Source organism: Haliotis asinina, chromosome 14 (genome assembly GCF_037392515.1).
Source record: "Haliotis asinina isolate JCU_RB_2024 chromosome 14, JCU_Hal_asi_v2, whole genome shotgun sequence".
Classification (NCBI taxonomy): Eukaryota; Metazoa; Mollusca; class Gastropoda; order Lepetellida; family Haliotidae; genus Haliotis; species Haliotis asinina.
Window position 1 is genome coordinate 55,066,264 of NC_090293.1, and position 246,679 is coordinate 55,312,942.

The window sequence follows — 246,679 nt, forward strand, 5'->3', positions numbered from 1 at the left end:
ACAAAAGCAACAATTAACATCAAACAAAACTGTACTTTCGTTTTCTCTTCAACCACTAACCATTTAACCTTTTTCTGTGACCGACTAAAGGCATTGTGTGCATAAATTTCTTTTAATTCGCTATCAAAATGAAACAAATGTATAGATTTCTCAGTCAGTATGTGAATTAGATAAGTATTTATTGTTTTGTAAGTGGAAATTCACCCAATTAACATATTGACTGAAAAATACGTAGATATTCTTACATGTGCTTAGTTAGGTACTTTTGAGGCAAAGTATTTTTCTCGAGCCAGTTATATCTTCTTCACACAATAATATAAAGCCCCCCAGTACATTGCTTGATGCCAATGTTCTTTGAAACCATTGGCCTCTGTGATCTGTTTTGTTCTGCTGCAAGGTCATCGACAGTCGATCCTAGCTACCTGTACACTCGTTTAATACGTCCCGGTCGATCAATGGTTACAGCGTCGTGTCTTACACGGGTGACAATGCGTGTTACTTCTACTTGCATTGTCCACCTTGTATTTAATCGTCTATAAAAACAACTTACCCATGTATTCTTTATTATGCGTCAATAAATATGGTCGTTTGGATACATTATAATAAAAAAAACCCAAAAAAACTTTAGCTCTAAAACAATATGTTGTATATGTATATCTGACTGCTTGAATGTAAGCTGAAAACAGTCCAGCGCTTACTGACATAGATCTAAGCACAAAAAAAGATTCTCGCTTGTCACGGAAAGATTCTGAATAAGCTGTCAGTCAGTCGTTGCGCAGTTGCGGTGTGAAACCAGTTGCTGGGGAACTAGTATACGCTCACACGAATGGCGGCTGGCATGCCTATGGACAGCGACACCTGGTCCGTGGAGTGATTGCCGAGATTTATCGCTGTAACCAGAAACACACCCATCATAATCATTTCTCATATTTGCGTTTTTTTATTACATTCGTTGACAAGGACTAGGGATGGCGTTTACCTCAGTGTACACCTGTGCTTACCTGTTGGTGATAGGAATGTCGGCTCTCATCAGTTCATCTGCTGGCGCGGTGGTGTGCCCCTGCAAGACGAAGAATGGATGTGTTCGTCCAAACCGTATGAAGTCTACAGATAAAGAGGTACTGGTATCTCGATTCCGCAATTTAGTCTTGGTGATAGGGTGTCTCAGAGTATTAAAGCCAGTTCAAAGACAAAACGCGGAAGTGGGGTCAAACCTAGACTTGCCTCGGCTCTTAACTTTATAGATGATGTAGACTTTAGTGATTGAATATTGCTAATCTGTAACGTTATTTGGTGCCCTGTTATGTTTTTGTCATTAGTGCCAATCAAATTCAGTTTTTAAAATGTTTGTTTGTCTGTGTGCGTTTTATTCATTGGTATTTATGATCAAATATTTGAGAAAACTTGGTATCTAAATTCTAATTGACATGATAGCTTTGTCATAAATGTGACCTTCATTTCGGTGTGACTGTGAATCTATGAAGATTACTGGTTACAATGTTAGATTTCTGTCCTAAATGTGAATGTACATGCTGATGTGGGTGGACTAGTTATTCGCACATTCAGCTGATGAGTCACCTGCCTCTGTTCTACTTTTACACTTTACACATGACCATGACAGGTTGCAGTGGGTACAAAATGAAATGGATAGAAACTCTTGAATAAATGAAAATAACAATAAATACTTTTCAGTCCACAAAAACAAACCAGTTTATAACCTATGTGACATTGTGCATTTTATGTAAAAAGAAAACAGCAAATTTTGTTCAATGCTTTAGGACAGCAGGAATGAAAACAGTTATTAAGTCATGATTGCTCCCAGTTATAATGCCTGGCAAGATTACCTTCAGGTTTGTTTTACCCATAAACATATTAATGATGCTGATGCAGAATTGGAGTCTATGACATTGTTGAACCGTATCCGTAAACCTTTTGCAGTAAGTTGCCTAGAACAATGAGGAACGTGTTCCTCATGATCATATCTAAGTTTGCTAAGTATGAGTTACGCCAGAGTTGACCATGTTAAGGATTTATAGATTGTCCATTTGGGTGTTTTGCTGTGCCTGATGAATAATTTCTACCTGGATTGAAAATATTCTCTAATGTGGAAACAAACTGCAAAGTGTGTCTGACAGAGACAGTTAAACCATGTACTTGTTCATTATGGTCAGTCATTGCTTGTGTTGAGTCAACTCTTAACAAGTTAACCGTTTGCTTAAAGGGAAGTTTGTTCATTGACGTTATAACTTGTCAAAGTGATATTATTTTAAGGAACAGAATGCTGTATGGCACTGGACTGACATAAGCCAGACAGGAATTATCATGTGAAATAAAGGAAACAAACCAAAGACTGATGTGGAAAACAGGTAGTTGATGGTTTGAAAACAACTGTTTGGAGTCAGCTATGACAACCCAGCCAGAGCTGTACAGTGTTTTCAGTGTAGAGATGTTTGTTGTGACAAATGTCAGGTCTGTTTAAGTCTATGATATGATTCAAACCATGGCAATGACATTGGTTATTGTTGACAGGTATTTGTTGTCACAAACGGAAGTGCAGACTACAAGACCTGGGAATGGGGCTCCCTGACATCGGTCATTGCCACGGAGGACAACGTCAACACTGACATCATGTGTTTTGCTCACCAGATGCATAAGAAATATGGCTTCATGGGTAATTATTACAGGAACATGCATGTAGTGAACATTGGGAAACATTCTTCCGTTGGTTCCTCATGGAGTATTTCCCATACGAAACAGTACAGTCAACTCTCGTCTGTCTGACACTCAATGATCTGACATTCACATTAATCCGACCAAAAATTAGGGAACCATTTAAAACAGTGATTATTGCTCTCCTTAATGCGACATTCTCGCATTCTGACTCTGACACACCAAGCTAGCAAGTGATTATTCTAAATACATTGTAAAAACATTTGTTAATCCAACAATCAACACAGCTGGTCAGATAATCTGACCGTAAACAAACAGTCACACATGGGTGGTAATTAACATGTTCCTTACTGGCTGCTGCTTGACACCACTGTGGGTGAACATCACACTTGTTAATTACAAACACAAGATAATTAATCGAGACGATTTAATCAAGAAATAACAATAGAGCAAGCTGTATAAAATGCTTACAACCGACCTGAGTTTTTCATCACGACAAGATGTCTGTCACGGGAACACCACTTGCTAAGCGAGGACAAGTAGAAATTACGCCATTGATCAAGAAAGAAATCTGACTTTTGAAGAGAGACAAACCCCAGACAACACAACAACAAGTCATCACTTTTGTCGAGCAGAAGGTTGATGTGAAGATTGGACGATCAACTGTATCTGACATCCTGAAGCAGTCTGCTGAGTGGTTGAGCATATCTACGACTGATTCCAATACTTCAAGAGCTGAAAAAACCCAGCAGGAGGATCTTGAAAAGGCGTTATTTTTGTGGTTTACTGATGTTAGGAGTAGGTCAGTTCATGTGAATGTTGAACTGTTAAGAGAACAGGCTAAGATTCTAGGGGAGAAATTAGGAGTTACTGAATTTTTTACTTACCTTATCATAGGTCTAAAACATATTACCTCAAGCTTCGCTTGACAGGAAATCTGACGGAGATGAATTGCATTCAAACTTGAATGGCTACCTCACAATTACGACGTCAGGATACGGAAGTATCTGGATCTCCTCACTGCGCATGCGCGTGGATTCCTCGAAAACTTCACTTTTACTTCAAGCGTTGTCTGAGACAGACGGTTGTGGATTGCATAGATTTTTTTTTCTTGATCGAATAAAGTCATAACTTTTTCGATATTTGCTTGTTTTTTTCCAAGAGTTTTGGAGTTGGTATGTATTCTTTCTATCATTGTGTCGATTTTACATGTAATTGTAAAGTTTTACACATGCGGGCTACCTTGCGTGACACATGTCATCATGTCTTAATTTTTTCCGTGCATTTACCTCTGTGTGTTTCTCGGATGGTTATTTGTTACGTTAGGGCATTTATTTTCTTTCTTTGATGCCCTCCTCAGTCAGGATTATTCAATCTATTGCTTTGTGCAGCTAAGGTGATAGTCATTTCACTTGTCCATTGCACACGTGTAGCACGATGTGTGGCGCGGTCCATTTTGTGTTAAGGGGGGTTTGTTTTCCACCCTGTTTTATTAGAATGTTATTTCGTTTGCTACAGCTGTTGTGTATGACACGACATTTTTGTCAGATTTGCAAGAGTCATAAATCCGGCAAGGATCCCCACGCTGTTTGTCCGGATTGTGCGGCGGTACCTGCTCCTTAAGTCAGAGGTGCTCGGTGTGTGCAGACCTCTCTCCAAAAGACTTCAAGACCTTTTTAGTAGTTGTTAAAAAGAGAAGGTCTCAACAACTTAGGAAGATGTCCAGATCCCCAGCATCATCGGCGGGCTCTAGACTGTCTCTTCCCAGCTCACCAGAGAATCTACCATCGGACTTCCCTTCGTCTCGTTTGGGAACGCCTGTTCTTCTGGGGGCATGTCAGACGCCTGAGCTGTCACAGGCGCCGAGGTCTGGCGCTGCGCCTGCTCCGTCATCTATTCAGCTTTCAGTGCTTACGCCTATGCCTACGCCTTTGCCTTCCACCCAGGCAGGTGGTTGGGTTGATGTGACGAGGTCAGACGCCCTTGCTCATCCCAAAGTATAGAGGATTCTTAGGGTGCTCCTGGTGCCTACCCCCGGATTAATGCCAGGCGCATCTAACGTGACACCGCTGATTGGCTCAACTCAGCTTGGATCAGACTTGGTAGCTTCTGCAGACCGTCATCTGGATCGGAGATGTTTGCTTTTGGTAGCGCTAACAATGTGCCTTGGGATAGGAGATGTTCAGAGTTTTCTGGTGGTAGGAGATCGTGATCTAGGAGCAGTAGTTCATCGAGTGCTTGCAGACGCCGACGCTCAACGTCTAGATCGCTGGAGCGCCGTGGTAGATCGGCCTATCGTAGGCACAGAGATAGACAGTCTAGGTCTACATCAGGATCGCCACATCCTAGGCAGTCATCCTTCAGGGGGCGCATGCCGGAGCGTAAGTCTACTGTGTCGTGGATGGCAGACGAAGAACAGTGTTTTTCCCCTGACTACAAGGAGGATCCTACACAGCTTGAGGATGCTGAGGGGTCCTGCTTGCCTTTATCTGCTGTTTTCGATTGGATTGCCGATAGGCTCCCGGACTGCCCTTCGCCTATGTCTGGTGTTAACAATGACAAGGCTATTAGGATTGAGCCGGAACTGTTGATCCCGCCTCACCCCATGGTAGCAGATGCTATTTCTTCGCTGTGCTCTTTGGGGACGCTATACTGGAGGTATATAAAGAACATGCCGACCTCAGGAATACGGAGGTCTCATTGTCGGCTTTTGAGGCGCTATCTTCTGCCTTTCGTGGCAGATTGGGATCACAAGAAGGGGGCAGAAGGCGCTACATCCCCTAGGAGGGAATCAGTCAGATCAGCCTTTTCCAGAGGTCGATGCCAGAAATGTGTGTCCTCGGAACGCCACACAACTGTCGACATCAACAGAGACGCTTCCGCCACTCGGGGCAGAGGGAGAGGCAAGCGCCCCTATTCAAGACGTTGAGGGCGTTACCTGTCACGACTGGTACCTCCTGCCACCAGCCGTGCCAGTATTCCCAACACCAGTAGGTGGGAGACTTGGAATCTTCTGGAGGAACTGGCCTATCCTCGGGGATTACTATGTGAACGGAATTCTAAAGAGAGGCTACAAACTTCCCTTAGTTCGACCCCCGCCGTTAACATCACGCCCAGAGGTACGGATGTACTCAGAGTCGCAAAGTCTGCTGTTGAGGGACAACATCACAGTGTTGCTGGGAAAGTGCGACATGGAGGAAGTACCGGCCCCACACCTCTCACCAGGGTTCTACTCGCAGATCTTCCTCGTTCCCAAGAAAGACAAGTTCCGAATGATTCACAACATGGCGGCTTTCAACGATTGTTATCTGATGGAGCCGCCACACTTCAAGATGATCTCCCTGGAACAGCTACGACTCAAGTTGGCTCCGGGTGCATGGTTGTGCAGCCTGGACATTCAAGATGCTTACCTACATGTCCCGATCCATCCCGCGCACAGAAAGTTTCTCAGGTTTGTGTTCGGGGGTCACCATTACCAGTGGCGAGTTCTGCCGTTTGGCATATCTACGACCCCATGGTTATTCACCAGGATCATGACTCCCATCACTCGCTATCTGCACCTACGGCAGACAGAGTTCGATCCGTACATCGACGACTGTCTCCTCAATCATGGCGAACCTCAGTTGCTATGCAGACATCTGGACTTTGCCATTCGTCTGCTGGAGCAGCTGGGGTGGCTGCTAAACAGGGAGAAGTCACCGTTGCAACCTACCCAGGAGCTTTTATTCATCAGGGGCCTCATCCAGATGCAGGTCGATCGAGTTCGGATTCCGCTCGATCGTTGGGAGAAGATTTCCCGTTTTGTCAGAGCCTTTACGCCTAAGAGAGTGGCAGGCGCTCCTGGGTCTCCTCATGTCAGCGCAGGATCTAACGCGCAGGGGACGGCTAATGCTGCGTCCACTCCAAGGTTGGGGAGCGCACTTAGGTGACCAGACGTGGTTCGACGTGGAGGCAGGTTGGCACATTAACAACCTGGAATTAGAGGCGGTAATTCAGGCCTTAGATCATTGGGTACCACTTCTGGGTCACTCCAATGTGCTGATCATATCAGACAACTCGACTGTGGTATGGCTGATCCGGAAGCAGGGTACGACAAGATCCAGGTCCCTGCTAGATCAGATGTTTCTACTGGCCAGCATGTTGGACGCAAACAACATCGAGATAAGAGCCTGACACATTCTGGGTTGCAGGAATGTGCAAACCGATGCACTTTCTCGTCCAGGAAAACCGTCTCCAACCGAGTGGATGCTCCACCCGGAGATGTTCCATCTCATATGCAGAGAGCACAGACGTCCACTAATAGATCTCTTCGCCACAAAGTTCAACACACAACTCCCGGTTTATGTGTCTCCAGTACCAGACCCAGCAGCGTGGGCGACTGACGCTCTATCCCTGTCATGGGAGGGGTTCGACGCTTACGCCCTCCCACCCCGTGTTGATGCCAGCGGTAGTGGCGAAGCTCAAATTGACAGAGAAGATACGTCTGCTTTTGGTTGCGCCCTGGTGGCCAACCTGGACGTGGTTTCCGGAGTTATGCCATCTCGCAGGAGGAAGCCCGTTCCAGGTTCCAGAGTGGGACCGACTGTTGCGTCATCCTCACAGTTGGCTGCTGCATCCGGACCCAGCGCGGTTTCATCTGTGCGCTTGGTCCATTTGCAAAGGACGTTAAAAGCCAAGGGTTATTCATCGCAAGTGGGAAAGATTATTGCCAAGGCGCATAGACCTTCCACCAGATCACTTTATGATGATAAGTGGTCTACCTATGAGAGTTTTTGCACCCAGAAGTCGCAGGATCCTCTTACAGCATCGCCCCAGTTTATAGTTTTTACGATATTTGCGCTGCTCGAAGAAACTCAGAGGAAGCACGATTAGTACCTATTTGTCAGCATTAAAAACAGTACTGGCTGTGAGGTGACAGAAGGGTCTCTAAGATCCTGGAATTGGTGGCGATGTTGAAAGCGTTTAAGCTGGAGGACCAGAAAGTCAAGTTTTGCCCTCCAGCTTGGGACTTGAATGTCGTACTCCAACATTTGAGAGGTCAGCCATATGAACCCTTGGAGTCAACATCCTTTGAACTGCTTACTAGGAAAACAGTTTTCTTACTGGCCTTAGCTACGGCAGCTAGGGTCAGTGAGATAAACGCCCTGGACGTGACTAGAGTGCGCTTCGAACAGACAGGGTGTAGCACACCTAGGACTTCATGGGATTTCCTGGTTGAAAACCAGCTGCCAGGCCAGCCGGACAGATTGTTTTCTATCCTGCCTATTTCATCTATAGTCGGGCCGGAGGATAGAGCAGAACTCTTACTGTGTCCAGTCCGGGCGTTGAAGCTGTACATTAGAAAGTCTGCACCGCGTCGAGGTACTAGGAAGAGATTGTTCCTACCCATCTCGACGGCGGCTAAAGGGGAAGTTAGTAGAAACACCATAGCGCTCTGGTTGAGGCAGACTATTCTAGCGGCGTATGATGCTCAGAGTCTCCCTCACCCGACAGCTAATAACCCTCATGAGATCTGGGCATTAGTGTCGACCATGGCCCTGCACAGAAATGTTCAGTTCCCGATATCATGGCCGGTTGTTTCTGGAAGTCGTCGTCGGTCTTCGCTAGTCATTACCTGCGTGACTTAGCAGTAGTGGACATGGAGGGACTGCAATCATTCAGACCGCTAGTAGTTGCTCAGCAACTTACTCGTCCGATTGCCCTTTAAAGTATGTTGTTCTTACCTTGGTCTATAGGGGTCTTGTACTCACATGAGATAAGATACCATACCCCTCCGGTGGTTAGTATGTGACTCGCTATTCTGATTCTGTTCCAGTTCCCGTTTGATGATGAGGTGATGGTAGATGCATCCCATGAGAGAATCAGTAGTGGTCCGTCTACCCCGAGGCATATGTGGGAATTATTGCACACTGGTGGTCCTCGGGAATCCGTCACCACCGTCCAGGCTGTTGTATCCATATGCTATAGACCTATGGTAAGGTAAGTAAAAAATTTATTAAAATCTAAATATTTTAGATATATAAAATTATTTACCTTACCATAGGGCGGTAACTCCCTCCCAACGCTGGATGCTCCTCCCCACTTCAGATTCTTCGGACCAGGAAGTAAAAGTGAAGTTTTCGAGGAATCGGCGCGCATGCGCAGTGAGGAGATCCAGATACTTCCGTATCCTGATGTCGTGATTGCAAGGTAGCCATTCAAGTTTGAATGCAATTCATCTCCGTCAGATCTTCTGTTAAGCGAAACTTGAGGTAAGATGCTATAGACCTATGGTAAGGTAAGTATTTAAATATCTAAAATATTTAGATTTTAATAATTTTGCCTACAGTAGTGGATGGGTGACCAGATTCAAGCAGAGACATGGAATTAAAATGCACAAAATTCATGGTGAATCAGCCTCAGCCCCTCAGATCGCTGTAGATGCAGGAAGAGAAGAATTCCAGCAAATCCTGGCAGAATGCAATCCGTGTGACATTTATAACTGTGATGAAACTGGTTTGTTTTACTAAAGTGAACCAAACTCCACACTCAGCACTTGCCCCTTGTCCAGTAAGAAACAATCAAAAGATCGCCTAATTGTTTTGCTTGTGGTGAACGCATCAGGCACTGACAAACCCAAACCACTGGTAATTTGGAAATGTAACAAGCCAAGTTGTTTTGGTAGAACTTTTGATCCTAATTCTGTGTGTCACTGGTATGCAAACAAGAAGGCTTTGATGACAGCGCTGATCTTCAAAGACTGAAATTTGACAAGCACATGCGCACACAGAGACGACAGGTGACATTACTGGTAGACGACGCCCCTTCCCATGCCTCTGTACATCTAACTAATGTCAAGCTTCATGTTCTGCCTCCCAGTACGACGTCCCACATTCAGCCCCGAGATGCCGGAATAACAAAGAACTTCAAACTTCTGTATAAGAAGCAATAGATGAAATTTCATCTTGACAACGCCAGCGCAGACACGCCTTTACCACTGGACATAAAACAAGCCCCACAGTTCATTCGATCAGCGTGAAGAGACGTGAAGCAGACAACAATCATAAACTGCTGGCGCCATACAAAAGTCCTCCCACCCACTGACAGCCAAATCGACTCCAAAGATGAACCGGCTGAACATGTCCAAGATCTACAAGAAACGCTTCACAAGCTATACCCGGATGCTCCTGTAATTGGAATATGATGCAAACTTGCCATGTGAGGAAGCCTTGACTGAATATGAAATTATGGAGATTGTCTGACCTACGTTTACTGCTGATGAGGAAATAAGCACTGAAGAAGACCAGACAACTGAGCCAGTGGTTCCCAAGCTATTTCAGGTCAAAACATCTTTGAACACACTGGAAACATTTCTGACACACCACTTAGATGTGTTTGGTGTTAGTGACCTTGACTTCCTTGACAGTTTGAAAACGAAATTGCCGAAGGCCTCCGAAAAAATTGAACAACAAAAAACAGTCAAAGACTTTTTTCAATAAATATAAATTATTGTTCAACAGACGTCCACATGCTAGTGTAGAAGCAGTTGTACGAAAACAGTAGCACATTCAACATCCGGTTAATAATGGCTGCTGATGTGTGGAAACAAACGTGGGTTCTGTGTCAATTTAGTTATGACATTCATGTGAATGTAGGTATGAATCTGATTGATTATATGATTTTATATGTATGTTATACCATCTATGAATGTTAATAAATGATAACAAGAATGTATTGTCATTATTTTTAATTACTGTTAATACTTTTACATACATAACTGGATGTAGTGTTTCGGATATGCATGCAACAGAATGGCAATCATGAATTTTAGTAAACAGTGATACATTGATATTATTACACAAATACATTAATCCGACATATTTCTCAACACCCACAAGTGTCAGATAAACGAGAGCTGACTGTAGTTCCATGTCAAGTGTTACGGATGTTGTATGGATTGGTGGTGCGTTTCACTGATACGTTTGTCTTGAAAATATCAATTCAGTAACCAGTGATTACAAAAGGCAGGCCATATAAGAAAGTGGTCCCATGGAACGTATCATATGTTTGGGATTCTTTAGTAAAGTACAGATTCTAGTACTTTTGTTGAGTGGAGTCCCATTGGGGACTCGAAACTACACCCTCAGAGTCGGGCACCTCATCACCAGTTCACAAGTCAGCTGTTTAACCCACTCAGCCCCCCCGACTTCCATCAGTGACTGAACAGGTTAGGTAGGTGACTCTGTGTGCTGTGATAAGGTGCCTGACACTGACTCTGAGAAGGTGTGGGTTCGAATCCCTGATGGGACTTAACTGAACAAAAGTGCTAGAATATGTACTTAACTACTTTACTAAGAAGATTTAATCCCAAATATAACATGTTTCAATAACCAGTGACAGCTAACATAAAACCGAACAGCGTAGTGGGTGAGTGGGGTTGTTTGTTGGGATGGGTGGGCAGGGTTGTTTGTTGGGATGGAGATGTGGGTTTGTTTGTTGGGATGGATGGGTGGGTTTGTTTGTTGGGATGTGGATGAGGGATTGTCTGTTGGTATGGGGTAAGTGGGGTTGTTTGTTGGGATGGTTAAGTGGGGTTGTTTCTTTGGATGGGGATGTGGGGTTGTTTGTTGGGATGGGGATGTGGGTTGTTTGTTGGTATGGGGAAGTAAGTTTTGTTGGGATGGGATGTGTGGTTGTTTGTTGTGATATGGATGTGGGGTTGTTTGTTGGGATGGGGATGTGGGGTTGTTTGTTGTGATGGGGATGTGGGGTTGTTTGTTGGGATGGGGATGTGGGTTGTTTGTTGGTATGGGGAAGTAAGTTTTGTTGGGATGGGATGTGTGGTTGTTTGTTGTGATATGGATGTGGGGTTGTTTGTTGGGATGGGGATGTGGGGTTGTTTGTTGTGATGGGGATGTGGGGTTGTTTGTTGGGATGGGGATGTGGGGTTGTTTGTTGTGATATGGATGTGGGGTTGTTTGTTGTGATGGGGATGTGGGGTTGTTTGTTGTGATATGGATGTGGGGTTGTTTGTTGGGATGGGGATGTGGGGTTGTTTGTTGGGATGGGGATGTGGGGTTGTTTGTTGTGATATGGATGTGGGGTTGTTTGTTGTGATGGGGATGTGGGGTTTGTTGGGATGGGGATGTAGGGTTGTTTGTTGTGATATGGATGTGGGGTTGTTTGTTGTGATGGGGATGTGGGGTTGTTTGTTGTAATGGGGATGTAGGGTTGTTTGTTGGGATGGGGATGTGGGGTTGTTTGTTGTGATATGGATGTGGGGTTGTTTGTTGTGATGGGGATGTGGGGTTGTTTGTTGTAATGGGGATGTAGGGTTGTTTGTTGGGATGGGGATGTGGGGTTGTTTGTTGTGATATGGATGTGGGGTTGTTTGTTGTGATGGGGATGTGGGGTTGTTTGTTGTAATGGGGATGTGGGGTTGTTTGTTGGGATGGGGATGTGGGGTTGTTTGTTGTGATATGGATGTGGGGTTGTTTGTTGTGATGGGGATGTGGGGTTGTTTGTTGTAATGGGGATGTAGGGTTGTTTGTTGGGATGGGGATGTGGGGTTGTTTGTTGGGATGAGGATGTGGGGTTGTTTGTTGGGATGGGGATGTAGGGTTGTTTGTTGTAATGGGGATGTGGGGTTGTTTGTTGTGATGGGGAAGTGGGATTGTTTGTTTGGATGTGGGTTTGCCAAATAGTTTGGTCTTCTGGTGGATCACCTTTGTGTGTTTGATAAGATTTTACAGATTGATGAAACTATAGCCTGTCTTGGTAGGTACAGCGAAACAAGACACTAGGACCCTGTTTCACAGACAGTTGTGTTTCAGTCCAGCTGGATTACAAGTCTGCTAACTCCAGTTCCCCTGAGTGGGTTGACCATGTCGTCAGCCGGAGGAACTCCTCCCATGCCGACTTTGTCACAGTGAAACTGATGGATGTCCTGAAGACCAAGGATGCGTCGATAGTGTCGAAGGTACAAGCAATCCTCATGGATCTCAAGAAAGCGCTCACTCCAAAGATACACTATGGACATCCCATAGAGGTAGGTACACTGTATCAGAAGCAACCTGCAATATAGTGGTCTTTCTTGTTGTTGCTGTCAGTCAGCCTTGGAAGCCTACTTCTGCCTTACCAAGTGCCTTAAAAACACAAATTCAGCAGGCATGTGGTGTATTTTATAGATGGTGTGTGTAGTGCCGTGGAAGCCGGCTTGCTACGGTGGTGACTGCAGCCTCACCCAGGGAACTCTGTATCACTCGTGTGATTGGCTCATGATTGATCCCAGCAGCTTTGAGTACCAGCATGAAGGAAGCGGGTGTAAAGCTCGAGCATCTGTGCCCTTCACAATGATCAGTCTAGGTAAGTGCTTGTTATTTAGTGTGCCTGCTATCCTGAGTGAGCCCCAGTAGTTCAAGGCATTGCGTCTCCAGTGGGAGGTGTTGGGATGGCCCAGTAGTGACATTTTCTAAACCTTTATGCTTTCTGTCTTGCCTGCCACCAAAAGTATCTGTGACCTTTCCTGCTTTACCAGGTGTGGATGAATATGCGTCAGTGGGCATCAATGAGGAGAGTATCATCATGGGCATCCCGTGGCATGGCTACAAGTACAACTGTAAACACTTCACATTTGTAAGTGGATCAGCAACTGCAGTAGTACTAACCTCTGTATGTCCAGCTGTCAGACTGACTGAATGAATACACAACCAGGTGACATGACTTTATGGTAATATGACTAAATAACCAGATGATGACATGACTGGATGATGACATGACTAAACAACATGACCAGATAATGATATGACTGAATGATGACATGATCAGATGATGACATGACTGAATGACATGACTAGATAATGACATGACTGAATGACATGACCAGATGATGACATGACTAAATGACATAACCAGATGATGACATAAATTAGATGACTCTGCTGAAACTTGACTGATTTTTGTGTTAACCCAAACTGACTAATTGATTTATTGGTAGGATATGGGCTTGAGTACCTGCACTCTCAAGGAAGTTACGAGCGAGGGACAAACTACGCCACACTGTGATGTTGCTGGGTCCAGGGAAATGATATCTGTCGGAGAATTACTTGACAACCATCCAGACGAGCTCACCAAGAGTTACTGGAACAAAGCCTACAAAGCTCCCATGTTTGACCATTGTGTAAGTTCTATAGTTATGTGGGCAGTTCCTGTGTTGATAGTTTGTTTGATGGGGTTGTATGGTTGTGATGAATATTGCTAGATGAGGGTTGTATGGTTGTGTTGGTAGTTGCTAGGTGGAGTTGTATGGTTGTGTTGATAGTTGCTAGATGGGGTTGTATTGATAGTTTCAAGATGGGGTGGTATAGTTGTGTTGATAGTTGCTTAATTGGGTTGTATGGTTGTGTTGGTAGTTGTTTGACTGGGTTGTATAGTTGTCTTGATAGTTGCTAGATGGGAGTTGTATTGTTGTGTTGATTGTTGCTAGGTGGAGTTGTATACTTGTGTTGACAGCTGTTTGATGGGGTTGTAATTCTGTATGGTTGTGTTGATTGTTGCCAGATGGAGTTTTATAGTTTTGTTGATTGTTGCTAAGTGGAGTTGTACAGTCGTGCCCCATTTATCCAAAGACTTGTGTTTTTATTGAAATTTTCGGATATCTGAATCACAGGCCATATGTATAAGAAATGTACACAGAAACGAACATAGTAGGCATCAGACACAATCTTTATTGATTACGGTGCATATAAACAAATATCAGTGTGTACAATGTCTCATACCTGTTCATGCTGTTATGCTCACTTGAAGAAATCAGTCATAGCCTTTTGCACTGGCTGTATAGAAAAGCGAGAGGACTTTCGTCAGTCAATTCGTCACTGTTGACATTCACAAGATCATCGGCAGTGACAGTCACAGTTACACAGGATCGTAGTACATCGCGAAGTTCCGACAAGGCCATGTCTACTTGTGGGTCCTCATTTGATTGGATAATATCCACCTGATGAATGCAGTTAGCAATTGTCTTTTTGCTCACAGCTGTCCAGACTTGCTTGATCATCCGGATTAATTAATTATGATGACCAACAAATTGACACGCCTCACAATTAACTCAATGTCACCTTGCTACTCAGACGTAATTAATCTTCTCACGCTTCAAAGACCGCCAACTTCTTTGTTACGGCACGCAAGGCCCTCAGTAATCGTGTGTGTAAACATGCAGGTGCTCAGCCATCCGCATATACGAGACAAAAATGCACATAATTTAGTGTTTTGTCTGTGAAAATGACCGTATGGTTACGGAAACCGGATTTCTGGATATGTGAGTAATTTTACAATGTTGTGAATTCGTTTTAAAGGGGCACTAATGCGGAGCAATTTCCGTGGACTGGTGTAAACTTTTGTTATTGTTTTTCTCCCATGACTACGCGGATGATATCCCAGAATTCGTGACTGGTTCGTGACCTCTGCTGCGTAGTCCTTATGCGCAATTGATAGTTTAATTATAGACAGATCAACTAAGGTGAAGTCATTTTTACTTCATTACAAATGTATTGTGAAAACAAATGAAACACTTTGAAGGTTAATCATCTGCCAGTGATAGAAATAGTAAAAAACTATTAGGACGGAAAAATAGCGAAGCCAATGTACGTCTCTATATTTTGTCTCATAACCCTAATTAGTTTATTGTATATTTGTATGATTTTGAAAATTACTAAAAGAACACACGGTCTGCTCATACTTATAGTACATTTCTAACATGACAGCAACATTTATACATTGTATCAGGAATACCCTACCTCTATGTAGACTCCCTGATTGTAAAGATTGCCAATGTGGATCCTATTTCACACACATACGCGATCTAGTGTGTGTTTTCTGTCATATAGATTCTGCTGAATGCAACAACAAATAAATTAAAACAAAATGCAAATAATGAATGTAAAACAGACTAATTTTATAGCAACAATGTCAGGATACTACCTTTTTCAGGAATGTATTCATCAATATCCACGTAAAAGAAATCGTATTCCATTCATCTGCAGCTGGTAAATAATCCTGCTTTGTGTTGTGTGTCTTACAACAGTCTAATTTGCGAAAAAGTAACACATCGTTTCACGTCTTTCACATTGGTGAAAAACTGAGAAACCTCTCATTGGTCACCCAAGATAGCACACCTGGCAACTAATTGTATGATGTCCGCCATTCTAAGTAATTTAGTTAACCAATAATGAGCAACCAATCAATCAACGCAAGGGTGGTTAATTCTTTGAAGGGAGGATGTTGTTTTAACACTCGCACTTTACGACAGGGGGTAGTCAGTATGAATTAGTACATCTACACACACTGCCTTTTGACGAATCCGCTAGAAGATAAAAGTAATTATTTAATCAGTGTGTTATCGGTTAATCCTTTGATCGATGTTTGTTTTTGTAACTCAGCTGATAAATCCTCTTGCATCACGTACATGCACATATTACATAACATGCAATGCATTTGTCATTGCAGACCTTAATTTATAATGTTGAGTATTTACACCAGACAGGAGAAATGCCAAATGGGAACCTTTGTTGAGTAACCGAAGTGATGGTACTACTAATTATACCAGTTATAAATTCATTAACTGACCATCCAGAGAATGATGACAAATAACACGTGTAGGTTTACACCATCAAACGCGAGTTACAGCAAGGAAGATGCAGCCTGAAAACACCTATGGGCCAAAACTGTTTTGAGGATACCAACGAAACTTTGTTACATAAGGAATACATGCTGGCATTAGGGTTTTTTTACGTAAGAAAATTTTCAGATTTCTCTACCAAAGGCAAAGTCATCATTTTTAGTTTACGAATTCAAATAAATCAACTGTGTGTTTTTATTATCATAAATAATAAACCAGGGTAGCTACCATAGCTACCAAAATTTAGGTATGATATTTGCTATCACAGCTGAACTAACACTCAAAACTACCTAAATATAAAGCTTTACAATCTTTCGGACTGAAACAAATGGCTTGCTACGTGCCTGTAGACATCATATTTTAACATAACATGATTAAATGTCGAGGATAGAAATTGGATCAAATTGGATCAGTCACTATACCATCCAAGCTTCCGAAAAAAAACTACACTGCTGGGATATTTTGTTACGATCAGACAAGGAATGCCGTAGATATTTTTAAATATTGGCATATGATGGGCATCTGGCCTCTTGACTGTTTAGGTAAAGAAATTCTGCTAATATGGACAGGAGCCCAGTCCCTTTGTCCATCACGGTCGAGGGAGCGGGCGCTGACCAATTTGCAGTTTGATTTCGTAATTAGACCGTTGGCGAGAAACATTATTCGCTCCGTATCAGTGCCCTTTTAAGGAATTTTCGTTCGGAAGGCGAGTTTTCCGGATATCTGAGGTTCGGATAAATGGGGCATGACTGTATAGTTGTGTTGATAATTGCTAGGTGGGGTTTTAGTTGTGTTGACAGTTGTTTGGTGGGATTGTATGGTTGTGTTGATAGTGCTTGGTGGGGTGGGGTTGTATAGTTGTGTTGATTGTTGCTAGATGGAGTTGTATAGTTGTGTTGATAATTGCTAGGTGAGGTTGTATAGTTGTGTTGATTGTTGCTAGATGGAGTTGTATAGTTGTGTTGATACTTGCTTGGTGGGGTTGTATAGTTGTGTTGATAGTTTCAAGATGGTCTGGTATAGTTGTGTTGATAGTTGCTTAATTGGGTTGTATGGTTGTGTTGGTAGTTGCTAGGTGGTTGTATGGTTGTTTCGATAGTTGCTAGATGGGAGTTGTGTAGTTGTGTAGAGAGTTGCTTAATTGGGTTGTATGGTTGTGTTGATTGTTGCTAGATGGGGTTGTATAATTGTGTTGATAGTTGTTTGGGATGTACAGTTGTGTTGATGGGGTTGTATGGTTGTGTTGATGGTTGTTTGATGAGGTTGTATGGTTGTGTTGATTGTTGCTAGATGAGGGTTGAATGGTTGTGTTGGTAATTGCTAGGTGGAGTTATATGGTTGTGTTGATAGTTGCTATATGGGGTTGCACAGTTGTATTGATAGTTTCAAGATGGGGTGGTATAGTTGTGTTGATACTTGCTTGGTGGGGTTGTATAGTTGTGTTGATAGTTTCAAGATGGTCTGGTATAGTTGTGTTGATAGTTGCTTAATTGGGTTGTATGGTTGTGTTGGTAGTTGCTAGGTGGTTGTATGGTTGTTTCGATAGTTGCTAGATGGGAGTTGTGTAGTTGTGTAGAGAGTTGCTTAATTGGGTTGTATGGTTGTGTTGATTGTTGCTAGATGGGGTTGTATAATTGTGTTGATAGTTGTTTGGGATGTACAGTTGTGTTGATGGGGTTGTATGGTTGTGTTGATGGTTGTTTGATGAGGTTGTATGGTTGTGTTGATTGTTGCTAGATGAGGGTTGAATGGTTGTGTTGGTAATTGCTAGGTGGAGTTATATGGTTGTGTTGATAGTTGCTATATGGGGTTGCACAGTTGTATTGATAGTTTCAAGATGGGGTGGTATAGTTGTGTTGATTGTTGCTTAATTGGGTTGTATGGGTTTTTTTTGTAGTTGCTAGGTGGTTGTATGGTTGTATCAATAGTTGCTAGAGGGGGGTTGTACAGTTATGTTGAGAGTCACTAAATTGGGTTGCATGGCTGCGTTGGTAGTTGCTAGATGGGGGTTGCATGGTTGTGTTGATAGTTGCTAGATGGGGGTTGCATGGTTGTGTTGATAGTTGTTTGATGGGATTGTATAGTTGTGATGATAGTTATTTGCTGGGGTTCTATAGTTGTGTTGACGGTTGTTTGATGGGATTGTATGGTTGTGTAGCTAGTTGTTAGATGGGGGTTGTATGGTTGTGTTGGTAGTTGCTAGGTGGATATGTGTAGTTGTGTTGCTAGTTGCTAGGTGGAGTTGTATAGTTGTGTTGATTTTTGCTAGATGGAGTTGTATAGTTGTGTTGACAGCTGTTTGATGGGGTTGTATGGTTGTGTTGATTGTTGCTAGGTGGGGTTGTATAGTTGTGTTGATAATTGGTTGGTGGGGTTTTATAGTTGTGTTGATAATTGGTATGTGGGGTTGTATGGTTGTGTTGATTGCTGCTAGATGGAGTTGTAGAGTTGTGTTGACAGTTGTTTGATGGGGTTGTATGGTTGTGTTGATTGTTGCTATGTGAGATTGTATGGTTGTGTTGATTGGTGCTAGGTGGAGTTGTATAATTGTGTTGACAGCTGTTTGATGGGGCTGTATGGTTGTGTTGATTGTTGCTAGGTGAGGTTGTATAGTTGTTTCTGAAGTGTCTGTCTGTTACTGCAGTTGTCTGTTCCAGATATCCAACATGTCCCAGTGTCACCAATACTGGTATGAGAATGTCCGAAGTCTCAGACTCAAGTATCAATATGTCCATGACTTTGGCCTCAAAGGTAATCAAGCTCTTCACTTGCAGATACACCTGTAGACTTACACCTGTATAGATACACCTGTAGACTTACACCTGTACAGATACACCTGTAGACTTACACCTGTATAGAACCAACTGTAGACTTACACCTGTGTAGATACACCTGTAGACTTACACATGTGTAGATACACTTGTAGACTTACACCTGTACAGATACACCTGTAGACTTACACCTGTGTAGATACACCTGTAGACTTACACCTGTGTAGATACACCTGTAGACTTACACCTGTGTAGATACACCTGTAGACTTACACCTGTACAGATACACCTGTAGACTTACACCTGTATAGATACACCTGTAGACTTACACCTGTATAGATACACCTGTAGACTTACACCTGTACAGATACACCTGTAGACTTACACCTGTATAGAACCAACTGTAGACTTACACCTGTGTAGATACACCTGTAGACTTACACATGTGTAGATACACTTGTAGACTTACACCTGTACAGATACACCTGTAGACTTACACCTGTGTAGATACACCTGTAGACTTACACCTGTGTAGATACACCTGTAGACTTACACCTGTGTAGATACACTTGTAGACTTACACCTGTGTAGATACACCTGTAGACTTACACCTGTATAGATACACCTGTAGACTTACACATGTGTAGATACACCTGTAGACTTACACCTGTGTAGATACACCTGTAGACTTACACCTGTATAGATACACCTGTAGACTTACACCTGTGTAGATACACCTGTAGACTTACACCTGTGTAGATACACTTGTAGACTTACACCTGTGTAGATACACCTGTAGACTTACACCTGTATAGATACACCTGTAGACTTACACATGTGTAGATACACCTGTAGACTTACACCTGTGTAGATACACCTGTAGACTTACACCTGTATAGATACACCTGTAGACTTACACATGTGTAGATACACTTGTAGACTTACACATGTGTAGATACACCTGTAGACTTACACATGTGTAGATACACTTGTAGACTTACACCTGTGTAGATACACCTGTAGACTTACACCTGTGTAGATACACTTGTAGACTTACACCTGTGTAGATACACCTGTAGACTTACACCTGTATAGATACACCTGTAGACTTACACATGTGTAGATACACCTGTAGACTTACACCTGTGTAGATACACCTGTAGACTTACACCTGTATAGATACACCTGTAGACTTACACCTGTGTAGATACACTTGTAGACTTACACCTGTGTAGATACACTTGTAGACTTACACCTGTGTAGATACACTTGTAGACTTACACCTGTGTAGATACACTTGTAGACTTACACCTGTGTAGATACACCTGTAGACTTACACCTGTGTAGATACACCTGTAGACTTACACCTGTATAGATACACCTGTAGACTTACACCTGTGTAGATACACCTGTAGACTTACACCTGTGTAGATACACTTGTAGACTTACACCTGTGTAGATACACCTGTAGACTTACACCTGTGTAGATACACTTGTAGACTTACACCTGTGTAGATACACTTGTAGACTTACACCTGTGTAGATACACTTGTAGACTTACACCTGTGTAGATACACCTGTAGACTTACACCTGTGTAGATACACTTGTAGACTTACACCTGTGTAGATACACCTGTAGACTTACACCTGTATAGATACACCTGTAGACTTACACATGTGTAGATACACCTGTAGACTTACACCTGTGTAGATACACCTGTAGACTTACACCTGTATAGATACACCTGTAGACTTACACATGTGTAGATACACTTGTAGACTTACACATGTGTAGATACACCTGTAGACTTACACATGTGTAGATACACTTGTAGACTTACACCTGTGTAGATACACCTGTAGACTTACACCTGTGTAGATACACTTGTAGACTTACACCTGTGTAGATACACCTGTAGACTTACACCTGTATAGATACACCTGTAGACTTACACATGTGTAGATACACCTGTAGACTTACACCTGTGTAGATACACCTGTAGACTTACACCTGTATAGATACACCTGTAGACTTACACCTGTGTAGATACACCTGTAGACTTACACCTGTGTAGATACACTTGTAGACTTACACCTGTGTAGATACACCTGTAGACTTACACCTGTATAGATACACCTGTAGACTTACACATGTGTAGATACACCTGTAGACTTACACCTGTGTAGATACACCTGTAGACTTACACCTGTATAGATACACCTGTAGACTTACACATGTGTAGATACACTTGTAGACTTACACATGTGTAGATACACCTGTAGACTTACACATGTGTAGATACACTTGTAGACTTACACATGTGTAGATACACCTGTAGACTTACACATGTGTAGATACACTTGTAGACTTACACCTGTGTAGATACACCTGTAGACTTACACCTGTATAGATACACCTGTAGACTTACACATGTGTAGATACACCTGTAGACTTACACATGTGTAGATACACCTGTAGACTTACACATGTGTAGATACACTTGTAGACTTACACATGTGTAGATACACCTGTAGACTTACACATGTGTAGATACACCTGTAGACTTACACCTGTATAGATACACCTGTAGACTTACACATGTGTAGATACACCTGTAGACTTACACATGTGTAGATACACCTGTAGACTTACACCTGTATAGATACACCTGTAGACTTACACCTGTATAGATACACCTGTAGACTTACACCTGTATAGAACCAACTGTAGACTTACACATGTGTAGATACACTTGTAGACTTACACCTGTATAGATACACCTGTAGACTTACACATGTGTAGATACACCTGTAGACTTACACCTGTATAGAACCAACTGTAGACTTACACATGTGTAGATACACTTGTAGACTTACACCTGTATAGATACACCTGTAGACTTACACATGTGTAGATACACCTGTAGACTTACACATGTGTAGATACACCTGTAGACTTACACATGTGTAGATACACCTGTAGACTTACACCTGTATAGATACACCTGTAGACTTACACATGTGTAGATACACCTGTAGACTTACACATGTGTAGATACACCTGTAGACTTACACCTGTATAGATACACCTGTAGACTTACACATGTGTAGATACACCTGTAGACTTACACATGTGTAGATACACCTGTAGACTTACACCTGTATAGATACACCTGTAGACTTACACCTGTATAGATACACCTGTAGACTTACACCTGTATAGAACCAACTGTAGACTTACACATGTGTAGATACACTTGTAGACTTACACCTGTATAGATACACCTGTAGACTTACACATGTGTAGATACACCTGTAGACTTACACCTGTATAGAACCAACTGTAGACTTACACATGTGTAGATACACTTGTAGACTTACACCTGTATAGATACACCTGTAGACTTACACATGTGTAGATACACCTGTAGACTTACACATGTGTAGATACACCTGTAGACTTACACATGTGTAGATACACCTGTAGACTTACACATGTGTAGATACACTTGTAGACTTACACCTGTATAGAACCAACTGTAGACTTACACCTGTAGACTTACACATGTGTAGATACACTTGTAGACTTACACCTGTATAGAACCAACTGTAGACTTACACCTGTAGACTTACACATGTGTAGATACACTTGTAGACTTACACCTGTATAGAACCAACTGTAGACTTACACCTGTAGACTTACACATGTGTAGATACACTTGTAGACTTACACCTGTATAGAACCAACTGTAGACTTACACCTGTAGACTTACACATGTGTAGATACACTTGTAGACTTACACCTGTATAGAACCAACTGTAGACTTACACCTGTAGACTTACACATGTGTAGATACACTTGTAGACTTACACCTGTATAGAACCAACTGTAGACTTACACCTGTATAGATACAATTGTAGACTTATACCTGTATAGAACCAACTGTAGACTTACACCTGTATAGATACAATTGTAGACTTACACCTGTAGACCTCTAGATTTACACCTATAGTAGTATTCCTGAATCGATACATATGCAGACTTAAACCTATGCATGTACACATGTAGACTTACACCTGTAGACTTACACCTGTATAGATGTACAAGTAGACTTGCATCTGTATAGATACAGCTTTAGACTTACATCTGTATAGATACACCTGTAGACTTACATCTGTAAAGAGATACCGGTGCTCTTGCATCTGTATAGATACACCTTTAGACTTACACCTGTATAGATACACCTGTAGACTTACATCTGTAAAGAGATACCGGTGCACTTGCATCTGTATAGATACAACTTTAGACTTACACCTGTACAGATACACCTGTAGACTTACATCTGTAAAGAGATACCGGTGCACTTCCATCTGTATACATACAACTTTAGACTTACACCTGTACAGATACACCTGTAGACTTACATCTGTAAAGAGACACCTGTGCACTTCCATCTGTATAGATACACCTTTGGACTTACATCTGTAGACATACACCTGTACAGATACACCTGTAGACTTACACCTGTATGGATGCACCTGTTGACTGCAAGCTGTCCTTCTGTTGTATACATACACTTGTCAGTCTCTTCAGATACACTTGTAGTCTTCAGTCTCTTTACATACACTTATAGTCTTCAGTCTCTTTACATACACTTATAGTCTTCAGTCTCTTCAGGTACACCCATAGTCTTCTGTCTGTTCAGATACAGCTGTATTTTTCAGATACACGTTTTGGTCTGTGTGCTCTGATACACCTGTAGTCTTCTGTGTGTTCTGAGACACCTGTATTCTTCCGTGTGTTCAGATAAACTTGTGTTCTTCAATCTTTTCAGATACACCTGTGTTCTTCAATCTGTTTAGATACACCTGTTTTCTTCAGTCTGTTCAGATATACCTATATTTTTCAGTCTGTTCAGATACACCAGTATTACTCATTCTGTTCAGATACACCTAATTTTTAACTTACCTTACCATAGGTCTTATGCATATTACCTCAAGCTTCGCTAGAAGAGATCAGACAGTCGTTGATTCGCCATGGATGTTTTGTCTGTAGCAGTTAACTCTGTATGACTTGCCAGTTTTGCACTATCTGCAAGGGGCAGAAATCTGCGAAAGATCCTCACCTTTGGTGCCTGGATTGTGCGTCTAAAGCCTGCTCTATTGATGGACTCTGCCAGTACTGTGAAGTGTTGTCAGTGGCAGACTTCAAGACGTTTCTGGCGGTTAGGAGGAAGCGGTTCACACAACGGAGAAGGATGTCGTCTCCAGCCTAATCTTTAGGATCTTTTCCGGAGGACCCTGAACTACCACCGCTTTCAGTGCCTGTGCCGACGCCTGGGATGGGGCCCTCGTCGGTGACACCTGTTCCTTCATCCCTGGAACCACCTCGCTTGGACTCCTTCGTGGACTTGTCCCACCCAGACACCTTGTCTCATCCGGAGGTCCAGAGGCTCCTGCGCTCCCTCCTGAAGCCCGGCGCTGCTGCGAGACCAGCGCCTACCCCGTCATCTACGCCAGAGGAGATCACGCTCCACATCTCCTAGGCATCGGCGATCCCATATCCCACAACGCAGTCTGCGGCGGCGCCCTTGGTCAAGCTCACGATCCCCACAACGCCCTTTGGAGAGGACTCTCTCATTTGCGTTCGTGGTCCAGATCACCCCGGCATTCCTCAAGGACTTGGCGCTTGCGGTCGCCTGAGCCACGTCGGGTCTCATCTAAGGAGTCTGCTGCTCGCGCATCAGCATCCTCTGCTACTCAGCGGCGTGAGTCAACTTCTGTGTCCTGGGAAGACCTAGAAGAGCAGTTCTTTTGCCTGGATTATGACAAGGAGGCAGGAGATGTCGGTGATGATGATGGTACTTACTTACCCTTATCGGCAGTCTTTGAGTGGATCGCTGATAGGCTACCAGACTGCCCTTTGCCTTTGCCGGATTCCAGCAACCCGCTGCTATTCATTTATCCCCAGAGCTGCTCATCCCACCTCATCCTATGGGGGCGGACGCTGTGGCCCTATTAGATAAGGATTTTGCGAAGCTATCATTAAATCCGACTATCAAGGCATCTAAGTCCAGGAGGTCTGATAGTAAGATTCACAGCTTGGATTTCGCGGACAGTGGTTCTGTCCAGGATGAATCGCTCAAGCGCCTCTCAGGCTCCTTGCAGTCCTCTTACAAGGTACAGGATTCCAAGTTGGCAGCCATCGATACGGAACTCAAGCGCATGCTTAAGCCGATTTTCGCGCTGGCTTCTGCTACCTCGGCGGCGGTGATGGATTTGTCTGAGGACAACGCCCCAAGGATTGACCACCTTACTACAATCTTTGCTTGGCAAGGTAAGGTGCTGCACGATCTTCTTGGACATCTGCGGGCGGCATTGGCTATGACAACGATGGTACGTCGATCTTGCTTGCTGGACACCTGTAATTGGCAGAAAGAGTTCAAGCGGCAGTTACTTTGTGCGCCCTTCACCTCTAAATTCCTCTTTGATGATAAAATCCCTGCAGTATATAAGCAGCATGCGGAATTAACCAACACAGAGGTGGCCTTATCAACCTTTGAGGCATTGGGATTGGCCTTTTGTGGCAGAGCCAGAGGCAGTGATACTTCGTCAACGCCCGGGCGAGGCAGGGGCAAGCGCCCCTACTCTGGACGTTGAAGTCAGGGATTTCTACAACTGGGACCTCCCACCCCCAGTCGCACTGATCCACCTGACTCCAGTAGGTGGAAGACTAGGGGTCTTCTGGGCCAACTGGTCATTCCTGGGGGACCTGTTTGTGAGCAAGATCCTGAAGTCCGGCTACAAACTGCCATTGGTCGGGACTCAGACAACCTCAGGGCTGTGGTCAGGCGCCGAAAAACAGTGGCACATCAACAACTTGGAGCTGCAAACCGTCATCTTGGCAGTGTGTCACTGCTTACCGACTCTAGCAAACTCCAAAATCCTGGTCGCGTCAGGGCACGACCAGATGCAAACAACTTCTGGACCAGATGTTCCACTTAGCAGATCTTCTTGACAGCAACGGAATTGTAGTCGCGGTTCGGCACATCCCCGGCTGCGTGAATATTCTAGCAGACGCTCTGTCATGTCCCGGTAGGCCATCCCCGACGGAGTGGATGCTCCATCCAGACGTGTTTCGCCAGCTCTGTCTTCATCGTGGGAGACCCCTTGTGGACCTCTTCGTTACCAACTTCAACCACCAGTTTGCCGAAGTATGTGTCTCCTGTACCGGACCTGCAGGCGTGGGCGATCCCTGTAGTGGGAAGACCTGATGGTTACGCGTTCCCACCACCAGTCCTTATCTCAGAAGTGGTCGCCAAGATCAAGCAGACTCAGAACCTGCGACTGCTCTTGGTCGCGCCTTGGTGGCCAGCCAGGCCATGGTTCCCCGACCTGCAACATCTCGCCAGCGGAGAGCCGCTCCAGCTCCCAGATAGGTCACATCTGCTTCGACATCCGCACAGTCGGTAGCTTCATCTGGACCTGCTGAGATTCCATCTGCACGATTGGGTCATTTGCAGATGGCCTTAAGAGCTAAAGGCTACTCATCGCACGTGGCGAGCGTCATAGCTCCCTGGACAGCCAGACAGGCTGTTCTCCATTCCTCCGTTATCTTCAGTCCTGGGACATCATGACTTGGAGGAGGAGCTGTTGTGTCCCATTCAAATGTCCCGTTTTGAGCTCTCAAATGCTGCATCAGGAAGACAGCTTCTAAGAGACATTCCCGTAAAAGACTGTTCATCATCTGTTTTCATCTACCTGCAGAGGGTAAGTGAACAGGAACGCAGTCGACTTATGGCTTTGGTCCACGATCATGGCGGCTTATAATGCCAAGCATCTACCTCACCCGGTGGCGAACAACCCACACGAGATTAGAGCATTGGCATCTACCATGGCTCTCCATAGGAACTGTACAGTGCCGCAGATTATGGAGAGCTGCTTTTGGAAAACGTCGACCGTCTTCGCTTCCCACTGCCTGAGGGACTTGGTGTTTGAGGACATGGAGGGGCTACAGTTTTTAGATCTGTTGGTGGTTGCCCAGCAACTTACCCGGCCGTCTGCCCTTTAAGTAATAATGCTTTTGCTTACCATTGGTCTTAAGATTAACCTCACCCTCAGGGTGCGTCAGTTTTTCTTTGGAGTTCCCTTGGGTTACTCTTTGTCCTGTTTCCAGGTTTGTCCTGCGACTGTTGGCATGGGTCTCCCGGGTCTCCTAATGCATGTGCACTGGTTGCTGAGGGATGGTCCTCCGGAGTCAATACCACCATCCATCTGTCGAAACCATATGCATAAGACCTATGGTAAGGTAAGGTAAAATTTATTAAAATCTAAATATTTTAGATACTTAAATACTTACCTTACCATAGGGCGATGACTCCCTCCCAACGCTGGATGCTCCTCCCCACTCTGACCTCTTCGTACCTTCCTGTTGCCAGTAAGAGTGATTTTTGGATGGTTCGCGTTTGCGCGAGTGGGGAGATCATGTCACTTCCGTGACTACATTCGTAGATTACATGAGGTAGCCATCGAGGTATGGCGAATCAATGACTGTCTGATCTCTTCTAGCGAAGCTTGAGGTAATATGCATAAGACCTATGGTAAGGTAAGTATTTACATATCTAAAATATTTAGATTTTAATAATATTTTTCAGTCTGTTCAGATACACATGTGACCCATGAAGGTCCTGGGGTAGAAAAGGCCTTCAGCAACCCAGGCTTGCCATAAAAAGCAACTATGCTTGTCGTAAGAGGCGACTAATGGGAATATTTGGGATTGGGTGGTCAGGCTCGCTGACTTGGTTGACACATTCATCGGTTCCCAATTGTGCAGATTGATGCTCACATTGTTGATCACTGGATTGTCTGGTCCAGACTAGATTATTTACAGACCACTGCCATATAGCTGGAATATTGCTGAGTGCGGTGTAAAACTTAACTCACTCACTCACTCAGATACACATGCTGTGTCCTTCTGTTTACACACACCTGCAGTTGTTTCAGGTATTGCTATTCACTGTTTCAGGTATTACTATTCACTGTTTCAGGTATTGCTATTCACTGTGTCAGGTATTGCTATTCACTGTGTCAGGTATTGCTATTCACTGTTTCAGGTATTGCTATTTACTGTTTCAGGTATTGCTATTTACTTTGCTGAGGATCTGTCAAAGTCCCATACTCCGGCCAATGAGGGATTTACAGGTGGCATGTGGAACTGGGTGCTGCACGGAATTTTACAGACAACAGTGAAACAACCTCCCCCAGTGAAGTATCATCCTGGTAAGTGTACCTTTATCACAGCACTGTCCTGGTAAGTGTACCTTTATCATAACACCATCCTGGTAAGTGTTCCTTTATCATAAAACTATCCTGGTAGAGCACCATGCTAGTAAGTGTACCTTTATGATAAACCAATCCTGGTAAGTGTACCTTTATCACAGCACCATGTAGGTAAGTGTAGCTTTATCACAGCACCATGTAGGTAAGTGTACCTTTATCACAGCACCATGTAGGTAAGTGTACTTTTATCATAAAGCAATCCTGGTAAGTGTGCCTTTATCTTAGTTCCATGCTTGTAAGTGTAACATCAGTTTAGTCCCACGTTGCTAAGCATAGCTTGAGTTTAACACCATGTTTGTAAGTGTAACATCATTTTAACACTGTGTTGTTAAGTGTAGCTTCAGTTTAACACCACGTTTGTAAATGTAACATTAGTTTAACACCATGCTGGTAAGTATAGCTCGAGTTTTAGTGCCATTTTGTTTAGTGTAACTTTAGTTTAACACCCATATTAGTAAGTGTAGCTTCAGTTTAATACCATGTTGGTAAGTGTAGCTTCAGTTTAATACCATGTTGGTAAGTGTAACTTCATTTTAACACCACCTAGGTACTCCCACCACATCCATGACTATCAGTGCATGTTGCAGATGTTGTCGCTGGTGTTGCTGTCGGCTGCCTGCTGCTGGGGTTAGTGATGGGGGTGCTGTTCACGTGTCTGGGTCTGCGGAATCGGGTAAAGAAGACTCCTGGGACACCGTTCAAACGAGACCACCAGGTGGAGTACCATGATGAAGATGACGACCTCAACTTATGATCATCTCCAGCTGTCACCATCTCCATTTACCAACAACAAAACAAATATTCCAATAATGAAAGCATAGATTGGAGCAGCGAGTCCCCACAAAGTGTACAACTGATTCAATGGTAAAAGTGATGTCAAGACATAACATATTGCAGGAGGATTGGGCTCTGTGTATCTTTACTGTCACATCAAAACAGTATTCTGGATTTATTGGCAAGGGAGGTACAACTGTTACATGGTGATTTTGTGATTGGAAGTATTTGGTCTGAGGGATGTATTTTTGTGACTTAGATTCCAGTACTTAACGTTTCACTGAAGTTTGGTTCAGCAATTGTGGTACACTGTTGCAGTTATGCAGATTACTTTAGCTACAGCCAGAGCTTTCTGTTAACCTGTGGACTTGGTTTGTTTTTATGTTTGTGCACAAGTATTAATTTATTTTGCTCACTTGAATATAATATGATAACTCTATGAAAGTAATATGGCAGATCAGACAAATCCGTATAGCAGAGAGACAGTTGAATGAAGTTATATAGTTCGGAAGACAAGTAGCATGCACCTGTTTGCTATCAGGCCAATGAACTGTGATCTTTATAACTCTTTTGTCTTGTCATAGTTATTGTTGCTGTGGTAGTACTTGCTTCAGAGTATATTGCTGGAGTTGTGAAGATGTGTTGTCATGGTTACTGTCACTATGGAAGTTCTTGCTTGATAGTGTGGATTGCAGGGGCTGTAGTGGCGTGTTCATGGTAACTGTTGCTATGACAGTGCAGTACTATACAGTTTGAGCAGGGGCTGTATTGGTGTGTTGTCATGGTTACTGCTGCTGTGACAGAGCCGCCTGCAGTTTATCCAGGGGCTATATTGGTGTGTTGTCATGGTTACTGCTGCTGTTACTCAAATGCTGGCCTCTTTGTCACGTTTGAACATACCTGGTTGTCGTGTCATTGTCCTACTGATACATGCCTTTTGCTGACGCTCTTCAGCTACAGATATTGCTGTGTACAAGGAAGATAGAGGCACGATGTCTAAAACAATAATGGGTTTGGTTATGCTGTAACATATTGTAACAGCCATTTTTCGTGGCTGAATGGTGTGTGTATTGTGTCTGAAGCCTTTGATATTTCACTTATTGCATGTCTATAACATGATCCATCACATGACCCAGCTTGACATTCTCTATGACCATGACAACCATGACAACAGTTGTAGCAAGGCAGACCTTCCCTTTCCTTGGCCTCCAGTCAGTGTGAATTCACCCTTTCAAAGAAAAGCTCCAGAAGGATTGGAGATGGCTCACGTAATCTGCACATTTTCAGTGGATTATTACAACAGAGGTTGTGATCTAAACATTCTAATCAGCACATTGTTAAGGGACTACTACAACTGAGGTTGTGATCTAAACATTCTAATCAGCACGTTCTTAGGGGACCATTACAACAAAGGTTGAGATTTGAACATATAATCAGCACAAATATAAGGGAATATTACAACAGAAGTTGTGATTTGAACATTCCAATAAGCACATTCTTCATGTAGTATGACAATATAGTGTAACCAGAGACCAAATACTATTTTTATAGTCCCTGCTTCATGTAGGTCCACAAACGGCGTTGTCACAGGTACAGTTTGACATTCATCATATGATGTAAACTTTCAGATTGGTTGTCACTATGTACTAGACATGGCTTCTTTTCCCGGGATAACCGCATTTGAGGTTTTCATTTGTTCCCAGGTTTTACAGTTCTAAGTGAGACCTATTTCCCAGGTTTTACAGTTCTAAGTGAGACCTATTTCCCAGGTTTTACAGTTCTAAGTGAGACCTATTTCCCAGGTTTTACAGTTCTAAGTGAGACCTATTTCCCAGGTTTATGACCTCTCCAGATGTTTTCTCTAGGAGGATTGGATCCGCAAGTTTCAGATTAATAAGCGGACACTCGACCTCGCGGCTAATGGGCCGACAATGATGCATGGGTTGAATTATCTATTTCTAGTTTAGCCTACTGTCATTAAATTGATTTTACTGGCACTTCAGTTACTGTTATGTGGTTTCATTACATGATCATCCAATTATCCACCATACACGGTTTATGTGTATAATAAAGCACTCGTCCTCAGTTATGGTTTGGAGAGTAAGCTCTTGACCATCTGGTTGAAAGGAGTAAGATCGAGAACATGTAGTGCTGTGAGTCTTACTTCTCACCACCCTACTGTCATGGGTCTTACTTCCCCAACCATAACCTCGGAGTCGTGCTTTATCCTACACGTAAAACACATGTTGTGATGACCTACTCGGAACCTACGTTGCTCATCAGAGTTGCCTTCCTTTAGGAGTGCCTAAATCTGATGATGAGTTCGAATCCCAGATACACCTTGACCTTGTTTCTAGGTTTGTCAGGAACATGTGTTTGCTCACAAACCGGTATATCTAATACCTGTAACAGTTGCCCTCACTTTACTTACTTCATAAACATTCTGGGTTGGATAGTTGAGCCCCCTGAGGAGCATCTTCCTGACAGATGATTACTTGGTTTAGATGTATGTCCCATTATACGTGTCATGTCAGCCCCCTTTGTGTTAGTAGTGTCGATCATACTCTGAAATTATTGTGTACAGTTATGTCAAATCTTCTATTTATGGTGCAGGTCCTGTATCTGGACCTGTGAAAATATAGCATCTTCAGGCTATATATAAAAAGTGTTTTGTAAACATTTTGCAAACAGAGCAATAAGATGTTACAAATGCCCAAGGCTGTGTGTACAGTGTATGTATTGCAACATAAATGCCTTATGTCCTGTGGTGGTCTGCTGATCTCAGGAATCTGGTAGTATCTCAAGGATACCGTGAGACATAGCTTGGTGAAGAAATGTACACTGTATGTTTGTGAAGCTCTGTTGGGATCATTGCAGTCTGCAGTATATTGATTTCCCTGATCTCTGGGATGTCAGCAGGTAAGGAATATTTTGTGTGGAACTAAGGTGTTGTGAACACTGGCTGACAGTGTTGATGACTCCTGATTCAAGAGTTATCCCCCATGTTACAATCTGTGGCCTTCAGTGTTGTGTTGTAAAGTGTGTTGTTGTGTAGTACGATTGTGAAGATGTCCTCATCTTGCAACATTCCAATACATAGATGCATCATCATCATCATCATCATCTTCATCTTCATCAACATAAACATTCCAGGACTAAACCACCGTTGAATATTTAACCTGCAGAGGTACGCTATGGCAATACATTTATTGTTGTTCTTATTTTCATATCTTGTTTTTTTTCATCCAAATAATGATTTCTATTGGTTTGTGAAACTGTGAATGTTTTAGCTGTTTAATTGTTCATCACTGCATATGTCCACTGTGTACCTGATGTAGACATCTCCCTGTCTACCTGGTGTAGAGATCTCCCTGTCTACCTGATGAAGAGATCTCCCAGTGTACCAGGTGTAGAGATCTCCCTGTCTACCTGGTGTAGAGATCTCCCTGTCTACCTGATGAAGAGATCTCCCAGTGTTCCAGGTGTAGAGATCTCCCTGTCTACCTGGTGTAGAGATCTTCCTGTCTACCTGATGAAGAGATCTGTGTACCTGATGAAGAGATCTCCCAGTGTACCAGGTGTAGATATCTCCCTGTCTACCTGGTGAAGAGATCTCCATGTGTACCTGATGTAGAGATCCCCCTATCTATCTGGTGTAGAGATCTCCTTGTCTAAAAGAGATCTATCTGGTGTGGAGAACTAATCTAGAGCTCTACCATGCTGCTTGTTCTAGAACTTCGTTTGCCTTCCTTGCTCTGTGGGGATAGATTTACTATTACCTGTATGGATTGTCTTGTGAATCTGTACATCATATATAAATCCCTGACAATGTGACGGTCAGCTTGTGTTTGATCAGCGGTATTCCCAGGACTACAAGAGGGACAGAGTACTAAACAGCTGTGTTGACTAATACTACTTAAATGGGCTCATCAAGCCCCATCCCTGGAGCAATGGCCATGGTGCAGGAAAACATTGTGACTTAGCAATGTTGCAGTGTCACATGTTGTATATAGACAACAGATATTTGAGAAGAACCTACACTAAAACACTGTTAGTCTGGATGTTTATGTACTTATGGAAATCACACCGACAAATCTATATAGTTGGTGAGTCACCTGAAGTGTGTATGGGTGTAACTAACATCCAGAACATGGGTTTGACTGTGTGGGGTTTTTATTAACGATATCCAGCAGGTGGATAGAACGTCTCACTTCAGACAGATCCAGACTGACACAGTTTACACTTGAACACATGCAGTAGACAGACAGACAGATCCAGACTGACACAGTTTACACTTGATCACATGCAGTAGACAGACAGACAGCTCCAGACTGACACAGTTTACACTTGAACTCATGCAGTAGACAGATCCAGACTGACACAGTTTACACTTGAACACATGCAGTAGACAGACAGACAGATCCAGACTGACACAGTTTACACTTGAACACATGCAGTAGACAGACAGACAGATCCAGACTGACACAGTTTACACTTGAACTCATGCAGTAGACAGATCCAGACTGACACAGTTTACACTTGAACACATGCAGTAGACAGACAGACAGATCCAGACTGACACAGTTTACACTTGAACACATGCAGTAGACAGACAGACAGATCCAGACAGACACAGTTTACACTTGAACACATGCAGTAGACAGATCCAGACTGACACAGTTTACACTTGAACACATGCAGTAGACAGACAGACAGATCCAGACTGACACAGTTTACACTTGAACACATGCAGTAGACAGACAGACAGATCCAGACTGACACAGTTTACACTTGAACTCATGCAGTAGACAGATCCAGACAGACACCGTTTACACTTGAACACATGCAGTAGACAGATCCAGACTGACACAGTTTACACTTGAACACATGCAGTAGACAGACAGACAGATCCAGACTGACACAGTTTACACTTGAACACATGCAGTAGACAGACAGACAGATCCAGACTGACACAGTTTACACTTGAACACATGCAGTAGACAGACAGACAGATCCAGACTGACACAGTTTACACTTGAACTCATGCAGTAGACAGATCCAGACAGACACAGTTTACACTTGAACACATGCAGTAGACAGACAGACAGACATGTACTCTGTTAATGACTTTGTCATTATTTCAGGCCAAGCTAAGCAGTCAATCTTTTTGACACATAGTAATATTTTTGCAGTTTATGTTTTCAGCTTGCAGCATTCTCATCTGCAAGTTACCCGACACTCGCTGGGTTGCTTAGCAACCAGACTATTCAAATTGACAGAGTGAAATTTTAGAGGGAATGGTTCAGATTCGTAGTCCTCCAGTAACTTGGTAGTGTTGCAAACTAGGATAAACCATAGGCGATGTACGCGTTTGTCCAGACAGATCTTCAGACAAAGTTTTATATTTAACACCGATTATCATCGTACTCTGAGAGCACTGATTTTAGGCAGTCTGAAAATAGTCCTCACTAACTGTTTAACCACTTATGCAGAGTTTTTCATATCTTCAAATAATACATTTCATTGCAGAATACATGACACATGAACATGTTTCTGTGCATTTGTCATGCAGGAATTTGTTTGCTTTGTAGTTTTAAGATTCTCACAAACTCATGTACATTCCATGCTTCATAGAAAACATTGAAGCCCTGTTGCTTTGTCACCCCAGGAAACAGATGGTACATTGCATGACAATCTGTGCAAGCTAGGCACCAATGATAATCTGTAGTGCCAGACCAGCAAGTGCAACTGTTTTGTTAAAGCAGGGTTTGACGTACCAAGGTTTCATGGTGTGCGAGTTTAAATCTTCATCACTGCATCCAACCAACTTTGCTTCAGGTTGTGAACCTTTAAAAGATTAATAATGTTGTTTATATTTTATGATCATACAGAAATATTTTTGGTTTGTGAATAGCTGATACATATTTGTTAAACATGTGTATTTTAAAGATGGTAACAAGATTGATAAGTGCTGTCTGAATTACCACTCTCTACACATGCATTTGTGCTGTTTGCCTTTGTGCGATTCTCTGGTAATAAACAATTGATTTTTACAGGTTTCATTGTTTTTATTTTAGTTCAATATATGAGACACACAAACTACTGACACTTTCCATAGTTAGAGTACACAATATGTACAGCATTTCCATTGGATGAGAGCCATCACAAGCATGTGACACGTCCTATCAGTTTCCTGTTTCACACAGGTGTTCTTACATGACATTATCAGTGGTGGACTACATCCACCATCCTGGGGACACCCACAGGAATTCCCTGGCAGCAGCAAAGACAAAAGCATTATTTCTGATAACTTGACACTTTAATCTTGACCTCAGCATGCTTGTATACACTGGGAGGCATGTCTGATCCTCACAAGCAAACAGAAGGCATGAACAGGTGAAACTATCAATCTGACCTGTACTTAGACAAACACTGACAGGACTGTTCCTAAAGCAGCCCATTCCTTAACATATCTGACAAATCTGTATCATCACCTCTCAACGAGATATCAATGATAAGGATCCTATCACCACAGCTTCATCGACAACTTTGCAAAGCCACCTCATCTTGGTGGTGTTATGAGCCATTTTAATGTACTGTATGTGAAGAATATATTTACTAGACTGCATTCCGGAGATTATTCTTAACAGACATCTGCTCATATAGGCTGACAACTTACTCCACAAGACTTTTCGGAAGAGACATTTGTGCACACATGACCTAATGTCTTCTCTCTCCCCTTTTTCTTGCAACACATGTCTCTGTTATTTGTTAGTGAAAACAGAGTGTTTGAAATATCTGTCTGCCTGATGATCACAGAAGATAACTTGTGGAAACATCATTTCAGGCACAAAACTGTGATACATAAAAATTACGGTAACATGAAACAAAATTGTCATATATAAACATTACTGTAAAAGAAAAGATTCCAACCATATGTAGAAATATTGGCAGACTGAGAAGGAACAGGAGCTATCACATAAATGAAGTCTGCATAGGAAACATCTACATACATGAAGTCTGTACTTGAAACATTATGCAACAGATCCTGTCAGCTGCACAAAAACACCCACTTATCGTCATGGTAACAATGCAGGTCCACTCTACCTCACAAAAACAACACATTGTCATATGTTTCACATCACCAGCACAAGGGATGTGTTCTAGCATCCTCAGCAACAGTCCAGCAACAGCAAGGCACATGCTGTAACATGGGTGGGCATCCACAAGAGCCAACATCACAGATAACACGGACAGTGGTGCAGGTTCACTGAGCCATCACAGCTGCTGAAGGCTGGTCAGTTGGTCCGGGCACCTCTAGACCTGCAGCTGGCCAGTTTCACCTGGCCCCACAGTCTGCCGGGGAGTCCCCCCCAGAGATGATGTGTAGCAGCTGTGTGGCATACTGCCTCTCCTCCTGCAACAAACACACACCAGTGAAACACAGAGTGAAACCTGTAATACATCAACTGATTTACATCAATTACCTTGCATGTGAAAAACAACTTTACCATTACATTCTAAAAATAAAGTCTAAAAATTATTGGAAACATTCTATGTTGTTTAATGTCCCAATAAACAATATCTAGCTGTACGTTTTCCAGTCAATAACCTCACTGTGGAGTACACAACATCACCAAGCTCGCCCGTCCAATCTTTGTAGTTGGTTAGGGTTAGGGTTAGGGTAAAACCCTAACCCTAGCCAATCTTTGTAGTTGCGTTTTAACCAAAACCTGTAAGCTTACACACTTCATGAATGGCCTGGACTTGAACCATTTGAAAAATGTACCACTTACATTTTTATCAAAGTGAACATTTCTGCATGTTTACAGCACATTCTGTGACTGTGAACAGTGGAGAAGAGGAAGCCATGCATGTGTGAATGAGTGAGTTTAGTTTTACTTTGCTTTTAGCTTCATTCCAGCACTATCACCTCATGGGTTGCCAGAAATGATCTTCACACATGGTAATCATGTGGGGAAATTGAGTGAGCGTGAGTAGTTTAACACAATGTCATGATGGGGGACGCCAGAAATGATCTTCACACATGGTAATCATGTGGGGAAATTGAGTGAGCGTGAGTAGTTTAACACAATGTCATGATGGGGGACGCCAGAAATGATCTTCACACATGGTAATCATGTGGGGAAATTGAGTGAGCGTGAGTAGTTTAACACAATGTCATGATGGGGGACGCCAGAAATGATCTTCACACATGGTAATCATGTGGGGAAATTGAGTGAGCGTGAGTAGTTTAACACAATGTCATGATGGGGGACACCAGAAATGATCTTCACACATGGTAATCATGTGGGGAAATTGAGTGAGCGTGAGTAGTTTAACACAATGTCATGATGGGGAACACCAGAAAGGGGCTTCACACATCGTACCCATGTGGGAACTGAACCCTGGTCTTTGGCGTGATGAGCAAACACTTTAACCAATAGGCTACCCCTCTTCCCCAAGTCGTATGTGTATACTTGATACTAACTTTGATTGGTGTGCAATCAGAAACTGCAATATTCTGAATACTTTATGGAATGTAGGGCAAGGTAAGTCCATGAATATATTAAGTAAAGGGGGATTTTATCTGAAACAATTCACCACACTCACCTGAAACAACCTTAATGTATCGTCTGAAACAACTGTCGTTGATTATGAATCATCTACAACATCCTCAATGACTCACCTGGACCAAGCTTAACAGAAAGACCTGGACTAATCTTGGGACTCACCTGAAACTCCTCCTGGTCTTTGACCAGCTGTATCCTATCTTTCAGCTTGGGACTCACCTGAAACTCCTCCTGGTCTTTGATCAGCTGTATCCTATCTTTCAGCAGCTGGTGCAGCTGCAGCTCTGGTCTCTGGCATTCTGTAACTGCGCGACTGTGGTCTGTGATGATTGTCAGCAAAGCACTCATCAGGTGTTCATGTAGCTCACTGTGGTCCTCCCCTAGGTGTCCAATCAACTGATCAATCATGCCAATATCACAGAGGATGTCTGAAGAACAAAAGGTAGTCAGTATTACAGAGGAAGTCTGAAGAAGAAGAGGTTGTCAGTATCACAGAGGATGGGTGAAGAACTAAAGATAGTCAGTATTACAGAGGAAGTCTGAAGAAGAAGAGGTTGTCAGTATCACAGAGGATGGGTGAAGAACAAAAGGTAGTCAGTATTACAGAGGAAGTCTGAAGAAGAAGAGGTTGTCAGTATCACAGAGGATGGGTGAAGAACAAAAGATAGTCAGTATTACAGAGGAAGTCTGAAGAAGAAGAGGTTGTCAGTATCACAGAGGATGTCTGAAGAACAAAAGAGAGTCAGTATTACAGAGGAAGTCTGAAGAAGAAGAGGTTGTCAGTATCACAGAGGATGGGTGAAGAACAAAAGATAGTCAGTATTACAGAGGAAGTCTGAAGAAGAAGAGGTTGTCAGTATCACAGAGGATGGGTGAAGAACAAAAGGTAGTCAGTATTACAGAGGAAGTCTGAAGAAGAAGAGGTTGTCAGTATCACAGAGGATGGGTGAAGAACAAAAGGTAGTCAGTATTACAGAGGAAGTCTGAAGAAGAAGAGGTTGTCAGTATCACAGAGGATGTCTGAAGAACAAAAGATAGTCAGTATTACAGAGGAAGTCTGAAGAAGAAGAGGTTGTCAGTATCACAGAGGATGGGTGAAGAACAAAAGATAGTCAGTATTACAGAGGAAGTCTGAAGAAGAAGAGGTTGTCAGTATCACAGAGGATGGGTGAAGAACAAAAGATAGTCAGTATTACAGAGGAAGTCTGAAGAAGAAGAGGTTGTCAGTATCACAGAGGATGGGTGAAGAACAAAAGGTAGTCAGTATTACAGAGGAAGTCTGAAGAAGAAGAGGTTGTCAGTATCACAGAGGTTGGGTGAAGAACAAAAGATAGTCAGTATTACAGAGGAAGTCTGAAGAAGAAGAGGTTGTCAATATCACAGAGGTTGGGTGAAGAACAAAAGATAGTCAGTATTACAGAGGAAGTCTGAAAAAGAAGAGGTCAGTATCACAGAGGATGGGTGAAGAACAAAATTTTGTCATCTATCAGCTAATATGCCAATAAATGTCCAGTACAATGATGTTGCCATGGTTACCTTTATAGGCTGGTTGGTTGGAACAGATGTGGGTGAGGAAGAAGGATGACTTTATCTTGAGCTTCTCCACATCAGACTGCATCGCCCGCATCAACACAGAGAAGCCATCCTTGTCCACGAAGACTCTCTGTGCTTCACTGTTATCTCGACTCAAGCCTACACATACAACATACTGCATCATAGTAACCTTGGAGACAGTGATTCAATATCATTTCTCAAAATGTGACATCATTTACATGGAGTTACAGTTAGTGCACTTTAAGGTCACATGCAACGTAAAACACAACTTTGCAGATTCTGGTACCTTTTGGTATGTACTTACCGAAACAAATCATCAAAAATGCCAGTTCAAAATATCCAGTTGAAAAAAAAGGGATGAAAAAAAAAAGCCAGCGAAATCAGTGAGTGAGTTTAGTTTTACGCCGCACTCAGCAATATTCCAGCTATATGGCGGCGGTCTGTAAATAATCGAGTCTGGACCAGACAATCCAGTGATCAACAACGTGAGCATCGATCTACGCAACTGGGAACCGATGACATGTGCCAACCAAGTCAGCAAGTCTGACCAGACGATCCCGTTAGTCTCCTCTTACCACAAGCATAGCCACCTTTTATGGCAAGCATGAGTTGCTGAAGGCCTATTCTACCCCGGGACCTTCACAGGTCCCGCGAAATCGGAGTTCAAACATTTCACTAAATTTCCGCCAGTGCTGGGGGAAAAACTGGTTTTCGACAGCTGTGCTGCGCTGTGTCCCTAACACATGCGGAGTGAATAGGTTCGTGGAGCTTGAAACAGTATGCATGTCCAGAGTATGAGGTCGTGAGCAGTAGTCTAATCTTGGTTGTGTACACAAACAAGTAAATAATCTACTCGTTATGTAAAAAAACTCGAACAAACCTATAGAGGTTGCAGATTCTTTGAATAGAGTCCTCCTTGGGGTACTTATAAGCATTTAAATGTTCTTTAAATTCTTGCGACAGTTGTAACCATATTTTTAAATAAAAATATGTACAAAACAAAAAACATCATTTTTATCTTGTGAGACTATAACCTCAAGCCAAACACTTCTGTTCTGTAACCAATACAGTCAGAATGTGGGGAGGTGGGTGGCCGTACCCCAAGGAGGAGGAATCTGCAACCTCTACAGGTTTGTTCGACTCTTTTTCATACAGATCCTCCTTGGGGTACTTATAAGCATAAGACAGACTCCTAAAGACTCCTATCTTCGGGAGAGGCATTCTGTCTGCTTGTAAACCTTACATAAGATGATAACCTATATTACGAAACGAAAGTAACAAGGAATCACACTTACCTGGTCATGTGACCGTCTGTGCCTGGCGGCGGGGGTGCGGACCAGGGCCAGGCTAATACATGGTCTAACCCTACTATTTCTGAAAGATAGCCGTAGGGTGCCTAAAAAAATTGCCCCCCCTCTCTTTTTTTAGTACCGAAAAACGGGAGAGAGGACAGGCAACCGATATCACTGAGATTGATTCGTAGGCACCGGCCAAGGTGCTAGGGAAGGACTCAGACAGTCTAGACCAGTAAGCAAAATACCACAACCACAATAGAGCCCATCATCGGGATAAAAGATGGAAAGTACAAGATAAGACATCACCACCATGTGTACTTGTTGCAGCTATAAAGTCAAATGATCGTTCATCAATTTGTGAGGTTAGTTCGATCGGCTAGGGCGCTCGTGCCCTGCCCACTGGTGAGAACTGACTGGCCAAACCGAGCACGCTCGAGGAACGTGCTCGGTCGGCTCCAAATAGCCGCGGAGCAGATCTCCTCAATGGGCAAGGATGATGCAAATGCCTTAGACGTCGCCACAGCCCTAACAAAATGAGCTTTCAAACCTTTGGGGAGTATACAACCTTTCGAGGTGTGTGACATATAAATGGCAGAGCCACCTACATATGGTCTACTTGTTCGCCTGAAGGCCAGCCGATTCACCACCATAGCAGCAGAACAATTGATCATTCTTCCGAATGTCCTTTGTTCGTTTGATATAAGCCTTAAGGGTCTTACGGACATCTAAGACGTGAGCACGTCGAAGATAGGTACCAGGCGGCGAAGGGTGGATGAAAGCAGGGAGCTCAATAGGCGCCGTTAGGTGAAAGGTGTTATCTCTCTTAGGACGGTAAGTATCTGGCAATCGAATGCTCACTCTGTCTTTGTGAAACACCGTTAATTCAGGGTTGGCGGACATAGCATGTATGTCTGGCAAGTCCCACGGGGGACTAATCTGCCCGACAGACAGACGGATTCTGTCCACTGAAGCACTGAACTAGAGGGTGCTGCCCCAATAATGCACCGTCAACAGGAATGTGGAAGGCAAAGATTGCCGTGGAGTAACCTCTAACTGTAGAAGCGGCCAGCTTCCAGCTTAGATTGTAGGAACTCCAACACAGATACTAGATCTGCAGAAAAGGGATCGAGAATCGCCCCTGTCGACACACCAGCGCGCATAACAGGCCCATCTATCCTCATACTGAACGTTTGTCGAATCCCTCCGTGAAGCCAGAATTGTGTCTGCAGCTGGTGCAGGAATTCCTCTCGCTTGGAGGTGATTCCGGACAGCGGCCAGGCCACCCACGGAATCCTAGGATTTGGGTGCAGTGCTCCGTTCTGGGATAGTAAGTCCAGTCGAAAGGGTAATAGTACAGGAGGCCGAGCCAGAAACCTGAGAATTACCAGAAACCAACTTTGAGCTGACCAAAGCGGTGCCAGAAGCACAAGTAGTCGAGCTGGTTGTGCGGTCAGCTGCGAGAGGACTCGTGAGATCAGAGGTACGCCCACAGAACTCTGTCTGTCCAATCGAGGAGAAAGGCGTCGTTGGCTATCGCTCTCAGATCTGGTATTCTTGAGCAAAACACAGGAATTTGATTCGGCGCCCCAGAGGCAAACAGATCCACCTGGAACGACCCGAAAAACTGGGAAATAATCCCAAATATCCAACGATGCAGCATCCACTCGTGTGAGGCTAGTATACGTCTTGAGAACGCATCCGAACGAAAGTTGTCTATGCCCGGGAGATAGATGGGAAGAACCTGAATGTCGAACTGGTCGCACCACAGCAGAAACTGACACGCATCGTGCAGGAGGGACGGAGACACTGTGCCGCCTTGCTTCAGGATATACGTCAGAGCGGTCTGGTTGTCCATCTCGAGGCGAACCACTTGACTCCGCACTGGCTCCACAAAGCTCTCGAACACCCGGCGGACTGCTCTCAATTCCAACACATTGATGTGTAGGGTGACTTCGTCCTTGGCCAAACGTCCAGAGACTGATAGTTCACCTAGGACGCGCCCCAAGCCCGTGAGGGAGGTGTCCGTCTGAATCGAGAGGGAAGGTGTCAGTGTCTCTAAGGGGATTCCCCTAGACAGATTTCCGACTTCCATCCATCACCGCAGGTGAGGAATCAACCAATCAGGAGTCTTGAGAACAGTCTCATAGCTCTCCGAATGGGACCACAACTGGGCTAACGCCTGTTGAATGGGTTGCATCCTCAACCTTGCACGCCAGACCACGTCCACTGTAGCCGCCGTAGTGCCCAGTAAATGAAGCCAAGTTCTTGCTGTGGCTGTGGGGGACTCGAGGAACTAAGTACAGTCCTCTGAGCTTTCACGATACGGTCTGGGGCCAGGGAAACAATCCCCTGCGTCGTATTGAACCGTGCCCCCAAGAACACCAGATCCTGCGTGGGGGTCAGGTCTGATTTCTTGAGACTGATGATCCAGCCGAGCTTCAACAGGATGTCGATCACCTGCTGTGTGGCATCGTGTGATAACAGGAGCCGAGGGCCCTCAAAAGCCAATCATCCAGGTAGGGGTGACAACACCTGCCCTGTGACCTGGCTAGCTGAGCTGGGATCAACATAAGTTTGGTGAACACCCTCGGCGCCGTGGAGATGCCGAAGGGCAGAACCCGAAACTGATAACACTTCCCGTCGAACGAAAACCGAAGATATTTCTTGAACTCGGAGTGTATCGGAACATGGAGGTGAGCGTCCTTAAAATCGATTGATGTGAGCCAATCCCCTGTCTCCGTGGAAGAGATCACTGAACGCAGTGTCTCCATCCTGAAGGACGGAACCTCTATGAACTTGTGCAGCCCCTTGATATTCAAGATAGGTCTGAACCCTCCGTCCTTCTTGGTCACAAGGAAGTACGTGGAATAAAACCTGTCTTCTTGTTGACCTTCCGGAACCACCTCGATGGCTGCCTTGTCCAGTAATGACTGGACCTCGGCACGGAGGACCTCTGCTTTTTCCCGGGAGAACGGCATGGGAGTGTGCCGAATCCCTGAGAAGCGTGGAGGGTCTTACTTCCACTGTGGCATATGGCCATCCCTGGCTGTGGACAGGACCCAGGGATTTGAAGTGGCTGCTTGCCATTCTGAAAGGAATAGTGACAGCCTGCCGCCTACAGGGACTTCTGGCGCTAGGCAATGTACCCCCACAGTCGGCAGTTCTCCGCCTGCTTGTGCGGGGGACACCAAAGGCTCTGGACAAACGTTTAACGGGAAGCCGGGGCAGGCTTCCCTTTGCCCCGAAAAGGCTGCTGTTGCTGCGGTTGCAGCAACGCAGGACCTTTGCCTTTGCCCTTCGCCCTCTTGCTTTGTTTGTGCAGAAGTGGAGCAGTCCACTTAGCACCCTCCTTCACTGGCACCGAAGGGAAAGCTGAAGCAAGAGCGGGAGGCCGTTGGCGAGACGAGGAGGGTTGCTCCTTGAAGGTGTTAACAGCCTCCGCTGCCTCCCGCACCACCTGCAGTGCCCCAGGGAAAAGGGAGGAAGAGGGAAGATCCCAACCTGTAGGGCAGTACTAGGAGTGCCTGCTGGGTAGTGGGTGAGTACCGGGCTACAGACAACCATAGCTGACCCAACCCCATGACGGCCCCCATCATCTGGCTGGCACAGCACATAATGCTATCCCGCGCCAGATGAGAGTGCATGTCCATAAGTTCCTCCCCCAACACTGCCGACGGAGAGTTCTCGACAGTGCTCCCTTGATCCAACAGCTGCCCCTGCAAAGCAGAAAGGTAGGCTGAGTGGACCACTACTCGCAGCAGCTGTGGAGCAGCCGTGGAGAAGGGCGGCAGCCGCCGGCCCTGCCTGCCAAGGAAGAGGAGGAGGACCACCCCAGGGTAATGGAGGCGTACACACACTCGTCCACCTTCGTTGGTTCGAACAGTGAATCCTAATCTAACTGATACCGGCAGCTGATCTCTGGGAGATCAGCTCCAAGGGGTCAGGCTCAGACACAGGAATCGCCATCTGAGGCAGGACCTCGGCAATCTTTTCCTGAACCTGCATCAGCGACGAACCAAACGAGTACGGGACCTCAGTCTCACACTCCTCCCCAATCCCCTCCTCCTCCATGTCCATCTCTTCACGCTCCTCGGACAGGGAACTCTTGCCATAAAGCAAACCCGCCGAGGGCGCTACCGAAATTGAACCCGAAGGAACAGAGGGACTGAGAAGGGCTGAGACACTTGGTTCGCCCCTGCCAGAGCCCGAACTAGGCCGTCTGGGTTCCTGAGAAAAGCCCCCCACTGGAGGGTTACTCGACAGTCCAGGGATAGGACGGGGTGCCAATGCCCATAGCGGCTGGGCAGTGCTAGGCTGCCTGCCCACTGTGGCACTAGGCGCGCTTACGACCGAAGTCGAGCCGCTGACACTGGGCGTCGTTGCCCCACTTGCAACGCTGGTAAAGCTGGGGCTGACTGCCCTAGGCAAGTCCATCAAAGTGCCAGAAGCACAGGGCGGCTGCTCCAGAGGGAGGAGCGTTCTCCGAGCCTCAGCCTTGGCCGCAGCCTCCCCCACCCACACCCAAAAAAGCAGGTTGGAGTAAAACAAAAAACCCTGCAAAGACACTCAGCAAGGCACCTCAAGCATGCGTCATGTAGGTCCTTGGCGGGGATAGACAATGTGCATGTTGAGCAGGGTTTAAACTGCAAAGCAACAAATAACCCCTAGTGTTGTGTAATGTAACAATAATGAAACAAAACACGCATGGGCGCGAAGCTAACTAACTAGAACTAGCAACGTAGATAAGTTAAGAGCTAAGTGCCACTACACCATAATTTACAACAAACCTAACAAAGTTAAAGTAAATATGGTAATAATATATATAAAACGTGTGAAACAGTATAGCTGAACAAACGTTTACTTAAAAAGACCGCCATAGAAACTTAAAAGTTTTGGCGGGAAAAAACTTACCGCCCTCCATCTTGCCAACCACGTGGTTAAGTGACAGGGACAGAAAAAACAACATTTAGACAAGTGTACTGTAAAAAATGATTCCTAGAGTGCCCATGCGTTTAATAAAGAAACCATACACAAAGTTTGAGTCTCTGAGTTACTCATCTTTGAACCTGTCTCTTATCTAGTAGTGCAAGAATCTCTAGAACTGCTGAGCACGTCTTCACAAGCGGGCGACAGAAAAGGAAGTTTTTGGCTTGAGGTTATAGTCTAAGAGTTACCTTCTCTTGGCTGTCACGGGGCCAGATGCCCTGTGGGGGTGGTCTCACAAGACAAAAACAATGTTTTTTGTTTTGTACATATTTTTATTTAAAAAATATGGTTACAACTGTCGCAAGAATTTAAAGAACATTTAAATGCTTATAAGTACCCCAAGGAGGATCTCTATAAAAAAGAATTGTTGATTGAGGTAAGCAGTCTCTGTCACAGAGAAAGCTCGTTGTCTGGTTTATTCACACGTATATGTCTGCCTGCCTGTCTGCTGAAGACAATATGCAATACACGGCTTCAATCATTGACCACATGCAATTTGAACTTAACATGTATCAGGCTATACGACATAAACAAAATCAATTGATTTATGACTCATGCACGAGAGTCCCATCTCTGCCACATTATGTAATTAGGCAGTTGTGATACATATGACATGTTTTCATGTCTGTGGGTTGCAAACAAACTACATCCATTTTTCTCGGATAACTGGATCTGATGGAAATTGGTGCAAACTCTTGTCAGTTTCAAGTCCTACTTTGTACTTAAACAAATAACAGAATCCAGCCACACAGTAGTTTACCATCTCTACTGATATGATTTTTGATTTGATTGAACACAAATTCAGAGAACATGTATTTTCAAAACTTAACATGTCTATATACATTCTTCATGGATAACAGCTTCTTTTAGTGTATATGATTCTGTTTGACAACAGTATATGAATCCATACTGAAACGACGCATCAAGTACACAAAAAGAAGTTGTTATCCATAAAGAATCTTACTTTCTTGTGACTCGCCATACTTCTAAAATGCCCATCAAACAGATCATCTTTCTGTACACACAATGAACCCTCAGCATATCAGCAAATGAAACAGCCAATCGGAAGCTGCCGTTACACTTGAGTGCACATCCACCCGCTACAACTGGGCTCGGTCTCCCGAGGGCTTCGTTTCGGGGGAAGTAAGCCCAAGTACAAAATACTGCACTTTTGAATCACGATTGTACACTTATAAGTTTGTTTATTTGTTTTTTAAAAGCAGCAATGTATACTATATGTCATGAATAAGTGATAAATGTGTTTTAATTATGTTTGATTTTTTGGTTGCATGTGACCTTTAATGTTTCCTGCTATCAGCATCTTTCATTTACTGAGATCTTTCATTTAACGACTGTGATGTCTACCGGGGGTATGTACCATGCACATGGCAGCCCCGTTCCAGGCAGATCAACATCTGTGTCTTTAGTATTTTTCTTTTCACTTATAAAAGTAAACCAGTGTCATACATAAATGATGAGAGTTGAATTCCATATGCATGTCAGGAACTACTGTCGTGAGTGGAAATCCTGGCTCGTTCTGATCCTTCTACACCTGTTTGAATCAAATAGGTGAACATCAAAGACCTGCATCCCTCCCAGCTTTCCTCACACCTAGATCCAAACTACCAAATGGTGGTGACACTGTGCAACTACCACTACCAGCTGAATGTGTCACTCACATGAGATGGCATACAGGGCCTTGGTCCTGACAGTTGTGTTAACGTCAGTATCCAGTAGCTGGAGAAGTATGGGGAGGAGATTCGCCTCCAGCACAGCTGCCTGACAGTACGGGTTGTTCTGTGTCAGTGTGCCGATCAGATCTAGGCATGTCCATCGTAAATCAGGAACATCGCTGTTCAGAAGAACAGGAAGGATTTGAAACCCTCCTATCTTGTGAAAGTCTGCAACAATGAATTGCAGATTTATAACACACATTATTGAATAAAGACATGTTTATACAAAGTTACAGAGATATCAACAAGGTAATCCAATTGAAGGGGCTCCATATGATAACAGCCATTTCTGTAACCAAGATAAACTGAAGTCAATGATCAATACGAAGATGTCTATACGAACCTATAGCAAAGTCAATCTGTTCTGCCCACTCAATAATCTCCTCTAGAGCAGTTATCTTCTTCTCCACCCCATCATCGTCATCTTTCTCCATCCTGACAACACCAATGCAGATCTGCATCCTCTCTACAGGACTCATGGTCATGTCGGTCAGTGCCTTCTCTAGCCATTGCCTTCTCTGAAACATCATCCTCACAATAATAACACATGCTACATACGCAGAAAACAGTGCAACAAAAATGTCCATGTCATTTTGTCAAAGGTTTTCCTAAAGAAAAGATATGGGCTCTCAGAATTAAAATGCTGTATCTGAAAAGTAGCCTTTGCACTTTTAAAACAGATAATTAATACAAGTATTAGAATACAGCTGATAAAAATTAATGGCTCATCCTGCACAAAACAATTTACGTGAAAGCTATTACATCAACACTGATTTCTACAGGGCAATGTATCTGTGCAGTTATGATATGAAGACACGAGTCAACCAGGTCAACAAGCCTGACCTGCGGTGTAAAAATGACTATGAACCTGTGAGCCCCACTATCACTGATAGTATCAGTATAAACTTAGTCACAAGGAAATACAGTTAAAATTACGCATCTCTGCTTTGTCAACCAAAGTTTTCATTTTCCTTAACCTTTTAAAAAAAAATACAAATTGGAATATAAACATGTGAAACAAATAGATGATATCTTTTAGAATCACAACAAGAAGATAGAGTCATCAATATCCCCCGCATTACCTCAAATTTCAGTTTAACTCATGGAAACGCGGAAAATATTTCATTACGAATACCCAAACTACCAAATGGCATTAATACACCACCAGATCTATCTATGTGCCAAGTTTGGTGAAGACATGTACATATTGAATGGTTTTGAAGTTCTGCTCCGGAAAGGTTAAATGTGCATGGACGTAACGGGTGCATTTTAATACCCCCAGTAAAATGCATTGCGGGGGATAACAAAGCACCCATAAGGGTGTCCGTACTTAATTCTGTGTTTCTCATCTGTAAAAATCACTTTCGCCCATACAATAAAAAATATATTTTTATTTTTAACCTTTGCGCTGCCCACTCTCAATTGTACACCACCCACTGAAAGAAATTGCCTCACCACAATAAAAAAAATAAAAAATGAGCTTAAAATGTATTGAATTTCATTGAAAAACGAAAACAAAAGCAAATCTTGCATCTTTACTCCCTGTCACAACTTAAGATTGCTACCCACTATTATTTATGATAATGATAATATTTACTTATAATAATTTACTATTATTTATGACAATGTTAGGAGTTCGCCATTTTCATGCAAATGCATGGTCAACTAAACAGTATCGTGTATCACTGGTAGGAGACTTTGTTACAGTGAGAATAGAGTCCTTGTGATTTTTGCGACAGAAACTTTATGATTTGTGTCAGAGTCTTTGTGATTACATATGGCATCTGCAAGGTGAGGGTAAGGTACAATAAACGTTGACATCCAAGGTCAGCTACAACGGGAATTAATTCCACGTTTCCCTCAATGCCATGTTACTTTGAAGATCACATATCGCTATATTACTCAGAAAACCGTTGATAACCATGTAAGTCACAAACTGAAAATTTCTAAATTTGTTTGTAATGTATATGATATACTGAGAAAAGCGAACAGCAGACACATATTTGAAACTAGGAGATGCTCTACAGTGACTGAAGATTTTTGATTATGAAATTGATGTAAAATGAAATTCATTCTTCGTCATAGATAATTCACAATCTAAAAATGGGTTTCGGGGACACAATTCCTGAAATCTTGTTCATGAACCAGATTTGGATGTTTCTATTAATATATCTGTGGTGTTTAAAGATATCATGAATGAAGCCATTAATTTGAGGTGACTTAAACTGAATGAAAAAAATTCATATTTCATCTCTCATCTGTCCCATGACAGGATAATTTTAGCTAGATCATCATAAGTGGTCAAGAGTAATGTGGTGATGTTTGTCCCCAGCTTTTAATGCCACAATGAATCATGTGAATATTGTGTATTACCATAATGGAACTGTACAGGATCGGTTCACACTGGTTGAAAATCTCCTGGCAAGAATATTGCTGTAAGGTAGACCTGTCATATCCTCCTTTTCTCCAAGCTTAGATTTACTTCAGTATTCAGGAAATACATCCAGTAAAAACCAATGTAATTAACCCATGTGTAGGATTAAAATGACAATGAGTTGCCACTTGAACAGGGATGTAACACTACAGTCTGCTCCTCAAGTCTGTAGTGTTTATCCACTTACTGTGTTACATGAGACAATGATTTATATTTGGAAGTCTAATTATGACAGATAGCGCGTTGATAATTATTATCTATGACAATGCATCCATCATATTCATCATCAAAATCATCCAGAATATTGACTTCAATGTCTTCTTCTGAAAATATTTGCTTTGTAGTTGTACAGACTATGTGGGTTAAGCATTATGCCATTGTGAATGGAGCTTTGTACTATCTGATTTTATGTGTTCCATTTCAGGAGGTAATGGTATTGTGACTTTCAATCCCTGGCTTGTACTCGTCAAAATGTTCTATAGACTTGAGCACTGTACATGATGCACAAAAAATTTCCCTTGAGTTAATAAATAAATCATCTTATTATATTACTAGTTCATGTGGGCAACTGAAATACTTTGTTATGATTATTTTTTTTCAAGGGTTGATAATCTTGATGTTTTACTCATCTTTATCATCAAAATGACTTTCATTGCAAATTATGATAAAATTAATTTCTATGCTGTTGTCATACATGTAGATAATGAACTTGCAAGATGATATCATGTGTAGATTCGAAAATTATAGTCTTTGATATCACAAACTAAAGTTATGATTACCATTTTATCTTAGTATAACACATATCATAATTGCAAAGACTGTGACAAATCACAGACTGTCAGAAATCATAAAGTTTCTGTCACAAAGATCACAAAGACTCCGTACTCTCACCGTAACCAAGCTCCCCACCAGTGAACACACATTGATAAAGCAAACTATATTGTCTTTGCCAGTGCATTTGGTGAGTATACATGTATATTTGAATATTGGATAGTATTTATTATCATTATTTTATTTTATATTGTTTTTGCCTTTTTCATTTTCCCCCGTCGGCTCACCCCATTATTGGAAAAGTTAGACGATGAGAAATACAGAATTAACTATGATAGTTATAGCTAAAACAGCACCACTGCAGAATGGCACCTAAATCGTTTGACGAAAACGACACCATATTGGCGAAGGATGGGTCCATGGATAGCTGCACATCTTGGTGAGACATTGTGATGAATGATGTGTAATGGGTACATTTCTGTGTTCTAAATACAGTTTCATTCTGACGCTGCATTTGAGTGTATCCAGTTGAGTAAATGTACTTAAAACATCGAAGAGTGCGATGTTTGTGAGCATATACTTTGTAAATAAACTTTAGAAGGGAGTCACTGTACGTTCCTCCATAAACATGATAAAATCCTCATCATTTAATGTCCCCACCATCCTCCCCCACCACTGGATGTAACATATGAACTTATCCCCATAAACGTAACTTTTGAACGGTCCCTAAACACTATCATCTTACTTCGAAAATTCAGTTTCCAACGCAAGAAAGTTTAACATTATTAATGCAATTATTGAGAGTTGTTATACAACTGAAGCCCGCGAAAATAATTTATCATGTTCCTACCTCTTCTGACATCTGGGTGAAATCACTCGAAGTGGTCGGATCCTCTGATTTTGTAGCCTGGACACAGAACTGGAGGAGACCCTTCATGTCTTTAGGTATTCTGGAGGGGCCTCTGCTACCATCATTGCCACCAGGTTCGGCCATCTCGTATACTCAGTTGTGTTCCACCTGTAGTAACTGATTCCGACTTCTACACGGGTGAAGGTTTATTCACTATATACCACGCTCCTCCTCGACTGCGCACTTTGTTCAACAAATCGCGTGCGTTTAACAAGATTTATGTAGAAACACCCAGGTGTCGCCTGAAGATTCTGGAAGCTCTATAGTCACGAGGATCGTCAGTTGATATGTACGCCTGTCATATACAAAAGGAGTTATGTCTGCTGATATCTTTCCTAGTTTACATTTATTTAGTCACGGGGTGGCCACTACTGAACAGAAAGGTTTGCTTTTATTGAAATGAAAAAAACAACAACTACACATGTGAATAAATCGCCGTTCTCCGGAAGTTGTGACATTTCGGCCCCCGTTAATGAAGAGTTCCACATTTGACAGCCATGTTCTGTTACGTTGCGTAGCGAGAGACGGATCCCAGTCTTATTATTTACTTATTTATTTATTATTTCCTCAGGGAGAACGATCCAACCTATTTTCAAAAGATCTGTTAATACTACCCTATTGTCAACTTTTCCCAAAGGTTCTTTCATGAGCTGCTGCTTTGTGGGTGTTGCACAGGATTAGACAAAATGCTCTTTCCAAATTGTTCTCATGTGGTGCTGTCCTACCAAATCTATACGTGATTGATCAGATGTGTTATTTGTTTCAGTGTCTGATTGTTGTAAAATACAGAAGACATACGGATTGTCACTAAGGACCGAAGAAACTACCATGTGATCAGTCCGGCCTGCCCTCATTAACCTAGTCACGGCGAAGTCAGCAACATCTGGTTCATTTCGACATCTCCCGTTCCTAATGGTAACTATAGTGAACTGGGCATGCACGTAACAGATAAATCAGAACTGTTTACAAGTTTGAAAAATGAAAATATTCCGCCTTGAAGGAAACAGTAATCACTGTCGCTGATTCCACTCCGTCCAAAGGCAGCCCGCAAGTGGGAATCGAACCGGGTGACGTGCGGTCGTTTGAACCATAATGCTACTGCACTGCCCAGTGTAAGGCAAACTAAATTATGTATTTTAAATATGAATTTATGAATACAAAAATAATTTCTGTACTTATAGTGTAGTTTACCTGATGTATGTGAACATACAATCGGGGTCACGTGGTGGGCGTGTATACACAGTGGGGATCACGTGATGGTATATGTTTTCACCTCAGTTCGATTATAGTGATTTTTTCACTGAGATATCAGGACTTCGGCAACTGTCACACTAACCCTTGTGTATGATTACTGACAGTAAAGTCTGACGGCATTCGAACAAGCACCAGCCGCCATGATAGGTAGATAAGGAGCCATGGTCTGTCATTGTCAGCACTGTAGTCCGGATATGCTTACCAATACAGAAGCAGGACTTTTTTATCGGTCAAACCACCTGCGTCACGTGTTCCTATGACCTACTACAACGGCATTGTGACCACGCCTTGTGTGAGAGTAGTTCCACGCCATTCAGTCGCTTCGCAGCTCAGGATGTGGAACGTTGTCTTTGTCGCTGCCGTTCTTAGCTGGGTCACGTGTACCCTAGCGGTCACCCCCCACATTCTTCCCCCTCTGGTCCAAACAGGACCAGAAGCAGCACTTATTATTACCCCGGGGGCGTATCTGAAGGGAGAAGTATATGGACCGTTAGGTAAGTTCGTGTGCGTCGACAAGCTGAACTTAAAGCCATGCGTACACCGCAACTATATAACACAACACGTTTGAATTATCAGTTGATACAACTGCAGAAATATAATCTTGATATACTAGATATGCTTTATATATGCGTTGATATACTTTTAAGTAAGACGTTGATATACTTTTAAGTAAGACGTTGATATACTTTTAAGTAAGACGTTGATATACTTTTAAGTAAGACGTTGATATACTTTTAAGTAAGACGTTGAATAAATGGTGTTTTACGCGGCCGTGACCAGTATTCCTGTCTGATGGCATAGCTCTGTGAACTCTGTACATAACCGAGTTTGTATCAGACAATCAAGTGATTGACATGATGAGAACTGATCCAAGCAGTTTGAGACATGCATGTGATGCTGGAGACGAGTTTGGACACGGATGTTCCTGTGATCATGAGGAAGGAGAGGCCGGGGTAGACGTCGGTGACAGTAACAAGAGGTGTTGTATTTGTTACAGGAACTAGGATCCAACAGTCGACAGACCTGAAACTCTGGGTCGTCCTTCTCGGGGAGTTCATCGATGACCTTCCAAATCCAGTAGAGCTGCCCAAGGGCATAGCAAACGCTACTGCGCAGCTCCGGAAGCGTGGAATGATGTCTGATAACATATTCCTGGCTGGACACAGTTTAGGAGGTAAAATCTCAGACGCCATAACATATCCCAGTGAAAGAGCACCGACCTCTCTATCGGTTAACCTCAAAATCAGTCCACTTGTACATGTTATCTACTTGCCTTACATCGTCTTACCTTGCTCTCAGTCTTTTTGTTTTTCTTACGGTGTCCAGCTTTTGCTAGCATTCTGCTTACCCCGTATGAAGAGCTATATTGCTATGGTTATGTTCTCGGTTCATAATGAATTTTTTTAGTATAACTCAATAGAAATAGAGTAGAGATACCATCTCTGTTCACGTTTTCATCTCGACCGCAACTGATTGTTGACCAAGAATACCAAGGACAGGACTCTCCTGATAAACTTCAGCAATTCATCCTTGTGTATGGTGATTTGTCAGGTGTCTTTGTGGGTGAGTATGGGAAATCTCATGCACAAGAGTTAAAGGGCATCTTGCTGTTGGCGTCTTACCTCACCAAGGGGAATCCCCTGTCCCAGTATCCTCTTCCTGTCCTCACTATCTCCGGCGACCTGGACGGCATGGCCCACATCACCAGGATCGCCGACAGCTTCCAGTGAGTGATTGCTGACCGTATTGATAGTAACACTATGTGCTCTACTACGACACAAGTAACGTCTCTTTGCTTTAACCTGTTCCCAAAGCGTCTACACTTCCCGGGCTCGACTCACTATGTTTCAAAATAACCTATTCTGGTGTTCCCCGCTGTAATAATGCTTGAATATTTCCACATCTGTAATCTACAATAATTTGCAATTCGTGATGTAACTGAAATATGTTATTTAAACCGCCGATTCAAACAGACACTTGATGTGTAATAGAAACCCTTCTTGGATTGATATCTCCGGCAAATGGAAAGCCGCTGAGCCGAGACGCATGAACGCTGTGTTAGAGGATATCCACTATCGCATAAAGACCACATGTGTCGTTGTCCGCAGGCAGCTGAAAGGCGATGTCGCCAAGAACACCAGCGCCATGTACCGCACCCCCGTCATCGTCATGTCTGGAATAAACCACGGCCAGTTCGCATCTGGTGAAATGACTCCAAGCGTCCTCGAGAAGGACCTTGAGCCGGAAGTGAACCTGACGACTGCGCATGAGATCATAGCTCGGCACTGTAACGATTTCATGGTGGCAACTTTGAAGCAGCCATCAAGTCAGGTGATGACTGCTCAGAAGGCCTTGACCACGGCATACAAGAACACCAGCGTTATCACAGAGGTAGGACTGTTGGATGAGATTAGTCAATACTAGTATATAACTGTATTCACTAACCTATGTTCTATGAAAAACACCACATTTCTTGGGTCCAGGCATTTTTCAGATGCATTGTACACAAATACATCAACTGTTCCCAGCCATCTTGGCATATTACAGATCCGTTTTCTGGTCGAAGTTATATTGTTGGTGTGAATCGAAAGTAGATATTTCTCCGATGCTAAGTACTGTTTCGCTTCCAGCCTCTGATCCAGATGAAGGCACTGGACGAGAATGACCACCTGGTGTCCGGATGGAGCATCCAGGCACAAAAGATCCTTGCTGACAACGTGCTGCCCAACCTCCAGGTGAATGTTACGTATGTCAGACCGTGTACACAAACAAGGGAGCATGACCGGGTTACATACATCAGCGGATCCTGTTACTGGCACACGTGCTATATAACACAACATACCTGACACACCAGTTGTTGTTGACGTGAGAGACAATCTGTCGGGGCATGACGACATTAAGTTATGCCATTTACATATACAGACCCGACACTTCACACCCCCAGAAGACCCAACACTTCACACCCGCAGAAGACCTACCACACCGCATCCACAGAAGACCCAACACTTCACACTCACAGAAGACCTAAGATTTCACAACCCACAGAACACCTGGCACTTCACACCCGCAGAAGAACTAACACATCCCATCCACAGAAGACCTGACACTTCACACCCCCAGAAGGCCTAAGATTTCACAACCCCTAGAAGACCCAACATTTCACACCCACAGAAGACCTAACACATCGCATCCACAGAAGACCTGACACTTCACACACCCAGAAGACCTAGTACCTCACATCCACAGAAGACCTGACACTTCACACACCCAGAAGACCTAGTACCTCACATCCACAGAAGACCTGGTACCTTATGTTGCATTAACGTTTTCACTGCATTGTGTTTGTAAAGGTGGTCAATAGTGTCTATGACTTCGCGGAGTTTGGCCTCTCGAGACCAAAGGTAAACAAGACAGGGTCGGACGAAGCATCTGTAGCAACGTATACCTACGTGGACGTCCCGTCTAACCCGATGGACGTCTCCACAACGCCCGACTCGGCCCTGCAGCTCGAGGTGAAGATGAAGTCCCGCGAAGCAATAGCTGGAGCAGCGACCTCTGGTGGCGAGGCAGTCACAGACTCAGTCGGAAGTTGCAGGGAGATAAACGAGGTAAAGCGGAATTCAAACACCAGGTGTCAGTTGATACCCCCCCTCATGTTTATAGCATCTCAGATTCAAGTTTAACACGACAAGCAGATGGTGCTGACTAAATAGGATGAGAAAGGCTCAGAACATCTCTGCAAAATGACGTTGTTTAAACACATCCAAGTAATGTGATAATGACACTGAAGTAATGTGACAATGAGGTAGAAACGTCTTCTCAGCACAGTAACCGCTGTAACGTCTTAGAAGCATGACATTAACGCCTCAGATTTGTGACATTAAGGTGTGTAGTATGCCAACAGCATGATAACCAAGTTGTAACGTCTCAGTAATATGATATTAAGGCGCGTAATATGTAAACAGCATAAGAGAATGTATTAACGTCTCTGTAACATGACGTTAATGTGTGTAGTATTTAAACAGTATGATAGTCAGGTATTAACGTCTCATTAATATGATATTAAGGTGTGTAGTATTTAAACAGTACGATAGTCAGGTATTAACGTCTCATTAATATGATATTAAGGTGTGTGATATGTAAACAGTATGATAGACAGATATTAACGTCCCTGTAACATGACAGTAATATCATGATGTATCTGAGTGCAGGCCGCGCTGAAGCTGGCTGTTAGTTCCTCCTCCCTCCAAGCACAGCATCGGTATCGGACACGAGCTGTGCGACCGGTGGTTTTGAAGAACGACACCAGTATGAAGACTGGAATGGAATGGCTACCAAGTAAACTCCAGCTGACACAAACAGATCATGCCCTGGAGGTGACTTCACCCTCCCTGATAACACCAGTGGATTTCATTATTTCCTCTCTGGCTGGGGTGTTCTACTGCAAACTGTTGTCGCCGTATCGCGCAATGGAGTGGATCTATGTGGACTCGCTCAGGAACCATACTCTCTGATGTCGATGCTGTTCTGGGACGTCGATGTCGCTGACCAGAGACACATCCTTCCAGTGTTCCGGTATGGTTGCAGCTACCCCCGTGTACCTCCAACACCACTACTTCATGTATAACAGCCGTGTGTCTCTCGATATGGTCTCAATAGAACTGCAAGTGTGTCCAGTTTTGTTACGTCTGTTTTGTTATGTTTTATAGTGAACTCTACATTGTTTTATTAGAATCCTTCATCATACAATTGAATTTTAATAAAGATGGATGCTGTTCAAGTTATATTTCTTCAAACCACCGGGTGTCAGCGCCTCATACTGAATGACAGAAGATCCCCGCCATGAGCTTGTTGCAATATTGCTAAAAGCGGCTGAAATCTATACTCATTCACTCACTCACTGTCGTAGTAACGTTAGCACAAAGTGAAATTTTGTACTGTTTTCAGCTTATGTTGTGACGTCATGACTGTTGTACTGAACAGACGAGTGGTGTATATTCTGTAATTTAACCAATATTAAAGGTGATCCTTCATTTGCTGTCAGTTGTTATAACTTTATAGCGACATCTGAACCATATAATTCTATTATCAGTTCGGACGCATCACAATCGACGTATGTTACGGCAACCGACCACGTTGTAGTTGATCATTATATACACATTTTATACACGTGAAATATAGCATATGCAGATGTTTTTAATTTTGATATTACATTATTAAAAAATCTGAAATATCCATGCAGATATTGATGCCAGTGAACTGTGTACCACCAACACAAACACGTGTGACATCCATCAATGTAGTCACGTGACCTTTGTTAACGATTTCAATGCACATTGTCCACTATTTTACAGCAAATTGGTGACATCCGTTATGACCAAGTGAACCGTGTGGACAGACACCCTAGGGACAGAGATATTATACCATCCAAAAAAAACCCACACAAACAAGAAACGCAAAGACGAGAAATCTGTTGCGAAAATGTTGTATTTTCAAACATGTATAACTCGTCCACAAATGGACTTTAGAGCATGAAATTTTACACCACTTTAGAAGAAGATAATGTCTATACAACCAAGTGAATAGTTTTAGATAACGGAGACGCTGAGCGTGATGATGACGACGAAGGCTTTCCTGGCACTCAGACCAATCTCTTTCAACCTGTTCCGTACAGTTTGACCTGATATCCTCTGAAGTCCAGGCACCCTGGCTGCTGTGCTCTCACCCGGGGCAGTACGATCACTGTACTGGTAAACACATATAAGAGGATCCACGACCTGACAAATGACCCCAATTTGCATACTTGGGAACGCCCCACAGAACGATCCACTTGACACAAAAGGGAGACAGGTTGTCTGATAAATATCGAGAAGTTCATTTTCCCCGTGCGTTTCACGCATGAATTGTTACAGCACACTCGATTTGGGAACAGGTACAATCCCAACAAATTGAATCAACACAATATACTGAGCACACATGTTTAGGACCACCGATCCATTTCACGAAGCAAATGACACTTTCCTGGGGCTTTTTTAAACAAAATTGTTGAATATCTAAAATGCTTGTCAATGCCCCAATCATCTATTTGTCTTCGTCTTAACTAAAGGTTAGCGTGGAATATCAGTATCTTATGCCTGAAATTGCAGTTTTACCATTCGAATGAATATGCGGTGTTGTTTTAATGGGTAAAGTTGACTTTTCGTCTGCTAAATATTAAATAGATAATAACTACATATAGTTATTTGTGTTTCATTTAACCTTTTAATATGTTAAAAGTTATCTGTCACTGAATGGTGGTGGCTAAATCAGAGTAGCAAAGGGGAAATATTTTATCCCATAATTTTGTTCTTATTTCTCTGTACGGGCTGATTTTCGTCCATAATTCCGCTGGTGATCGACCGGGAATACATGTCTTGGAAATTTATATAACCGGTTCCAGAGAAATGGTTAGTATTCAAACAATATTTCCAAATTTCTGTCATGTTTATATTATTGTCACCAAAATTGTGTACAGAAAACTGAAAATACCTTTTGACATCGATAAGTCCGTGAGAAATATCTTTGTACACAAATTCGTCGGTTTGGGGATTACTCCGTACCAGACTCAGTAGATTTATCAGTGACTAAACAAATATAAACTACAGACAACTCACCAAAGATTACTCTTTTTATGACAAAGTATGGGAACAGTAAAAACCTGATATAGTATGTGTCAATTATTATACAAGACACAACAATGCTGGAAAATTGGGCGGACTTACTGATTTATGCTTTAATTATCACTCTCTGAATCAGTCTCGGTGTCTGAATCACTTGCAAATCCTAAGTCAATCACTACTCTGTCAATTTCCCTTTCTACTCCGATTTCGCGTTGCCAGTAACCATCTTCAATTGTTTTAACATGTTTACAACATTCCGACCATTCTTTTGCACCGATTGCAGACATCCTTTCATTTATGGCAACTCTTAAGGAATTTTTTGTGAACTGCAAGTTTTGTGAACCGACATAATTTTTCACATTTGCCCAAATTAACTCAATCGGGTTTAGTTCTGCGTGGTATGGAGGGAGACGTAGCACATCATGACCATGTTGCTTCAACATCGTGTCTACTCTGTAGACAGGGCCCGATTTGTTGGATTTTGCAAGAAACAATAGTTCGGCTTTAAGCATTTTCTCATCAAATGAGATATTGTGCCTTTGTAGCTACGCTTTTATGTCATCTTTTCTGTTGGCGTTTCTCGGACATTTGTCCACTTGCTTGCTATGATATAGTGCATTGTCCATAACGATGACAGAGTGCAGTGGAAGGTTTGGGATCAACTTTTCCTGGAGCCCTTTGGAAAAATTATCAAAGTTCATCTCGTCATGATAGATTTCGTCTGCTGATTTGAGTTTGGAATCAAAGACAAGCAAAGCATTTGGAACAAAACCGTTTTCACACCCTGCAGGAACCACAATAAGCCGAGGTCCGGTGCCAGACGGAGGTTGAACCCCATTTATTACGACTTCACCCTCAAGTTGCCAACACTTTGGGACAATGTGGTGTACATGCAACCATGTTTCATCGATAAAGATGAGTGTTCGATTTTCTTCTCTGTATTTCTTTATTGCACGCAAGTATTGCAAACGCTTGGAAACAATGTCTTCACGTTCCATTTAAAGTTTACGGTCTGACTGCGTTTTTCGCCACCTAAACCCCCTGTCTTTGAGATTTTCGAAAACTTTCCTTAGAACCCTTGTACTTCAACTGGCACTTTGCCATATCATACATCGTATCCAGAGTGGGTAGTTGTTTTTCTATGCCATATAAACTTTGTACAAATTGACGGACTGCACACCGGTCGAAATCATCAAGTTTGTAACTGCAAGTCTTGGGTATGCGCAACGTGGTGGGACTGGTAAATGTAGGTCCACTCCTACCACCTTCTGCCTTAATGCGCTTTAAAGTTGCCGTTGAGAGTCCAGTAGCAAGGCTACTTTGTAAAAGAGAATCTGCTTTGGTTGCACAATTGTTGTCCATATACATGATAACATTGTTTGCTATCTCCCTTAGCTGAGAATGAACTATTTGCCCATGTTTTCCTAACTTGGACATTTTTTACTACAACTGAAATCTGTTTAACAGTATTGAGACAGATGTAAACCAGTAGCGAGACTGGTGTTACACAGTAGCGAGACAGGTGTTAATCAGTAGCGGTGTTGATTTCATGTCACGGTTAGCATGTATTGCACGTGCATAATCGTCAAGCTACCTGTAGCAGCCAAGTGTACTCGCCCAATTCGTTGTACCGCCTCTCTTGTCACAAATGCGTTTAGTGCGCAGGATCACCTAATATGTGTCTAGCAGTAGTAGCCAATCGATCTTTGGTAGATTAACACCTAGTCTCTGAAATGAACATATTTTACTGAAAAAAAAACGTTGATAGTGAAAAACAATAATATAATGAAGTGGGACCCTGAGGCTTTCTTCATTTTAGACTAACAAATAGTCTCTGAAATGAACATATTTTACTGAAAAAACGTTCACAGTGAAAAAAAAAATATAATGAAATGGAGCCCTGAGACTTTCTTCATTTTCATGAAGCTAAGGAAATCTAGACTTGCCACATTTTCTAGACTTACCTGGGCTTTCATGGATATATAGACTTCAGGGTCTGTACGACAGACTAGATCTTTGGCTGCAGTGGCAACTCGAGGTCTGCCAGGACGGGGACAGTCATTTGATATACCTATTTGGTTGCAACAAGCTGCAAGCCACGATATCTTGCTCAGACTATTGAAGTGACATTCAGGCGCCTGGCAATTCAAGATTGGTAATCTCCAGCATGCATTTTTTCAGTGGCGATGTTCCGTGTCGCAGAGTCAAGACGTGATGTAGTGATTTGACCATGAAACCCCTTCAAAACGAAACCCCTTCTGAAAGTAATCTGGATTTTTATTGCCAGACAGCTCTTTGCTGAACAATTTCAACTGGAAGGTGATTTCTGTTGTGTTGTGGCGATGCCTTTTTCATCCTTGTAGTAAATCTCATCAAAATCAGCATTTTCAGGTAAAATCGATTACTTACATGTGCAATGCAATAAAATCATGTTATCTACACTTTTTTTTTACTTATTTTAATGATTGTTTAAACACAATAGGTAATTAATAGATTATAAAAAATCACCTATTCGTTTCTTTTTTAAATAGTAATACTATATAATTCAGGTTGCGAGCTTGAAGAGAATGTTTAGAACAATTACAAGTAAATAGGGCTGAACCCCACGTCATGAGGATAGGCATATGTCTTTACAAATGATTTAACTGATATATAGATGACCTCCAGACAATGACTCAGAAATGCCAACAATGAAATCTACAAATTTTATCGTTTTTCTTCAAAAGGTTGTCAATATCAATAACAAATTCAAGCTTCAATATATTATCCATGCAAGCGCAATTTTTAAAGGAAATCACCCCAAAGTTTCACCGCAGTCGCATGGATCGTGTTTCGTTTTGGAGATACGATGATCTCTGTTGACCAAGTCCGCGAGCCTGACCATCCAGTCCCGGTAGTCGAACCTTAAGGCAAGCGTGGGTTATTGAAGACAAATTCTACCCCGGATCAGGCCCACTAACTAGGCCCACTAACTTGGTTCACTCATGTCGATGCTCATGATGTTGATCGCTGGATTGTGTGGTTCAGAATCGAATATTTACAGACCATCGTCGTATAGGTAGAATATTGCTGATCCAACCCAACCAGTCTACCACATCATAATTCGATCAATGAAGACACACATTCTTCAAGTCATCCGTGAGAGGAACGTTTTCAAGTCAAACACTGGCGGAACTCAACTACTAGTCACACACTAGTACATCTCGCGTACATCATAATCTGGATTGCATCCTAGTCACACGTGCATCATAATCTCCATTACATCCTGGTCTCACGTGCATCATAATCTCGAGCACATCCTGGTCTCACGTGCGTCATAATCTCCATTACATCCTGGTCTCACGTGTATCATAATCCAGAGGACATCCTGGTCTCACGTGCGTCATAATCTCCATTGCATCCTAGTCTCACGTGCATCATAATCTCCATTACATCCTAGTCTTACGTGCATCATAATCTAGAGTACATCCTGATCTCACGTGCATCATAACCTAGAGTACATCCTAGTCTCGCGTGCATCATAATCGTCATTACATCCTGGTGTCAAGTGCATCATAATCTATAATACATCCTGGTCTCACGTGCATCACAATCTAAACTACATCCTATTCTCACGTGCATCGTAATCTAAAGTACATCCTGGTCTTACGTGCATCATAATCTAGAGTACAACCTGGTCTCACGTGCATCATAATCTAGAGTACAACCTGGTCTCACGTGCATCATAATCTAGAGTACAACCTCGTCTCACGTGCATCACAATCTAAACTACATCCTATTCTCCCGTGCATCATAATCTGAAGTACATCACAGTCTCCCGTGCATCATAATCTAAAGTACATCCTGGTCTTACGTGCATCATAATCTAGAGTACAACCTGGTCTCACGTGCATCATAATCTAGAGTACAACCTCGTCTCACGTGCATCACAATCTAAACTACATCCTATTCTCACGTGCATCATAATCTGAAGTACATCACAGTCTCCCGTGCATCATAATCTAAAGTACATCCTGGTCTTACGTGCATCATAATCTAGAGTACATCCTGGTCTCACGTGCATCATAATCTAGAGTACATCCTGGTCTCACGTGCATCATAATCTAGAGTACAACCTCGTCTCACGTGCATCACAATCTAAACTACATCCTATTCTCACGTGCATCATAATCTGAAGTACATCACAGTCTCCCGTGCATCATAATCTAAAGTACATCCTGGTCTTACGTGCATCATAATCTAGAGTACAACCTGGTCTCACGTGCATCATAATCTAGAGTACAACCTCGTCTCACGTGCATCACAATCTAAACTACATCCTATTCTCACGTGCATCATAATCTGAAGTACATCACAGTCTCCCGTGCATCATAATCTAAAGTACATCCTGGTCTTACGTGCATCATAATCTAGAGTACAACCTGGTCTCACGTGCATCATAATCTAGAGTACAACCTCGTCTCACGTGCATCACAATCTAAACTACATCCTATTCTCACGTGCATCATAATCTAGAGTACATCCTGGTCTTACGTGCATCATAATCTAGAGTACAACCTGGTCTCACGTGCATCATAATCTAGAGTACAACCTCGTCTCACGTGCATCACAATCTAAACTACATCCTATTCTCACGTGCATCATAATCTGAAGTACATCACAGTCTCCCGTGCATCATAATCTAAAGTACATCCTGGTCTTACGTGCATCATAATCTAGAGTACATCCTGGTCTCACGTGCATCATAATCTAGAGTACATCCTGGTCTCACGTGCATCATAATCTAGAGTACAACCTCGTCTCACGTGCATCACAATCTAAACTACATCCTATTCTCACGTGCATCATAATCTGAAGTACATCACAGTCTCCCGTGCATCATAATCTAAAGTACATCCTGGTCTTACGTGCATCATAATCTAGAGTACAACCTGGTCTCACGTGCATCATAATCTAGAGTACAACCTCGTCTCACGTGCATCACAATCTAAACTACATCCTATTCTCACGTGCATCATAATCTGAAGTACATCACAGTCTCCCGTGCATCATAATCTAAAGTACATCCTGGTCTTACGTGCATCATAATCTAGAGTACAACCTGGTCTCACGTGCATCATAATCTAGAGTACAACCTCGTCTCACGTGCATCACAATCTAAACTACATCCTATTCTCACGTGCATCATAATCTAGAGTACATCCTGGTCTTACGTGCATCATAATCTAGAATACATCCTGGTCTCACGTGCATCATAATCTAGAGTACAACCTGGTCTCACGTGCATCATAATCTAGAGTACAACCTCGTCTCACGTGCATCACAATCTAAACTACATCCTATTCTCACGTGCATCATAATCTGAAGTACATCACAGTCTCCCGTGCATCATAATCTAAAGTACATCCTGGTCTTACGTGCATCATAATCTAGAGTACAACCTGGTCTTACGTGCATCATAATCTAGAATACATCCTGGTCTCACGTGCATCACAATCTAAACTATAGTATTCCCAGAAATTATTGAGAATCATGTTGCGTGATGTAACTCATTACGTTTATTAACTTCTGGCGTTTTACTTACATAAACATGTTAAAACATCATCCTTTTACAGTCTCAATCTTGTTTTAGTACTTTGTTCGACCTCCTCGCTCAGCAATGCATGCCTGAATACGCCTAGCCACACTACCCATCGAAGTTTGTAGGTAATCGTGTGACAGGGTATCCCAATATTGGACCACCTCGGCCTTCATATCTTCAATATTTCTCAGTCCCTTTTGGTTTATTCTGTCCTTCATGACTCCCCACACATTCTCAATTGGGTTTAGGTCTGGGCTGTAACTGGGCCAGTCTAAAACTTGAACATTTTCGCCCGACAACCACTGTTTTGTGTAGCGCGCAGTGTTTTGGGTCATTATCATGTTCAAAAATCCAATCATCTTCATACAATGTTTGTGCTGTCGGAAGAAGGTGACCATTTAGAATGTCAACGTATCTTTCTTTTGTCAAGTTTCCCGCGAAAACACACAATGGCGTCACTCCGCGAGCCGATATGCCACCCCACATGTGAAACTTCGGGCTATGTTTTGGTCGCTGGTAGATAGGTTTGACAGTATCTTTGGTCCATATTATTAGGGAAAAGCCAAACAGAACTTTCATCCGAAAAGAAAACATTATCCCAATCTTGATTTTCATGAGCCCGACACCAGTTTAAACGTTTTTCCTTTTGTGCATCTTTCATCAACGGCGAGGGAATTCCACGTTTTTTCACCCAATTAAGTCTCTGTAATTCCTCCCTGACTGTTTCATTGCATACCTGAGGACTTCCTCTGCTAATCATTTCATTTCTGATGTTCTCAACACTTTTCAATTTGCCCCTACTCACAATCTGCCCAAGTCTTCGGCGATCCACAACACTGAATTTCCTAGGCCGACCTGCCCCTGCTTTGTGCTCTATCCCGGTTCCTGTTTGAATATTCTTCAAAGTTCTGTATACTGTAGACAGAGGAATACCATGTCTATAAGCTAACACTTTAGCATCAGCCTCACCCCTTTCAAAATCATCTAGAATGAGCTTTCTTTTCTCTCTTGCTGTAAATTCTGCCATGTCAACACAGGAAGCCGTCTGCTCAGACAAGGGAGATAACTCTTGACGTAATGAGCTGCCTTCTAAGCCTTCAAGAGTTGTCTCCCTTATTTAGTATGCTTAGTGCATAGTGAAAGCCCTTTTTCCACTCTTAGCATCATTAGAAAAAAACAAAGATTTTCTCAATAATTTCTGGGAACACTGTACATCCTATTCTCACGTGCATCATAATCTGAAGTACATCACAGTCTCCCGTGCATCATAATCTAGAGTACATCCTGGTCTCATAATCTACAGGTCTCATAATTACATTTTAGTCTCACGTTCATCATAATCTAGAGTACAACATGTTCTAACGTCCATCATAGTCTCGAGTACAGCAGAGTCTTCACCTGTACTGTAGTCTTATAGTCTCGAGTGCAGCAGAGTCTTCACCTCTATTGTAGTCTTATAGTCTCGAATGCAGCAGAGTCTTCACCTGTATTGCACTCTTATAGAATCGAGTGCAGCAGAGTCTTCACCTGTATTGTACTCTTATAGTCTCGAGTGCAACAGAGACTTCACCTGTATTGTACTCTTATAGAATCGAGTGCATCATAATCTTACCTGCATCCTAGTGTCACATGTATCCTGATATAACATAGACCACAGTCTCACGTGTAACAAAATACCGATGTGCATCCTAGTCTCACGTGCATCATTGTCTCGCTAGTCTTCGTCTTAGGTGCATCATAATCTCACGTGTACCATTGATTCACGAGCACCATGGAGCAAGCCTAGTTGGCAGTACGTGTGACTCACATTGTCTTAATCCGATAATACACTCCCATTTATACTCTTGACTAGCATTACATATCTGGAATGGTAAACGCTTGACCCAAATATGTAAATGAAAGCGGTCATTTTCAGAGACTCTAGGAATGAAGTCATGCCAAAAGTATAGGAGGACAGGCTGAGAGTTATCAAATATTTTTGTGCCAGGATGATCAGCTGATCAGCTATATGTTCCCAGTACACTCAGACAACAGTGGAAATCTAGGACGAAAGTCATGTTGTAACCTCTGCCAGATTCCAGTTTCCCAGCCTTATCAATTTACATAAGTAAGACATTAAAACGCTCCGACAAGACCCTTTTGTCTCCCACAGTTCCCAACATGACGACGGCGACAAAGCTGTTGCTGCTAACTTCAGTCCTGGGCGCGGCCCTCGCAGTCACCCCACACATCTTGACCCCGCAGGCCAAACAGGCCCCAGAGGCTGCCCTAATCATCGTTCCCGGGGCCTATGTGAAGGGCCAGCAGTACATCCCTCTAGGTAGGTCAAGACGTGCCACAATACGTGCTGGGTGTTCTGTCGTTACATGAGCCCCTATATACCCTTTTGTTGCAGTGTGTTGCTACATGTGCCCCGATACATGCTGGGTGTTCATGTGATGTGCCACTACGTGTGCCTCGGTACATGCTGGGTGTTTATGTGATGTGCCACTACGTGTGCCCCGGTACATGCTGGGTGTTTATGTGATGTGCCACTACGTGTGCCCCGGTACATGTTGGGTGTTTATGTGATGTGCCACTACGTGTGCCCCGGTACATGCTGGGTGTTTATGTGATGTGCCACTACGTGTGCCCCGATACATGCTGGGTGTTTATGTGATGTGCCACTACGTGTGCCCCGATACATGCTGGGTGTTTATGTGATGTGCCACTACGTGTGCCCCGATACATGCTGGGTGTTTATGTGATGTGCCACTACGTGTGCCCCGACACATGCTGGGTTTTTATGTGATGTGCCACTACGTGTGCCCCGACACATGCTGGGTGTTTATGTGATGTGCCACTACGTGTGCCTCGGTACATGCTGGGTGTTTATGTGATGTGCCACTACGTGTGCCCCGATACATGTTGGGTGTTTATGTGATGTGCCACTACGTGTGCCCCGATACATGCTGGGTGTTTATGTGATGTGCCACTACGTGTGCCCCGGTACATGCTGGGTGTTTATGTGATGTGCCACTACGTGTGCCCCGATACATGCTGGGTGTTTATGTGATGTGCCACTACGTGTGCCCCGGTACATGCTGGGTGTTCACGTGATGTGCCGCTACATGCGCCCCAATGTATGTAGCTCATCCTAAGGGTAGGCCAATACACGTGCCCTTAAATATACTCTTGTTTCAGGTGGACATCATTTTGTACCTCGGTCGATCTAATGTAATGACAGATGGATGCATGGGCAATTATGTACCATGACATTTCTAAAGACAGTTAGTAACTGTTGTATGTGGGTCTTTGTAAAGGCGAAGTGTTAATGGGACGATGTCATTAAGACCACGTCTTTGTCCAACACAGGGCAGGAAATACAGAGGTCGTCTCCCCTGAAACTCTGGGTAGCTGTTCTAGAAGGGTTTATCGGAGATCTCCCGAATCCCATACAGCTGTCGGGAGCTGTGACGGACGCTATTGCGCAGCTCCGGAAGAGCGGAATGACGTCAGACAACGTCTTCTTGGCAGGACACAGTCTCGGAGGTATTACGTCAATTTGCTTTTGTCAGTGTTAGACTCAGGCGTATGAACACGATAATCACACTCGCCGGAAAATGTTTTACATATTCACAGCAATAACAGCAGCGCCCTAAAATAAGCAAGTCTGCCTTCTATGCAGTTTGAATGTTGTCAACACATCTCCCTTTGAGTAAGGGGTATCTGTTTAATGAAAAATTGAAACTCGAGTTTTGTGAGCAAAACGAACATGCAGAGGTCTTGGGATTGGATTACCCAAAACTGAAAATCTAAATCAAACACATACTCTCTCTTGAAAGGTGTCTTTGTTGGAAACTATGGAAAGTCTCATGCCAAACAGTTAAAAGGCATCCTGCTGCTGGCGTCCTACATCACCAAGGGGAATCCCCTGTCCCAGTATCCTGTTCCTGTCCTCACTATCTCCGGCGACCTGGACGGCAATACTCGTATTACCAGGATCGCCGACAGCTTCCAGTAAGTTCAGTCCCATATCGTATCCATTCACAAAAGGTTGTTGCAGCAACGATTATGGAGATAATATCACGGAATGATCTTCACGAAGACACGATCCATAATCTTCACTTGCACAGTTTTCCACATTTTACTTGTGGCTGCTTAACATGCCTCATGTCAACTTAGGCAGGTCTGACTAACCCAGCTTACGCCTGTTTAATATTACGTGCGAAACGTGTATTCCAGAGAGTTGCAGAGCGACGTTGCCAAGAACGCCAACGCCATGTACCGTACTCCCGTCGTCATCATGTCTGGCATCAACCACGCCCAATTCGCTTCCGGCACCATGCCCTCCGGGGTCGTCAAGGTCGACCTTCCCGCAGAAGTCAGTGAAACAACAGCGCACAACGTGATTGCGCAGCACTGCAACAACTTCCTGGTTGCAACGCTTCAGCAGCCGGCGACCGACGTCACGAAGGCCAAGGCCGCCCTCAAGCAGGCGTATGACGCTACTAGTCGCATCATGAAAGTAAGAGAGTTTAGACATACAACCTGTAAATGTGTGACAAGCTAAGCTATGTTGTTTTATTATACAAATCAGAAGTTCAATCTCTTGTAAATGAAGCCGTTTACTTCAGTCAACAGTTTCTGTTCTAAACTAGGTTTTGTAAACATATTCCACAATGTTTAAATGTACTGTTTACATGTGAACTAATGCATTGTATATGAAATTCGTAACGTTGAAAAGAGTATTGCCAGGAGTACAATAAATGACGAAACTCTGTGAAATTTGGCGAACTCTTAAGAAAACTTAACACCAAAACGTAGCCGTTTCAGATGCGTTATACAAACACATGCGTTTTTCAGCAATTCGCATAACGTATCCCTTATCCCCATAATCCCTTTTCTTATCGCAGCCGCTGCTCACCATCAAGATCCTGGACATAAATGATCAGAATATGTCCGGTTGGACCATCCAAGCCCAGAAGATGTTGCTAGGCGACATTGGCAAGACGCTTAAGGTAAGGCAATTACGTCAGTAGTGCATAAGCGTTCCAGACGTTCGTGAGTCGATGGCGATGAATACATATTCTTGGATGACAACTTCTTGTTCAATGCACAGAGCGGCGGTTCGATGTATAAGTCGATGTATGTATGTATAAGTCGATGTATGTTCGATGTAGACTCACACTTCTAACTATGTTGGTAGGTCGATGTATAAGTCGATGTATGTATGTATGTATAAGTCGATGTATGTTCGATGTAGACTCACACTTCTAACTATGTTGGTAGGTCGATGTATAAGTCGATGTATGTATGTATGTATAAGTCGATGTATGTTCGATGTAGACTCACACTTCTAACTATGTTGGTAGGTCGATGTATAAGTCGATGTATGTATGTATGTATAAGTCGATGTATGTTCGATGTAGACTCACACTTCTAACTATGTTGGTAGGTCGATGTATAAGTCGATGTATGTATGTATGTATAAGTCGATGTATGTTCGATGTAGACTCACACTTCTAACTATGTCGGTAGGTCATCAATAAAGTAACAACTTGCGGAGTCACATTTGCGAGATGAGAACGTAAGAATCACGAAAAGGTTATCTGATGTGAAACAGGTAACCAACAAGGAGGAGGGCGAGCCTTCCTTTTTGCTGGCAAGGGCAGACACAGGCACCAACATCGTCGACACCGTCACTCATGTATCGATGCCTCTCAACCTTATGGATGTATCCACAAACAAAGCTTCACCTGATCAACTCGAGGCCAAGATGAAGACACGCGAAGCAGTCGTAAAATCTATGTCGGGGGTCAAGGCCGGAGCTGGTCCTACCATCACCTGCAAGGACATCAATGAGGTGAGAGACTTTTCCTCATGTGTTCATCTCATGTCGCCCATATAGCTGAATCTAAATTCGTCTTCATCCTGCAGACAGCAATGTTAAGCCAAAGACAAACTGTAGCGCAATAAAGAAAATGGTCTGTCCTCCTATATGCGCGCAAGCGAGCAAAGGCTGGCAACGTTCGAAAAATCGGTTCGAAAAATGTGTTTAATATCTCCTCCCAGGGCTGTACGCTCAGGTTTCCAACCACATCTTTAATAATTGTTTACGTATAATGTATTTTATTCAGCGTTTGAAGCTCCTCTCATGGCATATCAATTCATTCCTCGCCTCCATTAACACCGCCACTTTTCCAGTGTTTCACTGGAGATTGTTGTATATGGTCTGTCACTGTTTGGAGATTGTTGTACATCGTGTGCCACTGTACGGAGATTGTTGTATATGGTCTGTAACTGTATGGAGATTGTTGTATTTGGTTGTTACTGTATGGAGATTGTTGTACATGGTGTGCTACTGTATGGAGATTGTTGTACATCGTGTGCCACTGTACGGAGATTGTTGTATATGGTCTGTAACTGTATGGAGATTGTTGTATTTGGTTGTTACTGTATGGAGATTGTTGTACATGGTGTGCTACTGTATGGAGATTGTTGTACATGGTATGTCATTTATCGGAGAATGCTGTAGTTGACGTGATGATCCTCTGTTCACAGGCTGCATTCCAGCTGGCGCTAAACTCCTCCTCTAGCGTGGCGAGGACTCGCTACCAGAAACGTGCAGTGAGGAAATTTGTTTTCAAAGACGATGTTAAATTTAGCACTGGTATCCAATGGGTGGGGTGGAACTTGGACCTTAAGGAAACTGCGAATGCCCTGGAGGTAACCTCTGCCTCCTTGGTGACAGCTGCCGACGCCTTCATCTCATCTTTCGCTGGCATGTACTACTGCAAGCTGCTGGCGCCGTACCGTGCCATGGAGTGGATCTATGTGGACTCACTCCGAAGAAATACCTCCCCAAGCCTGTTAGGATGATGAGAATTGTGTTTGAAATATCTTTTAAAGTTAATATGTTATAATGAATGAGTTTCCTCTTTTGATTGATTCTTCTAACACAGGTTTTAAGTGATTGACCAGGATTAGTTACATTTTTTATGTCGAACAAATGTTCACTGTTTCCTTCATCACAAATATGACCCCATTATTATCATTATTATATGGATATTTATATAACGCTATAGTTTATCCCTTCGTAATGGAAGGTCAAGGCCACTTGTTTTTCCCTCGATCTCTGGATGTCACTCTCAACGGCACATCACGATCACCTTGATCTAATAGGGTTAACACCATCAGTATTATGACATCAGGGTCAGGGTTAATGATCTGCGTCTACGGGCTCTATACAGGGTTAATGTCTCCCCCTGGAGGTACCATCTGAGGTTAATGGCCTTCTGGTGGCTGGCACCAACCAGGTTAATGGCCTTCTTCTGGTGGTACCATTTGGGTTAATGACCTTCTGGTAGCACCATCTAGGGTTAATGACCTTCTCTTGGTGGTACCAACTAGGGTTAATGGTCTTCTGGTAGTACCAGTTAGGGGTAATGACATGCTTCTGGTGGCTCCAACGAGGTTAATGGCCTTTTTCTGGTGGCTCCATCTAGGGTTAATGACCTCCTGGTGGTACCATCTAGGGTTAATGACCTTCCTTTGGTGGTACCAGCTAGGGTTAATGGTCTTCTGGTGGTACCAGCTAGGGGTAATGACCTGCTACTGGTGGTACCATCTAGAGTATATGACCTTCTTCTGGTGGTACCAACTAGAAATAACGACCTTCTGGTGGTAACAACTAGGGTTAATCACCTGCTTCTGATGTCTCTGTGTCATTTAATTGGTACTGCCAACCATAGTTTCTGGTAGACTATCCGTAAATGTCGTACTTCTGGAACCGCTTTTTCACAGCGTATTACTGTAAGCGGGATGTGTGTGGACCAACAGAAGACCAGACACTGGTTACAGGGTGTGAGATTTGTTCTTTATTGACAGACATCCCTGTGTGTGCAGAAGAAGCCACGTTTTCTCGAGGAACATTCTGTCGTTTTAAATCTGAAGTCTGTTGTACTCCGAGATGGGATCTGATTGTCGTCACGCGCTAATATGTTTTTTGCGTTTTAAAAGAGGCAATGAGTATTACGAACCGAGCAAGATCTACAAGTGACTATATACATGAATCATGTTTCGTTTTGGTGACACTGACATGTGTCAACGAAGTCAGTGAAACTGACCACCCCATCCCGTTAGTCGCCTCTTATGACAAACATGCGTTGTTGAAGACTTCAAGGTGGGGTGAATCATGTAACTGAACACAGCCCGGGAACATAATGTCGGCAGGTTTAAGAATTTAACGACAAGACACAAATTGTAAACAGATGAGTGGAACCTACCTGTGAGGTAGAATACACATTTCCAGTCGGATACAGAGAGCAAAACCGAGACAACATACAAATACCAATCCGATCCATAAACAGACACACTTTTACCCACAACCTCCATATCACAATCCGATTCATAAAGACACACACATTTTCACCGGGAATCTCCAGATCACAATTCAGTTCATAAAGACACACATATTCCCATACACAACCCTCAGATTCGATCCATAAAGACACACTTTCTTTCACCCACAACGTCCAGATCACAATGCGATCCATAGAGACACACATCTTTCACAACCTTCAGAACACCATTCTTTTCCCACCGAGGTTACTCCTGTCATGTCTTCCCTCTTAACCTCTGTTCTAATACGGCCATATTTAGTGGTTTTCGTAAAATCTGGCAACATGCATTATCTCCCTTCTTTCAATCCAATCCGACCACGTGTTGCATCGACTTAAAGCCAACTTCCCTTAAACCACAAGCCCAGGATCACAATACGATCCACAACGACACACGTCGTTTTTTTGGCAAACTTTCACATTCACATCCTTGAAGACTCATAAACTTTCAAGTCGACCACAGATTGTACTTCAAGTGGAACGACAGTGGTGGAACATAGGTTCAGGTCAAACAGTGTTGGAACATTGGTTCAAGTCAAACAGTGGTGGAACATAGGTTCAAGTCAAACAGTGGTGGAACATAGGCTCAAGTCAAACAGTGGTGGAATCCAGGTCCAGGTTAAACTGTGGCATAACATAAGTTCAGGTCAAACTGATGGAACATTGGTGCAAGTCAAACAGTGTTTAACGTAGCTACAAGTCAAACATGGCTTAAAGTCCCATCATGATGTGGGGGCATTCAAAACGCATATGCATCATAGCCATTACGTGCATCATGATCTCACGTGCATCACAGACTCACGTGTGCCTTAATCTTTCGTTCATCATAATTTTGAGAGTATTTTGGATTTCTCTTCTTTCAAACCTTGCCTTCTGTGTCTGGGCCTATACTCGTTGTTCACATATAGAACGACGTCCTACCACCACCCACGCTCCCGAGACCACGCCAAAACGTACACAACTGTAGTATGTGACTCATCTAAATCCGATAATACACTCCTAGTGATAGGCTTGACTAATATTAGCGATAAAAGTTTGATAACTGTTGGGGTTAAATCGCTTTGAAGTAAATCATTTTCAGAAACATAAGTAAAGACTTGTAAAAAATAGTGAAATAAAGAGTTTTGTATCCAGGTTAGGGCGACGATCAGGGGAATGTATCAATAGATCTAAGTGACGACGTGAGAATATTGATGATTACTTATTTTCCAGTGCAATAATACACTGAAAGGCAAAAAGACGTCACTAACTTTTTGAAACTGGTAATCAGTTTAATTCAAACACCTGTAAATAGCATAATAATTGTTTATGCTGACATTTAGATCATCAATGTTTAAAGACGAATTTCAGACAATTACGAGTCACCATGACAACAGGTGCGGGCGACAGTACAATCCGAAAGTCAATAATGTGTATGGCCTCCTTGAGCGTTGACGAAAACGTTGCATCGTCTGCACATGGAGTGGATCAGAGGTTGATGAAGGCCACAGACACTTGCGCCCAGACTCGGTGATATGCCTGGCAGAGTTCAACCTTGGTCGCATATCACAAGTCGTTCTATCGGGTGTAAGTCTGGACTGAGGGTAAGTCATTTGTAGAGTTTGTATGCGTCGTGTACGAGCACGACGATGTGTGGTCCTACGGAGACGAGCACGACGATGTGTGGCCCTACGGAGACGATCACGGCGGTGTGTGGCCCTACGGAGACGAGCACGACGGTGTGTGGCCCTATGGAGACGAGCACGACGATGTGTGGCCCTATGGAGACGATCACGGCGGTGTGTGGCCCTATGGAGACGAGCACGACGATGTGTGGCCCTACGGAGACGATCACGGCGGTGTGTGGCCCTACGGAGACGAGCACGACGATGTGTGGCCCTATGGAGACGAGCACGACGATGTGTGGCCCTATGGAGACGATCACGGCGGTGTGTGGCCCTATGGAGACGATCACGGCGGTGTGTGGCCCTATGGAGACGAGCACGACGATATCGAACAATGAGGATCGGACCCGGAAAGGAAGCCAAAATGCCATCAAAATCAATTACGAAACTTCAAAGAATCCAGAAGTCAGCTGCCCGATGTATCTGCCGTTGTTCACGCTATTACCATATCTCTCTGCTTCAGTCACTTCACTGGCTTCCCATCTGTGCAAGCGTCATTTTCAAACTCCTCGCCCTCACTCACGACTGTCTCTACAATGTAAACTGTCCATCCTATCTCAAAGAACTTTTCTCCCCTTACTCACCTCAGCGGAATCTCAGATCCTCCTGTGACTCTCTCTTGACCCAACCAAATGGACGTTTCGAACACGTTTTCTCTTTCGACAACTGACAATTCTGGAATTCGCTTCCCCTATACCCCAGAAATGCAACCACTAAAGACGTCTTTAAATCACTGTTTTCGACTTACCTATATCTGTCTGACCGTACAAGTAGACAATCATTCACTGTTGCTGCAGACAATCATTCACTGTTGCTGCAGACAATCATTCACTGTTGCTGCAGACGGTATATTGTTCGAACATGAACAGAAAATGATTTACAACATGTCTTGCAGTCTAGCCAGTCTTCCCAAAGCATGGTCCCTCTGTTCCCTTGAAAATCGTGGCTGCTGAATAATTCGGTGGCTGTTCTTATAGGGATGACACTTCAGACATCTGACCATTGTCATTTTCATGACATACGCACAAAAACGTGGTCTAGTAGCTGCGTTTTGACGACATGTTTTTGCATCAAATACAGAATTAGAAACGAAACTTTCTTGAACATTGGCTACGAACCAGGTGCAGCTAACATATAAAAAGTGAAAATGAAATAATAAAAATTAAGTTGAAACATATCTGGTAAAATGTTTGGTGGGGTGACGTTTCCTTTTGTTCGGTCATCGTGTTTGTTAACGAGCACGTACGCACAGAGCCGATAAACTAGGACTAGAGCATGTTGTATCCTCTGCCAGATTCCAGTTTCCCAGCCTTATCAATTTACGTAAGTCAGACATTAAAAACAAAGAGCACCTCCCTCTCCGACATTAATTGGTACAGTTCCCAACATGACGACGACAACGCTTTTGGTGCTGACTTCAGTTTTAGGCTCGGCCCTCGCAGTCACCCCCCACATCTTGACCCCACAGGGTAAACACGGCCCTGAGGCTGCCCTAATCATCGTGCCCGGGGCTTACGTTAAGGGCCAGCAGTACATCCCTCTAGGTAGGTCATAACATTTCTCTCTATGTGACCCTATATATGCATGATCATCACATACAAATGTTGGTCTTCTTGTCGATTGTGATGAAATGTGAGACGAGAAGCAAACACTACACAACAGTAAGATGCAAGAAAATTCTACATCATACTCTGAGACGGATGATTCTAGGATCAGCTCCTGGTAGCACTATCCAGATTTTTCCGATTAAATCTAGCACAAGTCTAAAGATAGCATTGCACCGGAAACTGGGACGAGACTGATGTCGAAACCTCTGCTAGATGACTGTTTCCCAGCCTTATCAGAGAGTAGTAAGACTCTGTTTCCATCCATAATGGTTTCCTGATTATAACCCACGTAATAACGTAATAAAATATAAGTTACTTCTTATCTGTGTATACTTCACACGCGTGATGAAATAGTTCAAAACCTTTTTGGGTGTGTTATCCTCAGGTACAGTATGTTCGGTTCGATTTGTGTTTGTTGTATAGGTCAGTGTCGAGGTCACAATCACATTGCAAAGATGACCTCGGGACAGATGCTCAAGCATTTTATAGAAAAGAATTAGTTTATCACAGTACTGTCTTAGGTTTTGGGTTTATTTATACAGTGTTTCATGACAGTACAACATATAGTTCTGAGAGAGTCCAAGAGTGTGTTTTCTAGAATACACTATTGTTCGGAACTTCAGTTATCCCAAATGTGCGAATATAGTGAAAGATATGTCAGATGTGTCCAAGAGCGATCGTCGTGGTCGCTCTCGGGTGGTAGTTTAGGATGGTGGACAAGAAACAGGGAGGACATGAGTCGGCGTTAGAGATGAAGACAGCAGCAGCCATGTTTTATTACTGTTTGGTCGAAGGATGGTCAAAATGGTAAAATACAGTGGTAAACATGTGACAGAACGCACATCAGGACTGAATGGCCAATGATCCCGATGTGGAGACCCGCTCTGTCACTTACACACATATTAGAAGTCCGACGGCGATTCTTCATCGTCGACGTAGTCGTAGGTGGGGCGACGGCCTTGGCCGACACCCCGACTACCCGCACAATCCGCCCACTTCTGTCGATGATCTAGACTCCATGGTTGGTCTCGCTGGATGGTCTCGCTGGATGGTCTCGCTGGATGGTCTCACTGGATGGTCTCGCTGGATGGTCTCCTGGATGGTCTCGCTGGATGGTCTCACTGGATGGTCTCGCTGGATGGTCTCCTGGATGGTCTCGCTGGATGGTCTGTCCACTGACCATATCAGCCAGGTTTTTATACACAGGGCCATTACGCCACATTGTGCAAGGTCACTGGCCCATGCACAAGTACATGCGTAAGATTAGGCGACTTTGGGAGGTGTTAATTGACATGTATTGATAGCGTTTGAGAATTAAGGGTCCTGCCCGGAGGGGGGTTTATGATAAGAGGGGATACACCGAATGTTTGCTGAATACATTACATAGACAAAGGGGATAGAATTTCGGTGCACCCTGGACTTATGTTGAAATAAATAGATCGTTTGAATAAATGAAGTTTTAAGGAAACTTGTAGAAATGATTTAGTCTATGACAACACCCCTGAACGTCGTGGAGCTTTTGTCCTCAAAAGCGCTTTTTAAGAATAGTGACAATATTGGATGTACATGTATACGGTGAATGGCATAAAACGTTGACGCGTTGACAATATTCTGGCACAGGCATCGATCATAAGTCACATAATCGTAATGGCATATACAAGAACGTCAAAGTAATAAATGAATCGAATTGTCAACATTGGTCAGGCGAAACATAACAATAACAATACCGGACGTTTATACACAAAATACAGGTCAGCGGAGATTCCAGCCGTTAACAAAAACACAGGTGAGCGGCTATCCAGCTCGTACAAAAACACAGGTGAGCGGCTATCCAGCTCGTACAAATAAAACATTGGACGTTTCCACCGAGCGGCAAAATCCTGCTCACGGTCGACCATACAGTCGGAATACCTGACTGATAAGTACACGTATGACTTACAGGAACAAAAACAGAATGTGCGTAATGCGTCGTCGTTTGCATTTGAATGTGATATTTTCATGACAACAGTAAGATCTTTGAAATTGGGAGTCTTATATTAGTGAGCCTAGACTCGACAAGGCTAGCAGATGTAGATGTGATCTGCACTAAAAGTAGAATTGGCATGAGAAAAAAAATAAACCTAACCAACTTCAAAAGTCTAAACCGAAAGTTGATGAAAAATTAATTCAAGTGCAATTGGCTCGTAGATATTTTAGCGAATTGTATATTGTGTGCCAGTTACCATAGAAAGTATTATGCACATGGATACTAAATTTTCGCCGGTATCATAACTAGGCACAAAAACACGTTGGCAAAACGAAGAAGTAGGATGTAGACTGGATAAACAGTCTCCATCAAATAAGCTTGGAGAGACAAAACTTATTATACTTCTACGACTGCTATTACCACATAAAAAGATTTAGACGTTTTCACGAAGAGTAATTACAGTATTGCATAACTCATTATAAGCTAATGTCTATAGTAAAAGTTATAGAGGAACAAATTGTTAGAAAAATCCTTGAAACCGGGAGTCTGATTTGAGTGGGACGACTCGGAACCCGCAGATAGCGTTGATCTGCATTAAATGTGTATATGCAAGAATATGTAGTAAAGTAAGAGCCTAACCGACTTCAAAAACTTAATCTAATAAAGAAGTACGCCTCATAACATCACGTACAGATAGCAATACATACTCAATCAATGAAAAGGGGACATATATAGACACATGAACATGAACGCTTGGAGAGGATTCCACATACCTTGCATGAACAAGAATGTCCGAGAGAAGCGTATAAACACATAAGTTTTGAGAACGTTCGAACAAGAGTTCACATACACTGTCACACGAGCACGACGTGAAGCACTTGATGAAGAATCTTGAGTATTGATATGATCTTGAAGGATGACGTTGATAGTTGTTGTATTCACAAATGGACTTTGCTAGGTCTTGTTGTTTTCAATGATTTTGTGAAGGCTGGTGGTTATGGACTGCTGTCTCGTTGATGATAGTCAGGTCGGCTGTCTGTCTGATGTCTTCGTTCTTCCGCCAACATGGCGCCCGACGTTGACGCTGCTCTTGTCAACCACCATTTCTAAACTACCAGTTGCTTTGCTGCGAGTTAGGGTAGGGGAATCGTGCGTGAGTCACAGCAAACTCACGCTACCCGGATTCTCCACCATCTGTCCAAGAGCGTCCGTCGTTTGCGCTCTCGGGTGGTAGTTTAGGATGGTGGACAAGAGACAGGGAAGACAGGAGTCACTTGTAGAGATGAAGACAGCAGCAGCCATGTTTTATTACTGTTTGGTCGAAGGATGGTCAAAATGGTAAAATACAGTGGTAAACATGTGACAGAACGCACATCAGGACTGAATGGCCAATGATCCCGATGTGGAGACCCGCTCTGTCACTTACACACATATTAGAAGTCCGACGGCGATTCTTCATCGTCGACGTAGTCGTAGGTGGGGCGACGGCCTTGGCCGACACCCCGACTACCCGCACAATCCGCCCACTTCTGTCGATGATCTAGACTCCATGGTTGGTCTCGCTGGATGGTCTCGCTGGATGGTCTCGCTGGATGGTCTCACTGGATGGTCTCGCTGGATGGTCTCCTGGATGGTCTCGCTGGATGGTCTGTCCACTGACCATATCAGCCAGGTTTTTATACACAGGGCCATTACGCCACATTGTGCAAGGTCACTGGCCCATGCACAAGTACATGCGTAAGATTAGGCGACTTAGGGAGGATTTGGACTTATATTGAAACAAATAGATTGTTTGAATAAATGATGTTTTAAGGAAACTTATTGAAATGATTTAGTCTATGACAGATGTAACATTTATACACAGTTTCCAGGATGTTTCTTGATAGACGGCATTTAAAACTCTTCAGACATCTGATCATTGGATCAGCTTAGCGACTAATATGATGAGTCGCTTTGTGAAAGCATTCCTAAATATACATGTATGTGGCTTATACCCTCCAAGTATGAGGAGGTTGTACTTCACAGAAGGATTGGTTTGAAATCAAAATTGTATGCATTCGGTTTTATTGGGGCGTAATGTTACCTGCAACTGATGAATCGGGTGGGAGATTTGACGCAAATCATCGTAAGACAAGGAGCATCTACAGTAGCTAGGGTCTTCTGTCATGATATACAGCCGTGTATCGGTAGCCAAGACACGAATATCACTGTCAGTACCAGACACAATGCCGTCGATCTCAGTAGAAAACAGCAGTGGCCCGAGAAAAGAATCCTGCGTCCTTCCAACCTTGAATGACGTGTAGTATCTGTTTGTGAATAACAATTCTCTAACTATGCTCCAGACCTTATCGACCTGTGAAGGTCCCGGGGTAGAATAGGCCTTCAGCAACCCATGCTTGCCATAGAAGGCGACTCAGCTTGTCGTAAGAGGCGACTAACGGGATCGGGTGGTCAGGATCGCTGACTTGGTTGACACATGCGGCGTAAAACTCAACTCACTCACTCACTCACTCCAGACTTTACTTATATCACAAAAGACTGCTTTAATTTCCTTTCCGTTTTCAACGGCTTTAAAGTCACGGTAACTGACATGCTGAGGAATCTCTTGGCATTTATCCTGCCTGTGAGTGTGTTAACAAATCATTACCTTTGAGGAAGCTGAATACGTATTCAGGTAAACATTTCTCAAATACTTACGTGTTTGAAACAGGACACAATGTGAACATTTGAACTTTTCCTATGAATAGATATTACTGATTCCTACTGCCATGCCGATGGAAATACGGGATGGAAAGATCAGTCAAATAAGTTGTGAATAAGGGTGCTAAAGTGTTTGCTGAGTAATTGAGGATTTTATTGTCTACCTCACCTGTATTGATTACTTTTGTCCCGTCTACTGGTAATAAAATGTGTCTAGTCTCATCTTGAGTAAGCTCTATCTTCGTTAAGAAGGAGTCAGAAAAAAGCTGGCAACCAGGATGATCTCGATATCAGTCTCCTACATCTGACTGATCTTCAACCAGGTTATTTTGTACATTAGCGATTTCCTTGAGTCATCACTTAAAACAACAGCAGGAAACTTTCATCTCGCAAGACATCGTTCGGTCGACAGGATATTTTGGTACCCTAATATCGCATTATCTTCAGGAGCACTTATATAATAAGCAATTCTCATATGGCAGTATTCACCTTGTTTCTTACTGGGGTGATATTAGCCCACTTAGTCGGGTAATTACCCCTCTTTGTTCGTTTGTAGTGAGGATCTTCATGTATTGGTCCCCAAACGGATCTGGTGATCTGATCGTAACAAGTTTATTGGGAATGTGTTTATAACAGACTTCTACGGACAGTATCTTTAGTGTTTGTCCAACACAGGGCAGGAAATACAGAGGTCGTCTCCCATGAAACTCTGGGTAGCTGTTCTAGAAGAGTTTATCGGAGATCTCCCGAATCCCATACAGCTGTCGGGAGCTGTGACGGACGCTATTGCGCAGCTCCGGAAGAGCGGAATGACGTCAAACAACGTCTTCTTGGCAGGACACAGTCTCGGAGGTATTACGTCAATCTGCTTTTGTCAGTGTTAGACTCAGGTGTATGAACACGATAATCAGACTCGCCGGAGAATGTTTTACATATTTGCCGAATTAACAGCAACACTCGAAACTAAGCAAGTACATTTTCTATGCAGTTTGACCGAATGAAGAATCTAATTATATCAAGAGTTGAACACCCATTAACTCCTTATAGGGGATGAACATTAAACCAACTTTAATCTCATATTGTGGTCGACAATGGCGAGTTTTGTGAGCAAATGTGAAATAAATAGGGCGGAAGATTGGTTTTCCCAGAACAGAGCTGTAAAAGCAGTATTTGACTGTACGTCTTTTTAAAAGCCGACAAATATTACTCTTTCTTGAAAGGGGTCCTTGTTGGAAACTATGGAAAGTCTCATGCCAATCAGTTAAAAGGCATTCTGCTGCTGGCGTCCTACATCACCACGGGGAATCCCCTGTCCCTGTATCCTGTTCCTGTCCTCACTATCTCCGGCGACTTGGACGGCAATACTCGCATCACCAGGATCGCCGACAGCTTCCAGTGAGTTTAAGGATCAGTTCATTGTCGTATCCCTCACCAGCAGCAAACGAGTATGTAGATAATATCACGGAAAGAAAATACGACCCCTAATCTCTTCACATGACAGGTTTCTTCATTTGACCTTCATGCCAACTTATATATGATTAACCCAGCTTACGCCTGTTTAAACCCCGCCAGCATGTGCACAACGTGTATTCCAGAGAGTTGCAGAGCGACGTTTCAAAGAACGCCAACGCCATGTACCGTACTCCCGTCGTCATCATGTCTGGCATCAACCACGCCCAATTCGCTTCCGGCACCATGCCCTCCGGGGTCGTCAAGGTCGACCTTCCCGCAGAAGTCAGTGAAGCAACAGCGCACAAAGTGATTGCGCAGCACTGCAACAACTTCCTGGTTGCAACGCTTCAGCAGCCGGCGACCGACGTCACGAAGGCCAAGGCCGCCCTCAAGCAGGCGTATGACGCTACTAGTCGCATCATGAAAGTAAGAGAGTTTCGTATCCATCAAGGTTATACAGTACTGGATGGTCAGGCTGATGATTTGGTTGATGAATGTCAACAATGATCATGATGTCAGCAGCTGGAAATCCTCGTCCAGACTGGAATATTTACAGGCCACCATCATATGTCTGGAATATTGCTCAATGCAGTCTTAAACACCAAACAACATGACCCAACGGTACCCCATTCATGACAACCCCCATTCTCATCGCAGCCGCTGCTTACCCTCAAGACTCTGGACATGAATGACCAGGATGTGTCCGGTTGGACCATCCAAGCCCAAAAGCTGTTGCTGGGCGACATCGCTAAGACACTAAAGGTAAGCCGGGCTGTCATCAACTGTATGCATGTCTTTCCTTACTTTAAAGTAAATGCTGCGTCAGCATTTTAAAAAACTCGTAAGTAAATAGCGAAACACACGCCTTCATGGATGACAACTTCTTGTTCACTGCACAGAGCGACGGTTCGATGTAGACTCTCACGCCGCTGGCAATATCGAAGGTCGAAGAAGTTTTAACATAATGAAGTGGTCAACTGTTGTGTAACACACAAAGGTCAACTGCTGTGCATATGTGTATAATACATAAAGGTTATCTGGTCTGTACCTGTGTATAACAGATATCCAACAAGGAGGAGAACGAATATGCATTTTTGAAGACCAGTCCAGACATCGTCACCAACGTCGTCGACACTGTCACCCACGTGTCGCTACCTCTAAATCCCTTGGATGTCTCCACAAACAAAGCTTCACCAGATCAACTGGAGGCCAAGATGAAGACACGCGAAGCAGTCGTAAAGTCTATGTCGGGGGCCAAGCCAGGAGTTGGTCCTACCATCACATGTAAGGACATCAACAAGGTGAGAGACTTATGTACCTGTGCTGGGATTCGAACCAAGAACCTTCTGTCCTCATGCGTGCATCACTTGTCGTTCCCCAACTGAATGTCAGTTTGTGGAGATTGGTGTGTCAGTTTGTGGAGATTGGTGTGTCAGTGTATGGAGATTGAGATAGTTGTACATGGTGGAGATAGTTGTACATGGTGTGTCAGTATATGAAGATTGTTGTACATGGTGTGTCACACTGCATGGAGTGTGTCACTGTATAGAGATTGTTGTCACTGTATGGCGTGTGTCATGTCATTGTATGCAGATTGTTGTACATGGTGTGTCACACTGTATGGAGTGTGTCATTGAACGGAGATTGTTGTACATGGTGTGTCAGTATATGTAGATTGTTGTAAGCGATGTGTCACACAGTGTGGAGATTATTGCACATGGTGTGTCAGTATATGGAGGTTGTTGTACATGGTGTGTCACTGTATGGAGATTGTTGTACACTGTCACAAAGGAGATTGTTGTACTTGGTGTGTCAGTGTAGGAGATTGTTGTACATGGTGTCAAATGTGTGCATCACTTGTTCCCCAACTGAACGTCAGGTTGTGGAGATTGGTGTGTCAGTGTATGGAGATTGGTGTCAGTTTGTGGAGATTGGTGTGTCAGTGTATGGAGATTTTTCTACATTGTGTGTCAGTTAAAGAGATAACTGTGTGTCACTGTCTGGAGGTAGCTGTATATTGTGTGTCACTATATGGAGATTGTTCATAGCGTGTCAGTACATGAAGATATTGTTGTACATGGTGTGTCACTGTATAGAGATTGTTGTACAGTGTAACTAAGGAGATTGTTGTACTTGGTGTGTCAGTGTAGGAGATTGTTGTACATGGTGTCACACTGTATGGAGTGTGTCACTGTATGGAGATTGTTGTACATGGTGTGTCACACTGTATGGAGTGTGTCACTGCATGGAGATTGTTGTACATGGTGCATCACACTGTATGCAGATTGTTGTACATGGTGTGTCACACTGTATGGAGTGTGTCATTGCATGGAGATAGTTGTACATGGTGTGTCAGTATATGAAGATTGTTGTAAGCGATAAGTCACACTGTATGCAGATTGTTGTACATGGTGTGTCACACTGTATGGAGTATGTCATTGTATGGAGAGAGTTGTACATGGTGTGTCACACTGTATAGAGATTGTTGTACATGGTGTGTCAGTATATGGAGGTTGTTGTACATGGTGTGTCACACTGTATGGAGTATGTCATTGCATGGAGATAGTTGTACATGGTGTGTCAGTATATGGAGGTTGCTGTAAGCGATGTGTCACACTGTATGGAGATTGTTGTTTTTGACTTAATTGTCGATCCTCTTCCCACAGGCTGCATTCCAGCTGGCTCTTAGTTCTTCCTCTAGTGTGGCGAAAACTCGCTACCAGAAACGTGCAGTGAGGAAACTGGTTTTCAAAGACGATGTCCAACTTAGCCATGGTATCCAGTGGGCGGGGCAGACATTGGACCTGAAAGAAACAGCGAATGCCCTGGAGGTAACATCTGCCTCTCTAATCACAGCGGCCGATTACACCACACCATCATTCGCTGGCATGTACTTCTGCAAACTGTTGGCGCCGTACCGTGCCATGGAGTGGATCTATGTGGACTCACTCCGGAGAAATACGTCTCCCAGTCTGGTGGGATGATGTGAAATATGTTTAATAAATGCTTTTTTGCATGATTCTTCGAAGACAAATCTCAAGTGATTGACCAGGAGTAGGTAGATTTTCCGTGTTCACTAAATGTTCACTGTTTCTTTTGTTACACGTTTGATTCAATGTACATAGCTTCCTGTCACCTCACGGGCACTCTGAACTAGCAGGGTTATCAACATTTTTATCGTGACACCAGGGTTTGGGTTATTGGGTGATACCAACTTGGTTGACTGATCTACTTTCTGATACCATCATCTGGAGTTAATGACCTACTTCTGGATTTGCCATCAAGAGTTAATGACCTGCTTGGTGGCACCAATTAGTGTTATAAGACACAGACGCACATCACAATTTAGTATATCCATTATTCCAGTATATATCCGTCATTCCAGTATGTATCCGTTATTCCAATATGTATCCGTTATTCCAGGATATATCTGAACGTAATAAAGTACTGTCAGAAGTGTTGTTTAGGCTGTTACTCTGTGTCCCTGCTGTTACTGTGTCCCTGTTGTTACTCTGTGTCCCTGTTGTTGCTGTGTGTCCCTGCTGTTGCTGCGTGTCCCTGCTGTTACTCTGTGTCCCTGTTGTTACTGCTGTTACTGTGTGTCCCTGTTGTTACTGTGCCCCTGTTGTTACTCTGTGCCCCTGTTGTTACTCTCTGTCCCTGTTGTTACTCTGTGTCCCTGCTGTTACTGTGTCCCTGTTGTTACTCTGTGTCCCTGTTGTTACTCTGTGTCCCTGCTGTTACTCTGTGTCCCTGCTGTTACTCTGTGTCTCTGTTGTTACTCTGTGTCCCTGCTGTTACTGTGTCCCTGTTATTACTCCGAAATTTACACAGCTGCAAATAGCATACTGTCGAACTAACCGACTTTGGCCTAGCTGGGCATTCGGTGGAATGGTAAGAGGATTTCCAGACAAGCATGTTTACAGGTAAACTCGGACAGAAATATATGAATGTCTGCGGAAAACAATAGATCACACTATATATGACAAGTAGGTCGCTCAGCCAGGTATGACGATGGACCGTCGAGTCACACTGCAAGAAATGCATGTGCACATGGGGGTCATCTCAAAGATATTTTGGTTTTTTTCTGTGTGACGAAGATGTATCACTCCTTGATTACCTTTTTAGGTGTCTTTTACTCAGAAAGTTTATGTTGAGATATGTGTAAAAAGTAAAATACCTGATGCCCATAGTAAAGCTTAAATCAGCCATTGCATTAAAGGTCTCAAAATAGATTTCGGTTAATAGGATATTTAGATAGCGCACATATCCATGCAACTAGTTCTTGATCAATGTGTTTATATTTTTCCCCAAGGTCATTGGATGTCAGTCTCAACGGCACATCGTATTATCAATCTCAACTCCCTTGGGAGTATGCAACTGTTACAGCCTGAGTTTACTATGGCTTTCTCATCCTTACGAGGTACCCACTCTCGGCTGGGTGGACTGGGACATATAGTCAAAGCATTTTGTCCAGGTTCTCAGCAGTTGTTGTACCCACAACTACGTGTTTGCACGTATTGATGTGACCACCGTCTGGTCTTATACCAGCAGGTTCGTGGGTTCTGTTAACTGTACAGGGTTGTGTACTGTACACTAGGAGCTGTGACAACACGGAAAGAGTGCACACAGAGTTGACTCCCAAGGTTTTTACACCCGGCCACAAGTTGGCTTGATCCTGTCGCCTCTGGCTAGCTGGATCCCCACAATATTAGCCTTGTGCTTAGCCAGCTGGCCAAACGTGAACCATATAGGTGGGCACTCGATCGACAGGACTGGACAGTATTTGTAAATTGTTATGACTTGTCGTGTCCTTCCCCCACTTTAATTCCCTAACGGACTAGGATATCTCAGCTGATATCTCCATCTCCCAGGCCAACCTCATCCATCTTCTGGTTTTGCTTTTGAGACGACCCCTCCAAACTTTCAATAGTGACAGTGAGACTCCATGGTAGCTTAATCCTCAATAGTTTCAGCATGGAGGTTATCAGTTTATAAGTCAACTATCGTTCACAGTGTAGGTAAGAATAATTTCAAAATGGGCATTTCAAAAGTGTCCTTTGTAATACACCATCATCGACATATTTCGCTCGGCCCCCAACATATTTGAAAGGACAAATCATCTGACAGTTACTTGATGCTTTTCTAGACTAGGTTTGAATCTTTTGGAAGTCATGGAAAATATACATGCCATGTATCTGCAAACAGCAAAATGCACCACTTCAAGATCTGTCTCATATGTCTGCCAAGAACTATTGAAAGATATCAAATGGTTTTCGAGTTGTGCTCTAGAAATGAAACCCAGCCCTCCATTTTGAGATTAAGTCAGAATCGTTTCCATGGAAACTGGGAAAATGATAAATCACAAAAATCTGTAAATTTTGGGGGTCTGCCACACATATCTGCCAAGTTTTGCTGAACAATATTAAGAACTTTTCGAGTTGTGCTCTGGACACGAAGTCCATCCCTCCCCACTGAGACAAGGGAAATTGGGAAAATCATAAATCACCAAAACCTGTAAATAGCAAAAGGCAACACTTTATGGTCTGCCTCCAATATATGCCAGGTTTTGCTGACAGATATTAATAAGTTTTTGAGTTCTGATCTGGAAACGGAACCCATCCCTTTTGATACTAACTCCGAAACGTTTCCATGGAAAACGAGAAAATAAGAAGTCACAAACACCTGTAAATAGCAAATGGCACCACTTTAGGTTCGGATTGATATATCTATCAAGTTTTGCAGAAAAGTATTGAATGGTTTTAGAGTTATGCTCCGGAAATGACACCCATCCCTCCATTTTCAGACTAAGTCCAAAACGTTTCTATGGAAACCAAGAAAGTAATAAATCACAAAAACCTGTAAATAGTAAAAGGCACCACTTTCGGTTCTGACTGATATATCTATCACGTTTTTCAGAAAAGTATTGGACGGTTATGAGTTATGCTCAGGAAACTAAGCCCACCCCACCATTAGACTAAGACCAAAACGTTCCATTCAATACTTATCTGCAAAACTTGACAGACATGTCAGTCAGAACCTATAGGGGTGCCAGTCTCAAAAGGTGGGGGATGGTCTTCGTTTCCGGAGCACAACTCAAAATCTTCTTAATATCTTTCATCTAACCTAGGCACATATGTGAGCTTAGACCCCAAAGTGGTGCCTTTTGCTATTTACGCAAAAAGTCATTTTGGCACTTTTATTTTTCTCAGTTTCCATGAAAACAATGCGGACTTAGTCATAAAAAGGAGGGATGGGCTTCGTTTACAGAGTACAACTCGAAAACCATTTGGTATTTCTCAACAGATCTTGGCAGATATATCAGACAGTTCTTGAAATAGTGCCTTTTGCTGTTTACAGATATATGGCATTTATACTTTTCATTAGTTCCACGGAAATGATTCAAACTTGATCAAGTAATCGTCATATGATTTGTCCTTATGTGGGATCCAGAGGAATATGTCATCTTCTGATGACTCTTGTTATACATACACATATATAGCATGACGACGGTGTGGCAGCTGTTGACGCATCATGACGGAGGCCTGTGTCCAAACACAATGTCAAGTATATGCATGGTGTACCATGTTATAACATTCCTGGAGTGCTTCTAAAGGCCACATGAAAGTAAAGCAATGCTGTCATATAGTAAAAGTTTAATGGCAACAAAATACAACATCCATAAAGAGATAAATGGATAAAAAACCAAAGTGGTTTGAACCAAACCTGAATACTATAATGACAACAGCTTCTGGTCAGGTAACAACCGTTTAACCAACACAGCCAGACACACACCTTCCATGGGTAAATGTAAAATAACAGCAGATCCAAATGATGGCCATGAATGTGTAAATACATGCATGAAGGAGACGGACATTCTGAAGAAAACATTGTGCTTCGTATACATGAACACTTATTCTATCTCCTTATGTCTTCAGTTCCAGGAGAACATATGTCTGAAGTAGATTGTGCTTATCAGATACTATCAAACATTTCTCAGTCCCATGTACATCACATATTGCACTATAAACTGTCAACAAAGGCAATCACTAAATATATCTCAACAAAATACATTTGTACATGACACATTTCACCATAAACTGTCAACAAAGGCAGTCTGTAAATATATCTCAATAAAAACAGCTGTACATCACAGATTGTACTATAAACTGTAAACAACAGAGCAGACACAACAAGTAACAAGTTTTTGCCACCAACATGGCAATGACCCCTGCCGCTAAAGATGAATGAAATATTTATAACATATTCACTACTCTTTAATTTTTGCTCACACACAAGATGCTTGAAATGACTGTTGTCTGAATAATCACCCAATGTACGCTGTCAATAGCATTGAGGACATTGGTTGCAATGTTCTATGGAATATTGTGTTAACACAACTTTGAAAAGTGGACAAAGTGTTGTAGTCATACTGAAAATAAAATCAAGTTCACCCAAATCAACTGATGTCTGCATAATCCCCCGATGTACGCTGTCACCAAATTTGAGGACATTGGGTACAACAGTTCATGAGATCGCATTAACAAGATTTTGAAGAGTGGTCAAAGGGTCATGTTGACCTTGAAAATAAGGTGTTTGCTAACTTTACTTTAAAACTGAGCTACTTACCAGAACAGCCACCCGGTCATGCAAATAGGCAGGTAACATGTCAAATCCTTACATTACGCTTGGCAGATAATGTCACATGACTTCAAGCACATGCATTTCACTAAGTGCACACACATCTACTCATACAGAAATGTCCACATCCAATTTGTTGACTGATGCAAAAGACATTATACGAAAAATATATAATCATTTCAAACGAGAAAGTGAAAGGGGCCGTCCATTTGTAGCTCCTGAAAAGTATCGCAAACGGACCCAACATGCCTTGGATCTCTCAAAGGGCATGTTGAGTGGAATTATTCATGCCTCATCTACAGACATTCTAGGGACCATCTCAAAAGTTGGTAGGAAATTAAAACTGGATAGTTTTAATCAAGGCTTGTCAGGGACATAAATAGAAAACTAACACATCAAAATGTGCATGTGTCAGTACAACGATTGAACCAAATCCTTGCTCAAGACCACCAGCTTGATGTCTCTCGTTATACTATTTGCAAATTGTTGCTGAAATTTGGTTAGAAATGTAAAAGTGTTCAGGGGATAAAACTTGCCATGTGTGAACAGCATGACATCGTAAAATCAAGAATAAATTACTTGAGAACAATAAGAAAAAAGAAGAGATGCTTTGTGATTGAAAAATCTTGAAAAATTTGAGGAAAACAGGTAAGTGATCAACCCCAAAAATACAAATGAAAGACCCACTTCAGTAATGTGTACTGGCATAGTTTACAGAAATATCATTAATGGACTGTGAATAATGCCTAGAAAACAAACCTTTCCCATAACTACTTCCAAGCTCAAAATATTTTCATGGAAACTTCACAATCAAAATGCTCTGTTATAAACATGTGCATGAAAAGACATTGCAATAGCAATTTCAAAAATCATATAAATTATGTGACATATTTCATTTTGAGACAACCCCTTCTGCCCTACACCAGTATTGACATTGTTAACTAATGCAAAATGCACGTGCTTGAAGTCATGTGACATGACCAGCCGAGATAATGTAAGAATGTGACATTTGACCTGCCTATTTGCATGACCGGGTCGCTGTTCTGGTAAGTAGCTCAACACCCTTGACATGTGAGGTGTTGTTGTGACTTGAAATAATGACAGCTCTTATAGACAACTTTCTTATTATCGAGTGATAAATTATGACAATTCAAATCCTCAATGGTAGAAGAATTATAAAGCCTCGAATAGCTGGAAACAAATAGCACTTATACTTTTAAAGTAAATTTACCTAACACCGTTCTGAAACATTTTCTGCCAGACTATAAAGTCATTCAGTACAACAGTTCATGAGGTATCACATTAACAAGAGTTTGAAGAGTGGTCAGAGAGTTGTGGTTACCTTGATAATAAGATCAAGGTCTACAAAATTGACTAGTGTCTGCGCATTCCCTCAATGTAGGTTGTCACCAAATTTGAAGAAATTGGGTAAAACAGTTCATGAGATATGGCATTAACAAGAGTTTGAAGAGTGGTCAAAGATTCATGATGACCTTGAAAATAAGGTCAAGGTCAACAAACTTGACTGGTGTCTGTGCAATTTCCCATTGTAGGCTGTCACCAAATTTGAAGAAATTGGGTAAAACAGTTCATGAGATATGGCATTAACAAGAGTTTGAAGAGTGGTCAAAGAGTCATGGTGACCTTGAAAATAAAGACAAGGTCAACAAACTTGATGGCTCCTGTATAATCTCCCAGTGTAGGCTGTCACCAAATTTGAAGACTTTGGGTATAGCAGTTCATGAGATATGGCGTTAACAAGTAATGGGACGTACATATGGACAGACGGATGCTGCTGAATACATAGTATCCCTGTTCCGTGTTTCAGTGGGGGACAATGTTATAAAGATGTTACAAGGCAAGACACAAACATTACACCTGTAATCAAACATAGATATTTTACCTGTCGTCAGCACAAACATAGCTGTCATCAGACACAGATATTATACCTGTCATCAGCTCAAACATAGCTGTCATCTGACACGGATATTATACCTGTCATAAGACACAGGCATTATTCCTGTAATCAGATGAAAGCATTACATCAGTCATCAGACACAGCCATAAATGTCATCAGACACATACATTAACCTGTTATCAGACACATATATTACACCTGTCATAAGACAGACGTTATACCTGTCATCAGACACAAACGTCATCAAAGACATCAGCACAGAATGGCTGCTCCTGGTTTAACTCTAGCATCACACATATTCAGCAGCATATGTATTATCTCTCATTCAGAAGTTGTATCAAGGATTATCACAATGTGCCTGTATAGTTGACCCATACAGTACAGGCAACACAAAGGGGAAACAGAAGGGGCGATGTTACTGAAGGAAAGCATGACATCCAACACAGTCCTGCAATAAGTGGAAGGCTGGGTTGTTGTCATGACGATGGTTCCGTCTGGTAACATCACACCAGGAGAGACAGCTTCCCAACTCTAGAATAATGTCTTCTGGAGTTTACTACATCATGTCAGAGAGTTTACTACATTATGTTAGGAAGCTTACTGTATCATGTCAGGGAGCTTACTGCATCATGTCCGGGAATTTACTGCATCATGTCAGGGAGTTTACTGCATCAAGTCAGGAGTTTACAGCATCATATCAGGGGGGTTTACTGCATCATGTCAGGGAGTTTACCACATCATGTTGGGAAGCTTACTGCATCATGTCAGGGAGTTTACTGCATCATGTTTGGAACCTTACTGCATCATGTTGAGAAGTTTACAGCATCATGTCAGGGGTTTACAGCATCATATCAGGGGGGTTTACTGCATCATGTCAGGGAGTTTACTACATCATGTCGGGAAGCTTACTGCATCATGTCAGGGAGTTACTGCATCATGTCAGGGAGTTTACTGTTTCATGTCAGGGAGTTTACAGCATCATGTTGGGGGGGATACTGCATCATGTCGGGGAGTTTACAGCATCATGTCGGGAAGCTTACTGCATCATGTCGGGAAGGTCTACTGCATCACATTGGGGGGACTTAACAGCATCATGTTGGGGGGGCTTACTGCATCATGTCGGGTGGTGGGGGTGCTACTGCATCATGTTGGAGAGTTTACAGCATCATGTCGGGGAGTTTACTGCATCATCTTGTGGAGTTTACTGCATCATGTCAGAGAGGTTTACCGCATCATGTCGGGGAAGTTCACAGCATCATGTTGGGAAGCTTACTACATCATGTCAGGAGTTTACTGCATCATGTCAGGGAGTTTACTGCATTATGTCAGGGAATTTACTGCATCATGTCGGGTGGGTTTACTGCATCACGTCAGGAAGTTTTGCTACATCATGTCAGGAAGTTTACTACATCATGTCGGGGAATTTACTGCATCATGTCGGTGAGTTCACTTCATCGACAGGGACATCATCCGATGCATCTGTTATTCGGTCTGCTGAGTACATGACATCAGTCCTCACAGAATACTTCATTCCCTCCAGCACCTCTGACCCCTCATGTAGAATGTCATGTTGGAATATCAGGGCTGAGCCTGTTGGGAATGTGACAGCTTCAAGGTCAAAGTTATAATAACAGCAATAAATGAAGGGCATCAGATAGAGAGATGGGGTGGAAGAATGGGAAGAAGAGATAGGGGTGGAAGGGGCTAAGTGGAGGGAAAACCTGGGTAGATGAGGGGGAGGGGTAAAGGTGTATTGATGGGGTGGTTGTACAGATTGAGGAGAATTCGGGGAGGGTTTCAAGGGGAGTAATCGGCTGAAAAGTATTTTTGATAATTAATAACTGAGGATACTATTTAGTCTGCAGTCAGGGACAGGTAGGATAGGATATAGGACATTTGTATATGTACTTGATATGATGGTATTTTGTTATTGATATATCCTCTAATTGTAGATAATAGCTTGTGGTCAGATGTGCTGAAAACTAATATGTATGAATCGTAAGCTTGAAAACATTACCTTTTACAGGTACAACTGGCACCTTCTGTGAAGCATCACTGGAGAAAAATGTTGTACTTCCTCCTTTAAAGCCCTGAAAGCAACACATGGCAAGGCTTGACAAGGCTCATTCAGATACACCTGTACAGTTAACCACCTCACCTCATTCAGATACCCCTGTACAGTTAACCACCTCATCTCATTCAGATACACCTGTACAGTTAACCACCTCACCTCATTCAGATACCCTTGTACAGTTAACCACCTCATCTCATTCAGATACACCTGTACAGTTAACCACCTCACCTCATTCAGATACACCTGTACAGTTAACCACCTCACCTCATTCAGATACACCTGTACAGTTAACCACCTCACCTCATTCAGATACACCTGTACAGTTAACCACCTCATCTCATTCAGATACCCCTGTACAGTTAACCACCTCACCTCATTCAGATACCCCTGTACAGTTAACCACCTCATCTCATTCAGATACACCTGTACAGTTAACCACCTCACCTCATTCAGATACACCTGTACAGTTAACCACCTCACCTCATTCAGATACCCCTGCACAGTCAACCACCTCATCTCATTCAGATACACCTGTACAGTTAACCACCTCACCTCATTCAGATACACCTGTACAGTTAACCACCTCACCTCATTCAGATACCCCTGTACAGTTAACCACCTCATCTCATTCAGATACCCTTGTACAGTTAACCACCTCACCTCATTCAGATACCCCTGCACAGTTAACCACCTCATCTCATTCAGATACACCTGTACAGTTAACCACCTCACCTCATTCAGATACACCTGTACAGTTAACCACCTCATCTCATTCAGATACACCTGTACAGTTAACCACCTCACCTCATTCAGATACCCCTGTACAGTTAACCACCTCATCTCATTCAGATACACCTGTACAGTTAACCACCTCACCTCATTCAGATACACCTGTACAGTTAACCACCTCATCTCATTCAGATACCCCTGTACAGTTAACCACCTCACCTCATTCAGATACCCCTGTACAGTTAACCACCTCATCTCATTCAGATACACCTGTACAGTTAACCACCTCACCTCATTCAGATACACCTGTACAGTTAACCACCTCACCTCATTCAGATACCCCTGCACAGTCAACCACCTCATCTCATTCAGATACACCTGTACAGTTAACCACCTCACCTCATTCAGATACACCTGTACAGTTAACCACCTCACCTCATTCAGATACCCCTGTACAGTTAACCACCTCATCTCATTCAGATACCCTTGTACAGTTAACCACCTCACCTCATTCAGATACCCCTGCACAGTTAACCACCTCATCTCATTCAGATACACCTGTACAGTTAACCACCTCACCTCATTCAGATACACCTGTACAGTTAACCACCTCATCTCATTCAGATACACCTGTACAGTTAACCACCTCACCTCATTCAGATACCCTTGTACAGTTAACCACCTCATCTCATTCAGATACACCTGTACAGTTAACCACCTCACCTCACTCAGATACACCTGTACAGTTAACCACCTCACCTCATTCAGATACACCTGTACAGTTAACCACCTCACCTCATTCAGATACACCTGTACAGTTAACCACCTCACCTCATTCAGATACCCCTGTACAGTTAACCACCTCACCTCATTCAGATACCCCTGTACAGTTAACCACCTCATCTCATTCAGATACACCTGCACAGTTAACCACCTCACCTCATTCAGATACACCTGTACAGTTAACCACCTCACCTCATTCAGATACCCCTGCACAGTCAACCACCTCATCTCATTCAGATACACCTGTACAGTTAACCACCTCACCTCATTCAGATACACCTGTACAGTTAACCACCTCACCTCATTCAGATACCCCTGTACAGTTAACCACCTCATCTCATTCAGATACCCTTGTACAGTTAACCACCTCACCTCATTCAGATACCCCTGCACAGTTAACCACCTCATCTCATTCAGATACACCTGTACAGTTAACCACCTCACCTCATTCAGATACACCTGTACAGTTAACCACCTCACCTCATTCAGATACACCTGTACAGTGATGTGGCCAACTCATCTCATTCAGATACACCTGTACAGCTAACCACCTCACCTCATTCAGATACACCTGTACAGTTAACCACCTCACCTCATTCAGATACCCCTGTACAGTTAACCACCTCACCTCATTCAGATACCCCTGCACAGTCAACCACCTCATTTCATTCAGATACACCTGTACAGTTAACCACCTCACCTCATTCAGATACCCCTGTACAGTTAACCACCTCACCTAATTCAGATACCCCTGTACAGTTAACCACCTCATTCAGATACACCTGTACAGTAAACCACCTCATCTCATTCAGATACACCTGTACAGTGATGTGGGCATCTCATCTCCTTCAGATACACCTGTACAGCCAACCACCTCACCTCATTCAGATACCCCTGTACAGTTAACCACCTCATCTCATTCAGATACACCTGTACAGTTAACCACCTCACCTCATTCAGATACACCTGTACAGTTAACCACCTCACCTCATTCAGATACACCTGTACAGTTAACCACCTCACCTCATTCAGATACACCTGTACAGTTAACCACCTCATCTCATTCAGATACACCTGTACAGTTAACCACCTCACCTCATTCAGATACACCTGTACAGTTAACCACCTCACCTCATTCAGATACCCCTGCACAGTCAACCACCTCATCTCATTCAGATACACCTGTACAGTTAACCACCTCACCTCATTCAGATACACCTGTACAGTTAACCACCTCACCTCATTCAGATACCCCTGTACAGTTAACCACCTCATCTCATTCAGATACCCTTGTACAGTTAACCACCTCACCTCATTCAGATACCCCTGCACAGTTAACCACCTCATCTCATTCAGATACACCTGTACAGTTAACCACCTCACCTCATTCAGATACACCTGTAGAGTTAACCACCTCACCTCATTCAGATACACCTGTACAGTGATGTGGCCAACTCATCTCATTCAGATACACCTGTACAGCTAACCACCTCATCTCATTCAGATACACCTGTACAGTTAACCACCTCACCTCATTCAGATACCCCTGTACAGTTAACCACCTCACCTCATTCAGATACCCCTGCACAGTCAACCACCTCATTTCATTCAGATACACCTGTACAGTTAACCACCTCACCTCATTCAGATACCCCTGTACAGTTAACCACCTCACCTCATTCAGATACCCCTGTACAGTTAACCACCTCATTCAGATACACCTGTACAGTAAACCACCTCATCTCATTCAGATACACCTGTACAGTGATGTGGGCATCTCATCTCCTTCAGATACACCTGTACAGCTAACCACCTCACCTCATTCACATACACCTGTACAGTTAACCACCTCATCTCATTCAGATACACCTGTACAGAGATGTAGTCACTCACCTCATTCAGATACACCTGTACAGTCAACCACCTCATTCAGATACACCTGTACAGTTAACCACCTCATTCAGATACCCCTGTACAGTTAACCACCTCATCTCATTCAGATACACCTGTACAGTGATGTAGTCACTCACCTCATTCAGATACACCTGTACAGTTAACCACCTCATTCAGATACACCTGTACAGTTAACCACCTCATCTCATTCAGATACACCTGTACAGTGATGTAGTCACTCACCTCATTCAGATACACCTGTACAGTTAACCACCTCATTCAGATACACCTGTACAGTTAACCACCTCATTCAGATACCCATGTACAGTTAACCACCTCATCTCATTCAGATACACCTGTACAGTTAACCACCTCATCTCATTCAGATACACCTGTACAGTGATGTGGCCACCTCATCTCATTCAGATACACCTGCACAGTTAACCACCTCACCTCATTCAGATACACCTGTACAGTGATGTGGCCACCTCATCTCATTCAGATACACCTGTACAGTTAGCCACCTCATCTCATTCAGATACACCTGTACATTTAACCACCTCACCTCATTCAGATACCCCTGTACAGTTAACCACCTCACCTCATTCAGATACACCTGTACAGTTAACCACCTCACCACATTCAGATACACCTGTACAGTTAACCACCTCACCTCATTCAGATACACCTGTAAAGTTAACCACCTCACCTCATTCAGATACACCTGTACAGTTAACCACCTCACCTCATTCAGAAACCCCTGTACAGTTAACCACCTCATCTCATTCAGATCCACCTGTACAGTTAACCACCTCATCTCATTCAGATACACCTGTACAGTGATGTGGCCACCTCATCTCATTCAGATACACCTGCACAGTTAACCACCTCACCTCATTCAGATACACCTGTACAGTGATGTGGCCATCTCACCTCATTCAGATACACCTGTACAGTGATGTGGCCATCTCACCTCATTCAGATACACCTGTACAGTTAACCACCTCACCTCATTCAGATACCCCTGTACAGTTAACCACCTCACCTCATTCAGATACACCTGTACAGTTAACCACCTCATCTCATTCAGATACACCTGTACAGTGATGTGGCCACCTCATCTCATTCAGATACACCTGCACAGTTAACCACCTCACCTCATTCAGATACACCTGTACAGTGATGTGGCCACCTCATCTCATTCAGATACACCTGTACAGTTAGCCACCTCATCTCATTCAGATACACCTGTACAGTTAACCACCTCACCTCATTCAGATACCCCTGTACAGTTAACCACCTCACCTCATTCAGATACACCTGTACAGTTAACCACCTCACCACATTCAGATACACCTGTACAGTTAACCACCTCACCTCATTCAGATACACCTGTAAAGTTAACCACCTCACCTCATTCAGATACACCTGTACAGTTAACCACCTCACCTCATTCAGAAACCCCTGTACAGTTAACCACCTCATCTCATTCAGATACACCTGTACAGTGATGTGGCCATCTCACCTCATTCAGATACACCTGTACAGTGATGTGGCCATCTCACCTCATTCAGATACACCTGTACAGTTAACCACCTCACCTCATTCAGATACCCCTGTACAGTTAACCACCTCATCTCATTCAGATACACCTGTACAGTTAACCACCTCATCTCATTCAGATACACCTGTACAGTGATGTGGGCATCTCATCTCCTTCAGATACAACTGTACAGCTAACCACCTCACCTCATTCAGATACACCTGTACAGTTAACCACCTCATCTCATTCAGATACACCTGTACAGTGATGTAGTCACTCACCTCATTCAGATACACCTGTACAGTCAACCACCTCATTCAGATACACCTGTACAGTTAACCACCTCATTCAGATACCCCTGTACAGTTAACCACCTCATCTCATTCAGATACACCTGTACAGTGATGTAGTCACTCACCTCATTCAGATACACCTGTACAGTTAACCACCTCACCTCATTCAGATACCCCTGTAGAGTTAACCACCTCACCTCATTCAGATACACCTGTACAGTTAACCACCTCATCTCATTCAGATACACCTGTACAGTGATGTGGCCATCTCACCTCATTCAGATACACCTGTACAGTTAACCACCTCACCTCATTCAGATACACCTGTACAGTTAACCACCTCACCTCATTCAGATACACCTGTACAGTGATGTGGCCATCTCACCTCATTCAGATACACCTGTACAGTCAACCACCTCATTCAGATACACCTGTACAGTTAACCACCTCATTCAGATACCCCTGTACAGTTAACCACCTCATCTCATTCAGATACACCTGTACAGTGATGTAGTCACTCACCTCATTCAGATACACCTGTACAGTTAACCACCTCACCTCATTCAGATACCCCTGTAGAGTTAACCACCTCACCTCATTCAGATACACCTGTACAGTTAACCACCTCATCTCATTCAGATACACCTGTACAGTGATGTGGCCATCTCACCTCATTCAGATACACCTGTACAGTTAACCACCTCACCTCATTCAGATACCCCTGTACAGTTAACCACCTCATCTCATTCAGATACACCTGTACAGTGATGTGGCCATCTCACCTCATTCAGATACACCTGTACAGTTAACCACCTCACCTCATTCAGATAAACCTGTACAGTTAACCACCTCATCTCATTCAGATACACCTGTACAGTGATGTGGCCACCTCATCTCATTCAGATACACCTGTACAGCTAACCACCTCACCTCATTCAGATACACCTGTACAGTTAACCACCTCACCTCATTCAGATACCCCTGTAGAGTTAACCACCTCACCTCATTCAGATACACCTGTACAGTTAACCACCTCACCTCATTCAGATACACCTGTACAGTGATGTAACCATCTAACCTCATTCAGATACACCTGTACAGTGATGTGGCCATCTCACCTCATTCAGATACACCTGTACAGTTAACCACCTCACCTCATTCAGATACCCCTGTACAGTTAACCACCTCATCTCATTCAGATACACCTGTACAGTTAACCACCTCATCTCATTCAGATACACCTGTACAGTGATGTGGCCATCTCACCTTATTCAGATACACCTGTACAGTTAACCACCTCACCTCATTCAGATACCCCTGTACAGTTAACCACCTCATCTCATTCAGATACACCTGTACATTGATGTGGTCATCTCACCTCATTCAGATACACCTGTACAGTTAACCACTTCACCTCATTCAGATACACCTGTACAGTTAACCACCTCATCTCATTCAGATACACCTGTACAGTTAACCACCTCACCTCATTCAGATACACCTGTACAGTTAACCACCTCATCTCATTCAGATACACCTGTACAGTTAACCACCTCACCTCATTCAGACACCCCTGTAGAGTTAACCACCTCACCTCATTCAGATACACCTGTACAGTGATGTGGCCATCTCACCTCATTCAGATACACCTGTACAGTTAACCACCTCACCTCATTCAGATACACCTGTACAGTTAACCACCTCACCTCATTCAGATACCCCTGTACAGTTAACCACCTCACCTCATTCAGATACATCTGTACAGTTAACCACCTCATCCCATTCAGATACACCTGTACAGTGATGTGGCCATCTCACCTCATTCAGATACACCTGTACAGTAAACCACCTCACCTCATTCAGATACCCCTGTACAGTTAACCACCTCATCTCATTCAGATACCCCTGTACAGTTAACCACCTCATCTCATTCAGATACACCTGTACAGTGATGTAGTCACTCACCTCATTCAGATACACCTGTACAGTTAACCACCTCATTCAGATACACCTGTACAGTTAACCACCTCATCTCATTCAGATACACCTGTACAGTGATGTAGTCACTCACCTCATTCAGATACACCTGTACAGTTAACCACCTCATTCAGATACACCTGTACAGTTAACCACCTCATTCAGATACCCATGTACAGTTAACCACCTCATCTCATTCAGATACACCTGTACAGTTAACCACCTCATCTCATTCAGATACACCTGTACAGTGATGTGGCCACCTCATCTCATTCAGATACACCTGCACAGTTAACCACCTTACCTCATTCAGATACACCTGTACAGTGATGTGGCCACCTCATCTCATTCAGATACACCTGTACAGTTAGCCACCTCATCTCATTCAGATACACCTGTACAGTTAACCACCTCACCTCATTCAGATACCCCTGTACAGTTAACCACCTCACCTCATTCAGATACACCTGTACAGTTAACCACCTCACCACATTCAGATACACCTGTACAGTTAACCACCTCACCTCATTCAGATACACCTGGAAAGTTAACCACCTCACCTCATTCAGATACACCTGTACAGTTAACCACCTCACCTCATTCAGAAACCCCTGTACAGTTAACCACCTCATCTCATTCAGATACACCTGTACAGTTAACCACCTCATCTCATTCAGATACACCTGTACAGTGATGTGGCCACCTCATCTCATTCAGATACACCTGCACAGTTAACCACCTCACCTCATTCAGATACACCTGTACAGTGATGTGGCCATCTCACCTCATTCAGATACACCTGTACAGTGATGTGGCCATCTCACCTCATTCAGATACACCTGCACAGTTAACCACCTCACCTCATTCAGATACCCCTGTAGAGTTAACCACCTCACCTCATTCAGATACACCTGTACAGTTAACCACCTCATCTCATTCAGATACACCTGTACAGTGATGTGGCCACCTCATCTCATTCAGATACACCTGCACAGTTAACCACCTCACCTCATTCAGATACACCTGTACAGTGATGTGGCCACCTCATCTCATTCAGATACACCTGTACAGTTAGCCACCTCATCTCATTCAGATACACCTGTACAGTTAACCACCTCACCTCATTCAGATACACCTGTACAGTTAACCACCTCACCTCATTCAGATACACCTGTACAGTTAACCACCTCACCACATTCAGATACACCTGTACAGTTAACCACCTCACCTCATTCAGATACACCTGTACAGTTAACCACCTCACCTCATTCAGATACACCTGTACAGTTAACCACCTCACCTCATTCAGAAACCCCTGTACAGTTAACCACCTCATCTCATTCAGATACACCTGTACAGTGATGTGGCCATCTCACCTCATTCAGATACACCTGTACAGTGATGTGGCCATCTCACCTCATTCAGATACACCTGTACAGTTAACCACCTCACCTCATTCAGATACCCCTGTACAGTTAACCACCTCATCTCATTCAGATACACCTGTACAGTTAACCACCTCATCTCATTCAGATACACCTGTACAGTGATGTGGGCATCTCATCTCCTTCAGATACACCTGTACAGCTAACCACCTCACCTCATTCAGATACACCTGTACAGTTAACCACCTCATCTCATTCAGATACACCTGTACAGTGATGTAGTCACTCACCTCATTCAGATACACCTGTACAGTTAACCACCTCACCTCATTCAGATACCCCTGTAGAGTTAACCACCTCACCTCATTCAGATACACCTGTACAGTTAACCACCTCATCTCATTCAGATACACCTGTACAGTGATGTGGCCATCTCACCTCATTCAGATACACCTGCACAGTTAACCACCTCACCTCATTCAGATACACCTGTACAGTTAACCACCTCACCTCATTCAGATACCCCTGTACAGTTAACCACCTCACCTCATTCAGATACACCTGTACAGTTAACCACCTCATCCCATTCAGATACACCTGTACAGTGATGTGGCCATCTCACCTCATTCAGATACACCTGTACAGTTAACCACCTCACCTCATTCAGATACCCCTGTACAGTTAACCACCTCATCTCATTCAGATACACCTGTACAGTGATGTGGCCATCTCACCTCATTCAGATACACCTGTACAGTTAACCACCTCACCTCATTCAGATAAACCTGTACAGTTAACCACCTCATCTCATTCAGATACACCTGTACAGTGATGTGGCCACCTCATCTCATTCAGATACACCTGCACAGCTAACCACCTCACCTCATTCAGATACACCTGTACAGTTAACCACCTCACCTCATTCAGATACCCCTGTAGAGTTAACCACCTCACCTCATTCAGATACACCTGTACAGTTAACCACCTCACCTAATTCAGATACACCTGTACAGTGATGTAACCATCTAACCTCATTCAGATACACCTGTACAGTGATGTGGCCATCTCACCTCATTCAGATACACCTGTACAGTTAACCACCTCACCTCATTCAGATACCCCTGTACAGTTAACCACCTCATCTCATTCAGATACACCTGTACAGTTAACCACCTCATCTCATTCAGATACACCTGTACAGTGATGTGGCCATCTCACCTTATTCAGATACACCTGTACAGTTAACCACCTCACCTCATTCAGATACCCCTGTACAGTTAACCACCTCATCTCATTCAGATACACCTGTACATTGATGTGGTCATCTCACCTCATTCAGATACACCTGTACAGTTAACCACTTCACCTCATTCAGATACACCTGTACAGTTAACCACCTCATCTCATTCAGATACACCTGTACAGTTAACCACCTCACCTCATTCAGATACACCTGTACAGTTAACCACCTCATCTCATTCAGATACACCTGTACAGTTAACCACCTCACCTCATTCAGATACCCCTGTAGAGTTAACCACCTCACCTCATTCAGATACACCTGTACAGTGATGTGGCCATCTCACCTCATTCAGATACACCTGTACAGTTAACCACCTCACCTCATTCAGATACACCTGTACAGTTAACCACCTCACCTCATTCAGATACCCCTGTACAGTTAACCACCTCACCTCATTCAGATACATCTGTACAGTTAACCACCTCATCCCATTCAGATACACCTGTACAGTGATGTGGCCATCTCACCTCATTCAGATACACCTGTACAGTTAACCACCTCACCTCATTCAGATACCCCTGTACAGTTAACCACCTCATCTCATTCAGATACACCTGTACAGTGATGTGGCCATCTCACCTCATTCAGATACCCCTGTAGAGTTAACCACCTCACCTCATTCAGATAAACCTGTACAGTTAACCACCTCATCTCATTCAGATACACCTGTACAGTTAACCACCTCATCTCATTCAGATACACCTGTACAGTGATGTGGCCATCTCACCTCATTCAGATACACCTGTACAGTTAACCACCTCACCTCATTCAGATACACCTGTACAGTTAACCACCTCACCTCATTCAGATAAACCTGTACAGTTAACCACCTCACCTCATTCAGATACACCTGTACAGTTAACCACCTCATCCCATTCAGATACACCTGTACAGTGATGTGGCCATCTCACCTCATTCAGATACACCTGTACAGTTAACCACCTCACCTCATTCAGATACCCCTGTACAGTTAACCACCTCATCTCATTCAGATACACCTGTACAGTGATGTGGCCATCTCACCTCATTCAGATACACCTGTACAGTTAACCACCTCACCTCATTCAGATAAACCTGTACAGTTAACCATCTCATCTCATTCAGATACACCTGTACAGTGATGTGGCCACCTCATCTCATTCAGATACACCTGTACAGCTAACCACCTCACCTCATTCAGATACACCTGTACAGTTAAACACCTCACCTCATTCAGATACCCCTGTAGAGTTAACCACCTCACCTCATTCAGATACAACTGTACAGTTAACCACCTCACCTCATTCAGATACACCTGTACAGTGATGTAACCATCTAACCTCATTCAGATACACCTGTACAGTGATGTCGCCACTCACCTCATTCACATACACCTGTACAGTGATGTGGCCACTCACCTCATTCAGATACACCTGTACAGTCATGTGGCCATCTCATCTCATTCAGATACACCTGTACAGTGATGTGGCCATCTCACCTCATTCAGATACACCTGTACAGTTAACCACCTCACCTCATTCAGATACACCTGTACAGTGATGTAACCATCTAACCTCATTCAGATACACCTGTACAGTGATGTCGCCACTCACCTCATTCACATACACCTGTACAGTGATGTGGCCACTTACCTCATTCAGATACACCTGTACAGTCATGTGGCCATCTCACCTCATTCAGATACACCTGTACAGTGATGTGGCCATCTCACCTCATTCAGATACACCTGTACAGTTAACCACCTCACCTCATTCAGATACCCCTGTACAGTTAACCACCTCATCTCATTCAGATACACCTGTACAGTTAACCACCTGATCTCATTCAGATACACCTGTACAGTGATGTGGCCATCTCACCTTATTCAGATACACCTGTACAGTTAACCACCTCACCTCATTCAGATACACCTGTACAGTTAACCACCTCACCTCATTCAGATACACCTGTACAGTTAACCACCTCACCTCATTCAGATACACCTGTACAGTTAACCACCTCATCCCATTCAGATACACCTGTACAGTGATGTGGCCATCTCACCTCATTCAGATACACCTGTACAGTTAACCACCTCACCTCATTCAGATACCCCTGTACAGTTAACCACCTCATCTCATTCAGATACACCTGTACAGTGATGTGGCCATCTCACCTCATTCAGATACCCCTGTAGAGTTAACCACCTCACCTCATTCAGATAAACCTGTACAGTTAACCACCTCATCTCATTCAGATACACCTGTACAGTTAACCACCTCATCTCATTCAGATACACCTGTACAGTGATGTGGCCATCTCACCTCATTCAGATACACCTGTACAGTTAACCACCTCACCTCATTCAGATACACCTGTACAGTTAACCACCTCACCTCATTCAGATAAACCTGTACAGTTAACCACCTCACCTCATTCAGATACACCTGTACAGTTAACCACCTCATCCCATTCAGATACACCTGTACAGTGATGTGGCCATCTCACCTCATTCAGATACACCTGTACAGTTAACCACCTCACCTCATTCAGATACCCCTGTACAGTTAACCACCTCATCTCATTCAGATACACCTGTACAGTGATGTGGCCATCTCACCTCATTCAGATACACCTGTACAGTTAACCACCTCACCTCATTCAGATAAACCTGTACAGTTAACCACCTCATCTCATTCAGATACACCTGTACAGTGATGTGGCCACCTCATCTCATTCAGATACACCTGTACAGCTAACCACCTCACCTCATTCAGATACACCTGTACAGTTAACCACCTCACCTCATTCAGATACCCCTGTAGAGTTAACCACCTCACCTCATTCAGATACACCTGTACAGTTAACCACCTCACCTCATTCAGATACACCTGTACAGTGATGTAACCATCTAACCTCATTCAGATACACCTGTACAGTGATGTCGCCACTCACCTCATTCACATACACCTGTACAGTGATGTGGCCACTCACCTCATTCAGATACACCTGTACAGTCATGTGGCCATCTCATCTCATTCAGATACACCTGTACAGTGATGTGGCCATCTCACCTCATTCAGATACACCTGTACAGTTAACCACCTCACCTCATTCAGATACACCTGTACAGTGATGTAACCATCTAACCTCATTCAGATACACCTGTACAGTGATGTCGCCACTCACCTCATTCACATACACCTGTACAGTGATGTGGCCACTCACCTCATTCAGATACACCTGTACAGTCATGTGGCCATCTCACCTCATTCAGATACACCTGTACAGTGATGTGGCCATCTCACCTCATTCAGATACACCTGTACAGTTAACCACCTCACCTCATTCAGATACCCCTGTACAGTTAACCACCTCATCTCATTCAGATACACCTGTACAGTTAACCACCTCATCTCATTCAGATACACCTGTACAGTGATGTGGCCATCTCACCTTATTCAGATACACCTGTACAGTTAACCACCTCACCTCATTCAGATAAACCTGTACAGTTAACCACCTCATCTCATTCAGATACACCTGTACAGTGATGTGGCCACCTCATCTCATTCAGATACACCTGTACAGCTAACCACCTCACCTCATTCAGATACACCTGTACAGTTAACCACCTCACCTCATTCAGATACCCCTGTAGAGTTAACCACCTCACCTCATTCAGATACACCTGTACAGTTAACCACCTCACCTCATTCAGATACACCTGTACAGTGATGTAACCATCTAACCTCATTCAGATACACCTGTACAGTGATGTCGCCACTCACCTCATTCACATACACCTGTACAGTGATGTGGCCACTCACCTCATTCAGATACACCTGTACAGTCATGTGGCCATCTCATCTCATTCAGATACACCTGTACAGTGATGTGGCCATCTCACCTCATTCAGATACACCTGTACAGTTAACCACCTCACCTCATTCAGATACACCTGTACAGTGATGTAACCATCTAACCTCATTCAGATACACCTGTACAGTGATGTCGCCACTCACCTCATTCACATACACCTGTACAGTGATGTGGCCACTCACCTCATTCAGATACACCTGTACAGTCATGTGGCCATCTCACCTCATTCAGATACACCTGTACAGTGATGTGGCCATCTCACCTCATTCAGATACACCTGTACAGTTAACCACCTCACCTCATTCAGATACCCCTGTACAGTTAACCACCTCATCTCATTCAGATACACCTGTACAGTTAACCACCTCATCTCATTCAGATACACCTGTACAGTGATGTGGCCATCTCACCTTATTCAGATACACCTGTAGAGTTAACCACCTCACCTCATTCAGATACCCCTGTACAGTTAACCACCTCATCTCATTCAGATACACCTGTACAGTGATGTGGTCATCTCACCTCATTCAGATACACCTGTACAGTTAACCACCTCACCTCATTCAGATACCCCTGTACAGTTAACCACCTCATCTCATTCAGATACACCTGTACAGTTAACCACCTCACCTCATTCAGATACCCCTGTACAGTTAACCACCTCACCTCATTCAGATACACCTGTACAGTTAACCACCTCATCTCATTCAGATACACCTGTACAGTGATGTGGCCATCTCACCTCATTCAGATACACCTGTACAGTTAACCACCTCACCTCATTCAGATACACCTGTACAGTTAACCACCTCACCTCATTCAGATACCCCTGTACAGTTAACCACCTCACCTCATTCAGATACACCTGTACAGTTAACCACCTCATCCCATTCAGATACACCTGTACAGTGATGTGGCCATCTCACCTCATTCAGATACACCTGTACAGTTAACCACCTCACCTCATTCAGATACCCCTGTACAGTTAACCACCTCATCTCATTCAGATACACCTGTACAGTGATGTGGCCATCTCACCTCATTCAGATACACCTGTACAGTTAACCACCTCACCTCATTCAGATAAACCTGTACAGTTAACCACCTCATCTCATTCAGATACACCTGTACAGTGATGTGGCCACCTCATCTCATTCAGATACACCTGTACAGCTAACCACCTCACCTCATTCAGATACACCTGTACAGTTAACCACCTCACCTCATTCAGATACCCCTGTAGAGTTAACCACCTCACCTCATTCAGATACACCTGTACAGTTAACCACCTCACCTCATTCAGATACACCTGTACAGTTAACCACCTCACCTCATTCAGATACACCTGTACAGTGATGTAACCATCTAACCTCATTCAGATACACCTGTACAGTGATGTCGCCACTCACCTCATTCACATACACCTGTACAGTGATGTGGCCACTCACCTCATTCAGATACACCTGTACAGTCATGTGGCCATCTCATCTCATTCAGATACACCTGTACAGTGATGTAGCCACTCACCTCATTCAGATACACCTGTACAGTGATATAACTTTGTTCCTTGTTTTTCCTTGTGAATATCCCATCCTTGTGGATTCTGAAGTATTCTCCAGGCTCGTAACGGAGGAAGCGAAGTCTGGAAATATAGATTTTAATTCTTAAATAGTTGCAAACACCATCATGGAACACAGGAACTGGTTCAGCTTGTCAACTGAGAACCCAATTCAGTTGAAATATTGGTTATCGTCAACATTTACATAGTGGTCAAACAAGTCCATAAAAATTTCATATGTCAGTAGAAGGACATAATATGTATTGTTCAAGTAAGATACCATCTTGCTTAGCAGCCAGCAGACAGACAACACAGAAACGATTTACACAGAAGACAATCTACCTTTCATTCAGACCTAAAGCCCTCTTCCCTTTGAAAACTTCAGGGACAAACGACTTTATCCTATTCCACAACTTCTCTGACTCCTTCTTCGACTCCCACATCAGGCGGGAACTGTTTCTCAATTCAGGTATGTCTTCTTGGCTGATGGAGTATAGAATGAACTCTCTTACAAAATGTAATATGATGCTTATCATAATCCACATTTAGCAATACAAGATTCATTAGAACACATCTCTGATAAGATGAAATGAATTACTTCCCTCAGAACAAGATATACTCTGATGCTCCACAGGTGATGTGAGTTGTATCTGATATATCTACCACCTTCAGTACATGTAATAGTCCGATGTTCTGCAGCTGATGTGACATATCTGAATCTGATATACCTACCATCTTCAGTACATGTAATAGTCAGACGTTCCACAGGTGATGTGACATATGTGATATACCCACCACCTTCAGTACATGTAATAGTCCGATGTTCTGCAGCTGATGTGACATATCTGAATCTGACATACCTACCACCTTCAGTACATGTAATAGTCAGACATTCCACAGGTGATGTGACATATGTGATATACCTACCACCTTCAGTACATGTAATAGTCAGACGTTCCACAGGTGATGTGACATATCTGATATACCTACCACCTTCAGCACATGTAATAGTCAGACGTTCCACGGGTGATGTGACATATCTGATATACCTACCACCTTCAGCACATGTAATAGTCAGACGTTCCACGGGTGATGTGACATATCTGACATACCTACCACCTTCAGCACATGTAATAGTCAGACGTTCCACAGGTGATGTGACATATCTGATATACCTACCACCTCCAGTACATGTAATAGTCAGACTTTCCACAGGTGATGTGACATATCTGATATACCTACCACCTTCAGCACATGTAATAGTCAGACTTTCCACAGGTGATGTGACATATCTGATATACCTACCACCTTCAGCACATGTAATAGTCAGACGTTCCACAGGTGATGTGACATATCTGATATACCTACCACCTCCAGTACATGTAATAGTCAGACTTTCCACAGGTGATGTGACATATCTGATATACCTACCATCTTCAGTACATGTAATAGTCAGACTTTCCACAGGTGATGTGACATATGTGATATACCTACCATCTTCAGTACATGTAATAGTCAGACTTTCCACAGGTGATGTGACATAAGTGATATACCTACCACCTCCAGTACATGTAATAGTCAGACTTTCCACAGGTGATGTGACATATCTGATATACCTACCATCTTCAGTACATGTAATAGTCAGACATTCCACAGGTGATGTGACATATGTGATATACCTACCATCTTCAGTACATGTAATAGTCAGACGTTCCACAGGTGATGTGACATATCTGATATACCTACCACCTTCAGCACATGTAATAGTCAGACGTTCCACGGGTGATGTGACATATCTGATATACCTACCACCTTCAGCACATGTAATAGTCAGACGTTCCACGGGTGATGTGACATATCTGATATACCTACCACCTTCAGCACATGTAATAGTCAGACGTTCCACAGGTGATGTGACATATCTGATATACCTACTACCTCCAGTACATGTAATAGTCAGACTTTCCACAGGTGATGTGACATATCTGATATACCTACCACCTTCAGCACATGTAATAGTCAGACATTCCACAGGTGATGTGACATATCTGATATACCTACCATCTTCAGTACATGTAATAGTCAGACTTTCCACAGGTGATGTGACATATCTGATATACCTACCATCTTCAGTACATGTAATAGTCAGACGTTCCACAGGTGATGTGACATATCTGATATACCTACCACCTTCAGCACATGTAATAGTCAGACGTTCCACGGGTGATGTGACATATCTGATATACCTACCATCTTCAGTACATGTAATAGTCAGACTTTCCACAGGTGATGTGACATATCTGATATACCTACCATCTTCAGTACATGTAATAGTCAGACGTTCCACAGGTGATGTGACATATGTGATATACCTACCACCTTCAGTACATGTAATAGTCAGACGTTCCACAGGTGATGTGACATATGTGATATACCTACTACCTTCAGTACATGTAATAGTCAGACATTCCACAGGTGATGTGACATATCTGATATACCTACCATCTTCAGTACATGTAATAGTCAGACATTCCACAGGTGATGTGACATATGTGATATACCTACCTCCTTCAGTACATGTAGTAGTCAGACGTTCCACAGGTGATGTGACATATCTGATATACCTACCACCTTCAGTACATGTAATAGTCAGACGTTCCACGGGTGATGTGACATATCTGATATACCTACCACCTTCAGCACATGTAATAGTCAGACTTTCCACGGGTGATGTGATATATGTGATATACCTACCACCTTCAGCACATGTAATAGTCAGACATTCCACAGGTGATGTGACATATCTGATATACCTACCTCCTTCAGTACATGTAGTAGTCAGACGTTCCACAGGTGATGTGACATATCTCATATACCTACCACCTTCAGTACATGTAATAGTCAGACGTTCCACGGGTGATGTGACATATCTGATATACCTACCACCTTCAGCACATGTAATAGTCAGACTTTCCACGGGTGATGTGACATATCTGATATACCTACCATCTTCAGCACAGGTAATATTCAGACGTTCCACAGGTGATGTGACATATGTGATATACCTACCACCTTCAGCACATGTAATAGTCAGACATTCCACAGGTGATGTGACATATCTGATATACCTACCATCTTCAGTACATGTAATAGTCAGACGTTCCACAGGTGATGTGACATATGTGATATACCTACCACCTTCAGCACATGTAATAGTCAGACATTCCACAGGTGATGTGACATATCTGATATACCTACCACCTTCAGTACATGTAATAGTCAGACATTCCACAGGTGATGTGACATATGTCATATACCTACCACCTTCAGCACATGTAATAGTCAGACGTTCCACGGGTGATGTGACATATCTGATATACCTACCATCTTCAGTACATGTAATAGTCAGACATTCCACAGGTGATGTGACATATGTGATATACCTACCACCTTCAGTACATGTAATAGTCAGACGTTACACGGGTGATGTGACATATCTCATATACCTACCACCTTCAGTACATGTAATAGTCAGACGTTCCACAGGTGATGTGACATATGTGATATACCTACCACCTTCAGTACATGTAATAGTCAGACATTCCACAGGTGATGTGACATATGTGATATACCTACCACCTTCAGCACATGTAATAGTCAGACGTTCCACGGGTGATGTGACATATCTGATATACCTACCACCTTCAGCACATGTAATAGTCAGACGTTCCACGGGTGATGTGACATATCTGATATACCTACCATCTTCAGTACATGTAATAGTCAGACTTTCCACAGGTGATGTGACATATCTGATATACCTACCATCTTCAGTACATGTAATAGTCAGACGTTCCACAGGTGATGTGACATATGTGATATACCTACCACCTTCAGTACATGTAATAGTCAGACGTTCCACAGGTGATGTGACATATGTGATATACCTACTACCTTCAGTACATGTAATAGTCAGACATTCCACAGGTGATGTGACATATCTGATATACCTACCATCTTCAGTACATGTAATAGTCAGATATTCCACAGGTGATGTGACATATGTGATATACCTACCACCTTCAGTACATGTAATAGTCAGACGTTCCACAGGTGATGTGACATATCTGATATACCTACCATCTTCAGTACATGTAATAGTCAGACTTTCCACAGGTGATGTGACATATCTGATATACCTACCATCTTCAGTACATGTAATAGTCAGACGTTCCACAGGTGATGTGACATATGTGATATACCTACCACCTTCAGTACATGTAATAGTCAGACGTTCCACAGGTGATGTGACATATGTGATATACCTACTACCTTCAGTACATGTAATAGTCAGACATTCCACAGGTGATGTGACATATCTGATATACCTACCATCTTCAGTACATGTAATAGTCAGACATTCCACAGGTGATGTGACATATGTGATATACCTACCTCCTTCAGTACATGTAGTAGTCAGACGTTCCACAGGTGATGTGACATATCTGATATACCTACCACCTTCAGTACATGTAATAGTCAGACGTTCCACGGGTGATGTGACATATCTGATATACCTACCACCTTCAGCACATGTAATAGTCAGACTTTCCACGGGTGATGTGATATATGTGATATACCTACCACCTTCAGCACATGTAATAGTCAGACATTCCACAGGTGATGTGACATATCTGATATACCTACCTCCTTCAGTACATGTAGTAGTCAGACGTTCCACAGGTGATGTGACATATCTGATATACCTACCACCTTCAGTACATGTAATAGTCAGACGTTCCACGGGTGATGTGACATATCTGATATACCTACCACCTTCAGCACATGTAATAGTCAGACTTTCCACGGGTGATGTGACATATCTGATATACCTACCATCTTCAGCACAGGTAATATTCAGACGTTCCACAGGTGATGTGACATATGTGATATACCTACCACCTTCAGCACATGTAATAGTCAGACATTCCACAGGTGATGTGACATATCTGATATACCTACCATCTTCAGTACATGTAATAGTCAGACGTTCCACAGGTGATGTGACATATGTGATATACCTACCACCTTCAGCACATGTAATAGTCAGACATTCCACAGGTGATGTGACATATCTGATATACCTACCACCTTCAGTACATGTAATAGTCAGACATTCCACAGGTGATGTGACATATGTCATATACCTACCACCTTCAGCACATGTAATAGTCAGACGTTCCACGGGTGATGTGACATATGTGATATACCTACCATCTTCAGTACATGTAATAGTCAGACATTCCACAGGTGATGTGACATATGTGATATACCTACCACCTTCAGTACATGTAATAGTCAGACGTTACACGGGTGATGTGACATATCTCATATACCTACCACCTTCAGTACATGTAATAGTCAGACGTTCCACAGGTGATGTGACATATGTGATATACCTACCACCTTCAGTACATGTAATAGTCAGACATTCCACAGGTGATGTGACATATGTGATATACCTACCACCTTCAGCACATGTAATAGTCAGACGTTCCACGGGTGATGTGACATATCTGATATACCTACCACCTTCAGCACATGTAATAGTCAGACGTTCCACGGGTGATGTGACATATCTGATATACCTACCATCTTCAGTACATGTAATAGTCAGACTTTCCACAGGTGATGTGACATATCTGATATACCTACCATCTTCAGTACATGTAATAGTCAGACGTTCCACAGGTGATGTGACATATGTGATATACCTACCACCTTCAGTACATGTAATAGTCAGACGTTCCACAGGTGATGTGACATATGTGATATACCTACTACCTTCAGTACATGTAATAGTCAGACATTCCACAGGTGATGTGACATATCTGATATACCTACCATCTTCAGTACATGTAATAGTCAGATATTCCACAGGTGATGTGACATATGTGATATACCTACCACCTTCAGTACATGTAATAGTCAGACGTTCCACAGGTGATGTGACATATCTGATATACCTACCATCTTCAGTACATGTAATAGTCAGACGTTCCACAGGTGATGTGACATATCTGATATACCTACCATCTTCAGTACATGTAATAGTCAGACATTCCACAGGTGATGTGACATATGTGATATACCTACCATCTTCAGTACATGTAATAGTCAGACGTTCCACGGGTGATGTGACATATCTGATATACCAACCACCTTCAGCACATGTAATAGTCAGACGTTCCACGGGTGATGTGAGATATCTGATATACCTACCACCTTCAGCACATGTAATAGTCAGACTTTCCACGGGTGATGTGACATATCTGATATACCTACCACCTTCAGCACAGGTAATAGTCAGACGTTCCACAGGTGATGTGACATATGTGATATACCTACCACCTTCAGCACATGTAATAGTCAGACATTCCACAGGTGATGTGACACATCTGATATACCTACCATCTTCAGTACATGTAATAGTCAGACGTTCCACAGGTGATGTGACATATGTGATATACCTACCACCTTCAGCACATGTAATAGTCAGACATTCCACAGGTGATGTGACATATCTGATATACCTACCACCTTCAGTACATGTAATAGTCAGACATTCCACAGGTGATGTGACATATGTCATATACCTACCACCTTCAGCACATGTAATAGTCAGACGTTCCACGGGTGATGTGACATATGTGATATACCTACCATCTTCAGTACATGTAATAGTCAGACATTCCACAGGTGATGTGACATATGTGATATACCTACCACCTTCAGTACATGTAATAGTCTGACGTTCCACGGGTGATGTGACATATCTGATATACCTACCACCTTCAGTACATGTAATAGTCAGACGTTCCACAGGTGATGTGACATATGTGATATACCTACCACCTTCAGTACATGTAATAGTCAGACATTCCACAGGTGATGTGACATATGTGATATACCTACCACCTTCAGCACATGTAATAGTCAGACGTTCCACGGGTGATGTGACATATCTGATATACCTACCACCTTCAGCACATGTAATAGTCAGACGTTCCACGGGTGATGTGACATACCTGATATACCTACCACCTTCAGCACATGTAATAGTCAGACTTTCCACGGGTGATGTGACATATCTGATATACCTACCACCTTCAGCACATGTAATAGTCAGACGTTCCACGGGTGATGTGACATATCTGACATACCTACCACCTTCAGCACATGTAATAGTCAGACGTTCCACAGGTGATGTGACATATCTGAGATACCTACCACCTCCAGTACATGTAATAGTCAGACTTTCCACAGGTGATGTGACATATCTGATATACCTACCACCTTCAGCACATGTAATAGTCAGACTTTCCACAGGTGATGTGACATATCTGATATACCTACCACCTTCAGCACATGTAATAGTCAGACGTTCCACAGGTGATGTGACATATCTGATATACCTACCACCTCCAGTACATGTAATAGTCAGACTTTCCACAGGTGATGTGACATATCTGATATACCTACCATCTTCAGTACATGTAATAGTCAGACTTTCCACAGGTGATGTGACATATCTGATATACCTACCTCCTTCAGTACATGTAGTAGTCAGACGTTCCACAGGTGATGTGACATATCTGATATACCTACCACCTTCAGTACATGTAATAGTCAGACGTTCCACGGGTGATGTGACATATCTGATATACCTACCACCTTCAGCACATGTAATAGTCAGACTTTCCACGGGTGATGTGACATATCTGATATACCTACCATCTTCAGCACAGGTAATATTCAGACGTTCCACAGGTGATGTGACATATCTGATATACCTACCACCTTCAGCACATGTAATAGTCAGACATTCCACAGGTGATGTGACATATCTGATATACCTACCACCTTCAGTACATGTAATAGTCAGACGTTCCACGGGTGATGTGACATATCTGATATACCTACCACCTTCAGCACATGTAATAGTCAGACTTTCCACGGGTGATGTGACATATCTGATATACCTACCATCTTCAGCACAGGTAATATTCAGACGTTCCACAGGTGATGTGACATATCTGATATACCTACCACCTTCAGCACATGTAATAGTCAGACATTCCACAGGTGATGTGACATATCTGATATACCTACCATCTTCAGTACATGTAATAGTCAGACGTTCCACAGGTGATGTGACATATGTGATATACCTACCACCTTCAGCACATGTAATAGTCAGACATTCCACAGGTGATGTGACATATCTGATATACCTACCACCTTCAGTACATGTAATAGTCAGACATTCCACAGGTGATGTGACATATGTCATATACCTACCACCTTCAGCACATGTAATAGTCAGACGTTCCACGGGTGATGTGACATATGTGATATACCTACCATCTTCAGTACATGTAATAGTCAGACATTCCACAGGTGATGTGACATATGTGATATACCTACCACCTTCAGTACATGTAATAGTCAGACGTTGCACGGGTGATGTGACATATCTGATATACCTACCACCTTCAGTACATGTAATAGTCAGACGTTCCACAGGTGATGTGACATATGTGATATACCTACCACCTTCAGTACATGTAATAGTCAGACATTCCACAGGTGATGTGACATATGTGATATACCTACCACCTTCAGCACATGTAATAGTCAGACGTTCCACGGGTGATGTGACATATCTGATATACCTACCACCTTCAGCACATGTAATAGTCAGACGTTCCACGGGTGATGTGACATATCTGATATACCTACCATCTTCAGTACATGTAATAGTCAGACTTTCCACAGGTGATGTGACATATCTGATATACCTACCATCTTCAGTACATGTAATAGTCAGACGTTCCACGGGTGATGTGACATATCTGATATACCAGCCACCTTCAGCACATGTAATAGTCAGACGTTCCACGGGTGATGTGAGATATCTGATATACCTACCACCTTCAGCACATGTAATAGTCAGACTTTCCACGGGTGATGTGACATATCTGATATACCTACCACCTTCAGCACAGGTAATAGTCAGACGTTCCACAGGTGATGTGACATATGTGATATACCTACCACCTTCAGCACATGTAATAGTCAGACATTCCACAGGTGATGTGACACATCTGATATACCTACCATCTTCAGTACATGTAATAGTCAGACGTTCCACAGGTGATGTGACATATGTGATATACCTACCACCTTCAGCACATGTAATAGTCAGACATTCCACAGGTGATGTGACATATCTGATATACCTACCACCTTCAGTACATGTAATAGTCAGACATTCCACAGGTGATGTGACATATGTCATATACCTACCACCTTCAGCACATGTAATAGTCAGACGTTCCACGGGTGATGTGACATATGTGATATACCTACCATCTTCAGTACATGTAATAGTCAGACATTCCACAGGTGATGTGACATATGTGATATACCTACCACCTTCAGTACATGTAATAGTCTGACGTTCCACGGGTGATGTGACATATCTGATATACCTACCACCTTCAGTACATGTAATAGTCAGACGTTCCACAGGTGATGTGACATATGTGATATACCTACCACCTTCAGTACATGTAATAGTCAGACATTCCACAGGTGATGTGACATATGTGATATACCTACCACCTTCAGCACACGTAATAGTCAGACGTTCCACGGGTGATGTGACATATCTGATATACCTACCACCTTCAGCACATGTAATAGTCAGACGTTCCACGGGTGATGTGACATACCTGATATACCTACCACCTTCAGCACATGTAATAGTCAGACTTTCCACGGGTGATGTGACATATCTGATATACCTACCACCTTCAGCACATGTAATAGTCAGACGTTCCACAGGTGATGTGACATATGTGATATACCTACCACCTTCAGCACATGTAATAGTCAGACATTCCACAGGTGATGTGACATATGTGATATACCTACCATCTTCAGTACATGTAATAGTCAGACGTTCCACAGGTGATGTGACATATGTGATGTACACACCACCTTCAGTACATGTAATAGTCAGACGTTCCACAGGTGATGTGACATATCTGATATACCTACCATCTTCAGTACATGTAATAGTCAGACGTTCCACAGGTGATGTGACATATGTGATATACCTACCATCTTCAGTACATGTAATAGTCAGACATTCCACAGGTGATGTGACATATGTGATATACCTACCACCTTCAGTACATGTAATAGTCAGACGTTCTACAGGTGATGTGACATATCTGATATACCTACCACCTTCAGTACATGTAATAGTCAAACGTTCCACAGGTGATGTGACATATGTGATATACCTACCATCTTCAGCACATGTAATAGTCAGACGTTCCACGGGTGATGTGACATATGTGATATACCTACCACCTTCAGTACATGTAATAGTCAGACGTTCCACAGGTGATGTGACATATGTGATATACCTACCATCTTCAGTACATGTAATAGTCAGACGTTCCACAGGTGATGTGACATATGTGATATACCTACCACGTTCAGTACATGTAATAGTCAGACGTTCCACAGGTGATGTGACATATCTGATATACCTACTACCTTCAGTACATGTAATAGTCAGACGTTCCACAGGTGATGTGACATATCTGATATACCTACCACCTTCAGTACATGTAATAGTCAGACGTTCCACAGGTGATGTGACATATGTGATATACCTACTACCTTCAGTACATGTAATAGTCAGACGTTCCACAGGTGATGTGACATATCTGATATACCTACTACCTTCAGTACATGTAATAGTCAGACGTTCCACGGGTGATGTGACATATGTGATATACCTACCATCTTCAGTACATGTAATAGTCAGACGTTCCACGGGTGATGTGACATATGTGATATACCTACCATCTTCAGTACATGTAATAGTCAGACGTTCCACAGGTGATGTGACATATCTGATCTACCTACTACCTTCAGTACATGTAATAGTCAGACGTTCCACAGGTGATGTGACATATCTGATATACCTACCACGTTCAGTACATGTAATAGTCAGACGTTCCACAGGTGATGTGACATATGTGATATACCTACTACCTTCAGTACATGTAATAGTCAGACGTTCCACAGGTGATGTGACATATGTGATATACCTACCACCTTCAGTACATGTAATAGTCAGACGTTCCACAGGTGATGTGACATATGTGATATACCTACTACCTTCAGTACATGTAATAGTCAGACGTTCCACAGGTGATGTGACATATCTGATATACCTACTACCTTCAGTACATGTAATAGTCAGACGTTCCACGGGTGATGTGACATATGTGATATACCTACCATCTTCAGTACATGTAATAGTCAGACGTTCCACAGGTGATGTGACATATGTGATATACCTACCACCTTCAGTACATGTAATAGTCAGACGTTCCACAGGTGATGTGACATATGTGATATACCTACCACCTTCAGCACATGTAATAGTCAGACTTTCCACAGGTGATGTGACATGTGATATACCTACCATCTTCAGCACATGTAATAGTCAGACGTTCCACGGGTGATGTGACATATGTGATATACCTACCATCTTCAGTACATGTAATAGTCAGACTTTCCACAGGTGATGTGACATATCTGATATATGTACCACTGTCAGGACAGCAGACAGTTAACATACCTGTCACCTCTGTTGACTAGAGCTCTCTTATACCCTTTCTTCTCAGTCTTTTCAATAAACCAGTCACATTCCTGAAATAGGAAGTATGCGGAAATAATGTAATGTATGTCATGGGGTTAGAGCTATAGTGTGTTGTTAGAGGTGTAGTGGGTGTTGTTAGAGGTGTAGTGGGTGTTGTTAGAGGTATGGTGGGTGTGGTTAGAGATGTAGTGGGTGTTGTTAGAGGTATGGTAGGTGTGGTTAGAGGTGTAGTGGGTGTGGCTAGAGGTGTAGTGGGTGTTGTTTGAGGTATAGTGGGTGTTGTTACAGATGTAATGGGTGTTGTTAGTGGTGTGGTGAGTGTTGTTAGAGGTATGGTAGGTGTGGTTAGAGATGTAGTGGGTGTTGTTAGAGGTATGGTGGGTGTGGTTAGAGATGTATTGCGTGTGGTTTCGAGCTTTAGTGGATGTTGTTGGAGGTATGGTGGGTGTGGTTAGAGGTGAAGTGGGTGTTGTTAGAGGTGAAGCGGGTGTTGTTAGGGGTATGGTGGGTGTTGTTAGAGGTGAAGTGTGTGTTGCTAGAGGTGAAGTGGGTGTTGTTAGAGGTGAAGTGGGTGTAGTGGGTGTTGTTAGAGGTGAAGTGGTTGCGGATGGAGCTTTAGTGGATGTTGTTAGAGGTATGGTGGGTGTGGTTAGAGCTGTAGCGGGTGTTGTTATAGGTGTAGTGGGTGTTGTTAGATGTATGGTGGGTGTGGTTAGAGGTGTAGGTGGTGTTGTTAGAGGTGTAGTGGGTGTTGTTAGATGTATGGTGGGTGTTGTTAGAGGTGTAGTGGGTGCTGTTAGAGGTATGGTGGATGTGGTTAGAGGTGTAGTGGGTGTTAGAGGTGTAATGGGTGTTGTTAGAGGTGAAGTGTTTGTGGTTAGAGGTGAAGTGGGTGTTGTTAGAGGTATGGTGGGTGTAGTGGGTGTTGTTAGAGGTGAAGTGGTTGCGGATGGAGCTTTAGTGGATGTTGTTAGAGGTATGGTGGGTGTGGTTAGAGCTGTAGCGGGTGTTGTTATAGGTGTAGTGGGTGTTGTTAGATGTGTAGTGGGTGTTGTTAGAGGTGTAGTGGGTGTTGTTAGAGGTATGGTGGATGTGGTTAGAGGTGTAGTGGGTGTTGTTAGAGGTATGGTGGGTGTTGTTAGAGGTGTAGTGGGTGTTGTTAGAGGTATGGTGGGTGTTGTTAGAGGTGTAGTGGGTGTTGTTAGAGGTATGGTGGATGTGGTTAGAGGTGTAGTGGGTGTTAGAGGTGTAATGGGTGTTGTTAGAGGTGAAGTGTTTGTGGTTAGAGGTGAAGTGTGTGTTGTTAGAGGTATGGTGGGTGTTGTTAGGGGTATGGTGGGTGTTGTCATTGGTGAAGTGGCTGTTGTTAGAGGTGAAGTGGGTGTTGTTAGAGGTGAAGTGGGTGTAGTGGGTGTTTTTAGAGGTATGGTGGTTGTGGTTCGAGCTGTAGTGGATGTTGTTAAGAGGTATGGTGGGTGTGGTTAGAGCTGTAGTGGGTGTTGTTAGAGGTATGGTGGGTGTGGTTAGAGGTGTAGTGGGTGTTGTTAGAACTTTAGTGGGTGTTGTTAGAGGTATAGTGATGTGGTTAGAGCTGTACTGTGTGGTTAGAGGTGTAGTGGGTGTTGTTAGAGGTCTAATGGCTGTGGTTAGAGATGTAGTGGGTGTGGTTAGAGGTGTAGCATGTTTGGTTTGAGGTATGGTGGATGTGGTTAGAGTTGTACTGTGTGGTTAGAGGTGTAGCAGGTGTTGTTAGAGGTGTAGTGGGTGTTGTTAGAGGTGTAGCGGGTGTTGTTAGAGGTGTAGTGGGTGTTGTTAGAAGTGTAGTGGGTGTTGTTAGAGTTGTAGTGGTGTGGCAAGTGTGATGTGTCATCTATGACAACGTCAGTCAAAGTTATTGTGAAATATACAGGAAGACACAAAGGCTAGACTTCCACCGGACCATCCACAAATCTGCCGGATTTGAACACTGGGTGTGAGATATTTGATAGAAGTAGACATTGACTAGTGGAGAAAGCAGGGTTAGTTAAGAATATGGTTCTACTGTTTGGACAGATCTCAGACCTGCCTCCTCAACTGTCTGACAACTACGGTGTCTGTGAAATGGGGCATCAGTTAGGTATAGCTTTCGTGAGCTTAATGATCTACATTATGTTTCCTACTACATTTATTTTGTACCTCTGGTGACAGGACATTTTCCAGGACAAATGCCAGTTTGTGCTTGGAGTCCTCAGGCAGATCTACCTTCCTGTACACTACCTCTGGCTTTTCATCAATCTGAAACAATACACTGTGAATAACAACAAATATTAACAACTAGTATGGTGACACACTGTGCCTTCTTTCCATGTCTGATTTCTCAACTTTGTGTATGTATTATGTATGAAGCCTATCTTTAGTGACAAAAGATCAGATGAACAGTTTGTGGACTAGTAGTATATACACAGTAGACAAATCAAAAGACATAACTGCACTTGTTTCTTTTCTGAGAGTCCAGTTATTCCTATATAAGTTCACATGGTGTTACTTGTCAAGTACTTTCTTGGAACACTGAAAACTTCAGACTTAATCACAATTATAATGGTGCAGTCACCACCAACTGTTTATTCTTTCTTTCTAATTTGTTTGTTGTTCATATGATTAATGAGGGAATCTGTCAAGAAGTTTCACTTACTTACTTTTACTTACTTACTTAATATATACTCAGTAAGCAGTAATGCATACATTCTCTCCATGTTTCATATTGTTGCATCACTTGCTTGATAACGGTGTTGGTACCTGCACTAAACTGTCACACTCATTGCAGTAAAGACGTTGACTAACCACAGAACTTGGTTTGCTTTTATCTTTACAACTTCTAAAATGCCTCTCAAAAAAGTCTTACGTAAGCCATGATAATCTACTATTTTCAAATTTACTCAGATACAAAAGAAATTTTAGAGCCTGTGCTTTAATTCACTTTAATTAACAATCCAAACAAAGGATTGAGCTCAAACTTGACAATTATGGTTAAGACATTTTGGGGAATCACATTCGGAGTTCACACAACCAAAATCACAAAAAAATGATACCATTAAGATACCCCAAAGTCAGGGTTGTGTGTGTCCACCATGGGCATAGATGAAAGCATTGCATCATCTGTACATGGAATGAATTAGATCGTGGATGAAGGCCAAAGGCACTTGGGTCCTTACTCTGTGAAATGTCTGATCAAGTCCAGCAGTTGTCGGCCTGGGGTGGATGTCATTAAGTCTTCTTTGAATCTCATCCCAAAGGTGTTTTATTGGTCTCAAATCAAGACTGAGATGCCATGTTGTCTTAGGATGTCCAATGTTACTCTGGCAGTGTTGTCAGGAGTGTTGTCTTGCTGGAAAATGTGATTTCTGTAACGTCCAAAATTTGGTACAACAGTGACTTGCTACTTGTCCAGCAGCTGACAAACTGTTAATCCCCACCATGTTTGTGAGCAACAGGGGCCATCTCAAAAAAATATCCAAGTGTTGCTCTATCAATAAATGCCACTCTTTGAGGTGATTCAGTATTTACAACAAACATATGTCCTACATTTTACAGATGTTGTGATCGTATATATATTGCACCACACACAAGTTTGATGACAACACATGGAATACACTTATCATTGGTGATGATGACAACAGCACAAAATTTACACATTCTAAAACAAAACTTACAAACAAAATCATTAAAAAATTACAAAAATTCAGCAAGATGGGAGACAGTATTATGGTAATAAACTAGACACTTTTCTTTTTTCTCGTTTACGGGCATGATCATCCTCGATATCTCCAGGGTATACGTTCCGATAAGTCACCACTATACCCTGGACGCATCTACAGCTCTGCCAGATAAATTTATTACCTCCATTTGCAAATGCTATACTGACAAGTGCCTTGTTCAGTGTTGACAATGCATTGTTAAGGAGAATTATCTCTTGGTCAGACACAACTTGTCACTGTCAGTGGCAGTCTGACATGTCTGCAATACAGGAACGAGATCATTCATTTGAGGACAGAGACATAACTTCATGCTTCAGCAAGATAATGTCCGTATATGTGTTGCTTGTCTTGTGACAGATTTCCTGAGATGGCTGGACATTCTGGTAGTACCCTGGTAGTTTCTCTGGACCTGTCCAATATCAAGCATTCTTGGATTGAAATGGAGAGACGTTAATGTTGAGCCCAGAACCAACAGATGATGAAAGCTGAATTGAGACAAACGTTTCAGAAAGGCCTCCGTCAACAAGCTCGGACAGAAGTCTGCCATATTGGAACATGTCCTCAAGAACAAGGGCCACATCAAATGGGAAGTCACCCAAGCCTTGTCCAGCAACAACAACTGGCACCACTGGAAGCTTCAGGAAGCCATGGATATACAGCGACAACAGCCAGCAATCAACGGTGAACAATGAATCCACTTACCATGTGCTTGGGGCTCACTTATATAAACGCACACTTCTCATCCCATGTTCTTCGCCCATGCCTATCAGTTTAACAGCCCAATGGTCTCTTGTTTGCATTGCATAACTGGCCACCCTTCCTCTGTTCATACAGAATCATTTTATTCTTTACCCCTTCATTACCATGTTGTTTTAGTGCAACAATGGCCTCTGTATGTTTGTATTATATCCCATAAAGTATATTACCATTTTTTTAAGTTTATTACTGGCCTCATGTTTGTATTACATTGTTAAACATTAACAGTGCCTCATGTATGTATATATACCCCCTTGATACTCCCTACCATTCACCTGATGAAGAAACAAGCATATGCTAAAACAATTGTGGTATTCACAACAAAGAAGTTGATATCCATAAATCGTGCTTTCCTTCAAGCATTTAGCTCCAGGGCTGTGTATCTTCAAGCATTTAGCTTGAAGACTGTATATATTCAACATTTAGCTTGAAGATAGTATATCTTCAAGCATTTGTCTCGAAGACTGTATATCTTCAAGCATTCAGCAACAGGACAGTATATCTTCAAGCATTTAGCTCCAGGACAGGGAGATCCAGGTCTGTATATCTTCAAGTATTTAGCTCCAAGAGAGTATATCTTCAAGCATTTAGCTCCAGGACTGTATATCTTCAAGCATTCAGCTCCAGAGCTGTATATCTTCAAGCATTTAGCTCCAGGATAGTATATCTTCAAACATTTAGCCCCACAGCTGTGTATCTTCAAGCATTTAGCTCGTAGACTGTATATATTCAAGCATTTAGCTTGAAGACTGTAAATCTTCAAGAATTTAGCTCAAAGACTGTATATCTTCAAGCATTTAGCAACAGGACAGTATATCTTCCAGCATTAGCTTCAGGACAGTATATCTTCAAGCAGTATATATCAACAAACATTTAGATCCAGGACTGTATATCTCAAAGCATTTAGCTCCAAGACTGTATGCATGTCTTCACGAATACTTAGTACCACAGATGTACGTGTGTATGCCTACATGTCTTACATACATGCTGAACACATTGAGTCACGAGAGACTGACCTATAAAGATGGAGCGAACTGCTGAACATACACACCTTTACACTACAGACAAACGTAGACAGATGAAGCCAACTGCTGAACTCTGACAACATAACACTGAACCAACTGCTGGATACTCACAGATTGATCTGCTCCCATGATGTTCCTCAATATGACGAGTGCCACTCAATATGGTATGGTGCCACTTTTTTACTGCCTTTCGTCTGGGAAATCCCGATTCTAATTATAGCAGCAACTGCGCAGAATATTGTCAGTTTAGCCTGTTTTGCACTGCTGGTGCTCTTCGTGTAGGACAGATTCCCGAGTCTTAAAGAGTGTCAGTAAGCTGACCCACTTTGTTTATGTATCCAATAAGCCATAGATGGAATGGCGATCCTTCTTCTGAATGGTTCACTAGGACTGCTGCGCGGCCGCACCAGTGATGGCGCATTGAACAGGGAAGTCGGCAAATGGAACAGCATGGAACCGTCGGGGCCAAGAGCTAGAATGGCCGGATCAAGGAATTCTGAAAGTGTGCACACGTGCGTGTGTGGGTGTGTGGTGCGTGTGTGTGTTTCATGGGATCGATCCCTCTGAACCCCCTTTCGCCCTGCATACACAGAAAAATATCTATGTGGTCATACGTCATGTTCATGAGATGGGAGGGCGGGAAGGGGGTGTCAAACTCCCTAAACACTACACAACACCCGCATCCCCCAGGTCCACCCATGAAGAGGGATACACTGGGTTCTTCAGTCTCGCAGGATAGGAAGCATCATACATTATTATTTCCTGATATCACACGTATTCTCATATAGTACAGTACTTGTTATATGAATCTGTCTGTTGATATAATTTGTTTTAAATGAGTGAGTGGATATATCGTTTAAAGCCGGATCATCGCTATTCGAGGCGAATGTTTCGAATGATGGTTATCCCGGTGCACTTTTGGCTCCCAAACCATGACGTCCATTGCTACTGTCAAATCGATACCGCGCTGTCCGACTCAAGGATTGGCGTAACGTTCACGACATCGTCGGTAGGTCCTCTCAGCGTGGATGAATTGCTGAGTGTAATGAACTCGGTCATGGACAGGGCGAACATAGTCACCTGACAAATCAAATATGACACAGATAACATATGAACGCAAGTTAAATTACGTCGAAACTCAACAGGCGTTTAATACTGGATTCTTAGAAGGACATGTCACGTCTAGCAAGCTTCTTTGAAAACGTAATTCAGTTTTATGAGACGTTTGCTCATTATCATGCAGATGTACATAATAACAATGATTGGTTGAAGGTACGACTAAGTTTGAACCGTTTTAAGCGAATGCCTTGTAAATTAATTGTACCAATCAGTTTAATATATAAATGTTTATAAGAATTTCTGCCTATTACAAACAATATGCAGTAATGGCAGAGACCATATTCCGATATGGTCTCTTGTAATGGTAAACCATATCTTGTGCGTCATTATTTCACATGTCATTGACCAAGTTTGTTATCACATGTTCCATTAGTTGAATACGATTACTTTCTTCCTTAATCTGTTGTTTGAAACTTAGAGCTTCAGCCTTTCAACTTGTGTATACACAAGTCAACAACAAAACGACGTGTTAACGTAACGCGACCAAATGTAGCCAAATGCGTGTTGCACGCTCAGTGATATCACCATTGACGAATCATATTGCGTATAATATTTTGTGCGTAAGATTCTTAAAATAGATTTTGGGATTCCCTCAGCCAGACAAGCAGGAAGTAATGGCAGAGGTACTGGTGAGCTTACTTCTTGCCTCAGTGTAGCAACGACACACACCTGGTGAGTACGTGTTTGTTTTCTGTGTGACACAATGAGTGACAAACATTAGGCTGTGTATGGTGTAACTGCACATGTCATGACTTGTCAACATTCGACCGTTTGATTATGTGTGATATCTGCAGCAACGTACTTGTGAAACAACAGTGATATGATAACAATGGTGGACACTTAATAAGGGAAACCAGTAGTTGTTTGACTCTGATTAGTAGTGACAATGATCAAACAGAAGCCAGGAATTAATCAAGGTGTAAATAGTTTGACAATGCCAGATACAAATTATATGGATAACATCACCGATTGGTAACACGTGAAGACATAATACACACATAATGAAATTAATAAGTCTCTAGGCAGGTATCACCTGGTCATGGTTGATTGGTGGTTAGGATCTCATGATTTCCACGGCACCTGGAACTTACCTTAACACCAGGTGTTGTTGGACACGACTTTCATGATGGCATGGTCCTGCTGTTTGTTGATGCATCAAAAAATGCCAGTTTTCAGGTCGACCTTGTTGTCAGATGTCTGGTGTTCTTTGACGGAAGTTGAAGTAGATAAATTCTCAGCTTTATAATGTCAGTGTTGTAATGCTCTTTTCCTTTATTCAGGCCAGGATGGGTGACAAGCCAGAGATAGTGTATAAGGAAATCAGTCTCCCAGATGATTTAAAGCACAAACTGGCATTTGTCCTAGAAAATGTCCTGACGCCGGAGGTGAGTGCCTAGAGTATGATGACATGACAATCAAATATATGTCGTGTCTACAGTTCAGTAATGATGATACAATGCATGACATCAGTAACATACACATACTGGCTGTGTGGTAATACCATCATTATATCAGAAGTGATTAGGTGATTTCACTCATATTTGAGAGGTACTTGGAGAAAGAGTCATAGGAAAAAAGTCTCCAAAATGTCAGTAGTGATAATATATTCTTTAACATTAGTAGCATTACATAAATTTCTCTGAACCACATTTGAACCAATCTCATAAAAATAATGTAATTATTCAAGTATAATACGTGAAGTCACAGAATTACCAGATCACAACACTGTCATCTGCAGTAGCACTAGATAAATCCTGTAATCCTTTTATGAACTAAATAACTAACATAATCTTCAGTTCTCCTGTTTTGCAAAGGTACACATGGCTTACAGTATCGTATTGAAAGGAATAATTAACTTGAAAGTGAAATAGTATAAGGAAAGTAAATGGAGGACAGGACATTTTCATCACTTTTTCTGTTGAATAAGTTTTATTGACGATGAAAGTGAAATAGTTTTTGTAAAATACAATATAAACAGGATGTTTTTATGGCTTATGCTAAAGTGAAATAATATTCATGAAATACTGTATAAAAAAGCAAATAATGGAGAACAGGATGTTTTGTAATAGTTATTTTTCTGATGCCTTCTTTTTTCCAATGATTTTTTTATGATCACCATTTGAGGAGCACTGTTCATGTTGTTTCCCTAGGAGTGTCAATGGTACATTGAGGAGACAGAGAGGAGGGGGTACACACTTGCCCAGGTCAACACTGGGGATGGACAGTATGTACATAGACAGCTTTTACATCTTATCTCGTGCAGACATGGCAATGTCATTGAGAAAATACCTCACATATAACATAAGGGAACGCAATGTGAATAAGGGGAGATAATTTCATTGTTTGAAAACTGCATAACCTTGTGAATACGGGGAGATAATTTTTTGGTTTGAAAATATCATAAGAATGGGAGATGGGGATATGTGAAATATCTGACATGTGAATCAGGGAGATACTTTGTATATGTGAAGATAATGAATCAGGGAAGTAAGTTGTATATGTCGGTAGGTAACGGTCATTTCCTGTCCCAGGGTGACGAGGACAGATATCAGAAACAGTTCACGACATATCTGGGACTCAGAAGAAGAGGCCAAAAAAATCTGGGACAGGATCAAAGAATTTATACCTGAAGTATTTAACGAGAGAAGGGTAATAGGTTTAAATGAAAGGTAAGCTACTGTTCCATCATGTCATAGTAACTCACAACCTACAGGACTATTTATACGAACTAACCTGCACATATAACATATTGTTCAAAATGTATGTGTGAAAGATTACTCTTTGAACTGTCGGTGGGTCTGGTGAAGAATGTTGATCATCTACAACTTCAGACTCCGCTTCCTACGGTACAACCCGGGAGAATACTTCAAACCTCATGAGGATGGTGTCTATCTGAGAGACAACGGGGAAAGGAGTTACATCACTGTACATGTGTACCTGAATGAGGTGAGGCAACCACACCACTCTACAGGTGTACTTAAATGAGATGTGTGACTACAGCACTGTATGGTTGTACTTGAATGAGGTTAGACAACCACACCACTATAAAGGTGTACTTGAATGAAGTGAGGCAACCACACCACTATAAAGGTGTACTTGAATGAGGTGCGGCAACCACATCACTATTAAGGTGTACTTGAATGAGGTGAGGCAACCACATCACTATAAAGGTGTACTTGAATGAGGTGAGGCAACCACATCACTATAAAGGTGTACTTGAATGAGGTGAGGCAACCACATCACTATAAAGGTGTACTTGAATGAGGTGAGGCAACCACATCACTATAAAGGTGTACTTGAATGAGGTGAGGTAACCACATCACTATAAAGGTGTACTTGAATGAGGTGAGGCAACCACATCACTATAAAGGTGTACTTGAATGAGGTGAGGCAACCACATCACTATAAAGGTGTACTTGAATGAGGTGAGGCAACCACATCACTATAAAGGTGTACTTGAATGAGGTGAGGCAACCACATCACTATAAAGGTGTACTTGAATGAGGTGAGGTAACCACATCACTATAAAGGTGTACTTGAATGAGGTGAGGCAACCACATCACTATAAAGGTGTACTTGAATGAGGTGAGGCAACCACATCACTATAAAGGTGTACTTGAATGAGGTGAGGTAACCATACCACTCTACAGGTGTACTTGAATGAGGTGAGGCAACCACATCACTGTGCAGGTGTACATGGATGAGGTGAGGCAGTCATGTCACGATACATGTGTACCCGAACGAGATGAGGCAATCATGTCACGGTACAGGTGTACGTGGATGCGGTGAGGCAATCATCTCACGGTACAGGCGTACATGGATGAGTTGAGGCAGTCATGTCACGGTACAGGTGTATGTGTATGAGTTGAGGCAACCACGTCACGGTACAGGAGTATGTGGATGAGTTGAGGCAACCACGTCACGGTACAGGAGTATGTGGATGAGTTGAGCCTTGGGGCAGGATGGGTGGATGTGTGACTGTCTGTATAGCTGTATCCTTTAACATGTGTGTGTGTGTGCGTGTGTGCATGCGTGAACTCATCACTGTAAAGCTGTAGTGGGAGGATTTGGCGAGTGACCTCATGACTGGGGCTGTGGTTGGGGATGATATAGAATATTTATTCTTGTAGCTAGCTAAATATTTCATAATACCATTACATAAATGCTACATATGACATCCCTGAACCTGGTGGGGTCAGATTCCTGGTCCGGGATGTAGAAGTTGGCAACTGTGGTAGTAGATATATTCTTCAGATTTATCATTTCCAATATTTCGTTTCAGGGTTTTGTAGGGGGAAGCACAACATTCTTCTCATACAGGACAATGGATAGCATCCCTGTGGTACCCAAAACAGGTAGAACTGATCACAGACAAGAGCAGCCAGCACATGGGGTCCTAAACAACTAATACTGTTAACTGTCTTGTTTCCGCGCCTTTACTTTTTCGCGAGCGGTGGTCACTAAACCTTTTCGCGCCTTCTTATTTTCGCGAGGTGCTGGTTGACAAATGTATTGACAAATGCAATACCTGATATATAGGTCTAAAGGGTACTTTACATGACTAGGTTTTCATTTGGAATATTGATCGATAAAACGTTCATTCAGCCATGAAAAAGACCTGTCACATGCCAAGCAAGTGATCTTGTTACAGAGGACGTCTCTGAATGTTTTTACACAACACCCAGGTGCATGATCATTGAGTTGTTATAAAATAAACAGATTTGTGTAGTGATCTAAAAACAAATGTACACAGTGGTATGCAGAGAAGGTAGCTGCCAATTGCAAAACTAACATCAATGCAACAATAGACTTGCGAATCAGCATTATGAAGCTTGTACATGCACAGTGGATTGTTAAATGTCTTGACAAGCTCTCCAAGCAGAAAGACAGTGTTCTGAGGGGTTGGCGAAAGGCTAATCTCTTGTGAAAACTATTAGTAAGAGTATCAGTAAGTGACACGTGAATGAGCAGTTTACACTTGTATTGTTTTTATGTTGTTGACGTGTCTGAATAAAGTGAATGATATATCAATATTATCGTGTGTTTTTATTCTCGCATCATGAAGTCTGACGCGAAATTTAATGGACGCGAAAATTTGGCTGTTTACGGTATTTGATATATCCTGTTTACTAGAAACTCATGGAGGTCTGGGTTAGAACTTGCCTTCAGTAACCCATGCTTGTCATAGAAGGCAACTAAAGGGATCAGGTGATGACGAGGTCAGACTCGTTGACACGTCATCACATCCCAACTGCATAGATCAATGCTCATGATGTTGATCTGTGGACTGGCTTGTCCAGACTCGTTTATTTACAGACTGCTGTCATAGACTGTACGATTGCTGAGTGTGGTGTTAATACCAAACAAACAATGTATTACCTTCTGTGCATGTCATCTAGGGATCACTGGCATCCGGTTTGTATGTGGACATAACATCAAAATATGCCAAACTACTTTTCCAGGAAAACTATAGCCTTGATTTAATACATTGAGTCCATTATTTTACTTCAGTATATGTTTCCTGTGCAGCAAAACGTCAGCTTCAATGGCATCTTAACAAATGAGCCAATCAGATGTTGGTTGTCAAAAATAATGTGGCTTCATTTCCTCACATCTGTAGAAAAGAACATTTCTTGATGGTACAGCATGGTACCGAATGCTACTCTTGATAAGGCACCGCCATACAGCTGGAATAGTGCTGAGTGTGGTGTTAAACACACTCTCTTTATAGAGCTTAGTGGATCTCACTGGTACTTGTTTATCTCCATTCAAGGCTGGCTGTTCAAACTCATGTTTAAGAAACAGTTATGCTCATGTGAAAGCTGTCAATTGACTGGGATCCGTACCTGGCAGACAAGAAAGTGACATGACTTGACATGATGTAATGTGACGTGATGTTATTAAAGTGTGATCAGGTGATCATGCAAGAGTTGTTTAACATGAGATTTCATTGAGACGAAATGTTAAAATTACTGTAAACCTTTTCTGCAATAGCATCATGGATAATGAAATCTGTGTCTTTCCACAGGCTCAGTCCTAGTGTTCCAACACAACATGCTACACGAAGGCTCCACACTGTTGGAGGGAAGGAAGTACACCGTCAGGACCGATGTCATGTACACTGCTGAGCGAGTCCCCAACTCAACACAGTGAAGACACATCTAGAGCAGTCACATCTAGTGACATGTTTGGTCTTACTGTTTTTATGTTGCTTTACCAACTACATGATGTTGAAAATTGTATATGAAAAGCAACAAATATGTTGCCACTAGAGACATTTTATTGAGAGATGGAAACAGCAATATTGTGTTTTATGCTGTATGTTTTCACTGTTACATTCTAGTTTATTGTTTGAAGCAGCTGTGATAACAGGAAGACAAGTTGTGTTTTCCTGGCCAAATGTGATTACTTAGCATCAGTGAACACTCGGATGATTAAGTCACCATGGTTTTCTGCTGCTATGTTTAACTCCCAGTATAGCAGGACCACTACAAGCAGCAACCATTACCTCCTGATGAAGGTGAAGTGAGCTCTTGTAGTAGTATACTCATGGAAATTATTATGGAAAATACATATAAGCACAAGTGCTCATTTACTGATTTCCAGAATTTCACCCACATTGCCATACAAAGCATGCAAACAGACTTTGGAAAGAATATAGGAACACTTGTACTTTCATCTGTACCTATGAGTATATGTCTATCTACTGATATTAACCAACCTCAGTGGAAAACTTTTTAGAAAATCTTTAGCTGGCAGTGTGACTGAAGTCATTAGAATTTTTTTATATTATATTGTTCACTTTGTTATATATACCCTTGAACTGGATTTCCGTGTGTTTCTGTTATGATACACCAGTATATTGTCCAGTATTTTTTTAAACACAATTCTTTAAGAATGTACGTCATTTAGCATGCATGTATGGTCAGACAACAACAGTCTATCAAATGAACTGCCACGTTGCAGTTCCACAATTTATTTTATGTGGTGACGTTTGGATTGTGCTATGGCATATTAGCTGTATCCTCAGTGTTTATTCCCAGCAGATCTGATGTGGGATGATCATTACAGGGAGTTAGTTCCAGTCCATTAAAGAAACTTATTTTCCTGCATATATTAGTTACTCTTTATTATGTATTATTCATCATTTCATTTAAGAACAGAGAAATCAGATGATCAATGCCGTTATTACTTCAGACACATACAAACATGTTTTTGGTTTTGAAATAATTTTAGATGCATTTTATTTAATAGAACATGCTTAATATTTCAGAGTCTGACTTTTATTTTGAATGTCTTGCCATTTATAGATAATGTATTTGTTAAATCTAAACATTTGAGTAATAAATTGTTTTTATTGTTGACACACAAACTTGTTTTAATGCTTTTTCCCTGGTATGCAGTACAGGAGGCTTTAGTTGTCAGCCTGGTATGCAGTACAGGAGGCTTTAGTTGTCAGCCTGGTATGCAGTACAGGAGGCTTTAGTTGTCAGCCTGGTGTGCAGTACAGGAGACTTTAGTTGTCAGCCTGGTATGCAGAAGGGGGAAAGAGGAGAGGAATTAATAATATTCTATTCCAGTCAGAAGGTGAATTTTCCAGGGGGACTCCTTCAGTCCTTTGCTCTTTTGTCTGTCTTTAAATCGTTTGAGTTTTCTGTTCAATAGGGAGGAGGGCTACCATCCCAGGCCTCCTCAGCACAGATCCCCAACACCTCTTACTCATCTCATCTACATGGATGACATCGAGCTCCTTGCCAAAGGAAAGACCAATTTGAAAGAACGGGTTCTCCTTGTCAAGTCCTTCTTTAATGATATTGGCATGACATTTGGACTTGACAAATGTAATACTCTTCATTTGAATCGTGGCAAGGTAACCAATGATGGATCGGTCAGGTTACAAGCTGGAGAAGTTATTGAGCATCTTGTGGAAGATCAGGCCTACACTTATCTTGGAATGCAAGTTTGAGACAAGCTCCAGAATGCCCAAATTCAAAATAAACTTCCGGCCGAGTATACATCTCATTTAAAGAAAATCTGGAGGTCAGAGCCAAATGCTCAAGGTCAAGCCACCAATGCTTTTGCTGTGCCAGTTCTCTCCTATTCCTTTGGAGTAGTTGATTGGACAAAACAAGACATCTAGGGTCTTGACCGCCTGACTAGAAGGATCATATCAGATAACCGAGCACACCACCCTCGTTCCTCTCTTAATCGTTTATATATGCCAATCAATTCGGGAGGATGGGATTTGATTAATGTGGAGGCTCTTCATGATAAAATTTTATTGTGTACTTTTGCACATATTTATTAATCAGATGATCCTCTGGTGATGCATGTCAAGATTCACAATGAAAGCAAGGAATTCCACAGCTATTTTAAGCTTGCCAACGTTATTTTAAGCTTGCCAACGTTGTGGGACACAATCTGAAATTTGAAGTTGATTTTGTTGATGGCAATGTACTGCTGGACGGTACAGTGATGGGAGTAAACCAGGTGAAGTCCTTCACCAAGTCTGCTCAGAGTCGGTCCTTTGTGGAGAAGCTGTCTGAGAAGCCATAGCATCGTGTGTACATGCAGTGTGTGGAACAGAACAGCCATCCAACCAACTCCTTCGCCTGGATGAAGTTGGCTGGTCTCAAATGTGAAACTGAGGGTTTCCGTTTTTGCTGCTCAGGACCAGTCACTTCCCACTCGCAATCGCCAGAATGTTATTCTTCAAGAAAATATCAATACGAAATGTCGTCTTTGCAATGAATTCAAGGAGACTGTCCAACACCTTGTCAGTGGATGCCCTTCCTTGGCACAAACAGCATATCTTAAAAGACATGATGGCATGGTTCGCTGCTTTTATTATCGTCTCCGCCATGCCTGTGGCTTTGACTCCGAGGTCCATCCATGGTACAACCCTGAACATGTCCAGGGCGTCCTGGAAAATGATGCTTTTAAACTTCTCTGGAATAGGCCAATATACAGCCTGAGACGAATTCCAGCCAACAAACCTGATCTTGTCCTTTTTGATAAAGCCAATGAAATTATTTATATCATAGAATTTTCTGTCCCTTTTGACAGCAATGCGATTGGCAAGATTCAGGAAAAGCATGAAAAATATGCGGACCTCGCTTTTGAAATGTCTTGCCTGTATCCCAAGTACACTGTCGTCAGGCTCCCCATTGTTCTCGGTGCCCTTGGTTTGGTACCTCCTGATCTCTTGGCGCAGATCAGGAGAGTGCCCGGGTTCTCCACCGGGAGCACAGCCCTTCTGACAATCTGGGTAATGCAGAAGGCTGCAGTATTGGGGAGCCTCCATATTCTCTGGAAAGTTCTTGGTGGGTTCGACTAGGCAGTGTTTCCTGGGAGAAGTCCCATTCACTGTCTGGGCTGCGTGTAGAGGGGGTGAGGGCCCTGAGCTGATGATGAGCTTGACCAGCCTGACTGTGCCAGGATCACCCAAACCCTCTCTGCTGCATTTCATTTCTAATCTGTAAAACATAATAATAATAATAAGGGTATTTGTAGAGCGCTAGTTCCACATCATTGAGGGACATGCTCAAAGCGCGTATTGCATATGTGCATATGCACTGGAGGGACAACAGTAGGTACACTTAGTCGTAGCATTTGAAGAGATACGTTCTTAGTCCAAATTTAAACACAGATAGCGTAGGTGCACTTTTGAGGTTAAATGGGAGAGAGTTCCATAATGAGGTAGCTACATGTGAGAAGGATCGAGCCCTGAAAGATTTCAGTTTATATACTGGTAGGTACAGTCAAGAGCATTTGGTCAGCTGATCGGACATTCCTAGAGGGCTTGTAGTGGACAAATGTCTCCTGAAGTTAGACAGGGACATTACGAAGAATACATTAATCAGCATGTCTTTGATATGAAATATTCCAGTTGTATGGTACCACTATCAGCAATGTTCCAACTATATAAATGTTATTAGATCATGATACATGAACCAGGAAGTGTTGACATGTAACCATGCAAGTCACAAACTTGCCAACACCGACAAACAGCTCCGAACTCATCCAGTCCAGTCTTCCAGACGTCTTAATGCAGTTATTTACTTACTAATCATAAGACTGCAGTCAAACAACAGAAACTTGAACTTGGGTATATATTTTTTATTACTTTTTTTTCTCACAGTTTACTCGTCTTCCTGTGACCTGAGCCTGGCATTGGGGTTGGTCACCTTGATTGCGAGCTGCTGGGCACGCTCAACGATCTCTTTCCTCTTTCGTGATGAGACATTGTGAGCGATCTCAGCTGAGAATGTTCTGTTTTGCATCAGTAACACCTCCAGTTCCTGCAACACGACAGAGGTTCTTCAATGTTACTACAGAGGTATGACAATCTGGATGTTGCCTGTATGTGAAGCATGAGCTCACGCTCACTTCTGTCTACAACTATTCTCAATGTCTCAATGCTGACAGCAGTGTTCCAGCCATATCACAACTGTCTTAGTTTCAGTTGCTTCGGACTGGGTAATGGCTTCTTTATTTACAGGCAAGCTGAAGTATCAAGTTTGGAAAGGCTGAGAACAGCTGCAAACATTGATGCTGAGTAAGGCAACTTTCACTCACTCATGACTTTCAAGTTTTATGATGAACACATTGGACTTTTTCCTGAGCTCAAGAGACATAATTTGTGATAATTCTTTATAAATTTATTAAGGTGAACCTTAGCACTGCACCTCTATTATAGATAAAGAGGGTAGACATGACCAGAGCTGACTACCAACATACCACACATGACCAGAGCTGACTACCAATGTAACACGCACAACCAGTGCTGACTAAAGGCGAACCCCGTTTACTCCGACCCCACATCTCTGGAAACCCCACCTTCAAGACAATTTTTATGTGAAACAAAACTTACCTTCATTAATTGTACATGCTTAATTGGACCCATGCTTCCGGACCTGGGCGGCAAATTTTTGTGACACATACACATGCATGTGTATGTGTCATGTCACGTTTACCACACGACTATGTGATTTCATTGTTAATCTATCGGAAGGCATTAGATGTGAATTGATTATTTAGCCATCAAAACACTAGGGAAGCGTGTCACTCGGGTTCTTCGTTAGGATTTGGTGGGAGTGAGTACATCTCATCAGGAACGATTAAGGTAAACTACTCTGTAATTGTACTGTATATAACACTTATAAATCGACCCCTACTATCTGTCGTGATGCAAGCTAAAAATAGCCTGCCACATGATCTAAGTCATGTGATCCCGTCTGGAAGTTTACTTTCTGCAGACAGCATATGTTCAACGCAATTCCATGTGTTTTTAGGGCATTTAGAATTAAAAAAAAATTGTAATTGGCAAAATAGAAACTTTTCGTCATTGACTTACGTTTTTCATCTAACTTACCACCTGAAGCTCCACACGCTACATGATTACGTCCGAGACAACATGACAACTTGTAACCCGTGTTACACCTTCCATGTATTATCAGTACACTTATATGTCATGATGATTCACTCTTATTACTATTGACTGTTGATTTATTGATATGCGTACATACATTTTCTTTGCTTTCTCTTAATTTTCACGATTTTGCTTGTTTGATCCAGTTAACTGGACGTCTCGCTATCAGGACGATTTTCAAGTGAAACCAAAACGTCCGGATAAACAGGGTTCGACTATACCAACATATCACACATGACCAGAGCTGATTACCAACATATCACACATGACCAGAACTGACTACTAACGTATCACATGTGACCAAAGCTGACTACCAACATATCACACACGACCAGAGTGGACTACCAATGTAACACACACAACCGGAGCGGACTACCAACATAACACACGTGAACAGGGCTGACTACCAACACACCACACATGACCAGAGCTGACTACCAATGTAACACACACAACCAGGGCAGACTACCAACATATCACACATGACCAGAGCGGACTACCAACATACCACACACCACCAGAGCAGACTACCGACATACCACACGTGACCAGGGCTGACTACCAACATAACACAAATGGCCAGAGCTGTCTACCAACATATCACACAAGCAGAGACAACTGCCAAAATACCATATGACCAGAGCAGACTACCCGGAGAAAGTATCACAGACCACAACCTACCTTGACATTGTGAACAAGGAACTTCTTGAAGCCATCTGGGCAGACATGCTTCACTTTGTAACATGTTCCGTAACCAATGTTTGGCATCAAATACTGCCCCTTGAAGCGACGTCTCACTCTGTTGTCAATACCCTTGGGTTTACGCCATGCTTGCTGTGGAGAAAAAATAACATATGAATAAAGTGTCTCACTGTTGTCAGTACTGCTGGTTTACAACAAAATCCCACATGGAAATAGGAGTTGATCTCGCAGGCACAGGTACAGTGACGGATGATAGAGGCTAACAGACCCAAGGTATTACCTCCACTCACAAATGAGGGCAACAAATTTTACAAGTCCTTGCTGCTTTAAAGATTGGTTTGTTGTTAATCACTACACTCAGCCATATTCCAACTAAATGGGGACAGCCTGTAAACGATATTGTTAGGACCATATAATCCAGCGATCAATAGTAACAGCATCGATCAAAGCAATTGGTATACGAAGTGCATGTGTCAACCTAGCCCAGTCTGACCACTTGATCCTGTTAGTCATCCTTTACAAGCATGAAGATCTAACCCTGATCCCCAATGGTTGTTAAAGAGAGGGTCTTAATAAATTGAAGTCTGCCATATGTTCAGATAATTACTTCACAGTCTAAAATGAATCAGTGGTAGTGTGGACAGTGGTTGTGTCAGGCATGCTACTACACTTGATGCTCTGTAGGTATACTGTCTGGGAGTCTTCTGGAACTTCTTAATATCCATTCTGTACATTTGTATGTTCTGAAACACCCTGCATATCCAAGGAACTCTTGGATATCTTGGTGAAATGGGGCTTACAGATGTGTTCTAGATTTTTGTACCAACATACAAGATACAATCTTGAATGTCTTTTGTGTGAAAAGACTTGGGAATGACTGACATTCCTTCTTCCTATAGAGCCATTCATTCATACACAGAAGTTATGTCACAGTTGCTTAACGTATTGCGAGTGAATGAGCAAGAGGGTTTGATTTCCTTTAGACAAATGTTTAGTCTCTGAACACGTACAATTTTGATACTAAAAAACTAAACCATATAAATTGAAAATGATCCCTAGGGAAACCAGAGATTTAGGCTGGTGGAAATCTTGACTTGCATTAGCATTGCAGAGAGGACTTGGAGCGAGTTTAGTTTTATGCTGCATGGCAATATTCCAGCTATATAGCATTGGTCTGTAAATAATCCATTCTGGACCAGACAATCCAGTGATCAACAGCATAAGCATCGATCTGCGCAATGGGGAACAGATGTGTCAACCGAGTCAGCAAGCCCGACCACCTGATCCTGTTTGTCACCTCTTACAAGAGGCATAGTTGCTTGTTATGGCAAGCGTGTGTTGCTGAAGGCCCACTCTATCCAGATACAGTACTGACACTAGAGGCATGTCCACCTCGCCTCACTGTGCACACTTAACAGGTTAGTAGGTGTGACAGTTGCATTTAATCCAAATTTATATACTATTTAACATAAAAGTCCATCATTGAGGAGCTTGCATTCTACAGTGATAGAAATTAACACTTGCCACCAGGCCCGAGGCGAGTAGAAGTTTGTCCGGGCGAATTAGAACTATGCTATTGCTCGCCCACTGGACAAGGGTATGTGCCATTGCTGAACATAAAGATGGAAAGACTGCCATCTGAATTCCCGATTCTGATAACTGATGAAAAGGTCTCATTATAATCATGATTTAGATGTTTTTGCCTCACTAGAATTGGTTAATATAAAATGAGGCTTTTTTTAACTACATCATTTTTTTTAACTAGGCCAGTAGAAAACAGCTTGAGCCAGTAAGATTTTACGTCTACTGGCCCTGAGGGCCTGTCTGAAAGTCAAGTTAATTTCCATCACTGTTCTATACTATCTGTGATATTGCTCACCTTGACTCTCATGTACCGCTCGGACTGATGACGGATGAACTTCTTGTTCCTCTTTCGAGGAACCTTGTGCTTAACTAGGGGTCGAATCGCCATCTTTCTTGTCTACAAAGAAAACAAATATAAAATATTAATTATGTACCTGTATCATTGTTACCTAGGTAACAACTTGACTAGTTATAGAATAGATTAAGGTGGGGAACAAGGTCATCTGGATGTTTCAAGTCCATACACATCAGTTTTCAAGAGATATTCAGATAAAAGATTTAAAAGAAATCTCAAAGAATAAAAGTAATCTGAAATAGTTACTTCTTGTTACTTATATTAAATAAAAGATAATTGTGTCAGAATCACAAAACAATACTTGGTGCCTAGTCAGTCTACTTTACATTGTTGCAAATTGCTTGATTCTTCTGAAGATAGGCAACTGACAAATGGAAACAAATGTAAATAATATTTAGTAAAGATAACAAAACATGATTATGATGTACTGTGGTCCATTTTGTTATAGTACATGTATTTGGTACCTGAAAGGCCTATCAAGCAAAGAGAACAATTACATAATACATCTTGAAAGATTGTTATAATTTACTAAGTCAGCAGATTCAAAATCAGATCAGGGGACCTTGGTGTTCTCTGCTGCAGTAATTAAATGTCCGAAACCTTTTAACCATCTGAGATGTCACGATGACTGATAGTCCTTTATAATTATCTTTTAACATCTAATTTGCATTATTCCTTGTTAAGTCATTGCAACATCTGGCCATGCCTAGTCATCCGTGAAACTTAAAAATGAATCAACTGGCTGTGAAAGCAATATTGGAATCATGTCAAATTATTACAGTTTAAAACGATTTTTTGTCGGAATTTAATCTATTAGTAGTTTGGTCGACAGATCACATACGCATGAACACATATTACGATCGTGTGCTGCTAGATATGTAACAGTAAACAGAAACAAGATAATCTGGTCTAAGACAAAAGATGAAAATTATGAAACGTCAGCATTCTTACTTACTACAAATTGACTGCTGAGAAGTTGGTCGAATATTGACCACTTTAACGGTTTTAAAGTGACATTATTAAGCACAGAGGCTTGGCTACTTTGGCCTATCGGAGGTAAACAAATATTTTTCTGGTATCTTATATGATGACAAGATCGTAGTATGTTGATAACCGCCTCTCCTTACCATTTAGAGTATGCCCAAACCTCTGATCCTGACAAAAATACATTAACAAACGATAAGATCACGTAGAATCTCAAATGACAAGAGTACATGAGAATTTCAGTGAGGGCACGGCATGCGTGAATTCATAGGTGTTTCAAGCATACAATTTCATAATATATTTGAATGAATCAAAACATAACCCTGCTGTGATATCGTGCAAAATGATGACTCCATTTTAACACTGGATGTGGTTTTGGTATGCTGATAAACTTCGATTCTAATTAACGTACATTTGAACGACCCTGTGTTGGTGGCCGAATGCCGGAAAAGGAAGTAAGGAGAACTGCGCCACCTACACAATGACAACTAAGGGACAGAACCGCTGAGAGTTAAAAACAAATATTGCTCATATATAACATATACACCATTGACGCTGTCGGTTTTACACAACCCCTGAATGATATTATTTCCGATTCCTGACAGTCATGTGCAAAAACATTAAAGGAAGAACGTGCAGATTTCCCATTGACACTCCCACTTCGCGCGATCTTGATTTATGTCAAATGACGTTGTTTCAATGTCGTTATCCTGCATTTGCACAGAAAACAGACACAGTACTTTATTACACGTTTAAGACACACAGGCGTGGGGTTGGGTGGGGAAATGCACCCCCAATTTTTGGATGTTTTTTTTTAGTTATTATTATCATAACCTCAGTCATGATACGATATGATATTAAAAATACAGTTACTTCTTTCAACACATTGTCGTTGCATTCCGTATAAGACCCTGTCTGTTTATACACAAGTAAACCCTCTAACGAATAGCGATACGGTGTCGTTTTCGACAAGTCAAGGTTTCCCTCTTCTCGCCAATCTGGATCTTTGTCGTCTGTTGACAAGATGTGGTTAGAGCAAGAATCCAAGAAAACACACAGTGGAAGCTAAAGGGACCTTTCATAATTTATAAATATATTTAGAAAGTAAGTGACCTTACTGCAAGTCATGTACGTAATCGTTATCAAATAAAATTTTCGCCGACTGAAATTGAGTGAGTGAGGTAATAATTCTAAAAGGATAGAGAATGTGAGCTCATGAAAAAGACGTACTGTAAATCGTATCACACCTGTATTTTCCGGAAAGATGTCGTATCGATCGCGGTCTCAGAGTATTGTTACAGCCCTGTTAAATAACCAAGATGACCGATAACAACTGCGGAATAACAGTTTGGTTAGTTAACACACAGACGTTCGTATAATACTACTTAGACTAACAGCTATAGTCTCTGAAACAGTCTAAGTAAACTTATCCTCAGTACTTTTCGTTACACTCCATAAGTGGTGTAGTGTAACGAAATACACTGCGACGAAGTTTACTTAGACTGGTCTCTGAAATGAACATATTTCACTGAAAAAACGTTCATACTGAAAAAAATATTATAGTGAAATGGAGCCCTGAGACTTTCTTCATTTCCTGAAGCTATGGAAATCTAGACTTGCCACATTTTCTAGACTTGGGCTCTCTTGGCTATACAGTATGGTTCAAAATTATTGAGAATAGCTAAAGCATTTCATATTATTAAACGAGAACAAATCAGATAAAATTGAATGTATTGTGAAAGTGAACTGACCTTTTCATGTTGTGTAGGTAACAATTTAATATTTTATCAAGTCTCCTTGAGCTTCACGGCACAGTATAAGACAGGTAGGCATACTTCCTATCAGAGAGGTTAGTGTCTCGTGAGTTATGCTGTCCCAGTATCGGACCACTTCTCTCTTCATGTCTTCAATTTTTGTCAACCCTTTTGATTCACACATTCCTTCATCACCCCCCAAATGTTCTCAATGGGATTTAAGTCAGGACTATATGCAGGAAATGGTAATGCAGTCACATTTTTCTCCTGAAACCACTGCTTGGCATGTTTTGCGGTGTGTTTAGGATCATTATCTTGCTGCAAAATCCAGTCATTTCCATAAAACACATGTGCACTTGGAAGGAGAAAATTATCTAATATGTTAGTGTAGCGTTGACGTGTCAGATTTCCCTCAAACACACACAGCGCAGTCGTTCCTAATAAGGATATCCCTCTCCATACATGAAACTTTGGGCTGTATTTAGGTCGTCGATACAACGGTGCTGACGCAGACTTTGTCCATATTTTCACATTATTGAGATATACCCATATTGAGCTTTCATCAGTAAAAATCACATTTTCCCAGTCAAAGTTTTCATGTGCCAAACACCACTCAACACGCCTGTCTTTATGTTCTTGTTTCATGAGAGGAGAAGGAATTCCAGTCTTTTTCTCCCATCCAAGATCAATCAAATTTCTTCTAACTGTAGATTTTGATACAACTGTTGATCCCCTTTCTATCATTTCATACCTGATGTTGGAGATGCTTGCCCTTTGCTTTTTAGACGCTAAAATTCCCAGCCGGACGCGATCTGAGAAGTCCAATTTTCTGGGTCTCCCTGCTCCTTTCTGGTGCCCAAAATCCTTTCCCTCTTTGAAATTCTTCCAAATCCTATACACAGTAGAAAGAGGAGTTCCTGTTCTCTCTGCCAATGTATTTACATCATCAATTCCTTGATTACACAACTCAAAAATCAACCTTCTTTTATCTTCAGCAGAGATTGTTGACAGTGCTGAGGAAAATGACGTCTGCTACAAATTCAGGGGAGGTAACTCTAATTGTACTATACTCAGTAGGCCAAGATGAGTTACCTCCCTTATACCATTACTTAGTTTTAAGTATCAGTGAATCAGTTGAGGTGTTAGGATAGCTCAAAGTAAGAAGAAAAATTCTCAATAATTATGAACCAGACTATATATACTTCAGGGTCTGTACGACAGACTAAATACTACTAAATACAGACAAATGTTACCCATTGGATTCTGTCTGTGTTTGTGGTGCTTTGTGGAAGTAATCATACTGAAAATAGCTATAAGGCTGACCAGTCCTGTGAACGAACAGGTGCTTGTAGTATCTCTTGTGACGTCATATTGTACAACTACATTTGGATATTATGACGTCATGCCTATTGTACATGTCTTCGTTCGGCAATAATGTTTGATGAAACGAAGTAAGACATCGCCTACAGGCTCATTTGTAAACAAAATGACCAATGTCAATTTTGTAAACGGTGAGTTTCAGTAAATTAGATCAAAAACTTTCCTCTCAAAGAGTTGGCCACGAGCTCCTATAAAGGCTGCTGTTGTATTTCATAGATATCATGTGGGTGTATATTTGATTGCTTCAAGAAAAAAGAAAGAAAGAAACCGCAATTGGTATAATAATTCACACAAGGCAAATCTTTGGCAGGATGTAGGCTAAGTTAATCATTTATTATTATAAAGTCGTAAGATATGTAAGATAATGAAGGGCTTAAACCTTCCCTGACCCTGAATCATTGACGTAACTTCCGCTCTAGTATTACTTCTGCGCAATAATATGCGCATCGTTCAGAAGGTACTGTGAAGTCGGCAATATTTTGTGTGTAGGGTGAGGTTTCAGTCAGAGCTTTGCCCATGTGCAGTTTCTTTTCCACGATTGAGGTATGACATTCGTTTCTTTGAAATCTGATCTTCCCTTTTGTCGGGCGTTTGGCCTCATGCGAGAGTGCACGCGATCGCTAATGTTATTTCTTTCTGTGCAGGTGTCGATGAGCTAAAATGGTGTCACCGCGACTTGCCTCCACACCGTCTGAGAAGAACATTGGAAACATAGTCTCTTAAACATTACGATATGGGGACTTTTAAGAACTCGTAAAATCTTCATCCATTTGAACTTATGAAGATTACAAGGAACATCAAAGGAAATAGACCAATTTGTAATATTGTCAAATGTTACATGCAGGCTTGAAATATGTCCTGAAGACATCCTAGAGTATGACAGCCCTTATGCCGACACTTGTCTCCAGAACAACTGCTCGGATTTAAGACAATTCAACACTTTGAAAATATTGATCATTATGTAACTCTGACAGGTATCACACAGTGATCTGTCATAACATCGCTACAACCAAAGACCAGCCCCTGAAACAGGAGATAATACCTTAAGTAGGTAGACCAGTTGTTCCTGACTAAATACTGTCAAATCACATGCCAGTTTTAAATGAAGTGAATACTATCAGTTTGTGCAAATGTCTCGGAAAACCAACAAGGCCCAAGATAACTCAGTTGCAGCAGAACGACTAGCTGACTACAGAGGGGAGAGTGTTATCCCCATCATGTCTACTCACGGTACCGGCTCCGATTCACCAGATTTGGAAAGTCACCGCCAAGCACAGTATAGCCATGATGGCTGTGATGATGTTGTCGCATCAATGGACAATGTTTCCATCAGGGAACAATTTCAAGCCAAAGAAATTCCCAAGGTAATTCAGTTAGGGATTTTCATATTTTAGTCATGCAATTGTGATCAGGGAGAAAGCCACTGATTTGGGATACCCACTGACACTAGTCGTTATTTATCCAGTGTCTGTGAGAGAAATTATAACCCTTTGAGTTATTTAACTATGATCTGCCGTATTTATGCGTTATTTAAAAGACAACTAATATCTCCTTGGGGTAATATTTTATTTCCCTGTATTCATCCCTCGCAAGAACTCCCTCAGTGATACTGTTGGGTAATTACAAGGTAATCATTAGTCCCTGTAAATGAAATTGTTTCCCACGTAATCTTGCATCTACACGTTGGATATTGTATATGAACAAATCATGACTGAATGTGATATGCTTGCAGCTTCTGCTTACCCTGTTCTAAAGGAGTCATTGTCGTTTCCTTACAATATTGTTCACAGCAATCGTGATCTGATTTCTGTATTTTAGTGAATGTTACTTACTAGACTGGATACATATATCATCAGTGTTATACTGTGATTTGTTATGGTGTTATTTGTTGTAGTTTTACGGTTATGTGTCAACATTTTGTTGTTCACCTTCAAAATGGCATATACTGTGGGAAGGCTCATTGACATTGTCGTTGATAAAATGTATTGAGACACCTGTCTAAGTAGTACCTATGTAATATTTATTTTACATTTGAAGAAAAGCTGCAATAAAACAAAAGCTTTGTTAAGATAATATGTTTTTCTGGGTAAAACTATTGTCTTTGGTACTATTTCTTCAGATCATTCCATAAAAGTTCTTTGAAGTTACATAACTGGATTTTTAATAGATTGGAAAGAGTTCGCTCTGTTATATTTTTAAAATTACCGTGTCTAGGGCTGTTATTCAACATGGTTAGCCCCTATATATTGTTATTAATTTTTGAGCTTGCAGTTATTTTTGTGAGTTCTCAAGTAATTGTTGTGGTGGGTTTTGTTTATCTTAGTATGTGTTATTTTAAAAATGTAAAGTGCTCCAGATAGTTTTTCAAGCAATTGGGTATTTACTCCCATGTCTGTTTGAGTAATTGCACTTTTAAGGGAGTAACAAGCATTTTTTATACACCTACTGGTTAAGAATTGAGTACTTTTACACAGAGTTTCAGCCATTTTCAAACACTCAATATTGAAGTCGCATGACACGTTCTAATCGTGGAGCTCTTTGTTGTGTGCTTATATGCTTGCCTTTATTACAAGATACTGACTTACTTGACCCTAGATGGTACACATGCTGTGATATTAGTATTAAATGAGTGAAATTCACTTTGAAAACAGTCTAAATACTAACTTGCTTAAAGATACAGATGTGTAGATACATATGAACCAATCATGATTGATCACAGATACTGATTGTTTCCTTGATTACTGTTTTCTATCTATCAGTCATTGATGAAATCTATTAATTAGAACACCACTAATATGTCAAAACCTGTATATACATAAACAAAATGGCAGAGCCCCCTCTCAGAGCAATCTCCAACTCTCACTTTCATTAGATTCAGGCTTGGCATCTCTGACGTGGGTTGTCTATGCAGGTTGTGTGTGAGTCACAGAGTGGGTTGTCTGTTCAGTTTGTGTGTGAGTTACTGAGTGGGTTGTCTATGCAGGTTATGTGTGAGTGGGTTGTCTGTGCAGGTTGTGTATGAATGGGTTGTCAGTGTAGGTTGTGTATGATTTACTGAGTGGGTTGTCTGCACAAGTTGTGTTTGAGTGGGTTATCTGTGCTGGTTGTGTGTGAGTGGGTTGACTATGCAGGTTGTGTGTGAGTGGGTTGTCTGTGCTGGTTGTGTGTGAGTGGGTTGTCTATGCAGGTTGTGTGTGAGTGCGTTGTTTATGCAGGTTGTGTGTGAGTCACAGAGTGGGTTGTCTGTGCAGGTTGTGTATGAATGGGTTGTCTGTGTAGGTTCTGTGTGAGTTACTGAGTGGGTTGTCTGCGCAAGTTGTGTGTGAGTGAGTTATCTGTGCTGGTTGTGTGTGAGTGGGTTGACTATGCAGGTTGTGTGTGAGTGGGTTGTCTGTGCAGGTTGTGTGTGAGTGGGTTGACTATGCAAGTTGTGTGTGAGTGGGTTGACTATGCAGGTTGTGTGTGAGTGGGTTTTCTATGCAGGTTGTGTTTGAGTGGGTTTTCTATGCAGGTTGTGTGTGAGTGTGTTTTCTATGCAAGTTGTTTGTGAGTGGGTTGTCTATGCAGGTTGTGTGTGAGTCACTGAGTGTGTTGTCAGGGCAGGTGGTTTTTGAGTGGGTTGACTATGCAAGTTGTGTGAATGGGTTCTCTATGAGGGTTGTGTGTGAATGGGTTCTCTATGAGGGTTGTGTGTGAATGGGTTCTCTATGCAGGTTGTGTGTGAGTGGGTTGTCTATGCAGGTTATGTGTGAGTGGGTTGACTAAGCAAGTTGTATGTGGGGGTTCACTATGCAGGTTGTGTGTGAGTGTGTTGTCTATGCAGGTTGTGTGTGAGTGGGTTGACTATGCAAGTTGTTTGTGAGTGGGTTGCCTGTGCAGGTTGTGTGTGAGTGGGTTTTCTATGCAGGTTGTGTGTGAGTGGGTTCACTATGCATGTTGTGTGTGAGTCACTGAGTGTGTTGTCAGTGCAGGTTGTGTGTGAGTGGGTTGACTACGCAGGTTGTGTGAGTGGGTTACCTGTGCTGGTTGTGTGTAAGTGGGTTGTCTATGAAGGTTTTATGTGAGTGTGTTTTCTTTGCAGGTTGTGTGTGAGTGGGTTGTCTATGCAGGTTGTGTGTGAGTGGGTTGGCTAAGCAAGTTGTGTATGTGGGGGTTCACTATGCAGGTTGTGTGTGAGTTACTGAGTGTGTTGTCTATGCAGGTTGTGTGTGAGTGGGTTGACTATGCAGGTTGTGTGTGAGTGGGTTGGCTATGTAGGTTGTGTGTTGTGCGTGAGTGTGACTAGGTTGTGTGTGAGTGGGTTGTCTGAAGGTTTCATGTGAGTGGGATTTCTATGCAGGTTGTACGTGAGTGGGTTGTCTATGCAGGTTGTGTGTGAGTGGGTTGATTGCAGGGTGTGTGTGAATGTGTTGATTGCAGGTTATGTGTAAGTTGGTTGACTGCAGGTTGTGTATGAGTGGGTTGTCTATAAAGGTTTTATGTGAGTGGGTTTTCCTTGCAGGCTGTGTGTGACTGGGTTTTCTACTGCTGGTTGTGTGTGAGTGGGTTGATTGCAGGGTGTGTGTGAATGTGTTGACTGCAGGTTTTGTTTGAGTTGGTTGACTGCAGGTTTTGTTTGAGTGGGTTGACTGCAGGTTGTGTGTGAGTGGGTTGACTGCAAGTTGTGTGTGAGTGGGTTGACTGCAGGTTTTGTATGAGTGGGTTGACTGCAAGTTGTGTTTGAGTGGGTTGACTGCAAGTTGTGTGTGAGTGGGTTGACTGCAAGTTGTGTGTGAGTGGGTTGACTGCAAGTTGTGTGTGAATCGGTTGATTATGTTGTGTGGGTTTGTTTTTATGTGTGAAGGGGGTGTGGTGTGTATGTGTTTGTGTAACATGATATGTACAGGCCTGTTAAGTTTGTCAGTTGTGTGTCAGGGCTTGTGATTCAAGCTACATTACTAGTCTCAAGTCAGAAAACATTTGTGGCCATTGATTAATGTGAATAATTGATGAATTGTAAAAATATCTTGTTCTGTGCTTGTGAGTTGAAATTTCTGACAATACAGAATTTGACATTTCAACCTTGCCTGGTTGATCAGTGTTAATCAAGTAAAATTAGAAATACATATATCTCTTTGTATATTTGTGTAGGATGGTAATGGAATAGTAAGGAGAAATGAAAATGTAAACTTATGTGGTCTTGTTAACTATGGTTTACACCAATGTTGATGTTTTGATGATCTCTATGTCTTGTACACAGCTTAGCATGGCACCAATGCATGACTGATTTTAAACAAACTATTTTGTGTATGGAACTTTCCGCATGGTGGATTTTAACAATGAATATTTGACTAGCAGTTGTATATGACAAGCAGGTGTACCCCATCTGTCCTCACTTGGCTGTGTCCCAGTTGCTTTTTTAAAGAACTAATAAACTCACATTTTTTGCACTCTTTTAACCATTACATATGAAAGACTTATGGTTAGTCTAAAGCAGAACACCAAATTTATTCTTTGAAAACTCTGTCGCCAGAGCTCTGTAGTGACATCATGTGAGGGAGGATTTTCAGTTAGTTGTATATAAAATGTCTAATAGGCCAATCAATTTGCTGATTACCGGACGTCAGCAGAGATATGCCAAGTCATTATATTGCTGTCAAATGCTCCTAGGTCCTTGTGGCATAACAATTTCTTCCTCAGAAGTGAGTTTGTGTTCGAAGTAACAATAATATTGACTCCCTCCTTGTTTCCAAGAGAGAAATTGTTATGTTTTAAGCAATGTCAACCTAAATCCTATTGTCTGTCAAATACATATTTTACTAGTAGTACAAAGTAGTTCAGATAAAACAGTGCTAAAAAGCATTTATACTCAAGATTGGCGGTTGTTCATGAATGGACACTGCCATTGTTTAGAATTGTGGCTTCTTGGTCTAGAGTAGGTTTGAGAATCAGTTAGATTATGGTTTGTTTTCTCAAGTTAAAAGATCAAAACTACTTCCTACTCATAGTTAAATGTGTTTTTGAATCATGACTAAATGATTTTGCATGACACTGTAACAGAACTACAAGAACAATATATTAACATTATGACAACAAGCGATTTTGCCAGAAAAGTCTCCGAAAACAAGTTGTATCTGGGAAAATATGTGAAGCAGGTGACAAGATTAAATGGCAGTAGATGGTGAAAACATGGAGCTTTCAAAACAGCTGTCACGACTGCAAGTTTAGACAAACCTATAAACAAGCTATGCTACCCTCGGAAATGTAGATAATTGCTACAGCAGCCCACATAGGTATACCTCACATTATGTCATGGAGTCGTGCAAGAATTGTGCACTGTTGTCAAAAAGATCAATTTCAGGTAATGAAATGTTGAAATGAGTAGTTTTAAGGACAATGTTTCATTTATTTCTTTGTTTATGAATGATTTATGCATTTGTGCCCCCCTTGAGTATATGTGGTCTTTAGAGTGATACCCATGTGTAACAAGCACCCCTGTATTGATATTCAATTTTAATAAAAAAAATCATGTCCCTTCAGCAAATTCACATCTCAACGAACATGTATCTTGAATATGCTATTAGAAATAAAATATCACTTGACACAATAATTTGCCATTCATGGTATACCTATTCTTCTGCTAGGCATTGTTTTATATGCAGAGAACAAGATTATTGTGCACATTGTTCAATCAAGTAAGCCAGAAATTTCATGGAGCATGTTTGGATCCACTGCATCATCAATTCAATTAAACCATTCCCAGTATAAATTTGATGCAATCATTGGAAAATACTTCTGTAATAATCTAGTGATTTTTGTGAACCTGCTATAGTATGCCTGGGAGCATACAGGGTTACACTCTGTGTCTGTCTGTCTGTTCATATGGCACAGGGAATGTACTCTATCCACTTCTCCTCAATGACTACTTTATGGAATTCAGTGAACATATACATGGGTTTTCCTGTGACTCTAATGGTGTGCATCTCACATTTCTGCTTTTGTGTTTTATTGCTTTTTTGTAAGTTTAATAGTGACATTTGAACTTAAGTACATTTTGCAGAATTTCTTTGTGATGATAATTTAATGTGGGGGTGAACGTTATCCACTTCTCCTAAAAAACTACTTTATGGAATTAATTTTGATTACATATGTCCTTTATTGGGACTCTAAAGGTGTGCATCTCATGTTTTGTTTTTGTATTTTATTTATTAATATTTATTTGCATAAATTTTGTTGAATTTCTCTCTGAATATAGTGTTATAGGGGATGAAGTCTATCTACTATGTGTGTTTCATTGAGACTGTCATACATTGTTCATCCAGGTTTATAATTTTGTCACTTCTACAGATATTGAATTTAGTTCTGTTCATCCTGTTCGTCCCATACAACAGGGACTGTACTTTATCCACTTCTCCTCAAGAACCACTTCACAAAACTCAGTTAGCTTACATATGTCTTTTATAAAGACTCTAAAGATGTACAACTCATATTTTTTTTTTATTTTATAGTGTTTTTTTGTATGTTTAGAGACATTTCAAACTTAAAATAAATTTTGTGGAATTTCTCTCCGATGATAGTGAAATAGGGTATTAAGTCTATCCACTGGTCCACAAAACTGCTCAACAGAATTGATTAAGCTTATTCATGCATTTCATTTGGACTCACGAAGTGTGCATCTCATAGTTGCATAGATGTATATTGACCTTATGAGCAGGAATTAATCACCAGGGCACACTCAATGTCGAGGAACGTTTCCTATAACTGCGGGGGCATCCGTGTCCCTTGACACAATTTTGTCTTGTTTAGGTAATGTATTGTAGTACTGACATGTTATTTTAGGTGCAAAATGTATTAAAGAATAATATGCAAAGCATTTTGGTACAATGGACCATTGTTGACAGTAATTTTGTACCATATATATCCCATCTGTAGATAGGTCATAGTAGTGCTTGTGGTTTATTCTATGTTATCTCTTGATGTCAAGTCTAGAGTCTCTTAGCAAGGAATATGTGCCGATGAATTTCACTTTCAACAAAAATGTATATCAAATAAAGTGAAATTAGCATTGCGAATCCTCATTATTCTACCTTGTCCATTGGACATATAAATTTCAGAATTTTAATCCTTTTAGGATAATAGTTGGTTTGTATTACAAGGGTTTAATTGCAGTAGAACAGTTAAACAAATCTATGTGCAGTATGTGATAGCGTTAACTGTACTTGTTCTTGGTGTTTCATGTAATGTGCAAGCCCCCTTGTTATACGAACTTGGGTTGTAAACTAGTGATATTCCATGTGGGTCCTAGTAAAACATGTTCATTGTACATAGCCTCATATTATTGGTTTTCAGATTAATTGCACAATCAGCTGACCATCATATCAACTTACAAGAGACAAATTTATCATGTAACATCATGACCTGAGTACTTTGATGTTTGCTGTGATGAAGCACACTATGTTAAACGGCAAGCAAACACTTTTGATTAAATTTGGTCCTATTTCCAAGCATTAAGACCTGGTTGTTTACACTAAGATTGGTGAAAACGTGTGAAATGGCTTGCTTAATTTGCTTCACCTCAGTTACTTCTGACCCCACTTGTGATGTTTGTGAAACTGTCACTGTTTCAGGAGAAGAAGGGTAGCCAGGGCTCCATAGCAGTGGAGCCAGCAAACCCCAAGAAGCAGGTGATGGTGATAACTGGACAGAACAAGGCAAAGCCTACTGTCCCAGCACGACCGTCAGTCAAGGCAGACCTGGTGAGCCACATTTATAAGTTTCTATAGATCCATTGTGCACTTGGTACAGTTATATACCAATCAGTTGATGTATTCATAGAATTCTCAAAGTGGTGAATGTTTGATTATACCATACTGAGACTTTTGGTAATTCAGTTTGGTTATCAAGATAATCAACCACAGGGTTAACATAATTTCAGCATCAGACAAGCTTGGTGTTTACAACACTGAATATGAAGTCATTAATGAAATGACCATTTTGTGAAATTCCTCGTCAGTTGTTTTCAAATAAGTAAAGAAATTATAGCAAAGGTATAATATTTAGATCATTATATATTAAACAGTGCTTCCTTTTGCAGCATTCATTTTGTTTGTATTTTTTTTTCTGGACCTGAATAGAAGTCATTGTTTGGAATTGATGCTGAAGCAGATGCAGTCCTGCATAAAATACGCATGAAAATTTGAAAATTGTTTTGGCAAGTGTACAGTGATAAACTGTTGATGTTCAGACACCCATTGTCGTCTCACATGTTATTCATATTAGGCGTTGAAAACAGAGGTACTTTTGGCTGTTGTATCATGTTACAGAGTGGAAAGGCACTAATATCTATTTCAGAACTGTTTCTGCTCTAATTTCCAGATTAGCTCTATGTAAAAGTGAAACAAAAATGAAACTGGAAAGTTAAGGACTGCTATGACATGTTACAAGTGGAAAACGTCACCGTATTTTGTGCTTCCTTCATGGTTTATTCGGACGTAACAGTTGCACAAAATTAACTTATTTAAAGGTCACATGCAACCAAAAAATCAAACATAATTAAAATACAATTATCAATTGTTCATGACATATAATATACATTGCTGCTTGTAAGAAATAAATAAACAAAATTATAAGCGTACAATCGCGATTCGAAGTGCAATATTTTGTGCTTGGGCTTACTTCCCTCGAAACAAGCCTTCGGGAGACCAAACCCAGTCATAGAGGGTGGATGTGCACTCAAGTGTAACAATGGCTTCCGATTGGCTGGTTCATTTGCTGATACGCTGAGGGCTCATTGTGTGTACAGAAAAATGATAAGTTTGACGAGCATTTTAGAAGTATGCCGAGTCACAAGAAAGTAAGATTCTTTATGGATAACAACTTCTTTTATTGTACTTGCTGCGTCGTTTCAGTATGGATTCATATATCGTTGTCAAACAAAATCATATACACTAGAAGAAGTTGTTATCCATAAAGAATGTATATAGAGATGTCGGCTTTTGTAGATACATGTTCTCTGAATTTGATTCGATCAAATATCATCTCTGTAGAAATGGTGAACTACTGAGTGGCTGGAAACTGTCATTCGTCCAAGTACAAGGTAGTACTTGAAACTACCAAGAGTTTGCTCCAGTTTCCGTCAGATCCAGTCATCTGAGAAAAATTGATGTACACGTAGTTTGTTTGCAACCCACAGACATAAAAAACATGTCATGTGTACAAGTATCACACCTGTCTAATTACATAATGTGGCAGAGACAGGACTCTGGTGCACGAGTCATAAATCAATTTATTTTGTTTAATGCATACAGCCTGATAGGTGTTAATTTCTAATTGCGTGTGGTCAGAGATTGAAGCTGTGTATTGCATATTCTCGTTAGCAGACAGGCAAGCAGACATATGGGTGTCAATAAACCAGACATTGAGCTTTCTCTGTGACAGAGGCTGCTTACTACAATCAACAAGTTTTTTAACGTAACGAGTAGATTATTTACTTGTTTGTGTACACAACCAAGACTAGACTACTGCTTGTGACCTCATACTCCGGGCAGGCATACTGTTTCAAACTCCATGAACCTATTCACTGCGCATGCGTCATGGGGCCCAGCGCTGGGGGAAAGTTAGTCAATCGTTTATACCCCAGTTTCGCGGGCTTTTTTTACTTTAAAGGTTGAATTGGCATTTTTGATAATTTGTCTCGGTAAGTTTATACCGAAAGGTATCAGAATCTGCAAAGTTGTGTTTTATGTTGCATGTGACCTTTAAGTTGCAGTTGTAATATTTGAATAATATGATAAAAGATAAATTTCATATTTATGAACTGTAGGATTAAAAATTTCAAATGGTGTGTGATATTCAGTAGCTACAATGGTTTACAAAGTGAGGTTTTCCATGATAATCATGGGATCCATCTATGACCTCAGAGTCCTGGAACTCTCTGTCATGGCAGAAATGAGAAACTTTCTTCTTTGATTACTTGATGCATTCTTCTTGGTTGACTTAAAATCCATTTCAAAAGGACTCCTTACTTTTCAGCAGAGATCACCCACTGAAAGTTGTAGATTTGTAGATTTATCACTACAGATGTTTTGCACATGCATTAATATTATAGGTTGGACTAATGTTATTGCTTTGCGAAGGTGAGATATCACTGATAGTGTGACCAGTAACCATGAAGAGACCCGAGTACCTCTGCACCTTGTATGGAATGTCAGTTTCAGTTTTGAACAAAATTATGACTTGATCCAAGGTTGTCTGTCATGGGCACTTAACATCCTAGATAGATTCCTCTTCAGTGTATTGTCCTCGGTAGCACCATTTAGCACATGTTTTATGTTGTTCTAGGTGGTGTCATTGAAACATAGCTTTTGTCTTAGCAATTCCAATCTTTAGTTCATGGGCAGGTATATAAACGGGAATTTGTTTAGGACATGCTTATCTTGATGGGCATGAAATGAAAAAACCATTGATGTTAACTTCTGCACATATTTCAGGATATTGCCAAAGAATTCAAGAAGTGCAAAGAAGAGGGAGCGAAGAGGCTTGATCTGAGCAAATCTCAGGTGAGTCGGTCAGAACGATCATCAGTCCCATGTGCCCCATTATTGTCTCCCCATTTTGATGAATTGGCAGAAGAGGACGTAAGTACCCTATGTCGGAATTACCAGATCACCAGTACCTTACGATTGTCTCCCTTGGGTCATGAAGGGTGACCAGATCACCAGTACATTATGATTGTCTCCCTTATGTCATGTATTGCAGACCAGATTACCAGTACCTAATGATTGTCTCTCTCAATTGTCTCTCTGGGTGTGTCTTTGCTTGTGACATGGGTGGGTGTTTTCACCATGCCTGTGAGATGAATGGGTATGTCTTCATGTGTGTTGTGAGATGGATGGGTGTGTCATCAGTGCAGATGGGTGGTTGTGAGAATGTTGGTGTGTCTTCACCATGCTTGTTGTGAGATGGATGGGTGTGAGAATGTTGGCGTGTCTTCCCCATGCTTGTGAGATGGGTGGGTGTGTCTTCATTAAGCTTGTTGGATGGAGGGGTGTGTCTTCATTATGCTTGTGAGATGGATGGGTGTGTCTTCATTAAGCTTGTTGGATGGAGGGGTGTGTCTTCATTATGCTTGTGAGATGGATGGGTGTGTCTTCATTATGCTTGTGAGATGGATGGGTGTATGTCTTCATGATTTTGAGATGGCGAGATGTGTCTTCATGCTTGTTGTAGGATGGGTGGGCGTGTTTTTGCCATGCTTGTGAGATGTATGGTCGTAACTTCATTGTGGGTGTGACTTCGTTATGCTTGTTAGATGCATGGGTGTGTCTTCAGTATGCTTGTGAGATGGATGGGTGTGTCTTCATTATGCTTGTTGTGAGATGGATAAGTGTCCATGCTTTTGAGATGGCTAGGTGTGTCTTCATGCTTCTTGTGAAATGGGTGGGAGGGTCTTCGTCATGCTTGCTAGGTAATGAATGGGTGTGACTTTACAATTCTTGTAAAATGGGTGGGTATGTCTTCACATGTTTTTTATAAGATGGTTGAGTATGACTCCACCTTGCTTCTTGTGATATGAATGGGTCTTCTCCATGCTCTTTGTGAGATTGGTAGGTGGGTCTTTGTGAGCTTGGTGAGCTTTGTTTTTGTGAACATGGTGATGAATGTTTCATGCTTGTAAAAGGATCTGTAGCTGCCTTACATTGTTTATGGTAATCTGTTTGTTTCAGATCTCTGCACTCCCTAGCAGTGTTAAAGATGTAAGTATTACTCGGTTTGGGGTTTTGGATGACAGTTTGTGTATTCATGCTCTTGTATTTACAATGCATCAAACCTGTCTTGAGGTGATCCATATACAGGATCTGTGTATTTTACAGTCCAGCTATTTTGGACATAATAATGTTAGAAAATAAAATTAAGAGAAGGGGAGTGGGGTCATTGATTATGAACACCTGAACATAAGACATGACATGCAGAAGGCTCATTTACTTCGTTCATAAGTATTGTGGGTGTGTGTGTGGGTGTGTGAATCACATAGTACATGCTATTCCATATTTCATAAAAATCACACTGCGCTGTGATGAATGGTCAGTTAGGACCTATCTTCTGTTCCCTTGCAGTTGACACAGCTTGTTGAGGTGTATCTCTACGGCAACCGTCTGACTGTGCTTCCGCCAGAGATAGGAAATTTAACAAACCTCCAGACATTGGCCTTGAGTGAGAATTCCATCACCAGTCTGCCGGACTCACTGGAATACCTACGTGACCTCAGGGTCCTGGATCTCAGACATAATAAACTACAAGAGGTGAGTGACGTGGATAAACAGTGTCAGAAGGTATAGACAGTTTCAGAACAGGATAAACAGTGTCAGAAGGAATAGACAGTGTCAGAACGGGATTAACAGCGTCATAATGGGATAAACAATGTCCGTTCTAATGATCAACTCCTAGTAAAGGGCCCCAACACCAGGCTCAAGACATTGGCAGAAGTTCCTTTGCATATAATGCTGCCATTGAATGGAATGCTCTCCCATTTGATGTGAAATCAACTCCTTTTAACTTGCTTCAAGAAGTATCTTAAGACCTACCTTTTCCACAGAAATTGACTGTAAACATGTGATATGTATATATACTCTTTAGTGCATTGCACACACTTTGGTGTGGAGTTTAGCGCAGTATAATCTCTATTATCATTATTAGAATGGGGTAAACAGTGCCACAATGGGCTTAACAGTGATACAATGGGCTAAACGGTGTCATAATGGGATAAACAGTGCCACAATGGGCTAAAAAGTGTCACAATGGGATAAACAGTGCCGCCATGGGATAAACAGTGTCATAATGGGATAAACAGTGTCAAAATGTGATAAACAGTGCCACAATGGGCTAAACAGTGTCACAATGGAACTAGCAGTGTCAGAAGGGATTAACACTGTGAGAGGAGAATTAGCTGTGTTAGTGTGGAATCAGCACTGTTAAAGTGAGATTAGCAGATTGAAAATGTTTTTTGCAGGGATTAGTAGTGTAACAATGGAATTAGAAGTGTCTGAATGGGATTAGCAATGTCAGAAACAGGATTAGCATGGTCAGAACGGGATTAGCAGTATCTGATTGGGATTTGCATTGTGAGAAGGTATTTAGCAGTGTCAGTGTGGAATTTGGAGTGAGAGAATGGAATTAGCAGTGTCAGACAAGAATCAGCAGTGTCAGATTGGGATTAGCAGTGTCAGAAAAGGATTGAAAGTGTCAGAATGAGATTAGCAATGTCAGAATGGGATTAGCGGTGTCAGAATGGGATTAGCACTGTGAGAATGGGATTAGAAGCGTGAACGGGATAAACACTGAGAAAAGGATAAGCACTAACGAAACAGGCTGATCAGTGTCAGTACATGATGAGCAGTGTTAGAACAGAATTAGCATTGTGAGAACTTGAATAGAAATTGGAGAACGGGAATAGCAATGTCAGAACATGATCAGCAATGTCAGAACAGTATTGGCAGTGCGAGAATGGGATTAGCAGTCTCAGAATGGGATTAGCAGCAGCAGAATGGGATTAGCAGTGTGAGGATGGGATTAGAAGTGGCGGAACTGCCTTCCTTATGGACAAGTACCTACACCTTCTTTTTATAAAGGCTAAATTATGGACAAGAAGTTGATGTTTAGGAGTTTAACTGTTTGATAGCTCTAAAGTATGAAGTGTCTTCTCTGCAGATACCTAAAGTGGTGTACAAGTTGCACTCGGTGACAACCCTGTTCCTTCGATACAACAGAATCAAGCATGTAGATGAAGAGATCAGCCAGCTGACTGTGAGTTGGACATTTAGTTAAACACTAGCTAGCCAAGTAGTCACAGCCTTGAGAAACCCAAACCCAGACTTCCTGTTGAAACACTATCATTCACATAGCTCTGAGCCACACAGTAATTTCTTTTGATAAATGCAGTAAAGAAGGAATTGTACCTGTCAAACGTTTTACCAAGTTTTCTTTGACAACAGAAGGTCTTTGAGGTTACCGTGTAGTTGTACAGCGTCTTGACTTACAATACTGTCGGTGCTTTTATGACCAAAAGGGGCATTATTTTTCTTGGGTTCTTATTGAACTAAACAGGTACTTCACAAGGCTGTACTGCAGCGAGCATAAAGCATGTTAGATACAGTTTTAATACATGTCCATATTCATGCAAAGAATGCGTTTGCAGCAAATTGCTTTTGAATGACATTTTATACAGTCAGGCATAAATAATTTGGATATCAACAGGGAAGAGAAATTTAGCAAGAAAAAAGGTGTATTTTTAATATGAAGAGACACTTCATTATTTTGTAATGATACCTGAAATAGCAAGTTTATTTGTTTTACAGAAATTAACCAAGTTTAGTTTAAGGGAAAACAGAATTCGAGACTTGCCTCAAGGGATTGGTCAGCTTGAGAACCTGGTGACCTTTGACATCTCCCACAATCACCTGGAGCACCTACCCGAGGGTAAGACTGTTGACATAGCCACTTGTTACATGATAGGAAGGACCATCCATGGCGTAGAGCCACACTGACGATCACTGTTTTGTCAGGCATATAATTGACCAACAAACATCTGCTATGTAACATTGTTGTGAAGGTGATGGTTTTGCGAGTAAACACTATATAAATAGTGTGTTGAATACTCTTTCATATCTGATAAATATGGACATAAATTCAGTGCTGTTTGCTTTTTTTCAGAAATTTGTCACTGTACAAATCTGAACTCCCTGGATCTGCAGCACAATGAGCTGCTGGACATCCCAGAGAGGATCGGGAAGCTGCGACTCCTCACACGACTCGGGTTAAGGTACAGGGTAACACTTGGGTTACTCCAGATGACTGTTGATATGAGGATGGGTTGACTGTCAGATGTGACTGAATGATAATTGTTGGGTTTTATTGTGGAATAACAAGGTTGTTACTGTGGGACAACTGAGGGAAGACTTTTACTGTGGGACAACTGCAGGAGGACTTTTACTGTAGGATAACTGAGGGAGAACTTTTACTTGGGGATAACTGCAGGAGAATTTTTATGGTGGGATAACTTTGGGAGAACTTTTACTGTGGGATAACTGCAGGACAGTGTTCACTGTGGGATAACTGAGGGAGAACTTTTTCTGTAGGATAAATGCAGGAGAATTTTTACTGTGGGATAACGTCAGGAGAACTTTTACTGTGGGATAACTGCAGGACAGTGTTCACTGTGGGATAACTGAGGGAGAACTTTTTCTGTAGGATAACTGCAGGAGAATTTTTACTGTGGGATAACGTCAGGAGAACTTTTACTGTGGAATAATGGCAGGAGAACTTTAACTGTGAGATAATTGCAGGAGAAGGCAGGACTGAAGTCCTAGAAACTCTCAAGAGTTAAGCTGCTGGTCACCCATCTGAGCACTGTCCCCACCGATCTTTGCTTAACTTCACCTAATTGTGACCTGAGCTTCATGCACAGGACCACTCGCCACCACATGCTCTTCCTGGGGGATATCCAAGTTCATGCAACGATTCAGTTTGTTTCATCAGATATCAAAACTGACACCTTAGTTGCTATTTGTAATAACCATTATCACTATTTTGATTCAACATTTGATTATCTGTTAAAATTATTACCACGCAGTTGGAACATAATTTTGACTTCAACTTAAGTAGTAACAAGTGCTGAAATAAGACAAAACATGATGGGTTGACTCCAGACTAAGTATCCAAAAATTTGGAGCACTCCCTAACATAAATATTTCCAACTAGCAACACTGCGACATGTTGCAATATGGAAAGAGGTTGGATGATGATGATGATGATGATAATGATGATGATGATTGTGTCTCAGGTACAACAGGTTGACCTCTATTCCCCGGTCCCTGGCCCACTGTGTACACATGGACGAGTTCAATGTTGAGGGCAACAACATATCAAGCTTACCAGTGAGTATTTTTACTATGTATTGTTGTAGGATCTGTAATAGTGCAGTATTAATACTGCCTCAGCACTTGCTGTCTGTAATACGTCTTTCTTCATGTGCATTGGGATGGGTTGTGTTGGGAACGGTGAGGGTGGATTGTGTTGCTTGCTTGTGAGAACATAAATTTCCAAGTGTGGATAGTCCTCATTTTGTGTTTGTTCATACATCATTTGGTACTTTTTAATCGCTTCTATGTATGTCATAGTGGCTTGAAGAAATGCTCAGCATTATCTCCTGACATCACCTGCTTAGTCTGTGTACTGCTGCAGTCCTGTGCATTATGAAAGGGAGGCAACCTTAGATGATTGGACATTTAATTGCATTATGACGTGGTAGTGATATGTCTGTAGATATAGGGGGGTTTATGTGCAGATATTTGTTGAGCAATCATCATTGGGAATAACTTAATTCTGTGCAAATTTAACAATGAAAATTTGTGTTTGTTACAGGAAGGGCTGTTGTCTAGTCTGACAAACCTGACAAGCATCACACTGTCCAGAAATGCGTTCCAGTCATACCCATCTGGGGGACCATCACAGTTCTGTTCAGTTTATGTGAGTTGACATGGCTGTTATTTTAGCTGATACAACGCCACACATTTGAAACTGTCTTCTGTGGTTGGAGAAAGTTAACTAAACCCTTAAGATCTGTTACATGTGTGAAGTGTAAAATCATGAAACATTTACTGGAGTACAGGACACTAGACAGACCTGGGTTTTGTTGCTTGATAGTTGTATGTTTGAAAAACATAGGAGGCCTACACAAAATAATCCATTCACACTTGTAAGATCATTGACCTATGAAAACTGCTTGTTTGTGATTGATTCTGATCAAGGGTAGCATAACCTGTAACTCATCCTTCTCTTGCGGGAGTACGTTTCCAGACAGTGTCTCTAGTTGACATATTTACTGATCAGTGAAGAATTGTTAATGGTGCACCACTTTAGCCGGGTACAGGCTTTTGAGAAAAGGTGGAGAAGTGGGCACACTCCTGAGAAAGAGGGAGCGCATACATCATTTTCACTTGTTTTCAGTGGTCATTTAATAAACCTTGAGAACAAAAAAGGGATGTACCTGGATTCACCTGTGTTAACTTCACAAGATGTTCAGTGAATACCAAACTGACCATAACCAGTTTGTAATGTAGGCGACTAAAGAGACGGGTAGCCTGTCATTCACCTTGTTAACAGTCATTGAGGTCTCAGGCAATGTCTGCTGTATGGCTCCCTAGACATTTCAGTGAGTAGTGTTCAGTGCTGTGTGTCGCCCTCCGCACAGGGTGTCATCCTCCGTGCAGGGTATTGTCCACCTTTTGTAGTGTCACATGTACAGAGATGACCTATCAGTAAGATGTTTGATTTTAGGCAATCAACATGGAGCACAACCAGATAAACAAGATTCAGTTCGGCATCTTCTCCCGCGCCACTTCACTGACCAAGCTGAACATGAAAGACAATCAACTCACATCTCTCCCACTAGGTAAGTTTAGTATGGCTGTCTAACCCTGTCATATATTCAGGTTTAATATGGCTGTCTAACCCTGTCATATATTCAAGTTTAATATGGCTGTCTAACCCTGTCATACATTCAGGTTTAATATGGCTCTCTAACCCTGTCATATATTCAGGTTTAATATGGCTGTTTAACCCTGTCATGGAGACAGTTTTTTAATATATATCTAACCCTGTCATATGTCAAGGTTTCTTGTCTATCCCTGTGTTTGTCCAACCAACTCTCTCTAATCCTAAATTGTTTTGTCTGGACCTGACTGTCTGGGGTATATCTTTTATAACCCCTCCTGTCTTTAGCCTGCCTTAGTCTGCCTTAGTTGTGTGAGTCAAGCCTCAAACACATCTAAATAGATAACGAGGGTAAAATTCTGTTGATAAAGAACCTTACAGTGTCCCTGAATTGAGATATGAGTTACTTATCTTTTAGACCTTGGAACATGGACGAACATGGTCGAGTTGAACTTGGGAACCAACCAGCTGTCAAAGATCCCTGATGACATCCAAAACCTCCAGAAACTTGAGGTCCTCATCCTCAGCAACAACTGTCTGAGGGTAGGTGTCCCACCCTGTTACTGTGTCTGTGGGTATATGTCCCACCCTGTTACTATGTTGACGCTGTCTTAGGTGAATGTTGCAAAGCCAAAATTTTCAGTATTGATGTATTTTCAATCGCCAGAGATTAACATCAGCCATTGGAAGCCTGCAGAAGCTACGAGTGTTGGACCTTGAGGAGAACAGACTGGAGCAGCTACCTCCTGAAATTGGTGAGTATTGTTGGATGGTGAGTTCTGTTGGGATGGGTGTGTTGTGCTGGGATGGGTGCTTTGGGGTGTAATGGATGAGCCAATTGGGGTGGGGGAGTTGTGCTGGGATGGGTGAGTCAGGGTGGGATGGATGAGTCAGGGTGGGATGGATGAGCCAGGTGGGATGGGGATAGTTATGCTTCGATTGGTATGTTGAGCTTGGATGGGTGAGTCATGGTGGAATGGGTGAGTTGGTGTTGGATGGATAAGTTGTGCTGCATTGGGCCAGTTGGACTGGGATGTGATAGTTGAGTTGGGATGTGATGGATGAGGTGGGATGTGATGGATTAGTTGGAATGAGTGAGTCAGGGTGAATGGGGTGAGGTGGGCCATGAGCTTATAATATAAGGCCTATGGTTGGCCTTGGGTGTGTCCCACTTAAACAAATGAAACTCTACCAAACTATGAAATATATCCATAGTTTGCATCTAAATAACCACACACATTTCAGACCGAGACAGCTTCTTACGAACCCGTCAAGTTTTCTGTGGAACCAATCAGTGACTGTATGTGAAGAGGGTTCGTGTGTGTGAGGTGTTTATGTGAAGTAGGTTAGAGAGAAGTGGAATCATGTGAGATGTGGATGTTACGCGAGTGAGTAAACTTTTATGCACCGTCCAACAACATTCAGCAGTCAGCTCTATAGCTTGACCTAACGGCATCAAAAATATATGGTGGTAGAGGAGCATCATGTTTTAGGTTGACATTTCACGTTGCAGGTAACCTGCGTGATCTCCAGCGACTCATCGTGCAGTCTAATCAGTTGACATGTCTGCCACGGACTATCGGGTAAGTCTGTCTGGCCAGTCACTGTGTGGGCAGTGCTTTTGTCAAGATAATTTACAGTTAGGCTAAGAATCTTATTACAGACTATCAGAACTGGAACTGTATCATGTCAATGTATGATAAAGGTTTGTACCAGATCTCAGGGTTGATAACTTTCAGGACACACCAGACCCACTGTAAAATCAGACCAGTCCTTTAAAGTTTTCTTGAATTAAATAAAGCAGATAGACGAAGGCATTTTTGGAATGACAGACATACACAGACAGGAGGATCACACTGACATTCGCTGCATGGACAATGTTCCCCATTCATGAATGAAGAGAGGATTCGATGAACAGAGATAGACGGTGCCAATCTACATCACCAGAGGAAGCCCTCTTCTACGACTCAGTTCAGCAACCCAGAGACTGGAGAAAAAAGGATGATCCTCTCTGCACTCGCCATTCAGAGGAAGGATCAACAATTCTCGGAGCATTTAGCGTCTACGTCTGCGGGATTGAATCTACTGCATTGTCAAGGATTATTATCAGCGTCATCTTGGGGCAGCATCTACCGTATTTGATGGCAGAATCGAGGATGTCGCTATGTCTGTCACCCAGGACTCTAAGGAAGTAATGATGATATAAAGTCGATAGACACTTTGACTACTGTCCTCAAGCAGACATCACAGCGTTTCTTCCACAAGTCAAAGTTCTCCCAGACCCAGAGAGTGAGAGATAAGAAGTACAATGCAAGCGCTCTTTTCATCACTCAATTGGAGGAAGCAGGCAGACCCATGGAACAGGACATCCTGCCAGGGTGCTAATGGAGGAAAGCGCTTAGGATCATGTTTGGAATGACTGGAGTCTTCCTCCTCTGCTGTTGCCATACAACCTTCATGAGTGGGAGGACATCTGCAACTGTACTGAAGGAATTGGGGACTTCTCAATGACAATTACATCATGAGCATCCTGCGAGATGGCTACAAGATCCTGGCTACAAGCAACACCACTGTTTACAAGAGACCCAGCATTCTTCATGTACGCCAGGGATTAACAAGACAAACAAGTTGAAGTACTACACCTGGATTGACTATCACCAAGAAAAACTCCAAAGGAAAGTTTCGACGTGTATACAACATGAAGGAGTTCAACTTAGATTATCTACTGAAACCAGAACAGTTCAGAATGATCCATCTACCACAGCTTGAGGCATCACATCCACCCAACAGATTATTGATCTACAAGTCGCCTACCTGTACATTCCGATACACTGCATGTTTCGGACTCCAGGAAATATCTGCTCTTCCTATTCAACAGTCAGCACTACCGTGAACTGTTTTACCATTTGGAATATCTTTGGCCCTGTGGCCTTTTACTTGGGTCACAGAGCCAATCATCACCTACCCACATCAGCGGGGACTTTGCAGCACCTTTTTCCTGGATGATGGCATTCAAGCTCATCATGACAAGTCAAGTCAGACTACAGTTATACTTCACCACCAGGCTGCTAACTCAATTCAGATGACTTGTGAATCTATGGAAATTGGAATTAAAACCGCAGCAAGATCTTCAATTCCTGGATCAAAATTCAAGCTCTACTCTCTCCATTACCACTATGACAATGGCAGTATCTACTCGGTCTGCTCACTTCAGTGCAGGACGATGTCTACAGCTATGCCCATTACAATGGGTCCTGTTTCAGCACCTCAACACTTCACATCGGATAGCTCTGCCAGACAACTTGAGACCATATCTACTATTGTGGACTCACCAATCTGCGCAGTGACTTATTTGCTGGAGGTGGTCCCCAACAACCATCTCTACGTAGATGCGTCTCTACGAGGTTGGAGTGCTCACCTAGACACCGAGGTGGTGGCAGGAATCTGGATGAGCAGCGAACGCATTCAGCATATACATCATTGGTCGACAGCATTGACTACTGATGGTTCACCCTGACAACTCCACAGTAGCGTTCTACATAAACAAGCAAGGATTGACACGAACAGACACTGCTACAGCTGACCTTTCATCCTTTTGACATTGTCTTGACAGACAGATAATTCCACATCCCAGATTTATCTACAGTCCTCGGGCCATGTGATACACAGGATTTATCATAATAGTCTCTGCCCAGTCAGAGCATTGAAAGTACATCTCTAGCAAACTGAAACACCCATTCATCCCATTATCTTCTGAGATAGCTACTAAAGTATCCCGCAACACTGTCTCAGTATGGATGAGAACCAACATACTGAGGGCCTACAAAGCAGGAGGACTTGAACCTCTATGAGCTTTCAATCCATACGAAGTGAGAGCCTTGGCATTGACACTTGCTCTACATGAAAACTGCTTGCTAACATTTATTATGGAGGGCTGCTTTTGGAAATCAAATTTGGTGTTTGCCAACCACTACGTACGGGACATCGCCGCTGATGATGTCATTGGCATTCCCCAATTTTGGCCACTTGTTGCACAACTAACGGTTTCACAAAGGTGCTGAGTTTCACTCACCCTTTTATCATGTGACTTGTTGAGACCAAGACGCTCTGCAGAGTATAGTGGTTGAAAGTCCATGTGCACGTTTTCAACAGGCTATCATGAGTGATTATGACCCAGCACTTGTAATGAAGATACTTATACATGAAGAATTGTCTTGACTGGTCTTGATTGAAATCTTCACATACAGTTGCACTAGACACTAGAAGGGAACTTCATGGGAGTTCAAGTCTTCCACTATCTTCATATAGAGGGGGGAGAAAAGCATAATAAGCATGAGTCAGGATAAGTATAAAATATCAATTTTATTCAGAAAAATACATATTGAGCGTTGATTATGTACTATACAGGCAGTGAACTGGAAGCTGTAAGATTTGAGTGAATTGGTACATCTGTAACATCTAACATCTAATGACAATTGGCACCATTCTGAAATCAGACCTTCCCTCATGGGAACATGCTGAGACCGTTTTCACATGCGGATGTTCGTCCATGGCTATAGCTGTTACCTCGTCCAAGTAATGAAATGTTCTGCAACTACGTAAAATATGTCATGAAGACTCTTCCAGAGAGTGTTTACAATGTTCTCACCTGCATGTGGTCTTTTGGTGGCAGGTTCCTGAAGAACTTGCAGTATCTTGGTTCTGGAGAAAACAACCTTACATCCTTACCAAATGAGATAGGTGAGTGGTTCCAGGCTTGTGTTGTTAGGATAAATGATTTTGTTGCCAGTTACTTTGACTTCCTGACAATTGTTAAGGACACTGTGTGATATAGTGATGATTAGTTACTAGAGGTGTTACAATACAGAAAATTCACGATATGATACGTATAACGATATCTTGGAACGATTCGATTCAATGCACGTCACGATGTGCTGTCTTTATTTTCTTTAGAAATGTATATTCTGATATCAAGTAGCAGTGTAAATTTTGACATGATCATCAGTTTCTAGTGTGAAAAAATGTATCGATATATTTAGTGTCCGATAAAGTATCACGGTCATTGATACTACGATACATCGTGATGAATGCTCAACTCCTATAGACACTGTGTGATAAAGTGATGATTATATACTCTGATGAATGCTCAACTCTTATGGATACTGTGTGATAGAGTGATGATTATATACTCTGATGAATGCTCAACTCTTATAGACACTGTGTGATAGAGTGATGATTATATACTCTGATGAATGCTCAACTCTTATAGACACTGTGTGATAAAGTGATGATTATATACTCTGATGAATGCTCAACTCTTATAGACACTGTGTGATAAAGTGATGATTATATACTCTGATGAATGCTCAACTCTTATAGATACTGTGTGATAGAGTGATGATTATATACTCTGATGAATGCTCAACTCCTATAAACACTGTGTGATAAAGTGATGATTAATTACTCTGATGAATGCTCAACTCCTCTTCTTGACTTTGTGACAAAGTGATGTTTAGGTACTCTGATGAGTGCTCGACTCCTCTTCAAGATACTGTGTGTTCAACTGAATCTGTTACCTTGCAGGTACATTAGAGAGTTTAGAATCCCTGTACATAAATGACAACCCGGAGTTGCACAGTCTGCCGTATGACCTGGCATACTGTGCCAACTTGCAGATCATGAGCATTGAGAACTGCCCCCTCAGTCAGATCCCAGCGGAAATAGTTGCCAGAGGCCCCTCTCTTGTAATACAGGTCAGTCTGCGGTGACGTTTCATACACACAACCACATGGACGTCCTCAACCACATCCTCACTCAAGTCCACGACCATAGCCTCATTTACATGGACGTCCTCAACCACTTCCTCACTCAAGTCCACAACCATAACCACATTTACGTGGACGTCCTCAACCACACCCTCGCTCAAGTCCACGACCATAACCACATTTACGTGGACGTCCTCAACCACACCCTCGCTCAAGTCCACGACCATAACCACATTTACGTGGACGTCCTCAACCACACCTTCGCTCAAGTCCACGACCATAACCACATTTACGTGGACGTCCTCAGCCACACCCTCACTCGAGTCCACGACCATAACCACAATTATGTGGACGTCCTCAACCACACCCTCGCTCAAGTCCACGACCAGAACCACATTTACGTGGACGTCCTCAGCCACACCCTCACTCAAGTCCACGACCATAACCACATTTACATGGACGTCCTCAACCACACCCTCACTCAAGTCCATGACCATAACCACATTTACATGGACGTCCTCAGCCACACCCTCACTCAAGTCCACGACCATAACCACATTTACATGGACGTCCTCAACCACACCCTCACTCAAGTCCACGACCATAACCACATTTACGTGGACGTCCTCAACCACACCCTCACTCAAGTCCACAACCATAACCACATTTACATGGACGTCCTCAACCACACCCTCGCTCAAGTCCACGACCATAACCACATTTACGTGGACGTCCTCAACCACACCCTCACTCAAGTCCACAACCATAACCACATTTACATGGACGTCCTCAACCACTTCCTCACTCAAGTCCACGACCATAGCCACATTTACGTGGACGTCCTCAACCACACCCTCACTCAAGTCCACGACCATAACCACATTTACATGGACGTTGTCAACCACACCCTCACTCAAGTCGACGACCATAACCACATTTACGTGGACGTCCTCAACCACACCCTCACTCAAGTCCATGACCATAACCACACCCTCACTCAAGTCCACAACCATAACCACATTTACGTGGACGTCCTCAACCACACCCTCACTCAAGTCCACGACCATAACCACATTTACATGGACGTCCTCAACCACACCCTCACTCAAGTCCACGACCATAACCACATTTACATGGACGTCCTCAACCACACCTTCGCTCAAGTCCACGACCATAACCACATTTACGTGGACGTCCTCAACCACACCTTCGCTCAAGTCCACGACCATAACCACATTTACGTGGACGTCCTCAGCCACACCCTCGCTCAAGTCCACGACCATAACCACATTTACGTGGACGTCCTCAGCCACACCCTCGCTCAAGTCCACAACCATAACCACATTTACGTGGACGTCCTCAACCACACCCTCACTCAAGTCCACGACCATAACCACATTTACATGGACGTCCTCAACCACACCTTCGCTCAATTCCACGACCATAACCACATTTACGTGGACGTCCTCAACCACACCTTCGCTCAAGTCCACGACCATAACCACATTTACGTGGACGTCCTCAGCCACACCCTCGCTCAAGTCCACGACCATAACCACATTTACGTGGACGTCCTCAGCCACACCCTCACTCAAGTCCACGACCATAACCACATTTACGTGGACGTCCTCAACCACACCTTCGCTCAAGTCCACGACCATAACCACATTTACGTGGACGTCCTCAACCACACCCTCGCTCAAGTCCACGACCATAACCACATTTACGTGGACGTCCTCAGCCACACCCTCACTCAAGTCCACGACCATAACCACAATTATGTGGACGTCCTCAACCACACCCTCTTAAGTCCATGACCATAACCACATTTACATGGACGTCCTCAACGATACCCTCACTCAAGTCCACGACCATAACCACATTTACATGGACGTCCTCAACCACACCTTCACTCAAGTCCACGACCATAACCACATTTACATGGACGTCCTCAACCACACCTTCGCTCAAGTCCACGACCATAACCACATTTACGTGGACGTCCTCAACCACACCTTCGCTCAAGTCCACGACCATAACCACATTTACGTGGACGTCCTCAGCCACACCCTCGCTCAAGTCCACGACCATAACCACATTTACGTGGACGTCCTCAGCCACACCCTCGCTCAAGTCCACGACCATAACCACATTTACGTGGACGTCCTCAACCACACCTTCGCTCAAGTCCACGACCATAACCACATTTACGTGGACGTCCTCAGCCACACCCTCGCTCAAGTCCACGACCATAACCACATTTACGTGGACGTCCTCAGCCACACCTTCGCTCAAGTCCACGACCATAACCACATTTACGTGGACGTCCTCAACCACACCCTCACTCAAGTCCACGACCATAACCACATTTACGTGGACGTCCTCAGCCACACCCTCGCTCAAGTCCACGACCATAACCACATTTACGTGGACGTCCTCAGCCACACCCTCGCTCAAGTCCACGACCATAACCACATTTACGTGGACGTCCTCAACCACACCCTCGCTCAAGTCCACGACCATAACCACATTTACGTGGACGTCCTCAGCCACACCCTCACTCAAGTCCACGACCATAACCACATTTACGTGGACGTCCTCAACCACACCCTCACTCAAGTCCACGACCATAACCACATTTACGTGGACGTCCTCAGCCACACCCTCCCTCAAGTCCATGACCATAACCACATTTACGTGGACGTCCTCAACCACACCTTCGCTCAAGTCCATGACCATAACCACATTTACGTGGACGTCCTCAACCATACCCTCACTCAAGTCGACGACCATAACCACATTTACGTGGACGTCCTCAACCACACCTTCGCTCAAGTCCATGACCATAACCACATTTACGTGGACGTCCTCAAACATACCCTCACTCAAGTCCATGACCATAACCACATTTACGTGGACGTCCTCAGCCACACCCGCGCTCAAGTCCTCGACCATAACCACATTTACGTGGACGTCCTCAACCACACCCTCACTCAAGTCCACGACCATAACCACATTTACGTGGACGTCCTCAACCACACCTTCGCTCAAGTCCACGACCATAACCACATTTACGTGGACGTCCTCAGCCACACCCTCACTCAAGTCCACGACCATAACCACATTTACGTGGACGTCCTCAGCCACACCCTCACTCAAGTCCACGACCATAACCACATTTACATGGACGTCCTCAACCACACCCTCACTCAAGTCCACGACCATAACCACATTTACATGGACGTCCTCAATCACATTCTCATGGACATCCACAGCCACATTAATATTCACTTCAAAGTCAACAACTATATTCCTGACCGCATCCAGATTCACGTTGACATCACATGACATTGTCAGTGATAATTATTAATAATAATGATAATCCATTTGCCTCATTGAATTACTGTGCTGTGTTGAGATGACATGTCTTATGAGGGTTTATATCTGTCCACAGTACCTGAAACTTCAGGGTCCATACTGCCCATAACAACTGACCCAGGAACAGCACATGGAGCTGGTGGAGAGGCTGTGTTGGTCACTGTGTATACGGGGCAATTCAATATTGACTGCTGGCCAACACCACTTGTTGGTCCTACCACTTGGTGGTCCTATACCCAAAGCTTATGTTTCATGTTGGCAAGACTCTCCAGGAAATGTGAAGAAATCTGTGATTATTTCCCCTTGGAAAGTGCAAATTGTCTCCCTTGGACCAGTGTTGACTTGTTAGGCTGTGTCTACTCGTTGGAGGCGGCAGGCTGTGGTGTTATTCCCATAATGACATGTACAACTTGCTAACCAAAATATCAGTTGTTTTCATGAGGACACAGGGTCTGAGAGTGGTCACTCAGTATGGATGGTGGGATTTGATGGGTTGGTGGGTGGGAGGGACAGGCGTTGATGACTCACTTGTGCAGGCCCCTGCAGTTGACAGCATATTATCTTCTCAAGTATTACACAGTGTCTCTCAAGCTGTATAGACTAACGATGCACTGTAGGACTGGGTTGTGGTATGATACTTGTTTCTTGACACTGTGCCACAATGAGATACTTGCTTCTTGACACTGTGCCATGATGAGATACTTGCTTTTTGACACTGTGCCACGATGAGATACTTGCTTCTTGACACTGTGCCATGGTGAGATACTTGTCATGACACTGTACCATGGTGAGATACTTGTATCATGACACTGTGCCACGTTGAGATGATTGTACCATGGTGAGATACTTGTATCATGACATTGTGAGCCACGGTGAGATATTTTGTATCCTGACACTGTGTCATGGCGAGATATTTGTGTCATGGCACTGTTTCATTGTGAGATATTTTTGTCACGACACTCTGTCACAGTGTGATACTTGTATCTGGACACTGTCGTGGTGAGATATTTCTAGCACGACAGTGTCAAGGTGAGGTGTTTGTATCATGACGGTGACAAGGTGAGGTGCTTGTATCATGACGGTGCCAAGGTGAGGTGCTTGTACTGAAAGGCTGTGTGTATAGAGGCTATATATCTATACATGACAATGTCAAGGTGAGGTGCTTGTACGGAAAGGCTGTGTGTATAGAGGCTATATATCTATACATGACAATGTCAAGGTGAGGTGCTTGTACTGAAAGGCTGTGTGTATAGAGGCTATATATCTATACATGACAATGCATCTGCAAGAAGGTATGTTACATGGTATAATGAAATTTCTGTTTTCTGATTTTATGTAAAAGAGTGCTCAAACCATTGTTAGCAGAAATAATTGGGGTTTACTGAGTATTCTGTTTGGGTGTGTGTAGTCCTGTGGCTGTAAGACAACTGTCCTGTGTTCATGTTTGGTGGCCTGCAGTATCACCTGTTACAGCTTGTCTCGGCTTTCTTCACTGGTCTTGCTTTTCATCTTTGTTGAAACAGGGTATGAAACGGCAAGGGACCCTCCTAGACCTGATCAACTGTTGTAGTGATTAGCCTGGGTTCACTGAAGCATCATGATGGAGAAACACCCAAGTCGCATACAAGGATGTTATTGTGTCACCTTTGCAAGATGATGCATGTGTGCACATTGTGTGTGTACTGGTTCTTTGAGAGGCATTTTAGAAGTAAAGATGAAGGAAAACCAAGTTATGTGAATAGTCAACTTCCTTATTGCATTGAGTGTGAGACATTTTGGCGTAGGTTCTAACACCATAGCACTTGGTTTTCTTTTGTGTCTGCAGGTGTCAGTGATGCAGGTGTGTAGGTGTCTGGGATGTTCATGTCACCATGTGATGTGTGCACGCAGGTGACTGCGATGCATTGGCAACATGTAAGCTCACATCATTTTATAGAAACACTGCTCCAGATAAGGTGCGTATTTGCGTATTTTGCCCAATAAAAAATCACAATTACTGAATTAATTACAAATCTGGGAGTACAAGAATCACTTATAAACCAATATGTCTGTAATGCCTTGCATATGTTACTCTGTTAAATAAAGTAGCTAGTGTATGATTCATCGTGGCACACAAATGCTGCAACAGCATTAACTAATAGTATCAATGCCTATGTATACATATACTATTATAATTTTAGCCACTGCCCGGGGTTTGCTCTTATAGTCACATGACCTCCATGCTGAATATTTAGAAATGTATGGCAATATGACAATTGCTAGAAACATTTGCTAAGGAGATGCATATATATATATATATATATATATATATATATATATATATATATATATGGGAGAGTTAATTATTTTAACAAGTCAGGTTATACAAAATGATATTTACTCCTCAAAAATTGCAATTACTTATTCATAAACGTTCATGGAAGTAAATAGCAAATTGCTTGAAAAATTAAGAGTTCTGACAAAAACATTTTAAACGTATTCTATGAACAAGGAGCTTTGTTTCTGATGGAATATTGCTAGCGAAACCAAAATATTGTGATCAGATCTGACTTTATGATGAGACCTTCTATTGTGGCGAGATCTGACTTTATGGTGAGACTTCTCTATTTGGTGTGATCTAACTAATGGTGAGACGTAATTCTATAGTGAGACCTGACTCTATAGTGAGACTCCCGTGGAAAAATAATGAGGTAACCTTGGACTCGGCATTTACTGCAGCTCATAATGTTATGTGTACATTGCACTTTCCACTTTTGTCTTTTGTTCCCTGCTTGTGCAGTGTAGGAAAAGCATTGTTTCCCTACAAGCTGAGTGCCTAGAGAACTGTGGTTCCTTCTGTAGTGGCTGTGGTTATCCCAGTGTGTATGCTTGGTGCCATGATGCATCTCTCAGCTTCCTGTATCAACACCCAGTGATAGAAATATATACAGGGATAAAATGGTATACAACAAAATAGTTCAATACATTTTCAGTGGCTGAAGCCACTATTGTATGTTGAATGTTTTAGTTTGGGTACTGTCTATTTCTTTTGCTGGAAATTGTCCTTTTACAATCAAACATCTGGTTTTTATGTACCATGTTGTTTCATAATATCAAAGGCTTGATATTGAGATATGAACTGAGTCATTGAGTGTGTCACTGCAATCTCAACTCAGACACATCCTGAGATTGGAGCATCATGGACGACAGACACTACATCTGCCCAGACACAGGCGTTGACTGACAGCCCAGTTTCAACCCTTGTCTAAACTGGCATTTGGTAGGTCAGTCATAGCTCCACAATAGCCATTACCTTCCTTTTGTGGCCTGCCAACTGACCACCTAACCCATTACCTCACAAAGTGTATCAACTTCCTTGACCACATTTTTTAAAAACATTATTTGGAAAATATCTGCCAATACCTTTTGACTGTTCATTTTGGTTCGTAAATCATACAATCAACTGAAAACTGTTGGTGATAATGAACCAGATGTCTATGACTGAATTAGCCAAAACATTAATCCAGTATGTCCTCTAGACAAGGGTTAAGGAAACAGGGCAGTTAGGTGTCAGTGAGTTCCCCAATGTAAGATTGCCATATGAGTGCCGACTGGATGTCTGGGAGGGGTTTCCTCTTCCCTGCTGCCTGTGTGTGAAATTATCATTGTAGTGATTACATTGTTGAGTTATTGTTGTTACAGGTGTATGTATGGATTGTAATCTAGGATCAATAATTGCAGGTAATGCCTCAACTAGTGCCTGTTATAGGATCATTATTATTTCACCTACTGGAAATACATCTTATGTGTTCTGATGGTAGGCAAGATCATGGAATGCTGGTGTGGTGGACAGGGTACAGGATGTAGGCAGTAATAGCTTATGGGTGGTTGTGTTGGAGAGCTGTCGTAAACCTGTACAGGCTGGGATGTTTTTTCAGACAGTGAAGGCTCTTGCGTGGGTGCAGGTGAACATTGAGGATGTCAGGATGTTTGTGCCAACATTGTGTCCTGTACTGCAGGACTCAATGTTGTAAGCATTTCCTGTGGAAGGACTTAAACAAAGGTTAAGCAAGACATTTGTTTAGAGCAGTCCCGAGTACTTCTGTTTCTGTGTTGGTGAGCTGTGCTGCCCTGTGATGGTGGCCTGTGTAGACAGTATGTGCTGTGTTGTAACCTGCTGTTTTCATAATGCTGTCTGGTGTTTAGTTGTGCATGGTACTATTGCTGAGTCAGTTTGTAGGATGAGCAATTAACATTTTGTCTGTTCCTAACTTGAAGTGGGATTTTGTTGTTGGAAAACAGGCCCTTAGCATATACGGCACTCTGGACCTCATACACTTTCTCAAGCAAAAGTTTGAAATTATTTATAAGATACATTTACGAAAATTGTTAAATTAAAAAGGTTTTGCCATGAACCATATTTGAAGGGTAAGAGGGAGGGAGGTGCTACTACAAAGTGAGTCGAGTCATTGTTTGAATAATGTGTCATTATCAAAAAGTGCTAAAATATCATATCATATTTCAAAACAATTCATTTCATTCTTTTCAGTCATATTTTCTGAAGGATGACAAAAGTGTTATATGACTGCCATTCACTGTGTTAGAACCTACCTGCTTGTCTTGGTGGAATTCAGATAGGGTACACAAATGTGTCTCATCAGCCTGGTGGTGCCAGACCGTGCTGCAACAATTGGTACGAGTTGTGTCCTGACTTAATAGAAGTCTGTAATACATCATCCTTACTGAATGTTGGGCACTGTATATTTTATTTCTTAAGATGTTGTCCTTGGACAAGGTTACTAAGGACAGAATTGTTGTGTGAGTGTTTCACCCTGTGCTTGGTATCAGAGAAAGGGTTTCATTGGGTTTGATCTCAGCCAATCAAAAGAGTGCTAAAATCTTACAGTGATTGGCTCGTGAACCATGTGATAGAGAGGTTTGAGCCAATCATCTGCTATGTTCCATACTGATTGCCAGTGTTGTCCCCGGTCCTGTGTGGGTGGAGTGAGGCTGCCCCAGGCTGTATGCTGGAGATGTACATATACAACAATAAACTTATGCTATGTCAAATATCACTTCTTGTGACTCTGTTGTTCATTAACCCCATATTGTTAGCCCGTGACACAAAACCTTCATGTATATGAGAGTGGCTCAGCCCCCAGAATCTTCAGAAAGTAACATTACCACGGATTGAGTGATTTCTGTAGTTTTATGCCTCACTGAGCAGTATTCCAGCTCTATGGTGGCAGTCTGTAGATAATCAAGTATGGACCAAACATTTCAGCATGAGCACAGATCTACACAACTGGCATACAATGACGTGTTAACCTAGTCAGCAAGCATGACCACAGAGTCTTGTTAGTCACCTCTTATGACAAACATGGGTTTCTGAAGATCAATTCTAACCCAGATCTTCATGGGTACATTACCATGGAAGAGATCAGAGTTTTCTCATGAGTTGATCTCACTATCAGTAGCTGGGTACTATGACACTGGTGTTTTAGCAGCATGTCACACTTGAAACTCTTAACATTGAGGTTTTTTTAAAGATATACTAGTGATCTGGTATTTTCGTATTCTGTTGAATCATGTTTAGAATTGTAGCCGAACTACTCGCAAGGGTTAAAAAATCCTATTGCCTGATGCCCGGGATAAGTCAGTTTTCATTTCAGGCAATAAAATAATGGTATCTTCCTTGTCTGTCACCTACTACATAATTGTCGCTTATGGTTTCAAACTGCAAATAAACTTGGATTTAATTTTATATCTGCTCAAAATGTAGCTATTAAATTTCGCAATGATAAAAAGTAGAGTTATCTTTCCCTCTGTTTATGACTTATTAGATGATTAGTTCAGGAAACATTCACATCAAATACCATGATTTTTCTTTCATAACTTCCTCATGATTATGTCATAAAATCAGTGCAAGTGGAATATTAGGACAAGTTACTTTAAGTCACACGCCCTTTGGCAAGTGACTTTTTACGAAAAAAAATATAAATAAATAAATAAGAAACACTGAACCTCTGTACTCAGTGTGAGGGAGATGGAAAGTGCCTCCAGCCATCTGAAATGGAATCGGCACAATGATCAAGCATAGTGTAAAGGCTATTATAGGCAGATATTTATTATCTTTTGAGGTGATTATTGTCTCAGCAAGTCTGTGCTTGAATATATATGAATCACATGATCACACAGGCATCAAGTGATTGTACTGCATGTTAGTACACACCAGGAAGCAGGAAGACTTCCACACAGTGCCAATAAATGCTTAATCAACCATAGTGCCCTTAGATAGGAAGTGGTCCAGATCCTCCACATCATCCCAATACCTTCAGATGTGGTCTTGTACATAGTTTAACCTGTCGCCTTATGACAGTGGCAGTAAGAAAACTGTGACCTTGCCACCACACCTAAAGTGTTGATAGCAACTGGAACAATGCATATATAAAAGTGTGAACAGAGCTTAAACATAGATTACATAAAATGCATGATACAGACCAATATATAAAAATAAAAACATAACAAAATGAAGCTTTAATATATATAGACAATATCCCAGCCCCAATGACAATCGACAAAAACAGTACATCTCAACAACTAGTACAATCATGAAAGACCTCTTCCCTTAAAATTGAAGTGACAATAATCCACATTCTTAGCTCCATGTGCTTGAATATTTCAGTTCTTAACACTGAGTAAACTATACGTGAAATGAATGCCATATTAGCACTGAACACTGATGAAGTGCTACTGTTCCTTGCACAAGCTGGACAATCTTCACAGCATCAAGATTATTGAACTTTGAGGACTCAAGGAGAAGGGGAGATAACCTGTGCAGCGATTCATTTGGCTGTATGACTGTATCATATTCACACATTGCAAGTATTTGGTAAGAATTGTTCAACTTTGGCGGAATTTAAGTGAGTGAGTAAGTGAGTATGGTTTTATGCTGCTTTTTATCAATACCATGGTGGGGGACACCAGAAATGGGCTTTACACATTAGACTGACGTGGGGAACACAGGTCTTCAGAATGACAACTGCAAGGCTACCCCATTGTTTTTCTGCTATATCAGTATGTTGGGAATTCAAATACCTCATCAGCAGGTCACTGTACATTGAAGGGACCTGTCTATGTAAGCTGAAGTCCTACATTTGTAATATAACATAGTGGGAAACATTTTCCCATGACTACCTTGCCCTTACCTTACAACAGCAGGTGCACATTCCAGGGGCTGAAGATGCACTCAACATCAATACTTGAATCACACATACATCCTGTCTGTCGCTAACAGGGCGGTAACATGATCTAAATGCTAGAATACAGTGGCTCACCTCTACTGAATTAATGTTTAATGTCCAGAAATGAAAATACCTCAAGATTTGGTAAGTGTTTAGTTGTCTTTAAAGGTCACATGCAAAGTAACACATAACTTTGCAGAACAAATCATCAAAAATGCCAATTCAACCTATAAAGTTGAAAAACAAAACCATGATGAAGAAAAGCCTGTGAAATCAAAGTTCAAACGATTCACTAATTTTCCCCCAGCACTGGGGCAGAATATTTGGATTTACAATCTCAAAGATGAAATGATAAATGATGTTTCTTTAATACTTTTGTTCAGACCAGAGAGACATGGAATTAAAATTCTGAACAATTGATGCTTGCTACTTTAATAAAATGAATGTTAATTATGTCACAGGAAGAGAACATGAACCATCCCATTTCCAATTTACTCCGCAACAGTTGCCATGGTGACAGATAATTGTGGAAGCCAGCATGGCAGTGTCCAATACTGACGAGTGATCTGTTGTGTGTGATAAGCAAGATTTGTCTGAAAGAAAGAAATAATGAAATACTGAGCCATACCTGTAGGAAGTGAATACAGTTTACAACATAATATTCTGATGTCTATGTCTGACTGAATGTTGAATACTTATCAGCCATGTGTTTGTAGACACTTGCAGTAACATAATCAAACCGCAATGATCCCTACAAGTAGCAGCTCAAAAGTAGTCAGTAACTGGTAATACAAGCATGTGACGTGTTTCATAGTAACTTCAAGGATGACCTGACCTTAGATAGACAAGCCCTAGTACTTCATGTTGTAGGATGTGCCAAGATACACAACAATATCAACTTTGATGTTTGGTTATCTGGCAGCTGACCACAAGATAATAGTGCATTCCATAAACCATAAAACATTTTCTAACTGGAACCGGTCTTAAAAGGTATAATTACAAGCAGGTTAAGGATTAAATACTTTCTGAAAAAGTCAGATGAAATGTGATATATTTCCATCTAATGACCTGGAACTTGTCATGCCCTGTTAAATCCACCTAAGACATTCAAAAAGAGCCCATCAACGAATAGCTTTGTCAATACTGCCTGCACTACCAGCAGTCCTGATCTGTTACTGACACTGAAACAAGACAATGCTTGCATGACCCTGTCATTGATACCCATGCCTGGTACTGTTGCCTGCTGTGGTCATGAATCTATCATCCTGATACAGCATGGCTGACGTATGTGGACACAAGACACATGCCAGCCACAATAGCAACTACATGTACTCTATCCTTATATGCTGAAAGTAATCTTAGCCTTTAAGACAACCCACACTGGTGAAGTTCCCAACTTGTGCCCTTAATTCTTGAAAAGTTTGTATCCCTAAGAATTCTTAACTTTGATCGAAGCCAATGCGTTAAGAATGGGCTTAAAAAGTTTGTAGGGCTATGAATGTTAGCTAGCCTAGATGGGTCACCTCACACTTAAGATTAAGGTTTTGACGGAAAGACCATGGGAACAAGCATACAGGAAGTTATGCAAAGGCAACTGTAGGCAGAAATCACAGATATTGCTGACTTTAAAACATAATTGGTTGGGACAAAATGCAGAGATGGAACCACTCAGAGATGTACTATCATGAACGGTTGAGTGACCAATCATAATCATTGAACTTGATGGCAACTGTTCCTTGCGTCTCCAGCTTGAAAAGCAGGATGTTGGCTCTGTCTTGAATGCTGGGCTCCAAGTAGGGCATCACCCATCTGAAAACAGAACACACAAGATAACCTATCTACATGGGGTATACACATGGGATCACTAACATAAGAACAGAAATCCCACAGACCAAAATGTATGAGAACACATATGAATCACCCAGGTACAAGGAGACTACACGTAGGATCACCCACATATGGACAATACACAACGGATCACACATCTGTGAGAATACAAACAGGATTACCCATCTACTCTGAGATTACACATTCAGTGCACCCTTTTAAAAGAATACACCAAACAAAATAGACAAAGGCTGATTCAGAATTCCACCTCCCTATTCCGTACTTCCGGAACCACATGAGATGCGCGCGACGCTCAGACGAATCAATACGCTAGCGCTTTGGAATTGGTAAGATGTGTGACAACTGTGCAGAAGAATTCGCTCTATTTCACAATCTATACTGGATTTACGGTTTCATCGTTGTGTTGAACACTTGTAGGAAAGATCACCAGTCAAACTGACGAATTCGTCATTGTGACTGTCAGCAGAGAACAAGTTTAAGACTTTGGGACACATATACGGCCACTGGCCGTGGTGAGCAAAATGGCTACCCCTCGAGAATTTGCCCCACGGGGGATTGAAAACAGAAGTGAGACTGGCACCGCCAACACTTCGCATCGCCTAAATGTATTTGAAAGTCTGACAGAGACTGTGGGAGACCAAGACACCACGGCTCCCCCTTTGATTACAAGGGCTTGTGACAATTCTGAAATGGCCTTGGATGACATATTAAGTGATAATTCTGCTGACATGGCAAACAAGCCCTTGGACAGTGGGTCAATCCCAGTCCCGCTGGAAGCTTTAATCAGGTCAGTTATGTAATCGCATGCTTACAGCATCATGCAGCAACTGAGCTCGACCCTGGCTAAATTTAGCGGCCAGTCATCGAGTTCCGGAAGTTCCGAAGAGGCATGGAGTTTCCCGAACACAAGTAAACAAAGTGAGACAAATCAAAATGGCGACGATACGGATGACGAAGATTGTTTTGAATCTTTGGTTAACAAATGCTCGAAAGAAGACACTGCACAAGAGGATGACATGAGTGTGGTCAACCAAATGGTTATTCAGCTTCAAGATTTCTTCGGTCATGACGAAGAAACAACTGACGGGGTGAGAGACGACTTGGCAACAACAGTAAACACTGGTTTGCGCCAACCACCAAACATGACCAAACTGAAGGAGGTCATGGAAATGTTTTAAACGACCACAGAATTGTGAAAGTATCTCGAGGAGATCTGGAAGGATAGGAACATTTGGTTGACAGCAGTTTATTTGCCAGGAGTAGATAATAGTGAAGCAGTCCGGTATTCTCGTAATAGTACCGATGATAAAGAATGGATGTTAGATCCTGGAGTATGTCAGAAAGTCACTGAAGTGTTTGGCACACCTAATATAGATTTATTTGCCTCACGACTGAATCATCAATTGACTAGATATGTTTCCTGGTTTCCTGACCCAGGTGCAGATGCTGTGAATGCTTTTTATATGTCATGGAGAGAGACTTACAATTACATTTTCTGTCCATTCAGGGTAATTGGGAAAGTGGTGCAGAAGCTTCAAGTAGAAGAAGTGGACGAAGCATTGATGATTGGTCCCATTTGGCCAACCCAGAACTGGTTCAGCAAGCTGTTGGAATTGTCCATAGATTGTCTCAAGTTGCTTCCCAAGTCCAAATCTCTCCTATCGCTGACAAGTCAACCACAAGCCATCCATCCCCTCTATCCAAAATTGAAACTATCAGCATTCAAGTTATCAGGAAAGCGCTCAAAAGTCAAGCCATTCAGGAACCAGTTGCTAACATCATCCTGCAGTCATGGAAGGATTCTACCCACAAGCAATATGGGACATATTTCAAGAGATGGATGTGTTTTTGTCATCAGAGGAATGTCAATCCCTTGTCACCAGCTGTGAATGAGGCACTTGCATTCCTGGAAGGGCTGTACAGACAAGGATTAAGCTACTCGGCTATTAACTCGGCTCGTTCAGCCCTATCTGCAGTAGTGAAATTCAAGAATGTCAGTTTTGGACAACACCCATTGGTAATTCGTTTTAAGAAGGGAATTTATAATTTGCGCCCTTCATTGCCAAAGTACAATGTCACTTGGGATGTTTCAGCAGTGTTGAGACATTTGCAAAGCATGATGGGTGATGATCTTAAGACAGTGACCCACAAACTGTGTATGTTATTGCTGCTGCTGTCTGGACAGAGAGTGCAGTTTCTTCATATGATCGACTACAGAAATGTAGAGCTTAGAGATAATCTAGTGAAAATAAGATTTGGAGATTTACTGAAACAATCCCGACCTGCATACCATCAAGCAGAAATAACTTTGTCAGGTTTCACAGACCCAAATCTCTGTGTAGTGACTTTACTAAGGAACTATTTGAAGAGAACTGGCCACATTAGAGGAGACGAAATTGTTCGTCACCATTCAAAAGCCACACAAAAGAGCCACTACAGATACTATAGCCAGATGGATTAAGACTGTGTTACAAGCGGCATGCATCTAAATATCTTTAACCCACATAGTGTGCGATCAGCTGCAACAAGTGCAGCTGCATCATCTAAGGTGCCCTTGGAGACAATCTTAAGAACAGCAGGTTGGAGTAAAGACTGTGTCTTCAGACAATATTACAACAAACCGGTGATGAATCATGGCCAATTTGGGCAATCCATTTTGAATTTGTGCCATACCACTTAGGGTGTGGAAACTCATTACAGAATCTGTAGAAACTAGTAACTGAGCAAACAAAGTTGTTTGCGATTTGTGATGATGTTTTAGCATATTTAGTAGACACGTGTATTCTAATAAATTTGCATATAAACTGTATCCGTTGGTTAAAAATATGGTCCTGACTCTAAATATCTCATGCGGTTCCGGAAGTACGGAGCAGGGAGGTGGAATTTAAACGAGACTTACCTGTAAGGTGAAGTTTGATTTAAATTCCACTGACCTATGAAGTACTGAGGGATCACATGCCCACCCTTTCTCCACACCCAAGAATAATTCAGTACCATATTTTTACGTTAAAAACTGATTCGTCTGAGCATTGCGCGCATCTCATGTGATCCCTCAGTACTTCATAGGTCAGTGGAATTTAAATCAAACTTCACCTTACAGGTAAGTCTCGTTTAATTTTTAAATTAGAATCCTAGGACTACAAATGGTAGGTCCACCCCCTACCACAGACCAGATGGTCCACCACATACTGCGCATCACAAGGTCCACAAACTACTACAGACAAGATGGTCCACCACATACTGCGCATCACAAGGTCCACAAACTACTACAGACCAGATGGTCCACCACATACTGCACATCGCAAGGTCCACAAACTACTACAGACCAGATGGTCCACCACATACTGCACATCACAAGGTCCACAAACTACCACAGACCAGATGGTCCACCACATACTGCGCATCACAAGGTCCACAAACTACTACAGGCCAGATGTTCCTTCACCTACTACAGAAAGAAAGTTTACAACCTACAACAGACTTGAAGGTCTCCCATCTACAATAGACCAGAGGATCTGACACCTACTAAAGATGAGAAGGTCCATCAACTACTACAGACCAGAAAGTCCACCCACAACTCCAGACCAGAAAGTGTACCGACTACAACAGACTAGAAGGTCCACCAACAACTACAGACAAGAAGGTCCATTAACAACTACAGACCATGTCCACCACCTACTACAAACCAAAAGGTTCTGCACCTACTGCAGACCAGAAGGAGCATCAAATACTACAGACAAGAAGATTTACAGCCTACGACAGACTTGAAGGTCTACCATCTACAACAGACCAGAAGCTCTGACAACTACTAAAGACAACAAGGTCCCGTCCTGAACTACTACACACCAAAAGGTTCACCCACAACTCCAGACCAGAAAGTCCAGAACGTCCACCAATGACTACAGACAAGAAGGTCCATTAACAACTACAGACCATGTCCACCACCTACTACAAACCAAAAGGTTCACCCACAACTCCAGACCAGAAAGTCCAGAACGTCCACCAATGACTACAGACAAGAAGGTCCATTAACAACTACAGACCATGTCCACCACCTACTACAAACCAAAAGGTTCACCCAAAACTCCAGACCAGAAAGTCCAGAACGTCCACCAATGACTACAGACAAGAAGGTCCAATAACAACTACAGACCATGTCCGGTGTATTCCTTACAAGGGTTGCACTAGACTGTTATGCAGTGTGATGTATCTCATACTACAGAAACTGTGTACACTGATATGCCATGAGATTACTTCATACTGTGGGAACTGTGTGTTTTAATACAGCATGTGATGTACTTTGTACAGTAATAATTGTGGTCATCGCTTCTACTTTTGCGTTGTGTTTCATACTGTAAGGCATTGTGTTCTTTTTTCGTTTTTTTACAATACTATGTCTTGTGATGTTTCTTTACTTGAGCTGTATAGACTTCTGTGCAAGGTGATGCATACTGTAAAGAACTGTATACATTGCTGTGTCATGTGAAGTACTCTATACCGTAAACACTCTATACTCTACTGTGTTATACAATATCTTTCATGCTACATGAAACTGTACTTTTATTACATCATGTGATGGACTTCGTACTACAAAACTCATCGCTTTACCATGCAAAGTACAAACTTTGCCCTGTCATATTTCAATACTGTTAAAGACTGCACACTGCTGTGCACTCCATACTGTGCCATACTGCACACCGCTGTGCACTCCATACTGCACACTACTGTGCAATCCATACTGCACACTGCTGTGCACTCCATAATGCACCATACTGCACACTGCTGTGCACTCCATACTGCACACTGCTGTGCACTCCATACTGCACCATACTGCACACTGCTGTGCACTCCATACTGCACATTATATCTATGGGGAAATAAAAAAGAAAAAAAAACAACTACAGACCAGAAGGTCCTCCATCTACTAAAGACCAGGTCCACCACCTACTACAGGCCAAAAGGTTCTGCACCTACTGGAGACCAGAAAGTCCTTTACCTAAAAGTCCACTGCCTGCTACAGACTAGAAGGTCCACCACCTACTACAAACCAGAAGGTCCACCAACTACTACTACCACTACTACAACACCAGCTACTAACACAATCCTTGTATCCCTACCTGATGACATCTGTGTCAATCTTGCCAAAGTCCTCTCTATACCACTGAAAGAGCTTGGACAACCAGATCTCATCAGTCTCCGTGAACATTGACACTTCTTGTTTACAGAAGTTCTTACTGGCTCCCTCCAGTGCCTGTTCCAGGTTGTCCTCTCCGTACACCTGGATAGCTGGGCATGACTGCAACAGAATATTCAGTTACTGTTTCTCTCTACACCTGAAGACTGTAACACAAAAGTCAGTTAACTCCGCTTGACAAACACCACATGTATAACTCCGGCTGGTCAATTTATCAGGATATGTGGGAATTAAGTTCATCTCCCTGATGTTTCCTAAAAGAAAGTCTGTCAAGAGTTACCTACCTTAGCCCCACACACTAATGCAAAGTGTATGCGTGGGTCAGTTGTCAACATTTTGTACTTCAAGCGGGGATCGTTTGGACCAAACGGTAGTTCTGTGGAGGCAGGATGCGCCTTGTTGCCTGGCAAGAAATCAACCACTATCACTCTTATCACACTTTGTAGAGGTACATCTGTTAAATGAAATGTTTACTACATTAAACTGATAGCAGGCTCCTGCATTACGATGGAATGATTCAGTCATGAAGATTCTTGCAGTGTTCTCAACCTTGGCAGTCAAAGCAAGGAAAAACATTATATATTAAATAACAATTTTGTTAAATTCAGGGTATTAGAATATTCAACTTCATATATCAATTACACAAAAATACACATAAACCTTCTTCCTTCTTGGGCACATGATCAGTGTTATGAGTAAAGACCTATCTCTCAGTCAGCACCCCATGTTCAGTGTCATCCAGGGTAAAGACATACCTTTCAGCTTCCTATGTTCAATGTCACCCAGAGTAAAGAACTTTCTCTCAGCCAGCATCCCATGTTCTATGTCATCCTGGGTGAAGAGCTACCTCTTGCAACCCATGTTCAGTGTTGTCCAGAGTAAAGACCTATCTCTAAAAATCCATGCACAGTGTTGTCCAGAGTAAAGACCGTGGCTCTCAGCCAGCACCCCATGTTCAATGTCATCCAGTGTAAAGACCTACCCCTCAGCAATCCATGTTCAAAGTCATCCAGGGTAAAGACCTACCACTCGCAACCATGTTCATTGTCATCCAGAGCAAAGACCCCTCAGCCAGCACACCATGTTCAACGTTGTCCAGAATAAGACCTACCTCTCAGCACCCCATCTTCAATGTTGTCCAGGGCAAAGACCTATCTCTCAGCACCCCATCTTCAATGTTGTCCAAGGTAAAGACCTATCTCTCAGGCAGCGCCCCATGTTTAATGTCATCCAGAGGAAAGACCTACCCCTCAGCCAGTACCTCATGCTCAGTGTCATCCAGGGTCAAGACCTACCTCTCAGCACCCCATGTTCAATGTCGTCCAGGGTAAAGACCAGTCCTGCAATCTTGTAAGCTGTGGTCCTCCAAAACTGATTCACTTTTAGCACCGAGTCAGGCAGCACTGATTCCTCTGCTAAGCCATGGATGGTTAAAGCATTATATATGTCTGGGAGAATAGTCAAGGTGTACGTAACAAGTAAAATCCCATGTTAACGATAAGACAACACTGATTAAATGGTCTGTATTATACTGAGTTCAATTCAGTTAGTTCTGCATCAGCTGACATGTGAGGCAAGATAATTCCTCAATCCCCAAGAGGAAGGTGTCTGCACACTTTGGATTCAAATGAGAACAAGGCCAGTGAGGACAAGGTCTGTGGGGACCACAGGTGAGGATGAGGTCAGTGGGGGCTGTAAGTGAGGGTGAGGTATCTGGGGACTGCAGGTGAGGAAAAAGATGAGGATGATGTGGGGAGGTGGGGCTGGAGGGCAGACGAGGAGAAAGAAGGGGGTAGAGCGAAAGGGGAGTTGGAGTGTGGTTGCAGGTGAGGACAGGGTCTCTAGGAAGTGCAGGTGAGGATGAGGCTGATTGGGGGGACTGCAGGTGAGGAATGCTGGAGAGGGTGCAGTAAGGTGGGGGGTGCAAGATATGCCTTTACAGTTGGGAATATGCATACACATTCAGACATGCCCCGATGACAGCCCCACTTCAATGCCTGTGTCACACCTTGCGCTGAGGTTTCAGGGTCCCTCCAGCAGACACCTCTACTGAGTTGATATCCATGCTGACCAAAGTATATGAGGTGTGATATATTTACAAAAAGAACAATATTACGACCTGACCTCCTTGATCACAATATTTCCTGCCAACAAATTGAAACTGCCTGTAATGCACATTGTAATGAACAACTGACACCAATTACAAGCCTGATTATTTAGTCATTTTATCAATAAAGTGAGTGAGTATAGATTGACGCAGCACTGAGCAATATGCAAAATATATGGCAGTTGTCTGTGAATATTCAAGTCTGGACCAGACAATCCAGTGATCAAAAGCACGAGGACCGATCTTCACAACTGGGATAGGATGACAAGTGTCAGTAAGCCTGACCACCCAATCCCATTAATCAAGCATTTGTTACTAAAGATCAATTTTAATCAGGATCTTCATGCGTATATATCATTTGAAGTTCCAATAGGATTGAAATACTTAACTACTTAAAAAAAAACCTTCACAGCATCATGATAATACACAATCGTAAACCACAGTTAAGTGCAACATGTCGTCACAAAATGTCGAGAATATACAAACTATTAATTGTAATGTTAATGTACAGTGTTGTAATATGATGCAATATTTTTGCAGCAAATGTAGTAAAGAACTATGAAATCACACCTTAATCTGAAATGTCAGGACGTGTCTATAGTTACAGTCTGTCCATAGTAGTTGTAGGCTGTCTATAGTAGTTGTAGGCTGTATGTAGTAGTTGTAGGCTATCTGTAGTTACAGGCTGTCTGTAGTAGTTGCATGTTGTCTGTAGTGGTTGTAGGGTGTCTGTACTTGTAAGCTGTCTGTAGTTACAGGCTGTCTGTAGTAGTTATAGGCTGCCTGTAGTTGTAGGCTGTTTGTAGTAGTTGTTGGTTGTCTGTAGTAGTTGTAGGCTGTCTGTAGTAGTTGTTGGCTGTCTGTAGTTACAGGCTGTCTGTAGCAGTTGTTGGCTGTCTGTAGTAGTTGTAAGCTGTCTGTAGTAGTTGTTGGCTGTCTGTAGTAGTTGTAGGCTGTCTGCAGCAGTTACAGGTTGTCGGTAGTAGTTATAGGCTGTCTGTAGTTATACGCTGTCTGCAGTAGTCATAGGCTGCCTGTAGTTGTAGGCTGTTTGTAGTAGTTGTTGGTTGTCTGTAATAGTTACAGGCTGTCTGTAGTAGTTATAGGCTGTCTGTAGTTACAGGCTGTCTGTAGTAGTTGTAGGCTGTCTGTAGTTACAGACTGTCTGTAGTTACAGGCTGTCTGTAGTAGTTTTAGGCTGTTTGTAGTAGTTGTAGGCTGTTTGTAGTAGTTGTAGGCTGTCTGTAGTTACAGGCTGTCTGTAGTAGTTGTAGGCTGTATGTAGTACCTATAGGCTGTCTGTAGTAGTATGCTCTTTTGTCTGTAGTTGTAGACTGTCTATATAGTTGTAGGCTATCTGTAGTAGTTGTAGGCTGTCTGTAGTAGGTTTAGGCTGTCTGTAGTAGTAGGCTCTTTTGTAGTAGTTGTAGGCTGTCTGTAGTTACAGGCGGTCTATAGTAGTTGTAGGCTGTCTGTAGTTGTAGGTTGACTGTAGTAGTTTCAGGCTGTCTGTAGGTATAGGCTGTCTGTAGTAGTTGTAGGCTGTCTGTAGTTGTAGGCCATTTGCAGTAGTTGTAGGCTGTTTGTAGGTAGAGGCTGTCTGTAGTAGTTTTACACTGTCAGCAGTAGCTGTAGGCTGTCTGTAGTAGTTGTAGGTTGTTTGTAGGTACAGGCTGTCTGTAGTAGTTCTAGACTGTGGGTAGTAGCTGTAGGCTGTCTGTAGTAGCTGTAGGCTGTCTGTAGTAGTTATAGGCTGTCTGTAGTCACAGGCTGTCTGTAGTAGCTGTGGGCTGTCTGTAGTTATAGGCTGTCTGTAGTAGTGGGCTCTTTTGTAGTAGTTGTAGGCTGTCTGTAGTAGTTGTAGGCTGTCTGTAGTAGTTGTAGGCTGTCTGTAGTTACAGGCTGTCTGTAGTAGTTGTAGGCTGTCTGTAGTTGTAGGCTGTTTGTAGGTAGAGGCTGTCTGTAGTAGTTTTAGATTGTCAGCAGTAGCTGTAGGCTGTCTGTAGTAGTTGTAGGTTGTTTGTAGGTACAGGCTGTCTGTAGTAGTTCTAGACTGTCAGTAGTAGCTGTAGGCTGTCTGTAGTAGTTGTAGGCCGTCTGTTCTAAAGACATATTAACAACTGAAGTATTACTAAGTTAAAGGACAAAAGGCTGTCACAGCTGCTGCCTGAATGTATATTCAATCTTGTCCTTCACACTCAATGAGCCCATGTAGACGAGGTAATTACGGCTTGTGATGTGAACAAATCAACTGCTCAACAACCATAATGGGTGCTGTCATACTAAAGGCAAAGTTTATCATTGGAAGAAATAATAGATAATAATAAGTAATGAATTTTAATATTTCATCTCAAGAAATTATTGATATATTCCATGCGGGAAGCTATATTTAGATGAATGCACAGTATTCCACAAAGTGAAAATCTTTACTTTAATAAAACATGTCACTAATGAGGTTTATCCACAATGATCATGGCGATGATGAACTTGTGGATCATTTCAAATTCAGCTTTCTGTTTCTTTACACAGGAGAGGTGCTCAGAAACTACAAATATCAACATAACTAATTTAATATCTAGCAACTGTAAATTCAGATCCTATCCACTCATTACCAGTTTGTGTGGTGGTGCTGTAAATTTAGTTCCCATTAATCCACAATCACTTTGTGATATGAGGCAGTCTAATTATACTTAGTCTCAGTGTATTTCGTTACACTCCACCGCTGAGTCTAACAAAACCTAGTAGAAGGTCACGTCAGGTAACCTTTGAGCGACCAATGACCGTGGAGTCAAACATGAGATGGTTAAATAGATTTAATCCACATATAACACAGTTATTTGACCTGCAGTATATACGCTTATGGTTTTCTGTTGACATGGTTACCATTTGCTAATATTTCCGCAAGATGACATCCTTGAACACTGCCAAAAACACCATTTTCAGCGACTGTTTAATCACAGTTGTCATGGTTGTACGTAAACCTTGGGCATCACCTGTAAGCGAGCGTACGCTATACAGCACTCGGAATCATTTGGGTACGAACCTTTTTGAGATAAAAAGTTTAAACGGTATGTGCGAATGTCCACTTTCGCCATTTGGTAAGCTCTGTTCTGATTGGTCAATCTCAAAGGTTAGACTCAGTAGTGGAGTGTAATGAAAAGTACTGAGGATAAGTTTACTTAGACTGTGATATGAGATGCCTCTAATGTGTTAGATAAATCAGCCAACGCCTACAGCAGCAGCTCAACAACAGAGATTACAAGCTACAAGGAAAGTGGAGATATGTGTCCCTGTTTAGAGAGGCATGAATAAGTTTGATAGCAATGGGTCCAGTACAAGCATGTGTACCTACTATCTGATAAACATATACAATGACTAAAATTCTGAAATTAAAGTTACACTAAACATTGAATACAATGTGTTGAAGTTTCATGGGACTGAATTACTGAATCTGTTTAGTGTTTCAAGCTGTAGATGACAAACAGACAGACATGACTGTAGCAATATCTGAAATAACATGGACCACAGGCAAACTGTAGCGCAAATCGTCTTGTGCAGCATAGAGAATATGACAAGTCCTCTTATATGCAAGCAAAGCGAGCAAAGGTTGGCAACGAACTTCCCTCGTTTCGGATCGTAAAATATTTTTCATGTCCAAATAAAATATTGCCACCATCAAAGGTACACTCATATTTCCTCACTTGGTTGTGCTCTCAGATTTCCTACCCCTTGTTTAATAATTACTCACTTGAAATGTTTTATTCAACATTTTAAGCGCCACATGTGTTCAGATCATCCTCCATTACCCCTGATATCTCCTTGAACTAAGTGAGGGAACAAGATTAAGCAGAAGATAAAAGAAATACCATATTGCCTAATTTTTATCATGAACCCGTTGGAGTTTCTTTGTCTTATCTGTTGTCGCTATTGTTAGAATTTTCGTTCCATTTACTCTACATAAGAAAAACCCCAATAAAGCAGGGGAGGTAACTGTAAGTATTCCATATGGAATAATACCCTCCTAATCCTTCACTCCATATAACTAGAAGCTGGAAGGGGGAATGGAGAGGAAGATTGGTCTGATGTACCATGAGTTGGAGTAAGGATGCCTGAGTGAAGATATTTATTACACAATTAGTGTGACTGACTTAGAGAAAAGTGTAGTTATCTCCGCAGTGAATAAACATATTTATTACACAATTAGTGTGACTGACTTAGAGGAAAGTGTAGTTATCGGTGCAGTGAATGAACATATTTATTACATAATTAGTGTGACTGACTTAGAGGAAAGTGTAGTTATCTGTGTAATGACAGCCCTGTGATAATAAATTGTCAGCTGGAGTAAGGATGCTTGAGTGAACATATTTATTAAATAATTTTGAAGTGATGTCATTTTACTTGACTGACACTTGTCATGACCTGTATTTAAGCATATTGACACAGTAAACAGCTGATTTTTCTCAATCAAAATTTTCTCCTTCTCTCGACACGCCCTGTAAGTTTGGGAATCCTATGTGCCAGCACTAAGTCTTGACATTTGCTTTTGAACAAAGGGATCATTTGATGATATTGTAAGCGTTGATGTCATTGAAAATGGGTTTCACACATTGCACATACGTGGGGAATTGAACCAGGGTCTTCGGCATGACGAGCAAACGCTTTAACCACTAGGCTACCCCAACGCCCCTGTGATGAATGTAGTTAAATAAGATGTGTCTATCATCTTGTGACATGAAGATTTTCATATTTTCTATTAACTTAATGACAGATGCATTATTGTTCACAAGACACATGAAATGTTGTTTAGTTATACCGACAGTGTAACCAGGTCATCCAAGCCAAAGAAGCATGAAATGCCTGAAGTTATATTTATCTCAAACCCACTGTTTATTGCAGATAAATCAAAGCCTCATACAAACAGGGCCATTTGAATCCACAGGCTCTGCAGTTCCTCAATCACGACAATGTACATCCCCATTAAAATACGAGCTGAATTGCTTGGAATGACTTGCAATTAACCAACAATGTCCCAAACCACTTGCACTGTCCACAATACTATAATTATTTCAATTTCAATCAAGATTACATCAATAATAAGAACAAGTTGTCCCCATAAAAGCCTGGCATCCTTCAAGACCTGCCAACTTAAGGAAATAATTAGTACACATGCATGAACTCATCATATAGCAAAGCCTTGGAGCAGGGATAAGGGTTATGTTCTTACGCTGCAAAGTTCAGCCATTGTCACTTATTGGGGCAGAGACACCAGCCTCAGGAAGTACAGAGCATGCGGTATAATCGGTGTCATGGATTAGTAATTTAGTAAAAAGAGTGGTTCTTGGTGACACGTCTGACTGGTGTTCACATGCTGCCTATGTTTTGTAATCCTAGGTCTATAAATCTGTCACACTTCATAAGACATGCTATAATTACTGATTACTAGTATACTAACTGGCAAAAAAAAGTCACTGATATCACCAAGAATTTCAAGTATGTTCATAAAACATGACATATACATCCTGTTGATCTCACTTACTCTAAAACAACACATATGTATCACGTTCAGATGTTTCCACAAGTCTCATAGAGCCTACTTTGGACAATGGATAATTTCAGATGATGTGTTGGGACACTGAGATTCTGTAATAACCCTGGTCTATGTTTAAACAACTCTTTCAGATAATCCTAGATGACATAATAACATGAGTGTGGTGATAGCAATACCTCTCTGGGTCTAGAGGAGACAATGGCTGGATTTATACAAGGTAGAGCTGACCATAATGTAGAGAGAGCACACATGAAATACATGAGGCCTTTATGTTGAAGTCAGTGGTGTCTTTGAAATCATGTATTTTTTCCAACTGTTCTTCAACACTCCATGTTCATCACAAGAGGCGATGGACTGGATTGAATTTTCAGACTTAGTGGGTGGGCTGATGCATGTCACTGTCTCCAGATTGTGTACATGCATGCTCATGATGTCAGTCACTGGATTATTTGGTTCAGATTTAGTTATGTATGTCCTGTCACCTGGCAGGAATTTCTGAGTGTTGTGTTAGCAATCAAAAACAAACAAAAAAATATATGAGTGAAATCGATGCAAGGAAGTGGCATAGGATCACAGTCTACACAGTACTTCACAATACGCATTGATGTGTCTGTCCGCCCATCCACAAAGTGGCATAGGATCACAGTCTACACAGTACTTCACAATACGCATTGATGTGTCTGTCCACCCATCCACAAAGTGGCAGAGGATCACAGTCTACACAGTACTTCACAATACGCATTGATGTGTCTGTCCACCCATCCACAAAGTGGCATAGGATCACAGTCTACACAGTACTTCACAATACGCATTGATGTGTCTGTCCACCCATCCACAAAGTGGCAGAGGATCACAGTCTACACAGTACTTCACAATACGCATTGATGTGTCTGTCCACCCATCCACAAAGTGGCAGAGGATCACAGTCTACACAGTACTTCACAATACGCATTGATGTGTCTGTCCACCCATCCACAAAGTGGCATAGGATCACAGTCTACACAGTACTTCACAATACGCATTGATGTGTCTGTCCACCCATCCACAAAGTGGCATAGGATCACAGTCTACACAGTACTTCACAATACGCATTGATGTGTCTGTCCACCCATCCACAAAGTGGCAGAGGATCACAGTCTACACAGTACTTCACAATACGCATTGATGTGTCTGTCCACCCATCCACAAAGTGGCATAGGATCACAGTCTACACAGTACTTCACAATACGCATTGATGTGTCTGTCCGCCCATCCACAAAGTGGCAGAGGATCACAGTCTACACAGTACTTCACAATACGCATTGATGTGTCTGTCCACCCATCCACAAGGTGGCAGAGGATCACTGTCTACACAGTACTTCACAATACGCATTGATGTGTCTGTCCGCCCATCCACAAAGTGGCAGAGGATCACAGTCTACACAGTACTTCACAATACGCATTGATGTGTCTGTCCACCCATCCACAAAGTGGCAGAGGATCACAGTCTACACAGTACTTCACAATACGCATTGATGTGTCTGTCCACCCATCCACAAAGTGGCAGAGGATCACAGTCTACACAGTACTTCACAATACGCATTGATGTGTCTGTCCACCCATCCACAAAGTGGCAGAGGATCACAGTCTACACAGTACTTCACAATACGCATTGATGTGTCTGTCCGCCCATCCACAAAGTGGCAGAGGATCACAGTCTACACAGTACTTCACAATACGCATTGATGTGTCTGTCCGCCCATCCACAAAGTGGCAGAGGATCACAGTCTACACAGTACTTCACAATACGCATTGATGTGTCTGTCCGCCCATCCACAAAGTGGCAGAGGATCACAGTCTACACAGTACTTCACAATACGCATTGATGTGTCTGTCCGCCCATCCACAAAGTGGCAGAGGATCACAGTCTACACAGTACTTCACAATACGCATTGATGTGTCTGTCCGCCCATCCACAAAGTGGCAGAGGATCACAGTCTACACAGTACTTCACAATACGCATTGATGTGTCTGTCCACCCATCCACAAAGTGGCAGAGGATCACAGTCTACACAGTACTTCACAATACGCATTGATGTGTCTGTCCACCCATCCACAAAGTGGCAGAGGATCACAGTCTACACAGTACTTCACAATACGCATTGATGTGTCTGTCCGCCCATCCACAAAGTGGCAGAGGATCACAGTCTACACAGTACTTCACAATACGCATTGATGTGTCTGTCCGCCCATCCACAAAGTGGCAGAGGATCACAGTCTACACAGTACTTCACAATACGCATTGATGTGTCTGTCCGCCCATCCACAAAGTGGCAGAGGATCACAGTCTACACAGTACTTCACAATACGCATTGATGTGTCTGTCCGCCCATCCACAAAGTGGCAGAGGATCACAGTCTACACAGTACTTCACAATACGCATTGATGTGTCTGTCCACCCATCCACAAAGTGGCAGAGGATCACAGTCTACACAGTACTTCACAATACGCATTGATGTGTCTGTCCACCCATCCACAAAGTGGCAGAGGATCACAGTCTACACAGTACTTCACAATACGCATTGATGTGTCTGTCCGCCCATCCACAAAGTGGCAGAGGATCACAGTCTACACAGTACTTCACAATACGCATTGATGTGTCTGTCCGCCCATCCACAAAGTGGCAGAGGATCACAGTCTACACAGTACTTCACAATACGCATTGATGTGTCTGTCCGCCCATCCACAAAGTGGCAGAGGATCACAGTCTACACAGTACTTCACAATACGCATTGATGTGTCTGTCCGCCCATCCACAAAGTGGCAGAGGATCACAGTCTACACAGTACTTCACAATACGCATTGATGTGTCTGTCCACCCATCCACAAAGTGGCAGAGGATCACAGTCTACACAGTACTTCACAATACGCATTGATGTGTCTGTCCGCCCATCCACAAAGCTCAATCCCCAAACTTGACGCTAAACCGATTTATAGTGGTCTGAGTATAAAAAACATAACTGATGTTTACAACCACCAAGCAGTTTGAAACACCCAGCCATAACAATAAACAATTCATCTAAAGGCCATCCTAGTGTTTGGTAGTATTTACTGATACAGCCATACACTTGGATCATGACACATTTAGATCTCACACAACAGGTCAAAATAAAAAGTGTTGAAATCGCTGTTTTTTCTTTCACAATTACAAATATTTATAATGGTCCATAAAAAAAAAGAAAAAAAAAAGTACCACAGATGTTGTACCCAACACTATGTATGATGATAATGGGTATCCACTGCAGATCAAGAAACCAGTAGCTTTGATATTTAGAAAAAAAGCATTGTTTACTTATTCCTTATTGCATGCCCTATCTCTAATAGACTGCAAGGTTGGTAGGTGTGATAAATGACATATATATATTCAAGAAACCAGTAGCTTTGATATTTAGAAAAAAAAGCATTGTTTATTTATTCCTTATTGCATGCCCTATCTCTAATAGACTGCAAGGTTGGTAGGTGTGATAAATGACATATATATATTCAAGAAACCAGTAGCTTTGATATTTAGAAAAAAAATAGCATTGTTTATTTATTCCTTATTGCGGGCCCTATCTCTAATAGACTGCAAGGTTGGTAGGTGTGATAAATGACATATATATATTCAAGAAACCAGTAGCTTTGATATTTAGAAAAAAAATAGCATTGTTTATTTATTCCTTATTGCATGCCCTATCTCTAATAGACTGCAAGGTTGGTAGGTGTGATAAATGACATATATATATTCAAGAAACCAGTAGTTTTGATATTTAGAAAAAAAAAGCATTGTTTATTCATTCCTTATTGCATGCCCTATCTCTAATAGACTGCAAGGTTGGTAGGTGTGATAAATGACATATATATATTCAAGAAACCAGTAGCTTTGATATTTAGAAAAAAAATAGCATTGTTTATTTATTCCTTATTGCATGCCCTATCTCTAATAGACTGCAAGGTTGGTAGGTGTGATAAATGACATATATATATTCAAGAAACCAGTAGTTTTGATATTTAGAAAAAAAAAGCATTGTTTATTTATTCCTTATTGCATGCCCTATCTCTAATAGACTGCAAGGTTGGTAGGTGTGATAAATGACACATATATATATTCAAGAAACCAGTAGTTTTGATATTTAGAAAAAAAAGCATTGTTTATTTATTCCTTATTGCATGCCCTATCTCTAATAGACTGCAAGGTTGGTAGGTGTGATAAATGACATATATATATTCAAGAAACCAGTAGCTTTGATATTTAGAAAAAAAAAGCATTGTTTATTTATTCCTTATTGCATGCCCTATCGCTAATAGACTGCAAGGTTGGTAGGTGTGATAAATGACATCTTTATATATTCAAGAAACCAGTAGCTTTGATATTTAGAAAAAAAACATTGTTCATTTATTCCTTATTGCGGGCCCTATCTCTAATAGACTGCACGGTTGGTAGGTGTGATAAATGACACATATATATATTCAAGAAACCAGTAGCTTTGATATTTAGAAAAAAAAAGCATTGTTTATTTATTCCTTATTGCATGCCCTATCTCTAATAGACTGCAAGGTTGGTAGGTGTGATAAATGACATATATATATTCAAGAAACCAGTAGCTTTGATATTTAGAAAAAAAAGCATTGTTTATTTATTCCTTATTGCATGCCCTATCGCTAATAGACTGCAAGGTTGGTAGGTGTGATAAATGACATATATAGATATTCAAGAAACCAGTAGCTTTGATATTTAGAAAAAAAATAGCATTGTTTATTTATTCCTTATTGCATGCCCTATCGCTAATAGACTGCAAGGTTGGTAGGTGTGATAAATGACACATATATATTCAAGAAACCAGTAGCTTTGATATTTAGAAAAAAAAAGCATTGTTTATTTATTCCTTATTGCATGCCCTATCTCTAATAGACTGCAAGGTTGGTAGGTGTGATAAATGACACATATATATATTCAAGAAACCAGTAGTTTTGATATTTAGAAAAAAAAGCATTGTTTATTTATTCCTTATTGCGTGCCCTATCTCTAATAGACTGCAAGGTTGGTAGGTGTGATAAATGACATATATATATTCAAGAAACCAGTAGCTTTGATATTTAGAAAAAAAAAGCATTGTTTATTTATTCCTTATTGCATGCCCTATCTCTAATAGACTGCAAGGTTGGTAGGTGTGATAAATGACATATAGATATTCAAGAAACCAGTAGCTTTGATATTTAGAAAAAAAATAGTATTGTTTATTTATTCCTTATTGCATGCCCTATCTCTAATAGACTGCAAGGTTGGTAGGTGTGATAAATGACATATATATATTCAAGAAACCAGTAGCTTTGATATTTAGAAAAAAAATAGCATTGTTTATTTATTCCTTATTGCGGGCCCTATCTCTAATAGACTGCAAGGTTGGTAGGTGTGATAAATGACATATATATATTCAAGAAACCAGTAGCTTTGATATTTAGAAAAAAAGCATTGTTTATTTATTCCTTATTGCATGCCCTATCTCTAATAGACTGCAAGGTTGGTAGGTGTGATAAATGACATATATATATTCAAGAAACCAGTAGCTTTGATATTTAGAAAAAAAGCATTGTTTATTTATTCCTTATTGCATGCCCTATCTCTAATAGACTGCAAGGTTGGTAGGTGTGATAAATGACATCTTTATATATTCAAGAAACCAGTAGCTTTGATATTTAGAAAAAACAGCATTGTTTATTTATTCCTTATTGAGGGCCCTATCTCTAATAGACTGCAAGGTTGGTAGGTGTGATAAATGACATATATATATTCAAGAAACCAGTAGCTTTGATATTTAGAAAAAAAGCATTGTTTATTTATTCCTTATTGAGGGCCCTATCGCTAATAGACTGCAAGGTTGGTAGGTGTGATAAATGACATATATATATTCAAGAAACCAGTAGCTTTGATATTTAGAAAAAAAGCATTGTTTATTTATTCCTTATTGCATGCCCTATCTCTAATAGACTGCAAGGTTGGTAGGTGTGATAAATGACATATATATATTCAAGAAACCAGTAGCTTTGATATTTAGAAAAAAAATAGCATTGTTTATTTATTCCTTATTGCATGCCCTATCTCTAATAGACTGCAAGGTTGGTAGGTGTGATAAATGACATCTTTATATATTCAAGAAACCAGTAGCTTTGATATTTAGAAAAAAAGCATTGTTTATTTATTCCTTATTGCATGCCCTATCTCTAATAGACTGCAAGGTTGGTAGGTGTGATAAATGACATATATATATTCAAGAAACCAGTAGCTTTGATATTTAGAAAAAAAGCATTGTTTATTTATTCCTTATTGCGTGCCCTATCGCTAATAGACTGCAAGGTTGGTAGGTGTGATAAATGACATCTTTATATATTCAAGAAACCAGTAGCTTTGATATTTAGAAAAAACAGCATTGTTTATTTATTCCTTATTGAGGGCCCTATCTCTAATAGACTGCAAGGTTGGTAGGTGTGATAAATGACATATATATATTCAAGAAACCAGTAGCTTTGATATTTAGAAAAAACAGCATTGTTTATTTATTCCTTATTGCATGCCCTATCTCTAATAGACTGCAAGGTTGGTAGGTGTGATAAATGACACATATATATTCAAGAAACCAGTAGTTTTGATATTTAGAAAAAAAAGCATTGTTTATTTATTCCTTATTGCGTGCCCTATCTCTAATAGACTGCAAGGTTGGTAGGTGTGATAAATGACATATATATATTCAAGAAACCAGTAGCTTTGATATTTAGAAAAAAAAAGCATTGTTTATTTATTCCTTATTGCATGCCCTATCTCTAATAGACTGCAAGGTTGGTAGGTGTGATAAATGACATATAGATATTCAAGAAACCAGTAGCTTTGATATTTAGAAAAAAAATAGCATTGTTTATTTATTCCTTATTGCATGCCCTATCTCTAATAGACTGCAAGGTTGGTAGGTGTGATAAATGACATATATATATTCAAGAAACCAGTAGCTTTGATATTTAGAAAAAAAATAGCATTGTTTATTTATTCCTTATTGAGGGCCCTATCTCTAATAGACTGCAAGGTTGGTAGGTGTGATAAATGACATATATATATTCAAGAAACCAGTAGCTTTGATATTTAGAAAAAAAGCATTGTTTATTTATTCCTTATTGCATGCCCTATCTCTAATAGACTGCAAGGTTGGTAGGTGTGATAAATGACATATATATATTCAAGAAACCAGTAGCTTTGATATTTAGAAAAAAAGCATTGTTTATTTATTCCTTATTGCATGCCCTATCTCTAATAGACTGCAAGGTTGGTAGGTGTGATAAATGACATCTTTATATATTCAAGAAACCAGTAGCTTTGATATTTAGAAAAAACAGCATTGTTTATTTATTCCTTATTGAGGGCCCTATCTCTAATAGACTGCAAGGTTGGTAGGTGTGATAAATGACATATATATATTCAAGAAACCAGTAGCTTTGATATTTAGAAAAAAAGCATTGTTTATTTATTCCTTATTGAGGGCCCTATCGCTAATAGACTGCAAGGTTGGTAGGTGTGATAAATGACATATATATATTCAAGAAACCAGTAGCTTTGATATTTAGAAAAAAAGCATTGTTTATTTATTCCTTATTGCATGCCCTATCTCTAATAGACTGCAAGGTTGGTAGGTGTGATAAATGACATATATATATTCAAGAAACCAGTAGCTTTGATATTTAGAAAAAAAATAGCATTGTTTATTTATTCCTTATTGCATGCCCTATCTCTAATAGACTGCAAGGTTGGTAGGTGTGATAAATGACATCTTTATATATTCAAGAAACCAGTAGCTTTGATATTTAGAAAAAAAGCATTGTTTATTTATTCCTTATTGCATGCCCTATCTCTAATAGACTGCAAGGTTGGTAGGTGTGATAAATGACATATATATATTCAAGAAACCAGTAGCTTTGATATTTAGAAAAAAAGCATTGTTTATTTATTCCTTATTGCGTGCCCTATCGCTAATAGACTGCAAGGTTGGTAGGTGTGATAAATGACATCTTTATATATTCAAGAAACCAGTAGCTTTGATATTTAGAAAAAACAGCATTGTTTATTTATTCCTTATTGAGGGCCCTATCTCTAATAGACTGCAAGGTTGGTAGGTGTGATAAATGACATATATATATTCAAGAAACCAGTAGCTTTGATATTTAGAAAAAACAGCATTGTTTATTTATTCCTTATTGAGGGCCCTATCTCTAATAGACTGCAAGGTTGGTAGGTGTGATAAATGACATGGCCCCAATCACCACCACTCCCTGCACTGTGGGTCTTCATGCACACTAGCTCTCTACTCAGACCCATTGAAGCATGACATGTAAATGGATATATAGCTGTTCCAGCAGTAGACCCAATTACAGCTGCCTCCCAGGTTACTGACTCTGTGGTTTGTCAAAGACTGTCCACATAAATATACACAACTTCAGCTAATTTAAAGCTTGGCAATAAAATGTCCATTTAAATGCTAATACGTGCATGGGTGGCCCAATACAGCCATTATTCACAGTGACTGATCCACTTATCTGCATATGTTTGTTCTTGCCTCTAAGGAACACAAAGGGTCTGGATTGTTCAGTGCTCTTGTCATTAGAGTAAATATTTCATCTGTGATCAAATATAAATACTATTGCACTATCTGTCTACCCATAATGCCCGGACATGCAACACACTTGATCTATTTGTCTATTTGTCTACCCATAATGCCTAGATATGCTAAACATCTGATCTATTTGCCTACCCATAAAGGCCGGATATGACAAACATCTGATATATTTGTCTACCTATAATGCCTAGATACGCTACATATCTGATCTACACCAAAACAACAGCTTGGACCTCAACAGCTAATCAAGTTAATATAAATGAAAATCAACCTGTGGAGGTCAACCCATGGAGGCCAACCTATGGAGGAGATCTACTTGTGGAAGTCAACCTGCGTAGACCAACCTGTGGAAGTCACGTACATGTACACATGTGTGTATATAGGTGCATGTGTATGTATGTGTAAGCGTGCATATGCATATATGTGTATATGTATGTGTATATCTATATATGTTCGTTTGTGCAGGCAGCATGTGGAACTCAAGTGCAACTTCCGTTGAGCAAATGCTATGAAACTTCCAAAGGATTAATTCTGTATTGTGTATTCAATCCTGATGAAAGAATTCTATGTGTAACTGTCATAATTCATAAAGAGTAACTTACCCCAACAAAAAAATGATATCCAAACTATATAGGTCCCTTGCTAATACTTGTCACATGCCATTGTCCCTTGCTAATACTTGTCACATACCATTGTCCCTTGCTAATATTTGTCACACTGTCTCTCTTGTAAAATATTTTGTCAAGTTCAATCCATCCAACACATTTGTGTTATATAACAGACGCTCGTGTACCCTGAGCAACATGCAGGGCCGAGATTAAGATGGGTCACCATGCTGGTTCAGTGATCAGATGATGTTCTATGTTGTTTTGTTTTACACTGTTGCCTTTCCTGTTACAGATGAAAATTTCCATGGTGATTTTAACATTGATCTTCTTACAGACACAAGTTATAAAACACAACTGTATATGTCAGTATCAATGAGTCGATTGCAAAATTGATTAATTACAAGAGAAAAACATACAATTGTACTCTAGCTAATTTTGACAGGATTAAAATGCCCTATATACTCTTGATTGTCACGCTATCTTTGCCTCTGAAAATATTAACCATATTGCACATTACTTGACTGGTGCAATTCTTGATTTATGCAATATTTATATTCGAAATAAAGTCATTACGATATGGCCCTGGGACACTCCTTGGATGAGTTGTGAAGTACGTAAATTGATTTGTAAATGCCATCGCCATCATAAAATCACTAAAATGTCTAAATCATCATCTGACTATATCTGAAATAATGTTATATCTGCAGTAAGAAATGCAAGGAGGAAGGACATGAATGAAATAGATGAACAAATAAACAATAAACATGGTACAAAGACATGGGGGCATCTAGTTAAGGATTATATAAAAAGTAAACTTACCACCAATATTAGCACTTTTTCTTCGATAATAAATAATGACAAACTATATGATGATAGTGCTGAAACAGCAAACATTATGAATGTTTTCTTTGCAGATCAGGCAAGAGTAGCTGCTCTTAATAGGGATATTCCCAAAATTCGTTCAGATGTATTTTGTGTATTTTGTGACATGAGTAAGGCTTTTGACAAGGTCTGGCATAAAGGTATTATATATAAGTTGAGGCATTATGGTATTGGGGGGAACTTGTTGAAAAGGAGTGCACCCTCTTGCTTGACAATGGTATAAGGATCCATACCGAAATGTTGCATCATATGTAATAAAGAAGTTGTTATCCATAAAGAATCTAACCCTCTTATTACTCTCGAGCTTCTAATAATGCAAATCAAACAAATCAAATGGCAAGTTACATTTAATCCTAACAAAACAGATTCTATACAACTCTCTGGTAAAGTGCGGTCCAGTCCAAAACTAAAATTAACAATGGAGGATAGTAACGTTAATCACAGGTGTTAATGACAATAAACATTTGGGACTTACTCTACAGCAAGATTGCTTAAGACTGACCATATTAACTGTATCACCAAAAGGGGTTGCACCCATTATAAACTGTTTTAGAGGTTTTAAACACTGTCTCTCATGGAAAACTTAACAAACAATTTATTTTGTATATTTTTGACTATTGTTGTCACGTCTGGGACAACTGTAGCAAGCAGCAAGCATTTCACACCATGATGTACTTGGAGACACATTAAAAAACTAATATTTTTCAATGAAATGGTTAATGATTTAACTCCAAAATATTTGAGCAATCTCATCCTGCCTAAGATATCTGACACTGCAAACTACAGTTTCCTTGACCATTTGAAGCTGCAAACTATTGATAGCAAAAGTGCAATGCTGCCATTTGCTCCCAGATACACTAAGACTGTGGAATTCTTTGTCTACTGATCATAGAGAATCAGCTACTCTTGGTAGTTTTAAGAAACAAAATAATGTGTCAAATAACAATAGTCAAAACTACTTTAATTTAAACTCTGGATCATGATTCCGTCAGATTCTCCATTACGCCTCAGACTCCAATGCAGTGATTTAAATGCACATAAACATCACCAATTTTTATCTTCAAATCCATCATGTTCTTGTGGCTACTCTTACAAAGATCCAGTTCACTACTTCTCTTCATGCATTTATTACACAGATATAAGACATAAATGCACTTCTATATTAAAGGATGTGACATCAAATCAATAATATACGGCCACTTTAATGGATCTGCTACATATAATCTTAAATCATTAGAATCTATCCATTCTTTCATTGTACTCTCAGGCAGATACGTGTTGTAATAGTAAAATTACTAAAAATGCAATTGAACCTACAATCAAGTATCTTCCGAACTAATGATTCTAAAGTTATAGGCGGCTATGTTAACAAGTTTTGATTGTTATATTTTCAGAAAGCTATTTTTCATTGTTTGTTACTAGCATGCTTTCCTCCTCACGACTGTCATGTATAAGTTATTTGTATTCAGGAACCAACACAGTACCAACATACTGCTTGTTTACCAATCCCAATGGATCGTACTCAAACAGTAGCAAACTGTGTCTGACATGAGGAAAATACAGAGAACAGCATATGCAAGGAACAATCTAAAAACACACGGCATTTGTTTGCTTGCTAAACTGCCCCAACCAACCAACCAACATGAAATAGGTTGTATCACCTTGAACTAAATATTCATTTTGCGTGAAGATCAATTACACACTGTGACATTCACTGGATAGACTTAAGGTTATACACCATCTCCAGTACATTCAGCCTCATCAGTGTGAATAATGGATGATGAAGGGCACTGATTGCCTCGGGGGTCTGTCAGCAATAGAAGACAGAACATGCAGGCAATACAATGCTGTGTAAGTGATGAGTCAGTGAGCATAGACAGGAACTCACTGAGATGTAATCTGCTCTAACACACACATAACAATGATGAGAGTGAGGATCATCTTCCTGAAGTGTCATACGATCACAGCCTGGCATCTCATAAATTCAGTAAGCCACATAGACAAAGTAAAGAGATGACAGTGTTCTTCATATTCCTAGATCAAATTCCTTCCTGAAGCAGATCTACTTCCTCAGTAGTGTCACTGTCTCCTTCATATGATTCCCTGACCGACTTCTGGGAGATAACATTCAACTGTCCCCAGAAGAAGATGTAAAGTCAGGGCCACATTCAATGTTTACGTGGCAAGACAGGAGAGATAAGAAGTTTCCTATCTGTCAACTGTCGGCCTCACAGCATCACCATCATCAGGGTAAATATACAGGACACTGTTGTCAGGGTAGATACACAGGACACTGTGTCAGGGTAGATACACAGGACACTATTGTTGGAGTGAGTGAGTGAGTGAGTTTAGTTTTACGCCGCACTCAGCAATATTCCAGCTATATGGCGGTGGTCTGTAAATAATCGAGTCTGGACCAGACAATCCAGTGATCAACAACATGAGCATCGATCTGCGCAATTGGGAACCGATGACATGTGTCAACCAAGTCAGCGAGCCTGACCACCCGATCCCGTTAGTCGCCTCTTACGACAAGCTGAGTCGCCTTTTATGGCAAACATGGGTTGCTGAAGGCCTATTCTAACCCGGGACCTTCACGGAGCAACATACATGCAGGACATACAGGCTCTGTGGCAAGGTTGTTCGCTTGCTCCTGATTCACAAATAGCACATGCTATGTCTGCAAGAAATGTCAGAAGCTGGCGGTTATTGTCATTTCAAAGACTGTCCTCCTCACATTCTTGTTTTGGTTCTTTTACAGTCTGATTGTTCTAGTTCTTCTAACTTTAGTGGGTTCAGTAGGATAGCCTAATGCCTAAAACATCCTGTCATCTATCCTACCAACCCCCCAAAGTGAGAAGAACTACAACAATCACACATTAAAAGAACCAGAACATGGATGTGAGGATGGACAGTCTTTGCGACAGAGCCTGTATGTCCTGCAGGTGTGTTGTTCCATTCATTCTGAGCTTAAGGTGACTTGAGTGATTTTGAATATGTATGAATATTGCTAAAATATCATGTGCACAAATAATACAGATGGACATACCAAGGGCAATACTGACTAACACCCTAAGGACCACACAAAAATTCAGTGGACCCTACTAACATTCCAAAGACCATACTAATATCCCAAGGACCATACTGACATTCCATAGACCATGGTGACATTCCAAGGATTATACTAACATTTCAAGGACTATTCAAAATAAACAGTCCATGGTCCATACTGAGTAACATTCCAAGGACCACACTAACATTCCATGGGTCATACTGAGTAACATTCCAAGGACCACACTAACATTCCAAAAGCCATACTAACATTCCAAGGACAATACTGACTGCCATTCCAAGGACAATACTGACTGGTGCAACAGCACCTTATAACTTTCAACAGTGATTTATTTCAAATGAATGTGTACCATTGGAATGCCACGCTTTTGACTTTAGGTCAAGTATTGGAAGCTAAGTTTGTGAGGATTTCAAATGATTTATTTGATGGAATCACAGTGCACAGCATAACCAATCTATAGTCTGAATATCATTTGATGATCAGTTTTCATAATTCTAAAGCAGGTACATATACACATATATTTCATGGGAACTGGGTGACAGCAATACCAATTTGCTGACACAAAATCTTTATGATTTTGTGTGAAGTGTAGCATACTCAGAAGTAATAGCCTAGGGCTGTCATAAAATCCAGATAACAAGCAAACAGGTGCTCTGATTTATGTGAGGCTGGTTATACACTGTTTTTACTTGTTCATGGAACCCTCAATCCCAAACACAGTCCTACAGTCATATATTTCAGATATTGCAGCAATGGTCGACTGTTAAGTAAACTCCTCTGGCCTGTTAACAGTTGTGAACAGTGTTAGTGGGCTGCATGTATTTCTCTCTGTTGGGTTATCACAATGAGCCACTGATGTTACACTGCAGGTGTGTGACTTACATAACCACGGTAGGCCACTCCTCCCTGGTGGTTGATCACTGCAGATGTGTGACTTATGTAACAATGGTAGGCCACTCACTCACTGTGACGGATCGCTGTAGGTGTGTGACTTATGTAACAATGGTAGGCCACTCACTCACTGTGGTGGATCACTGCAGGTGTAGCCATGGTAGGCCACTCACTCACTGTGGTGGATCACTGCAAGTGTGTGACTTTTGTAACAATGGTAGGCCACTCACTCACTGTGGTGGATCACTGCAGGTGTAGCCATGGTAGGCCACTCACTCACTGTGGTGGGTCACTGCAGGTGTGTGACTTATCTAACCAGTATGGCCACTGCCTCACTGTGGTGGTTTACTTCAGGTGTTACCATGGTAGGCCACTCCTTCACTGTGGTGGAGTGAATGAGTGAGTTTAGATTTACGCCAGTCTCCAATATTCCAGCTATATGGTGGCGGTCAGTAAATAATAGAGTCTGGACCAGACAATCCAGTGATCAACAACATGAGCATCGATCTGCGCAATTGGGAACCGATGACATGTGTCAACCAAGTCAATGAGCCTGAGCACCCAATACCGTTAATCGCCTCTTATAAAAAGCATAGTCGCCTTTTATGGCAAGCATGGGTTGCTGAAGGCCTATTCTACCCCGTGACCTACACAGGTCTTCACTGTGGATCACTGCAGACAGATAGTTAAGTTACTACAGTTAGTGAAGTAGGACCTGCATGTACCATCAGTGTCAAACATATCAGTCCACAATGTATCACAGATGCCTGCATCAGAGTATATATTCCTGTGTCACAATTTATTACTTTTATTTTATTCATTTGTCAAAAACTGATTGGTTAATAGCCAAAGCATACAAAACCATGTAGGTGGATTTGCCATGGTGTTCAAACTGGCTGTGCCTCAGGAATTACGGAATTTACAAGGGTCTTACAGTAATGTCAACCGTTTCCGAACACAGTGTAACTACTAATACACCTGTATCACAACAGTGACAGAGTGAGTTTAGTTTGATGCCACAGTCAGCAATATTCCAGCTATATGGTGGCGGTCTGTCAATAATTGAGTCTGAACTAGACAATCCAGTGATCAACAGCATGAGCATTGATTTATGCAATTGGGATATGATGACGAGGTCAACCAAGTCAGCAAGTATGACCACCTGATCCCATTAGTTGCCTCTTCCAACAAGAATTGATTACTGGTGATCAACTCAAACCCAGATCTTCATGGTTCAGAACCAGAGGAAAAGATCTGGGAAGAGAGTGTAAGTTAACCAGAGTCCTGGAATTACATAGTATGCTCAACGCACTCACAGAAAAATCTTTGGAAAAATCATGTGCAGTATTTCCCACAGGTTATTACCTAGCCCTAACTGACCAATATTGCTGAGTGCAGTGTTACACAACCAACCAACCAACCAAGCAACTCTAACTGGGAAGTTATGTGATAACAGCAAGCTACAACAGCAGGTTGCAACAGCAGGCTACAACAACAGGCTGCAACAGCAGGCTGCAACATCAGTTTCACATAAAGGGTGACCTTCCACTGAATGGCACATGGACGTACCAGCACAGATCAAACTTTGACCTGGACTGTGAACTGTGAGTTATGATACAATAAACACTGAAGTACATTTCTTATCACTGATCAAACAAACAATTCAGGTGAAACATGTTGTGCCCAAACTCTGGCTGTTCTAAAACATGCAGTAACATAATAGGTCGTGTCATCATGTTTAGGGCCCTTAAATCTGAAGAATAGTGAAAGCTTTTGATTTAATACTTAAGATGGGCAGTGTATTTCTTCTTCAAATGCAGGAACGGTGAAGTATAACATAATTCTACATCCATCTGACACAGTACCTGAAGAACAATACCGCCTGTGTACTGCCGAGATGTGACCAGAAGATGAGAAGGATACTGATGAAGAAAGCCTTTAATTGATTTTGTGATAGAGTGTCCAGACTCACGTTGTGCAGGAGCGCAGTCTGAGTCTTATATTCTTTGAAAACATCACTCTTGGCAAGATCGGTGTAGTTGACGCCACGGCCCTCCCCCGTCATGAAATCCCCCTTCAACCTGCAACAGCAATTCAGGCAGCAACATATACAGACAACCTACCAGCAGGAATTGTGGATCTGTTCTGTCGTAAGTTTCCCACCAGTGAAGCATGAAGCTGTACTTATTTCAACAAACATGAATTGTCCTTGTTAGTTCCCATTAGGTCTGCAGTGATTCATCAACCCCTCAATTCCATTCCATTTTTGATACTGGACCCTTGATTTCATTATTTTCGATTTGATTCTTCACACAGGTAAAAACATCAGGTTTCATTTAGCTATCAGTGTTGACATTCTTAGCCATGTGTCAAACAATCAGGTTTCTCAGCACTCAAAACTGCTTGAGTTGGAGTCAAAATTAAGTTCTCTTTGTGTGAAAATAATTCAAACAGATCATTAAAATATAAAAATAAATATCAAATCGAATTAGGGATAATGGTTTCCAAGTGTTAACTCTCCGAGAAGCATAAATTTAGAAGTTGGGCCAGCAGGGAAAGATACAACAATTTATAGAATAGAATTCATATCAATACAGATCAAATAAAGCCTTATCATTTCCATAAATACAGACATCCTGTAGCAATCAATCATTCAGAAACAATGTAATGTACAGTTTCATACATGGAAATATATGGAGTGTTGCAGATGTTCTTGTATTGAAGCACAATCCCAAACTCAGCATCTAGACATTACTTCCATTATTCACTACACTATTCCAATGTTTGGTAAAAGTCAAATCAGGAATCTGGTCTTACTGGGATAAAGAGCTGTGTGCATGTATCTGTTTTGCAACCTGTACCTTTCTTTGTTAAAAGACACATGAAACATCAAACACAACTTTGCAGATTCTCATACCTTTTGATATGCTCTTACAGAAACAAAATGCCAATTCAGCCTATTAAGTTGAAAAAGAAAATGTGAAATGTGAAAAAAAGCCTGCGAAACAGGAGCTGAAACTATTCATTAATTTTCCACCAGTGCTAAGGGAAAAAAGTTTCAGCAGCTATGCTGCAATCATTCATAACACATGCACAGTGAATAGGTTTGCGGAGCTTGAAACAGCATGCCTGCACTAGTATGAGGTTGTGAGCAGTAGTCTAATCTTGGTTGTGTACACAAACAAGTAAATAATCTACTCGCTACATAAAAACAACAACAACAACAACAACAACAAAAAACCATGTTGATTGTGATAAGCAGACTTTAGTCACAGAGTCAGTGTCTGGCATATTGACACCTATATGCCTGCCTGTCTGTCTGCTAATGACAATTTGCAATGCACAACCTCAATCATTGACCACATGCAGTTTGAAATTTACACCTATCATGCTTATAAGCCATAAACAATGAGCCGGCTAAGCATATCTGCAATTGAACTAGAGGCCAGTGAAAAGGCTTCACTACACTTGAGTGCACATCCACCGGCTCTGACTTTGTTTGGTATTGCACCCGCTTCATTTCAAGGAAGGTAAACCCAAGTATAAAATATTTCTCTTTTGATTTGCGATTATGTACGCTTATAATTTTGTTAATTTTTTTCTTAATCAGCAATGCATTTTACATACATGAATAAGTCATAACTGTGTTTTAATTATGTTTGATTTTTTGGTTGCATGTGACCTTTTAAGTTAAGTCACCTGATTCCAGAAAGGTGACGTAGCCCTCTCTATTAGTGTGCAAGTATGAAGGTCAGCAAGAGGTCAGATAAAATGGGGTTTAGACACACTTCAAAATATTTCACTCATAAGACGATGTGCTTGATGTGTACGTGTGGCTGTTTGTACCACCCCAGACCTTAGCTGGTTTTTTAGTGCTAGCTCACTGAGATACCATGCTGTCACTGAGATACCATGGTACAGTTGAGCATGAATCATTTGAACATCCAACTCACACACACTATACTGACTCCTAGCCACTGTCTGCAACACGTTATTTTGCATTTGGCTATCACGGCCTGCTGCTGCATGCAGACTTTAAAATTTACAGGCCCCAAATGATATGTCTGGGCCTAATTTGTTGACATCAAACCAAAATAGACTATACTGTATACAGTTTCTACACAACCAGTCTGTGAAGCCTGTAGGACAGAGAGGTTTTTATCTGTTGAAGACTGGTGCTGACACACCCATGTCCAAAATGTTGAGATACCAGGAAATTAAACTGTAAGTTATCGTAAAATGAAGGATCATGGATCATTCCGAAACATTAACAAGGAAACAAATATGGAAGTTATTAAAGTTAATTTACTGAAGGCCACAAATATTGCAAATATTTGAAAATGCCAGCCCGATAACAATAACAACCAGTGCTGGGCTTTCGGGCAGGCGATTATTTTGAATGCTGCTCCTAGCTGACCAGTCCTCGTTGTACCCATTATTGCTGAGCACCAGACAGGGACCAACAAGTACCATATTTTAAAGTCTTTTGGTATGATGCAGCCAGGATCGAACCCGTGACCTTTTGCTCTGTTGGCAGACGCTCTAACCACTACACCACTGAAGCGGTGCCAGTAAAGAGCATGTGAAGCCCAAAGGACTCAAACCAAACCGGTTTCACACATCCTATTTCTGTACACAACCAATGTCCCAGGCTGTATGTTTCACAACTATCAATCCATCATAAAAAAGGATTTCATGTATGTATAGTATCTAAATGGTGATTAGCAACATATTCAATAGTTCAAAACATTCTGTGACTGAATGAAGGCTCACTGCATTTCCAAAACGAAATGTCCAACATTGTTCTATTACTTCTAATCAGATATATGTATAACATGTTTGGTAAATATATCATAAATGTCCAACATTGTTTTCACCAGGCACTGTACCAGCCTATGAAGAACATGTTTGGTAAATATATTACAAATGTCCAACATTGTTTTAGCCAGGTATATTATACTTTTTATAGAATTCATTTCTTATATGTATTATAATATTGTGGTGTGAATAAAACAGAGTTTGGAGAGACATGTTTTTTCACCAGCGCTACTTGATGAATGACTTTGGTATACATAACACAAAATTGTGCCAAGTAAATACTGATGTTGATTCTCTCATTAATCAAGGGTCACGGCAGGTGTCAGGAGGAAGGCTTGTCCACCCAACACAAATATGCTCTGTTATTACAGTAGAAAATGTCAAAGCACCACCATTAACTCCACAGTGTTAATATGTCATATATGGTTATCTGGTCCTGCTGTGATCACAGATAGTTGTGATGGTCGCCTGACGCTCTGAGTCTCACTAAGTCAGGAATGTCTGTAGAACTGGCATTGGTATATCACTGCATAATTTACCACTACAATCCTTTTCTATTTATATGTCCTGAAAGAGTACATAGTCAAAATGAACAGGATTGAGCTAGTACAAGCCTGATGAACTAGTTAAATAGTTAGCCAACGTACAAGAACATAACTGACATCTGGTTTGAAACTTAATTACTAGGTAAGAGTTCTGCCCGTACCCTTCCCAATAATAGTTTGGTAACTGAAAATTGTCACATACATATTGCTTGGTAGGAGCAGTCATGTGGAAATACAGTACCAAGAGTACGTGGAATCTGAGCAATACACAGTACCTTTAGTACCCATCTGCACTCATCTACCGTGCACTACAGGTGAGGTGAAAGAACCTTGTTTGTTGACATTCTATTCTTAGTTAGCGTTTAACCTCTGTAATGAAGATTTACTAACGAAATCACACATATAAATAAATAACTCACCTTAGCATAGTCTTCTGCAACTTTTTTGCAAGGTCATTGGCTGATAATGTCGTACTGTCCGGGGGTTTGTCCCCGTTCAAGATCCGTACCTCAGACTGGTCCGCCATGCTAGACGTTTTCAATGTCAACGCCACCTGGTGGCAATTAAGTGTCAACTGCCCTGCGATGTTCGCCTGTATATCTATCGAAGCTTACGTACAATATACTCATGTGTGTCACAGTTTGGCTGAGTCATTGTCACACTGCTGATCAGTGCATCGCCTTGGTATTTGTTAGATCGTCCATGGTGATCTCAGCTATATTTTGTGTCTCCTCTTTAACCAGATACATTAACACTGATTAAGTAGTTACACGAACGTACCCCATCTAACAGGAAAAGAAAACGTAATGGAAACATCCCCAAAACATTTCGCGAAATCTTCCAGAAATACCATAGGTGAATCCAGAGAAGGGTGCAGAGGTGCGCAAGGTTCTGGTCAGTCCACGGACACGTACATTTACATAACTACGTACAGTACTCACATAGACGGAGCCAGAGACGGATGGAGTGTGCACTATCGTAATAAAGACGTTGTGATCCATAAAGTTTGTCAGTCTTGCACTCCCCAACTTCTAGAATGCCACTCTCGAATCTCTCGAATTTAACATAAATCTTTTATCAGTCAAAATGGCCACCAAAAAAAAGTAAAAATGGCCTCAACCCCTATAGTCAAAAGGGCCATACCAAAACGTCAAAATGGCCATACCAAAACGTCAAAATGGCCATACATTATTTTAGTATTTTTCAATACTCATGACATTTGTATTATTTGATACCAAAGTGTAAAAATGAGAGAAGTTGTATCACACAAAACTTGGTGTATAGTACCGAAGTACTTTCCGAACTGATACTTTGAGATTGTCACTGGGGTGGAATAAAAGTTAGCCCTTTCCCAGAAGGGGAAACCTCTACTGATGGAGTCCCGTGGATTCACCTGTGTCCAAAAAGTATTCCCCTGTTCTTATATATATGACATGTAAATATGTATTATCTAGTAAATAATGGTAAATCGTTGTAGTACTTCATCACTGTGGATATACTTTGTAATGTAATGTAATGTTGCAAATATAATATAAACATTATAATGTATTATGCGATTTTTATTAAGATTATTATTCTCTAATTGACTCGATGATTACGTACATTGTGTAACTTTAAAAATAAACAGTAAAAGGTGCTTGTGCATGAATAGAGAAAATACATATATATTTGTTATTTGATTAAAATGATTTGTGCATGTGTAATAAACATCAAGTTTTGTCTGATATAACTTATCTTCTCATGTTTACACTTTGATATCAAATAATACAATTGTCATGAGTATTGAACAATAGTAAAATAATGTATGGCCATTTTGCTGTTTTTGTTGGATCATTTTGAAAATCACACTCGCGCGCGCACGCACACATACGAACACACGGAGCTATAACGAACTCAAGTGCCAAGACAGCTTGGGTTATCCGTGCTTCATAATATTGTTTGACTTCTGAAAATATGCACGAGTGTGAGGAAAAGGAGCGGCCATACTCCATAATGGCCATACTACTGCTACTGCTACTGCTACTGCTGCTGCTACTGCTACTGCTGCTGCTGCTGATATTGCTACTGCTGCTCCTGCTGCTGCTGCTACTGCTACTGTTACTGCTGCTCCTCCTGCTGCTGCTACTGCTACTGTTACTGCTGCTCCTCCTGCTGCTGCTGCTACTACTGCTACTGCTACTGTTACTGCTGCCCCTGCTGCTGCTACTGCTACTGTTACTGCTGCTCCTGCTGCTGCTGCTACTACTGCTACTGTTACTGCTGCCCCTGCTGCTGCTGCTGCTACTGTTACTGCTGCTCCTGCTGCTGCTGCTGCTACTGTTACTGCTACTGCTGCTCCTGCTGCTGCTACTGCTACTAGTACTGCTGCCCCTGCTGCTGCTACTGCTACTACTGCTACTGCTGCTGCTGCTGCTGCTCCTGCTGCTGCTGCTACTGTTACTAGTACTGCTGCCCCTGCTGCTGCTACTGCTACTGCTGCTACTGCTGCTGCTCCTGCTACTGCTGCTGCTGCTACTGCTGCTGCTGCTACTGCCTGCTATTACTAGTAATTGTTATAAAATTTGTTAAATGATCATGGAAACGGGTGAATATGAAGTGTGTACCACTACCCACTCCACCCTTTCTAAAAAAAATATATATCCGCCCCTGAGCGTGTTATGCTTTTATATATTTTGGATGAAAAACAAAATGAAAGAAAAAACTAAAAACGCCACCTTCCGCATTTAACCACGCCGAAGTTTGGCTTTCAATTTAAACGTGCACTGGCTGACAACAGACTTGGCTCCTTTCTAGCGGTAATTGGTAATAGCGCACAACCAGATACGTGTATCAACTGTGAAACCAGTAACGTTGTACTTCCGTTAGTTTGTGACACACGAAGTCGATTAGCACTATCATATCAACTGTGTTAGACCTCGAAACAAGAACTGACATTTCCCGGCATGACGGAGGAACGAAATTTTAGATCATGTTACTACGACAAATGCGGATTTCGAGCTGTTGAGGAAAAGAAATCCATTGAAATCTTGTTGAAAGAGCAGCCGATGGACGTGGAAAAACTGTCGCAGTTTTGTCTCCGATTTCCAGTGCCCACTAAATACAGACATTATGTTTGGAAAATTCTCCTCGGTAAAGTACCAAACAATATGTAGTTTGTTAAATACTTTGAGAAAGTCAACAATGTTAAAACCTACATCATAAACAGACCACCTCCGGTAGTTCAGCTAGCTAACCGTCGTTTAGCGGGCTTAGCTCTGGCTGAACTACGCCACCTGAAGAATTGCCAAGAAGCGGGATAGACCCTATGGATTTAGCAGGCTGCTTCTCTTTCTTGTTTTTTAACAGAATTATCTTAGAATGGATTCAGATTACGTAACCAGCTTTCGAAATTGTCTCACTGAAGGACCTCAATTCTGACATGTTCTTTTCATGGCATACCTTCGAAATCATTTCTTACTTTTTCTTTTGTACATATGCCAAAAATACTTGAATATAAATTCAAACTGGAAGTTTTGTTTAGGGGTAATCTGTGAATTTCAACTGCTGGTTTGATATTGAGGTGAGTATCCATACACCAGCCCTCTTTCTGGTGTTGTTTATATGTTGTTTCAACACTGTCAGTGATTTGTTGTCTATAGGTGTGTTGCCCTCCCACCAGCCGTCCCACACATACGTCAGTCAGCAGCACCGGGCGATGTACCAGGATGGACTCCGTTGTCTCACGGTGCTACGCAGAGTAAATGAGGACACACCCACTGAAGAAGTCTTCCTTAAACTGTATCTTTTAGAAGAAGGAAACTTGCCATTTGAAGAAAAGAATCTAGTATGTATATTAGGAGTAAAGAAACATAGTTGTTTGTTCGTTCATCTGAGACTATTCTCTTCATTTTGTTTTGCTGTCATCAGATTTTGAATAATTTGTTTTAGCCATGGTAACCATGTTACTGGTGCTTGGTTTTGTGCAGCACACAGATCCAGCATATGTTGCGTTCATGTTGATGGCCGGCGCTGTTAGTAATGTTGCTGATGCTGACATCGACAGATACTGGATCACATCGCGCTTCTACAAATACTTCCTCAAGTTTAGCGACAACCTTCCTCTCATGGTGAGCTTGTGAACAAGTGCAGCAGCGTATGTTACTGACTTTATGCACTGTTTCAACCTGTATTCCTCTTGTCACAAATTTTAAGCACTGTGTTGACCATCCTGCCTGACACCGTCTTGTTTATTACAAAACTTCCCTCTACAATACTACAATAATTCCTTGTTCTTCCTGCCTGAGAAAACAGTCCTCTGTATGACACAGTTTTGTTTATTACAAAACTTCCCTGTACAATAATTCCTTGTTCCAGCCGGAGAAGACGGTCCTCTGTCTGAGGAAGGAAGATGTTGACAAGAGACTGCTCCTTCATCTGCAGGAGAACAATGTACTGAGTTCTCTCCCTTTGATGGACTGGTTCAGGTGCTGTTTTGCAGGTGTTCTTCCGGACATTTCATTTGAAAGGTAAATGCTTCCATTCTCACTAGTACATACAGTCCTTGACTGGTTTGTATTATTTGTCTCTTGAAGAAATAACTTGTCCTTGGTGAATACTTACTGTTACTACTGTCAAAACACTTCTTGTCTCAGTTAAATTCTCACCTTGTCTCAGACAAATGCTTCCCTTGTCTCAGGAAAATGCCCTCCTTGTCTCAAGTAAATGCACCCCTTGTCTCAGGTCAGTGTGCCCCTTTTCTCTGGAAAATGCTCTCCTTGTCTCAGGTAAATGCTCTCCTTGTCCTAGGTGATTGTCTTTTTCCTCAGGTGAATTCGCACCTTTGCTGAGGTAAATGCTCCCCATGTCTCAGGTAAATACTCCCCATGTCTCAGGTAAATGCTCCCCTTGTCCCAGGTAAAAGCCCTCCTCATGTCAGGTATATGCTCACCTTGTCCCTGGTATATTCTTCCCTTGTCTTGGGAAACTGCCCTCCTCATGTCAGGTATATGCTCACCTTGTCCCTGGTATATTCTTCCCTTGTCTTGGGAAACTGTCCTCCTCATGTCAGGTATATGCTCACCTTGTCCCTGGTATATTCTTCCCTTGTCTTGGGAAACTGTCCTCCTCATGTCAGGTATATGCTCACCTTGTCCCTGGTATATTCTTCCCTTGTCTTGGGAAACTGCCCTCCTCATGTCAGGTATATGCTCACCTTGTCCCAGGTATATTCTTCCCTTGTCTTGGGAAACTGCCCTCCTCATGTCAGGTATATGCTCACCTTGTCCCTGGTATATTCTTCCCTTGTCCCTGGTAAAAGCCCTCCTCATGTCAGGTATATGCTCACCTTGTCCCTGGTATATTCTTCCCTTGTCTTGGGAAACTGTCCTCCTCATGTCAGGTATATGCTCACCTTGTCCCTGGTATATTCTTCCCTTGTCTTGGGAAACTGTCCTCCTCATGTCAGGTATATGCTCACCTTGTCCCAGGTAAATTCTTCCCTTGTTTCGGGTAAATGCTCTCCTTGTCTCAGTTACTTGTATGCTCCCATTCTCAGGTAAATGCTCCCCTTGTCTCAGGTCAGTGCACCCGTTGTCTTGGGTAAATACTCTCTTTGTCCTGTGTAAATGGTTCCTTAGTCTCAGATAAATGTGCACCTTGTCTCAGGTAAAAGCTCCCCTTGTCTCAGGTCAGTGCACCCGTTGTCTTGGGTAAATACTCTCCTTGTCCTGTGTAAATGGTTCCTTAGTCTCAGATAAATGCGCACCTTGTCTCAGGTAAAAGCTCCCCTTGTCTCAGGTCAGTGCACCCGTTGTCTTGGGTAAATACTCTCCTTGTCCTGTGTAAATGGTTCCTTAGTCTCAGATAAATGCTCCCCTTGTCTCAGGTCAGTGCACCCGTTGTCTTGGGTAAATACTCTCCTTGTCCTGTGTAAATGGTTCCTTAGTCTCAGATAAATGCGCACCTTGTCTCAGGTAAAAGCTCCCCTTGTCTCAGGTCAGTGCACCCGTTGTCTTGGGTAAATGCTCTCCTTGTCTCAGTTACTTATATGCTCCCATTCTCAGGTAAATGCTCCCCTTGTCTCAGGTCAGTGCACCTGTTGTCTTGGGTAAATACTCTCCTTGTCCTGTGTAAATGGTTCCTTAGTCTCAGGTAAAAGCTCCCCTTGTCTCAGGTCAGTGCACCCGTTGTCTTGGGTAAATACTCTCCTTGTCCTGTGTAAATGGTTCCTTAGTCTCAGATAAATGCGCACCTTGTCTCAGGTCAGTGCACCCATTGTCTTGGGTAAATACTCTCCTTGTCCTGTGTAAATGGTTCCTTAGTCTCAGGTAAAAGCTCCCCTTGTCTCAGGTCAGTGCACCCGTTGTCTTGGGTAAATACTCTCCTTGTCCTGTGTAAATGGTTCCTTAGTCTCAGATAAATGCGCACCTTGTCTCAGGTCAGTGCACCCATTGTCTTGGGTAAATACTCTCCTTGTCCTGTGTAAATGGTTCCTTAGTCTCAGGTAAAAGCTCCCCTTGTCTCAGGTCAGTGCACCCGTTGTCTTGGGTAAATACTCTCCTTGTCCTGTGTAAATGGTTCCTTAGTCTCAGATAAATGCGCACCTTGTCTCAGGTAAAAGCTCACCTTATCTCAGGTCAGTGCTCTCCTTTGCCCATGTAAATGCTTCCATTGTCTCAAGTAAATGCTGTCTTTGTCTCAGGTAAAAGATCATCTTGTATTGGATAAATGCTTCCCAAGTATCAAGTAAATGCTCCCCTTGTCACAGATAAATGCTGCCCTAGTCACATGTGAGTATCTTATCTCAGGCCTGTGAAAAAACCCATGTTACAGTCTTATTAGTAGTATCACTATAGGCATCAGTGCTCACTCACAGGTTTCTACATTGTACAGCAGTATTGTGTGAGTTACCAGCAATACCTCTGCCTTCAGGGTATGGGACAAAGTGCTGGGGGGATCCCCATCAATCCTGGTGTTTGTAGCAGTTGCCATATTCCTCACCTTCAGACGACCTTTGCTAAGTATGAACACTACAGATGAAATGGTTGCCTATCTCAGGAAGGTACGTTGTCATGTTGTCATGTTATGTATCTCTGAAAGGTAGGTTGTCATGTGAGATATGGTCGTGCATCTCTGGAAGGTAGTTTGTCATATGAGATATGGTCGTGTATCTCTGGAAGGTAGGTTGTCATGTGAGATATGGTCGTGTATCTCTGGAAGGTAGGTTGTCATGTGAGATATGGTTGTGTATCTCTGGAAGGTAGTTTGCCTTATGAGATATGGTTGTGTATCTCTGGAAGGTAGGTTGTCATGTGAGATATGGTTGTGTATCTCTGGAAGGTAGGTTGTCATGTGACTTTTTTATTTTTGTGAGATGTGGTCATGTATCTCTGGAAGGTAGGTTGTCATGTGAGATATGGTCTTATATCTCTGGAAGGTAGGTTGTCATCTGGTGGGTAGGTAGGCTGAGATATGGTCATGTATCTCTGGGAGGTAGGTAGTCATCTGGTGGGTAAGTAGGCTGAGATATGGTATCTGATATTCAGTAGATTGATGACCTGATGTGCGATGTGAAGAAGATTTGATCCTTGTGTTGGTGGTGTGATTTGCATTGTGTAGCTGTGATCTGCATTGTGTAGCTGTGATCTGCAGTGAGTAGATGGTATGAGCTTCAGTGTGTAGGTGGTGTGTGATTTGAAGTGTATACGTTTGTGATCTTCAGTTTGTTGGTGTTTGTGATCTGCAGTGTGTAGGTGTGTGTGATCAGTGTTTAGATGGTGTGATCCCCAGTGTGTAGGTTTGTGTGATCTTCAGTGCATAGATGTGTGTTCTGTAGTGTTTAGATGGTGTGATCCTCAGTGTGTAGGTGTGTGTGATCTGCAATGTGTATATGGTGTGATCATTGTGTAGGTGGTGTATGATTTGCAGTTTATGGGTGTTGGGTGATCTGCAGTGTGTAGGTGTGGTCTACAGTGTGTAGGTGGTGTATGATGTGCAGTGTGTAGTGTGATCTGTCAGTTTGTGGGTGTGATCTGTCTGTAGGTGGTGTGTGATCTGCAGTGTGTATGTGATCTGTGTGTATATGGTGTATCTGTAGGCAGGTGGTTTGTGGTCTGCATTTTGTAGATGGTGTGATCTGCAGTGTGTAAGTTGTGTGATCTGCTATGTGTAGGCGATGTATTTTACATGTCTGTTTGTTTCTGTACCGTGTAGATCCCTGAGGACTGTGGTGACAAGCTTGTGAGTGATGCTGTAGAGTTGTGGCAGAAACATGGCTTCCATGTGATGCAGCCCAAGTCTGACTCCCCTGTCCAAGACAAGAGTGGAACCTGATGGTGGGCTGCTTCAGTGTGTCACTCTCTAACATCAACCTGTGTCTGCATTGTGCCACCACCATCTGTCACATCACATTATCTAGGTGTTCAGATACACGAGATTCTTCAAGATATATAACTGGAGCAATTCAAGATCTATCAGCAGCTTTGTGCTTTCTCCAGTATATCATCTGATTCTTGATATATGAAAAGGGGTACTGTGCCAGTTGCAGCCTAAACTTGTTTCTTGTTGGAGCTGACTGGGGACTTGTTGGCTGTTGCTGCCTGGTTGTCAGTGATCAGCCTGACCTGCTCGTCCCCAACTGACAGAGGCTCCACTGGAAAAGTGTGGAGTGGGCATGAAACTATATTCATTCAAATTAAGTCATGATGCTCAAATTGAAACTTATTTTCCTTTTCACTGCTGACTTTCTGAGCAATAAAATGTTCTTTCATTGTGTTTATGTTTTCTTAAAGGGGCACTGATGCGGAACAATTTCCGTGGACTGGTGGTTTCTTTCGTTGTTGTTTTTCTCCCATGAGTACCCTGATGATATCCCAGAATTCGTGACTGGTTCGTGATCTCTGCTATGCCTCCCATGTGCGCAGTTCATAGTTTATGTGTAGACTGATCAACATTTTACTTCGTTATTATGAAAACAAATCGAACACCTTGAAATTTACTTATCTGCAAGTGATATAAAAAAAACATGTTAGGACTGAAAAATCACAAAGTCAGTGTAGGTCTTTATATTTTGTCTTATAAACCCAGTTTGTGTCACATTTGTATGCATTTTGAAAGTTAATTAAAAAAACACACACGGTCTGCTTATACTTACAGTGAATTTCTAACATGATTTTAATATCTAAACATTGTATAGATTGCTAACGTGAATCATATTTCACACACACCCTATTCCTGACCTAGTGCATGTTTTCTGTAATACAAATTCTGCTGAATGCTACAAGAAATAAATTAAAACAAAATGCAAATATTAAATGTGAGACAGACGAATGTTATAGCAACAATGTCAGGCTATTACCTCGTTCAGGAATGTATCCATCAATATCAACATAAAAGAATGATATTCCATTCATCTGCATGATGTTTTTACACTCATACTTTATGACAGGATGTATTCAGTATAGATTCCTAAGTCTACACTCATAAACACTGCCTTTTTGACAAATCCGCTGTGGAAGTAATTAATCAATCATTGTGTTATCGGTTAATCCTTTGATTGATGTTTGTTTTTGTAACTCAGCCGATAAATCCTCTTGCATCACTTACATGCACATATTACATAACATACAATATATTTGCCATTACAGACATAATGTTGAGCATTTACTCCAGACAGGAGAAATGCCCAATGGGAACCTATGTCGAGTAATTTTAGAGGTGTTACCTCTATTTATACCCATTATACATTCATTAACTGACCATCAAGTGAATGATGACAAATAACACATGTAGGTTTATTCCATCAAACGCGAGTTACAGCAAGGAATCTCTGAAAGCACTTGTGGGCGGAAACTGTTTTGAGGATACCAACGGAACTTCGTTGTTACATGAGAAATGCACATAGGTATTTACTGTGTACTTGGGTAAATTGGTATAATCAGGGTTTTTTTACGTAAGAAAATTTTTAGATTTCTCTACCAATGGCAAAGTCGTCGTTATTAGTTGTTTTATCATAGATTATAAACCAGGTAATTTATGTACGATGTTTGCTATGACAGATGGGCCAACCCTCAAAACTGTCTAAATATAAAGATTTGCAATCTTTCCGACTTATATGAAACAAATGGCTTGCAACGTGTACGTAGACATCATACATTGTATTTTCACATGACATGATTAAATATCGAGGTAAAGAATACAGAAATAGGATCAAATTGGATCAGTCACTATACCATCCAGGCATCAGAAAAAATACACTGCTGGGATAATTTGTTGCAATCAGAATACGTAGGAATACTGTGGATATTTTTAAATAACGGCATGTGATGGGCATCCGGCCTCCTCAATTTTTAGGGTGAAGAAATTCTGTCCGTCACGGTCGAGAGAGCGGGTGCTGACCAATTCGCTGCTTCATTTCGTAATTAGACCGTTGGTGAGAAACATTATTCGGTCCGCATCAGTGCCCCTTTAAACACAGTTCCTGAAAATATGATGTCCAGACTATTACAGTGTAAGTAAACCTAGACTCTGTGTTATTCGTTACACTCAACCATGCCATCGAGGCTAGCAAACCCTAGTAGAGGGTCGCGTCAGGTGACCTTTGAGCCACCTATGATTGTCCAATCAACAGCGTGATGGTTAAATATATTTAACCAATCAGACAATGGCTACTACTTAGAGATCGGAGGGACTTCCAAAATATTCAGTCACGAGCCTGCAGGCGGTGTAATGGGTTACGTCCCATAGTGCCTACAGTCCCAATCTGCCTACATCCTAATCTGCCAACAAAACTATTGTAGGGACTTTGGAAAATTTTTTGAACCCTGTGAAGTAATGGAACAGCCCAATTATCAATGGATGACGGGTGTGTTGATTGGAGTAAGGGTCTCTTTTTTTCAGTGTTCTAAGTAATATGTTTGTATTGTAATCTTCAAAACAAGATTAGATTAGTCCTAATCGTTGAGTAGGCTTCTATTAAGTATGTTGTTACAAATTACCTTTTACATCATGGTGTTAAAGGTGAGATTATGCCTAAAAATATAGTAGGGAAAACATTGTTGATAACATCCCATCTTCTCAATTAATTTACCTGTTTATAAATAAAGAGGTGACCCAACTGCATCCATCGTGCATTGGCAAATGTTCAGCGTGTTGAATTTGTAACTTCACAAGCAGGAGGACAACAGGTTTTGTTTGCTGGGTACCGCTATCGCCTCAACATAAGACGACAGACCACAACACACTGGAAGTGAGTGCAACTGGGGACTTCATCAACCATGATGGTGACGTAACCATCCACCGGTGGAATCTGAGGACGAGGTTTGACTCCTTAGCAGACTACGTCAGGGCGCACAGGAAGACGTCACATCCATCCACCAGCTGTACGAAGAGGAACTGGCCGAGGTTTGCTGACCCAGGATCTGACCGGTCGTACTCGAGTGTCAAGTCGTCTCTGTACCGACACAGAAGCAAAGTCCTGCCAAATCTACCAAAGTCACTGGCTGAAGTTCAACTTGAAGGACCATGGACACACACTAAAGATTGAGAGGAATTCCTGTGCATTAATGATGGTGACGACGACAAGATACTGACCTTTGCTTCATGGAAAATGCAAGACATGCTTCACAACGCTGATAAGTGGTATATGGATGGAACCTTCTACCTGCCTTATGGGACCAGTTGTATGTTATTCACTGTATGGTTAATGGAGATATGTACCCATGTGTATATGTACCACTGCATAATCGTACAAGGGCTACTTATGTCAGACTCTTCACACTGTTGAATGCTGTAGCTATCGACAGAGTAGGAGAATTTTTCAACTTGCCCCAAACGGCAGAAAATCACCTCTTCAATATCTGGATGCTACAGGACATCTTATCAAGTTGCCTCATTGAGGTACTATCCAAGTTAACTCTGAAACCAGTGTAAAAGTTACTGACCAGTGTTAAAAATGAAACAGTAAAAACTGTTATACTACATCATTATTATTTATATCATTGTTTATTATGTATTATCACTGTTTCCATGTGAAAATGAATGAAATTCTCTGAACAATAAAAAAAAAACAGTGGGAATATCACAATAAGTTACAGGGGTAGGTTCATTCAGCAACTATGTGGTCATGTCCATTTTAACCGGGGTAGAACAGGTCAGCTCATTAACCACATGTCCTGGCCACTGAACCATATGTTGTTTCCAGGTGTAGGCAGATTGGGACTGTAGGCTCTTTGGGAAGACGCCTATGCTGGGGGGTTTGCGTGTACACTTTCTTGTCAGAGGAGTAAACAAAGTTGTTATCTGAACTGTCAGGCGTCCGACTTTCAGTGTTGTCGAAACCAGAATGGCAGAAGTAGGTTAGATCGCTTAGAAAGTGAACGTGCGATTAAATACCTGACTCTGATAGTGTGGGCCTGAATCCCGGATGGGCCCCATCTCTTAAAGTACTAGAATCTGCACTTGACTGAGGAAGTTTGATCCGAAATATAGCACGTGTTACCCGTTATATGTGTTCTCTCGTGTTATAGGGTATGTTCCATGTAACCACGTCATATCTTTCTCCGAAAGATTCCATGACACCGCGATGAGCGGCTTGTAGCGCAGCAGCGGCGCGGTTTTGACCCGTCCATTTATCTGCTGATAACATGAGAGGAGAATGTTTCAATACAAACCGTAGGTTTTCATCAACCAACCAACGTTCATTTGTGATCACTACTATGTGCTATCATACTGTAGTTTACCCCTTCAGAAAAACGCCCTGACGCTAAGTTTGGGTCTCTTCCTCGTCCAGGAGCCTTGGTGAGCAGCACATGGAGATCAGATGGTGCATGAGTGCCCCTGAGAACCTCTGTAATGTCATGGCAGCAGATCATAGAAAACATCCACGGTAAAATGAAATAAATATGTTTTGACCGAGATCAGGCCATTGACACAAGGCACATTGACGTCAGTGACAGCTGCCAAAGTTGGGGTCAGTTTGTGTTCAGTCAGAACACTGAATACCCGTGAAAATCCGGGATACAACAGGTTTTCAGCAACCTATGCTTACTACAAAAGGTAACGGTATCAGGTGGTCAGGGCTCACTAACTTGGTTGACACTTGTCATCGATTCCCACTTGCGTAGATCGATGCTAAAACTAAACTCCCTTACTCACTCACTCTTAACACCGAGCAAGTTTAAAGAAAGTGCGAATATTGTGCTACAAGCATCTGTTGACGCATTCCCTGTCAGTGTTGTGTGGCGGACACGATCACAGACAACGTTGGTATGATATACCACCCTACCATCTTGTTACCTGGCAACAGCCTAGTACAGTACATAGAGACGGGTCAGTTGTTAAACAAGTCACTGTGATATTTCCAGAGCTATTGAAAACTATTGTTTCTTAATGGAAATATGGTTGTAAATCTGTAAACTAGATCGCCATGATATCGAACATCTTATTAATATGGTAACTGTAGAAGTTTTATTTCAAACAAATTAGGATGACAATGAACCACTTAGATCTTGTTGACCCCTTCAAGATAAGATTGCATCGAGTTTACCCATTTTGGAATGGTGACCGTCCTGAGTAGGCCCCCATAAATACTCAGCGATACCACAATGGACCTTTTGGCTGCAGATAAAGCAGGTTTTCATATTTCTGTAAATCGGGTATTTCCTATCAGTAACTACACCTTAGGTTTGGACCGAACGCATTTCACATTACCATAAGTCATAAAACCACTCCTTGCCAAAATCACTCATCTAGAGGAGATTATTACTCATAATCTGTCTCTCCGTTAAAAGGCGTCGACTATGACTGCTTGAGGTTGAAAGCGCATTAGAATTTGGAACACATGCCATTCTTTTCGCCCCGCGATCTGAATGGTGGCGAATCCCATACATATGTATCTGTGTGACCTCATTCGATCTGCGGAGAGAAGACAAGTGTTGTTGGAGACTAACAAGTTGTCAGACATTGACCCCCTGACCGTGTGACCAACTCCCTCTGTAGCAGATACTGTACAGTGTGTCACACGGGACGTTGCAGGGTTGTGTGACCGACTCCCTTTGTAGTAGATACTGTACAGTGTGTCACACGGGACGTTGTAGGGTTGTGTGACCGACTCCCTCTGTAGCAGATACTGTACAGTGTGCCACACGGGACGTTGTAGGGTTGTGTGACCGACTCCCTCTAGCAGATACTGTACAGTGTGTCACACGGGACGTTGCAGGGTTGTGTGACCGACTCCCTTTGTAGCAAATACTGTACAGTGTGTCATGTACAGTGTGTCACACGGGACGTTGTAGGGTTGTGTGACCGACTCCCTCTGTAGCAGATACTGTACAGTGTGTCACACGGGACGTTGTAGGGTTGTGTGACCGACTCCCTCTGAAGCAGATACTGTACAGTGTGTGTCACACGGGACGTACGTTGCAGGGTTGTGTGAGCAACTTCCTCTGTAGCAGATACTTTACAGTGTGTGTCACACGGGACGTTGTAGGGTTGTGTGACCGACTCCCTCTGTAGCAGATACTGTACAGTGTGTGCCACACGGGACGTTGTAGGGTTGTGTGACTAACTCCATGTGTAGCAGTGTTGTGTACGGTGTAGGGTTGTGGCGAGCGAATAGGTGCACAAGTGTCCGTTGCTGTCAACGCTCTCCAATCGTCTTCATAAATAGTTGACACATAAGATTTAGTAGATGGCAAAATGTCGGATTAATACTTCGGTTCGTTGGCTTTTTCTGAACATAAAAAAACTATAGCTACTTATTTGCTATGATTAATTAAAACCTACTGTCCTAATATCAAGTGAGTCAGACCTCTTCATACATCTGTCTTTCTCATATCAAGTGAGTTGTATCTCTACATACATCTGAATTTGGTAATGTCAAGTAGCTATGATATTTGGTGCTATGATATTTGTTTGTCATTAATACTGAAATGAACAATATTCTTTTTAAAAAATAAAATCATTTAAGCTTTGTACTCAAATGTCTGCATAAAGACTTTGTCTCGTCTCTATATTGCTGAAAGAATGCCCGTGCGACGTAAAACTCAGCTCAACTGTTAATTCGTACCTTCCCATGCACCTGTCTTTGGTAATATAAAGTAAGTCGTACCTCTGCATACAAATTTCATTGTTAATATAAAGTAAGTCGAACCTGTACAAACAACTAAGTTAAGTTGAAGTGACAGAGTGCAGTTATTGTTTGGGCAACCTTCATTCATAGAGATCTCGAGATGAAGTTTCACGACCTCTTCTGCAGCCGTCCTGTCAACATCGACCAAAATGTTGATACAGATCATTGATGATAAACGACTCATCATACTTCACCTCTCCAGTACAACAGACTGGCCTCATGTTTACGGCTTCACCATCTCGCCTTATGCGTACTTGATCTGTGTGACAAGGGTTTCACCACACACGCCTTATGCGTACATGATCTGTGTGACAAGAGCTTCATCATGCTCGCCTTATGCGTACATGATCTGTGTGACAAGGGTTTCATCACACACGCCTTATGCGTACATGATCTGTGTGACAAGGGTTTCACCACACACGCCTTATGCGTACATGATCTGAGTGACAAGGGCTCCATCATGCTCGCCTTATGCGTACATGATCTGTGTGACAAGGGTTTCATCACACACGCCTTATGCGTACATGATCTGTGTGACAAGAACTTCATCATGCTCGCCTTATGCGTACATGATCTGTGTGACAAGGGTTTCATCACACACGCCTTATGAGTACATGATCTGTGTGACAAGAGCTTCATCATGCTCGCCTTATGCGTACATGATCTGTGTGACAAGGGTTTCATCACACACGCCTTATGCGTACATGATCTGTGTGACAAGAGCTTCATCATGCTCGCCTTATGCGTACATGATCTGTGTGACAAGAGCTTCATCATGCTCGCCTTATGCGTACATGATCTGTGTGACAAGGGTTTCATCATGCTCGCCTTATGCGTACATGATCAGTGTGACAAGGGTTTCATCACACACGCCTTATGCGTACATGATCTGTGTGACAAGGGTTTCATCATGCTCGCCTTATGCGTACATGATCTGTGTGACAAGGGTTCCATCATGCTCGCCTTATGCGTACATGATCTGTGTGACAAGGGTTTCATCATGCTCGCCTTATGCGTACATGATCTGTGTGACAAGGGTTTCATCATGCTCGCCTTATGCGTACATGATCTGTGTGACAAGGGTTTCATCATGCTCGCCTTATGCGTACATGATCTGTGTGACAAGGGTTCCATCATGCTCGCCTTATGCGTACATGATCTGTGTGACAAGGGTTTCATCATGCTCGCCTTATGCGTACATGATCTGTGTGACAAGGGTTTCATCATGCTCGCCTTATGCGTAGATGATCTGTGTGACAAGGGTTTCATCATGCTCGCCTTATGCGTACATGATCTGTGTGACAAGGGTTCCATCATGCTCGCCTTATGCGTAGATGATCTGTGTGACAAGGGTTCCATCATGCTCGCCTTATGCGTACATGATCTGTGTGACAAGGGTTTCATCATGCTCCCCTTATGCGTAGATCATCTGTGTGACAAGGGTTTCATCATGCTCGCCTTATGCGTACATGATCTGTGTGACAAGGGTTCCATCATGCTCGCCTTATGCGTACATGATCTGTGTGACAAGGGTTTCATCATGCTCGCCTTATGCGTAGATGATCTGTGTGACAAGGGTTTCATCATGCTCGCCTTATGCGTACATGATCTGTGTGACAAGGGTTTCATCACACACGCCTTATGCGTACATGATCAGTGTGACAAGAGCTTCATCATGCTCGCCTTATGCGTACTTGATCTGTGTGACAAGGGTTTCATCATGCTCGCCTTATGCGTACATGATCTGTGTGACAAGGGTTTCATCACACACGCCTTATGCGTACATGATCTGTGTGACAAGGGCTTCATCATGCTCGCCTTATGCGCACTTGATCTGTGTGACAAGGGTTTCATCACACACGCCTTATGCGTACATGATCTGTGTGAGAAGGGTTTCATCATGCTCGCCTTATGCGTACATGATCTGTGTGACAAGGGTTTCATCACACACGCCTTATGCGTACATGATCTGTGTGACAAGAGCTTCATCATGCTCGCCTTATGCGTACATGATCTGTGTGACAAGGGTTTCATCACACATGCTTTATGCGTACATGATCTGTGTGAGAAGGGTTTCATCATGCTCGCCTTATGCGTACATGATCTGTGTGACAAGGGTTTCATCACACACGCCATATGCGTAGATGATCTGTGTGACAAGAGCTTCATCATGCTCGCCTTATGCGTACTTGATCTGTGTGACAAGGGTTTCATCACACATGCCTTATGCGTACATGATCTGTGTGACAAGGGTTTCATCACACACGCCTTATGCGTACATGATCTGTGTGACAAGGGTTTCATCATGCTCGCCTTATGCGTACATGATCTGTGTGACAAGGGTTCCATCATTCTCCCCTTATGCGTACATGATCTGTGTGAGAAGGGTTTCATCATGCTCGCCTTATGCGTACATGATCTGTGTGACAAGGGTTTCATCATGCTCGCCTTATGCGTACATGATCTGTGTGACAAGGGTTTCATCATGCTCGCCTTATGCGTACATGATCTGTGTGACAAGGGTTCCATCATGCTCGCCTTATGCGTACATGATCTGTGTGACAAGGGTTTCATCATGCTCGCCTTATGCGTACATGATCTGTGTGACAAGGGTTTCATCATGCTCGCCTTATGCGTAGATGATCTGTGTGACAAGGGTTTCATCATGCTCGCCTTATGCGTACATGATCTGTGTGACAAGGGTTCCATCATGCTCGCCTTATGCGTAGATGATCTGTGTGACAAGGGTTCCATCATGCTCGCCTTATGCGTACATGATCTGTGTGACAAGGGTTTCATCATGCTCCCCTTATGCGTAGATCATCTGTGTGACAAGGGTTTCATCATGCTCGCCTTATGCGTACATGATCTGTGTGACAAGGGTTCCATCATGCTCGCCTTATGCGTACATGATCTGTGTGACAAGGGTTTCATCATGCTCGCCTTATGCGTAGATGATCTGTGTGACAAGGGTTTCATCATGCTCGCCTTATGCGTACATGATCTGTGTGACAAGGGTTTCATCACACACGCCTTATGCGTACATGATCAGTGTGACAAGAGCTTCATCATGCTCGCCTTATGCGTACTTGATCTGTGTGACAAGGGTTTCATCATGCTCGCCTTATGCGTACATGATCTGTGTGACAAGGGTTTCATCACACACGCCTTATGCGTACATGATCTGTGTGACAAGGGCTTCATCATGCTCGCCTTATGCGCACTTGATCTGTGTGACAAGGGTTTCATCACACACGCCTTATGCGTACATGATCTGTGTGAGAAGGGTTTCATCATGCTCGCCTTATGCGTACATGATCTGTGTGACAAGGGTTTCATCACACACGCCTTATGCGTACATGATCTGTGTGACAAGAGCTTCATCATGCTCGCCTTATGCGTACATGATCTGTGTGACAAGGGTTTCATCACACATGCTTTATGCGTACATGATCTGTGTGAGAAGGGTTTCATCATGCTCGCCTTATGCGTACATGATCTGTGTGACAAGGGTTTCATCACACACGCCATATGCGTAGATGATCTGTGTGACAAGAGCTTCATCATGCTCGCCTTATGCGTACTTGATCTGTGTGACAAGGGTTTCATCACACATGCCTTATGCGTACATGATCTGTGTGACAAGGGTTTCATCACACACGCCTTATGCGTACTTGATCTGTGTGACAAGGGTTTCATCATGCTCGCCTTATGCGTACATGATCTGTGTGACAAGGGTTTCATCACACACGCCTTATGCGTACATGATCTGTGTGACAAGGGTTTCATCATGCTCGCCTTATGCGTACATGATCTGTGTGACAAGGGTTCCATCATTCTCCCCTTATGCGTACATGATCTGTGTGACAAGGGCTTCATCATGCTCGCCTTATGCGTACATGATCTGTGTGACAAGGGTTTCATCACACACGCCTTATGCGTACATGATCAGTGTGACAAGAGCTTCATCATGCTCGCCTTATGCGTACTTGATCTGTGTGACAAGGGTTTCATCACACACGCCTTATGCGTACATGATCTGTGTGACAAGGGTTTCATCATGCTCCCCTTATGCGTACATGATCTGTGTGACAAGAGCTTCATCATGCTCGCCTTATGCGTACTTGATCTGTGTGACAAGGGTTACATCATGCTCGCCTTATGCGTACATGATCTGTGTGACAAGGGTTTCATCATGCTCCCCTTATGCGTACATGATCTGTGTGACAAGGGTTTCATCATGCTCGCCTTATGCGTACTTGATCTGTGTGACAAGGGTTTCATCACACACGCCTTATGCGTACATGATCTGTGTGACAAGGGTTTCATCATGCTCGCCTTATGCGTACATGATCTGTGTGACAAGGGATTCATCATGCTCGCCTTATGCGTACATGATCTGTGTGACAAGGGTTTCATCACACACGCCTTATGCGTACATGATCTGTGTGACAAGGGTTTCATCATGCTCGCCTTATGCGTACATGATCTGTGTGACAAGGGTTTCATCATGCTCGCCTTATGCGTACATGATCTGTGTGACAAGGGTTTCATCACACACGCCTTATGCGTACATGATCTGTGTGACAAGGGTTTCATCATGCTCGCCTTATGCGTACATGATCTGTGTGACAAGGGTTTCATCACACACGCCTTATGCGTAGATGATCTGTGTGACAAGAGCTTCATCATGCTCGCCTTATGCGTACTTGATCTGTGTGACAAGGGTTTCATCACACATGCCTTATGCGTACATGATCTGTGTGACAAGGGTTTCATCATGCTCGCCTTATGCGTACATGATCTGTGTGACAAGGGTTTCATCATGCTCGCCTTATGCGTACATGATCTGTGTGACAAGGGTTTCATCACACACGCCTTATGCGTACATGATCTGTGTGACAAGGGTTTCATCATGCTCGCCTTATGCGTACATGATCTGTGTGACAAGGGTTCCATCATTCTCCCCTTATGCGCACATGATCTGTGTGACAAGGGCTTCATCATGCTCGCCTTATGCGTAGATGATCTGTGTGACAAGGGTTTCATCATGCTCGCGTTATGCGTACATGATCTGTGTGACAAGGGTTTCATCATGCTGGCGTTATGCGTACTTGATCTGTGTGACAAGGGTTTCATCACTCATGCCTTATGCGTACATGATCTGTGTGACAAGGGTTTCATCATGCTCGCCTTATGCGTACATGATCTGTGTGACAAGGGCTTCATCATGCGTGCCTTATGCGTAGATGATCTGTGTGACAAGGGTTTCATCACACACGCCTTATGCATACATGATCTGTGTGACAAGGGTTTCATCATGCTCGCCTTATGCGTAGATCATCTGTGTGACAAGGGTTTCATCATGCTCGCCTTATGCGTACATGATCTGTGTGACAAGGGTTCCATCATGCTCGCCTTATGCGTACATGATCTGTGTGACAAGGGTTCCATCATGCTCGCCTTATGCGTACATGATCTGTGTGACAAGGGTTTCATCATGCTCCCCTTATGCGTAGATCATCTGTGTGACAAGGGTTTCATCATGCTCGCCTTATGCGTACATGATCTGTGTGACAAGGGTTCCATCATGCTCGCCTTATGCGTACATGATCTGTGTGACAAGGGTTCCATCATGCTCGCCTTATGCGTAGATGGTCTGTGTGACAAGGGTTTCATCATGCTCGCCTTATGCGTACATGATCTGTGTGACAAGGGTTTCATCACACACGCCATATGCGTACATGATCAGTGTGACAAGAGCTTCATCATGCTCGCCTTATGCGTACTTGATCTGTGTGACAAGGGTTTCATCATGCTCCCCTTATGCGTACATGATCTGTGTGACAAGGGTTTCATCACACATGCCTTATGCGTACATGATCTGTGTGACAAGGGTTTCATCATGCTCGCCTTATGCGTACTTGATCTGTGTGACAAGGGTTTCATCACACACGCCTTATGCGTACATGATCTGTGTGACAAGAACTTCATCATGCTCGCCTTATGCGTACATGATCTATGTGACAAGGGTTTCATCATGCTCGCCTTATGCGTACATGATCTGTGTGACAAGGGTTTCATCATGCTCCCCTTATGCGTACATGATCTGTGTGACAAGGGTTTCATCATGCTCGCCTTATGCGTACTTGATCTGTGTGACAAGGGTTTCATCACACACGCCTTATGCGTACATGATCTGTGTGACAAGGGTTTCATCATGCTCGCCTTATGCGTACATGATCTGTGTGACAAGGGTTTCATCACACACGCCTTATGCATACATGATCTGTGTGACAAGGGTTTCATCATGCTCGCCTTATGCGTACATGATCTGTGTGACAAGGGCTTCATCATGCTCGCCTTATGCGTACATGATCTGTGTGACAAGGGTTTCATCATGCTCGCCTTATGCGTAGATGATCTGTGTGACAAGGGTTTCATCATGCTCGCCTTATGCGTACATGATCTGTGTGACAAGGGTTTCATCACACACGCCTTATGCGTACATGATCTGTGTGACAAGGGTTTCATCATGCTCGCCTTATGCGTACATGATCTGTGTGACAAGGGCTTCATCATGCTCGCCTTATGCGTACATGATCTGTGTGACAAGGGTTTCATCACACACGCCTTATGCGTACATGATCTGTGTGACAAGGGTTTCATCATGCTCGCCTTATGCGTACATGATCTGTGTGACAAGGGTTTCATCACACACGCCTTATGCGTAGATGATCTGTGTGACAAGAGCTTCATCATGCTCGCCTTATGCGTACTTGATCTGTGTGACAAGGGTTTCATCACACATGCCTTATGCGTACATGATCTGTGTGACAAGGGTTTCATCATGCTCGCCTTATGCGTACATGATCTGTGTGACAAGGGTTTCATTATGCTCGCCTTATGCGTACATGATCTGTGTGACAAGGGTTTCATCACACACGCCTTATGCGTACATGATCTGTGTGACAAGGGTTTCATCATGCTCGCCTTATGCGTACATGATCTGTGTGACAAGGGTTCCATCATTCTCCCCTTATGCGCACATGATCTGTGTGACAAGGGCTTCATCATGCTCGCCTTATGCGTAGATGATCTGTGTGACAAGGGTTTCATCATGCTCGCGTTATGCGTACATGATCTGTGTGACAAGGGTTTCATCATGCTGGCGTTATGCGTACTTGATCTGTGTGACAAGGGTTTCATCACTCATGCCTTATGCGTACATGATCTGTGTGACAAGGGTTTCATCATGCTCGCCTTATGCGTACATGATCTGTGTGACAAGGGCTTCATCATGCTCGCCTTATGCGTAGATGATCTGTGTGACAAGGGTTTCATCACACACGCCTTATGCGTACATGATCTGTGTGACAAGGGTTTCATCATGCTCGCCTTATGCGTAGATCATTTGTGTGACAAGGGTTTCATCATGCTCGCCTTATGCGTACATGATCTGTGTGACAAGGGTTCCATCATGCTCGCCTTATGCGTACATGATCTGTGTGACAAGGGTTCCATCATGCTCGCCTTATGCGTACATGATCTGTGTGACAAGGGTTTCATCATGCTCCCCTTATGCGTAGATCATCTGTGTGACAAGGGTTTCATCATGCTCGCCTTATGCGTACATGATCTGTGTGACAAGAGTTCCATCATGCTCGCCTTATGCGTACATGATCTGTGTGACAAGGGTTCCATCATGCTCGCCTTATGCGTAGATGATCTGTGTGACAAGGGTTTCATCATGCTCGCCTTATGCGTACATGATCTGTGTGACAAGGGTTTCATCACACACGCCATATGCGTACATGATCAGTGTGACAAGAGCTTCATCATGCTCGCCTTATGCGTACTTGATCTGTGTGACAAGGGTTTCATCATGCTCGCCTTATGCGTACATGATCTGTGTGACAAGGGTTTCATCACACATGCCTTATGCGTACATGATCTGTGTGACAAGGGTTTCATCACACATGCCTTATGCGTACATGATCTGTGTGACAAGGGTTTCATCACACACGCCTTATGCGTACATGATCTGTGTGACAAGAACTTCATCATGCTCGCCTTATGCGTACATGATCTATGTGACAAGGGTTTCATCATGCTCGCCTTATGCGTACATGATCTGTGTGACAAGGGTTTCATCATGCTCGCCTTATGCGTACATGATCTGTGTGACAAGGGTTTCATCATGCTCGCCTTATGCGTACATGATCTGTGTGACAAGGGTTTCATCACACACGCCTTATGCGTACATGATCTGTGTGACAAGGGTTTCATCATGCTCGCCTTATGCGTACATGATCTGTGTGACAAGGGTTTCATCACACACGCCTTATGCGTAGATGATCTGTGTGACAAGAGCTTCATCATGCTCGCCTTATGCGTACTTGATCTGTGTGACAAGGGTTTCATCACACATGCCTTATGCGTACATGATCTGTGTGACAAGGGTTTCATCATGCTCGCCTTATGCGTACATGATCTGTGTGACAAGGGTTTCATCATGCTCGCCTTATGCGTACATGATCTGTGTGACAAGGGTTTCATCACACACGCCTTATGCGTACATGATCTGTGTGACAAGGGTTTCATCATGCTCGCCTTATGCGTACATGATCTGTGTGACAAGGGTTTCATCATGCTCGCCTTATGCGTACATGATCTGTGTGACAAGGGTTCCATCATTCTCCCCATATGCGTAGATGATCTGTGTGACAAGGGTTTCATCACACATGCCTTATGCGTACATGATCTGTGTGACAAGGGTTTCATCATGCTCGCCTTATGCGTACATGATCTGTGTGACAAGAGCTTCATCATGCTCGCCTTATGCGTACATGATCTGTGTGACAAGGGTTTCATCACACACGCCTTATGCGTACATGATCTGTGTGACAAGGGTTTCATCATGCTCGCCTTATGCGTACATGATCTGTGTGACAAGGGTTTCATCACACACGCCTTATGCGTACATGATCTGTGTGACAAGGGTTTCATCACACACGCCTTATGCGTACATGATCTGTGTGACAAGGGCTTCATCATGCTCGCCTTATGGGTACATGATCTGTGTGACAAGGGTTTCATCATGCTCGCCTTATGCGTACATGATCTGTGTGACAAGGGTTTCATCACACACGCCTTATGCGTACATGATCTGTGTGACAAGGGCTTCATCATGCTCGCCTTATGCGTAGATGATCTGTGTGACAAGGGTTTCATCATGCTCGCGTTATGCGTACATGATCTGTGTGACAAGGGTTTCATCATGCTCGCGTTATGCGTACTTGATCTGTGTGACAAGGGTTTCATCACTCATGCCTTATGCGTACATGATCTGTGTGACAAGGGTTTCATCATGCTCGCCTTATGCGTACATGATCTGTGTGACAAGGGTTTCATCACACACGCCTTATGCGTACATGATCAGTGTGACAAGAGCTTCATCATGCTCGCCTTATGCGTACTTGATCTGTGTGACAAGGGTTTCATCATGCTCGCCTTATGCGTACATGATCTGTGTGACAAGGGTTTCATCACACACGCCTTATGCGTACATGATCTGTGTGACAAGGGCTTCATCATGCTCGCCTTATGCGCACTTGATCTGTGTGACAAGGGTTTCATCACACACGCCTTATGCGTACATGATCTGTGTGAGAAGGGTTTCATCATGCTCGCCTTATGCGTACATGATCTGTGTGACAAGGGTTTCATCACACACGCCTTATGCGTACATGATCTGTGTGACAAGAGCTTCATCATGCTCGCCTTATGCGTACATGATCTGTGTGACAAGGGTTTCATCACACACGCCTTATGCGTACATGATCTGTGTGACAAGGGTTTCATCATGCTCGCCTTATGCGTACATGATCTGTGTGACAAGGGTTTCATCATGCTCGCCTTATGCGTACATGATCTGTGTGACAAGGGTTTCATCACACACGCCTTATGCGTACATGATCTGTGTGACAAGAGCTTCATCATGCTCGCCTTATGCGTACTTGATCTGTGTGACAAGGGTTTCATCACACATGCCTTATGCGTACATGATCTGTGTGACAAGGGTTTCATCATGCTCGCCTTATGCGTACATGATCTGTGTGACAAGGGTTTCATCATGCTCGCCTTATGCGTACATGATCTGTGTGACAAGGGTTTCATCACACACGCCTTATGCGTACATGATCTGTGTGACAAGGGTTTCATCATGCTCGCCTTATGCGTACATGATCTGTGTGACAAGGGTTTCATCACACACGCCTTATGCGTACATGATCTGTGTGACAAGGGCTTCATCATGCTCGCCTTATGCGCACTTGATCTGTGTGAGAAGGGTTTCATCACACACGCCTTATGCGTACATGATCTGTGTGAGAAGGGTTTCATCATGCTCGCCTTATGCGTACATGATCTGTGTGACAAGGGTTTCATCACACACGCCTTATGCGTACATGATCTGTGTGACAAGAGCTTCATCATGCTCGCCTTATGCGTACATGATCTGTGTGACAAGGGTTTCATCACACATGCCTTATGCGTACATGATCTGTGTGACAAGGGTTTCATCATGCTCGCCTTATGCGTACATGATCTGTGTGACAAGGGTTTCATCATGCTCGCCTTATGCGTACATGATCTGTGTGACAAGGGTTTCATCACACACGCCATATGCGTAGATGATCTGTGTGACAAGAGCTTCATCATGCTCGCCTTATGCGTACTTGATCTGTGTGACAAGGGTTTCATCACACATGCCTTATGCGTACATGATCTGTGTGACAAGGGTTTCATCATGCTCGCCTTATGCGTAGATGATCTGTGTGACAAGGGTTTCATCATGCTCGCCTTATGCGTACATGATCTGTGTGACAAGGGTTTCATCACACACGCCTTATGCGTACATGATCTGTGTGACAAGGGTTTCATCATGCTCGCCTTATGCGTACATGATCTGTGTGACAAGGGTTCCATCATTCTCCCCTTATGCGTACATGATCTGTGTGACAAGGGCTTCATCATGCTCGCCTTATGCGTACATGATCTGTGTGACAAGGGTTTCATCACACACGCCTTATGCGTACATAATCAGTGTGACAAGAGCTTCATCATGCTCGCCTTATGCGTACTTGATCTGTGTGACAAGGGTTTCATCATGCTCCCCTTATGCATACATGATCTGTGTGACAAGGGTTTCATCATGCTCGCCTTATGCGTACTTGATCTGTGTGACAAGGGTTTCATCACACACGCCTTATGCGTACATGATCTGTGTGACAAGAACTTCATCATGCTCGCCTTATGCGTACATGATCTGTGTGACAAGGGTTTCATCATGCTCGCCTTATGCGTACATGATCTGTGTGACAAGGGTTTCATCACACACGCCTTATGCGTACATGATCTGTGTGACAAGGGTTTCATCATGCTCGCCTTATGCGTACATGATCTGTGTGACAAGGGTTTCATCATGCTCGCCTTATGCGTACATGATCTGTGTGACAAGGGTTTCATCACACACGCCTTATGCGTACATGATCTGTGTGACAAGGGTTTCATCATGCTCGCCTTATGCGTACATGATCTGTGTGACAAGGGTTTCATCACACACGCCTTATGCGTAGATGATCTGTGTGACAAGAGCTTCGTCATGCTCGCCTTATGCGTACTTGATCTGTGTGACAAGGGTTTCATCACAGATGCCTTATGCGTACATGATCTGTGTGACAAGGGTTTCATCATGCTCGCCTTATGCGTACATGATCTGTGTGACAAGGGTTTCATCATGCTCGCCTTATGCGTACATGATCTGTGTGACAAGGGTTTCATCACACACGCCTTATGCGTACATGATCTGTGTGACAAGGGTTTCATCATGCTCGCCTTATGCGTACATGATCTGTGTGACAAGGGTTCCATCATTCTCCCCGTATGCGTACATGATCTGTGTGACAAGGGCTTCATCATGCTCGCCTTATGCGTAGATGATCTGTGTGACAAGGGTTTCATCATGCTCGCGTTATGCGTACATGATCTGTGTGACAAGGGTTTCATCATGCTGGCGTTTTGCGTACTTGATCTGTGTGACAAGGGTTTCATCACTCATGCCTTATGCGTACATGATCTGTGTGACAAGGGTTTCATCATGCTCGCCTTATGCGTAGATGATCTGTGTGACAAGGGCTTCATCATGCTCGCCTTATGCGTAGATGATCTGTGTGACAAGGGTTTCATCACACACGCCTTATGCGTACATGATCTGTGTGACAAGGGTTTCATCATGCTCCCCTTATGCGTAGATCATCTGTGTGACAAGGGTTTCATCATGCTCGCCTTATGCGTACATGATCTGTGTGACAAGGGTTCCATCATGCTCGCCTTATGCGTACATGATCTGTGTGACAAGGGTTCCATCATGCTCGCCTTATGCGTACATGATCTGTGTGACAAGGGTTTCATCATGGTCCCCTTATGCGTAGATCATCTGTGTGACAAGGGTTTCATCATGCTCGCCTTATGCGTACATGATCTGTGTGACAAGGGTTCCATCATGGTCGCCTTATGCGTACATGATCTGTGTGACAAGGGTTCCATCATGCTCCCCTTATGCGTACATGATCTGTGTGACAAGGGTTTCATCATGCTCGCCTTATGCGTACATGATCTGTGTGACAAGGGTTTCATCACACACGCCTTATGCGTACATGATCAGTGTGACAAGAGCTTCATCATGCTCGCCTTATGCGTACTTGATCTGTGTGACAAGGGTTTCATCATGCTCCCCTTATGCGTAGATGATCTGTGTGACAAGGGTTTCATCACACATGCCTTATGCGTACATGATCTGTGTGACAAGGGTTTCATCACACATGCCTTATGCGTACTTGATCTGTGTGACAAGGGTTTCATCACACACGCCTTATGCGTACATGATCTGTGTGACAAGAACTTCATCATGCTCGCCTTATGCGTACATGATCTGTGTGACAAGGGTTTCATCATGCTCGCCTTATGCGTACATGATCTGTGTGACAAGGGTTTCATCATGCTCGCCTTATGCGTACATGATCTGTGTGACAAGGGTTTCATCATGCTCGCCTTATGCGTACATGATCTGTGTGACAAGGGTTTCATCACACACGCCTTATGCGTACATGATCTGTGTGACAAGGGTTTCATCATGCTCGCCTTATGCGTACATGATCTGTGTGACAAGGGTTTCATCACACACGCCTTATGCGTAGATGATCTGTGTGACAAGAGCTTCATCATGCTCGCCTTATGCGTACTTGATCTGTGTGACAAGGGTTTCATCACACATGCCTTATGCGTACATGATCTGTGTGACAAGGGTTTCATCATGCTCGCCTTATGCGTACATGATCTGTGTGACAAGGGTTTCATCATGCTCGCCTTATGCGTACATGATCTGTGTGACAAGGGTTTCATCACACACGCCTTATGCGTACATGATCTGTGTGATAAGGGTTTCATGATTCTCCCCTTATGCGTACATGATCTGTGTGACAAGGGTTTCATCACACATGCCTTATGCGTACATGATCTGTGTGACAAGGGTTTCATCATGCTCGCCTTATGCGTACATGATCTGTGTGACAAGGGTTTCATCATGCTCGCCTTATGCGTACATGATCTGTGTGACAAGGGTTTCATCACACACGCCTTATGCGTACATGATCTGTGTGACAAGGGTTTCATCATGCTCGCCTTATGCGTACATGATCTGTGTGACAAGGGTTTCATCATGCTCGCCTTATGCGTACATGATCTGTGTGACAAGGGTTTCATCACACACGCCTTATGCGTACATGATCTGTGTGACAAGGGCTTCATCATGCTCGCCTTATGCGTAGATGATCTGTGTGACAAGGGTTTCATCATGCTCGCGTTATGCGTACATGATCTGTGTGACAAGGGTTTCATCATGCTCGCGTTATGCGTACTTGATCTGTGTGACAAGGGTTTCATCACTCATGCCTTATGCGTACATGATCTGTGTGACAAGGGTTTCATCATGCTCGCCTTATGCGTACATGATCTGTGTGACAAGGGCTTCATCATGCTCGCCTTATGCGTAGATGATCTGTGTGACAAGGGTTTCATCACACACGCCTTATGCGTACATGATCTGTGTGACAAGGGTTTCATCATGCTCGCCTTATGCGTACATGATCTGTGTGACAAGGGTTCCATCATGCTCGCCTTATGCGTACATGATCTGTGTGACAAGGTTTCCATCATGCTCGCCTTATGCGTACATGATCTGTGTGACAAGGGTTTCATCATGCTCCCCTTATGCGTAGATCATCTGTGTGACAAGGGTTTCATCATGCTCGCCTTATGCGTACATGATCTGTGTGACAAGGGTTCCATCATGCTCGCCTTATGCGTACATGATCTGTGTGACAAGGGTTCCATCATGCTCGCCTTATGCGTAGATGATCTGTGTGACAAGGGTTTCATCATGCTCGCCTTATGCGTACATGATCTGTGTGACAAGGGTTTCATCACACACGCCTTATGCGTACATGATCAGTGTGACAAGAGCTTCATCATGCTCGCCTTATGCGTACTTGATCTGTGTGACAAGGGTTTCATCATGCTCCCCTTATGCGTACATGATCTGTGTGACAATGGTTTCATCACACATGCCTTATGCGTACATGATCTGTGTGACAAGGGTTTCATCATGCTCGCCTTATGCGTACTTGATCTGTGTGACAAGGGTTTCATCACACACGCCTTATGCGTACATGATCTGTGTGACAAGAACTTCATCATGCTCGCGTTATGCGTACATGATCTGTGTGACAAGGGTTTCATCATGCTCGCCTTATGCGTACATGATCTGTGTGACAAGGGTTTCATCATGCTCGCCTTATGCGTACATGATCTGTGTGACAAGGGTTTCATCATGCTCGCCTTATGCGTACATGATCTGTGTGACAAGGGTTTCATCACACACGCCTTATGCGTACATGATCTGTGTGACAAGGGTTTCATCATGCTCGCCTTATGCGTACATGATCTGTGTGACAAGGGTTTCATCACACACGCCTTATGCGTAGATGATCTGTGTGACAAGAGCTTCATCATGCTCGCCTTATGCGTACTTGATCTGTGTGACAAGGGTTTCATCACACATGCCTTATGCGTACATGATCTGTGTGACAAGGGTTTCATCATGCTCGCCTTATGCGTACATGATCTGTGTGACAAGGGTTTCATCATGCTCGCCTTATGCGTACATGATCTGTGTGACAAGGGTTTCATCACACACGCCTTATGCGTACATGATCTGTGTGACAAGGGTTTCATCATGCTCGCCTTATGCGTACATGATCTGTGTGACAAGGGTTTCATCATGCTCGCCTTATGCGTACATGATCTGTGTGACAAGGGTTCCATCATTCTCCCCTTATGCGTAGATGATCTGTGTGACAAGGGTTTCATCACACATGCCTTATGCGTACATGATCTGTGTGACAAGGGTTTCATCATGCTCGCCTTATGCGTACATGATCTGTGTGACAAGAGCTTCATCATGCTCGTCTTATGCGTACATGATCTGTGTGACAAGGGTTTCATCACACACGCCTTATGCGTACATGATCTGTGTGACAAGGGTTTCATCATGCTCGCCTTATGCGTACATGATCTGTGTGACAAGGGTTTCATCATGCTCGCCTTATGCGTACATGATCTGTGTGACAAGGGTTTCATCACACACGCCTTATGCGTACATGATCTGTGTGACAAGGGCTTCATCATGCTCGCCTTATGCGTAGATGATCTGTGTGACAAGGGTTTCATCATGCTCGCGTTATGCGTACATGATCTGTGTGACAAGGGTTTCATCATGCTCGCGTTATGCGTACTTGATCTGTGTGACAAGGGTTTCATCACTCATGCCTTATGCGTACATGATCAGTGTGACAAGGGTTTCATCACAGATGCCTTATGCGTACATGATCTGTGTGACAAGGGTTTCATCACACACGCCTTATGCGTACATGATGTGTGTGAGTTACGTCCCTTTCCGAGGGCAACATGTTTTCCATCGAGGGAGGGTTTTTTCTTTGAAATATGGATTAAGAGACCTTCCCAGGGAACGATCATTGGACGGTGAAGTTATATGTAGTGTAGTCTACACATCTGGAGGACGAAATGGTTTCGATTGATGTCTATCGAGCCAGAATCGGCAGTTTCTCTCACCCGAAGGGAACACGACAAGTGACGTTGCACAAACAAGAGA

At 42.2% G+C, this 246,679-nt stretch overlaps 12 protein-coding genes and 1 pseudogene across 13 annotated transcripts; 7 read left to right on the forward strand and 6 right to left on the reverse strand.

The window, feature by feature from the left end:
• Positions 1 to 819: 819 nt before the first annotated feature.
• On the forward strand, positions 820 to 35,261 carry LOC137261177 (di-N-acetylchitobiase-like). The gene is made up of 9 exons (XM_067798883.1): positions 820 to 1,118; positions 2,530 to 2,671; positions 12,483 to 12,697; positions 12,837 to 13,014; positions 13,187 to 13,284; positions 13,646 to 13,828; positions 18,982 to 19,075; positions 28,231 to 28,374; positions 29,022 to 35,261. Exons 1-9 carry the CDS (start codon positions 969 to 971, stop codon positions 29,186 to 29,188), a joined length of 1,371 nt encoding a protein of 456 aa, XP_067654984.1. The 5' UTR covers positions 820 to 968; the 3' UTR covers positions 29,189 to 35,261.
• Positions 11,234 to 12,248, reverse strand: LOC137261967 (uncharacterized; the record flags this gene model as incomplete). The annotated part of the gene is given in 4 exon segments (XM_067799774.1): positions 11,234 to 11,431; positions 11,433 to 11,441; positions 11,668 to 11,730; positions 12,153 to 12,248. Coding segments are annotated over 4 exon segments (366 nt in total), but the record flags the coding sequence as incomplete, so codon positions are not given.
• LOC137261179 (hsp70-binding protein 1-like) lies at positions 35,256 to 51,972 on the reverse strand. The gene is made up of 6 exons (XM_067798885.1): positions 51,405 to 51,972; positions 47,693 to 47,867; positions 47,296 to 47,517; positions 39,318 to 39,473; positions 38,001 to 38,209; positions 35,256 to 36,625 (listed from the first exon to the last, which is right to left on the reverse strand). Exons 1-6 carry the CDS (start codon positions 51,546 to 51,548, stop codon positions 36,548 to 36,550), a joined length of 984 nt encoding a protein of 327 aa, XP_067654986.1. The 5' UTR covers positions 51,549 to 51,972; the 3' UTR covers positions 35,256 to 36,547.
• Positions 51,973 to 52,836: 864 nt separating this feature from the next.
• LOC137261176 (uncharacterized) lies at positions 52,837 to 57,756 on the forward strand. Its single transcript, XM_067798882.1, has 7 exons — positions 52,837 to 53,212; positions 53,716 to 53,892; positions 54,270 to 54,444; positions 54,827 to 55,109; positions 55,349 to 55,453; positions 56,069 to 56,326; positions 56,930 to 57,756. Exons 1-7 carry the CDS (start codon positions 52,975 to 52,977, stop codon positions 57,230 to 57,232), a joined length of 1,539 nt encoding a protein of 512 aa, XP_067654983.1. The 5' UTR covers positions 52,837 to 52,974; the 3' UTR covers positions 57,233 to 57,756.
• Positions 57,757 to 67,047: 9,291 nt separating this feature from the next.
• LOC137261229 (uncharacterized) lies at positions 67,048 to 71,863 on the forward strand. Its single transcript, XM_067798940.1, has 7 exons — positions 67,048 to 67,278; positions 68,313 to 68,489; positions 68,783 to 68,957; positions 69,183 to 69,465; positions 69,854 to 69,958; positions 70,564 to 70,803; positions 71,502 to 71,863. Exons 1-7 carry the CDS (start codon positions 67,119 to 67,121, stop codon positions 71,817 to 71,819), a joined length of 1,458 nt encoding a protein of 485 aa, XP_067655041.1. The 5' UTR covers positions 67,048 to 67,118; the 3' UTR covers positions 71,820 to 71,863.
• Positions 71,864 to 76,390: 4,527 nt separating this feature from the next.
• LOC137260904 (uncharacterized) lies at positions 76,391 to 85,712 on the forward strand. The gene is made up of 7 exons (XM_067798443.1): positions 76,391 to 76,547; positions 81,952 to 82,128; positions 82,497 to 82,671; positions 82,872 to 83,154; positions 83,386 to 83,490; positions 83,790 to 84,029; positions 85,395 to 85,712. Exons 1-7 carry the CDS (start codon positions 76,391 to 76,393, stop codon positions 85,710 to 85,712), a joined length of 1,455 nt encoding a protein of 484 aa, XP_067654544.1.
• A 3,655-nt stretch (positions 85,713 to 89,367) lies between these two features.
• On the reverse strand, positions 89,368 to 127,407 carry LOC137261360 (uncharacterized). The gene is made up of 7 exons (XM_067799101.1): positions 127,062 to 127,407; positions 123,611 to 123,709; positions 121,415 to 121,485; positions 110,029 to 110,169; positions 109,656 to 109,770; positions 94,305 to 94,377; positions 89,368 to 93,877 (listed from the first exon to the last, which is right to left on the reverse strand). The coding sequence occupies exons 1-7, from the start codon at positions 127,077 to 127,079 to the stop codon at positions 93,720 to 93,722; spliced, it is 675 nt and encodes a 224-aa protein (XP_067655202.1). The 5' UTR covers positions 127,080 to 127,407; the 3' UTR covers positions 89,368 to 93,719.
• LOC137261968 (GATA zinc finger domain-containing protein 15-like) lies at positions 121,530 to 123,433 on the reverse strand (annotated as a pseudogene).
• A 1,233-nt stretch (positions 127,408 to 128,640) lies between the features above and the next one.
• Positions 128,641 to 135,441, forward strand: LOC137261361 (uncharacterized). Its single transcript, XM_067799102.1, has 7 exons — positions 128,641 to 128,741; positions 129,350 to 129,454; positions 130,220 to 130,293; positions 130,601 to 130,738; positions 130,901 to 131,015; positions 132,352 to 132,424; positions 134,098 to 135,441. Exons 2-7 carry the CDS (start codon positions 129,356 to 129,358, stop codon positions 134,220 to 134,222), a joined length of 624 nt encoding a protein of 207 aa, XP_067655203.1. The 5' UTR covers positions 128,641 to 128,741; positions 129,350 to 129,355; the 3' UTR covers positions 134,223 to 135,441.
• Positions 135,442 to 138,173: 2,732 nt separating this feature from the next.
• Positions 138,174 to 143,609, reverse strand: LOC137261049 (large ribosomal subunit protein eL32-like). 2 transcript variants are annotated; one of them, XM_067798713.1, is made up of 4 exons: positions 143,538 to 143,609; positions 142,082 to 142,183; positions 140,182 to 140,334; positions 138,174 to 138,370 (listed from the first exon to the last, which is right to left on the reverse strand). In XM_067798713.1, exons 2-4 carry the CDS (start codon positions 142,172 to 142,174, stop codon positions 138,212 to 138,214), a joined length of 405 nt encoding a protein of 134 aa, XP_067654814.1. In that variant the 5' UTR covers positions 142,175 to 142,183; positions 143,538 to 143,609; the 3' UTR covers positions 138,174 to 138,211. The 2 variants fall into 2 exon arrangements, with proteins under 2 accessions (XP_067654814.1, XP_067654813.1); XM_067798712.1 differs by having other exon boundaries at positions 142,082 to 142,178; positions 143,534 to 143,576.
• A 3,093-nt stretch (positions 143,610 to 146,702) lies between these two features.
• On the forward strand, positions 146,703 to 175,599 carry LOC137261175 (leucine-rich repeat protein SHOC-2-like). The gene is made up of 18 exons (XM_067798881.1): positions 146,703 to 146,802; positions 146,904 to 147,623; positions 154,866 to 154,994; positions 157,728 to 157,796; positions 158,964 to 158,993; positions 159,354 to 159,539; positions 160,945 to 161,040; positions 161,592 to 161,712; positions 161,947 to 162,055; positions 163,076 to 163,169; positions 163,657 to 163,761; positions 164,572 to 164,686; positions 165,146 to 165,270; positions 165,395 to 165,482; positions 166,241 to 166,310; positions 169,400 to 169,467; positions 170,311 to 170,480; positions 173,947 to 175,599. Exons 2-18 carry the CDS (start codon positions 147,390 to 147,392, stop codon positions 173,977 to 173,979), a joined length of 1,842 nt encoding a protein of 613 aa, XP_067654982.1. The 5' UTR covers positions 146,703 to 146,802; positions 146,904 to 147,389; the 3' UTR covers positions 173,980 to 175,599.
• Positions 175,600 to 179,962: 4,363 nt separating this feature from the next.
• LOC137261182 (uncharacterized) lies at positions 179,963 to 215,827 on the reverse strand. The gene is made up of 6 exons (XM_067798887.1): positions 215,702 to 215,827; positions 211,843 to 212,000; positions 189,431 to 189,583; positions 188,420 to 188,538; positions 188,059 to 188,237; positions 179,963 to 182,902 (listed from the first exon to the last, which is right to left on the reverse strand). Exons 1-6 carry the CDS (start codon positions 215,806 to 215,808, stop codon positions 182,776 to 182,778), a joined length of 843 nt encoding a protein of 280 aa, XP_067654988.1. The 5' UTR covers positions 215,809 to 215,827; the 3' UTR covers positions 179,963 to 182,775.
• A 2,298-nt stretch (positions 215,828 to 218,125) lies between these two features.
• On the forward strand, positions 218,126 to 224,031 carry LOC137261180 (TBC1 domain family member 7-like). Its single transcript, XM_067798886.1, has 6 exons — positions 218,126 to 218,411; positions 218,921 to 219,105; positions 219,248 to 219,388; positions 219,636 to 219,787; positions 222,192 to 222,321; positions 223,473 to 224,031. The coding sequence occupies exons 1-6, from the start codon at positions 218,225 to 218,227 to the stop codon at positions 223,590 to 223,592; spliced, it is 915 nt and encodes a 304-aa protein (XP_067654987.1). The 5' UTR covers positions 218,126 to 218,224; the 3' UTR covers positions 223,593 to 224,031.
• Positions 224,032 to 246,679: the final 22,648 nt, after the last annotated feature.

Excerpts from the sequence above, each read along its gene's own strand:
- LOC137261177 (XM_067798883.1), top strand. The coding sequence starts at position 969 with ATGGCGTTTACCTCAGTGTACACCTGTGCTTACCTGTTGGTGATAGGA. Across the intron at positions 1,119-2,529 it reads TGAAGTCTACAGATAAAGAG|GTATTTGTTGTCACAAACGG; the intron begins GTACTGGTATCT and ends TATTGTTGACAG. Across the intron at positions 12,698-12,836 it reads ACTATGGACATCCCATAGAG|ATGGTGTGTGTAGTGCCGTG; the intron begins GTAGGTACACTG and ends TGTATTTTATAG.
- LOC137261179 (XM_067798885.1), bottom strand. The coding sequence starts at position 51,548 with ATGGCCGAACCTGGTGGCAATGATGGTAGCAGAGGCCCCTCCAGAATA. Across the intron at positions 47,518-47,692 it reads ACAGATTGACTTTGCTATAG|ACTTTCACAAGATAGGAGGG; the intron begins GTTCGTATAGAC and ends TCATTGTTGCAG. Across the intron at positions 39,474-47,295 it reads GGCCCTGTATGCCATCTCAT|GCTTGAGTCGAGATAACAGT; the intron begins GTGAGTGACACA and ends TTGTATGTGTAG.
- LOC137261176 (XM_067798882.1), top strand. The coding sequence starts at position 52,975 with ATGACCTACTACAACGGCATTGTGACCACGCCTTGTGTGAGAGTAGTT. Across the intron at positions 53,893-54,269 it reads GGCTGGACACAGTTTAGGAG|GTGTCTTTGTGGGTGAGTAT; the intron begins GTAAAATCTCAG and ends GTGATTTGTCAG. Across the intron at positions 55,110-55,348 it reads ACACCAGCGTTATCACAGAG|CCTCTGATCCAGATGAAGGC; the intron begins GTAGGACTGTTG and ends TTTCGCTTCCAG.
- LOC137261229 (XM_067798940.1), top strand. The coding sequence starts at position 67,119 with ATGACGACGGCGACAAAGCTGTTGCTGCTAACTTCAGTCCTGGGCGCG. Across the intron at positions 68,958-69,182 it reads AGGATCGCCGACAGCTTCCA|AGAGTTGCAGAGCGACGTTG; the intron begins GTAAGTTCAGTC and ends CGTGTATTCCAG. Across the intron at positions 69,959-70,563 it reads ACATTGGCAAGACGCTTAAG|GTAACCAACAAGGAGGAGGG; the intron begins GTAAGGCAATTA and ends GATGTGAAACAG.
- LOC137260904 (XM_067798443.1), top strand. The coding sequence starts at position 76,391 with ATGACGACGACAACGCTTTTGGTGCTGACTTCAGTTTTAGGCTCGGCC. Across the intron at positions 76,548-81,951 it reads CCAGCAGTACATCCCTCTAG|GGCAGGAAATACAGAGGTCG; the intron begins GTAGGTCATAAC and ends TGTCCAACACAG. Across the intron at positions 82,672-82,871 it reads AGGATCGCCGACAGCTTCCA|AGAGTTGCAGAGCGACGTTT; the intron begins GTGAGTTTAAGG and ends CGTGTATTCCAG.
- LOC137261360 (XM_067799101.1), bottom strand. Across the intron at positions 121,486-123,610 it reads AAAATGTCCTGTCACCAGAG|GAATGTGACTGGTTTATTGA; the intron begins GTACAAAATAAA and ends TTCCTATTTCAG. Across the intron at positions 94,378-109,655 it reads TACAGGTGTATCTGAATGAG|GGCTTTAAAGGAGGAAGTAC; the intron begins GTGAGTGGCTAC and ends TGTTGCTTTCAG.
- LOC137261361 (XM_067799102.1), top strand. The coding sequence starts at position 129,356 with ATGGGTGACAAGCCAGAGATAGTGTATAAGGAAATCAGTCTCCCAGAT. Across the intron at positions 130,739-130,900 it reads GTAATAGGTTTAAATGAAAG|ACTCCGCTTCCTACGGTACA; the intron begins GTAAGCTACTGT and ends CTACAACTTCAG. Across the intron at positions 132,425-134,097 it reads CCCTGTGGTACCCAAAACAG|GCTCAGTCCTAGTGTTCCAA; the intron begins GTAGAACTGATC and ends GTCTTTCCACAG.
- LOC137261049 (XM_067798713.1), bottom strand. The coding sequence starts at position 142,174 with ATGGCGATTCGACCCCTAGTTAAGCACAAGGTTCCTCGAAAGAGGAAC. Across the intron at positions 140,335-142,081 it reads AGCGGTACATGAGAGTCAAG|CAAGCATGGCGTAAACCCAA; the intron begins GTGAGCAATATC and ends TTTTCTCCACAG. Across the intron at positions 138,371-140,181 it reads TCCTTGTTCACAATGTCAAG|GAACTGGAGGTGTTACTGAT; the intron begins GTAGGTTGTGGT and ends GTCGTGTTGCAG.
- LOC137261175 (XM_067798881.1), top strand. The coding sequence starts at position 147,390 with ATGTCTCGGAAAACCAACAAGGCCCAAGATAACTCAGTTGCAGCAGAA. Across the intron at positions 147,624-154,865 it reads AAGCCAAAGAAATTCCCAAG|GAGAAGAAGGGTAGCCAGGG; the intron begins GTAATTCAGTTA and ends TCACTGTTTCAG. Across the intron at positions 164,687-165,145 it reads ACTCACATCTCTCCCACTAG|ACCTTGGAACATGGACGAAC; the intron begins GTAAGTTTAGTA and ends CTTATCTTTTAG.
- LOC137261182 (XM_067798887.1), bottom strand. The coding sequence starts at position 215,808 with ATGGCGGACCAGTCTGAGGTACGGATCTTGAACGGGGACAAACCCCCG. Across the intron at positions 212,001-215,701 it reads TTGCAGAAGACTATGCTAAG|GTTGAAGGGGGATTTCATGA; the intron begins GTGAGTTATTTA and ends TTGCTGTTGCAG. Across the intron at positions 188,539-189,430 it reads TGAACATGGGGTGCTGAGAG|GCAACAAGGCGCATCCTGCC; the intron begins GTAGGTCTTGAC and ends ATTTCTTGCCAG.
- LOC137261180 (XM_067798886.1), top strand. The coding sequence starts at position 218,225 with ATGACGGAGGAACGAAATTTTAGATCATGTTACTACGACAAATGCGGA. Across the intron at positions 218,412-218,920 it reads TGTTTGGAAAATTCTCCTCG|GTGTGTTGCCCTCCCACCAG; the intron begins GTAAAGTACCAA and ends TGTTGTCTATAG. Across the intron at positions 219,106-219,247 it reads CATTTGAAGAAAAGAATCTA|CACACAGATCCAGCATATGT; the intron begins GTATGTATATTA and ends GGTTTTGTGCAG.